This window comes from Pristis pectinata, chromosome 28 (assembly GCF_009764475.1).
Source record: "Pristis pectinata isolate sPriPec2 chromosome 28, sPriPec2.1.pri, whole genome shotgun sequence".
In the NCBI taxonomy this organism is placed as follows: Eukaryota; Metazoa; Chordata; class Chondrichthyes; order Rhinopristiformes; family Pristidae; genus Pristis; species Pristis pectinata.
The window spans coordinates 8464187-8752544 of NC_067432.1; the positions used below are offsets into that span (position 1 = coordinate 8464187).

Here is a 288358-nt window from a genome sequence, read left to right on the forward strand (position 1 = left end):
TTGGGATTCCACTGTTGGAAGGAAGCCTGACTGAATTCATCCCTCTCTGCAAAGACTATTTAAGACCATCCCCCACCAAAAGTAGGCTTATTCATATGTTTTACATTTATGCAATGTTAAACATTCCTTTGTCTTCATTTTAGAGTCTGAAATATTCTATCAGCAAAAGATTTAAGAGGTTATTATTCAGGGCTCAGTCTCTTAGTATTCTGCCATGGGAGGACCTTTTCCCATAGAGTCTCTGCGCCCAGTTTCCGTGCGTCCCTGACTAGTTCTCCTCCATTCAGTAGTAGGTAACTCCTTGCACTGGAAGATTGGCAAGCTTAAGGCAGATCTAAGTGTGTCTTTCAATGAAGCGACAATCTTCCAGTAGCAGTCAATTTTTGTTTTACTGTCTGTCCCTCCAAACAGTGCGTGGAGCACAAGGTCCTACACTGGATGATCTCGACAATGACCACTGCATCCTTTCCCAGATGGAGATGGCTGATAGTCCCATTTGCATAGCGAATGACTCAAGGGCAGTTTGCAGTGGTGCTGAGACTCTAGCTGTGTGTGAGGGACCTGATGGGGAGAGATCTTCTCACCACCAGCCAAACAAAGGTCTCAGTGAGTTCTGGTAATCAGAACTGCCAACACATTTCAGTAACCTGCTTGGAGAACCATCTGACGGGATTCACCATCTTCTCTTCCTGTAGGGCCTCGAGGACGTTTGATGTGGACCACTATTTGATCAACTTGTGGTCAAAATTGTTTTTCTGCACAAACCTCTCTTTGAGGGATTGGTGGTAGGACATGGTCCAACTGAATGGAGCGTTCTGTGGCAACTTGGGCAGGCTCATTCTTTGCAATGATGGGGACAAAGTGACAAAATGATCAGTACAAAGTGACACTTGGTGTTTGCATACCCAGGGTAGAGCTCAATGCGGCAACCTAGAGGCATCCATCAGAATGAGGACCATGTTGGCTATACTCCCCCACCATTTTCTGGAAGTAGATATATTGTGCTCCTGCAGACAGGATCCATTTTGGAACTTGGCTTGGATGACTGCTGCAGGAACAGGGTATGGGCCACAAAAGTGCATCCATTCTCAATATGAGCTGGTACAACCCCTTTATTCTGGGAAGCAAGCTGAGGAAACATTATTACACCCCTTTCTAAGGAGACAAAATAAACAGTACTCCAGTTATCATCCCACCAGAGCCCTAAAGTTTCAGCGACATGTCGTTACACTTATACTACAATCCCATGCAATCAGTTTGCTTTTCTTTTTGTAGAATTGTTTGCTAATTCTGCTTTGATTCCTGGCTTATAATCAAAGTCATCTCAGCTGAAGTTGGGCTATTTAACAGCACTATTGATCACATCAGAAGCCCGAAAGCTCCACAGATGCTGTTTGACCTGCTGAGTGTTTTTGTTTTTATTCAATGGAGTTCTAACGCAGTAAAGCAGTAATGAGGGGGAGATATCTTTTATGTGAAATGCTGTCACACTTTATTGTATTGGTTCATTCGCACTATTTCATTTCATTATTTCAGAATATCTGACAGAGTCCTAGACAATATTTATTCTTCAATAAAACGTCTGAAGCAGAAAGAGCTATTGTGTTTTAATCATTTCGCAGTATTGGGTGTCACTCAATTCGATCATTCCCATCTCACTGAAGGTGGTTGTGAAATCAAGTCCCACTCCAAAGACTTGTTAACAAAAACCTAGCCCAATGCTGCCGTGATAAACAGAGGGAGTGCTGTAACACCGGAGGTGGGACCTCTTGGATGAAAAGTTGGACTGAGCCCCATCTTCTTTGTTGAGTGGATGCATGATAGCCCAAAGCCTTCTCTTAAGAGAAGCAGGAGATTTATCCAATGTCCTGACCAATACTTCTCCTTCAATACTTAGAATATATTTGGTCATTACCACTCTGTTGCTTATGGGAGCTTGATGTGCACAAATCAGCTGCTGTTTTTGATAATAACAAGATGAATACGGCATAAAAAACACTTTTTGCCAGGGTTGGGGAAACTAGAACAAGAGGGCATAGGTTTAAGGTGAGAGGGGAGAGACTTCATTGGAACCTGAGGGTTAACTTTTTCACACAGAGGATGGTGTGCACACGGAACGAGCTGCCATAAGAAGTGGTCGAGGCAGGTACAATAACAACATTTATAAGGCACTTGGACAGGAAATGTTTAGGAGGGATATGGGCCAAGTGGGACTGGCTTAGGTGGGCATCTTGGTCCACATGAACGAGTTGGGCCGAAGGGCCTGTTTCTGTGGTGTATGATGCTATTAGCTGTGAAGCTTGTTGGAGACATTTGATGTTATGAAAGGTGCTATGAAGATGCCTTTTTCTTTTAGTTATTACACCTCATTGACAGCGATTTGGAGAATGTGCAACAACAAATATGAATGTAATCCTTCCCATGCTTTAAGTGGCAATTTGACATTTCCAGTGTGGAAGCAGAACAGATGCTCTGTTGATGTTAAGCTGTGTGGAGATTTCTTCTGGTAAAGAGGATCACATGTAAACTTGTACATTCTCTATGTGACGGATATTCACTCTCCAGGCCCCAAAAAGGCTCATTGCTAACCTCAGCTTTTTAGCACAGCAGCATGACCTGTCCAAAGGTCAAGAAGTGGTTGCTCATTAAGCTAAAATCCCTTCTGAAAAAAACAGCAGAAATTATCCAAGGCTCAAGATGTTTGTTGCTTGCTAACAAAAGTGAAACTTCTCTAACCAATATTCCCTGTTCAGCCTCTTAACATAAGCAAGAGAACAACGGGATCCACATTTACTTAAACATTCCAGTCACCTGGCCTCAAAATGTGGTTGAGAAAAACATCACGTCAATGATGTCAACTAAGTGAAAAAACAGTATGTTAGAAAGCAATCAGGGTAGAAAAAAATTGACAGAAACAAGGTGTTACAGAAAGACCTAGAATTCATTCCTCAGCCTTTGGTTTTTTGCGACGGACGACTTTTTTGTCTGCAACTTGTTGGTATGACTTTTTAGCTTGTAAGAACCATAGAACCATACAGCACAAAACAGGCCTTTCGGCCCACCATGTTGTGCCGTCCATCAAACCACCCTCACACTATCTAACCCTTTCCTCCCGCATATCCCTCTATCTCACATTTCTCCACATGCCTATCCAACAAACTCTTGAACCTGTCCAATGTATCTGCCTCCACCACCACACCAGGCAATGCATTCCATGCACCAACCACTCTCTGGGTGAAAAACCTCCCCCTGACATCTCCCCTGAACCTCCCACCCATAACCTTAAAGCCATGCCCTCTCGTCTTGAGCATTGGTGCCCTGGGAAGGAGATGCTGGCTGTCTACTCTATCTATTCCTCTCAATATTTTATATACCTCTATCATGTCTCCTCTCATCCTCCTCCTTTCCAGTGAATAAAACCCTAGCACCTTAAGCCTTTGCTCATATTCCATATGCTCTAATCCAGGCAGCATCCTGGTAAATCTCCTCTGCACCCTCTCCAACGCCTCCACATCCTTCCTATAATGAGGCGACCAAAAGAATTGTACTTGTGTTTGGAAATCCTGTGTAAGTTACAAGTTGTTGTTAAGAATTACTTATTAGAATTAAACATCTCACTTAAAATAAAATGTTTAAACTACTTTGTTAGCTGGAAGTATCTTCTCCTTAGTTGGGAGGAGGGACCCACCGCTTGAAATAGTGATTACTGACCTTTCCGTAGAAACTAAAGTAGTGAAGTAAACTAGTCCTTGAAGTGTAGGTTGATACCACATAATCTCCCTATAGTGAGGGGTACTTGCAGATAGAACTTAGTCTTGACTTAAGTTTAGAGCTCTCAGATGGTACACTTAATATCATCACACCTATAGCTAAATGAATTAAGTTGGATATCCAAAAATTAAAATAAATGATGCAGAGTCATTGTGGTAAAGATATTTATTAAGTAAGATAGAGTAATTACAACAGAAATCAAGATAATCAAATCACAGATTTGCTAATATTCTAGATTCTTTTCTGTATCTTTTACATTCCTTTCAAGTAAGACATTTTAAAAATCTACCCAAATTATCCAGTGTGAATTATTCCAGAAACTACATAAAACAAGCTGACAAATACAGCTTGAAAAACAAGACCCTACTTACTGACTTAATTCTCCAGTGTAACACATAGCAAATGGATCATAAATTAGTTGCATTTAAAGTCCAGCTCAACAACCAGTGTTCTATAATCATGACAATGAAAATCACTGTAACAGTATGATACATTGTGGGTACACCGAGCAAATTGATTATTAAACTGTCATCTGTGCAAAAAGTAAAAACAAAGTCTAAGTGCAAAATAATGCTCAAGATCTTTCCTCCCAATTCCCCAGATTAGATGTGAGGAAAAGCCTCAAAAGTATTTATACTTCAAAATCCCTAGAATCAGTAGCTTTGCATGTTCGGTCAGCACAAGTGGGAAAATAAATCACTTCCATGGCAGTTGTTGAGAACAAACAGAAATGTTAATGAGAACAGAACACTAAATTTTAAGATCAGGAATTGAAATTGATATAGAGTGCTCTGGTTGATATATTCAGAGTGGCATTCTCACTGAGATACAAGTATGCATCTGTGACTCTCCCCAAACTACTTGTCTAAAGTTTGTCACTGGTGCTACATGTTCCACTTCAGTAGTATGTACACATAAAATTGCATTTGGATTAGATTCTTTACAATTACTTTCATGGAGGATAAAAACAAACCAATATCCAATAATAATATAATTACCTTAAATTAAAAACAAGAAATATAACATTCAATCGCTCTTTAACCTATCTCATCCACCACAATTAACATATCCTCCTGTTCCTTTTTCCCCTCATGCTAATGAGCATCAACTTCTCCATGAATTAGCAAACTCAACATTTTCACTACTCAGCAGTTTCTTCTGAAGTCCTTATTAACCGTTACATTCATAGTTCTGTTTTAAACTCCCACATTCACTTTACTCAAATTAAGGGATAATAGTTTCCCTAAATTTAGCTCCCACCTGAAAATATCCTACTCGTCTTACCTTGACATTTTAGCATTCTTACAGATGGCGGTTTTCAATGAAATAGACACTGCAGTGGGGAACAGAGCCAAAGGTTAAACAGTTCCCTTAGAGCCTTGATCTCTTAATGCCAATGAGTGTTGAATTTGGTAAATCGGGAGGAAGAGGAGCAAGCACTTCAAGATATGTTTTCATTGTGCAACACCATCTACTTCTGACGCAAGACATAGCAAGTGGCAGCACAGCATGTTACTAGAAGGATTAATGCCTGAGTCAAAGTCAGGAGCAGTTTATTGAAAATAAGGCTTTCTGTGGTTAGAAAAATAGGGCTGTTGTCTGGTGTTCTATTCACCAAATTCAGGATTGAAAATAAAGCAGAAACTGCTGGAAAAACTCAGCAGGTCAGGCAGCATCTCTGGAAGGAAAAACAATCAACATTTGAGGAATTTCTCTAATAGGGAGAAATAATGTAGTTATGATAAAGGAGCTTAACTGCCCTTAATGGCTTCAACATTTTACCCTGATAGAAAAATTCCCTTTGTTCCACCCATTGCACTCTCCCACCTTCACTAACATTCTCTCTCAGTCGGAAGGATCCCAGATCTGAAATTTCTCCTTTCCACAGACGCTGCCTGACCTGCTGAGCTTTACCAACAGTTTCTGTTTTTATTTCAGATTTCCAGCATCTGCAGCTTTTTAATATTTTCAAAACTAAAACTAATTCTCCTCAAGAGTTTACCCTTCCCTACCAATAAATAAATCCTTAATAAATTTCTTATAGCACTATATTAAACAGCTTTAAATAAGTTCCTCCTGTTCCCTTGCTGTCTTTAGTGAGTTTTATATGTGACAATGATGTAATTAGCCCATGGGGATGAATCTGTTCCCTGACTGGAATGGATGTGTTTTGACACAACTGTTCCATAGGTGCCACCTAGTGGCTATTTACATACCTGGAATGGACAGGACACACAAAGAGGACATATTTTGAGAACGCAATAGATTAGTTCATTCCAATTATTCCTGAGCAATTTCCTGCATAGAATTAGAGCTGGAACCGAATACAAAAACCTTCAGTGATTGAAGATGGTTACCTTCCACCAGGGTAAGGTTATTTCGTTTCAGCTCATTTTACTGATCGCAAGGGTGTATGGATTATCTCACTACAGAAGGCTGCTTTGACTGCCTAATTTATGTCTATTCCATGAGCTGAAATAATAAGACATTCTAAGTTTTGTAAATTTTCTTTTTCTGGTTTAGTTACTTGCTTAAAATGTTTTAATCTGTTCTCATTATCCACAATGGTTTTTAAAATGTTAAGGATATACATGCCTTGGAGGCACTGGTGCATAAATTGACTGGATTGATTGCCAAGATGAGTGGGATATCCCATAGGGAGGTTGAATAAAATTGGTCATTAGAATATATAAGAATAAAAGGTAATATCATTGAGACGTGCAAGATTCCATGGGGTAGTTGACAAAGGGCTGTTTCATCTAGGTGCTTTCTCAAAACAACTTTTAAAAATTTCACTTCTGAGTTGTTATATTGTCAGCTTCAAAGTCTGTTACTACTATCTTGTCCAACAACTCTTACAAAAAGGAGAAAACAAAATTCTCTTAACTTCCCAAAATGCAACTAACTCTTAAAATTGTGTCCCTATAAACTAGATCCTTACACCCTTGAAACTGAAATAGAAATGAATAATTTCCAAAGGTCCTTGTGTGTTACAAATGATCCAAGATGGATTGGCCTCATTAATCAACAACAGGCTCATTTCACTTTGACTTCAGGCATATTGAAGGAAATAAACAACATTGTTATGAATGCTGCATTCAGTTCTCTAAGCAACTTCAACTTACTGCCCTGAATAATAAAATCACAATTTTCCAAAAGAAAAATGTATGTTGCGTAAAATCTAGACAAAATATTCCTTATTTGTACAAAATGTAAACATAAAACTTGCATAACACAAGGTTATTTCATTATTCAATAAGTTGATATGATTAACAACTAATTTTAGATATTTCAAATACATACAATTTCTGTTCATTTCCAAGTTCTCCTGAAAGATTGATTGTACAAAGGATATAAAAGCCCATTGACTAAAATGTCAATAATCAAAGAGATGCTGATTGTCAATATTCAGTACAAAATGGCACCTGAACCAGGAGATGTAACCTGGTCATGTATAATGATTGGTAAGTTCCGATAGATGTGTATCGGCATCTGATCGCCCACAATTTTGGAGTCAGGAGTAACCATTAGAGAGTCCAGATTGTTGGCTATTTTTCTGTCCACTCCTATGAGACAGATTAAATCAAATATCCCTTCCCACCTGCTCCCCATAATCCAGTCCTCACATTGTTCAATTTAAAGAGATTCCACTTTCTTTGCTTAAACGGTACCTCTCTGCAAAAAGTGTTGACTCATTTAGGGATATGGTTGTAAGAATAAAGTTTCCCATTTCTCCCAAGTGGCCACATTTTTTAAAAATCTAATCCCAGATGACACCACATCAGTGGCTACACTTCTAAAAGTAGCTCAATGGCTAGAAAGGAACATCCAAGATTGTGAAGGATTACATGACTTTCCTTGACAAAGAATAGCAAAAGGTTCATTTGTTCGGACGTCATGGCAGAGTCTAATCCTGTCCCCACCCTTTAGTACCTCTTCCAAACAGTGAGCCAGAGTTTCCATCCTGTTCTCAATCAACATTCAGACACGGATAATAGACAGCAATCAGAAAAGGGAAGTTTGCTGAAACCATGCTTAGTGGATGCAGCACAGACCATAATGAGTGCTATAACTAGGACTGCAGGTCTGGCAGACAATGTAAAATTGTTAAAATATGCCCACTTGAATTGTGGTGAAAGTAGATTAACTGCAGATCTCATCCTCCCATCTTTGGCTGCACTTTAGGGAACATTAAGCACGGTGGCATAATCTACATATCTGAGGGTTGGCATTCTTTACCAGTGCTGACTTAGCAATGCTGCATTTTATCTATGGAGGTGTAAAGAAAAATAGCTAGCTACAATTTAAGGCACTGACAGAGTAACAATTTAACTGATGTGATAGGTTAATTAGTTCAGGGAAGAGCTCTCAGTCTGTAATATCCTGAAAGAATAGAGTTTAGGTTTGTGCCCGTGGAAGCAGCAGTGAGGGTGTGCTCCTGCTTCTGTAGAAATGGTATGTCAGCTGATTTTATCAGCCTGTCATTCCAGCAGGATTCATCTACCTTTCTCAGTCATTCTTTTTAGTATTAGGTCATCAGACTAAAACAGGTAGTGAAAAGTATGAAATTCTCCTTTATGCAAAATTGGTGCTCAAGCATTTTGTTTTGTGCCAACCTCTTCTTTTGACTTCACTGAGGCAAAAACAAGTTGAGAACGATTCAAATTTCTACAGACAATGTGTGCAAGAGGTTCTTTTTCTTTAAAAATATCCAGATAAAATTACCTTCAGTTATATTACCTCTCTTTTCACAGTATACTAGATATTTGCAGTCTACCACTAGGGGATTCCATTGAGCTAACAACCTTGAATTATAACAGGACATTCTCAACAATGCAGTGTTCTCTTTAGGAGCTATACAAACTGTGATGATAAATGTTGTTGCATGGCAGAAAATTTCCTACCCTTCCTCCACATTTTAGTGATTGTTCTGAGAAATTTAATCATAGGTTCAGCTTGCAAAGATCATTATGACTAGAGCAATATTTGAATGAGGCATGTTGAACTAAACCACAACAAAACGAAAAGGTATTGGAACCCACTAAAGACATAATGCTGTTTTTCCTGTTGTCTAATGGTATAAACTTACTATATAAACCAGTAATAACAATGCACGATTTCCTCTGAAGGACAGTAAGGTAGCCCCACCCTAAACTAAGTTCATATCCGGGCATTGTAGTTTGTTTTAAAGAAAGGAGTCTGCCAATGTACTGTTTGAATTTGAAGTTCTTATGATTAGAGCAAACCAACTCAACTTGAAGTGCCTGCAGTATTGTTTCAGCTCTTACAGTCAGTCTTAAATTGTACCAGGACCTCCTTCTGTACACTGAACCTAGTTTGGTTATAGTTCGTATCAATTGCACTATAATTCAATACCTGGATTCATATTTCAGTAAATGCCTTTGGTAAGCAACTTATGTAGCTCTAATTCATTGTGCACCTATCCAATAAAAGCTAAAGCAAGTTAATGTATTTGCCCAACAAGTTATAGATCATGCCAGTTCCAGCTCGGTGCTTACGTTGATCCATATCAACAATGCAGAATGCATACCGATTCCTATTGCTAATCAGTTGATTTGCTCACAATCCCAAAAGCACATATACACAGATAAGCACAAATATATCTGGGACTAGTCATGATCTCTTACTGAAGGAACAATGTTAACTTGCAGATATGGTGATGCTTCACATTTATGTCCAACTACAGAATTGAAATTCATCCTGTCTCACTTGTGCTAAACACATAAGAGTGGCTGTGCATTGCATTCCACTTTCAAAATGGAGTTTCACTAAGTTAATAGAACTGAATTTTGAAAGCACAGCTGCTACTCTATATTGTATGTACGCTCAGCTCAAGTGACTGAGAATAAATTTCTACTGTTTTTGAAAGCTATCACAACCTAATGGTAATATATATTGTTTTGAAACTAAAGAATACATTCTAAACTTTATCCAAAAAATTCATTTGTGTTACTCTACATTCCACTTCACCTCAATATTGTAGTGCAGATAAACTATTTCCAACAAACAACAAATACAAAATCACTACCATAAGATGCAATACTATGCATTTCAAAATATACACCAGAAATTCTTGAGTTTGGAAAAAAAACCCTTTCTACAAAGTCCATGGGAAACATGTAAATATTGTGCTGGTGATAAACTGGATGATGATAATTTAATATTTTCCTATACACTTCTGTTCTTTATACACAAGAAACTGAAGGAAACATTAACACACAGATGACATGGGAATCCCAGTTTTCTTCCAGAAGATTATTGTGGCTGGTGGTTGGCACAGTGCGATTGGCCATCCGTATAGCAGTCATTTTACACAAATCTTCACCTGAGGAGAAAAGGAAGAAAAGTCAAAAGAGAAACAAATTTCATTCTATTTCAGGAACTTTAAACTGCTTGTTTCTTCCTTTGGTGCTGCTTCAAACTGATTATTTTATATCCTGAGAAACTGTAACTAGTATTATCTGGATTTTGAATATTTGGCCACATCCTATTCAAAAAAAGAAGAACCATGTAATATTTAAGCTGGATTGTTATTTTGGCTTGGCATGTAATTAAAACTTGTAACTAGATATTGGACAGCAACTTGAATGATGGAATGGTAATCTGGTAAAGTGGCCAGATTTGATCAAAATAAAAGTCCAAATTTTCTAGGCAACTTAAATTCTGATTAATTGCAAATACAATTTCATGCAGCCTGCTAGTGTCTCGAGATACAAATGGTTAACTTTTCCTTCCAAGCATGCTCCACTTACCATATTGTCACAATTAGAATTACATCAGTATTCAAATGCAAATTATGATCCTCAGAAATAAATTTGCACTTAAATCAATGACATCACCTTCCACCCTTTCCCTGAAACTCAATTCCATAGATCTTCACAAATCACTCAAGTTCGCTCACAGAAATTTTGTTTGCTGGGTCAATTTTCAATGTACCCACACCTTGAGCATAGACAATCCATTCTGGTTCTATTCTCCTGGACCAGGTGAAATGGCTCGTCATGGTTTGTTATTCGGTCCCTTTGGAATCCTAAAACAGTAATCATTTTAAACCACTTGCCCTTTCCCTGCAAAAACCCATCCACTTTACAAATGTCATCTCAACCCTCCACCCTCCTCAAGAACTTTGTTTATTCTTTTCTTTACTCTTTTAATAGCTCCAATAACATTTTTGTTCTGAGCTGACCAGAACTACATAAATAATTTCAGATACGGCTGTGCTAATAATTTACCATGCAGCGAGATTATTTCAGTATTTTGGCTCTATTTTATCACCTGTTGGTACATATAAACATTCAATTAATTTACTCACTGCCACTGGGCTTTGCTGTAAAAGCCTCAAACATTTTATCACATTGAATCTAAGCTGCCATCTTTCTGCTCAATTTCTAGATAACATATTCAGATTCTTTGGTAGCTTATCTCATTCTGTTCGAGTCCACCAGATTTGCATCAGCTGTAAATATGCAAACTGTGTGTGCTACTAGTTTCAAAGCATTTGAACATATACTAAACTAAAAGATCCCCACAGATCCTAGTGGTAACATTATTTTCCTGTCTTACGACTATTACTGAACTACCAACCTCATATTTATAAAGTACACTGCAGTAAAACCTCTAAGTGTCTTACAAGAGCATGACGAGACAAAATCTGACACTGAACCATATGAGGATACATTAAGCAAGTGACCAAATACTAGGACAATGAGGTAGGCTTCAAGGAGAATCTCAAAGGATTTAGGAGCAGGACGTGGGGGTACAGATGGAGGTGGTGCATTGCAGGGGTTCGGTGTGTATTTCTTATGATGACAACTAACGACCTAGCAACTAATGGTGAGAACAAAGTAACTGGAGATGCAAAATGGATCAGTATTGGTAGCGTGCATAAGTCATGAAACGATATTATCGCTAAGGGTGGTTGCACAGATAGCCAGCAGCAAACTCAAAGATATCCAAACTCTAGGATGAGAACTTTAAATTTGAGGCATACCAAGACCCATGCAGGTCAATGATGACGAAGGTGAGAGGTAGGGGGATGGGAAAATGGAATGGTGGAAGTCAGATTATGGGCATCAAAATGTTGCAATAAACTCAAGATTACAGAGGATGGAAGATGGAAAACTAGCCAGGAGAGCTTGGAAATATTTGAGCCTGTGGTAATGTATGCAAGACTGTATATTGATTGCAAAATATTTCCTGTTTTATTTTCAATACTAGCCTTCTCAGAGAAAGCATATCAAAGATCTAGCACACTGTATTCAGCACCCTACTCTCAAGACATCCACAAAGAAAACCAATAATTATTTAAGACCAATCCAGAAACCTAGTTTGGCTACCTCTTATGATCATATTTCTATCCATCATTTATCTGGTCTTCAATCAATGTTGAAAAAACTTTAAATAGTTGAAAAGTAGTGATCTGCCATTTCTTGGGCCAGTTGATTTGGTCCAATCCCGACCCGTGTAGTAGACTTTATTAAAAATAATTCTGGAAGATTTATTCCAATGTTCCTTTAAATTCCTCCCTTGATTTTTCAGCAGCCTTGGATGCATCTATACAAAGTCCTGGGATTTCATGTTTACATTTCAGTCCTACATTTTGAGTTTGAACTACAATAATGCCATTTTCCTTCATTGCCTTCTTCATGAATTGTTTGTAAACCCTTCTGACCCTCTTCCCCTCCATCACAAACAACCAGACTACAGTGCCTCTCTGCCCGTACCCTTGCTTTGCATGGATGATCATTGCTGTAATGGAATTACTAATTTGAAGGAACTCCACTCTGACTAAATTCAAATATTCAAGCCTACATTAAGAAAATTCCTCAAGCTTCAAGAAATAACCTTGGGTCCTTGTTTCAGCCTCCTTTTCAGATCAGCCAACTCCAGTGGTCCATAACATGACATAGTACAGTACTAATTTCTCTCTTGCTATCTTAAAACTCTAACCACTGTTTTTTTTTGTGATGCCTTTTTTCATGTCCTACCTCACTTTCATCTGAACATTGGAGGTTATATATTGTGTGTGAAATATATTGCTAGCAATGAGATTTGATGGCAGGTGAGTGCAGCGAAGAAAAGACCATAAATTCCCCCTTGCAAATACCATGCTTTCCGCTTTAATTTGCACATAAAGGGAACACGCTGGTAGAGAACTGGGCAATGCCAAATTTCTGAAGCATCCCAAAACTGAACACACATAGACTGCAACTGAATCAAAAGTAGCATGAAAACCAAATGACTGAAGGATAATTGATGGACATTTACCAAAATCATACCCACCCGGTTGGTGAAAGTAGAATCTGCAACTTATTCCTGACACCTATTAGATACTATAGTTACAACTCTGATCCAGGATGCTATGAAAGTTCTTACTTTGATGGTTACACACAGTCCACCACTTAATAGCTTAAACCCTTTCCAATATTCTTGCTGGAACTAGAAAGGACTCGTTACAAGAAAGAGTATTTGCTTCCTCCTATTTACTAGGAAAGGGTATCAAGTGATGTGGAGCAGGTTCTGTTGGGAACTACTTTAAAGGATGTGACATAACTGACAATGCCCGCATTAACTCCCCACCCCTGACAGTCCTGGTGAAGGTAGTGGTGGACCTACTACCTTCTTGACCTGCTGCAGTCCTCCTGGTGAAGGTACTCCAAATAATGCTGCTGGATAGGAAGTTCGAGGACTTTGTCTCAAGGACAATAAAGGAGAAGCAATATTTTTTCAAGTATGGTGTGCGACTTGGGAACACCACCACCTGCAGGTTCCCCTATGCACCTGATGCCCTTGTTCCACTATGTAGAAGAAAGGTTGTAGTTTTGGGAAGTGCTAGGTGTAGCTAGGTGAGTATATGCAGTGCATTTTGTAGATGGTATACACTGCAATCACGATGGGCCAGCAGTGGAGGGAATGAATTACTAATCATGTGGGCTGCTTTGTTGCCACGTCCTAGTTGGTGTCAAGCCTCGAGTACTGTTGGAATTGCTCTCGCACCAGCAGGTAGAGAGAGTGCCATTGCTTTTCTGACTTGTGCCTTGTAGATTGTAGAAAAACTCTGGAGTGTCAGGAGGTGAATCATTCTCTGCAGGATACCCAACTTCCAATGCACTCTTATGGCTACAGTATTTATGTGGCTGATGATATACGTCAACTTTCTGCTAATGATAACCTCAGCCTATTGAATGTGAGGGGAAGCTTGGTGACGGTAATGCCAAAGGTTGGTGGCTAGACTCTCATGTTGAATGAAGGGCACTGCCTAGCACATACTTCAAATGTCATGTCACTTATCAGCTCATGCCCAAGTGTTTTCTCGACATTGCTTCAAGCAGTCATAGACTGCTTCGTTTCCAGAGGAGCTGTGAATGGGATTGAACTGTGCAATTTCTGTCCTATATCTGACCTAATGATGGTAGAACACCAAAGGAGCTAAAAATGACTGGGCCTAGGGCACTGCCCTAAGGAGTTCCTAGGGCCGAGATGACTAATTTCCAACAAACACAACCACCTTCTTTCATGCAAGGTACGATTCCAATCCCCGATGCCCACAGTTTATCAAGGCTTGTTGATGCCACACCCATTTAAATACTGCCTTAATATCATGAGAGTTTACTCAGCTGCCCTCTGATCTCAAGAAGTCTAGTGGTCCAAAACTAAAACTAGGAGAAACCAAAACTAGGCAGCAATGAGAAGGTTATTAGAAAGTAGGATATGAAGAATTATGTTGTTCTGATGATGATTGAGAGTAGAGTCTCAATTAGGTTGAGTGATAATGAGATAATTAGAACATATCTGTCCTGCTTTTGGTGAACAGAAATAACAGGGCAATTGTCAGCTAGGTTTGAGACAAAACTAGCATGGGGTGCAAGTTTCAGTATTTTCTGGGACCCCAGCCTTTGCCATATGCAGCGTTCTCAGCAGTTTGCACTTCAATTCTCACTATTTTACAGCTTAAATAAATCAGGAAACAGTGGTTATTCTTCATAGTTCAACACTGACAGTTGAATGCTTACAGGAAATTTGAACCTCTCATTGTTAAATATTTCCTGTGCACACTTCTTTTTGGATTATTTGTGAACTTCCTCCATATAATACAGATCAGTTCTTTGAACAACTTTTGCTGTCATCATGCTGATTAATAAACTTGGTCACACCCATGGTACGTTTGCTCAAACTGAGAGTAAGAGGGTCAGGGAAAAAAAAGAGAAAAATCATGACAACCAGCTGAACAATAATGGTCAAATTGCAGAAGCAAGTCTTTTCTCAGTTTTTAAATGGATGGGTATGTAAGCAAGAAGGGGAATTACTTGCAGTGAGGGAATGACTCAATTAATACAAAACCTAATTCCTCATGTGATTTCAACTATGAAGGAAAATTCCCAGAACTCTAATTCAGTAAAGAGGCTGAAGTAGGAGTAAGTTTGAACATGTTCCAGTTCAGTTCCAAGTGTCCACTATATTGAAAACCCTCCCAGATTACGTTATGCAAAGTGTCAAACAGAGCAGAAGGTGCCGTCGATCACATTCACACCAATTTTGTTAGTTCTAGAGAGTTGGTATCCAAGTGTACATTTTGTTTTGCACTTTGCTTCATTTTTTTTCTACGAACATGGTGGTTCACTGTTATATTATTTCTTAACTTATCTGTCAAAAACCCAACATGTACTTTCCATGAATTATTCAGTAAGCTTTTGCTGGAATTTGGAATCAAGTTATTTACTATTAAAGACATTTGGTTCTGAAATTTTCAGGTTATCAAGTCTGGCCTCCAACTGTCTACGTGAATAATTGCTGGGAATAAATGTGTTGTATTTCAGAATTTTATGTTGAACCTCTTCTACAGACTGGAATTTTTAATAACCCAAATGTGTTAAATATGCTACAGTAGAATATTTTCAAATAAGATGCAATAAGTTTATTGATTTACATTTAAATCATGCAAGAGGACAATACCATAAGTCAGAATCATTCAGTAAATTTACAGTAGCTGGTTTCTGAGCGGTCATTAATCATTAACTTATCAAATAGAATTCAGGTATTGTTTTATTTGCATATTGAAGCCTTTAGCTGCAGAAGTCCAAAAGGCAGGCCTACCACAAACCATTTAGATCCAATTCAGATGGTATCACATTACACTAGAATTGATGTTTTATCATTGATGTTTGCAAGTCTTTAAGAAAGCATTTACTGTAGGAATAAATCAGGCAAGTTATTTTATTTAGTATGCCTCAAATGTGCCTCTTTAGGCAATTGTTTATCCCTTAACTTTGAGAACAGAAAGGCTATTCAGTTTCCATGTATTGTTTAAGATTTGAATAAGTACTGCTCAGAATGACAAGATTACAGAACCATCATGCCACTATATGGACTATATTTTACAGTTGATACAAAGGAACCATGAAAGTTAATTAGATTTGAATGTACAGGACTATACAAACCAGTTGTAATTTATCAGGTCAATCCTCAAATTAAAAAGTGTCACAATATACTCTTTCTGAGCTTATCTCTTTCACTAAAAATCTATCCAAATTCCTTTTAGATTTGTCAAAACCATCTACAGGTTTCTTTGGTGGCCTATATATAAACAGGACATTTTCTTATGTAGTCAAATTTAGGCTGCTTCTCTCGTGAGCTCAGCTGTGAAGTGAGAGATGGTATTATACTCATTACAACTAACCAAGTATAGAATTCTCACACATGATTACTTTCAAAATAGTTTGTATTTACAAGTCTGTGGACTTAACCTTAAAATGGGCAAGGTCAGGACAAATGTTTTTGGTTCTATTTTGTAGAAAGGGAAAACAATGAAAATTGGCATTAAATAAGTGCATGATATGCCTGGCCAATTCATAAAACTAAGCAGTCTTAAGTGCCTAATTATTTTTCTGATCCAAGTTGCCAAATCAGTCTTGTGATTATGTTAAAACAGAAATGGTACACTTTAACTAGAGTACTGCATTTCTTATTGGGGTGGTGGATTATGAGACATGCTATTCCAAAATGTGATATTTATTCTCTAGGAAGCTGGGAATTTTCTTAATGACCTGTGCATTAAAATTACTCTCACATTTTTGAAGTAATTATTCATGGGCTGCAAGTATCACTGGCAGGGCCAGCACTTATTCCTATCACTACTTGCCTTAAAGGTGATGAGCCATCTTGAATTTCCACAGAATGTGTTATTAGGAGATTAGTCTAATATCCAAGGATGCAGAGTTGCAATGTACTACCCGGTCAAGGTGGATTGCAACTTGGAGGGGGACTTGAGTGGTCCTGCTCCCATGTGTCTGTTACCTTTGCCCTTCTAGACAAGGGAGGTCAGAGATAATGAAGATGCTGAAGAAGCCTTAACAAAATGCTGCAGTACGTTTTCCAAGATGTAGTCACTGCAGCACAGCTTACCCAGTGGATAGAATGCAATCAATCAGATAAGCTGCTTCATCTTGGATGGCATCATACATGCACTCATCTACATCAACGGTGCGGAGGTCGAGGGTTGAGAACTTCAAGTTCCTAGGAGTGAACATCACCAATAGCCTGTCCTGGTCCAACCACGTAGACGCCACTGCCAAAAAAGCTCACCAGCACCTCTACTCCCTCAGGAGGCTAAAGAAATTTGGCATGTCCCCCTTGACACTCAACAACTTCTATCGATGCACCACAGAAAGCATCCTATCTGGATGCATCACGGCTTGGTATAGTAACTGCTTTGCCTGGGTCTGCAAGAAACTGCAGAGTTGTGGACACAGCTCAGCACATCACGGAAACCAGCCTCCCCTCTACGGACTCTGTCTATACCTCTCACTGCTTCAGTAAAGCAGCTAGCATAATCAAAGACCCCACCCACCTGGGACATTCTCTCTTCTTCCCTCTCCCATCAGGCAGAAGATACAAAAGCTGGAAAGCACATACGACCAGGCTCAAGGACAGCTTCTATCCCACTGTCATAAGACTATTAAAAACTTCCCTAGTATGATAAGATGGAGTCCTGACCTCACGTTGTACCTTGTTATGACCTTGCACCTTATTGTCTCCCTGCACTGCACTCTCTCTGCAGCTGTGACACTTTACTCTGCATTCTGTATTGTTTTACCTTGTATTACCTCAATGCACTGTGTAATGAATTGCTCTGTATGAAGAGTACACAAGACAAGTGACAATATACCAATTCAATACATCAAGTGCTTTTAGAGCCACCTAGTCACCCGTGAGTGTTCCATGACATTTGATTTGCACCTTGGAGACAGTGAAAAGGTTTCTGAAGATTTAGTAGGCAAGTTACTCACCATGGAATACCCAAGCTCTGATTAGCCACTCTCAAATAATGCATAGGATGTCAACATTGAAACTTTGCAAACCAGTTAATCTGCTCTTGGAAGGTGTTCAGATTTTCTTGTTGGAGATGGCTATCAGCTTGTATATACATTCTTGTTAGTTATTGAAGCTTCAATTTCCCAGGTCTTGTTGCATGCAGGCATGGATTTCAGTTATTTGTTATTTCAGGAGTTGCACATAGAACAAAACACTGTGCAATTATTATTCAGCATTCCTATATCTCACGTTTGAAGGTCTAGCTTATCGGTAACAATTTTAATCAGGTTCCTTGATATCCCGCTTGACGTTGCCTTGATGTCAAGGGCAGTCATTGTCACATCGCCTCTCACTTAGGTTTTGTTTTGATAAGACTGTATTGAGGTCTAGTGTAGCAGTGCAGACACAATCCCAACAAAGAATCAAAGAGCAGGTATTTTGTGAGATGGTATCTTTTAGGAGTACCAAATTGATTATATAAGTTGCCAAGGCAGTAATAGGCTGAATTTAATTAATTTAGCTTTTTGAGAGTAAACCACACCTGGAGATTTTTCATTTTGTCAGATATCTGTTAGAGGGAATGGAGGGATATGGATCATGTACTGACAGAAGAGATTTAGTTTGATTCGACATAGAATATAGAACATTACAGCACAGTACAGGCCCTTTGGCCCACGATGTTGTGCCGACATTTTGTCCTGCTCTAAGATCGATCTAACCCTTCCCTCCCACATAGCCACGTGAATGATAGAAAAATGGAGGGCTATCTAGTGCAGTGCAGTGCCGACAGTGGGCCGAAGGGCCTATTCCTGTGCTGTACTGTTCTATAATCAGTGTTGTAGCTGCACAGGGACAGTTAGAAACGTAGCTGCTTTTGGAACACGACCATGCCGTCCTCAGCAATACGACCATGCCGTTGTTAGAGCCAATTGTGTGATTAATCAAAGTGGTGAAAGAGTGGTTTCTAGTGATGCAAGAATGATTATTGTACAGGAGGCATCTATTTGGCCCATAGTATTCATCGTGCCTCTTCGTGCCCCCCGAAGAACAGGAAATTCTAGCTTTTCAGATAATTAACTTGCTCTCTTTCAAATTTACCTTCACTAACACCCTTTGCTGTGAATGCCAGACCTGAACTATTCACTGGGTGAAATGGTTTATCCTTTCATCACTTTTGAGTCTTTTGCCAACAGCTTTCATTCTACATCCTCTTGTTCTTAACCCATCTGCCATGGAAATAATTTCTATCTATAAGCTTCCATGATTTTAAGTACTTCTATCAGATCCCCTTTCTTTATACCAGGAACATAACCCCTGCTTTTGCAGTCTATCCATGCAACTGAAGGGCCTCATCTCTGAAATTATCTCAGTAAATCACCACTACATCCTCTTTAAAACCTTTAAAATGTGGTGCTCAGAATTAACCAACAGTCCACAAAATATTCATCAAGTAAAAACGATCTTGAATATTAAAGTTATCACAGAATATTAACTTTGCAAATTTGGGGGATGCCTGGAAAATTGAATGTCATACCTGCTGTATTTCACATCAAACACTGTTGCATCTTCATCATCATCATCATCTTCATTAAGAGGTGTCATTTCCACTTTTTCTGCTGGTGTTGTAATAATGTCATACTTCCTTGTTTTCCTAAGTCTTCTTCTAGACCTGAGTACAAGGGCAATGGTTTATTCATAAAGCTGCAGCTAAAGATGTGCTTGTTCCACCTACCAGAAAAACTTATGAAACTTAGCATGAAAGCTACTGTTCACAGAGGAACAACACATGATGATGGGAGGCCATACCAAGCACACACACATCCTCTCTCAGACTGACTGTCAGAGATTCAAAAGGTTCATTATCCTAACTGTAGCAAAATTTAAATTGCAGCTTGTTCCCAATTCTCTTGTTGATAAAGACATTGAAGTGCAAGATGGTACAAGAAAACCCAGAAGAAAATTAAAAGTCACTTGGCCTATTCCTTACAGAATAAGCAGAAAAAAAATGCATCATTTACCTCTAACAAATGGAGAACAGGGCACATCGAGGATAAAGATACAAATTACAAAATTATGCAGAAATTCCACCAAATCATTGTTGTCACAAATGTCCCAGGGCTTTCTCCACAATATCATATTGTTGCATCATCATTGGAAAAGCAGGTTACCCACCTGTTTTTACTAATAAATATTAGGTAATGGATGCAACCTGCAAAAGGAATTAACTGATGCTAGGAATCTGTTACTTTTGTAAGATTATGAAAGAAATTTCCTTGAGCCCCTGAAGTGTATTAATTTTGGTACTTGTGACAACAAGTTCTACACCAAAATCATCTTGAATTCACACTGAACTAATATTTTCAAATGTCGAGTGACCATAGATTCTGATGAGGCGTCACAAAGCTAGAGAGGCAAATGATTTTTGTTCACTGTTTATAATTAGGATGAAGAATGGAAGTGGGGCAAAATAAAAATTAGTTTAGGAATACAGGGCTTAAAAGAAATGAGGAAAGATTAATGGGTGTTCCTTCCTCAGTCTCACATCTCAATCAGAAATCCCAGCACCAAAAGGAATTATTTACTTTGTAGTTACTGAACTAAATAATAAAAAAAACACATTTTCTCCTGGCTGTACTTCAGGTGTTCATTTGCCTCAATTTCTGGGATGCAAGTAACCATTCTTTGCAAATCCACATTCTGACATTATTCATGAATGCACTAACAGTACCCATCCCAAGATAAATTTGAAATAAGCTTGGACCATTTGGTTGCAGAGCCTGGTTATGACAGACAAGGTATACGAACAAATTTATGACAGGGTGAGGAAATTCTTTGCACAGGCACTTGAGAATATAAAAGATTGGCCAATACTGTACAAGTTCTCAAATGTCTCCCAGGTGTACCACTGACTTCCTTGACTAAAGCAAGGCGGAACCTGATTTTTTTTTAAAACTGACATTTTGTTTGACTCTCACCAACTTTTATCAATGCACCATAGAAAGCATCCTATCTGGATGCATCACGGCTTGGTATGGCAACTGCTCTGCCCGGGACCGCAAGAAACTGCAGAGAGTTGTAGACACAGCCCAGTGCATCACGGACACCAGCCTCCCCTCCTTGGACTGTCTTTACCTCTCGCTGTCTTGGTGAAGCGGCCAGCATAATCAAAGACCCCACCCACCTGGGTCATTCTCTCTTCTCTCCTCTTCCATCAGGTAGAAGATACAGGAGCTTCAGGACACATACAACCAGGCTTAAGGACAGCTTCTACCCCACTGTGATAAGACTATTGAACAGTTCCCTTATACGATGAGATGGGCTCTGACTTCACTATCTACCTTGAAGTGACCTTACACCTTATTGCACTGCATCTCCTCTGTAGCTGTGACACTTTACTCTGTACTGTTATTGTTTTTACTTGTACTACATTAATGCACTCTGTACTAACCCAATGTAACTGCACTGTGTAATGAATTGACCTGTATGATCGGTATGCAAGACAAATGTTTCACTGTACAAGTGACAATAATAAACCAATATTTTGTCAACTGCTTGGCCACATGCCAACTGACAAAAAATTTCCTCCTGCACAGCAGGCAAATTTGCTTCCTCCTCTCTTCAAATGTTGGGACTCACAGAATAATGAACTTGATGGTTCAAATCTACATTAAGATGGCAAATCAAAACACTTAAATTGCATCAGGCATTGACAGAGCCATAAACAGTTTCTTTTTTTTTCCCCAGGAGTTTTAATAGCCAATATTGAAAACACTATCCAAGCCAATAACATAATGGAGAAAAGACAACACAAATTAAATAGTGACAAGAGACTGCAGATGCTGGAATCTGGAGCAGCAACCTGCTGGAGGTACTCAGCAGGTCAAGCAGCATTCATGAGAGAAAAGGAATTGTCAAGAAAGCATTTCGACCAGAAATGCTGACAAGGGATACAAAAGCTTATACGATTAGGGAGAAGGAGAAAAGTTAAGAAGTGTGGAATTCCAATGATCAAGTATTCAGAAAATGAGTTGACCTGATGTACAATAAGTCTCACTTTCAACAATGATTAATAGGCATATGTGGGTGCCCAGTTTGAAAACAAAGGTGGCAATGACATGGGAATATTAAGAGGTGTGCAGCAGTAGGTTGCTGGTGCACAATCAGAACAGATACTTGGGGATAAGTCGAGAAGAGCAAAGTGGTGAAACTGCACTTTGATTGGACTAGGGAAGTGTCCCTAAATTGATAAAATCTCTGCTGCTCATGCCAATTCAGACATGAACACAACCTATTTTTTTAAAAAATATAAATATTCATTTTTGGAGATCTGGATGATACTGTCAGACTGACATTTGGTGGCATTCCTAGCTGCCATTATGGTGGGATTTGAACTAGTGTTTCTGGACCTTCTGTCCAAGCCTCTGGGTCACTGATCTAGTAACGTAAATGCACCAACACCACAACACCCAGCTAAAAGTAATCCATGACCAGGAAAACAGTTATGACTAATAGCAACCTTGACTAAATCTTTCAATATACAACTTATTGCTGCCATTCTCAGACATAGAATCTGATCCTTCGGAATGGATGACACATCAAATCATGTCTTTATTGTAGTGTATCAAATCATGTCTTTATTGTATTGTAAACATTATTCACAAGTCTGTCATGGCTAAAATGACAAACTTCTTTGTCTAAATGTTTACTGGAAACTTGTCACTCTAATTAACATCTTTTCAATAAAAGTTGTATTGTGATCCCATTTACCCAGACATAAAATTACTAACTTACCCCAGCACCTGCTTTATCAACATCTCAGTTTTTAAATTCTCTGTTTCATAACTTGCTTTACAGTAATACTGGCTTCCTTATCATTCAGAACTTCATAAATAAGAGTTATTAACACTGACTTATATGACGTACATTAGCAAGCATGTTTTCAGGTGTCAAGGCACCAGGCTCTAGATTTCCCTCCTGTATCCTTTCCACCTCTAAGACATTCCGTAAAACCTCTCACCAAACTTGTTCAGGAGCAAGTTTGCAATGGAAAAGCAATTCCTGGGATCTGGAAGGGGCCCAACATATGGCAAAAATCATTAGCATACACAGTCAGCCAGCCATTTAGGACAGAGATAAAGAAAACTTTGCACTTGATTTGTTCATTTCGATCATCATTCCCCCAGGTTTTATTGTGAAAATTAACAGAAGATGGGATTTTAACATGACTAAATTGCATGTGCACATCCAGTCTCATTTGTTGAAGATACTTGGGTCTTCACCACAGCAACTCCCCACTTCTCATCCCCCCCCCCCATGATCCTACCTCTGGATTCCCCGACTCGCATCAGACTCCCCCCATCCCTGGATTACCCCTCCACACCTGTGGATCCCCACCCCTAGATTACCCCCCCCACCGCACCTGTGGATCCCCACCCCTGGATTACCCCCCCCCTCACCGCACCGGTGGATCCCCACCCCTGGATTACCCCCCCCTCACCGCACCGGTGGATCCCCACCCCTGGATTACCCCCCCCTCACCGGTGGATCCCCACCCCTGGATTACCCCCCCCCACCGCACCGGTGGATCCCCACCCCTGGATTACCCCCCCCCCCCACCGCACCGGTGGATCCCCACCCCTGGATTACCCCCCCCCCCACCGCACCGGTGGATCCCCACCCCTGGATTACCCCCCCCCACCGCACCGGTGGATCCCCACCCCTGGATTACCCCCCCCCACCGCACCGGTGGATCCCCACCCCTGGATTACCCCCCCCCACCGCACCGGTGGATCCCCACCCCTGGATTACCCCCCCCCACCGCACCGGTGGATCCCCCCCCCTGGATTACCCCCCCCCACCGCACCGGTGGATCCCCACCCCTGGATTACCCCCCCCCACCGCACCGGTGGATCCCCACCCCTGGATTACCCCCCCCCCACCGCACCGGTGGATCCCCACCCCTGGATTACCCCCCCCCCCACCGCACCGGTGGATCCCCACCCCTGGATTACCCCCCCCACCGCACCTGTGGATCCCCACCCCTGGATTACCCCCCCCCTCACCGCACCGGTGGATCCCCACCCCTGGATTACCCCCCCCACCGCACCGGTGGATCCCCACCCCTGGATTACCCCCCCCACCGCACCGGTGGATCCCCACCCCTGGATTACCCCCCCACCGCACCGGTGGATCCCCACCCCTGGATTACCCCCCCCACCGCACCGGTGGATCCCCACCCCTGGATTACCCCCCCCCCACCGCACCGGTGGATCCCCACCCCTGGATTACCCCCCCCCACCGCACCGGTGGATCCCCACCCCTGGATTACCCCCCCCACCGCACCGGTGGATCCCCACCCCTGGATTACCCCCCCCCACCGCACCGGTGGATCCCCACCCCTGGATAACCCCCCCCCCCCCACCGCACCGGTGGATCCCCACCCCTGGATTACCCCCCCCCCCCCACCGCACCGGTGGATCCCCACCCCTGGATTACCCCCCCCACCGGTGGATCCCCACCCCTGGATTACCCCCCCTCCCTACCTGTGAATCCCCCCCTACACTCCATGACCCCACCCCCTCCCTCGCCAGTTACCTGAACACTTTGAGCATCAGGCAGACGACCAGCAGGAAAGCCCCGGCGCAGGACGCCAGCACCAGGCCCTCGAGGGCGGGGATCTGGCGCAGCAGGGAGGTTATGCTGCCGAAGACGGTGGCGACGGACGTGGCGGTGGTGTCGGACGTGGCGGTGGCGTTGCGCTGGGGGTCGGGCGACCCAGTGCTGTTGAGGGTCACTGGTTTATGGATGTGCTGCACGACCGAAGATGACAACGGCGGTAGCAGGAGCACCAACACCAAGAGCCGACAACACATGGCAGAGCCCGAAGCCTGGAACCGGCGCACCGATCCCTCCCGCTCAACGTCCCCCTTAGTTACCAGCGCCACATGACCTCCAGCGGCTCGCCCTATCCGCCTGTCATTGGCCTACCGGCATGTCAATCATCATCGTTCCCCACCTACAGCCAGCCATCATTGGTCACCCGCCACGCCAATCATATCTCCACCCTGGCCCGACCGAGGCAGATTCTTCATTATGTGATTGGCTGATCTTCGACCGTCAATCAAATAGCTTTCCCACCCCAAACAGGGAAATGTTCAATTAAACATTTATTTCAATTTATTTTAGGATATATCTAAATATCTTGTATTTTAATACGCCTCGACTTTTTTATAATAATCATGGATTGCCTTTTTAAAAATATGAAAAATGAAAGTATAAATTGGGGACAAAATATTGTTGTGGAGATGATGCATACCAAGGCTCTGTGTAGTTGCAGCAGGGTAGCTTTACTTTTGTTCACAGATCCTATGGCAGCATCGGCCAATATACCATTGGACTCTTGTTGCCTGCTGCATCTACATGCATGAGACACTGGCCCTGAATACCAGCAGAACTTGGCTAACACTTCTCCTCATGTTTCAGAACCTCTGAAGTTCTGCGTTTCACTTTTGATTTCCTTGAAGGGATAGGCTGAAGTTCATTTTTTGGTGAGAATATACACAGTGCTGACACTTTGATGGGTCCAATTCTAAGCTCAACTCAAACAATTCTGCAGATCACAATGATGAACAAACACCTAATCACCTGATGATTAACAAACCAGGCCAGCCTGCCTTTATCCAGTTTATGACATCTAGAAGATATTGTAAAATACTTTATATTCAATGAACTAAGATCCCATCTGTTCCCTTTTGTTTAATGTAAAAGATCCCATGGCAAAATCCAGATATTACCACCTTGCTATTTGTTGCCCTGATGCCCTAAATTTGGCAGAAATTTTCCTGAAATACAAAAGCAACTATACTTTACCTCTTTGTACTGGCTAGCTTCCCTCTGCACCTGCAGTTCTGATGCAGGGTCTGAAATGTTGACCATACATTTGCCTCCACAGATGCTGTTTGACTCGCTGAGTTCTTGCAGCAGTTTGTTTCATACTTCAAAAACACTCAGTTTAATGTGAAGAGCTGTGAAGTGTCTGGAGGTGATAAAAGCTGTACAAGTGCAAGTATTTATTTCAAATTTATTCACCCCCTAGTCTCCAATTTTGTTTCTGAATGTACCATTTTCATCCCATTTTGCCTTACATCATTATCTCTCAGTTATTTTTCCTGCCTTCTGTCTTATCATAGACTTTCTCTTTTCTTCTTTCCTGTCCTGCTATTTGTTGTTAGTTCAATGGATTGTACTTTTGTACTCATAACAGATACTTGAGCAAAAAAATCTAGGCTGGCACTCCAGTTAAGTATTCTATCTTCAGTTCTATCTTTGAGTGGAGGGTTCTTTCTTTGAGTGAGACTTTAAAACTCTAGTTTCTCCTTTCTGATGAATGTAAAAGATCTGAGGGTGCTGCTTCACAGACAAGTTAGGGTGTCCTTTCTAGGATTTAATCCAGAAAGACTACCTGATAAATTTGCTTGCTATGTATAAATTAACTGCTGGTTTGCCTTCGTCACAACAATGAGAAAGTTAGCAAAAATGCAAGTCATTTTATCGTATAATTGTATAATTTATGTATAGTTTATGTTTTTCTTTAAAATGTTGTGCTATGTGCCTGTGATGCTGCTGCAAGTAAATTTGTCATTGCTCCTATGCATACATGTACTTGTGTTTATGACAATAAACTCGACTGTGATAGTTTTCTAACACAAAATGCTGGAGGAACTCAGCAGCTCAGGCAGCATTTATGGAGGGAAATGAACAGTCGACGTTTCGGGCTGAGACCCTTCATAAGGACTAGATGAGTTCCCCCAGCATTTTGCGTTCGTCGCTCCAGATTTCCAGCATCTGCAGTCTCTCGTGTCTCTGTAAGAGTTTTCTAACTTTTTTTAGTTTTTATCGAGTGTCTTCATCCAACTACTATTTTTCTCTCTCTCTCTTTCTCGGCCTAACCTGCTGAGCGGTTCCAATTTTTTTTTAATTTTCAAGCCTTTTACACTTGGGCACTGCAGACCGACCAGTCCCGGACAATCATCAGTCCCAGGACAGGGAGCGCACCGGGGGAGAGGGACGGTGACGTGTGTGGGCGGGGTTCCCCGCTGCGGCCGCGTCGCGCATGCGCGAGGGGCGAAGCTAGTGAGGCCTGTGTGTGGCGCGCATTTCGTCCGCCCCAGGGCTCTTCCTCTCGTTGGAGGTCCGCACGTTGCATTTGTTGCTCTTAAAAAGGACATTTAACGTGTGTGCAACCACATTTAGGATGCATTAAGTAGTATGGAAGAGTTTCTGGCAGAGTTTGAGGAGCTGAGCAGTGTTGTGAGTCACATTTCATTACCTGTAGTGACTGGGCTGGGGTTAGACCAATGCACAATTGTCAGTGTCACGGCTTAGTTACCGCACTAGTGATCCTCAGTTCGTATTATTGAGGTGGCAGTGAGGGAATTTAAATTCTGTGAAATAAAAGCCTGTAGTTACTTTTCCTCCACGACCTTGCAACTTCCGGACTGACCTGTCCATCAGGGAATGGGATCTGCTCTCCTTACCCTGCATGGTTTCTGTGCGACCCCCCCAGTCCACAGATTCTTAACCGCCCTCTGAAAAGGACTAAAAAAAACATTTAGCGTTGGACAATAAACGTTTCTCAAGTCGTCCTTTCGGCACAGGAGGACTAGTTAATCCAGTTCACGTCGGCTCTCAGCGTATTCTCAAGTACAACTTCCTTGGTATACAAGTGATTGTAGAGCTATCTTGATATATCTCTATTACACGTTACCAAACTTACAGTGCATAGATAGTTGCAGAATAACTCCCACCATTTTGATCTCAAGAGCTGTATGAGAAATTTGATGTCAAATCCTTCATGGAGATGCAATGGGGGCAGTGAGAGGTGTTGGCATATTGTGTATATTGTAAATTCATATTTGCTGCTTTTTGACTGCATTAATGATGGAATAAAATGTTAAGTTTGAAAAATGCCTGATTAGGTTTATGTTTGTGGGTTATACTGTGCATCAGGATTGCTACACTTTTAGAGGTGTGGTTTATCATAATTTGATAATGACTCTTATTTTCTTGGATTGGCTTGCAGAATGTTAAATGGCTCCAGAATTTGTACAGGTTTACGGAAGAGAATCTCCTTCCTCTAGTGTATTCTGAAATTACTTGCAAGGAGCTGAGCAGCTGTCTTTTGAAATGCCTGTGCAGAGTTTGTCTCAATTCCAGTAATCCCTGCTGCCAACAAGGAGAAGATGGACTTATTCTTCCTTTAAACTACAGGTATTGCACACAACAAATCAAATGTTTGGCAGAGTAGTTTCATATATACAGCGTTTCTAAATGCCATTATTCATTTTTCTTGTTTTTACCTAGTACATTTATATAACTTTAGTTCATAAAACATAGAATTAGTACAGCACAGGAACAGGCCCTTTGACCCACAATGTCTGTGCTAGTTCAATTGCTGAATTTTGCAGTTTCCAAGCTTCAGAGCATTCAGTTTAAACTGATGCTTGAATTTGAGTCCTAGGGCTTGCTTTCATTCATCTGTGCCAGTTATTATGCATTTTGCTCCAACTTAGGCAGTTTTTCTAGATGCTGTGTAGCTCTTGAGCAAAATATGTTAGTGTGACATGGAAGACCCCCGAAACCCTTGGTCTTAATCAAGTATTCTGATATCTGCTTACGTAGCTGAGTCTCCTTTTGTTTGAAAATGCTCCTGTAAAGAGCTACAATATGTTTTACACATTGAAATTCCTATGTAAATACATGTTATTATCACCATTATCAGGCATGATCTTCTAGGGACACACATGAACCATTGAAATACTAATTAAATGCTGTAATGAAGGGACCATGTGCAAGGATGAAATATTTGAACTGGTGTTCTCTGTCACCTGTATTTATTTTATTTTGCAAAGTATCTGCCATGTGCTGGCTAATTCAATGCAGTATTTTTTTCATAATATTTGGATTCGCTGCTATTCAACGTACACATTTCTCATCTTTGGTTTTCAGTTAGCAATGTTGGATTTCTTTATCTGCCAACGCATTCAGTGCTGAATATTGCTATTCATCTAGGAGCAGGAACAAGAAAATGGACAATTTGATTCCAAATTTCTTGACTGTACACAGGAGACAGGGAAAATACATGAATGCTGGAAAACTGAAAGGGTGCTGAGAGTGTAGAGTGAGCTAATTTGCCTCTGGTTGACATGAAACTTGTCAATAGAAGCAGTGTAGGTAGGCTTCAAATCAGCTACATGGGTGTCACTAAAGTGGAGAGAGGCTCTCTCACGAAAATAGGAAGAGGGAGGTGAAGGTCAAGGCTTCAATTATTTAACTACTTTTGAAAAGTTGAATATCAGCTATTAAATTGATTGCAGATTGGCTCCATTTACTTGCCCTATAACTGAAGATGATTATGTTGCAGGTTTATCTCTCTCTCTGAGCTACAATCACAGCAGAAGAGCCCATGTTGTAGTCATCTAACGTGGAGCACCAGTCAGTTCGAGCAATGGACTCTGGACAAAGAAAGCTTTCTAGTTGGTCACAAGGCACTCAGTAGAACAAACTTGTTGCTGTGTGGTTTCCTGACAGACAAGATCTGTATTACCCAAGGTACTTCAGAGGGTACAGGACACTGGAGTGATGGAAACTTGTACCTGCAGAGCAAGAATGGATTCATTCCTTGTGAGGTAAATAGAAACTTAATTGGCTGAGATTGTTCTGCAGACTGGTTTTGCAGCAATTACTTTTGGTGTCTTATCAAGTTTATGGGATTAGGGAATGGTGGAAAGTAACAATACTATTTGTTTTCAAGAGTGGGAAATTAGTTAAATTGAACAAATCCTTAATGGGTAAATTGAAAGTATCATTGGTTTCTTTGGCAACCATTCTTACATAGAAATGAGATATCATTTCTTTAAGAAATGTACTTTTTGATGCGGTGGAATCTGTCTATGACAATCATTTGGACCTCAAATAAGCAGAGTCAGAAGATGACAGTTGCGCAATTCTCTTGTCAGAGACTGACATTCATTTAAGAGTATGACGAAGTTGTTCAGAGTTCAAATGAGCAGTAAACTAGACATATTGTTTTACATATTTGCAGCTGGTGATCTTCTCGGGTATAAAATTTAAAATCCAACCTTAACTTGAATATTTGTAAATCTTCTACATATCAACCTGCTTATTCAAGTAAGCTGTTGTCTAGCATGTTATCCTTGGCTTTTGGCTGGTGCCCATATAATCCAGCATTGCATGGATCCTGCATGTGTTCACACTTAAAACTTCATTGTCATGAAAAACATATGAGCATGTTTCTGTTCACTTTCCACTTCCAGTCAAACTTGCTTGCTCTCCACAAATTCTCTATCTCCTCAGCCTAGGTTGTCTTTCTATGGATCTATCTATTTGTCCCTTCCAGCAGCATCTTTTCCCAACGCCTGGATGGATGCATCGGCTCTGAGAGCAATTATTTTCTGCAACAGAAACTGGCACACACTGACTTTTTGTGGGCAGCTCCCAAGGGAATTATAAAGTACTCCCGTTTACAACCACTACAGCTGAAATCTGCAGCCACAGACACTGCAGTAAGTGACATGGTTTCAAGTCATTTAAAAAAAAAACTAGTGATCTTAAGAACTGGCAGACTCGGACTCCAGACTGCCCAGAGAGTGAGTGTAGTAGCTGGAACCTCGGAGAACATCTCCATTGTCTCAGGAAACATGGGTGCCAGGGAGGGCTGCAGGTAAAACTGAAATGCAGGGACCTAAGGCCCCCCCCCCCCCCCCCCCCCACCATCCTCTGGCTAATGTACAGTCTCTGGAAAATAAAACTGAAGACCTTAGAGCAAGACTGCAGTACCAGAGGGACATCAGGGACTGTTGTGTACTCTGCTTCACAGAGACATGGCTCACCCTCAGCGCTCTGGACACCAGCCCGAGGGCTTCACCATTCACCTCATGGACCGGACGGTGGCATCAGGTAAAGGCAGAGATTGCTTCATGATTATCTCATTGTGCTGCACAGACGTGGCAGTTCTGTCTCAGTCCTGCTCCCTGACCTGGAACATGTGGCGGTCAAGTGTCATCCGTTTTATCTGCCGAGGGAGTTCTCTGCTGTCATCCTGGTAGCGGTGTACATTCCACCCCGGCAAACGTCAAGCTGGCACTGGAGGAGCCGAGCACCGTGATCAGCATTCACAAGATAGCGCATCCTGATGCCTTCCCGACCATCGTGGGGACTTCAACCAGGCCAGCTTGAAGAAGTCTCTGACAAACTACCACCAACATGTCGCCTGCAGAACCATAGGAGCCAAGGCACTCAATCACTGTTATACCACTATCAAGAACAGTTACCATGCCATCCCACGCCCGCACTTTGGCAAGTCCGATCACCTGGCTGTACTTCTACTCTTGGCACATAGGCAGAGACCAGAGGTGAGGACCGTGAAGGTCTGGTCAAGGGAGGCAAAAGAGCGTTTACTGTTTTGAATCAGTGGACTGGATCATATTCAGCGATTCATCTTCGGATCTGAATGAATATGTCATGGCCGTCACTGACTTCATCAAGACCTGTGTGGATGAGTGTGTGTCGTTGAGAACATACTGAGTTTTCCCAAACCAGAAGCCTGGATGAACCAGGAGATTCGCAGTCTGCTGAGGGCTAGATCTGTGGGGTTCAAGACCGGCGATCCAGAACCCTAAGAGAAGTCCAGGTACAACCTACAGAAGGCCATCATGAGAGCGAAAAGGCAATTCCATGTGAAGTTAGAGACACAATCGGAGGCACGACAGCTGTGGCAGGGTTTGCATGCCATTACTTCCTATAAGGCGAAACCTAACAGCATAAGTGGCAGCGATGCTTCACTCCCTGATGAGCTCAACGCCTTTTATGCACGCTTTGAAAGGGAGAATAACACTACACCTGTGCGAATCCCCACAGCTTCTGGCCACCCTGTGATCTCTGTCTCAGAGGCCAATGTCCGAATATCCTTCAAGAGGGTGAACCCTTGTAAGGTGTCAGGCCCCGGTGGTGTATCTGGCAGGGTACTGAAAATCTGTGCCAACCAACTAGCTGGAGTGTTCATTGACATCCTCAACCTCTCCCTGCTGCAGTCAGAGGTTCCCACCTGCTTCAAAAGGGCATCAATCATACCAGTGCCCAAGAAGGGCAAGGTGAGCTGCCTCAGTGACTATCACCTGGTAGTACTCACATCTACTGTGATGGAGTGCTTTGAGAGGTTGGTCCTGACTAGAGTTAACTCCTGCCTGAGCAAGGACCTGGACCCACTGCAATTTGCCTACCACCACAACAGGTCTACAGCGGACACAATCTCACTGACTCTCCACTTGGCTTTGGAGCATCTAGACAACAGCAAGATGTACGTCAGGCTGATGTTTATTGATTGCAGCTTGGCGTTCAGCACCATCATCCCCTCAGTACTAATCAATAAGCTTCAAAACCTGGGCCTCTGTACCTCCCTCTGCAACTGGATCCTCAACTTGCTTATTGGGAGACCACAGTCAGTGTGGGTCTGTAGCAACATCTCTTCCTCGCTGACAGTCAACACAGGGTGCATGCTAAGCCCGCTGCTCTACTCTCTCTACACTCATGACTGTGGCTAGGCACAGCTCAAACGCCATCTATAAATTCGCCAATGACACCACTGTTGTTGGCAGAATCTCAGATGGCGATGAGGAGGCGTACGGGAGTGAGATAGATCGGCTGGTTGAGTGGTGGGTGTCGACATCTCAGAGGATCTATCTTGGGCCTAACACATTGATGCAGTCACGAAGAAGGCACATCAGTGGCTCTACTTCATTAGGAGTTTGAGGAGATTTGGTACGTCACCAAAGACTTGCAAATTTCTACAGATGTACGGTGGAGAGCATTCTGACTGGTTGCGTCATCACCTATGGAGGCTGCAATGCGCAGGATTGCAAGAGGCTGCAGAGGGTTGTAGACTCAGCCAGCTCTATCACGGGCACAATTCTTCCTACCATCGAGGACATCTTCAAGAGGCAGCGCCTCAAGAAGGCAGCATCCATCCTTAAGGACCCTCTCCATCCGGGACCTGCCCTCTTCACGTTACTATCATTGGGGAGGAGGTACAGGAGCCTGAAGACCCACACTCGACATTTCAGGAACAGCTTCTTCCCCTTCACCATCAGATTTCTGGACAGTCCATGAACACTACCTTGTTATTCCTCTTTTGCACTATTTATTATTTATGTAACATAGTAATTTTTATGTCTTACACTGTACTACTGCCGCAAAACAAGAAATTTCACGACACGTATCAGTTATAATAAACCTGATTCTGATTCTGGGCTTAGTGTCAGCAAAATGGCCGAGTACTTGACATCAAGCTATAAAATGCTGAGCCAGCCTGAGCAAGCCACCCCTAATATTTTTCATACCTAAGCTAAACCCAACACATTGGCAGGTCCTACTATGCTTGAGATGGGTAGCCCAGTTCTACCCACAGTAATACAAAATGTGAGGTGAGGCTGAACAGTGTTTTGCATGTGTGTGTTTTTCAATTGCTCATCACTACTGCTCACCTGACCTCCAGCATGTTTCTAGACTTCCAAGTCCGAGCTATGACCAGCAAATCAAATGCACTGGGGAGACAAGAGAATGCAGATGCTGGAATCTGGAGCAAAAAAAAACAAAGGGCTGCAACAACTCAGTGGGTCAGGTAGCATCTATACAGGGAAGTGGACAGTCAACATTTCAGATCGAGACCCTTCATTCAGTCCAGGTCCCGAAATGTCGACTGTCCATTTCCCTCCACAAATGCTGCCTGACCTACTGAGTTCCTCCAGCAGTTTTTAATCTTAAATCAAGTGCACTCCTTGGCAGTCTATCAGACACCTGATCAGTAAAACTAATAAGGAATGTACATATTTAAATGAAATGGCAAAATCAACTTGAGCTTTATATCCGTGTGATATGGTAAACACTCTGGATTCTACTCCATACAAAGCCAATAGGCTGTTGATGGCCATAGGATGCCCTTTGGCCAAAATTGGAGAAAGTCAAGTGTTCTTACTTAATCTGTAGCAGCTTCAAGTTTGTGAATTTTCATAGAAATTGGAAAACTTCTTATTTATAGATTGGGGGCTGGTTATTGATCTGGCATGATAAGTAAATTAAGTACAAGTCCACTTTCCAGTAAAATCAAATGTGTAAATTGTGTGAATGATTGAAGTTCAGGAGATGGAAAAGAATGGAAATGCCATGTTTTATTTTCCTGAAAAAAAAGTACCAGGAATGAGAGCAATCACTTTCTGCAAAATAAACTGGCTCATAGTGCTTGCAAACTGCCAGAGTACTTCATGAAACTATTAAATACTGTTGGGGTTAGGTCAAGTACATAACAAAAAAAATCAAATCCTCAGGATTGGCTTAAACAGGCTAGCTCTGTATGTGATTTTAGGTGGCAAAAATCTAGCAACAGAATTCTTGCCCATCTCCTAACCCTAAGTTAAGCATTCAAGCAAATTGTATATTTAATTTTATCAGGGAATGGAGTTGTATGTAAAGACTTCTACTAGATCGATTATGCCACCATCTATGAAACTGAAGCTTTCCAATTCCAATTTAAGTAGCCTCTGTGAAGCAACGTTTGTTATGAATGTGCAGATAAGGGTCTGAAACAGTCACTTCTTACCACTGAGCTTTTAGAGTTTGTACACGTTTTATTTAATATGAAACTTGTAATAATATTTATATTTACCATTTTTTTTCATGATGCAATTTTTTTATTAGATTCTTGAACTGGATCTGCAATGGTTGGAGCATTTGGTACTGTTTCCGAGCTGGACTTATATTCCTCTGAGTGGTGGAGGTTCAAGACCCAGAGGGCTATCAGCTGGTTATCTTGAAATAAATGAAGCCCCTTACCTTGTGCTTCCAAAACAGTCAGTTGGGAACTTTTTGGAACCAAGAGCCCTCAATGTATTACTGCCCGATGTAGCTATACATCTCCTGGACAAAGAGTAAGATCTGCATAAGGAAAGATGCTATGCTTTCACTTAAACTATTTTTTTCGCTGATTTTTGTGGCAATTATTTCTTTCATGTATCTTGACTGCAAAAACTGATTATCAATGCAATTGTTCATTTCATGTGGTGGTTTGCAAAATGGTGTCTTTAAACAAAAAATTGATGGTTTGTGACATTCCTCTTTAATCTGATGCAGTCAGAACAACTCAGGAATAGTTCAGACTACATATTGATCCTTTCTGTACAGAAGAGTGAAGTAAATATCCATGACTTTAATCCTTCTAAGTAAGTTTAAAGAAACCTCACAATTTTCCCATTTTAGACATTAAGTAGTGTTTTGAAAACGCATATTAATTCTAGCTCCCCTCAACTCTAAATTTAAGAGCTGCATGATGGTAAACTTCACCTGACAGTGGATTTCCAGATAACTACTAATTCATCAATCAAATCCCACAGCCTTGGCAAAATTAAAAAGCTCAAAATAGAAAACAGAATTTTACAATTAATCCATGCAACTAAGTCATTAGTGTTTAATTTTATTTGTATTTCTGGAAGACTTCTGAGAAATGGAAGTGAATTCATTCACTATATTGTTTTTGAGAATTTATTAACAGATTTATGATTCCTTATCTTACAACTTTCTATTTGAAATGCAAAACACCTTTGCCCAAAATGAAGTTTTGTGTTTAAAAACAGTCTGATTGAACTTTGTGAGGAAAGAAAGCAAATTATGAAAAAGAAAGGAGACAATGCATTAATTCTGCTCTGAAGCAGATGAAACACTTGAAAGTGGTTTAGGAAGTCAACAGGCTTGCTGTATGATCAAAATAAAAAGTTACTAAACAAAAATGTGGTTACGGAGCTCATTGCATGAAAGGGTGGTAGAGGTAGAAATCTCTGGTACATTATAGAGAGATTCAGCATGTAAACAGGTCCATGGATCCACTGAGTCCTTGCCAACCATCAAGCACCCAAGGTGTTGTGTCAAACTAATTAAGCTAACGACACTTAACTGCTTATGCCTGCACATAGTCCACATCCTTCCATTCTTTGGATATTCATGTGCCTATCCCAGAGCTTCTTAAATGCCTCTATCGTATTGGCTTCCACCTCCACTCCTGGCAGCACATTCCAGGCACCCACCACTCTCTGTTTAAAATAAAACTTGCCCTACACATCTCCTTTGAACTTTCCTCCTCTCACCTTAAGTGCATGCCCTCTAGTATTAGACATTATGATCCTGGGGAAAAGGTACTGACTTTCTACTCTATCTGTGCCTCTCATAATTTTATAACCTTCTAAAGGTTTCCCCTTAGCCTCTGCTACTCCAGAGAAAATGACCCTAGTTTGTCCAATCTCTCCTTATAGCACCTGCCCTCTAATCCAGGAAGCATCCTGGTAAACCTCTTTTGAACCATCTCCATAGCCTCCACATCCTTCCTAGAATGGGGCAACCAGAATTGAATACAATACGCCAGATGCTGCCTACCCAGAATTTAATAAAGCTGCAACATAACTTCCTGACTCTTGAACTCAATGCTTCAGCTAATAAAGGCAAGCATGTCATATGTCATATGCTTTGGAAGTTGCTTTGTAAGTTTCCCAATACTAAAGACACTAAATATAATGCAGTTAGTGCCTGACGTTTTCTGTTTTTATTCTGGATTTGTGGTTTCTGCAGTTATTTTGATTTTTATTAAGATTTAAGGCACAAATAGTGTGTGGCAATCAGTACCTTCACTAATAAAGTCAAAGTCAGACAGTCAGTTTTGCCCGGAATGATGTTGATCGCCTCGCTATGCTGTAATCCTTTGTTATAAACAGGATGTGACAGTGATTACATTGTCTTTGTCTTTGCCAAGATTTCTTTGCCAAAGAGTGAAGCTGAACATAGCTGGAGAACTTTGCCGCCTCAGCTCAGTTTTGAGCATCCGAGGGAAAATCTTCTTCTTCTTCTTTCTCAGCTCATTTACAACTGATACTTGTCTTCCAGTTGTCATTCAGGTGTGTTTTTTTTTAAATGCTACAAGCAATTTAAATGGAGTTTTTAACTGGACCTTCATCCAATAAATATTATATAATCTAAAATAATTAGAAATGTGTACAGTGATTTGCTTTAATCATAAGTTTTCAGAACAGTTGGCCTTTGAAGAAATGCCAGGAATGCCCAAACTGATCTCACTTTTGTAGTTTTATCATCAAATCATTGTATTTCTTGATGTTTATTGGAGTTGTTTGTGGCTCATTGCTTTCATGGTTTACTAGCAAATTCATTCTAATGTTGAAATCAATGCAATGTCAACAGTTTTCCTTGGGTTGATGTCTCTGTTTACATACTGTCGGATTACTAAAAGAGGTAGCGGAGGGATTCAGACTTGGAGGTGTTCAGTCATAATCCAGCGGATGGTAACTTTGCCGCCTTGGCTTCTCATCCAAGCACACATCCCTAATGCGTTCATTGTCAGTTTCCAGAATTCTATAGATTATGGAATAGTTCTTGTCCATTGGATGTTGGTAAATGTAACATCTGTATTCAAAAAAAGGAGAGAAAATGTTAAACTGTAGTCTAGTTGGCCTAACATCAGTGGTGGAGGAAAATGCTGGAGCCTATTATAACAGAAGTGATAACAGGACACTTAAAAAACATCAGCATAATCAGAAAAGTAAACATGGATATCTGGAAGGGAAATCAAGTTTGCCACGCCACCTAGAGTTTATTTTTGAGGATGTAAATGTAGGATAGTTAAGGGAAAACTAGTGAATGTGCCATATTTAGATTTTCAGAATGTCTTTGAAAGGTTAGTGTGTAAAGTTAAAGGGCATAGTATTGGGGTTAATGTAATGTCCTGGATTAAAAGTGGTTTGACAGATGAGGAAAATGTAGGAAGGAATGGATCTCTTTTGGGGTGGCTGGTGGTAACTAGTAGGGTACCGCAGAGATCAGTGCTCGGGCTGCAACTCTTCAAAATATATTTTAATAGTTTTGATGAGGGACAAAATGTTTTCAAGTTTTCTGAAACAATCGGATAGGATTAGTATGCTGGGTAGGATTGTTAATTGCACAGGATGCAGAGAGGCTTCAAGGTGGCTCAGACAGATTGAGCAAGTGGACAAAAAACAGCAGATGAAAATAAATGTGAAGTTATCCACTTTTGAGGGAAAACAAAAAGACAGTGTATTGTTTAAGTGGTGTTAAACTGGGAATGGTTGATGTGCACCAAGCTTTGGGTCGCCTTGTACAGCAGTCATTAAAGGCAACTGTGCAGTGATGGCCAGCTGTTAAGAAGGCAAGTGATTTGTTGCCCTTCATAGCAAGAGAATTTGAGTGCAGGAGCAAGGATGTCTTGCTACAATTATACAGAGCCTTGATGAAATCACTTTTGGAGAATTGTGTGCCGTCTTGGTCTTCTTAACCTAAAGGATAAACTTGCCACAGAGGGAAGTGCAATGAGGGTTCACCAGACTGATTCCAAAAATAGCAGGTCTGTCTGATAAAGAATCAACTGGCATTTAGAAGAATGAGAGGGGAATCTGATTGGAAAATTACAAAATTCTGACATGGCTAAACAGACTGGATGTAGGGAGGATATTCCCCCTATCTGGGTGTCTATAATGAGGGATCAAGGTCTCAATTTACAGGGCAAGAGATTCAGTACAAGGTGAGGAGGAGTTTCTTCATTGAGGATGATGAATCTGTGGAGTTGGCTTCCACAGAGGATTTTAGATGTCAAGTTACTGAATATATTTAAGAAGGAAATAGATAACTTTTCTAGATGTCAAAGGCATCATGAGGTATGGGGAATACATGGTAATATCATGAGTGCACTCAGCAAACAGTCAGAAGTTACAATGCTATTGTAAAACATAACCCTATTAAAATGAATAAGGGCATACCTACCAGTGATGAAAGCATCTGTTGTGATGTGTGTGTGTTCTGACCTTTTAGACTAGCACACGTCCATGGATCAGTGTGTTGGTCCTAAGCAAAAAAGAGCACATGTACTTCAGATTCTTCTATTCCATTTGGTTACCAATCTGTAGCTTGCAGGGGATAATATTAATGAAGGATGTAGCGTAGTGCAAGAATCATTCTGATATTAACTTACTGTGCTTGTATGAAATCCTTAATGATATTTCATTCTGAATAAACTAGTTAAAGCCCTTTAAATGCATGGTGTTGAATTGTATTCAATATTTTTTGCAATCCAATTGTATCAGTTTAGCAGAATGAGCTACAATAGCTAAATTATTTTAAGCTTTACCACAAATGGAGTACAACAAGTTGCCTACAATAGTCCAAACTTAATTTAGACGACCAAATTTTGTGTATCTTCGTACCTCAGCAAATAATTGCTCACTTGTGACTCATCAGCTTGCAGTGGTTCAAGAATGTCCTCCATGAAGCTAAGTGATTAACAGGCTCCATTTGAGAATTCTTTTACTTTCATTGGCATTAAATGGATATTTTTCATTCTGTTAAACCTGTTCTTTATGACCTCTGAGTAAAATAACATAAAGGGCAGCCTGCTTTTTTTTTGTGTTATTCTTTAACATTGATTAGGTGTCTGATAACACCACCTGGTGCTGGTATTATTTGCTAATTTTACAGCCATTATTTTTCAAGTAATAAACTAAAATGACTAGATGCATTGGAGCATATAGTACAAATCATACTTCCTTATAACACATAATATTCTCATGATTGCACCTTTGTTCTTTTTGTCAAATCAATTACTTGTGGCTTTGATGTGGAAAAAAAGGGAAATTATTTCATGTGTTGTAAATTTTAACTGAATGAGAAATGGATGTTTTCAACTTGAGTTTTCAAATTTCTCTCCTTTTAGGTTCCTGCCAAGCTAATGTGGCACCATTGCCTTGAGGTTTCAAAACAATACATTATAACAAAGGTCTTCGTTTCCAGTCTCCAGGGCACCAATTATAAGGTGTTCGTAGTGTCGTCATCTTCTGACTTCTATATTTATAATGAGGGACTAGTGAAAGAACAAACGCTGGCAGAATTTATGCAAGCTTCAGATACAAATCCAGTGCCACCTCCTTCCAATAAAGAATCTTTGCAGAATAGACCATCAATGGACTGGTCAACTCAAAGCACCATAGAAGAGGTTTTTGAGAACAAAGAATCTAAAATAATTTCTTACCGTGTGAGTATTCTGAGTGGGGATAATGTTAAATTATACAGATGTCAGAAGTTAAGTCTTTGGCTCATTTTGAAATTACCCTCCTCATGAGCTCTTGTACAGTGTCACCTGACTTTGAAGAATGAGCATCTGTTTTGAGTTTAAATGAAATTTGGGGTTTCCACTTGCAGTTTGCAGCACTGTTTTCTGAGAGTTTGTGGTAAAATTAGACCTTGAATGCATGACATTTTAGCAATACCTCTACAATGTCACTCAACGTTCTTCAGTCACATTTATATAGTTGGGTTGGTGAGGATAATGCTTTCCGAAAGAATTGGCCTGATTTTTTGTTCTGTCCCTTGTTCTCTATCATCTTCTGATTGTGGCTTGTACTATCAGAAATCTTCTACAAATGGTTATTAATTATCGTGTCAGCTTTGCTAGAGTTTTGGCAGGCTCTTCAACCACAGGGAACATCACAGTGGGACAGTTGCTGCTTTGGTCTGGTGTTCTTAAATGAGCACTTCACAGCAGAGATTAGATAGCTCTCCAAAGTGAGAATCCAACCAGATTTCCTTCCTCATTCAAGAGGTGCTGCAGCAAGATCCATATTTTCCATCCTATTTCGAACCTTGTCAGTCCAGCTAAGTTACTGGACAGAAGTCCAGATTGGTACTATATTACTGAAGGTTACTTAGTTGTTTATGCCTAATGTTTACATTGAGTCCAATAAAACATTCTTCAATCAACAGGGTACAAAAGGACTTAAATGGAGAGGAGTATATTTAAGAAGGAGAGTTTTTTCTTGCAAGTATGGAACATGTGCTTTAAGATAATATATTACTCTATTCTTCTGCAACAAACCCAGAAGGTGGTTGGCTAATGCCTTCCCATGGCTCCTTTGGTGTTATGAAAGTTGCATGGTGGCAGAGGGTGGCTGCTCGCCAGAATGATCCATCCCTTCCTCTGAGAAAGTGTCTGGCCCTACCTGATCCTTTGATGTGATTACATTTTGAGCTTTCACTGTTGTAAACTGGTGAAGTGTCTCTTTTGGGTGATGCTAACTGGATTGTCAAATCCCTGAATTACTTGGAAGATTGTAAACCGTTGATTAGACAATTAATTATTTTTTTTTAAATTTCAGGGTGTGATAAGTAAAGTATTAAATTTTAGAGCAGGTCTTTATGAACTGGATGGCAAAGTTGGTCTTTGTGTGGCCTACCAGCAGTTAGTGAATTATGGCCGTGGTTTACGTCCTGGAGCACAAGTGGAGGTAAAGATGTTTTTTTTTTCTTCAGCTCTTTATTTTCCTTGTATGATTTATAAAGAACTCCTATCCTGTTTTATCCAGAAAGATTATTGAAGATATTCTGCACCAAACGTAGCTTCATTGTTTGTGCTAATTGTCCGAGTTGGTTCAAAGAATGATTGTACTTTTATTTCTGATAATACTGAACTAAAGCCTTTAGTTCATGTGTATTTCTTGAATAAATGAAACTATAAGATAGCCTCGTGTAAATGTGATACCTGAACGTGTAAATTGCTGAAAGATGATTTATCTGTTGATGTTCAACGAGACTTCATGGGGTTCTGCAGCCCGTTGTCATTTATTGTTTGCTCAAACTAAGCTCCACAGTATTTTATACTGGAAGAGAAAGGAAGGGAAACTATATGTTTTTACAAAACTGCTTTGAAGAGCTGTTAACTTAGAAATGAATCATCTTTTCCTGAAAAAGACTTGCTCATGTTTCTCCAGGGATACTCTTGACATTGCTTGTTGATCAGCTGACAGACCTTTGACACTGACTTGATTAAGCAAGCATTTTGCTTTCCTCTGAGGATTGCAAAATGCTCCATCTTGTGGTCTAGCCAGGAGTTTGCAATATCCATTTGCTGAGAAGAAATGACTTCTAGTGAAAAATTTGGAGGTTGCTGCATTGAAAATGATTAGTAATGTACTTCTCCCATTTTACATGTCAAGCATTGGAAATTTAAGACATAACATCTGTGCAGTTAATCATTTCTTTATATTATTGGCAGTGTGTAACATTTAATAATATTTCATGCATCCATTGTTTTTGTTTTCATTTGTTTTCAGTAAAGTATAATCAGCTGTGGAATTTTGGTACCATATTCACTTCAAATGTGAAGTAACTAATTGAGTACAGTTTTGGCCTTCTGAAACTCCCCCACCAAAGCGAACTTGATCCTGTGAACAATGCTTGAAAGAGTTGACACACATCTTCTTTAAAAGTCCAAATCTGCAGTGTCTTTGTTCACTAATTGTCTGTATCAAATCTGAAACTGTAAATGTTGAGATCCAGATTGGTTTATTTTTGTTATTTCTTTTTGTAGGTCTCTGATGCCCACATGCATGTGAAGATAGCTGACCATCTCCCACAAATCATGCTCTGCTGCTGTCTGAGGAGCACTTTGCAAATCAAAGGATTTTCTCGGCTAAGTACAGGATATCATCCCTTCTCTCCCAGTTGCAACATATACATCAGCCTGCTGTTCAAGTATAATCTGGATCTGCCCAGTTATTTGTGGCTAGTTCATGTTATAGACACACTTGTACAAAGGTAAAACTTGGAACAAGCCACTGTTGAATTGAACGAATAAGCCTGGTCCATCTGTGTGTGCAAGCACACAGAAAAATTGTGCAAATTAGACTCTTTTCACTGTAGCTTACTAAGTTTCCCATGCTTGAATTAACTTCCTATAATTTTCTGCCTTGAAACTTGATTTTTTTTTTAACCCCCATTATCTTTGGACTGCTGAATTTGGTCTGTTCAGATGCAACCAAGGGAAAATGCAGTGGATATATTAATGAAGTACAGTGCTTGGACTAGAAGTTGAGGTTTTTTTAAACATTTTCCAAACTCTAAGATGGTTTGAGTATCTGATTAGGCATATATTGCAGCTGTGCATTTTACAACTTTTACATTCTTTTGTCAGTGTTCTCATTCCTTACTGCCATCATTTCAGAGTTTTTGTGAACAAAGGACGATGTTCTCCCTCCCTAACTGCCTTGATTGATCAGATGAACTTGTTTATAGCATATCCCCAGTGCAACCCCAGCCTTGCCCTATCAGAAAGATTCCCTTTCTCCTACCCATTCATCCCTGCAACTTAATACTAATTTTCTCTCCAGTTCTGAGGAAGAGTTTTCAACCTGAAATGATCACTCTTTTTCTCTTTCACAGATGCTGTCTGTCATGCTGAGTATTTCCAGCATTTTCTGTTTTTATTTTCAATTTTGAATGTATATCTTTGTACATATCTAACACCCGAATGTATTCTTTCTTCCTCCACTAGACGTGAATAAATTCAGGTGGTTGCATGGTTGTTGATTTTAATCACATAGATTTTATTTAGCTTTCTGAATGATGTTTCTCTCCTCCCTTCTGTGTTCTGCTAATATTTTGAAGTCCTTGTTTTCTACAAGGATTACTTGTGTGTGTAAACCAGATAATTTCATTGTTACATCTAACATTTAGGCTTTCTGCAAATATATGACAATTTTTTTTTTCTTTGCTTCACTGTTTTCTATTATATTGTAGAAAAAGTGAATTAATTATTTAAAGGCAGAAATGAAAATAAATCTGTAACTAACCACCAATTTTACACAAGGTCACTGTCATCTTCTTTGTTCTATATTGTAGGTTTTGCCCTTGCTTTACTTCACAAAAACACATGCTAAAGTGTGGAAGTGATGCTGGCATCATTGGAACATTTTTTAGCTCAATTCTGAACTATACTAAGTGGAATTTACCTAAACCAACAAGGGACATATACCAGGAGATCCTGGCTGAGTCGCATCACTGTCCTGTTAAGGAGGTATTTTTGTGTTCTGTTTTGCCAGCTTGCTGTACAATGCATTACATACTTAATTGATAGTTAACCTTTTATACAATGATTTCAGTGTTTCAGATCATTTCCTCTTTTCCATCAACCACACCCCAGCCTTATCAACCCTACCTACATTCCTTTTTCCTCTGCTAACTTCATTTAATGTGGGAGTTGATTCCATGGAAGCTCTGAATACCTTGCCCCTTTGGTTACTCTTCACCAAGTATCTTGGTTAAACAAGTTCTGTTTGGAGACCATCAGAATGAGACCAAACCTGTTTTTGTTATTTAGATAGGCATGCGTTGTGAACCAGAGTTCCAGAACATTTTCCTAGATACAGACCCTCTGCTGATCATCAGCTGAATATTGAAGGAATTGATCTTGCATCAGCTGCCATTGTAAGATTCAAGAGTAACTCGTAGAATTTGAATACTGTCTACCATTTAAATCTGCTTTCATAAAAGTTGTTTGATATTTTTGATTGTTTTCTTATTTCAGTTTTCATCTAGGTTTAGTCTTTTGCTGAATTTTATGGTGCTGGGATTTTAAACAGAAGGATGATAATTTTAAATTGAGATACTTATACACCAGGAAAAATTGAACCTGCCTGCTAGGGTTCTACCTCCATCCCTTCAATGTCCTCATGCCCTCATTTAATCAACTTCCTGTATTCTACAACCATTGACCATTCTCGCTACCTTTTTGTTGTTTGCCTTCCCTTCACCTGTCTGACCCTGACTGCTATACCTTCACTTGTCTTGACTCCTTTTCTGGAATTTTGATCCTAAGGTTTTCCACCTCCCCTCTCCTCCAAGTCTGTCCTTAAAACCCACTCCCGTGAACCTGCTGCTTTGCACCTCCTGAAATAGTTTGGGACACTTTCCTATGTATATTGCACTATCATGTTCAGGTTATTAAACTCTTTGGTGGTTTTCTTCTGCAGATAATCGAGCCTTGTTTTCGCAAGTTCTATGTGCGATTTCCCTTCCTTACCATGTAGTTCTGATTAAAGGATCCTACCAGACTTTTCTAATGTCTTTTAAAAAAAAATGCTGAATAATCTGCTATGTCTCTGACACTTTAAATTTTTCTGTCTGATTTCCTGATCTCATTGAATGGCAGAGCAGGATCAAGGCACCAAGTGGTCTAGATCTGCCCCTAACTTGTATGTCTGAATGGCATGCTTCATCCTCTTGGTCAGCGTTGTTAACATTTTAGCTTTCTTTTTGTGGTTTTTGCTTAACTTGTGGCATGAACAACCTTTGATAATTTCATTTTTCTTTAGATCTCGCATCTGAATATTCAGTGCCAGACACCATCTTTGGCCGAAGTGTTATCCATCGCTGAAGAACGAGCTTGGAAATTTCTTGACTTGTCCTCCTTGTTGCCAGATAATGAGAAAAAACATCTGGTAGCTTCGCAGCTCAATAGTAAGCTTGCTTGGTCGTTTGAAGTCTTAAAACCTGAAGATTTCCAACCCCAGATGGTACATTTTTTTTATTGATAGCAACATTAATTAAACCTAATGCCAATGATTTTTATTAATAGTTTGCTAAATCATTGTAAGTTGACGTTACCCAAGAAGCTAAACACTATACTTGACTGGCATCTCATCAGCTGCCCTAAACATTCACCACTGGCACGTCATGGCAACATTGTGTGTCCTCTACAAAATGCCCTGCAGCTACATGCCTTGTCTGCTTGGAAAATGCCCCTTAAGTCCATGATCTCTGCCATCAGGAAAGGTGAAGGCAGCAAATACATGGGGACCTGACAGGTTCTTCTCCAAGTCGTACAATATCTTGACTGGGAAATACACCAGTACTTCTTCATGGTCACTGTTTAAATCCTGGTACATTCTACTTAAGAGAGTACCTTGACCAGTACTACTACGACAGTTCAAGAAAGTGGCTCACCTCTGTCTCCTCAAGAACAATTAGGCAGAAGCAATACATGCTGCCCTTGCCAGTAATGTCTACATCATCAAAAATGAATAAATAAGGCTAAATGAATATTAATAGAAGCATTCCCATCTGCTTTGCCATTTCATGAGGTGATGACTGATCCTTTAACTCCAAATGATATGCTTGGCAGATCTATGTGTTCCTTGATTACCTTAAGTGTCCACGACAGGCCATTCAAAGCTATTTTGAGGCAGCAATTTCTATATTTTTGTCCCAGACCCAGCTGGCTGACACTTCCTCTGATGTTCTAGACCCTCCAATCAGAGGAACCAACTCTCAACATTTACTTTGCAAATATTCCTCAGAATCTTATACCTTTCAGAGGTAACCTAAGCTCTATTGTAGGCCCAATCTCCAAAGGATAGTCCTCTCAACCTTAAACTCCTCTGCCTTTAATGAAAAGTGTGGTTTGTCCTTGGGTATGAAGATCAAAACTACACATTATTTGGGCTGTTGTCTCTCCAAAGTCCTGTACCATTACAAGAAGACTTTGCAAGTCTTGTTTTCCAAACCCCTTCCAATAAGGACCAACATCCCATTTGTTTCCATAATTGTTCAGGCTACCTAAATGTTAACTTTCTATGTTTCGCGTACTAGTACACCCTGAACCATATGTATCCAGGCATCTTTTAGCTTCTTATCATTTAAAGCACAATCTCACCTTGCTGTGATTGAAAATACCATTTTACAAGGTTGGAGCCTTCCTTTTATAAAAATGAGCACCTGTTACATGAATAGAAAGTTTTAAAAACTCTGAGGTCACATTTCATGCCCTGCCCATAAGTATGATGCACTCTACAACCAATGACTCAATCTCCTAGCTCTACTATAATATTACAGTTTTTCTACACAAAGTATGAAAGAAGAAAGGTTTATGCTGTTTACAATCCAAAAGTGAAGTTATCTCCCTTGCTTAAGGAGCAAGAAAGCTGCTGTCTGTTGTAGCATTGACCCTTTGGATCAAGCGATCCCAAGTTTGATATCTGATCTCAGCAAAATTAACTGATCGCTTGGTGTTCAAGGTAAAGAGGGGAAAAATCAGCAAATATTTCTACATCTGATCACAACTGGTGACTTCTGTGTAATTATAATGTACCTTTAGGTTAAGGAGGTGAGTGGTTGTGATAATGCTATTTCCAAACCTGTGGACTGTTCTCATTAACTAAATGAGAAAATGTTGGATATAGTCCACGGATCAGGCAGCACCTAAAGAGAGAAACATGATTAATGTTCCGTCATTGAACTTCCCCTGCAGGGATTTTTTTTAATTTCAAAAATAAACTTTATTCATAACAAAAAATTATATACAAATGAATAACAGGGATATTGCCTGATCTGAGTATTTCCAGCACTTTCTGTCTTTATTTCAGATTTCCAGCATCTGCAGTCTTTTGCCTTGCAATAGGTTTATAAGTGAGTTGACCCTGACAACTGTGTTTGCTCAGCTCAAGGGTACAACCCTTTTCAAATCTCGAGTGAGCAGAAGGTTCCTACGAAGACCCGCAGCCCTATTAATTTTCATAAAACACGAGAGACTCTGGGATAAATCCAGAAAGTGTCCTGGTGTGCTGATAGAAATTGCTATTGGTTTATTATTGTCACATATACTGAGATACAGTGAGAAGGTTTTGATTTGCGTGCCATCCAGACAGATCATTGCCATACATAATTATATGGAAGCAGTGGAAAAAAAAGAATGCAGAATATAGTGTTGCAGTTACAGAGAAAGTGCATTTGCAGGTAGACAAATAAAGTGTAGGGGCCACAGTGAGGTACAGTCGGAGATCAAGAGTTCATCTTTTAGCGTATGAGAGGTCCGTTCAAGAGTCTGATAACAGTGGGATAGAAGCTGTCCTTATTTTAAAAAATACACAAAAGCACATTGGCAAGGCAGGAATTATTGCTCCCTGTGGGAGGATGTACCACTGAGGAGTTAATACTCAAACAATCTTGGTGTCAATATGAATCTGCAGTAATTTTTTTCTGCCACGGGGTGGCTCTGTACAGAGCTCCTCCAGCTTCGTTGCAGAGCTTGATTCACCAGAAATCCAGCTCACGTGCTCGTTTAATGTGCAGTGATTGAATTAGGTACAAAGATGTCATGTGTCACCACAGAGCTTTGTCGTGGCAGGCAGACTTGCAGCAAATTCTATGGAGAGGAACATTTAATCTTGGTGGAAATAATAGCTTGTAGAAATGTTTAATAGAGGAATGTAAGAAATAGAATCAGGAATAGATCACATGATCTTTGAACCTGCTCCTTCACTCATCAAAATCATGGTTGATCTCTCTCTACCATTTTCTTGCACTGACCCCATACCCTTACTATCCAAAATATATCAATCGCTGTTTTGAATGAAGTTAATGACGATGTCTCCACAGTCCTGTGGGGTAGTGAATTCCAAACATTCGGCATACTCTGTGGAGAGACTTCTCCTCCTCCTCTTCAGTCCTAAATGGTTTAGTACCTAAATTGTTCTCAAATAATCTCTGGTTTTGAACTCCTCAGCCAGGGAAAATGTACTCCCTGCAACTAGCAAGTTGAGCTCTGTAGGAATTACGTAAGTTTCAAAGACATCTCCTGTCATGCTTAACTTTGGAGAATACAGGCCTAGTCTATTCAATTTCTCCCTAAATGGCAAACCAGTCTATAGAAAGCATGCAATAAGGATTCAATGGCACTAAATCCTCTTGTAGGTAAGAAGGTCAAAACCATACACAATATTCCAGATGTAGTCTTACCAAGGCCCGATATAATTGCTGTAAGATACCTTTACGCCTGTATTCAAATCCTCTTGTAATAAAGGCCAGTGTATCATTTGCCTTCCTGCTCAATTGCTGCACCTGCACATTAGCTTTCTGTGACATGTGTACAAGGACACCATGGGTCCCTTTGAACATCGGAATTGCTCAATCCGACTCTATTTATAAAAAAAATTCTGATTTTCTGTTTTGTGGATAATATTGCAATTTTCCACATTATTTTGCATCTGTCCTGTTCTTGTCCCTTCACTCAACTTGTCTATTATCCCCTTGAAGCCTCCTTACATTCTCCTCCTTTCTCAGCATCCCACTTAATTTTGTCCCCTCAGCAAATTTGGAAATAAGACATTTAGTCTCCTCAGCCAAATTGGTTATATAGATTGTGACTAGCTGGGGTACAAGCAACAAGCCCTGCAGTACTTCACTAGTCATACCCTGCCAACCTGAGACAGAACCATTTATTCTTTCTCTTTCCTGTCTGTCCATGAGGCATTTCTCAATCCACATCAGTATATTACCCCCAACCCTTTGTGTTCTCACCTCGCTGACCAACCTCTTGTGTGCAATCTTCTTGAAAGGCTTCTGAAAATCCAAATATTGTACATATATTGGTTCAACCTTCCCACATGCTCAAAGATTCAGAATCAGATTTATTATCACTGACTTAGATGATGTGAAATTTGTTGTTTTGCAGCAGCAGGACAGTGGAAAGACATAAAATTACTATAAATTCCAAAAATAAATAAATAGTGCAAAAAAACAAGATATTGTTCATGGGTCCTTAGACCATTCAGAAAACTGATGGCGAAGGGGAAGAAGCTGTTTCTGAATTGTTGAGTGTGGGTCTTCAGGCTCCTGTACCTCCTACCTGATGGTAGTAATTAGATGAGGGCATGTCCCGAATGGTGAGAGTCCTTAGTGGTGGATGCTGCCTTCTTGAGGCACCTCTTCTTGAAGATGTCCTTGATGGTGGGGACGGTTGTGCCTGTGATAGAGCTGGTCGAGTCTACAACCCTCTGGTGATTCAGTAGATTGAGCATGTGACCAGAATGGGACTATTGGACAGCCAGTGTAGGAACAATAACCTGATAGCTGTCTCCTGTGCAATATCATTTTATAATTCCATAAATATGAAGAAGGAAAGAAATAAAAGTCTTGGAGAAAAAGGTGGTTCAGAAGAGAACAAAAAGCTGCTACTTTTCCAATGACTATAAGAAGCAACATTATTTTTAATGATAGTATAAGAGTGTTATTTTTGTAAACTACAAAAAAAATACTGTTAGAAACAGCCATCTGGCAAATTAATGGCATGAACCCCTCCTCATCCTAAGCCAGGCATGAGGCCCTGCATTGAAACAGTCCTGAAACCGTGCCATAACTGGTTCTCGCACAGAAGCGGAGTATGAAAATGTCAGTAGCCCACCTGTTTGTTTCACTGAAACTGCAGTGAGAAATCTCCTGCCATTGGATAAACAAAAGGTTGTAAGAATTCTGCAATATTCTTTGCCTCAGCAACACTTTGCAAAACTTTACTTCATGCTACTCCCCCACAGTCTAACCAACTGGTTCAAATACACCAAAATTGACTAATTTGGACTTACTGAGGCATAGGAAGTGCTACTGTAGCACAGTCAATGATCATTTTCATTCTTCCATAAATAGCCTATAAAACAAGTTTGGGTTAATTTACCTCTCGAGCACATCTTTGTTCTGGGAGCGTTAATCACTGCACATTCATCTTAAAGAGGTAGTGTGCCTTTATACTAGTTCAAGGGAAAATAGATTGGAAAGATTTTGATTTGCGTGCTTTATACCATCTGTATAATTTTCAGCTGAGCTGTGGACTATGAAGCATGGTTGACCTGTTGAATTTACCTCTTTCCAGATATTGAACGGTGTGTTCCAGGCTAATTCAGTGACAGGTTGTTTGCAACTTGTGGATGCATCAGGTTCACTGGACTGTGTTGTGCAAAACTCTGAAGTAAACCAAACAGCATTTAGTGACACCTCATATATAGGTAAGAACTTGGGAAGCTTAAAATGACAGCAGAACTGTGTGGTTCTTTTTATTTAAAAATTATTTCAAATATTTAATTTGAAAAATAAATCGAGCCTAAAGGAATTTCTCTCATACGCTTATTTAAATTAAACTTTGCTGTTGTTATCTAACAACAATTATGTAACAGCATTTATCTTGCAGCATGGACACACTTCCTTGTGGCAAAGGTTAGAGTTGGGAATAGTGGGGTCATTCCGGGGGTAAAGAGAAACAAGGCTTCAGACTTGGAGTCGAAATTTTCAACCAATCAAAATTATTCCCTCTTGAGATTTCAGCAGTTTATAAGCAGCTGCAATTTTCTCAATATGCTTTTCCAGGTTTTTACTCCCACTGGGAATGTTTGAATACTGACTACAGGTGATATGGTGGGGTGCATTGTGGTTCACTTTGCATCCATTCTAAAGCCTTGTCTGTCCCGTGAGTTAGTTCACATGAGATTCCAAATAAATATTAGGCTCGCGTGTCATAATTATGTAAACACAAATATAGAATGGATCTACTTTTGCTATATGTGTAATTAAAAACACAGGAAATCTCAGTTAATCCATTAAACTCAGGACTTTGGTGCCGAACTGGCAGATTTTCAGGACTATTGAACGTTATTCCAATTAGTACTTGCAACACACATTCAATTATCTTTGTTTAGATGTTACAGAGCAACATGATATATTTTCTAGGTGAGTTTAAAGGGAACACTGAAAACAGGGCCTTGGTGAGTTCCAAGGGAGAGTGGGAACCAGGGTCTGGAGAAGGGAGGCTGGGAACCAGGGTCCCGGCGCGCAGGAGGGAGGCTGGGAACCAGGGTCCCAGCGCGCAGGAGGGAGGCTGGGAACCAGGGTCCCGGCGCGCAAGAGGGAGGCCGGGAATCGACACCTGGTGAATCAGATGCCAACATTAGGATTTAGAGTTACTCGGCATGTAGAAAGGCCCTCCGACCCAATGTGACCGTGCTGACTGCCGTGCCTATCTATACTAATCCTCTTTACCAGCACTTGGTCTGTAGTCTTTCTTGCCTTGGTGACTCGTGCTCGAACAGGTACTAAAGTGTTGAGAGAGTACCTGTCTCCACCACCCACTCGGATAATGTGTTCCAGATTCTAGCTGTCCTTTGGGTGAAAATTTTCTTTCTCAGATCCCCTCTAAACCTCTTACCCCTTACTGAAACCTATGTCTTCTGGTTACAAACATTCTGCGATGGGGAAAAGTTTCCTACTTGTTATCTTATCTATCTCCTCATAATTCTGTATACCTCTTTTAGAAACACCCTTCCATTTCATCTGCACCAAGGAAAACAAACCCATCCGATCCACTTTCTCCTTGTAACTGATATGTTCCATCCCAAGTAACATCCTGCTACGTCTTCTCAACACCCTCTCCAGTGCAATCACATCCTTCCAATAGTGTGGTGACCAGGACTGCACACAATATTCCAGCTTGGCCTAACCAGAGTTTCATGTTCCATGACCACCATGCTCTTGTCTTTTCTGCCCCAGGTAATGAAGGCAAGCATCCCTTAAGCTGCCTTCACCTTATCTATCCGTGCTGCAACCTTTGGGGATCCAGGGACTTGTACGCCAAAGTTCCTCTGGTCCTCAATCCCCTTTGCTGCCATACATGGTGTAGGTCCTATCCATTATTAGGCCTCCCAAAATGCATCAATTTGCACTTATCAAGATTAAATTCCATCTACCATTTCTCTGCCCCATTTACCAGCTGATCATTATCATTACATAGCCTAAGACTACCCTCATTATCAACAACACCATCAATTTTTGTGTCATCTGCAAACTTGCTAATCGTACTTCCTACATTTACATTCAAGTCAATAATGTGTATAAGAAACAGTATGAGTCCAACCACCGATCGCTGTGGTACACTACTGGTCACAGGCTTCCAATCACAAAAACAATCCTCTGCCATCACCCTCAGTCTCCAATTACCAAGCCAACTTTGGATCCATTTGCCTTGGAGCACTGACCATAACCTTTTGGACAGCCTTCCATGTGGAACCTTATCAAAGTCCCTGCTGATTTCTGAACAAGCGGATAGCAGGTTATCAGAGTTTTATTGGAATTGGTTTCTTATTGTCCCTTGTATCGAGGTACAATGTAAAACTTGTCTTGCATACCGATCGTACAGATCAATTCATTCCACAGTGCATTGAGGTAGTACTCTAGATTGACCTGAGAGGAAACTACAAAATAATGTAATGAATTATATTTGAAGTAGTTATTTAAGGACATCAAACTGTAACAAGTGTGTCAATGTTAATAAAAATGATGAAGATCACTTGCTGCTCCCCAACCAACATGTTAAGCGGCTTTTTTATTTAAAGCCTTAGCTGGATTTCCTGCGTGCTTTCACTACTTTCTGTAATTAGTTACTATTTTTGAATTATTTTTTGTCTCTAATGTGTCTGGAATTTATATTTGTCTCTCTTGCAGGCTGTCTAGTGCAGCTGCAGAGATACCAGCTGGTTTTGGAACGATTTATGAACAGTGATTTCCCATCCTCCAAACACCTTGATGATCCTAACTTTGTAAAGGAGAAACACACCAGGTCAGTGTACAGTAAATTTCATTAATGAAGTTCAGAATATTAAGGCCAATCTTGCAAACTCTTAATCCTATTGTGACATGATTTTGCATTCACCATGCCCTTGTGAGAACCAAGCTATACCAACCAGAATATAAATGGACTGACAGTAAACATAACTTGTCAAAATTTAGTGAAGGTGAATGATTGATCAAATTGGTCATGAATCATACCATCTATGTGTGAACATTACCAAGAAGAAAAGAAGATCTCCCAAACAGACGATTTATATAGATTTACTAGTTCTCTTTCAGATGTGTAGTTAAAAAAAAATGAATTAAAGCCTAGCTTACATATCTTAAAATGAATGAGGATTTCAGCTTGATCTTTTATATTAAGTTCAAATTGCCTGAATATTCCCTGGCATGATTTTGTATTTATTATGCTGAAATTTAATAATTTCTCTGTCAAACTGAGTTCAATTTTGAGATTACATTGCAATTTGATTAAAAAAGCATTGGCAAATTCCATGATGTTATATCAATCAGCATCTGAGGAGTATTCTACCAACTGCATCATGGTTTCCTTTCAAGACTATACTTTGTTGTTGATCATCACTTGTTCTTGAGTAAGACCATGACATCTGGTCTGTGGTGTTCTGATGTGTACGGAGATGGCCAATATGGGCTCAAAATTGTAATTGTGATGATATATGAGACTAAATCTGAACTGAATTAAAGCCCCATCAAAGTGTAGAATTTCTAATCATTCTCCTTTCACGTGTTTAATTATCTTTAATTTTCAAAATTCCACCTGGTGTTCCTGGACAAAGGAAAAGTAAATTTCTAACTTGTCTACTCCTGATCATTGCCCAGCCATCACGGATAAGAAGGTAAGAGCAGGAACAGGACTAGGTCAATCTGCCCCTGTTTTACCATGCGATAAGATCACGGCTAATCCAGTCTTGGCCTCAGTGGATTTACTGATGAATGCTAAAGTGATCACAGCCATGTACCATAGAAGTTTACTGCACAAAAGACGGCTTCAGCTCATCTTGTGCGTGCCAGCACTTTGGAGTGATCAGAATCCCCCTCTTTCCTTACCTCTACACCTCCCTCAAATATTTATATACTGTGCAGTGCCTTAAACACACATTGCACAAAGAAATATCTCTTCCCACCCAGTGATAATTGATAATATCACTATCTACTCAACTGGAGGAAGTAGTCTTTCCTAAGCAAAAACCTCTATACAACTTCAAAGATCTCTGCTTTGATTTCTGCAAAGATTTGGCTATTTCTGTAATGAAAACAGTCCCATGATCTTGTATAGCCATTAATAACATTTTAGATTCCCATTCCTAACATCAACGATGTATCTACAACATGGACAATCTGTGTATTATGAAAAGATTTGAGAAAAATGCCCCTTATCATGCACAATTGATCATATTCTCAATGTCATAGTTACAGGTAAGCATCAGTAAGTGAAATAAAAAATAATGAACCCATGATGAAGTTGCAGGAGCTTTCTACCTATTTTGGGTCATGACATTCCTGTTGACAAAAACAAAAAGGAAGATGATGATTATTTGTTCAGAGAATGTGAGAATTATTGACTGTCCAGCATTTATTGCCCATTCCTTCTGAGTGCTTTGCTTGAGCATTTTGGGGACTAATTAAAAGTTAACCACATTTTGATTGGCTCGGAGTTATTTAGGCCAGATTAGATTATCACAGCCAATGTCCTTTCCTGGACAACATTAGTAAACCTGATTTTGTTTTGGCCAATTCACTTGTTCCACCTGATGCTAATTTTTACTTGAGATTTATTATTTAATTACTTGAATTTAAATTCCTCACCTGCCATGCTAGAACTTGAACTCTTGCCTCCAGATCAGTAGTCCAGGCCTTTGGCTACCAGAATTAACATAAACTAAAGTACAGTTTCATAATGATTATGTTTCTAAATTATTCAGCTGCTAGAGAACAGTGCGATCACAAAACTTATGTTGCTGTCATTAAATTTGGATGGCGCAGTGGTTAGTGCTGCTAACTCAAAACTCCAGGGATTTGGGTTTGATCCTGTTTTTAGGTGCTGTCTATGTCGAGTTTGCATATTCTCTTTGTGACTGTATGGTTCCCCCTCCCACCTCAGAAGATCCATTTTCCTCCCAGATTCCAAAGACATGCTGGTTGGTAGGTTCATTTGTGACTGGAAACTGCCCCTAGTCTAGGTTGCTGGCAGGAGAATTGGGATGGGCGGGGAGAGGATGGAGATGATGGGTATTAGTGTAGATGGATGCTTGATGATTGGTGTGGACGTGGTGAGCTGAAGAGCCTGTTTCTGTCCTGTAACACTCTGACTAAACAGGATGAGGTTTTTTAACACAGTTAATGACATAGCCTTAGTATCTTGCTTCATTGTTTTTTCTTAAGGATGGGCTACAAGCCCTTTGGCAGAGAACTCTCCATTTACAAAAAAAATGTATTGAAGCATCTTACAGCGGCAAATTAACTTACCAACCAGCATGTTCTTGGAATCTGGGGGAAATCCAGGCAGGTTACCGGTGCCATTCTTCTGTAAACGTTATCTTTGATTTGAATTTGAGTGTAATCTGTCTTTATAGAAATAGTCTTTAATGTCTAATTGTTGAAAATCCCTCTTAAAATGTAAATGTATGGTAAATGCACTACTTTATTTCACTTTAGTTCAATTTGAGCCATTCTCTTAAAATTGTTCAATTTATATTGTGGCAATTAAAATTGTCTCCACAGTTATTTCAAGAACTGTGGCTCTGACTTCAGAAGATTAATATTAGATTGGTTTAAACTATTGTTTAAAATTGAAATTGCAGAGAAAAAGAAATAGCCTGCTTTTATATAGATCCTTGTATCTCAATAGCGTCATGCTGGAACTACATTCATCCAGAACAGTGGTGCAATCCACCTCCCAAGTACAGCATTGTAAATAATGGAAAGGCTATGAAGCTGAAGAAAGTGAATCATTCATCAGAGTACCCAGTACCTGCCCTGTTTTTGTTGCCATATGTGAATGATGCTATCCACGTTCATGTTATTAGAACCATAGAAAACTATAGCACAGAAAACAGGCCATCCGGCCCTTCTAGTCTGTGCTGAAACTTTATTCCGCTAGTCCCATTGACCTGCACCCAGTTCATAACCCTCCAGGCCTCTCCCGTCCATGTATCTATCCAATTTATTCTTAAAACTTAAGAGTGAGCCCGTTGTGTAGGACATGGAGATGGAAAGATGGTGGAGATAAGTGAGAGAATGTTTGAGATAGTCATTACCAGCCACTTCTTAATTTAAATTAGGAAATAAATCCTGCTCTATTGGAAGAGTTGTGCATATAGCTGAATGCTGTGGAGTTGTCAGCAAATTGACCTCCTGACCTGTGAGATGGAAGGATTGCTGAACTCATCTAAAGTAGTAAACCATAATATCTTTCCTTGAGAAACCACTTTAGTAATGTATTGGAGGCTTCTTATTACAACCTAAACACCCTCAACCAGGTATGATCTTACCATTAGAAGATTGTGACCTTGATCTCCTCTCAAATTAACCAGCTTTTAGGGCTTCTTGGTGCTGTGCTAAGTTGAATGCTGCTTTGATTATGAGACCAGCTTTCATTTCTATTTGCGGTGTTTGGCTTAAAGCACGAACGGAGCTGGGAATCAACAATCCTAGTAGGGAGATATAATTTTATTGCTGTACAGGATCAGCTCAGCTGTGGAGCAGATATGTCTGATAATACGATGTAAAACATCAATAGGATGTTGTCATGGCCATTTCTGTGTTGGTTACTCACAATTGCTTCATAACGTCATATACAGTGAACAAAGTAGGCTGGACACGATTATGCTTTTGGTAAATGCAAGAGGAGGACTATCCACTTTTTGTCCGAAACGCTTACAAACACTTTAATTCCCACAGGATACTTGCACCTGTCAGTTGTATAGTATTGTTCTTCATTATTAACATTGATGTGTTTGGGTTATAGACCCCTAGTAGGACAGTTCAACTATTTTTATCCTGTAGCTTTTGGTATTTGCAAGTAGCCCTGTGTAACTATTCTTGGTTAATACTTTGGGAATGCCCTTTTGTCTTTACTTGCGTTTGATTCGGCATAGCTTGCTGACTCCTGGGAACCGAATTCCACATCCTTGTACTCTGATCCTGTTGATTCCAGGTTGTACCTGATGCTCCTCCTGCTTGGGCTCCTTTACAGCTTTTATTTTGTGCTTATTTCTAGCTTCTGTCTATCCTTTTGCAGCCATTTCATCTTGCTTCTACCTCTCAAGACACTGCTGTTGTTGCCTTGGTCATATGGGTGTCACTCCTGTTTCTGTAGCAACTGTGAACTGTTTTAATCCCTGATCTGACTTCAGCAGTAATTGATTGCACCCGTGCTGCTGTGGAAGTACCATTCCTTTCAGACTAACTCTTCAGAGGCCATGTAGAATCCATTGAGATCTCCAATTTGAGGAAAGGGAAAGCATGGTTGAATGGCTTTGACAAATCCTTTAATATTACCTTTGGCTCAGGTAGAGTGTCTCTGTCAACTTCCGATCAGATGGTCTACACCTTTATTGCCTTCTGCTTCTGTTTCACTTCAGATCATTATCCATTATCCCACTTTTTTGTCAGGGAAACATGGCTTCAGGATTCTTGGACCTTGATGCTAGTGATTAGGGTCTCTGGGGCAGTCTGAGCCGAAGGGAACCAAAGGGTGGTTTGGGGAGGAACTCACGAGTAAGATGACAAAACAATGGAATATGATCAAAGGTGATGCAGAAAGCAGGAAAGCAGCAGACCATGTGTGATCTGATGGGGGCTGATACAAAGATAACTAAGACACGTTGTCTAAGTGAGAGGGGAATATTTAAAGGATGCGTCAAAACCATTGAACCCTATTTTCCTGCAGTCGTCACTAGAAAATGCATCCACCAACCTTGTACATCACCTCCCACTTGTAAATAATCAGGAATAAAACATAAAGAAAAATGAGCAACGTAGCATGAACACAACACACGTTGGTCAGGATACCACATCATTAGAATTGACCTGAGAGACCACAGGGAAGATCAGCTCATAATATATCCACAGTCTTGTGTGTACAAAATACCCCTTCTGAGCCATGAGTTTTGAGTGACGTTTTTCCACTCGCAACAGGGAGGGAGGGTGGGTGATGGGTGGAATTGCTAAATATATATCTGGCACAAAATGCAGTATGTGCAGGTCTCCTGAGATGTATGAGAATCTCCTCTGCATCATTCCCTGCTTCTCAGCCTTTGCAATTATTTGCATTGAGGACATCAAACACTTATTAAAAAAAATTATGGCGCCGCACCTGGTTCTCGTTGGTTGTCGACTTTTACGTCTCTGCTTTCTTTTTCGGCAATGCCACTTTCTGTTCTCGCCTCTGTTTCATATGATTTCAGCTGCTGACTCCCTGCCTGCACCTGTCTCTCTTCAGTTCGCCTGACCCATCACCCCAACCAGCTCAACCACATTCTGTTGCTCGTTGTTAGAGGCCACACTCAACATGGTAGGTCCACTCCCTTAACCTTGCAGACCTTAAGTTACTAAAATCTCCTTGTTGTTAGCACACGAGAACTTTCCTGCCATCCTCTTTGCTGGCTGAGAAAAAAATTAACTCCAGACTTAAATGAATGTGTAAACTTGGTCAATGTTTAATAATATAAGTCACGAATCGAAGTGAGTTGGCTTGGATTTATAGAAGGAATGATCTGTCTTTATACACCGCCTTTCACAGTCTCTGTCTCAAAGCATTATGCAGCTTATTAAATCCTCAAGTGAACACAGACTCAAGTTGAAGCTGATATATCCTACAGTTGAATGGTTATTGTGTCCAATAGCCCAGCATCATTGACCATTTATTTCTGTGAGTAATAACTGTAGAAAGTGCCTGGAAAACTGCTGAAGTCCTGATACAGGGTCTCAACCCAAAACATCAACAGTTCCTTTCCCCCACGCAGATGCTGCTTGACCCACAGAGTTCCTCCAGCGTTTTTTTTTTGACACCCACTTGTTCCTGTGGCATCCCTGGACAGGAAGGAAAACCAAATATTAAGGCATAAAAAGTATCTACTGTTTGGAGAAATGGGTCTGGCACATTTGTTGAGGAAACTGGTTTGCCTCATTGCAATGCCAGGTTTTTAAAGCCATCTTTTTTGCAAAGAGAAACGATTGCAGTAAGTTGGGTGAGCTTCATAATATGTAAATCAACATGTCAAATGCTTAAATTTAATTATATGTTCAGAGCAGATAATGTGTTAATCTGCTCGTATGCAGTCATTGTACATAAATACAAAACATAGTGGTCAAAATCTTTGTATATGTAACAAAGTTTATGTCACTATTTGTTTTAATGCAATATTAAATTAGTACAAGATCCTAGTCAGAATAAGCATCGTGCATAAAATGCAACTATTTTCCTCTCCCTAAAGCTGCCCAGGCAAGGCGAAGACGACCAGGATTTTGTTTCTCTGAAAAAAGCTCTGCAGTATTTTTCCATTGGATTGTCGACGTGGCAGGGCTTGTTGTCTTTAGGGGGGATGATGGGAAAGGATTCAGAAAGGCATTCAGCAGTTGCAGGTTTTGCATTGAAACTACATACAGTGAGACATGAACATTGAGAGATTTTGTAAATGAGTAGCATCTAGGATTTAATTTGCAAATAAAAAGCATATTGTATAAATTTCTGCGCAACATAAATAAAAGCTGCAGTATGGAAAGACGTCCAAACGTCCTTGCTTGCCGCGTTTGCTTTGGAAGGAGGGCATATTTAGTGGCTATTATCTGCAATGCACGTCATTTGTGAACCCTCAGGGATTTGCTGGAGAAGGTGATTGGTTCGGGCAGGAAGCGTAGAGGGCGGGGTAGCTCACTGCAGCAGATGTTTTTGTGGTTACTGAGAACTCTCCGGTTTCAGCCACAGAGCTTCGCTTTTGTTGCTATTCCGTTTAAACCCAGTCTGCGAGCTCATTGCAATGCAAATACTCTGCAAATGCACACACACACACTCGCTACATATCCAAGCGCCCCTTCTCTCTCTCCTCTCTGCACCAGATTGGTAATTTTAATTTTTGTCCTATTTTAAACAGGGTCTACGTTCAGTTTTGTGCGGGCGATCTGCAAGCACTGGGGAAAGGTGCGAGTTCAGCAAGACCAAGCCTAGCGCCTTTGCTAATCCCTGCGCCGCCAGCCACTGGTGCAAGTGGCGAAGCCAGCAGCTGCAGTGGGGCATGCAAAAACGATGAGGTCAATAGCATCACATCCAATCAGCACCAGGTTGGCCCTTCCCTTCCCAAAATGCCTCTGCTGGAGGAAGTTGTGCTGCAAGAAGGCCATGTTGGTGAAAGTAGAAGAACTGTCTGTTCACACCCATTATGGACTGCCAGAGAAGCGGCGGGCTGTGCGAGCAAGAAAGGACGGCAGCAAGGAGCAGGTACTTGCATTGGTCACCCGGCAGCATGCAAAGGCAAGAGGAAACACGAGAGCTCCAGTGTAGGCTGCGTTACACAGTTAATGGTAGTAACTCACAAAGATGCCTTGATGCTCAGGAACTGTCAATATGGCAGAAACGAAGGCTCTGAGCATACTAATGGCTCTGGCGAGGCTTTCAGCAAGAGGACTAAGGCAGGGCTGGGACTGGCTTTCCACGCTTCTGCAGTCAATCTAGGAAGCCCCAGACAGTGGGAAGATGAAGGAAGCATCGAGGGATTGCCAGAACTGGAAGCAGACCTCACTCTTTGTTCTGAAAACAACAACCGTACACAAGTAAGTACTGTTTTAATTGAACTTTGTCCTTGAAAACTAGTGCTGTGATGCAGCACAATTAGAGCTGCCTAATTATAGCAGCCATGGCTGTTGTTATACTGTGTTCTAATCTCTCTCAAATTGAAGTGAATTTGACACAAACTTCTGGTAGATTTGCAAACCTTATTTGGATAAATCTCCTAAATCACAAATAAACGACAGCGTTAACCCTTTAGGTACTTTTCCCCTTATAAAGCTCGTATGTTTTTTTGGTTTTGCAGAACTGCACAGAGGTCAAGCCTCCAAACACTAATGGTCATATTCAAACGACTAATATGTTGCACAAGGTTAATAATAGAGGAATGCTGGTTACTGATGACCTCCAGTGTGTTAGTTAACAAGGTTATGGTTGAGAACAAGTATTGCCTTGGTTGTGATCGATTAAGTTGTTTACTGAATGCAACTAAATATGAAGTGATCCATGAGTTATCAAAAGATTTCTTTGTTTGGGTGTTGGCTTTGTTAACTGTTTGTGCTGAGGGTGTCACATGATTTAATCGACCCTTTTCGTGTATTTTGTAATTTTGCATCTGAGGTTTTGGTGGGGGGAGGTATTTTTAATCAGCTATCTTAACTATTCTGTATAATTTCTAATTGAGTTTACTAATAGTGAAAGTACATATTTTATTCCTTATGAAATTTTCAACTTTGCCTGGTAAAGTTCTTATAAAACTGAAGCTCCTGATCTCTGACATAAAACAAGATCTTTAAAAAAAATATATATCTTTAGTCAAAAGAAACTATGCTGAGAAGTTATAAATTTCAGCTGCATTGAATACTGCACAGTACAAATAGCCCTTTATACCTACACAGTTTAACTCTTGAGAAATTGGTTAACAATGAAGTCTGGTGGATATAAACAAAAGCTGTGACAGTAAAATGATTGATTGCTAATAACAGTTCATTAAAAAGGTGGTCTCCGTGTCTGAGCACATTTGGATTGTCAGAATACTGAAAATAAGAACAAACGTACAACTGTTCAAGCATTTATTGATTGCTTCAAGAATTCACTTCAGAATCTCTTTAAATCATTTAAGATCTACCAAATGAAACATAAACTAAGCTGGATATAAACCTTCCTCCAACTACTTCCTACTAGTTTGAAAGAGTTGAACAGGTTCATTCTATTGTGCTCATCATTTTCTGTTTACAGGATAAACACTTGGTTGACTTATTACGGTGGCCTGATTAATTTTCTGAGTTCAAAAGTTCTTACGTTTCTCTGTTTAAACTTATAATCATCTGTAGAAAGAATGCATAACATGAAACATCAGAATTGGTCATCTGCATCACGAAAGGTGCAGTTTTTTGTTTACAAATTAGCATTTTTATATTTTTGTAGTGATATAATTCATAAAGTTCAACAACATTTTGTAAATTTGTTCAAATAATTCAACCATCAAAACCATTTTGTTTGCAATATTTCTTTAACCACCTAATGTAAATCCTGTGTTAGTATATCAAAGTCTTATGTTACAGACTGAAATTTCATAGCTGTCACTTTTTTGTATTCAGAAATGCTTTATTAAAAATGATTTTCCAGCTTCTTAAAACTAATTTGTAAATTTGCCAACATTGTTTAGCAATCAAAGGTGCAGCAGAAAAAAAGAAAATTGCAGGCAACATTTTAATTACTTATTTTGTCATACAGTTTCTTTTAATTGTTTTATTGGTTGGCAAATGTTGAATCGAGCACTTGATTTTTTTTTGGTTGAATTTAAGAGCTCTAAATGCGTAAATGAAGATCATTGTATCGGTAGTTTTGACCAAATATTTTGTTTAATCTTTTTAATGTTTTTGGATGAATTACTATCATATGGTTCATATGACATTTCCCGCCAATTTATGGGTGCCCGGAAGTAGGTTCAGCTTCGCCTAGTCTTTACAGTGAAGACGACTAGCTTTGAGGAAGCGCCATTTTATTACAAAATTCATGCTTCCTCTTGTATACGTTGGGGCAGCAAGGGAAGCCACACTAGCATAGAATCGTCATGTTTACTTTTATATTTCTGTTATATGCTGCTTTTGGCAACAACTGCAGTCTGTCTAGTATGTCTTCATTGTTCGTTTGGTGGGCTCTACAGTAAAAGGGTGCAAAATTAACTCTTGCATTCTCCGGTAAATCAAAAGGGAAAATACACTGCCTGTTATTTTGCATTTTCCATTTTCTATCAGTAAAGAAAATCTTCCAATGAATCCAATGTTGTGTACAAAATTTCCCTGTATATGCTTTTTTTGAAGTGATAGTTTTGAAAGTTTAAAAACATCTGACCAGCAGTTTAATAGTGAAATGCTGCAGGTTTCTTTTTGTTTGCAATATCCATCTCATGCAATCATGAGTTCTAGTACATGTGTGGAATGTGTTAAGATTCAACTCCAGACATTAGAAGAGCAATTGGAATAAAGGATGAGCAACTTAAATTTACCACTGTTTTTGCATATAATAATTCAAATACCAATTAATTAATGATTCTAGGTTCAGCTTTAATTAAATTCATGTCATGAAAATATTTTGAATGTAGGATTTAAAAAAAATACATTTGGTGCAGTGAGTGACTAGTTTAGAGTTTATTACTTCTGGTTAGCTTCTGTCATTCTGAAATTTAAGATGTAAGATAATTCTGAATGTATTTCCAAACCTAAATGTTTCAGACCTCTTTTTCTGAAATTCCTGAGGAAGAAATGAATTGAAATCTGAAACGAGATCATCAGTTTGGTATAAATAGCTTTACTAATATTGCTGTTTTAGTTTTCTTTAAATGTTAGTCACTTGACGCATTCTCCTTGAAGTTTTCTCAGTGAGGAAAAAGAGATGTCAGGCAGGTGACTGTTGTTTCTACTGTTTGTATGTACTCACACAATGGAATGACTAAATAATATGGCACATTTTGTTAATGCATTTTGTCACCAAAAACAATAGGAAAATGTCTTCCAAACACCAAATCCGGTATCAAGTGTTCAATCTGTGTAACTTCTCTTAATTCATGTACTAAAGGTAACATAATAATTAAATGCAGAAACAGCTTTGAGAATTAAAATTGAGCATTAGATAATTTTGCAAATGCAAGTTTCTTCAAATGTTGCCTTATTAGCTTGGGTAAATATGTGAAATTTGCAACTGACCTCCAGTAAAAAAAAAGGTAGAAAAATGTATTATGTTATATGACAAAATGCAAGTTGCAGGTATCTAAAAGCACTTACATACTTTTAATGTTGTCCTTTATACAAAGAAACTAAGACTTTTTTTTACACAGTAAGGCGGGCAAAGATAGCATATTGGCAAAAATTGTACACAGTTACAAATCAGTGTTTTTTATATACAAGGTTTCCAACAAATTCATAAAACTATCACCAACAAAATGGCTGGCAGCCTATCTCTTGACGGGTTATGTGGTTGATACAGTTTATGCATAACAAAGAATCTATTAAAATAATTGTAATGAATATGAAGGATATCTTTCAGATGGTTAATTGGTGAATGTGTGGAAGAATGTTTAATTGTTTATTTTGAACAATTTCTCATAGGGAGCTAAAACTCTCTTCCTGATTGAAATGGTCAGTGCTGTCTAATGTGAAGCCATTAAAGCCTATGAAGTAAATGATGATAGCAAAGCCCACAGATATAATCAAATTGTGACCTTTACTATACTTTAAGGGTGAAATCCATTATTTTTTCTGATCAGTAAAATACAATGCAATCTTAATTTCTCACCCAACATATTGGGCAGATAGTTATCTTTCCTGCACAACGTTGTTTTATGATGACGGCATTATTTTCATTAATCTAGTTGCTCATTTTCTGGTCCCAAAGTTTACCACACCGAGGGATTTAGTAAGAGGCGATAATGTTGTATTATAGGTTTATGGATTCTGCATGTGGGACAAAACTGATATTTAGTAAATAAGGCATGATTGGTAATTAAAATAATACCTGAAATTTTACTACAAAAGGTTGATTTGTAAATTGCATGTCTTTCCTTCCAGGTAGTTTCTCTCTAGGGCATTATTGTAGAATCTTTTGCCGCAATTGCTGTTGCCTTGTATGTGACTGGCATTTGTATACCCCTCCCAATATTTTACACAACTGATGGACAAATTGTAGCTGCTCTTTGGCAGCTGGGAAGTCCATGGTTTTGGAAGGAACTGTGTTTCATTCCTGCCATAGATAGGCACGCACATGCAAATTGGCTCAAATCTAGTGAAATTGACCAAATTGCATTTCAGTATAATTAATTGTAGCTTCTGCTGATTTACATGTTCTTTTCCTGTAAAGAATGCAAAAAAAACGAAAATGAGTTGTTGCTTGCTTCTGTAGATTTGACTTCTATTGACTTCTTTTGACACCAGAAGTATAGTTAATAGATGAATTGCAGTTTGGGTTTCATGGAAGGAAATCTTACTACATATACTAAATCCTTGAAGTGCTGGAATTTGGATGGTAGAAGACAAAAGGTTGATGTCCCTGCTTTGGGTCCAACTTGCCTATTGTATGACAGTTTGAGAAATGCCCTTGTTATCAATTTGAGAATCAGATGATCAAAGTTAGTTTTGGTCTGTCTGTGGAACTGAAATTTGCTGTACCTTGTCAGGGAGACCAGATTATTGGATCCATAGGTTCCAGACTAATTTTCTGTATTGCTTTGCTTTAGGATCAACATCTGATTCCCAAAATGAGGTTGATAAACTTGAGAAGAAAAGGTTGTAATGTCATAGATTTGTTCATGTTTAGAATTCCCCACTTCAATTTTCATGAATTTAGATCAAGTAAACAGCAAGCAAATTGCTTAATTGTGGGATCTAACAAAGTCATTTGATCAAAAAAAGTTCCGCTTAATCAGCAACATGAATTTTGGTTCAGGCAAATACACCTAAATATTTCATTGATATATTTGTAGAATTTAATTTTGAAAGCATTTAAAATGAGCTACATCCTCTATTTCCTCTTTTGTCTCTGCAACATTGTTCAGCCATTTCCACATGATTTGGACACTTGAAGCTGCTCTAAGATTTTTTTTGCCCTTCAGCATGTGTAGAAAATCCATTGCATCACACAGCTGCTGTGTCTACCACACTAGTGTTGATGTCTAGTTTAACCCAGAATTTGGCATAACTTGTTTCAGAAACTGTGTTAATCCTAAAATTCAATGATTTGGTTGTACTGGGATAAGGAACGTTATTACTCCAAATGGTTCTATTTTGTCCTCTTTCTCCCATGCTATTAAAATGTTAACACTCGTGTATGCAGGTGTTCGGAACAATTTAATAAGAATGCTAATTACAAACATACGACTCTTATCAGCTATTTTGAGAGCTGTCAATATAGTTCCACCATTTGGACTGCTCGGATTGTATCTTCATTTTTTTGTTCCTGCGGTTTTGTCTGTTTCTCAGTGATCTCTTGCCACTGATGATTTTTCTGCTTGCATATTGTATAATGTGAAAACCAAACATTTTCAAATGACTATTTAATATTGAAATTTTTACTTTTAAAGTTACAGCAGAAATTCAGATGTTTGAATGAGATGATTGTGGGCAAACAGGTAAACACTGGAGTAATAGTCTCAATTTTGGTCTTGTGTTTTTGCACTTGCTCGGGAGGTATAAATAGATTTTTGTATAATTTTTTTCTTATGTCTTTGCAGGTGCAGTTGGATTTCATTGGTGAAGCTGTGCGGTGGTACCATTTGATAAGTCGGGGGGGAGTGTACAGAGTCATTGGACCAAAACAGGTGGTAAGAGAAGTAAAAGCTCATTATGAATATATGATCATGAGAGGCAAACCTCCCAATAAAATGTGACACCATTTGCATATTGTGGTTGCTTTTGAACTCATTGCAGTGATAAAAGGAAAGAAACCACAACTTATTGGCCCAGATTTTGATGGTAAACGTTGGCTCTTCTGAAAGGAACCACGAGTATTTAGTTTAAATGCCAGTAAATCAGTTACTTTTGCACATTTGCAGTTGAACGTGAAAGTTATAAAATTGGTGAATGAAAGATGGTGCCACATCTATCAGTGGAGTCCAGAGTTAGAACATAATCTTGCTGACATTACCAGCATTTACACTGGAGAAATATTTCTGGGCACTGGGTTAAACCTGGGGCAAAATCCCATCCCATTGATTTCCATAAGGATGTGGGGAATAAAGGCAAGAAGAAAGAAAATAATTTTTGTTTTTTTTTTGTTTTTAATTGACATTTTGTTGATTTTATTTTTTTTTAAAAAGATCTTGACACTGAAGTTCTTTTATTTTTAAACAGTCTAAAAGCCTGACAACTCAAAGTAAAGCTGGGGGTGGTGCTTTAATGGTTGTGTAAGCTTTTGGGGGAGTTTCTGTGGCACAGCTTCTCCAATATGCAGTATGCTCTGTTGCTACACAAGCCTCATTGCTGGGATCTAAGATGCTCCAGGCAAACATTGCTGCTTTACCACATCCCAGCTCAAGACAAATTCATGCTTGTGGTGACTAGGGATTGCAAGTCCACACAAGCAAGATCTGGCCCATAAGAACTACGTTCTGATTTTTTACTTTGCATTGATAAATGTTTGAGCAAATTGATTTTGTGTAATTTTCATTTAAAGAAAAGGTGATTAATATCTCATTTTATTTCTCTTATTTATTCAGGGCACGACTGTTTATGAACAGCACTCTTCCTCTGTTCCGTTGAAGACTCTTCAGAGTTTGAATTGCCCACGCTGCCTTGTTGTTCAGCCTGACTGGAAGTTTCAGTATATTTCCACATTCTCTTGTTTACGCCAATCCCCAGTAAGTTGGTAATATAGAAATCAAAGCACAGATATCGGGTTCCTATTGTAACATTTTTACCGTTCAAGGATTTCATTGATTTGTTAATGAGTTTTGGAGCATTAGGAAGGTTGCAGTTATATGTAATATTAATAATTAGACATTGTTACCATATTGTGCAACTCATCTTGGTTTAAGATTGCAGTTCATGTGACTGGCTCTGACAGGCAATGAAGGCAAGTGAGGAATAATTGCTTTGACATTAGAAAATAAAAGATCTATTATTTTTTGTTTCTTATTACTCTGCCTGGAATAATATAGGTTTCATGATCATCATGTTTATATATTTTTGTGGGCCATGGCTCATGTTTTGTTTAAATATCTTTGTCTTTAAGCGATAGAATTGGAGCATTTTGCTTACTGGTAAAATTAATTAAATTTCAGCTTTCCAAAAAACAGATAGATTTGCCTCCTTACCTTGAAAAATTGGCCTCAGAAATACCTCATCCAAGCAGAATTCAAGACGTACTCTCTGGCAGGTAAGCACAGAAGTGAAAATGGAAAATTACCATTTTCCTATACCCTTGATTACTTTTCTAAACCCTATCTTTTGATTTACTGTGAATTATCTATGGTTCTACAAGTTAAAGTAAATTTCAGAGTCCAAATAGCCATTTTACAGGTGAAGCTTAAACTCCACATCGACAAAAGGTTTTGGATTATGCTCCATTTTGTCATGTCTGAGCTCAATACTATCCTTTCACTGTGTGTGCTTTTAGTGGGATCACTGGACAACAAATGGAGTGGGAATCCTATGAAGTATTTATGCATAAGACATTCCTTGTATTAAAAGCAATGATGATGCTGTTCACTATATTTCTGTAAATCCATATGTTAATTTTTCTGTTTGGAGACTTTTCTCCAAGTTTGCAAAAAAACAAAATCTAACTAATTGAGAAATCCAAATGGGGGAATTTGGCTCTAACTATTTTAAAAAAGCAAATTTTGTAATGTCCTCAATTGGAGTCTTATATTTGGATTGTCTACCAGTTTCTCAGCGTCGCTTGTCTCTTTCACTGGAATTATATTGGAAAGAATGTGCTTTGAATCCAAAAGAAGGTCCAACTTTCCAGCACTTATAACTGATATAGATACAAAAGGTAAGAATACAGTAACATTACAAGCTGTAGCAGAGAATTACATCAACTTTTTTTTTCTGAAATTAGTGTCTTGTGTTAGGTTGAAATGCTGCAATGTATTGTAGCAATGTATTGTAGCAATGTTGTGTGACAATAACAAGCTTGCAGGGTTTTGTCTAAAATTTTTCATCTCAGTCGACCAGGGAAGCTAGTAAGAAGCACTTTTGTGTTTTCTCAGTATAGAAAAGAAAAACATACCATCTTTTTTCCACCAGTGGAAAGGCTAAGGAAAAGATTATCTTTTGGATGGAGCTTTTAACTTTTTTTCCGCTCTGCAGATGTTTGTATTCAACTTAAGTGCACCCTGGCAGTGAAGTTAATTTCTTGAAGTGTTTCCCTGGTGAGTGGATTTTGTTGCACTTAACCGCTCTTTGCCTCTTGCTTGTTCGTAGGTATATTGGTTTCCTGGTGACTGGGGTCTGAAGTTCACTGTTGGTCATGTTCAGAATAGAGCCATGACCTTGGATGTCTATGTAGATCTCTTGCAATTAACTTATACCATTGGGATCTTGCCAGGAACCATTGTGGCATTTTATGATTTGGAGAGAAGTGTATCCAGGTTAGTTTTCCATTTATGTTGACTTGATTTACTTGCCTTGGCTCCAGACACTCTCGCTTTACAAATCTTTCAGCCAGTCACAAGTATGGCAATTGTTCCACCACTTCTGCAAGGGAGCTCTAGATTTCCAATGGCCTTGGAAGACAATGTGTTTGTGACTTCAGACCAATCTTTAAGATTGGGTTTCCTCTTGCTTGGCTATCTGCCTAAGAAACTAATTACCATCTGCTGACTCACTTTACCGTCTCAAACACCTGAATGAAATCATCTGTCAATTTATTTATACTTGAGGGAATACAAGCCAAATTTATGTAGCAAGTCTTCACAAATTAACCCTCTTATCGCCAGTATAATTTTGGTGAATGTGTTGCACCTCCCAAATTCCCTGTAAGATGCAGTGCTCAAAATTGAATGCATTTCTCCATGGATCTATTCTGAAGTACAACTACTTTTGTAATGCGGACCCATTGAGGTGAAAGGCTAATGTTTCATTCTGAAGTACAACTACTTTTGTAATGCGGACCCATTGAGGTGAAAGGCTAATGTTTCATTTGTGGTGGTGATCACTTTTTGTACCCATCTGTCAGGTTTGAGTTGTATTATTGGATTTGTAATCCCAAATCTCTCCTCTGTGATTCCTAATTTGTGACCATTTTGGACAACATTTGTGTTCACCTCTCTTGGGTTCTAAGGTTTAAACTTGTTATTGAAATAACTTTTCTCACACTTAATCCAAATTAATGTCATATGGGATTCTTGCAGCTGGAAAATGTCATGGTTTTGATTGTATCAATCTTGAATAGATTGTAACCAGGTCCCAAGAGCTGTTTAATTCACTGCTTTATTTGGCCCTTTAGAGGCCTTTAGCTTGGAAATAAAAATAAATAAAAAGAATACTAAAATAAAATAACTGCAGCTTTAGTGTAGAGACTGAGTATTGGAAACATTTTCATGTCAGTAGCAAGAAAAAAAAGTAGGGTTAATGTTTTATGGCAACTGCACTTCATTTCCTTAAAGATACCTGACTTACAGAATGTTTCTGGTATTTTTTTTATTTGACTTGTTGACACATAGCATAATGCCTTATGTATGCAATTATATTTTTAAAGGACTATTCTCAAATCCAGTTACAAAGACTGAGTCACCTTGACCTATACTTAAGGCAATTTCTGTTTGAGGGATGTTACTTTATAGCCGCCGTGATTTCCCCCCCCCCCCCCTCCCCCCCCCAAAAAAAAAACGTCAGTTTAATCTGTTCAAATTGTATTTCAGGAATAACAATGTGTACTGCAGATTCATGACCTTCTAGCAGTGTCTCTGTCCTTGTGTTTTCCTCACTGGATGGTAAAGGTTGGTATGATTATTTGCATTTTGTTGAACTTGAAAGCTCAATGTACTAAGTCGAAAGGAACCTGTGCATCATAAGCAGCAGTCAACTGTTCATTGCTTTTGGATTTCCAAAAAATAAACTTCCCATAAATAGTTTTTATTATAGAAATTGTTATTGACATTTTAACTTATTAATTTTAAAAGCATAACATCTGTACTGCATGTAGAATTTTTAGAAAAAATTCATTTTTACATTCTTTTCAAGTTGTGACTTGAATAACAAATGCACTTTGCAATTATTTGAAAGTTAATGTGGAACAGAATGCCAAAATAAATTGTGGGCCTTCTTGATTTCTACGAACTTGGCAGTTTTTTAATCAATTCCCAACACAAAAAGGCAGAAGTTGCTGCTAATGTTGTTCAACCAGGAAAGGGCAGAATGACTCTCCCGTCACACTTTGTCCAGTTCCTCTGTACACAATGAGAATTGGGAACAGTTTAACTAATTATAGCTACAGTGTACCGGGGGGGGGGTAAGGTCACACTGCCAATGATATAACCTGACAGCTGCCACTATTGTATACAAATTAAAGTAACCAACTTAGCTCAATTCTGATGTGGCTGTGCAGAAGGAAAATATCATACAATTGAGCTGAATAAAATTTAACTTTATTAACAGGTCACATATTGAAGTTTAAAAGCCTTTTTAAAGATAAACTGGTTGAAACTGAGTTTAGTGCAAAGTGAGATTTAGGAATGGTGGTAGAAAGAATTTCAGTTAATGAGCATTTATAATGTTTGGGGAAATAGTTTGACTGGTTAAATTTTGAGGTTAATGATGTTTAATTTGAATTTATCTTAAACCATTCATTTTTTTTCCTTCGTATCTGCTTCCAGTTCATCAAGCAGTATAGCAATTGTGGAGTGGCCCTTGGTCTATCTTGGAAATTTAATCTATGGGCAGGAGATTTGCCAACAGGGCATTGTTTGCTGCCATGTGGTTAATGTTCACTCTCTGAAACTGCAGTGGGTTTGCAGTCTTTGCAGCTGTATTTTTAAACAGGTTTGTTTGAATTTTTATTTTAAAAAATATAGGAACATTGCTGAGACACAAGCTATTTAGTAGATGCTGAAAATGTACAACAGGTCTCGTCCAAAAAATAAATTCCAAGTTTACTGATGTAGAAAGGGTCTTTATCTGAAATGTTAATATCTCTTATATTGGGAAACCTTCTCTTCGATGTTCTTCAGTCTGTTACCAGATTATACTGATTCAGTATTCTGCTGAATTCAAAGTTAATTTCAGGTTTTAAAGAGTAATGAGGCAGATTTAACAAAAAAAAATTGCCACCAAATTTTTGAATATAATAATCATCGTAAATGATCACACCATTGTGGAAAGAAAAGTAATGTTACATACAGATATTTCCAATAGCATGAAGCGTATGAATCCAAATACTTCCATGACAAATGGTACAGAATTATATTTAAAAATAATAGACGGGGGAATTAAAATTCAAAGTGGAATTGAGAGTCTAGATACTCATTTGATATTTTAATTAATAATTGCACTTTTCATTAATGTATTTAATAACCAGATTATCATTTAATTTCTTTGTTTAGGGAAGGTGTACAAGAAGCTCTGAACCTTGCCCATCTGCAGTTGGTGTATTTCATGCTAATACAAAGTAAGCATTGAGCATTTGGGAACCTATTTTAAAATGAGCACCACAAGTTCATTTTCATCTTCGGTGGCTGTTGAGCCACCAATGTGTTGTGCAAGTCACAGAAGATTAGTATTATCTTTCAAAATCTGGAATTCACCTGAGTGGGGGCAAAATTTTCTGCTTCTGATTACTACAGTACTTTACAAATTATTGTAAAGTAACCAAAGCCAGAAAGATTGATTTGGTGTGATGACTGTGTTTTTCCCAATAGCAATGGATGACTATTACCTAAGCACACATGCAAATAAAGTTCGGATACAAAGGCTGGATGTTGGAATGACGTGCCACAAAAATATTCACAATGTTCACTCCACTTTTACATATTGGGTTAAGCAATCTCTGCTTCATAGTAAATGAACTGGGTTGGATTTGCATTTGTTTATGATATCAGTCGTTGTCTTTTCCTACCTTTTACTCCCACCTTGCTCTTTTCGACATCACCTCCTTCAAGGTTTGCTTATCAAAGATCATCACTTTCCTTCAGTTGGGAGCCCTCTAGATGTGTTTGCTACTTCCACTCTTCACTCATCAGCAATATTGTATCTGAGCAATATTTTTCCCCCCATTATGGGTAACTTCTACATTCTGTTAAATTTGCTTTCCTGATATTTGTCAGCAACTGACACGATTGCAAATTCTCAATCTTGCAAACTTCTTCCTTTTTATCATTCATTGAAATTGACTTTATCCTTCTTCTTTTGAGCACTTTGAACTTGTGGAGCACTGACCTCGTCTTCACCCTTCAACGGCTGTAAAAACCCAAGTTTTAACAACAGTGAATCACAACCTTTTGATTTATCTTGATTTTTCTTTCCTCTGGTGTCGTCCTCAACAGCTTGCATTTCCTAATAAAATTTTGAAAAACTACTTTTGGACTGTCTCCTTTTGATTTGGGATGCAGGTTATATCTACAAAGCCACTTACAATAGATGTAAGAAAAAGCATTAAAAAATGGAATGCACAGAAGTGTTTAAACCATTTGCCTTTAAAATGCATGAATGGATTTGTTTCCCTGAGAACCTATTCACAAACCAGATGTTGAAATGGAAAATATATAGTCATGCTTTTGAACAGTTGCTATTTAATTCCACTCTCCTTCAGCGGTCCTTCATGGTATTCTGCATTTACTGGCAACACTTGCAGAAATTCATTATTTTGTAACGCATGTTAGCTTATACAAGCAATGTTCCAGAGCAAGGATTTTTTTATGAGCTACAGGTGTTGCTGATAGGGCCAGGATGTTTAACCCATCCCCTAGTGTAGGTTTTGATCTGCAACATTAACTTATCCCCCTATCACTATCACAGCATTCATCAAATTTAACTTCCATTGTATCCACCTCTCCTTTTGGCTTTTCTGACCACTGAACTCTGTTGATATCAGGTGCTTTCTCACCAGGCATTTTCCTTTTACTAATAACATAATCACCAAATTCTGTTTAAAAGCCTCCCTTTATTCTCCAGCTCTCACTAATCTCTCAACACTTCTTTCCCTTTGGACGTTCAGCAATATGTGCTTGCATCCCAGCTATGTGTTTACTCTCAATTGCTTTTAATCTAGCGTTATCTCCTTTCTTGAGACTGAGGTTCCATTAATCAATCATAAAGAACATACTGTGAGACTGACATACACGTCGTAATTTTTTTTTAACCTACTACTGGTTTTGAATAGTCAGTCTTCACTCTATTGGCTTTTCAGTGGTTAGGCATGGGTTTCTCATAATTTATTTTCTTGAATGTAGCTGTTATAGTTCCTGCAATGACTCCTCCCACGTCAGCATAGTTCCATATGTTTCAAGGCTTCAGTCTGTTCTGTAGTCGTGTCTATAAATGCACAATGTTTATAGTGAAATTGAAGCTGTCCTATTTGGTGCTTGTCAGAAACTCTGCTCAAGTTGTTCTTGCCCCAGCTTTGAATCTTGTTGAAGCTCAACTTGAAAGTGCACAATCCTTAACTCCACTGTAACACTAAGCTGTACCAATAGCCTTTACCTCCTTCCATCTCTGAATTGCCAATTCCTTCCTCCTATTTTCAGAAACAGAATCATTTTGAAAATGTCTATCAATTTACTTTATTTGCCAAATCCTAATAACCCTTGTAATTGGGGAAGGAAAGTCAAATTTATTCCGCATTTTGCAGGCATGATGTACAAATTTGCAGCAGTTGTTTGCATGCTGAGTTTGGTTGATAATTGTGTTAATATTGGGATCTGTTATGTTGCAGAATTATTGTGGAGGATGGAACGGCAGAGGCATGGGTGCGCTGTAAAGATGAACAGGTGGCAGACTTGCTGCAACTCAGCTCAGCAGAGTGGGAAGGATTGCAGCAACATGTTGTCCAGCAGGGGAGTGTGTACTTCCAGTACCAGGGTCGCAGTGGACATGAATTGGTGAGTTGAATGTCAGTTTTATGTATAAATTTTAAAATCCTAGCCCTGACTCACTATTTTAGAGCAGCCTCAACTTCTACACCATTGAGTACAACATTTTGCCTGCTTTTGAATTCGCAGGAATAAATCACAGTGAGAACTTCTCACTTCTATTGCACCCTCAGCACCTTACACAAATATCCTAAAGTGCTTCATGCCTATTAATAGTAAGGTTGTATGTAGTGACAGTGTTGTAGCCTGTTGGTGGTGATGATTAATAATTGCCCTGTCAATCAAGCTTGGTGATAACGTGGTTGTGCAACTAATTGTGTGTACATAATTTGTTTGTAACTGCCCTGCAATTTTTCTCGTGATGTTAGTCAACTTTTATTGGGAGAAGTTTCTGTACTTCATTTCTCTGCTCTTTTTCAAAAACAAAGCTTTTAGAGTAAACTGACATTGTATACTGTGTGTACATCACATTCCATGTAATTCACTGATGCAGTTTTTTCTATAACTTCTCTAATGGGAGTTTCTGATGTAAACAATAATGTGGCAGCCATTTTGGACACAGTGATGTCCTTCAAACAGAAATGAGATGATCAGTTAATCTGCTTCTGGTATTTTGGGAGAGATACAAGGATTTAGAATTCCCTGCTCTTCAGGAGGGGCTATAATGTATTCTACAAATGCCACTCCTTGCATCTGTGCCACATTTTTGCTCTCATTTCCTAATTAACATCAAATTAGATGTGTTAAGATATAACACCTTCATGTCGCATAACACCTGCCCCCTTGCTGTTGGGTATATTCATTTGAATATTTTTTTTTATGAAAGTTGTTAAGCCACTGGGTGTTCTTTGTGATTTTTGGAGTTCTAAAACATGTTCTCATTTTGAATTTCCTTGGGTATTTTAATTAAAAAGAAGTGATCGTCTTAAAATAATTCATCCAGTTCACAATGAAACAAGATGAACGTGGTGGAAGAGTTTTTTGGTTGAAATCTTCCAAATTTATTTCACCATTCTGTTGACTTCATAGCCATGTTCACTTTTTCTTGGCAATGCATCATCCAAATTGCATGGCAAACTCTTAACCTTGAACATAAAAAAAATTGGCTCTAAGGGACCTAGAGATGCCTTAACTACTTCTAATCTCAGAGATTTGGTGCTCCTGAACTGTGTGCACCAGGAAGTTTGTGTAATGAGTGCTATCCCATTTCCAATCTTCAGTGCCATTTTCCTTGTACAAGTTTCCTCTTTACACCCTTCCTTCACTCATCCATCTCAGTGGTGTAGTCAAAGTTTTTGTCTTTAGCTCCAAACATGATGCACAAACTTTTACTGTCTAGATCCTTGCTTTGCAATTGTGCTCCATTATCCCACAACCTACTCAAATGTATCTTTCCTGAGACTCATTAACTAGAGTACTTGACTTTGGTCTTTCCCTCACAGCCTTCAAACTTGGTACTACCAAATCACACTTGACCTTACTTTCTCCATTGCTCTCCAACCCTCTGTCTTCCATTGGGCAATAGGTTTGATTTTTAATTTCGGCAACTGTAGGATTAAACCACATCATGTTCCTTACTTGAATCTAATAGATGTGGAATGATCAATGTATAATCATCAGAGTTTCAATTTAAGGTCTTGTTTTACTAACTGGATGTTTAGCATTCTGCCAGAGGAATGAGCAAGATGTTAAACAAAGGCATTTAATCACCTTTGCTACAATCTGAATATCGCAAGTTTAATTAACTTTTTTCCCCTAAATTGCAGCATGAAGAGAATACTGGAGATCTCTTAATGCAATACCTTGGAACAGTCTGTGCTAGCCCCATAGTCTGCAGATCCATTCAGCTTGCCTTCAAAGTTGATTCGAGAAACAAACGCATGTTAGGACAGACTGGTAAGTTCCTTTGTGGTCATTCTTCTACATTGGTGTTTGATGCAAAATCATGAGAGGATAAAGCTGGGTGGATGAAAAAAATTGGTTTAAGTTACCACCACCAACAGAAATTGTTTGTACATTTCTCTTGATCATTGAATTTATTTGTACTTCTGTTAATTGTCATATTTGGCTGACTTCTCTTAATGTTATCTATTCAAAGAAGTGATTTATTTCCTACCAGTTCAGGCAAACAGGACTTTTTGTATTAAGTTTTTCAGTTTGTGTTGCAAGTTTGGCAGTGTTGAAATTGTAATTTGTCGTGACTGTGACATAAACCACTTGGCTTTTTCAGCAACAAAGAAATTTAAGATAGTTTTTAATTCACTTGCTACTCGAGACTATAATCCTGCCATGGGTTTATAAATATGTACAACGGAATATGACTTATCTAAGAATTCAATTATGTAAAACACAGTAATCCCTTGCTTTAAAACCAAGGCCATCGATAAAAGTTGTTGCACATTTGAAATGGAGAATGTATGCAAAATACCTTCTAAACTGCTTTTTGTATGACTTCATTCCTAAAGAGCATTGGCTGTCATTTTGAATAATCAAGCACTTTATTTAAATTTACCTGTTTTTAGTTCTTTCATGACTGAGCACACTTGTGCTTAAATGTTAGACAAAGGAGATAGGTTTGCTGTTATTTGCCTTGGTGTCAGATAACAAAGGTTCCACCATAAATCTTAAAACCTATAATCCTAGGATTGATAATGCTTGACGATTTCAGTTCTTGATTAAATTATTCAGCATATATTTTCCTGATAGATTTGTTTTGTGGGGATCATGCAAGCAAATTGCAAAACGTTATATTTATGTGTAGCTGTTATTTTCAGGTATAGTGGAGATGGTCACTCTAACTGCTTGAGGATTAACAATTTTACGCTGCAATGCAGAGTGTGATAATGTTAAACTGCCTATGTGTAATTGCCTCAGACTGGCACTCCTTATTTCAGATGTTAAGTGCTTTATTGGGAACTGTGTATTAGGAAGATAGCACATTCTGTTTCTTCAGTGTTTGTCCAAACTAGTTGTAAAGCAGTTATCTGCAACTGAAATTGGATTTTGGCCATGGCACTGCCTACAGTTTAATAGCCTGCCAACAGTGAGATCATGCATTAAGAATGGGCACTGGGTGAGGTGCGAAGTTCAACAAAAGCCTAGGAAACAATACCCGCAACATTTGCTAGTGAAAAGCAGTAGTTGAGTGAAAAGTAGCAAGTTGAAAAGTTAACTAACCTACAGTAATAAACAATGTTAATATAATCAAAGATGATGTTAAGACAGTGAGGTCAATTAAAGTTACTGTTATAACTAGTAAACTGGCATTTCTCTCCCTTTCTCCCTCATTTCCCCGAAGTTATTTTATCTCTAGCATTTGTTAATTTTGGCACATTTTTTTTCCACAAACTGACATGTTTCAAAACACTTGTCTGTGAACATGTTCTTACGTAAAATGCAATAATTTTTTATTCTATTCTTGCTAATAGAGAAAATGAGTTAACTCAGAATGAAAGTTTCAAATCTGAAATTCCAAATCATGTTTTTCAATGACCAGTCATTAGAGGATATATTTTCTTCTTTCCTTCAAGGGAAGTGTTTGCAGTGATTTTTCTTTTGAGCTAGCAATACAAATGAGTCACAGTTTCAATTATCAGTGCATCATCTGTCGTGTGACGCAAATACTCGCTATGACGTTATAACGTACTCGCAATGATCTATTTGATCACAATAGGGATTCAAAACTATTAGGAGAACATGCTGCATCTTGTGTGATTTTTGTGTTTCTTTTTTGCTTTTTAAGTTATTGACTTCAGGCAGTAGTTGTGACCTGATTTTCCAATTGCTTAGAATACATGGGTCTGACTTGTATTTTTAGCCATATCATGGTTGGTCCTCTGCAGTTTCCCATCAATGATGACAGTCATGATATTGAAGGTGGGAGATTTTGGTAAAGGTATTGCATTGAATACCAAGGTGAGTTGCTTAGAGCCACTCTTATTGGAGATGGTCATTTGCTGATGTCTCTGTCAGCGATGTTGCCTACACTACTTAATAGCCAAACCTGAATCTTGGGCCAAGTTGATTTTCATGACACTGGTGATGTGCCTTTCACTGTCTTAATGTTTTATTCTTGGGTGTGGGAGTTTTTAAAATTTTCTTGGAAATTTAAATGACTTGGCTAGATTAAAGTTCAGTGGAAGATATTGTTCTTCTTCCACCCCAGCGCACAATCTGCAGAATTAGAATCGTGTGTTTTGAGTTGTGACCGTCTCAAAGTGAAAACTTTGAGTTCAGTCACTTCTGCAAAGAAGGCAATGTTTCCACCAAGTGACTCACTGTCCACCAAAGAGCAGTGATCAAATATTGGTTGCATTACCACATGCAGCAAGACTTGAGTGAAATTCAGGTTTGGCTGTTTAGTAGCTAGAAACATTGGCAACACACAAGTAACAAACAATGACCATTTTCGATAAAAGGAGTCTAATCCACACAGTTTAATATTTAGTACAATTACCTTTGTTAAATCTTCCACTAGAATCTTAGCATGTTTCACAATGAACAGGGCTGACCACTTAAATACTGTGGTCAGGTAATCTGCAGAGAATAACTCACTACCTGACTCCCCACAATTTAACCATCTGAAAACCACCAGTCAAAAAGATGATGAATATTCTCCACTTCATCTTCATCGAGGGCAAAACAATGTGAAACCCCACCCATCAGCCTGAACATTCACCTCCTCTGCCACTCATTGCCTTGTTGCAGCTGTGTATGAATTCACAAAACGCATTGCAGCAATTTGTCAAAGCTATTCAGTGGCATGGCCCAGACCAACCCTAGTACCTAGGACGAGGTTAGAGGTGGATGGCAACATCGAGGCCCCTTCCCCTCAAATTTCCAAGTCTCACTATTCTGACTTGGAAATATGTTACTAATTTTCTTGATTGCTGGGTCCAAGTGGGGAGCTTCTGATGCAACAGAAGTTACTTCATTGCAGGTCAAGGTTGCATGCTAACGAGCTGTCAAAGATACTTGGGAATGGCCAATAAATGCTGACTTTGTCGGTGATGCCACATTTTCTGTGTATAATATATTGTCAGGGAAATTTATTTTGGTAATGCCGATTTTGGAGGGAAAATGCCCAGGTTACTCAGATGGAAAGAAAGTTGCTTTAAGAATTCATCCTGGCTGGAAAAGTGTCTCTGTTAATGCAGAATTCTGTCAGTTCTGCATTAAACTATCACATCATAATTGGTCTACAGTAGTCTTAATCAAGGTCTCAAGTAATGCATAATGCATCATCCTTTCTGATTATTCTTGACACTTCCACAACCTTTGATTTGTTTAATCTTGGTTGGATGTCAGAGTAGGATTGCCATTGCCTGGTTTTATGCTCGTCTATCCATTCACAGCCACAGAATCTCCTGCAATGGCTTCTCTTTCCACTGTGCCATTACATGATCTAAATTTGCTTTTTCTTTTAATGTGCTACCCTCAGTGACATTTTCTGAACATGATAGCCACATCTATGCTGGTACTAAACACTCTCTCACCACATTACTTTTAACTGTTCCAGTTTCTCTGTGTTATCACACAGCCTGTGGTTCCTTGGCTAAGATAAGCCAAAATTCCATCCAGTTAATCATTGCTTAAAGTGAAGCCGTTGTCTTGGGTTCCAGTTACAAATGGTGTTCTTTTAGCACTTCCCTTACCTTAGGCTGAACTTGATTGTTTGCAACCAAGGGACCAAACTTCTGACCCAACACCTTTCTACACTGCAAAAACTGTCAACCATCATCTCCATAATATGACCCATTTCAGCCTCATTCTCTCTGCAGCTGAAGCCCTCATCCTTGTTCCCATTGCCTCCAGGTGCATCTATTTCAGTCATCTTCTGCTTTCCCTCTTCTCTTTAACCCTCTAAAATTGAACTCCTCCAAAGCTCTACTGTCCAAATACCATACACAAAGTTCTACTTATTTGTTCTACCCCTATCTTTGCTGACCTACACTTGTTAGTTCTCCAAAGTCTCAATTTGATTTTTTTTTTCTCATGAGTTTGACTTCCTCCCTGACTTTACACCTCTTGTCTTAACCTCCTACAATTCCACAGCTCTGAGATCTCTGCATTCCACTAACTTTTCTCTTGTGAAGTCCCCACTTTTTTTTACACCACAATTGGTGACTCTGAATTAGGCTATGAAGGTTCAAGCCTCTGGAACCTGGAAGGGAAAATCAAGAGTTTGTGATCCCATAGCTGATCTTGCACAATGTCTTAGCAAATGGCATAGGCAGAAGGGTAAGTACAGGTTACTTGTCAAACCTTTGATAGAATTGTGGAAAGTTTGATATGGGAGGCAGCCACTTGGTGAAAAGGGTTTGTATCAATGTGATTTCCATGTTCATCCTTGTACCTCATTAAGGTGGCACTCATTTTCCATTAAATTGCATAGTTAACTGATTTGAAAGAAAACAGTCATTTATAGAATGTCTTGGGTGCTTCATGTGCAATCAATTATTTTTGAAATGTAATGTTGTCTAAAGGCTAATTATTGTGAGCCTAGCAAGTTATTGAAAGTAGCAATGAAAGACCTGTTTGATTCTGGTGGTGTTGATTGGCCTAGTATTGTTGGCTGGATTGTTATCTGTCGGGTCCCTTATCACTTTCAAATACTGCCACTAGATCTTAAGCATTCACCCAAACAAGTCATTCCGAGTCCAAAGGATAAATCCTTTGATAATGCAGCACTTCCATGGCACTGCACAGGTGTGTCTCTGAACACAGTTTGGAAAGTGAGCTGAATTTGATAGGATCATTGTTGGATGTCTGATTTGGTCTTCTCCTTTTCTCTGCCCTTTTAACAAATGACTTTAGCCTTTTAATGTTCTGTGAACCCTTATGTCATACTAGGTAGTTTATTTGTTTTACTAATCGTGCAGTATCCCTTCTATAAATGGAAGAAAGGGTAATTATTTAGTGGTGTTCATGACCTCCAGTTGTTCTAATAGTCTTTATAGTCAATGAAATACTATATGTAGCTACTGTTGTAATGTAAGAAATGTGGCAGCCACCTTGAGTGCAAACCCAGCAAACAACTGAATGACCACTTGATCTGTTTGCGAGCTATAAATTAGCGAGCATACAGGGATAACTTCCCTGCTGTTAAATATTGCCATGGAATATCCTCTGAAAGGTACCCCCTAATGCTGCAGTGCCTCCTCATTTGAATTCTGGATTTATCAACTGAGTAGTTTGTGCTAAGTCTCTGCACTGGGACTTGACCCACATCCTTTTTATTTGGGGGCATGAGTGCCCTCAATGGATTCACACCTGATGCAAATACTTTAAGTGTGATCTTATCAATACAGAGGATAGATTCAACATTACTGAAACTCATTGCAATCTAGATACTTTTTGGTGCTTTGTGGCTTTTGTACAACCTCTTTTTATTTCCAAGATCTGTTCAGGTATATCTCTGGATCTAACTGTTCTCCAGTATATCAAGAACCATATTATTGAAGATATTCCTGATCTCCCTTCCAAAATGTACTGCTTCGTAATGAATGCGATTTCCACTTAGCTACACACTCCCTAAAGTGTCACCATGCTCCACAAGTCTTTTTTTCCTCCCAGTTCACAATGCCAAAATCACTGTTTCAAATTAGAGCAAGATCCAAATGGAGATCCCTGGGCTCGTGATTAACTGAAGTGCAAAAAAAAAGTTTGTTCCTCCTGTCCGATTTCTTTCCTTTACCCTTCTCTTTTGGTTCTGGAATGAATCTTGGCAAGTTTCTGTGAATGTTCAAGTAGTTTTGTTTATCTTTGTCATATGTTGGTATTGAGTGAAAATTATTTTGCCAGCATTATGTATAGTATGATTTGTTTTAACCTTTTCCGATGTGTGTTTACCGCTCAAGTACGATGGCACAGCTTTTTGATTGCTAGTCTTTAACCTTCCAGTGCTAGCTAATGTTCTAGTGGTTCCCAACTCCATCTCCTGTGGTTTGCTCATGTTGACTTTGGCTGCAGTGCTTGCACTTGAACAATGAAAGCAGAGTTTTCTCAGGACAGGTGCCTCTTACTTGAGCTCAGGGCTTTGTATCGCTTTTGGCTTGGTTCTTTAATCTACATTAATTAAGTTGTCCTCCAGAGGATCTCTGAAGGTCGCAACATAAATGCTTGTTGGCTTTCCACCTGCCCAACGGCACTGCTATTCTGCACGACCTTGTTCGGTCTACTCCAAATGCTCTTGGGTTCTCTCGTCACATGTTAGGCAATGAGGAGGAAGATAGCCAAGTATGCTAACACTACCTTGGATTGGATTTGGTTTTCCATTTTCAAATGTGCCAAAGATTGGATGATTTTTAGCATTCTAACTGGTGTTCATAGAACAAGGGTTCGTCCTGTATCCCACTTCTCATTATCCTCCCAAAAAATAAGGACCATTTCCAAAGCTCTGAGATGTGAGCAGTGTTTATCGAAATACCATTTTCAGGGATATCTTTGCAGATTGGCTTAGCAACATTTTGTTTTGGTTAAGTGTTGCCAGTTGGTCTGTCATTCCACAGAAGTACACTCACTGGCCCTGTTTCTCATTTGTGTCTTTCATAAGCTTCCATCTCCAGACTAGGTTGGAGCTGCTGTTAAGGGTCAGTAGTCATGTAATTGGGTCTTTGCATGCTACCAAATGCCTCAGCTATGAGGTGAAAATATTTAAATCCCCATAACTGGGGCAGCTCTGAGGGTGAGCAGGATCTATTTAGATGTCCCCACAGGCCAATAATTCATAAAAAAATCTCTGTCATTTGCACTTCTGTCTGTTTATATTTTTGTACCCTTTTCTCCTTTGTCTTGATTGGTTGAAGGACACACAGCAGAGAATGGGAATAAGTGGGTCTTTTACGGGTTGCTGGATTGTTACCAATGGAGTCCCACAGTTATTCACAATTTGTTAATAACTTGGACATAACGACAGTGTATCCAATTTGGCTAGTGGTTTAAATCTTGGAGGGAAAGTGTGCTGTGAGGAAGGCAGGAACGTTCTGCAGAGACAGATTAAGCAGATGGCCATGATGGTGGCAGATGGAACATAATATGGAAAATGTAAGCTTGTTCAGTTTGATGGGAAGAATTGGGAAAAAATGTTATAAACGTTGACCATCTCTCAGGGGTCCAGGTGCAGAAGGATCTTGGTGTGTTGGTTCATGAAATACAAAAAGTAAATGTGAAGGTGCAGCAAACAATTTGGAAGGCAAATGCTATGTTGATCTTGAATGCAAGAAACCTAGAGGACAAAAGTAAGCAAGTTTTGCCAAGATTGTGCAGGATTTTGGTGAAACAACTGGAATATGCTGCAGTTTTGACCTCCTTATCTTAAACTTGCAGTCAGCTCTGAGTAGATTGGCTAGATTCATTCTGAGAAGCGTTTGTCTTATGAGGAGAGATTAATTAACTTGTACTCTCTGGACCTAGAAAGAATCTCAATGAGAGAAGCAAGATTCTGGGAGTGATTGCTAGGAAGGTGTTTTCTCTTGAGATTGACTTTTGGTGCTGATGTGGTTTTTTTTTTAACCTTAATTCTCTACCTCAGACGATTGTGGATGAACAGACACAATATAATCAAAACTGAGATTGATAGGATTTTGCCCTCGAAGAGAATCGAGGGATATGTGTACTGGGTGGATGTGATACAGGATCAGCCATAGTCTTACTGACACGAGGGGCTCTGTGGCCTGTCTTTATTAATTATGTTCTCTTTGTTCACTATCTACCTCCATGTTTGCTGCTTTAATTTGCTTGTTCGTACAACATCTTAGGTCGTTGTTCATTCTATTTTATTGTCACAGTTGTTAAACTTGTGGTTCTCCTGTCCCTGCTTGAGAAAATTTCTAATTAATTTGCATAGATGGTGGTGAAGGAAACATGCCATTGCACTGTTTAATATTGCATTACAATATTAATAATGTTAAGAATTAAATAAATTTTCTCTTCCAAACCTTGTCATAAGGAAATCATTGTTTAGTTAGAAACAGATTAGGTGGTGAACCATTAAACTTGTGTGAAATTTGACACTCTTTCTTAGTGCTTTTGCAATGGTACATTATCAGTTCCATTGATGTGGCATTGTTCAAAGAGTCCTTTGTAGTTATGTGCACTGAGTACAAATGGGTTGGTTAATTTTGTTTAGCTCTGAACCCCTTACCTTCTAATTATGGTCTATAACTATGGGACTACAAATATGTGCCTTGACTGGATTGAAAGTGATGCTCCCATTAGGGATATTTTTTCTTTTGTTAAAGTTTTCTCTATTCAATTTTTCCTATAATGGAACAACAAACAGTCTTTGCCTCAATTCCTTGTTGCAAAGCAATTCATGTTCCAACCGTGATCCATGTAAAATTGTTTTTGACCAGATATCCTTGGTCTCTTTTAAATGTGTCCACTCGCCATTAACTTCCTGGAAAACTTTTTTTATTCTATCAAAATTAATAATTATAAAAAAACTTTAAACTTTCTCTTTTCTGTTTCATGGAACTCATCCCATTCTGATCTTCCTTCCTAATTGTAATTTCCTATCCTATTGTAACTCTGCAGCTTTAATCCAAAACAAGGCACTGAAAACCCACCCAACTGATGTTTACTTTTCATTGCTGCCCTATTCTGCTAAATTCCTTTATTTCCTAAAATATACTCGCCAGGTCAGTTGCTTTGCCTTCTTCATTTGGAAAACCTTTTAATCTTGTGCCTACTGAACATCAAGTATTTTCTTGATCCCTGAGAAGAAAGCAGAAGTTAAGTAAGAAATGGAGTAGAATTTAAATGTTATGGAAAATGTGTTGTTCACAGAATTTCACTTGTCACAGCCCTCTAAGGGAGATGGTACACTTCAATTTGTTGGTCTTTTCCACATCCAGGACTAGAGAGGCCAAGTAAAATGGTAGATACTAACACAAGGTCCAAGTAGTACCTTGAATCAGGCAGGAAGGTATTTCTATTTGGTTCTGGTGCTATTATGAGAGAAAAGATGGTTCCTAAGGGGATTCAAAAGTTATTTACCTGGCTGCTGCTATGTCTGGAGAGATTTACTTGGGGGAAAAAAAATTGCTGGTCTCTGGGTTGTTTTTTGTTGGAACCTAGGCTGAGGGAAGATTCAATGAAGTGCATAAAATTGAGGGGGTTAGACCGTCTGAACAGAAAGGACCCATTTCCTTCTGCAGAAAAATTAATAATTAGTGACATGGATTGAAGGTAATTGGTCAAAGGAATAAATTTGAGGAAAAATGCTTCCACCCAAAGAGTGGTGCTGTTCTGGAGCACCTCTCTGGGTGTTTTGTGTTAAAGTGGAGCCAGAAAAGTACCATGCTGTGTCCTAGAAAGTTACAGATGTATTGAGATGGAATGTGGGATTAGCCTCAATAGCTGCTTTGGCCATCATAGAGATGGTGGGCTGAATCTCCTTCATTGCCATGAATTTCTATGATTTTTGTATACAAGGAGCACTGACTGAAAGGGTACTTCAAGAGTTCAGTTTGTAGAGTTATAATGGACATTAAATCTTGTATCAGTATTATATCCATCGTTTCATCAATGTTGTCAACTTTCAGATCCAGATGCGTTATACAGTTCGATACATTTTTTGAAATGCTAATTGGTGGGGAACGGCAGTGGAGTTTAAATAATAGCTGTTGAGGCAGCAGTAATGCTGCTATTCTGGTGATAGTCTTGACAATAATTAGTTGTCCTAGCCATGTATTCCAAAGGTAAGAGTGGAGATAGCAGCTGTAATTTAGTATTTTCTCACTCCGTCTTGCAGTCTCCCAATGATCTGTGATAATTTGTAAATTAAAAGGGTTGACTTTGTTAGAATTGGCAAAAGGGACCTGGCACTTTGACTACTGTGGAAATTCTTATTTGTGCCTATCAACTTGGCACCTTGCTCCAGGAGTCCACACTTGCGTGATTTATTGCATGGAACCTGTTTAAAGATCTATGAGTCTTGTTAAATTTCGGAGCTATTGTTTTAATTGTCACCATAAATAGCTGTAAACATATTTAAATTGAATTACAATTATTGCACAGGAATTGATGAAATATGTTTCAATTTAATGAGAACTATTTGATAAAAGTGAAAGCCAACAGAAAGCAAAGAGTAGGAATAAATAGGTCTTTGAGTGGCAGACTAACTAGTGGGATGCCACACAGGGATCAGTGCTGGGACCCCAGGATATGTTGATTTGGTTGAGGGAATTAAATATATCAAAGTTTGCAGATGACACAAAGTTGGTTAGGAGGGTGCAAAGAAGTCCAGGTTTATTTGGGCAGGTTCAGGGAGTGAGCAGGTACACGGCAGATGAAGGATAAATGTGAGCTTATCTACTTCAGTAAAAGCAGGAAGGTATTATCTGAATGGTGATAGATTGGGGAAGGGTGAGTTGCGACAAGACCTGGGTGTCCTTGTGCAGCAGTTGCCGAAAGTAAACATGGACATGGAACAGGTAATTAAGAAGGCCTTAATGAGAAGAACAGAGTTTGGGAGCAGGGATCTCTTGCTACAATTGTACAAGACTTTGACATTGCACCTTGAGAACTATACACAATATTGATTTCCTTATCTGGGAAAGGATGTTCTTTCTGTGAAGGGAGTTCAGTGAAGGCTCACTAGATTGATTCCAGGGATGGCAGGACTGATATGAAGGGAGATTGAATCAGTTGGGTTTATGTTCACCAGAGTTTAGACGTTTGAGAGTGATCGTATAGAAGCCGACAAAACTTCAATAGGACTGGTCAGATTAGTTGCAGGAAGAATGCTATCAGTGGCCAGGCAGTCCAGGACCAGGGGTCACAATCTGAGGATAAGGGGGTAAACCATTTAAGACGGAGATGACGAGAAATTTTTCCCTGAGGGTGATAAACCGACCACAGAAGCGGTTGAATCCAAATTATTAAATATAGTTAAGGCGGAATTGGATATTCTTCTTTGGGTTAGAAGAATCGAGGAATACGTAAAGAAAACTGGTCAGGGAACTGCATTTGAAAGATCAGCCCTGATCATATTGAATGGCAGAGCAGGCTCAAAGATCGAATGTCCTGCTCCTATTTTCTGTTCCTATGAATGGACCTGGCTTTAATTAAAGCTGGTAGTAGTGGTGATGACATGAGGTGACTGGACTGGCATAAAAATTGGATCATCATTGTCCTTTAGCCAAGGAAATACGTCATGGTTCATCTTGTACGTTACATCACATACGCATTAATGTGTTTAACTCTTAACTGCCTTCTGAAATATTGAATGCCAGGGCAGTTGGGAGTGGACATTAAATGCTGGGCTTTCCAGTAATCTCCACGTCCTGTAATGGTTAGAGCAATGAAGCATGTATGTAAACTTTGTAGAATGATACTGCCCATATGTTCCAAGTGGCAATAGGATTGGTGTTGGGGAGGCCAATCTCCAAAGGTCGAGTGCTCAAGATTGATGTATTTGTTTCTGTATCTGTTTAACTCTGGTTGTCGAGAAGCTTTGGCAGAATTCTGAGAAACAGTTGTCTTTGGAGTGAAAATAAACGAAAGGGAATGTCCTTCCCTTATTGCTTGCTGCATCTTGTTTCATTCCTATCTTGCCTCTCCAAAGAAAAATGGAATATTTTGTTAGGAAATTTTCCAAATGCAACTAAAATGCAATTTGTAACCAGAAAAACTGTAGAATTGTATCAATATGTGGATGTTATTCTGGGCAACATCTTATTGGTGGATTACGGTGTTGGAAGATCATGTTGTTTCAATCAAGTTATTTTTTTCCAACTTTTGGGCATTGCACAGCCTATCAATCACCTTTCACTGTGTCGAACATGTTTACAGATTATCATTAATTGTTTAAGTCAGGAATTCTAGTTTGTTTCAATTCTGTTCGGATACAGCTGAATTTCTGAGCAGATAAATCTGAAGAAATGGGAGCTTTTTCACACCATTTTTGTTTGTATTTATATTTCTGATTTGGTGCAGAACAATTGGTTTAAGATAAGGTGGAGTTCAAATCTGATTTGCTCACCATCAATCTTGTCAGAAATGTGATTTTTCTCATTCATATTTGGTTTATATTCATGTTTATAGCTACTATTATATGTTAGAATATTAAGGTGTTAAGGTATGTGATCATTGGATTTTTGAACATGTAACTACAACTAATGAAGAGTTTACTGTGTTCAGTTGGCTGATCTGTAATGAAATTAAGTATTGTGAAACATGTATATTAGGATATGAAATTCTGTTTTAAAAAGTGGAAAATGAACTCTGACTTTACTGTAAAAGGTAAGATATTTGAGAATTATGGAAAGATAGTTGATTTGGATCTGTTAATTACAGACAAAAAGCAAAATTGAGTTCAATCAGACTGTAAAATAACGTTAGTCCTGCACCACCGAAAAACATGGAACTTACTCTTTAACTGGAATGTGGTGTCATCTATGTGTTGCAATAATGGTTTTGAAATAGTGTTTGCCCTGTATTGCCAATATCATATGAACATCAAGATTTTCTCTTTCTTAAAAAGAAACCTTTCAAATGAGGATGTTGAAATGTGGAGATCACCAGTATAGCACCAAGATGGCGCCTACTTTGTCTTTGACTTGTTTGGACATAAAGGAAGTGGACTATCGAATGCTTTGTCACTTGGGAAATGATAGACTGATCCAATAGCATGGTTGTTGGAGTGCATTGACTTGTGCAGCTGTAGATCAAGAAATAATCCCACGCATGAATCAAGAGAAATGATTGTCGATGTTTACAAACTGTTGCAAATAATTGATACATCACAGCCTGTTGAGGAAAAGAACACCTTTGTATTATACTGATTTGAAATGACTGGTTTTGCCCAATATACTGTTATAAACCAATACTTCAATTACCATTTATAATTAACAATAGCTTCATGATATCAAATGAGTATTTTAGACTGCAGAAAGTGGTCTTTTGCTTTAATATTATTAATTTTGACTTTATTTATGTATAGTACATAATTTTGAAAATAAATTGGTTTTATTTCACCATTAATTAGTTGTGTATTTTGTTCTTGCTGCACCAAATTAAGTTTCACATATTTTCATGTAGTGCAGGAAAAACCATTGGTTTAGAATAGCCAATAATTATATGTATATACAACTTTATCCCAGTGAATAAGAATGAAAAAGTTTCTTCATTCCTATTTTTGGTAAGGATTATTTGAGAGTGTCCACCGACTTTATTTTTCTGTTGTTTTGCCTAATTACATCCTAGATGGTCAGTTGCTATTTTAGAAACTCAGTTACTTCCTGCTTGCTACTTCTCACCTTCCAAAAACATGGTTGATGTCGTAGAGAAGTGACTTTTGAGGAGATAGATCTGTATCTTTGGGAGTACTACTGTTCAAATAGAGTCCAGGAGATCCTTGTAGACTGAAGTTAAAATTTGTTGGATCAATCTGGGGGGGAAAAAACCTGCCAACCTGAATGATTTTGGTGTTCTTCTGTTTTGTCTTTGAATATGTTATGTCAGTGTTCAGTTGTTAATCTTGGATTGATTCATGTTTTTATTTAGATCTATGACCTGTAACACATGTACATGCAAATGTTGAGTACAAAACGTGAACTAATACTCATTTTCCTCAAATCTAAAATCCTACACGTAGAATTGGAAAGTAACTGTGAAATTGTCATGAGAATCTGCTTAATTTCCATTTGAGGTTATGGGTGTGTGATCATTGAGAGGGAAGGTGATTTGATTCATTTTTCATTGGAGTTGGCATGTTGCCTGAAGCCTTTTTCATATTTATGTATATATGTATACATTTTTGGGCATATTAACTTTTATTGGAGTGATTTGTGCAGTAAAGTGCTTATAGGATTGTTTGCCCACAGTGATGTGAATATGGAAATTGACATCTTTGGATTGGGGAACATCTGCATTTTGAGAGAAAAACCCTATTGTTTACATGAGTGGAATTTTTTTTTGTATCCCTTCTTCCTTGAGTGTGGATTTAGGAATCCATTTGGAGGCAATAATGCCTCGGTATCTTTTCCCTTTTATGGATTTGATTTTACATTTGTCAGCTTGAGAGTAAACTGAGCCACCAGTTAATGCAACAGTAAACAATTCCAGTTTGCAAAGACCCATACATTGTCTTATTGCTTCAAGTGTACCAGACAGAGATTTTATTAAATTGTTTTAACGTTTCAGGAATTTGTACTATTTCAAAGAACTGAACTTGTACAGTACAACTGCCTCCATTCAGTTGTGGTAGATTAGAGAGAATTGAGCCTTATTGCCTTTGAAGAGGTATTGAGGTTGCAGAGTTAACAGGGTTAATATGGAAAGAGAATAATGTACATTAGGCTGCTTGAAGTTACAGTTCTATATAAGACCCTGAAAGACAAACCTTGCCTAAAACTGAGGAAACCATTTACCTTGTATGAAATAAACTGAAAATGGGTTAAACTTTGAAATTCACCACCAAGAGGGCTGTGGAGGCTCGGTTGCTCAGTATATTCAAGGCAGCTTGATAGGTTTTAAGATGGTAGAGGAATGAAGTGATATAGATTTGGTGAGGAAAGTGAAACTGAAGTAAAAGATCAGCAGTGGTATTATTGAAAGGCAGAAAAGGCATAACGGGATGAATGGTTTACTCTATTTCTTAGATTATGTTTTGAGAATGGTTCATTACTGATAGTGCAGGGGCCTACATTGTGAAACATTTGGGGCTGGTGGACCAGGGTTAAGTTGCTTGATTCCTGGAAGGGAATGCAATGCATCATCAGAAGGAAAGGATAGAACCAAAAAAGACTCAGCATTAATACCTGAAAAGGAATACTTGTGCTTGTATGCCATGTTTTACAACGTTAGGGTATTCGTTTGGCCAATAAAGTACATTGTTTTTTTTTTAAGTCTTGAGATGCAGAAACGTGTGTGCAGAAATTGATAATGTAATTTGTTGGAATTTTATCCTGTGGAATGCTGCTGTTGAAGGTCAAAGCAATGTATAATGGTTGTTGGCATGGTGGATTTCAATGAATTTGGCTGAGAATTGTTTAAAAGTGGACTATACATGATGTTTCAACCTTTTGGTTTTTGATGATGTGTCTTGTCATTTTGGTTTGCTGCTTGAATTTACCATCTCCAAATGTGTTTTTCTTTGTCTTGAAGAACATTCCTCAAGTTGAATTTGAGATGTATCAAATCTTGAGTGACACAATGTTAGAACTTCAGGGAAAAAATGAAAATATTGTGTCTACTTGGTCTTTCTGGATTTACTTATGCGTATGGTCTTTTAAAAACTGTGTATGTTCTAAATTGTAAAGAACTTGTTGCTAATTGTAGCTACCCTAAAGCTACTTGGGAAGGTACTTGTCAGAAGAATGTGGTTTCTACTCATTGTTGCAACATGACCTGGTGCTCTTGAACTCTTAACCAAAATCACTTTGGAAGTTGCCTATCAATGTTGCCTGATCATTTTCTGGAGCAGTATTTTTGGAGAGATTCATAATTGGTTAGCATTCAAGACATTGGGAATTTGTTGCTTTTTAACTTTAATAAAGAATTGTCTAGATGTTGAAGAATGGAAATCTTGATGACTTGAAGGTTTTTTGGAATATTCATTTGTGCTTCCATAGAAAATTCTGTGAAGATGTTGAGCTTGCCTAGGAGATTCCATATAACCAAAGAAGTGAATGGTCAATCCTCCTTTGATTTGCTCACTACCAAAACATCAACTTCACAAATGCAGATCACAACATCTGACGGTCTTCATTGACTATTGGGAAGACCTAGAATCAGCTGAGACTTGCTTGTATCATCAAATTCTATCTAAACAGAAGCTTGCCAGCATTGGAAGGATGGACAAAAATTTGAGACTTCCAAACAGATCTGCAGAGAGAACCTATTTTGAGAAATCCATGGTGCCCGTGATTGGCTTTCATTTCATCCCTTTTCTCTTGGTCTTAGTTGTTCTCATTGTCCATGCTTGGTGTCCATCTGCCATATAATTGGTAGGAGAATAGTCTTTACATGACTTAACTGGTTCTGTCAGCTCTTCAGGTGGCACCAGACTTGAGGTCCATCTCAGTTGACATGAGAAGCCTCTTTATGCCAGCAGGACAATTTGCACCGTGAATGGAAATGCCATGAATGGAATCAGCATGCCATTGCATGAGAAACTTGATCTGTGTTGGATCTAAATATGTGACTATGGAGGATGAAGATTATTTTGACACTCCTACCCAGCGGCTCTATAGTGGGTGGTTCATGGTCCTTGTTAAATAATGGACAAGCAATTGGAATTCTTTGCTTCAAATCTCTCCATTTTTCCCAAATCATTGGGACTACAAAACTTTTGGAAAACCAAGAAATATGCATTAAAGACTATTTATGGGGAGGGGGAGAACAGGAAAAAGAACATATGAAGAAATAGCTTCAAAAAGAAATCAGAAGACAGCTAAAGTCTAAATTATTTCTAGGGTATACACAATGGTAAAACATGGAATTCTTAGCCATTGATTATAAATACCAGCCACTCCTTTAAGAACAGGGGGTTCCATGTGACTTGATCACGAGTTAAATAGAAGCTGCTCCCTCCCCCCCCCCCATGTTTAAATTCCATTTTCCCCCTCCATATTATCTTCATGAAGAAAATAATCCTTGTAAGTCCACTTCCGGCCACGAGAGGAACTATTTTCTTTCTGACCATGGATGTATTTTAATTGTTGAAAGAATAGAAGGAAACGACAAAAGAGATTTGCTTGGAGAGCCCCAAGGTTTGGGGGGTGGGAGAGAGGAAGGGGCTCCCCTTGGGGGTTGAGAACAGGTCCAAAGTCATGCATGCATACCCTCAGTGGGCATGAGTGTTTGAGCTGTGGGGCAGGGGTGGGTCTGGAGCTTCGGTCCAGCACCTGAGTCCGGGGAGGGAGGGAGGGAAAAAATGTTGCAATTATTTCGCAGCGTCGTTGCTGTCAATCAAAGGGAGCCTGGGCGCTTGAGAAGAAGCTCTATGGCGGCGGTGGTTGGGCGATATTCACTGCACTTCCAGTACACCTAATGCAACTTTTCACCAACTTCCACCACTGCAAGCCAGACTGCGCCTCCTTTCTGTGTAAAAACTCGCAGTCAGGAGCCACTCCAGACCTGAGGCTGCAGAGGAAACCCTAGCACCCCTGTTTTTTAAAAAAAAATTACCCTTATTTTTCTTTTCTTGGCTGTGTGTGTTTGTAATTTTTTTTCCCTTTTTCCGGCAAGCAGATGTCGTTGTTTTTGAGCTTTGCAGACATGGCGCACCTCCATTTTTGAGCGACTTTGTGCGCTTTTATTTCTTCTGTGTATATCTTTAAAAGCCAGGATCAAAAGGAAAAGGAGCAAGGCATGAATTTTTCCAACTCTTCGACTTTTTGGAGCCTTTGAGAGAAAAATAAATCGGTTTCGATTTCGCTAAGTTTAGTCGGCGGTGCAGAAACTAAGCTTGAGCCTCAGCCCTACATGGAACAGGTATGTTTACAGTAATTTTAATAAAAAATACCTTAAATTTTAAAAAAAATATTTAATGTAAATTAGGTTAGCCTGCGATTGCGTAGTTAAAATTCACTGTCCGGATTTTGGGTGACTTTTTATTTGATGCGTTAAGTTTCGGGCATGTCAGTTTCTTGGCGTTGCTTTGGAAAGAAATGTACCTGTTCGTGTGTTGTTTTTCTTTATTTTTAACCGGGCTGTTTTTGTGTAGAGCTTGTCGGAGTGCGACAATGGTATTGAGTGCTTAAACAATGTCGCTGCTGCGTCAGGGCTTTGCAAGTCGACCAGCGGGCAGCTGCTGACTCCGGTGGACTTGCTCGCTCGCTGCGAGTTTGACAGAGCAGAGCTGCGTTCTCTCAGTCCCCATCCACGTGTAGCCCAGAACAAAACCGAGCCCCCAAAGTTGTCTGGCCCCAGCACCATGTCCAGCCAGGGCAAAAACACAGAAGACGACGGCTCAGATCACAGCAATGCTTCCAGGTACGAGCTTCTGTGTATGCGTCTCTCTCTCTCTCTCCAGCTTCCCCTGCCCTGTTAATTTTGGGGGTCTACACATTGTTTACCTTGCTATCGTGCTTGTCTCCCCTCGATCTCCCAAGCAAATTTTCCCCATTTCGACCAAATCTTTAATCGATGACCTTGAGATTCCTAAAGCCCCACCCTGTTTTTTGATCGCAGTTTCCCCAACTTATGATATGCCATTTGGGCCTATATTAAGCAATGGAAATACATTGCAAGGCCGTCGATCCTCCTTTATCGTTTATTTTATATTATTACAACGAATATATTCTTTCCGTTCATGTTGCTGGAGTAAAATGACCTTGTGGTTGCTGTTGCTGCAATGCACCATTTTACTGACAATGCAGACGGGTTTGAGAATTTGAGGATTTGGTGTCCATAGTAAACCCATAGAAGTAAATTGTAGTAAATAATATACTGCAAAAAGTTGCATGAATGAAAAAAAATTCATATTTATAGATAAATTAAGAAGTACCTGTTGGAAAGTTGCTTCTTAGTCTATATTTTTATCCCCACCATACCATTTCACTTTATGTCTTAGGGTATTTTGTAAATTTTTATCACAATTTGGTGAAAAGTTTACCAAGCTAGTATCCCTATCTCCTGTATTGAAATAATAAGGTACATACTATATGCTTGAGCTCCTTCTACTATGCATCCATGTCCTGTGTCACTAAAATGCTTTTGTCTTTCTGGAAAATATTTTATTGTCTTGAATATACCTTTTTAAAACTTAAAAGTTTTATAATTGTTTTAATTACTTTACAACATTTTATACCCTTCATGTTTTATATATATGTGTATGTTTCTTTCAAGACAGTGGGCAAATGATGCATTCATATTGCAAAAATAAAGATATTTCTCAAAGAAATTGAAGCTTTGCTTTGAAAGATCCTGAAACTTTTATTAATTGTTGAACTTTTAACAGGTCAATGGATATTGTGCCTACAAAACACCTGGCTACAGGTGGTACTTTTAATAGGAGAGATGTTAACTTGGATACAGAATATTTTGTTGTAAATTTACATCTTTAAAACAAAAATAATTATCTTGTAGTTACCATAGCTATAAATTGACAATATTTGAATTGCATTTAGTTTTGATTCGAGATTTAAATTTTAATCACTCTTTAAAAGATGTTCCAAATCAATATTTATTATTTACTGTTTTCAATGTAATCATTGAAGATTTCCCACCTGCCATCAACATAACCCACTCAAGGTGCATTAATTCAGATTGTAGATAATTTACAAAAGGATGAATGGTCAGTTGTTTAATAGTTTATCATAAAAAATGTACATTAATCTGAACTTCCAGTGTTTTAAATTTAAATATGAATACATAATTATTTTTGTGAATTTTAGTGAGACATGTCCACCATGGTCACTTTTGCATTTTACTTTCAGTGGACCTCTTGGGTGGCCACCTGAGGTTTAATTTTCCATTGCTGCCATGCTAAGATTGCCCTTGGGAAAACCATAGGACTAGTTCTCACTCTGGACCTACTCAGCACACTGGCAAGGTCCACATGATGACTTGAACAATTGTAACCTTTAACTTTTAAGGAATTGCTCCTCAATTCCCTATTTATATGGGGTTTAATGCAATTCTTTTTGTGGATTTATAGATGTCCTCTAACTTCGCATGAAACACTGATGTCCATTCACCTTGGTCACCTCTACTTTTGGGGTGGGAGGGACATCCTTTTTTGATGGAAGGAAAATCCTTTGAGTTTACTCCTGTTGTAAAAACTGCTGGCAGTGTGGAAATTGGTGTGCCTGCTATGTGAAATAGGCCATCCATCTTAATGATTGAATGATAGTCCCAATGAAGGGTCTCGACCCAAAACATCGACTATCCGTTTCCCTCCATAGATGCTGTCTGACCAGCTGAGTTCCTCCGGCTCGTGTGTGTGTTGATCTGAATGATTGCGTTACCTTCAAGGTTTTCATTAGGATGCCTTCAGATATTTTCAAAAATTTGATCAACTGTGAGCAGACATTGGTTCTTTCCAGCTGTGCTACTTCCACTTGAGAGAAGGGAAGACCATTGTCCATGGTGGACCAATATTTGGAATGGGAGCATCTGTTCATTCCGATGAGGGAAAGTATTCCAAAACTGACCACCATCAGTGCAGTCAGAAGTTTCCTGTATCGGTCAAATACTACCACTCAAAACAGGTGCAGGATATGAGCATTCTTACAGATGATGCTTATTTAAAATGTGTAAATAAAATTACCCTACATACCTTGGGTTCTGGTGTCATCATTGCGTAGTTTTAAGAAAATATTCACTGGTTGCTGCTTCATTGGGTTAAAGTTGTGTTTCACTGTCTTCAATTGGGACAGGTGACTTGTTGCAATGAGTGATTGATTATTCAGGATATCCTCATAACCAACCTGCTTGTACTATCTTTAAAATACTTAATGTAAAGGTTATTCATTCCTCTGTGGTAAGTGGAGAAATTCTCAGTCACCCTTACACCATGCCACATCACTTATAGTTTAAAATTAACTTAAGGGAGGTTTGTTTGCATAACAACAATTAAGAGGGGCACAATGTTGTGAAGGTTTCTCGCACGTTGAAAGTTGATTGTAGGTTCGCCGAGAATTTCTTAGATTGTTAAATGTAGAGATTACGGTTAATAGAATTATAACATATTTGAGGACACAAAAATGGAAGAAATCACGTGTATAGCATTGATGCTGATTTCTAGATTACTTAACAAGAGACTAGGAACTGATGGGTGGTCATGGTTGAGTTTGCATATTGTTGCGTAGAGGAGCACACCTTTTCTGCCCACTGGTTAGGTTATGGTGGGAGGAGGCAGAAAGTTGGTGTGGTTAAAGAAAAATAACCACTTCTCTTTATGTACACTACTTAAGGTTTTTGTGTTTTACAGTTGCAAAGAGAAAAGCTCCTCCAAGCTCCTGTAGCAACTGAACTGTCATTTCTGTGACAATAATGTCATTGAAAGAGAGCAGGGGTTTAAATTGTTGGTCCCACCAACCCCAGATCTCCACCCCTCCTCCCACCTTCTTGGGGGTTATGGATGAGTGTGATGTTGATCAAGTAATTAGAGGATTTAAACCCAGCTTTAGAAGTTCTTTGGAAGTTTAATGGGCCATTGATGTTTTCAGCAAGTGCTACTTGCCTTGGAAGGCAATGTTAATACACACCTTGTAAACTTGATTGGTTTGCTTTATAGTATAAGCTTCTATCACTGTGTGGATTACTGAACTGTTTGAGATTTCATGGTCCCCCTTTATACTTGATGTTCATGTTTTGTGAATTGTACGCTGTTGCATGGTTTGGGACTTCCAAGTTCCATTTGCTTATTCTGACTGTAACCAGTGGCTGCATGCTTTATGAAATCTCTGCTTGTTGCATGGGTTGGAAGGTTCTGAAGTATTGAGACTCCACTTGTGTATATGGCATATGTGGATTTATGGTGGCTTGATACTGGATGTGTAGGCAATATGGCTAAATATTCAATTTGAACTGAATTCTAGGTGTTTTGGATTGAAGATGAAGCATAATCCCTAGTTTTTTTTGCAGTCAAATCATTTAATAAGACGCACCTTACCCAAAAAAAACTGCCCAGAAATGGGTTGAGAATTAAAACAGAAAGATGTGTATTTGTTGGCTGGAATAAAATATTTCTTACAGAAAGGCCAGCTTTCCTTGCATAGATTCCAGTTGTAAATGGAAATCGAACATTCTTCCATTTGCTAGTGTATAGAAATCAAGTTCATGGAGCAAGAATAGAATGTTTAATTTCTGTTGTGTGAGATAATGTTGTTTGAGGGAAACTTGTTTAAATATACGTGGTAAGAGTATTATACAATGAGTTATTTTATTGTCAGTGTGGAAATGCATTTTGTTTGGACAGTGTATGCTTGGGGCTAGGTGTTCTTTGTTCCAAAATAGTTGTGCTTTCATGTTTTTGCATTGGGATCCTGTCAGTTTATTTGGCAGCCATTTTATGAAGGTAGAAATCACTTATCAAGAGCATGTTTTAACATTTCTTCAAGGGGTTTCTGCCAGTTTTCTACCAATAAATTAACTTGTATGGCTAGCTGAAACCTTGTGTGCATGCATTTGACTATTATGTGAAAGTTGAAGGCAGGGAAGAGTGGTTTAAAAGGATAGTATAGCTGTCTTTTTGAAAGCTTTTAGTCAGCTGCAGTCAACTTCAGAGAGACAAAATGGCTCTGCTTTACGCTGCATAACTAGACAGACATACTGCATTGCATAGTGTAGTTAGGAAGTACAGGAAGCTGGTGATGATGTAGCTGAGTTCAAAGGTTGTGCTCTGGAATTTGATTGGCTCTCTGCGTAGTAACAGAACTGCCTGCAGCAGAGCTCTCAACAGCTCTGTTCTGGACTGACGTCAGCACTGCCTCTGAAAGCCTCCCTTGTCAAGCAAGCCGCTGTATTTAGCTGAGAATTCTTGCTAGGCTTGCATCATGGCAAGCAAAATCTCTAGGATTAATCAGCTATTTTCCTTCACAATGTGTATTTATGGCTTTTTATGAAGCTTCTCTTGAATTTAATTTTATTTTCAAATTTATTTTGTAATGTATATAATTACTATAAATACAAATGTGATTCTTATTGTTAAGCTTAAATTGACCTCATTTTTCTTTATTTTCAAGGAATCTATTCCAAAAGCATTATCAATTTCGAGAAAATCATACCACCTGCATAGGGAGGGCGGAGAGACGTGGTTTATTTATGCCCCATGCTGTTGCTTGCTCTCCTACATCAGTAAGCAACAAAAGCGTTGACTCTAAAACGAGCTTATAGGGACGAGGACAGATGTGTTGCTTGATGTAATGGTTCTTCAGGGCAACTGGACAGCTGATCTCCTGTGTCCAGCTATTGTGTGTGAATGCAGATTGGTTTAACTCCTTCCCTGTAAGAGACTAAATTAACTACCTGACAAACTATAGAGGCCTAATTAATTGTAATAAATTGAAGGATACTAATTGCAAATCATAGCCAAATCTGTAATGTTTTATCTACTTCCTGCATCTTATCCTTAGAAGCTATTAACTTGGGTAGGGTTTGCCCAGTCACCTGATACATGGCCTTTCCCAGGGTGGCTTTAGTTTGGATATTCAGTAATACAGTGAAGCAGTCATGCTTGGACTTTTTGCCTTTTTCAACATACCATTCCACAAGAGGATCTGTATGGCGTTTGGGGAAGAAATGATGTCTTTATATAAATTAAATTTTTTAAATTAAATTTTACTTACAGCGTGGTAACAGGCCCTTCCGGCCCGAGTCTGCGCTGCCTATTTTAAACCCCCAAATTAACCTACCCGTACGTCTTTAGAATGTGGGATCTTAACCTTCCAATTATACTGAGGCAAATAACGTTTCATTTTGTCATTGTGGCTGAGACTAATGGTTTGGTCTGCTCTTTAAATACAGCAATTCCTTTAAAAGAAAGATATGGAAGGAAGGATCCTTGAAACAATCCCATGCCCAAGCTAGTAGTATTAATGTGTTTGCAAGTTAACCACCCAAAACTTTGCTTCCTGTATTATTGTTAGCTACAGCAAGCCTGATTCACTAGTGCTCTTTGCTTTCTCATGTTATACTAACTGGCTTTAAGATCTGAATTGCTGTTGCATAACACAGAACATTGATTCAATGGGCACTCAGGACCCTTCAGCTGCTGTACCATTGATAGTGATGGTGTGACTATATTTGGAGAACAGCCCAAACATGCAAAGTGAAGGAGCAAAAAAAGACTCGCGTATTTGTTCATAATTTTCATAATTCTATAATTTTAAATTTTCCTATGGAAATAATGTCTGAAATATTCACCAGCTGCTTTCAATGTTGCCTGCGTCAGGAGAGTTAGAAATCTTGGCTGAAAAGTCCAACCTCCACCTGCCACCAAGTTTGGGATGTGAACACAAGTCTGCAACTTTCTGACAGCCATTTGCTGCCGATGCCTGATAGTTACCTGCTGTTGGGTGACGTGCAGAATCCAGTAGCAAAGTGACAGCATTCTCCAATTTCCCAGCGTTATGCTGGCAGGCCTGGTGAGACCTGCCACATGTTAGGCAACTCTTCATTTAAATGGAGAAGAGCTGGAATAAAATAGGTAAACAAGTTGGGAGTAATTTACACAAGTTAACACTAGTGTATGTAAGTATCTTTAAGTGTTTGTTTCAACATCTAGTAACTAAAACAAAAAATACTTTTTTTTATATAGTTCCTGAATGTTTCAGTGACGTTCACAAGCAATCAACTTGCCTTAATGCTCAGCTCAGCCAGGAGGTACAGCTAAACCAGCTGTGAAGACTTCTCTGGTTCTTCCACATATCAATTCAATGGCCTGGAAATTTACTGGGAGTGACAACCATCTTGAAGCAGTGTTGAGAGGAGTCTGGTGCTGACTCAATGGGTTTGGCAGGCAGTGGTGAACCCAGACGGCTGCCACTCCAAGTGAATTTCCAGGCCAATTGAATTGATATGTGGAAGAACTCCCCTGTTAAATCTGGTGTGGCTTACTGTTTTTTTTTGCCTGATGCGTGTTCCTTGATGTGGTTGTATGTTGATCATCCAAAAGCTCTGCTTTAAGTATTCTTGTAGTAATCCCTGCTCACCATTTATCCTTAAGTTTGATGACCTAGGCTGTCTGGCCTTTATACTTTTTGAGTTCATTTTCTGATCTCTCTTTGGCATTGCTTCCCTCCTGTCATCTCTTCCAACCCTAAAATTCTGTGTTCTCTACCCATCCCCGATTTTCCTTGTCCCATCATTGCCAACTCTGCTTTCAAGTTTTAAGCTCTGGGATTACCACATGAAACCTCTCTATTTCTCTACCTCTCTAAACCCACCTTCCTGTTTCACCATGGTCTTTGTTCAATACTTGGGGTCACAAATGAAGGATTTTTGTTAATGCCATTTTCTGAGGGGTCAATAAAGTAAAATCATAAGAAAAAAGAATTCTTTCCTCCTTGGGCTATCCCAGACAAGGGGCACTCAATGTACATAAGCATGCAAGTTAATTGGCTAATGCTAGCTTTAAATTGATGAACCTTTCATCGAGTCAAACAACATCAAAATAGGTCTTTCAGCCCACTGAGTCCATGTCAACCAGCAAGCACCCAGTTACACTAACCCTACGTTAAACCCATTTTCCTTCCCATCCCAATTTAATCCTTAACCTGCACACCAGGGGCAATATGCAGTGGCCAGTTAATCAACCAATTTGGAATGTGGGAGGAAATTGAAGGAGCAGGGGAAACCCACATGGTCACAGGGACAATGTGCAAATTCCATAAAGGCTGCATCCGAGGTCAGGATTGAACCCTCCTCTCAGGACCTGTGAGGCAGTGGCTGTACTGGCAAAGCCATTGTGCTGCCCACTTGAGACATGTTGCACACTTCAAACCTCTTATGGTTGGGTCCTAGTTGTCTCGTGTCACTCTGTTGAGCTAGGATCTAGAGGTGGGTGAAGGATGAGTCTTCATCCAAACCCAGTCTCAACTGGTTTCGTGTCTTTAGGTTAATTTATACTTCAATTATGTGGCTGATTTTTTTTTTAGGCTTCTTCTGTTGTGATCTAGAAGAGGGAATTTGGAGAAAAAGCAAAATTTTAACACCCATGGTCACTTTTTTGCAATCATGAACAACCCATGAGATGACACTTGAAACATAAACGAATATCAGCACAGCTGTGCAAGTTAAAGCAGCTGTTTCAGTTTCCAGAGTGACAGAAAATACCGTAAAAAGTAATTTACACCTTTCTAGCAAGCATGCAATCACTTAACTTAATAAAATGCACGGGTAATGTGAAACCACATATTCTGATTTGGAAAAATATGTTCTGTTATTTATATATATCCCTCATAAGGCAATAAGGTTGCCTTTTATTACTTGCAGGAGGCTTGGACTTCATTTTTGTGCATCTGTGATAGATACAGCATGCCAAGATGACCTTCCAAACAACTAATGCCACTTTCCAAGTGCTTTGTGCAATTACTTTGTTGTTATGAGCAAGACTTGCAGTTCTGTTGTGCCTCTTGAGGCTTCCCACTGGAGCTTTTGAAGTACCTGGAAACTGTAGTCTGTGTGGAGATCTCGTGAAGGCAGCAGTAAGAATGAACTGGTGATTGGAGGGGCCATGAATGTTGCTCACTGTAACTGGGCTTTTCAAGTAACATAGTCTTTGTCTTTCTGCTGAACAGTGGCATGGTGGTTAAATTACTGGTCAAGTATCCATAGGCCTGGGTCATTGGGAGAGAGGGATTTGAATTTCACCTGGATATCAGCGGGGGAATGAAGTTAGTAAATAACTCTGGAATAAAAGCTTGTAACAATAATGTTGACAGTGGAACGATTAGTTTGTTGTAAACCCCTTCTGGTGCTCCCTTATTATTCAGGGATAGAAAGCTGCCATCCTTGGTGTGACTCTAGACCCACCAATGTGGTTGACTGCTTAACTGCCTCAGCTCACAGGTGTAGTTAGCAGGGCTGGCATTTATTGCTCACCTATCACTCATGAGCTGATAATTAACACTACTAGGGTTTAATGCCTTGACTCTGGGATGGCAATTTCAATAGTACTATGACTTAACCCAGGAAGTTCCTACCCTACATCACACAAATTTAACAGCATGTTTAAATTAGCGCTGTTTCTATAGCTATACAAGTTAGTGCCTAGTTTAATCAAGTGATGTACAGGTTTGCATAAGAGTTTGGAATGAAACTGTTCACACACACATTTGAATATAATACGCATCATCTCAAATGACTATTAAATCACTTGATGCTTTTGTGGGGATTATGTGGACAGATTGGATTTGCTTTGTTGAGTAGAATTTCAAATCTCGTACCCATTTTAATAGAATCTGTTTAGAATGCAACTTGTGCTCTTTGGAGCAGGTTTATACACGGGGATTTTTACCTTCAATTTTATTTGCGGCATCTAAGATGCTGCAGTAAACAAGCTGGTTATCACTTTGCCTGAGAAAACAGAAATTGCATTGTGCTCCAGAGAGAAGCATGACTGATGCAACATACTCATGTGCCATCGGAAGACTAAAACAAGCTGCTGTTATGGGTGAGGATCCGACATCAGAACTCGTGACTGTCAATCAAAGTACACTCTTGGTACCTCACGTGTTGTTGCCATTTCTTATTGGATCTTAGCTTTCTAATACATGGTCCTCCTCCAAGTTGCACTAAAATTGCCTTATTTTATTTCTCGTTCAAGTCCCTAAGTTGGTATGTTTTAATCACTAAAGATTTATGGAGGTACTGAGTAAAAGGAGTCCATTGTGCAATCTAAAGGAATTTTATTAAAATGAATGTGTGTGATTTAAAATTCCATGTAAGGCAAATGGAATGGGAAAGAAATCTACCATTCTTATCTAGTCTGGCCTATATGTGACTCCATTTATATGCTTGACTATTAACTGTCTCCTCAGTTCAGGGACAAAGAAATAGACAATAAATGCTGAGATTGCCAGTGACGTTTACATCCAATGAACTAATTGGAGCTCTGAGCTTTGTAGGTATTAAGGAAAACTGGAAATCTGAAATTAAAACCAGAGAAAACTGGAAATACTCAGCAGGTCAGGCAGCATCTGTGGAAGGAAAAACAGTTAATGTTTCAGGTCTGGGATTAATCATCATGACTGGGAAAGTTCTGTTGAAGGGTCCTATACTTGAAATATTAACTGTTCTCTTTCCACAGATGCTGCCTGATAGGCTGAGTGTTTCCAGCATTTTCTGGTTTTATTAAGGAATTTTCTTTCAGTTAATGTTTAAAATGGCCAGAAATGGTTAACTGAGAGAAAAGGCTATACAGCAGATGGAGATAATATTTCAAATAAAAGTCTGCCTGTCTGCACAGTGTGTGGTAATATTGTGCAACGTAGTGTTTCTTAAGGCAGTTCTTGACGTACTACACTGGCTTCAATGGCAAACCTAACAGAATGAGTCAGCAGTACTTGAAATAGAGTACCCAATTAAAATATCCTCATCAATGTATCCCTCAACCTCCTTACTTCATACTCAAACCTTGATTAAAAAGTTGTTCTTCAATTTTCCTGTATTTAAAAACTGCATGGTTTCTATTGAACTCAGTATGCAACAAAATGCAGACACGAGACTGCAGATGCTGGAGTCTGGAGCAGAAGACAGACTGCTGGAAGAGCTCAGCGGGTCCAGCAGCATCTCTGGGGGTTTCCAACCCAAAAATGTCAACAATTCCTTTCACTTCATAGATGCTGCTTGATCCGCAGAGTTCCTCCAGCCATTTGTTTTATCCAATAAAATGCCTAATGTTTGTTTAATATTGATAAATGGGCATTAACTTTGTCTCTTTTTAAAATTCCTGTTTGGGACCTAGAAGTTTAATAGGTATTAGCTGTTCTCCAATACCTCAGCCTCACTATTGTTTGCCAGCCAGAACCGTACATTTAATTATGGAGTCTAATGCAGCCATCTAACTTGGGGCACAATGTGATGTCAGGAAGAGCCTGTGGGTGTTTTGTGAGTTGGTGTGCTCCTTCTGCCATTTTAGGTTCCTTCTGTGTGCTAACGTCAAATAGACTTGACGTTCTCCTCCTCAATGCTCCTCCACTTTGAGTGGAGATGGGCCAGGGATTCCCTGGAGTCCATGGGGAGGTTTAAGATAGGAAAGGCAACAAGAAGTCTTTTGACAAAGATTCCATAACGAATCTCATTTCCAAAATGTTATGGTGTGCTTCTGACTGGAAAGAGCAGACGGAGCTTCAGTTTAATGCCTTATTCAAAAGATGGTTCTTTCAGTAATGCTGCACTTCCACAGTGCTGCACTGGAGTGTCAGCCTAGATTTGTTTGCTCAAGTTTTTGGAATAGGACTTGAACCCACAACCTTCTGATTCCAAGAGGTGACTAAGCTACCAGCTGTAAAAGTTGTTTTATCTGAGCTTTTGTGTACTTAACCAGAGAAAAATAACCTGCACTGTTTTTATTGGTCTTTGGAATTTTGAGTTCAGTTAAGCCCAAGGTATTTTCCATTTTGAGTAGCTGATGTTTGATATTGACCATTTCCTGTGCACAGTTCATTTCCTCACTAAACTTGGAAGGACACCTCTCTCTGCCTAGAATGGCACCCTTCCATTTCCCACATTACCCAGCTTCTGTGGCCTTGGTTGAGGAAGACTCAAGAAAATATTTGTGTTGTGGAGTCCTGCTCACCAAGATTGGGTTTTGGTCAACAGGTTTCCTGAGATATCAACGATACTCGCTGAATCCCTTTTCATATTTGTCCTTGTTTGCCTGAAGTAGTTGGGTGTGGAAAAACTTTTGGACCTTCCGTGATTAGGACCACCCAGCTCCAGTAATGTTGCCAGTAGGCGGGAGACTTTGTTGCATCAATTTGTTAGATTACTATCCAAGCTTCACATTATCACATCATCTTAACACAGGAGGCCAGTCTGACCATCAAGTCCATGCCAGCTCCCAGAGAAGCAATCCCATTAGTTCCATTCCCCTTATTTTCTTTTCCCTTGAAACTTATTTATCCTCACCTACCTGTCAAATCCCCTTTATGCAAGCCCTCCCGAAAGTGAGATCCTCTACTTAGGAAAAGACTTGCAACTTGCAATATTGATTCACAGTTGAATTTGTATAGTTATTGTTGTAGAAATGCAGCCATGTTGGGTGGGATGGAAGAGGATGAGTGGGTAATGTCGTTATTTCTGTTGTTCTTTCTCCTGTTCTACCACCTGCAAAGATATGCATGGGTGCTGGCCAATTTCCTTCACTTGTTCACCCTTCGTAGCTCTGGATAGAAAGTTTTTTTTAATTTATTGTAATCTGCCTTGGCAGTAACTTCTTAAATCCTGAAGTGTTTTTAATCATTGTTTATTTTTAATGTTTTCTTTGACAGTAAATATACTGGTATGAGACATCTCCCTTCAATAGGACAGGTTATTGCTCAACTGCATGCAGTTGGAATCTAAAAAGTGTGCTTCATATTTTGCACAGCAGACTAATATAAGGATTGAATCAATTAACAGTCAGGAAATAAGGAAAGACGAGTACAAAATCATTTATCTAATTAACCCTTGCCTGATGTTTCAGAACAATTGTGCAATAGACTTTCTATGAAGCATAAATTCTTTTTTTGTGCATGTAAATTAAGACACTTGAGATGCAAAATATTTATGTTCAACAAAGTGCAAATGGAATTAAGCATGAAGATTGCAGAGGGAGAGGGCTGATTGGAGAGAGATTCGCAATAAAAGAGCAGAATTGTTCAAACTAGCAATATAGATTGGGGCACTTGGCATTTGGTCTTAAAGTTCCTGCTTGCAAATCTGTTAACATATTCTTTTTGCAATGATTGAAGCCCAGACTAACCAGCCCATTCTCTTTGATTTTGCAGCCATAATCTACATGCCTGCCTGCCTACCATGCCTCTTAGTTCCTTCCCCCTCTTGCAATACACTTGATCCCATGTTTACCCTCTGAACTTCATACCCTTTTGGTAATGCTTTGGATAATGACGTTCCTCTTGTCCCCTAGTATTGGAACATAACTCTCCTGCAAAGCATTGTAGAATATTTTAAAAGCTCTACATAAATACCAGTTTTATCAGTAATTCTATAGTGACATTGTATAAGGACTCGAGGGCTCTGCACTCAGAATCTATGCATGTTCTGAGTGGAAATGGTGGGGTTCTTATTAACCAGCTTTCTTGTAATTGTTGGGCCTCTTTATAAAGCAACTTTCAATTGCCAGTACTTGAACAGCCTTTTTAATTTATATTTTATTACTTTTCTTTAAGAGATCCCTTGGTAAAATTTGATCCTTGTACAATATTGCAGTCAGCCAAAGTGCGAATGCCCATCAACTTAAACTCTGCTTGTGGAAGGGCAACATCATTCACACCATGTAATGTTGTGGCTTGTGTTTATGCTGCTGGAAACTCAACTGTGATATTATCTGAAGTGTGTGCCATTTGCTAAGGTTTTGTTTGCTTTAATTTGTGAACCAAGGTTATTGGTAATAAGATCAGGTGATGTTAGCTTTGTGGATTGATCTCCGCCCCATTCTGCTCCATATCCAACCACTAAAGACAGTTGGCATCTTTCAAACTTTAAAAGGGGGTTACTTGTAATTGGTGAAATGCTGGGTCCAGTTGTAGTCATTTGCTTCAAGTACTCATTATCCTGCATTCAGGGAGCATTGCAGGTCATATAAGGTGCCTCTTCCAGTGTACCCAGCAGTTTCTTTTTTGATGTACATGGCAAGACTACAATGATTTTACACTGAATTGTGTTTTATTAGAAAGTGGTTAAGAGCTGCAGTTGGCCAGTTGGGTGAAGCTCCTCATGCGCAATAATTTGGGTGAGTTAACCCGCTTTGTCTTCAGACAAAAGGTTGAGCATGTTGTTCTTCCGTAATAGGTGGAATTTGAGTGCTTTCTCCTTTCTATTCCCTTAAACACTTATCGGCCAGTCTTAATGTGTGAGCCTGGTTTCTGTGAGCATCTGCTATTCGATAACTGAGGCATCACAGTCAACCCAATCCTTTCATGGTTTACCCATGTGCATAGTCATAGTTATACAGCATGGAAACAGGCCCTTTGGCCCAACTCATCCATGCTGACCAAGGTGTCAATTTGGACTGGTCCCATTTGCCTACGTTTGGCCCTTACCTCTTCAGGCCTTCCCTACCCATTTATCTGTCCAAATGTCTTTTAAACATTGTAATTGTACCTGCCTCTACAGCTTGCAGTTTTCATTAGTGTTCATTGAACAATCCTGAGAAATGGAGACCAATGATGTTTTAATCTAAACCTCTCCCAATCTTAACCAAGATGGGGCCACTGAGGACAAGCTCTGACATGTAGTGGTAACTCAAAATGGAGATGGATTAAATGGGAGCATCAGTTACATGGCTTCCATTTTGACACTGTCCTGTAATTCTCATTAAATGTGTCCTTTTTTTTACACCATTCAGGGAGCATTATAAGTCATATAAGGTGCGTGTCAGTGCTGTTCCAACAATAAAGACTGCTCGCCTTTGGTGAACCTTGCATATTAAAACTGGCCTCTTAGTGTTTATGAGCAAGGAAAATGAATGAGGGTACATGATTTGCTGTTGATCCGGAATTTATCACCGACTGAGTTTGAACCTTGTTCAAGTGAGCCTCGACTAAATAAACTAACAAAATAGGACTACAAAAAGAGGAATTATAAAGTCGAGGGTGGCAGGGTCCCTGAGTTCTTTGTTGGTTCAAGGAGCTGAGTGTTGGCCATTGGTTGTTGAGTGTTGATTCCCACACTCAGTTTCAATCAGGGGAATGGCTTTGATTGGGTTTTATTGTAGCTCTGAGATGGTGGAAGCAGAGTGCTGTAAAATGGCGAACAGACCTGGCAAAATACCAAGATCCCTGGAACTTTCTGGAACTGGAGCAGTTGAGTTTCAGTGCTGCCATCTTGTAGTGAATGAAAGAAATGTCTAGGCCTGCTGTACCATGTCCAGGCTTATCTTTGGGCATTGTTTAATCAGTAAATGAGAGATTCTGTTTAACATTGGAGCTTAAATGAACCTTACTGTAATGCTTATTATTGTAAATTTATTCAAAAGAACCATTTTCCAGTGTTTGTATGTAATGCATCATTTCACTGAAAATTCATCAGTTTGATTAATAGCTGTGTCTTACATTGAAGTCTTTATATGTGTGAAGTCACATTGATGGCCTCAATTTCAGCACCTTTAAAATTTAATATTATTTTTCTGGGGGTGGGGGGGGGGGGGGTGAAATCTGTTAATCCTAACCACAGCAGAATTGAGCATCTGCCTCACAGTATGTTGTGCTGTGCATATTCCTGGCAGCAGAGGGCATTTTGACTGCTCGCCTTGCAATGTGCAGTAAAATAAAAATCGCAATGTTACTTAAATTATTAAAATGATTTGAAACTTCTCTGTCAACTGAAGATATCTCTGGATATTTCCTTTAAAGCCTTTTCCAGTGTCATCCATATGCTTAAAGAATATAAAATTCTGCATTTAACCCTTTCAGAAATAACATAGGTACACCAGCATTGTTTTCAAGCCTTTGAGTTGCATTTAACAAGGCTGGTGTACTTTTGTCATTGCAAGCGAAATAGTTTGGAATGTCTTGTTTTCTCACAAGATAATGTGCTTCAGAAATGGAGAAGGCAATGTTTTTAATACTTTTAAGTTACCAGATATAAACCAGTTTCATTCTCATCTGCACCCCTGCCTCTCTTCCTCTGCCACAGAAGCCACTTCCACTGTGATCAGGAGTGGGAACACTAACTGAATTTTCTACTGAGTTTCCCCAAATGTTTAAACTACCTGTGATTAATTTTTGTAGAGTGTTTTAACACTGAAGACTGTTACTTTAATGTGCATGTATTCTTCAATGACCTGACCAGCAGGGGAAAAACTCATTCTAAACATTATTGATTCAGAAGGTTACCACCTTTTTAAATTTTTATAATTTTATGGTGGAAATCTGCCCTTGCTGTCTTTGTATTTGTCATTTTGTTTAAAATTATTTTTTAACATTATGTTAATGAAGCTGAAAGTATAGCCTAAATCCAATTGCTAATGAGTATTAAAATAAATATTATGCTCTTCTATGTGACTTTTTTAAAATGTTATTTTTTTATTGTGATTCTCTTAGTATAACTGAGGTATAAAAATGTGACCACAGTGACAGAGTTGGCCCAGATCACTGGAAGTCTTGAGGCAAGATTGTTGCAGTAAAAGAATTTTCACAAAACAGTTGGGCATTGCCAATTATTTTAAACTCATTAATTTGTCTTGATCTTGAGAAAGCTCATCATTGGAGGATACTCTTGGCTCCCTCACTGTAACAAATTTCATGTAAATCCATCACAAACAGCATTTAAAAATTTTTTTTCCCCTCTATGGAGAGGCACATTTTTAACCCTGAATTTAAAACTGATGGACTTACTCATGCCCCTCTTCCCTCTAGAAAATATTGGAATACTTTTTTGTCTTTTGGAGCCTGATTCTCAAAATATTCTGAGATTCTTGTACTTTGTTCATCCTTAACTGAAGCATGCATGTACCTTAGAAGTGCTCAGTTTTGTTAATTCCTTCTCCTGAATACAGTTATAATCAGTAAATTAAGCTGTGAAATCTGAATATCAAGGATTTAGATGCTTTCTGTGTGACAGTATCCTTTGAAAGATGAATATCTTCCAGTCCCACTGGAATTGTGTGTCCCGATTCCCTGCCTGATTTTGTTTATCTAAAGTGCATCATGCTGTATTTTGTAATTGTGTGCGTGGGTGAGTTGGCACTGGGGCTCACTCCTCCTCAGTGTGACTAAGCCAGCTCTGGCAGTGAATGTACCAGTAAATAAACTAACTGCATCACCACCTCCAGCACATTGTTTCCTCAGTTAATCGCTGCTTTTGTAATGGTGCCCCTGCTCTGCTCCACCCCCTCCCAACTAGAATTCACCCATGAGAAACCTCGTTCGTATAGTTGTAGGTTTTGAATGTTTTGAGAATGTGGGCAGCTCCTTCTCTGTCACTGAACACAGGCTTGATACTGGGAATTGTCCCACACCATGCTTGTGCTGATTGTAATCCGTGATGTATTTACCCATACCCTGTGTGGTTTGTCCTCTTGAATATTTATCCAATTCCTCTTCAGATGGTAAAGCAAACACTCTGCTTCCTCATCTCGAGCAACGTGTGGCAGATCAAAGTAAAAACGAATGGAAAAATTCAGCAGGTCAGGCAGCATCTGTGTGAAGAGAAACCATTAATGTTGCAGGCCAAAAACCCTTCATCAGAACTGGGGAATGCAGATAAACAACACATTATAGAGAGAATTTACTTCACTTCTGCTCAAATCTTCACTTAAATCTCTGCCCTTTAATTTATAGGATGCAGAGCTAGACTGAGAAGTGGCAGATGGAGTTCAGTCTGGAGAAGGGTGAGGTGGTCCACTTTGAAAGGACAAACTCCAAGGAGGAGTACAAAGTTAATGGCAGGATTCTGGGTAGTGTGGAGGAGCAGAGGGATCTGGGGGTTCATATCCACAGATCCCTGTAAGTTGCCTCACAGGTGGATAGGGTAGTGAAGAAAACTTCTGGGATGTTAGCATTCATAAGTCGTGGGATTGAGTTTAAGAGCTGCAAGGTGATGATGCAGCTCTACAAAACTCTGGTTAGACCACATTTAGAGTACTGTGTCCAGTTCTGGTTGCCTTGTTAAAGGAAGGATGTGGAAGCGTTGGAAAGGGTGCAGAGGAGATTTACCAGGATGCTGCCTGATTTAGAGAGTATGCATTATGAGGAGAGACTAAGGGAGCTAGGGCTTTACTGTTTGGAGAGGAGACATGATAGAGGTATACAAAATATTAAGAGGAATCGATAGAGTAGACAGCCAGCACCTCCTTCCCAGGGCACCAATGCTCAATACAAGAGGACATGACTTTAAAGTAATGGGTCGGAAGTTCAAGGGAGATATCAGAGGGAGTTTTTTTTTACCTCGAGAGTGGTTGGGGCATGGAATGTGCTGCTTGGGGTGGTGGTGGAGGCAAGTACATTGGTCAAATTCAAGAGAATACTCTAAGCATATGGAGGAATTTATAATAGATATGTGGGGGGAAGGGGTTAGAAAGGTGAGGTTTAAAGGCTGGCATAACATTGTGGGCCAAAGGGCCTGTATTGTTCTCTGATTCTATGATAACTCTCTTGCTGATTTTTCCATACTTACACTTAACAGCACCTCGGTGTTAAACTGATGCATAGAAATGCTGTTCAAAACCATGATGTTGAAAATTATCTACACTCAAAAGCCAGATTTTGATCAGTTGGTACTGCCCTCAATCTTCACTGACACTGAACAACTTCACATGCTCAAGTGGTTTGAGTATACTCTTGCTCAGGAGTATGACACAGTTTGGAGAGACAATAGACTGTGGATGCTGGAATGTGGAGCAGCAAATGATCCACTGGAGGAATTGTCCTGATGCAGGTTTTCAGCCCAAATATATATGTTAAACACACACACACACACACACACACACACACACACACACACACACACACACACACACACACACACACACACACACACACACACACACACACTTCCTCCAGCAGATTGTTTGTTGTACAATATAGTTTGCCTGAAGCTCACCTGTATATTTGCCTCTGAAACAGTACAGCAGACTCCTGGACATTGTTCACAGTATAGAGACTGTTTCAAGGAGAGCAATGTACTGAAGGGTTTTTTCCATTTCAGCTCATAAAGAGGCAATTTGTGTTTAAGCATTACATAATTTATAAAAAGTTTATATCCTACCATCCTGTATGATAATTACAATGGGTTTAATTCAGATAACTCTTACTTTCAGATCACTCTGGGGTTTATTTTATTTCAAATGTGTTGTAAAATTTACTGAAACCTGATCGTGACCCATTTAGAATCTGTTTTCAAAATAAATCTTGTCGTTTCTTGTCTCTTGTCATTTATTTTGAAGCTTACCGTTGTTCTACACGTACTTGTTTCCCTGCAGTGAAAGATTGACATTGCTATTTCGTCTGATTTTCATAGTGGTGACTTCTGAAATTGTGTCAATTACTACACAGGAGAAACATTCTTTATTTTCATGGGATATTTAACAAACCTTTAAATCTCATTATCAATATGTACACACAGCACATGGTCAAGTCCCAAATTTTTGCTTAAGCCCATGAGCCCTCTGAAGGGAAGCCAGAAAAAGCAGCAAGAAAACTCCAAAGTGATCAGGAACTCCTGGAGACCCTGATTTCTGCAACCTGCAGTCTTTCAGCGTGTGGGTGCTGTAGTTGCTTAGTCTTACTAATGGGCATCAGCAGGTTTCAGTGCATGCCTGTTAGTGGGGTGTATGGCCATGTAATTTCTTCCCAAGTTACATGTTTGTTCCACAGAACCAAGCCTGTGCTAGTGCTTGTGGTCCACATGAGCCCTCTGAAAACAAAATAAAACTGCAGCTGCTGCCAATCAGAAGCTGCTGGAAACACTCAGCAGGTCAGGCAACGTTTAAGGTTTCAGTTAACATTTCAGGTTGGGTTCTATCACCAGAACTGGGATAGAAAATTAATTGATGCCACGTGAGCCTCCTGACCTTTCTCAACCAATCCCATTAACGTACTGTTTCCCTCTCTCCCTTGTGTTTCTCCATCTTCTCGCCTGCTGTTTGCCTTCAGCTCCTTGTTTCGCTATTCTGAGTTCCAACCCCACCAACCCGCCCAACTGAAATCGAAGAGCAAGTAACAGTGTCCTACCTGCTGTGTGAGGGCTGAGTTTGCCGTGCAGTTTGTACTTTGTGTCGGCACAAGAGACTGCAGACACTGGAATCTGGAGCAATATGCAATCTACTGGAGGAACTGAGTGGGTAGGGTAGCATCCGTAGGGCTGGGGAGAAGGAATTGTTAACGTTTTGGATCAACACCCTGCATCAGTACTTTGTGCAATCATGGTTTACGTGATGAGATCTGGCTTGGATTGTTTTAAATGGTGGAAGTTGCATGCTTCAACGCCAGTGCTCCAAACCAACGAGTATTTAAAAGATTTCCAGTGTTTACCTTGATGTGGATTTTCTAGTCAAAGGATGTAAAAAGGGCAGAATATATACCCAGGGAACTGATTGACGTCAGTTTGATAACCTAATACTCTCCTATCTCATTGTACCTTGCTGGTAAACAAAAATTGCCTGTGTGAAAATCCCACACAAAGCCTCCAGTCATACACAAGTAACAAGCAATTTTCCATGCTGTGGGATTCTGGAAGCTCTTTGGAATTATAAGGAAAGGAATGAGCTGATACTTTTGGTATTAAACATGCCCATGGTATACATTCATGTGGAATGTTTGAATTGTAAATGATGAGTGCATTTGAGGCCTGAGATCATTTAATGGCCATGGAGGCTAGAGGCAGCTCCCAGAAGAATGCTGTTTAAGGTAAAGTGGTTGAATGTTTGGCACGAGAAGAAAATCAATTGTGCTTTTTAATCCAACGTATGTGCAGCAGGTAACTGCATCCTGCTAGTGTGTTCACAGATACAATGAAGGAAGATCTGTGCCTGTAAAGGAGCATCTCTCTGCCTTTAGAGAATCACAGAATTAGAGCATGGAAACAGGCCCTTCGGCCCACCAAGTCTGTCCTGACCAATTATTTGCTTTCCCCATCCTTTCCCAACTCCTCTCCATTTCATCCTGTCTCCATCACTATACCTGTTTGCCCATCCTGTTGCCTCAGGCACACTCTTGTGTGTCTCTCACCTCCAGTGGTTGCACCATTCGTCTTGTCTCTGTACAAGGACTGGGAGAGTGCCTTGCCAGTGTGTGAACTTGTTACTTCCTCGGAAAGCTGAGCTCTCAGCTGCAGAAGAGAAAGTCCCATGAAACTTGAGCACGAAACGACTGGTTTAATCCCTGGCTTAGCTCGATCTGGATTCCAAATGAAAGCTGCAAGGCGGGTTGTGTTTTCTGGGTAAGCTCTGACGTTGCGATGTGAAAAATCCTGAGGGAGTGGGTTTGCTTGTCCTGGTGTAACCCAAGCCAGATGGAGCAATTGCCATCGAAAAGCCCGTGCTTTACACAAGACCTTGATGCAAGACCTTCTGACGTAACCCTGTTGGCATTTGGTATTGGTATTGGTTTATTATTGTCATTTGTACCCAGGTACAGTGAAAAGCTTGTCTTACAAACTGATCGTACAGGTCAATTCATTACACAGTGCAGTTACATTGGGTTAGTATAGAGTGCATTGATGTAGTACAGGTTAAAAACAGTAACAGTACAGAGTAGAGTGTCACAGCTACAGAGAAAGTGCAGTGTAATAAGGTGCAAGGTCACAACAAGGTAGGTCGTGAGGTCATAGTCCATCTCATTGTATAAAGGAACCGTTCAATAGTCTCATCACAGTGGGGTAGAAGCTGTCCTTAAGTCTGGTGGTACATGCCCTCAGGCTCCTGTATCTTCTACCTGATGGAAGAGGAGAGAAGAGAGAGTGTCCCGGGTGGGTGGGGTCTTTGATTATGCTGGCTGCTTCACCAAGACAACGAGAGGTAAAGACAGAGTCCAAGGAGGGGAGGACGGTGTCCATGATGCGCTGGGCTGTGTCTACAACTCTCTGCAGTTTCTTGTGGTCCTGGACAGAACAGCTGCCGTACCAAGCCGTGATACATCCAGATAGGATGCTTTCTATGATGCATCGGTAAAAGTTGGTGAGAGTCAAAGGGGACAAACCAAATTTCTTTAGCCTCCTGAGGAAGTAGAGGCGCTGGTGAGCTGTAAGCTGTTGGCATCCTCCGTCTTAAAAAATAGTCTTGTCTTGCATTCACCCTCATTTAAGCAGTTTACCTTTGTTTTTGAGTGAAGGCAAGGTTGAGTTTAGCAATGATTTGACTTAGAAACAGGAACTGAATAGACCAACCCCTGAGCTGTGGGTTTGATCTGTGGAGGGGATGTGGTTGGATTTATGTTCCAGAGGGAAACTGAGGGACTGATGACCTTCCTGATGGGTGATAGACGTGTACAAGGACTGGACATCCATGGTGAAAATGAGTTCGTGGGGGCCAGGGAATTGAAAGTTGTTGAAGTGGTGGGGAGCATGCGAGGTATCACAGGTGTAGGTGGGAAGGGACTGGACTGGTGGAACAAGATGAACTAAAGATATACAGGGATGAGTTTGGTAGGGCATGAGCAGGCAGCAACAATGGGCATGCCAGGGCAGTTTTGTTTGTGAATCTTGGGTAGGAGGTTGAAATGGGCAGTGGAGGATAGGGGCAACAATCAGGTTGGAGGCTGTGGAGGGGAAATCTTCAGAGGTGATGAGGTCTGTGCTGGTGCGGGAGACAGTAGCCTGATGATCGTTGATAGGGTCCCGGTCCAGGGATGGGTAAGAGGAGGTGTCCGAGAGCTGCTATCTGGCCTCAAAGTATTGAGTATAGGAGTTGGGATGTTATGGTGAGGTTGTATAAGACATTGGTGAGGCCGAATTTGGAGTATTGTGTGCAGTTCTGGTCACCTAACTATAGGAAGGATATCAGTAAGATTGAAAGAGTGCAGAGAAGATTTACTAGAATGTTGCCGGATCTTCAGGAATTGAGTTACAGGGAAAGATTAAACAGGTTAGGACTTTATTCCTTGGAGCGCAGAAGAATGAGGAGAGATTTGATAGAGGTTTACAAAATTATGAGGGGTATAAACAGAGTAAATGCAAGTAGGCTCTTTTGACCTAGATTAGGAGAGAGAAGTACAAGAGGACATGGCTTTAGGGTGAAAGGGGAAAGATTTAGGAGGAACTTCTTCACTCAGAGAGTGGAACAAGCTGCCATCTGATGTGGTAAATGCGGGCTCACTCTTAAGTTTTAAGAATAAATGGAATAGATACATGGACTGGAGAGGTCTGGAGGGTTATGGACTGGGTGCAGGTCAATGGGACGAGCGCAATAAAGTTTCAGCACAGACGAGAAGGGCCGAATGGCCTGTTTTCTGTGCTGTGGTGGTCTATGGAAAACATGCTAGCGGTATCCACCATTAATCCTCTCTGAATCAATGACATTATCTCTCATTCTTCTAAACTACAATCAGTTTAGGCTCAGTTTTTATTCATGCATTGACCCTGCATCCAAGGAGTCAACTCAATGAGTCTCCTATGCACTGCCTCCAATACAAGCGTATCATTCCATAATGCTGTGGTATTCCCAGCTTTCATCCCATAAGTGCCCTGTAAAGCTTCATCAAAACCTCCCTACTTCCATATTCTGTAGCCCTTGCTATAAAGGCCAACATTCTATTAGTGTTTCTAATTCCTGTGTATACTTTTTGTATTTTTCAGTGGAACTCCCAGATCCTTTTGTACTGCAGCTTGCTATAATTTCACTCCATTTTAAATGATTGCTTTTCATTCTTCCAAAGTGATAACCTCCCATTTTCCCACATTATACTCCATCTGCCAACTTCATGTCCATTCACAAATCCCTTTGCAGGCTCTGGGTGCTCCTCATGACTTGCTCACCCACCTGTCATTTGTACCACACCTTGTCCATGCCAACTGTGATGCCTATCTATGCTAATCCCATTAGCCCGCATTAATACCATACCTCTCTATACCTCTCTTATCCAAGTACCTTTGAGACAAAGGGGAGAGCAGGGGAGTGCTCAGTTAAGATTGAGGTGATGAAGAATTTCCATCAGGGAAGCTCCTTCCACAGAGAGCTGTGGGGCAGAGTCCAGGGGCACATTCAAGATGGAATGAGATTTATAGTAAAGGAATCAAGGTTTATGAGGAAAGGGTGGGAAAGTGGACTTGAGGAATGTTGGAACAGCCATGATCCTACTGAGTTGTGGAACATGCTTGAGGCGATGAATGGCCTTCTGTTCCTCTACTTCTGGTCTTGTATATTGGCACCAACCCTGTGTGGTCTTGTGTAATAATCGTTTACGTGGCACCTTGCTGAATGCCGCCTTAAACTTCAAATACAACACACCTGTTGGTTCCCCTTTATCCACCCTGATGATTACATCCTCAAGGAATTCCAGAAAATCTATCAAAGGTCATTTCCTTTGCATTGAATCATGTTGACTGCTTGACTATCCAATAATTTCCAGGGGATTTGTCATTAACCCATTGGTTGCTTGCTACTTATTTTCCAGCCATAGAAATTGTTTTAAGCTACCTTTATTAGTCACATGTACATCGAAACGCACAGTGAAATGCATCTTTTGCACAGAGTGTTCTGGGGGCAGCCGGCAAGTGTCGCCACGCTTCCGGCACCAACATAGCGTGCCCACAACTTCCCAACCTGTACGTCTTTGGAATGTGGGAGGAAACCAGAGCACCCGGAGAAAACCCACACAGACACAGGGAGAACGTACAAACTCCTTATAGACAGTGGCCGGAATTGAACCTGGGTTGCTAGCGCTGTAGTAGCTTTACGCTAACTGCTACACTACCATGTTGGCACAACATCGTGGGCTGAAGGGCCTGTTCTTGTGCTGTACTGTTCTATGTTCCTCCTTCCCTGTAACCCTTTGGCTAACTTATCATTGGAATGTATTTTATGTCTTGTACATGAAGACTGATCCAGAACAATTCTTTAGAACTTCAGTCATTTCTCTCTTTCCCATCATTAAATGATATACTGGTTTTGGAGGCGGTGCAGAGGAGGTTCACCAGGTTGATTCTGGAGATGAGAGCGTTAGCCTATGAGGAGAGATTGAGTTGCCTGGGACTATACTCACTGGAATTCAGAAGAATGAGCAGGGATCTCTTAGGAACATATAAAATTATGAAAGGGATAGATAAGATAGAGCCAGGAAAGTTGTTTCCACTGGTAGGTGAGACGAACTCTGGTACAAAGCCTCAAGATTCGGGGGGGGAGTAGATTTAGGACGGAGATGAGGAGGAACTGCTTTTCCCTGAGAGGCGTGAATCCGTGGAATTCTCTGCCCAAGGAAGCAATAGGGGCTACCTCATTAAATATATTTAAGACACAGGTAGATTTTTGCATAGTAGGGGAATTAAGGGTTAAGGGGAAAGGGCAGGTAGGTGGATCTGAGTCCATGGCCAGATCAGTCATGATCTTATTGAATGGCGGAGCAGGCTCGATGGGCCAGATGGCCTCCTCCTGCTCCTACTTCTTATGTTCTTATTAATTCCCGAGTCACATCAACAAAGACACCAATATTTCATATACCCATAGGAGTTCTGTGTAGTCGTCACTAGCCAGTGATCTTGGTTGAAAGCAGAGACAAGATTCCAAACGGTTGCAGTTGTCTATGGAGCTGCAGTCCAGGTCAACGACTTCAGAAGAGAGGGGAATGATGGGGGAGGGTAGGTGTTGGTGATGGAGATCATTAAGAGGTCCATTGACATCTGCAGTGGCAGCTGGGAAGGTTCATATGGTTGTCCGAGCCTGTGTGTCTCAGATAGAGGCCTTTTGTTTTAGCAACCTGCACCTCAATGTATTATTTTCACTTAGTTTGTCTGAACCCTTTAACGCTGTTGGTTGAAGTTGCTGTCGTTTTAGCAGTGTGTGGCCCTCAAGACTTTGGTGACCTGGCTGTGTTTGTCTGGTTTGAGAAAATTGTTGGTTCTCATGGTTCAGGCAGGTAACTGCTGGCTCTTTCTAAATGAGCATGCTCGTGCTGAAGGGTTGGGCACCAAGTGTTAAGAAGTGGGCGCGTGCTGTGTTGGCGGACCAGGATGGGATTCTTGATGAGGACGATCAGGTTGGGTAAGCGAAGCAACTACAGATCTTTGGGCTTGTGTCAGGATCTGATTTGTTGCAGTGGGTCGGGTTTACATTTGAACCTGAGGTGACCTCAATGGTGTTTAATTCTTCTTAGGTGAGAAAGCTTCCTCCTCCTCCCGGCTGATCTAGTATTTGAACCTCTTGGCTCCCTCTTCTCTTCCCCTCCCACCTTCCCGCAGAACCCCTCAGTTATGGTTAGCAGACTGTCTAGTTGGTGTACTCAGTTCTTGGACCATTTGAATTTTCTGAGAATTTCTTCCCAAGAGAACAAGTGTCATTTCTTCACCTTACACCTTCCACAAATTGCAAATGCATTAACCATTTGCTGAGATTTGTTTCTGGGACAGGGAGAGAGTAGGAATAGAATAATATATCTTTATTAGTCGCATGTACGGTACATCAAAACACACAGTGAAATGCATCTTTTGTGTAGAGTGATCTGGGGGCAGCCCACAAGTGTCGCCACGCTCCCCGCTCCGACACAATACGCCCACAACTTCCTAACCCGTACATCTTTGGAATGTGGGAGGAAACCGGAGCACCCGGAGGAAACCCACGCAGACACGGGGAGAATGTACAAACTCCTTACAGACAGTGGCCGGAATTGAACCCGGGTTGCTAGCGCTGTAATAGCGTTACGCTAACTGCTACAGAATTGAGACAGATGAACAGCAATAGTTGTATGAATGTGGGGCACGTTCAAATGGATGAATGGACAATTCCCCCTCCTAATTATACATATTTCTAACTCCATTATTTCTATCACACTGTCTGTAACTGAGTGATGAAGTGTTCAGCTTCTGATATTTCTTTTCCTTGCTTCTCAGCAACTTAGCTTCTGAAGAATCCAACCACTCCGCCTCAGGATCAGAGTCAGGCAGCCAGTCTGAAAGTGAGCAGGGAAGCGAGTCCAACAACAGCAGCTCGGAGTCATCAGAGTCTCAGTCGGAATCAGAAAGCGAATCAGCCGGCTCCAAGCTACAGCAGACTGCCACGGAGAACAAGGACAAACCACTGAGTAAGAAGGAGAGGATAGCTGATGTTAAAAAGGTACCTTTTAAAGATAAATGGGGGGTTATTTCCTTTGTCACAGTTCAGATATCAGGCCTCAAAGAAAGCTGCACAGTTCCATAGCAGGCTAGATTAGGAACGTCAGTTACATTTCACAAGCTCTGTTTTGGATTGCCCAATGGAATTTGTTTCAGCAACATGAAATATGATTAATTATCACATGTCATCTTTAAATAATTACATTGCATCTCTAAAAAAAAAATTGGGGGTGGGGTTGGGGGGGGTGCGGGAAGCAAGGTCTTGCAGTTACTACTTTGGAGTTTGCCTGTGGAAGATCTCAGTAATTAACAGTGCGACATCAGGGAGTTCAAAACAAGTCATGAAAGTCAGATAGGAACAGAAAATTTCCTGAGGTAACTTGGGCAGGGTCTATGGAAAGAGGAAAACAGTTAATGTTTCAGGTCAATGATCTTTCATCATAACTTTCACTTGTCTTGTATTCATCGTAGAACTGTTTTATTTCAAAGATAGAAATAATCTTAAGTAGGACTTCATCCAAGTCATTTAAAATCCTACTTTAAACAGTGTTACTTGTCTCTTATAATATTCAAACTAAGACCTGTTTTTGACATTTTGTTAATAACATTCTAGATATAAAATATTCTAGAATAATTAAAGTGGTGGGAGGGTGCAGGTCTTAGGAGGGTCTGTGAAACTAAATTGTCCTCCCAGACATCACCACAACTTTTGGACAGCATACTCAAGGTCCCGTCTGCATCTAGATGTGTGGAAACCCTAAATCCAGGACATTTTTGGAGGGGGCGGGGATTGCTCTCACTCTGTGTTTTCTGTGCCTCCAATCCTCGTGCCCTCTGGTCACCATGCAGGAATTGAACTCCATGCCTGCTGTGCTCCCGGTCATTTCCCTCCAAAATCTAGTTGCTTCCCCAGCTGCCACCCCCTTTCCGATCATAGCTGGAAGTTCTTGAACGTGCACGCTGGAATTTGGCTTGATTCTTGCTCAGTAAGTACGATCTTACCGTTTTATTAAAAAAATAAAAATACCTTTTGTTGGAAATACTGAGTACTGGTGGCTCAGGCAAGTCCTGAAGGAAGAAAGTAAGCCAGTTAGGTAAGCTCCTCAGAGTTGGCTGATAGAATTAGTGCCGGTTCTGATCAGATACAGCCTCCAGCCTTCATTTCCAAGCCACTGTGACTAGCATGGGTGATTTGACGGAGTCATATAGCATGGAAACAGGCCCTTCGGCCCAACTCGTCCATGCCGACCAAGATGCCCATCTAAGCTAGTCCCATTTGCCCCCATTTTGCCCATATCTCTCTAAACCTTTCCCATCCATGTACCTGTCCACGTACCTTTTGAATGTGTTGATGTACCTGCCTCAACCACTTCCTCTGGCAGCCCATTCCATATACTGACCACTTTTTGGGTGAAAAAGTTGCCCCTCAGGTTCCTATTAAATTTCTTCCCTCTCACCTTAAATCTGTGCCCTCCAGTTTTTGATTCCCTAACTCTGGGGAACAAGTCTGTGCACATTCTCCCTGTCTATGTCCCTAATAATCTTATACATCTCTATAAGATCACCCCTCATTCTCCTACGCCTCAGTGAAAAAAGTCCCAACCTGCTCAACCTCTCTCTGTAGCTTAGTCCCTCAAGTCTAGGCAACATCCTCATAAATGTCCCCTGCACTCTTTCCAGTTTAATGGCATCTTTCTTATAGCAGGGTGACCAAAACTGAACACAATACTCCAAATGCGGCCTCACCAACGCCTTGTACAACTGCAACATAGTATCATTGCAGTGTTAGCAATAACTGGAACTCTCTGGTTCATGGATGAAGTTTGGACTCTTTGATGAATCAAGTGTTAATATGAGATTGAGTTCCAAATTGAGCAAAATACTTAATGGGCTACAAGTTCCACTTGCAATGTGATTTGTACTGGTGCAACTGAACTAATGATGAATTCTTCGTACCTCAATAATATCTACATTTCTCTGCCACCTTATCTGGTTGTAATGTTTTGCAGCACTTCACACAAATTATTAGTTTTTGTGATTCATTGTTATGAAGTCAAGCTATCTGAACCAATAACATCCCACAAATGGTCCATCCCTAGTTAATGTTCTTGGAGCTGCCCTTGCTCTCTGGAAAACCAGTTAGCCTGGACAACTCAGTTTCTAGTAAGGATGGAAGATGGCGACGAGGAGGAGATCGTGGAGGATAAATGGGCTGTCCAAAACATGGGCATCCTCTAAGTAAAATAACACCTTTTCCAGCAAAAAAAAACCCCAGCTGATCTTTGGTGACTATTTGCACTGTTATCATGGCTTCTCAATACGGTGCATCCAGCATACGCATTTTATACTAGTCTTGCTAAATAATTAGCATAAGAAATGGCAGAGAGTAGATGACAGAATTCGTTCAGTAAGGTCATGGCTCCTCTGATTGTGGCCTCATCTCTTTCCTGCTTGTTCCCCGTAACACTGAGCTTCTCTACAGAACAAAAATGTTTCTGTCTCAGCCTCAAATATACTAAATGATTCCGTCTCCACAGTTCTTTGGGGTAGAAAGTTCCAAAGGTTCACTGACCCTGTGAGGGAGGAAATTCTTCTTCATTTCTCCAATGGATGCCCTCTTATTCTGAAACTGTGCTGCCCAGTTCTGGATTCCTCCATGAAGGGAAACAACTTCTAAACATCTCCCTCATCAAGCCCCCTCAAAACCCTATCTGCTTCGATCAGATCACCTCTTACTCTTCTAAACTGCAATGAGTGTAGACTCAGGCTGGTCAACCTTTCCTCAAGACAACTCCTTCACCCCAGTGAATGTCTGAACTGTCTCCAGTGCAAGTATATCTCTTAAATAAGGAGACCAGAACTGTGGCACCCTGCATAATCGTAGCATGACTGTTATACTCCAGCTTTGAAATAAAGACTAGTATTCTATTTACCTTCCTAATTACTTGCTGTACCTACACACTAACCTTGTGTTTCATGTGGGAGAACTCTCTCAGATCCTTCAGCAGGTGGTGGGTTGATTCCCCTTCGCAGTGAAATCACTAATTCTGTTCTACCAATCATCGACAAGGTATTGAAATCCAAATTTGGTTTCATCCATCTGTGGTTTGGATTGGTGCCATCTATTTCCCATTTAGATGGCATGCTGCAGTAGGACCTGTAGCACTTTGCATTGGTTTCTTAATTGTGGAATAAAATCAATGGGCTTTAAAAGTTATAGACAATTAGTGGGTCTTTGAGAGACGGTTTGCAGTCCATTAATGTGCAGGATCTGATAACCGATTTCTTGTCTTGTGCAATAAAGAAAAGCTTCAGCAACTGCCCTAACTGCAAATTTGATATTGTGAAATTACTCTCTGTGAAGGGTTTGGTCCAGACTAGATAGAGATTGGGGACGCACGAGTCCTAATGATGGGTCTCGACCTGAAACGTCGACTGTCCATTTTCCTCCATAGATGCTGCCTGACCGGCTGAGTTCCTCCAGTGCCTTTGTGTGTTGTTAGAGATTGGGGAGTTGTTTTTACCCATTTCTGCAAGGGGATCAACATTGTTGCCTCAGAGAACCCAAGTCTTAAACACAAAATAGTCCTAAGAATGGATCAGTAACTCAGTTCACTTTCCTTTTGTTCTCACACAGCTGTGCCGTCGCTGGGAATTCAGAGAAGTAGTGGTGGAGAAATGAAGTGTTTATGCAGTTTACCCACTACCCATGTCTCCCTCTTCTCTCAAGTTTGGCACCGCTAATATAAAGATGTGTATAACAGCACACGTTTCTATGGCATTCAGGTGCCCATGCAGTTACAGACTTTGAGCAATCAAACTTAAGTTGTGACAGGAAAGGTCATTGTGAAGTACATCTCAGTGGTATGATGGTAGTAAATTTCTTGGATTAGAATGCTACGTTAAGCTTTCTGTTTTTACTGTGTCATATTTAAGTTGATTCAGTAAATGCAATATCAGAGCAATGTCTCGTTCTATGGATTTAAAGTTATTTGGATCCCTGAAGTATACGAGTTTGTACAACAGTTGTTGTCACCCCTGTATTCATGGTAGAACTGTTTTACTTCAAAGATAGAAATAATTTTAAATAGGACTTCATCCAAGTCATTTAAAATCCTACTTTAAACAGTGTTTTTTTTTGTCTAGTATAATATTCAAACTAAGACCTGTTTTTGACATTTTGTTAATAAAATTCCAGTATAACTAAAGTGGCGGGAGGGTGCAGGCCTTATGATGGTCTGTTTATATTGCAGATGTGGGAAGAATATCCAGATGTTTATGGGGTTAGGAGGTCAAACCGCAGCAGACAGGAACCGGCTCGACTTAACGCTGGAGCAGAGGTGAGTAGTGGAGAAAATAAGTATTTAAAACTGGGGACTTATCAGGTTAAGTGGATAGTGAAGCTTGTAACTACACTCCCACTGTACAGTAACTCTCCTCCCAAAAACAGTCTCTCCGTCATTCCCGAAATGGTCTGGAGCTTTTTTTTCTCTTAAATGATGTTTCTGTGAGGTCAGCTGCATTACCAATGGAGAATGCTGTCATAAATGTTTCTTGCTGAGTTAGCATTATGGCCATAAACCTGTATCCCAACCCACTAATTTGTATCTCATCATTACTCAGGTAATGAACTTTATACTTGCCCCCTCTCCCGACCTTGATTAATGATTTTTTCTCATTAGGCAGTAGGCACTTGTTCCCTAAAAACCACATGGTCTTTTTTTTAAACCCAAATAGCCATGTTCAACGCTAGACTGTGCATGCTCTGCCTTCAACTGGTCTCAACATGGGTGAGTGAGTGGCAGTCAGTAACTTGAAGTCTGACTGATACTTGTATCACTGGGTAAGGGCACAGCTTGTAGAACTGCTGCCTCGCAGTTCATTCCTGACTTCAGGTGCTGTCTTGTGTGGAGTTTGCATGTTCTCCCTCTGATCGTGTGGGTTTTCCCATTTTCTCCCACGTCCCAAGGATGTGCAGGTTGGTAGGTTAATTAGCCACAGTAAATTGCCCCTAGTTTGTAGGTGAGTGGTAGAATCTGGGGGAGATTGATGCAAATGTGTGAGGGTAGGATTAGCGGAAAATGGATACTTGAGGTGGGCCAAAGGGCTTGTTTCTGCACAGTGACTCCTTTAAGGAAAAAAAGAATAATATGAGATTAATGGAAGTGGATGTTTGATGGTCAGTGCAGTCTCATTGGGCTGAAGGGCCTGTTTCTGTGCTGTATAACTTTATGACTTTTTATTACTGGCCTGGCTGAGACCAGCTAACTCAGTATCAATGGAGATCTGATTTCAGGCCCCTGCCACATAAGATACAATTGATCCCACAGTGTAGAGCAGTAAACAATTGCAATGACCTGTTTTTCTGTTACCAAAGGAAGCTTGCCCTCAAAAACCTATTTTCGAAACAGATTAAAAAAAAGACTTGCATTACTATGGCAACCTTCACACCTCTTCAGGTTGTCCTGAAGTCCTTGACAGGCAATGATATTTTTTGAAATGTAACCAATCATTTAATGCAGGAAATATGACAGCGAATTCACCCACGGTAACATCCCACAAAGAACCATGTGATGACAGCTAGACAATGCATTTCTGGAGGTGATGTTTGAGGGATAAATATTGACCTGAACATCAGGGAGGACTCCTGCCATTTTTCAGATAGGAAACTTTTACATCCGCTTGAGAGAGTGTGCAACCCTTCATTCAACATCTAGCCCAAGAGGTAGTGCTTCCGACAATGCCACACTCCCTTCAGTGCTCCATTGGAATATCAGCCTGGAGTTTTGTGCTGAAGTCACTGGAGTGGGATTTGAACCCATAGAAGCCAACACCTTCATCACTGAAGTACAGGTTGCCCTGTGGCTTGTCCTCCACCAATTACAGTCCTCCTCCTCCTCCCAACCTACCCAATCCCATTCCACTCTCTCAAAACTTTCCAGTAAATAAAGTTGGCAAAACATTGCATAAGTGATAGTTTGTATTGTTGACCATCGGTTCACTTGTTATTAATAGAACATATCCAGGGGAAGGGAATATGAACTTTGGAATTAAAGAGACACGTTATGCTTAGTAATACAGTTCTACTCTGAAGCTCTGCCTCACTGTGAAGTATATGGGACACCAATAACTTTAACACCTTTTACTGAGAAGGGGCAGTTTGTCTTATCAACAGAAGGATTGTTTAATGCTTGCAATCTTTGTGACATTTATGTATTGCCTTCTTGCGTCTCTCAGGATCTTCCAAAGCACATCCGAGACACCAAGTTACATTGAAATGCAGTGGCTCTTACGTAGGTTACCATTCTGCCCAAATCCAGTTCTTTTTGCAGTCTTCCCTTCACCGAAATAGCGGATTGAATTCTTAATTAATTTTCTGAGAGCTCAGCACATTTCATGTTCACCTGATCTGGCTGAATTCAATAGCTGAAGAGTTTGTTTCCAATGTGGGGAAGTTGCTTGTTGATGAAGTTTATTTAAAAGAACATCTATTCATATGTGAGTGGGAACATGTGTTTAAAAACTTGGCTGGATTGTAAGTTTTGTTCTCCAGGAAATGGGAACATGGGGATTCCACAGAATTGCAATGGCTAAATTTTAATCTGATGGTTAAATAACTTTCCAACAGTTGTTCAAAGGAAACTTGATCAATGGGGAATTTTGATGCACTCTGATTCCGTCTTAGTGGGTGGATTTATGTAAATCATACCACTTTCCCCTTCACAATTTGATCTTCCCTTTTTTTAAACCTTCCTCTTCATTCTTCCCTTTCGTTCCAATTCCCCTGTCCGTGGGTGAACCCCATGGTTCCTGCCAGTCAGGGAAAGGGTGAACTGTAGTCGATGTGACTGCTCCTGAATCATGTCAGTAGATGGCTCAGAGTGTATCAGAACCTCAACTGGGAGGAGCAGTCTGGGAGATGGGAGGGAACCCTTGACGGAGGAGAAGACAGAGAGACTGGGAGCAGATGAGGGAGTCCTTTCGACACGTGTGATTTATAACTAGCCTTGTGGGGGCAGGGACTGGTGTATTACAAATGTTGTTACCCCTGCAAGAACACAGGAGGCTATGCTTCATCAGAGTGTGCAGTTTGGGAATTTTGTTGGGTTGGGTTGGAGCCAGGACTTGGGAGGTTTTGCACCTCTGTTGAGGGGGATCGCAGTTCAACACTCAAGGAATCTTTCTTTTTAAATAAAGCAGGAGAGCAGTGAAAACTCTGAGAATGAGACTCCAAGGCGGCGAGGAAGGAGGAGAGCCACAAAGTGAGTCTTTGGGATGCGCTTGTGCCGATGGTTTGTGACTTAATGTAGTGTGCTGTTCTGTTTTCTGTGTGAGAAGTTTGTGTTTCTAGGCATGAGGCGCATCGGCGCTGGGGGTGGGGTTACTTCCCATTCCAGACAGCAAGGGTCTGTGTTAAGTAGTCCCAGGGCAGGTACAGGAGGAATCAAATGAGGACTCCCCAAATATCCCAACGACTTTGTAGAGATCGGAGTTTGGCTTAATGCTCCCTCTCCTCTTTATGTTTGTGTCCACCCGCAGTGGAGGTTAATTGATGTGTACCTGACCACTCCTGAACCCAGGCACTAGGTGGAGCACAAGAGCAGGAACTTCAATAACAGCCACTTCCTTTGTGGCTCCCCGTTTAATACCAAGTGTTAACCTTGGTGAATTGCAGACACCTGTATGGCTCTGAGCATGGGGCAAGGGCATCCTCTGCATGCCGTCCCTCTGGCACTGAAGGCTGTATAATGGAGGGTTGCCCATTATACATGAGATCAAAATCCTTTTCTCCATCTGATTTTTGTTTGGAGGCCTTGGTAGTGAAGTGATTCTTTCATTGGATAGTAATCCCAAACTATGGAATAATCTGGAGATGTGATCTTAACCCAACTACGGCAACTGGGGAACTGCAGTTCAGTTAATTATATTAATGTGAAATAAACAACTGTGATTGATGTTAGTTAGAGAGTTGCTGGTTCATAAGAACCTCATGTTGTTCACTGGTCTTTGGGAAAGGACATTTTCTGTCCATTATTCAATCTGGCTTGTTTGTAACTTCAGATTTGCTGAAGTGCATTCAGCTCTTGTCTGCAGTCGGCAATCATCCAGCATCAAACTCAAGCAACTGGGAAAATTATTGCAAGGAGGCAGCTTCCCTTCAACTTCCTGAGGAGGATAGGAGTATTGTCTTGACAGCTGTGACTGTGACTTGTGAATGAATTTTAATGTTATGCTGCGGCAGATGGGTGTTGCGAAATGTTGGGTGGAAGGGAAATAGCTTTTGGCTCAGATTTCCTGGGAACCGGTTAAAAATTTCCGAAATCGACCCAGTTCTCAGCTGCCTCTCAATGTGCTTACATAAAGCTCAAATCTGGTTTTGGACACACTGCGTACAGTCACACACACAGTCCACTGGTGATGATTTTTTAAGAATCCACAGCTGGGGCGACATGATGGCACAGCTAGCAGAGTCAGACAGCAGGGAAACAGGCCATTTGGCCCATCATGTCCATGCTGATGAGTGGGTACCCATCTTCTGGCTCTTGCTTGTAGCCTTCTCTGCCTGGGTGATTCAAGTGCTGGCCTAGACGATTCATACATTCTGTCAGCAACTCTGCTTCCACCGCTTGTTCCGGGTATCACTGTGAGTGATAAAGGTTTCCCCTCAGACCTCCTCTAAATCTCTTGCCCCGTACCATAAATATGTGTCCTCTAGTTTTATCTGCCTTTGATATGAACATAGAACATTACAGCACAGGAACCGGCTGATGTGCCAAACTAATTCAGCTAATGATGCCTAGTTACATTAATCCCTTCTGCCTGCACATTGTCCATATCCCTCCAATGTCTGCATATTCATATCTAAGAGCCTCTTAAACGCCACTATCATATCTGCCTCCACGACCAGCCCTGGCAGCACATTCCGTGCGCCCACCACTCTCTGTGTAAAAACTTGCCCCGCACATCTCCTTTGAACTTACCCCCTCTTCCCTTAAGTGTTGTTATTGTACCTGCCTCAACCACTTTCCCTGACAGCTTGCTCCATATACGTACCACCCTCTTGTGTGGAAAAAGTTGTCCCTTGGGTCCCTTTTAAATTGTTCCCCTCTCACCTTAAACCTATGCCTCCTAGTTTTTGATTCCTTTTCCGTTGGGGCGGTGGGGGGGGGGGGGGTACTTGTTATACCTTGTTCGGGCTGGAGGAGATTACAGACGTAAGGATTAATTGGTTTATTATTGTCACATGTACCAAGATACAGTGAAAAATATTTGGTTACAAACCATCCAGACTGACCATTCCATACACAAGTCCATCGAGGTAGTACAAAAAGGAAAAAAATACAGAATACAGGTACTTGTTTGATTCCTTTTCCTCGGAGGGGTGGGTACTCTGTAAGATCACCCTTCAGTCTCCTACACTCCCAGGAATAAAGTCCTAACCTGCTCAGCCTCTCTCTATAACTCGGGCCCTCAAGTCCTGGCGTCATTCTGGTACATATTCTTTGCACTCTTTTCCATCGTTGTGCCTGATCTCGTTTCGAGCTAACCCTCGCCTTTCCATTTGTGCGGCAGTTGGAAAAACACAAAATCCGAGATTGAGGAGGACGAGGACGAGGAGGAAGACGACGAGGAGGAAGACGAGGAGGAGGAGGAGGAGGAGGAGGAGGAGGAGGAGGAGGAGGAGGCAGCTGGTGCAGAAAGTGAGCCTGTAAGGAAAGTGCGGGCTCGTCGCCCAGTTACCAGAAGGTGAGGGGTGGGGGTGGGAGGGGTGGTCGTGGTTAGTGGTTCCTCTGCGTTTCTTGCTGTGGGAGCAACAATACCTGACTGCAACTTAAACCTCTCAAAGTCACCTGGATAATAATGTAGTTCATGTAAATTTAAGGGTACTTTTGCTAAATTGGCAGAATTTTTTGTTCATTTTAAAACCATAGATGGTTAAAATTTAATTAGTTTTCATTTGTCAGATGTAGGAATTCTCTTTAAAACTGAGGCCATGAGAGCTTTGTGATTGGAACAGAAATTAGGCCTCATATGAATGGGGTACAGGTAACTGGTTTCTTATTGTCTCGTGTACCAAGATACAGTGAAAGACTTTGCATGCCGTCCACACGGATCATTTCATCACATCAGTACATTGAGGTAGTACAAGGGAAAACAATAACAGAATGCAGAATATAATGTTACAGTTACAGAGAAAATACAATGCAGGCCGATAATAAGGTGCAAGGCCGTAACGAGGTGGTTGTGAGGTCAAGAGACCATTTTATTGTACAAGAGGTCTGTTCAATAGTCTTACAACAGCGGGATAGAGGTCTTCCTTGGGTTATGAATGCTCGACTTAGGGACAGCCCGTACATACAAGTGAGTATTTGGGAGACCAGGGGATGGATTTGCCAGCTGCTGCGGTGCTGCAGTCATCTGCCGGGTGGGGACAGCTGTTCCCATCACCACTGTTTCTGTGATCCTCTCCCATACACTGTTTTTGGTTCATTTATGACTTAATAACAGTTCGGGTTGTGAACGGTTGTCAGGAACGGAACCCTGTCGTATCCTTGGAGATGGCCTGTACAAGGTACCATGCCTGTCCTGCACTTGACTTACTGTCCAGTAGATAATTTTACCACCGGGTCTGTTTGATACCATTCCATTCCTTTCTCTCCCCATCCCTGTGTCTCTCCATTGGTTTCTCTCTTCACCTCCACCCCAGCCCCAATCTCCTCGAATCTCTTTGTCCTCCACTCTCTCCTTATTTGGAGAAAAAGCTTATTTTCTTCTCCAAAGGAGTCCCATGAGTGACAAGAGATGGCAATACCCTAATGTTCCAGTAGGTTTGTTTCAGCTGGGGACAAGGATGGGTACAATTGACCCCAGGACCTCACTGTGCTGATGAGCTGCATCAGTGAAATTGCCCCGCTCTGATGTAGGATTGATCCATTGCTTGTCATTTTTCTAGACCTATGCCAAAGACCCGTGGCAAAAGGCAAAATACACGGCGGGGAAAGAAGAGGAGGCGGGATTCTTCCGACGAGGATGATGATGATGATGACACTCCCAAGCGACAAACGCGCAAGTGTGTGACCAAAAATGTGAGGTTAGTTGAGTCTTGACTTGGTCTGACAAATCCTCTGAGTCTGTCACCTCACTGGGGTTGAATGTACGGTCAGATATTTTGAGGCTGAACTTGTGGAGAATAAGTATCCTGGTTTGTGGTGGTAGGACTAATAAGGATCAATAACAAAACTTCCATTATAAACCTTTAAAGAGGAAAATGTCTTGAAGCATTCTTAGCAGTTTCATGCCCTCTTGAACTCTCTGTCCAAAGTTCTTTTCACCTTTCCCTTACAGTACATGTTGACTATTGGTCTTGTGCCAGTATTTAGCCTTAGATGGAGTTTACCACTTGCTTTGGGCTGCATTCACAAGCAACCCAAAGTTCTATTAAACAGAACTGACACCAGGTCTTACAGGGGTATGAAGACAGAGGACCAAACTTGTAAAGAGAATTGAATGCCATGGATTCCTCAACGTAGGACAAAAGGGTAGGAGAACAGAGAAGTTTTGTGATGGATTTCCAGAGCTTAAGGCAGCTGAAGGCACGGTGGACATAGTTGGAGAGATAAAATTATGGGCTGCTCAGTAGTTCAGAATTGGAAGAGCACTGAGATACCTTGTTTGGGCTGGAGGAGATTACCGAAATAAGGATTAATTGGTTTATTATTGTCACATGTACATTGAAAAATATTTGGTTGCATACCATCCAGACAGATCATTCCATACACAAGTTGATTGAGGTAGAACAAAAGGGAAAAAAACAGAATACAGAATATTTTGTTACGGTTACAGAGAGTGTGCAATGCAGGTAGACAAATAAAGTGGAAGGGTCATAACAAGTTAGATAGAGAGATCAAGAGTTTACCTTTATCGTACAAGAGACCTGTTCAAGAGTCTTATAACAGCTCTCCTTGAGCCTCATGGTACGTGTTCTCAAGCTTTTGTATGTTCTGCCTGACGGGAGGGGGGAAGAAGGAAAAAATGTCTGGGGTGGGAGGGGTCCTTGATTATGTTGGCTCTTTTCCCAGGATGGAGAGAATTGAAATCAAGAATAAAATTTTCCAGTCGAAGTGTTAGTTAACCGAGAAGCAATGTGTGTCATAAAGTACAACGTTGGATGGATGGTACAAGTTAGGACACAGGCAGCGAACTTTTGATGATCTCAACTACAGAAAGTTGAAGAATTTTATTCTAATGACCTTTCATCAGAACTGGGAAATGTGACTGATGAAGTTGGAAGCCATGGTGAAGTTGGGGAGGGGAGTCAACAACCAAAGGATGAGGTAGAAAACCGGAGGGATTAATTGTCAAAAGATGTGATGGGACAGAGCTGGTTGTGTTCCACTCTACATGCTAGTTGGTGCTGCGATTCTCATTGTTGTTCAATTAAACCACATTTCTCAACTCCTGGGGAGTGAGATCAGAATCAGATTTATTATCACTTTCTTATCATGTGAAATTTGTTGTTTAGTGGCAGCAGTACAGTGTAAAGACATAAAACTACTATAAATTACAAAAGAAATAGTGCAAAAAAAGCAATAACGAGGTAGTGTTCATGGGTTCATGGACCATTCAGAAATCGATGGTGAAAGGGAGGAAGCTGCTCCTAAAACATTGAGTGTGGGTCTTCAGGCTCCTGTACCTCCTCCCTGATGGTGGTAACGTGAAGAGAGCATGTCCCAGATGGTGGATTTGGAAAGGGTTAGCTTGCAGGCCCAGGGCAGTGGAAGATGGCTGTGTAATGTAACTGTCATTGTGTTTGCAGTTATAAAGAAGATGATGATTTTGAGACTGATTCAGATGATCTCATCGAAGTTACAGGAGAGCCAGCCCTGGAGGAGAACGATGACAGTGAAACAATCGAGAAAGTGATGGACTCCCGCATTGGGAAAAAAGGAGGTGAGATGAGTGCCGAGACTTCCTTTTGCTGGAAAGAGCAGCGTGTGGCTCCGCATTCCGTAACTGTTGCCTGCGGAGGAGCAGCCGCTGGGTATGGATCTGATACCTCCTGGCTTGATAGGGTTCTCCTGTTTGCACAAATGGACAAATGGAATAAAACAATTGCCTTTGGATCTTCTGAGTCATCAGGGGAGGGAGTCTCCACTTCTCCAGCCCATAGCACAACTGCTGTAAATCAGGAAATGCCACAGTTCAGAAGCAGAAAGAGACACAGGTTGTCGGGTGGCCAATAAAGAGTCTCAGTGAAAACATTAAGGCAGTGAGGTGCTGGTTTTATTCTAACTTGGCAGTAACTGGGCAGAGTCAGGCTGGAGGGAAATACATAGTTATTCTTCTTGCCTCATCTGCCCGCCCCCTGTTTCCCCATGTTCCCTTCCCTCCCCCATATGCCCCCTCCCTTTCTTGCCCTGTGAGCCCCCTCTCCTTGTTCCCCTCAACCCGTGTGCTCCCCCCTTGCCTTGTGTTCCCCCCCCCCCCCCCCTCACCTGATTTGCTCCCTGCCTTGACCCCACACAAGACTCTGGGGGAGATTCGTCAGGGTAGATGCTGATGAACTGTTTCCTATGGCAAGAGGGTTGAACTTGGGATAAGAGCAGTCATCACACAAGGCCTTGTAAATCTTTGGCGTTCTCAACACCAGGAGACTGTGGATGCTTGGTCGCTGAGTATATTCGTAGCTGAAATTGATAACATTTTGGATGTTTAAAGGAATCAAAGAAATTGGTTAATGAACTGGAAATACTCAGCGGGTCAGTCAGCATTGCTGGTGTGAGAAGCAGTGAGGGTTAACAGTTGGTGACCTTCTTCAGATCTGGGGTGGGGGGTGGTTGGAGGATTTGGAGATTGAACAGTCATGTGGATGAGGACTAGGGTCAGCCAGGGTCAGCCAAAGTCCTTCCCGAATGGCAGAGCAGGTTCAAGGGGCCTTCAGAGGTTCTTTCACCTGTATCTATGCTCAAGTCCCTCACCGCCCTCAACCCTCCTCCACTCATCCCTACCTTACCCCTCTCACTGTTCACCTTCCCTGGAGGTAGTCGGCACTCCGATACGTTTGCAGCCAATGCTTATACAGAAGCCTGCTGTTAGTGGACTTTGTACAAAGTTGGTTGCCTCTTCTTGCTTGGCATCACTTGTAGTAGCTAAAGCGAAAAACAAAACTGCTGGAGGAACTCAGCAGGTCAGGCAGCATCCGTGCAGGGAGATGGGCAGTTGACGTTTTGGGTCGAGACCCTTCATTTGGACTGCAGTTCCTCCAGCTGTTCTGTGTTTTGCTCCAGATTCCAGCATCTGCAGTCCCTTGTGTCTCCTAGTATCTCGACCTAAGCCTGAAGTGAGCTAACTATCTATGCTGAGGTCACATTGGGTGTTTATTCTGATTGAACGTGGATGGGTTATGCCCTGCTGGCCCAGCTCATTGCTTTATCTGGGTGACAGTGACTTGTTTTAGTATTTTCTCCTGCGTCCCCTGTCCTTGATGTCTCATCCTCACACAGATGAACATGTTTGAGATTATTACGTTTACAGTGATAGACCATAAGGTATAGGAGCAGAATTAGGAAATTCAGCCCATTGAGTCCACCATTCAATCATGGCTGATATTTTTTCCCATTATCCTGTCTTCTTTCTGTAACCCTTAACCCTTTTTACTAATCAAGAACCTATTAATCTCTGCCTTAGATACACCCAATGACATGACCTCCACAGCCCTCAGTGGCAATGAATTCCACATATTCACCACCCTCTGGCTGAAGTAATTCCTCCTCATCTCAGTTCTAAATGGATGTCCCTTTATTCTGAGGCTGATCCCAGACTCTCCTATCTTCTCCATGTCCACTCTATCCAGGCCTTTTCAGTATTTGGTAGGTTTCAGTGAGATCTCCCCTCATCCTTCTGAACTCCCAAGTATAGGCCCAGAGCCATCAAATGCCCCTCGTACATTAAGCCTTTCATTCCCAGGATCATTCTTATGAACCTCCTCTGGATCCTCTCCAGGGCCAGCACATCCATCCTTAGGTACAGGTCCCAAAATTGCTCACAATATTCCAAATGTCGTTTGACCAGTGCTTCATAAAGCCTCAGCAGTACATCCTTGCTTTCATATTCCAGTCCTCTCACAATGAATGCTAACGTTGCATTTGCCTTCCGTACTACTGCCGCAACCTGCAAGTTAGCGTTAAGGGTTGGGTAACAAGGCATCACACTTGGAATGATTTTGAATTGGCTGTTGTTGGCTCAGGTACCCCAGAAGACCACTAATTGTACTGACCTCGCTATCCAGTTAAATTAATACTTTGTAATGGAGCCATCTGTATGGTAGCATGTGTGGTGTTGAGCTGGTTGGCAGAGCTGGTGATTTTGAATTGGTTTAATACCTTTATTTTTCCCCATTGGCAGCCGTTGGAGCACGAACCACGGTCTACGCAGTGGAGGCCGATGGAAATCCAGGAGCGGACTTTGACCCAGAAAAAGATGAGACAGAGGTGCAGTATCTGATCAAGTGGAAAGGCTGGTCGTACATCCACAACACCTGGGAGAGCGAGGAATCACTGAAACAACAGAAAGTGAAGGGGTTAAAGAAACTGGAGAACTTCATCAAAAAGGAGGAGGAGATCAACCAGTGGTAATGGATGCTCTCCTACCGAACCTCTTCACCATTCTGCACCTCTGAGGACCAGTTACTTGTTTCTTCCCATTTAGCCCAAGCCACTGTGCAAACGTAACCTCAGGGAATTTCTCCAGTAAGCTGACCCTGACACCTTTCACAGCCACGGGTTCCAGTTGGCACACACATGGCGGCCACGTCTGGGGCACCTGCACCCTCTGAAGGGCCTGAGGTCGTTCACCCAGTGAGTCCCTGCAACTTCCTTAAAGTACTGGAGACTCCAGGTCAAACCAGGAGAGTTCCCCGCCGTGCTCAACGTCGAGCACTTCTGAGATGTCTTCTGAACGTGAGGAATACAGGCCAAGTGCTGGTAAATGGGATTAGTATAGATCGGTACTTGATGGTTGGCATGGACTTGGGGCCAACGGGCCTGTTTCTCATAGAGACATATGGTGTGTAAGCAGGCTGTTCAGCCCATCGAGTCTGTACCAACCATCAAACACCTAATTCTACATTAATCCCATTTATTTTTATTCTCCTCACATTCGCATCATCTCTCCCCAGATTCTACCACTCGCCTACATGCTAGGAACCAATTACAGTGGCCAGTTAACTTACCAACCCACACATCTTTGGGATATAGAAGGAAACCAGAGCACCTGAAGGAACATGCAAACTCCACACGAGGATCATGCAAACTCAACACAGACAGCACCAGAGGTCAGGATTGAACCTGGGTCTCCAGCACTGTGAAGCAGTGACCCTACTAGCTGTGTCACTGTGTCTGTGCTGCAAGAGCCTGCAACTCTATCAGTGCAAGCAGTAGTATACATTCAATAACTTCCAATATATTTTTGAAGTCACATATCACTTAGGACTGGACCCTGTGCTGCCTTCTCTTGCTCTGACCCCTAGGTTCCCGATTTGAACCCAGCCCACACAGCCAGGGTGAAATTGCATAACCAAGTCTCCAGGGCACCTGTGAGAAGTCTTGTCACCAAAGCAGAGATCCAGGTCTGTCAGACTTTGGAAAGGCACCATGTAACATTGCATTAAAATTCTTTCAGTGTTGAATGGTGCATCACACAGAATTCCATGGGCTTCATGTTATTTTTTACTCAAAGCCAGTGGCATTCATGAATTCACTTCATGAATATAGCTGGTGTGGAGGTGTCTTCTTTCATTTTAGGTGCCATTAGTGTCTCTGTCCATCCCCAGATTAGTGGCCTGTTTGACAAGACTTTTGGCAGAAAGATTTTCCTGTGACAACTGTATAGTTTAAGGGCAAGTAATGCCTTTTAAAGGGATTAAATGAGTGTTATTTTGGCAAGTGTGTTGGGGAAGTTTACATTTGGTGCTTTCTGAATTGATGTCTGAAGGTTGAATTGGCTTCCGTTGACCAACCAGTGAAACTCAAGGAACATTAAACGGTTAGAGTAGTTTTGGTACCCTTTAATCAGTGATCATGTTATATCTAAAAGTTGCCTCTCGTTTATTACATCCACACAGGCTGGCCAAAGCATCCCCAGAAGATATTGAATACTATAACTGTCAGCAGGAAATGACTCACGAACTCAATAAACAATACCAGATCGTGGAGAGAGTGATCGGTAAGAACGGGCAAACAGTTTTTCACTATGTGAAATAAAAATTAATGGTTTCTTAAATTGCTTCGTGTGTGTTCTATGATCAATAGGGAAAGATAAGATGCAAATATGTTGCCTGTTAATGCTGAATGAAATAATATGTTAAGCATGATCTGAGCCTTAAAAGGAGGGAGATCTCTGTTAAAGAGACACAGGAGACTGCAGGTTCTGCAATCTGGAGCAAACAACAAACTGCTGGAGGAACTCAGCGGGTCGGGCAGCATCTGCGGAGGGAAATGGACAGTCGACGTTTTGGGTTGAGGCTCTTCATCTGGACTGGACTTCTAAGTTTACGATGCCAGCTCACTTTGCTCTGTAGGGTTGCTGGGTCGTGGTCAGAACCTGGGTAGCCTGGTTTATTATTCTGTCCTTTGAGACTGCAGTAGAAACTGTTACAAAGATGCCAAATAATATGCAAAGCTTTTTTGTGATTTTATAAATGAAGTGAAATTCCAGTTCCTTGTATGTTCAATGGGGTAAAGATAGGTATCTGCTTATTGACCTCAGCGCTCTGCATAAGATAACAGGAATAGAAGCAGAAGTTGGCCATTTAGTCCCTGGGGTCTGCTCCACCATTCAATAAGGTCATGGCTAATCTTCCACCAGAGTGCCACCTTCCTGCACTAACCCCATATCCCTTGATCCCTCTTGGATAGAGAATTCCAAAGATTCACCACTCTCTAGGTGAAGAATTTACTTGTCACCTCTTCCCTTATTCTGAGATTGTGACCCCTGGCACTGGACATCCCAGCCAGGCGAAGCCCCCACGCTGCATCTGCCTTGTCAAACCCTGCAAGAATTTTATGTTTCATTCAAGGTTACCAATGGCCAATTAGCACTACCAGGATTGCTTCCTTTTGATGTTACGCAGTGTCTTACAAATGCCAGAACATTTGGTTGAGGTTTAGTTGAGTTTAGTTCCACAGGGGTACCACCCTAATGAAATAATCCACTGATGCTACTTTTGAAATTTGCACATGGAGGACGGCTAGGGGCGGTCTACCTGAGGAATTAAGGCACCCAAGCAATAGCACCCCACGTCCCTTTGACGTACACTAGTCCAGAGGCCTCCGCTATTGATCCAGAGCCATGAGTTCGAATCCCGCTAAGGCAGCTGTGTAACGTAACTTCAAGCCGATATATGACTGGAGATCAATTGGTGTGGTAGACTTTTAATTCTCCCAAACTGAAGAGGCAGCTGGTGACACCCACACCCCATGAATGAATAAACAAGATTCCAACTCCATGCTAGATTACTCCAAGGAGTAAAGTTGTAAATTCTGATGAAACTTGATTGTTAGCCAAAGCCATACTTCAAAGTTTTGGATTTCTCCAGAGCTGGTGGCGCATGGAGTGTGGAAATGCAAACTTGGAGATCATCCTTGTTTTTCCAAACTTTACCATTACGTACTTTCTCTCTGATTTTCTGTGTGCTTTTAACTTAAGTATTATTTTCCTCTTGAGATTGGACCACCTCTTAGTAATGGTTCATTTCTCCTCTCCCCCTTTCCCTCATGAGATCAGCAGAATGGGTCAGTTCATTCCATAGCTACAGCTGCCAAACCACCTTGATGCGAACAACATCTGGTGCCCAGTTTTTTTTTGCCAGCCTAATCCATGCCAAGCCATGCTTTTCCAAATCCGTGCTATCTGGCCAACCTCTTCCTGCCCCTCCCAACCATCTGGGGAAGACTGAGAATAAATTCCAGGCTAGCATTCCAAGCATATGAGCATTGTAGCCAGACGGGTGCATATGGTTTCCATCACATAATAATGAAATAAACTACTGATTTTTTTATTTTATTTATTTCTATGAATGCAGATGCTGGAAATTCAAAACCAAAACAAAATGCTGGAAACACTCAGGAGGCCAGGCAGCATCTGCAGGGAGGGTAACAAGGTCAATGTTTTGGGTCAAGAACCCTTCAGGATTGGAAAAGTGAGAAAGCAAACATGAGGAAAACAGAGTGAATCCCTGTGATGGGGTACAGGCCAAACTTGTCAAGGAAACAATAAAAACTGGTAGCTAGAGACAGAAAATGTACAAGGCACACGTGGAGAGAGTGGGACAAAAAGAATGGAGTGGTTACCCAAAGCAATGCACACAAAATGGTGGAGGAACTCAGCAGCTCAGGCAGCATCTATGGAGGGAAGTAAACAGTCAACGTTTGGGGTCAAGACCCTTCATCAGGAAATATCTTATGTTCAATATTAAGCCCTGAGAGGTTGAGCACATCCAGAGAAGATGAGGTGTTGCATCTCAAGCTTATGTTGGGTGTTGTTGGAGCATCGTGGGAGTGGGGCAGAGAACTAAAGTGACAGGTGATTGGAAGCTCTGGGTTGCCCTCGTGGACTTAACGGGAGAGTTTGTTGCCCAACATTACTATAACAGATGGTTTTATTATCACATTGTGGAAGCTTACTTTGCCAAAGTTGGCCACTGTGTTTCCTGCATTGAATCCAGTGAAATATTTTGGAGTGTAAAACCCCTCAGGATGTCCTGAAAGAGTAGTGAATGGTGCTACATAAATGCAAGTTGTCTCTTTCCCTTTTCCTGTCCAGAGCAAATTAAATTGAGATTTAACACTATTAGAAATCAGTCTTTCTGGACATAGCTACGGCAGCCAGCTGTTACCAGGACTGGTGATGTTCTGCTGATTTGCAGGGTCCAATCCCACAAAGACATAGGACTGCTTGTTTATTTGGACCTTACCTTTCTGATCACATTGGTTAGGTTCCCATGTTGTCTTCATCCTCTAACAGTTGACCATTAATAAAGCAAAAGTTTGTGTGTAGAAGTGCTGAATGAACAGAATTATTCCAAGTCATTATATGTTTAATTGTAATAAAATATTTTCTAAAACCATTCTGTAAGGAATTGAACACATCAATGACATAACAAGTTCCTGGAATCTTTCCGAATCAGTTTGTGTGTCTACCGAGTGAATCTTTGAGTGTGCTGTGTGCAAACATATCCTAAGTGAAATTGTCTTTCTCCCCAGCTATGAAGACTAGTAAATCATCCTCCAGTCACTCTGACTTCCCATGTAAGTATTTCTGGTTACTCTTAAGAACTGAAGTGTAATCTCCAGGGAGTTCCTCCTCCTCTTGAGAATCACGTTCACTAATCTTGTCCTGGTTGTTGGATACAAATGTAACATTGGTTCTTGTTATTATTATTGATGAGGGTATTGTCACCTGAACAGCACAGTTCAGAAACAAGATGTATGTTTCACAGATCAACAGTAGCATTGGTCATTCCCAGAGAATTCTCCTGTGATCATCCAGTGTTTGGAAACTTCTCCAGTGCTCTGTGGCATAAGTGTGCTCTGAGAAATCATGACGTTTAAACAGTTTCTCAGATCAGAAATTACAACATAGCAGCAGCAACCCTTTTGGACCAACCTGCTGTCCTTTTCTACCCCATTTATTTCACTAGCTTTCCGTTCAATACATTTGTACTGCTGATCTCAGGTTCTCCAAATGGAGGCAAGTTCCACATTTTAGCCAGTCTCTGCAATAGTTAATTAATTAATTTTGTATTTTATTTTGAGGAGCCTTTGTAATATTGATGATGTACCCATCTGTTGCATGTTATCCTGGGATTTGTTGCTATTAAATCCTACATGCCCATTCATGTCCTGGTATCAGACCTGAGGGAACCTGGGGTGCTCTTAAATGCAGGCAAATCTGTGCCAATCTGTAGGTGCAGTGGTGGCCTTCATACCTTCCTCCTTTCCTGCTTCAGCAAGGCATTGACACTTACAAAGTGTGTGAGGATTTACTCCGACACAAATCACTCCAGTTGCTTCTGGATGTGGTCAGCCTGTGTATTTATGTCTGGACCTTGAGAGTGAGACGAGGCTGTTTCCACCTGAACCCAACACACAAGCCTCTTGCAGGAGGCACTCTGCAGTATCTGTCAGTGGAAGCCTTGCCTCTCCAACTGCCTCTCCAGGTTAATTCACTGACACATTGGCCAACTCCACCTCTTCCTGGACCTGGCCCACATTCAGCCAAGAGCACAGCGACAAAGCATTGAAGGAAGTAAATGTAGTCCTTCATCTGTTAATAGTAATGCACCAGGTTTTCACAAATAATCTAGACCATGTAACTTCAAATCCCATTGCACTATTCAGAAGGTTTTCATTTTAAAATTTTGGGAGATAAAGTTTAGCATTGATAAAATTAACATGTGAAAATCTGACTAGGATATTAAATATCGGACAGTTTTAAAGTGAAAGGAACCCTCTGGATGGTGTGACGGGATTCAAAGTTACATGGTCTAGATTACTTGTGTAAACGTGGTGCATAACATTAGTAACTGATGGACTGCATTTATTTCCTTCATTGCTGACCAGCATGTGATTCCAGTTTGCTCTGAGGTTGAAGCTCACCTCTTGTAGCTGAGCAGGTCAGGGAATTGAAATAAATGCCAGCCTTTTGTAGTGGTTTGTGTGTGACCTCTGAGGACTGACTCTTACCTGCCTCTTACGCTGTAGCACATTCCAGCCACAAAACCTCGTCCTCTGGCCAACCCGACTACCTCTGTAAGTGGATGGGTCTGCCGTACGTGGACTGCAGCTGGGAGGATGGCGCACTGATTTCCAGAAAGTTCCAGGCGTGCATTGATGCCTTCCATAACCGCCACAATTCCAAAACAATTCCCTCGAAAGACTGCAAGGTGATTGTCATTTGCGAAGGTACCACGTTTGTGTTCAGTGTGATTTTGTTTCTCTCTCCCCCTCCCAGAAAATTACCCCCAAAATTTGCTGGTCAAAGTTGTACAATCTGCTGTTATAGAGTCATACAGCACGGAAACAGGCCCTTCAGCCCAATTGGTCCATGCCGACCAAGATTCCCATCTAAGTCAGTCCCATTTGCCTGTGTTTGGCCTATATCCCTCTAAACCTTTCCTGTCCATGAACCTGTCCAATTACCCTTTAAATGTTGTTAATGTACCCACCTCAACCACTTACCCTGGCAGCTCATTCCATATACTGACCTCCCTCTGGGTGGAAAAAGTTGTCCCTCAGGTTCCTGCTGTTGTGCGATGATGAGGCAGATGTTTCGATTTGTGTGATTGCAGAATGCAGTAAACTTGTGAGAATCTAACTTCACCCCATCTCTGTTCATCGATCTTGTCTGTCGCTCTGAAACTCCAGCCGAAGAGCAGATGTTTTTCTGCGTTAACATAGGCTGTGTTTTATTGGGCTTTTCAACTTTGTGGGAAGCAAAGCAAAGGAAAGGAAAGACTGGCTGGACTGGGGTTTTCATCAGAGGAGCATGACCGGAGACTTATTTGAGGTCTGGGTGTGGTGACTGGGTAGAATCTATTTCCCTTAAGACAAAGGGCCATAGGTTATAAGGTAATTGGAAGAAAGATTGGGGGAGGGGAATTGTTTTCATGGTGGGGGTGGTGGTTGGAGGGAGATCAGGAGAAGCAGCCAGGAACTCACCACTGGAAAGAGCTGTGAAGGCAGAGACACTTGTCATTTTTAAGTAGTACTTGGATAAACACTTCTGTGGCCTGACCTTCTAACTGCAAAGCAGGAGGTGGGTTTGGTCTCAATAGCTTTACCTTGGCTAGCATAGGCACAAGGGGCTAAATGGCCACTGGTGCTGTAAATTCTTACGATTCACACCTGCACTCAATCACATCCTCAGATGCAGCATTTGCACATACAAATGTCAGCAGATACCTGTTGAGAACAAAACCATTTCTTTCTCTCCCCAACTTTTCCTTCTGGATCCAAAAACTCTGAAGGTTGATCGGTTGTCACGCCCCAAGTCAGTAAATTCAGCTTCGGTCTTTAAGGGAGCCATTGACCTGTTTGGTTTGCATGCTACATGTTCAGAATTAAGGAGAAACTAGACCCCATTGTAATGTTACTTGTCAGGCCTGATACAGTGCTATCAAATGTCCCCTCAGCCATAAGGGGAACAGCCCCATCTCCTCCTCCAATCCTGCGGCTGAACTCCCTCATCCCTGGATCCATTGTAGCACAGCTCCTCTCTCTCCGCTGCGGGAGTGAAACAGTCCCTTGGGTACAGATACGTCCCACAGGCAGTTCATTGAAAAGCAGTGTGGACCCAACAGCACAGGACCAAGCCCTTTGGCTCATGATATTGTGCCAAACTAATTAAACCAGTAATTAAACACCTAACCAAACTAATCCCTTCTGCTTGCACAATGTTCATATCTCTCCATTCTCTGCACATCCATGTGCCTTTCTAAGAACCTCTTCAATGCCATTATATTTGCCTTCACTACATCTCCTAGCAGTGCATTCCAGGCACCCACCGCTCTGTGTAAAAATAAACTTGCCCCACACATCTCCTTTGAGTTTATCCCCTCTCACCTTAAATGCATGCCCTCTAGTATTAGACATTTTTTTAAATTAAATTTTTATTTTACAGCGTGGTAACAGGCCCTTCCGGCCTAACGAGTCCGCGCCGCCCATTTTAAACCCAAATTAACCTACCCGTACGTCTTTAGAATGTGGGAGGAAACCGGAGCACCCGGCGGAAACCCACGCAGACACGGGAGAACGTACAAACTCCTTACAGACAGCGACGGGAATCGAACCCCCATTGCTGGCGCTGTAATAGCGTTGTGCTAACCGCTACACTACTGTGCCACCCACGCTACGCTACACCCTGGGTAATAATAAATACCGGCTGTCTACTCTATCTATGCCTCTCGTAACTTTATAAACTTCTATCAGGCCTCCCCTCAGCCTCCTCCGCTCCAGAGAAAACAACCCAAGTTTGTCAAGCCTCTACTTATAGCACATGCCCTCTAATCCAGGCAGCATCTGGGTAGACCTCCACATCCTTCTTATAATAGGACCAGAATTGAACGCAGTACTCCAGATGTGGCCTAACCAGAGTTTTATAAACCTCCCAACTCTTGAGCTCAATGCCTCAACTAATAAAGACAAGCATGGCATATGCACTCCAGGAACAGTTGGGCTTTAGCTGAATCTCTAGCACTGTGGGCCAATGGGCCCGTACTGTGCTGTACTGTTCTTTGTAAACGGGACATCCCAAACCAACGCACGAAACAGAGCAGACTCAACAGGAACACAGGATGCCAAAATGTACATGCGATATTGTTAAAACATTTTATCATAACTGCTTATTTAGTTGTTAAAAAACCTTTTGTGTTTTTTATTACATTCAGTAATATAAAAATCACAATCACATCATTTTAATAAATCTACCCTCTCCTTCAGACAGTCTTTTATCACTTTATTATAGGTTTTAAAGAGTCATCACAGGATTGATACCAGCAGCCCTACCTCTGATGGGACCCCATCTACTCAAGTGTCATGGGCTGTAATCTGACAGTACAATACAGGCTGGATTGCTGGCCCCATCACTCACCATTGATGGGGTTATCGGCACTTTTCAACTACCCCACACCAGTGTAGTATTTCCTCCCGTGATGGCAGGATACCATTCGACCCATGGAATCTGTCCCAGCTCTGGAAACAACATGATCAGTTTTGTTCCCCACCACTTATTTCTCCCACTTTGCAGGGGACTTTGCTTATTCACGGATGAAGAAATAAATAGAAACTCAATCCATCTTTTCCAGGTCTTGAAGCAGAGGCCAAGGTTCGTTGCCATGAAGAAGCAGCCCTCCTATATCGGTAGTGAGGGCTTGGAATTGAGGGATTATCAACTTGAGGGTCTGAATTGGCTCGCTCACTCCTGGTGCAAGTACGGATTTAGATGCTATCAAAGAGTTGCGAAAAACTGAATTATTTTTAAAATTATTCAAGGGATGTGAGTGTTGCACCCGTGGCCAGCACTGATTGGGCATGCCTGTTTGCTTTTGAATTGATTGGCTAGTTAACATCAAGAATTGATTGGCTAGCTAATGTTATTGCTTGGATCTGAAGTCACATTTGGGTCAGAGTGGGTGAAGACAGTAGTTGTCCCACCTCGAGTAAAACTCTTGTTACCTAACTCCAACCCAGTGGGATCCAGCTATCGCGTTCGGAATGGGTATATGCGCCGATTATGTAGCCAGGTTGGGGTAGTTCAGTTCAGTATTACATAAATACATTTTGGCAAGAAGCAAATCATTTTTCCACTTTTATGCAAATACCTCCCACGCTTGTTTCAAATGCATCACATGAGCAAAAGCATATTAGATTATATTGGTAGTAACGGTTGAAACAGGTCAGGTACCAAAGAAATTTTAAGTACTCTGGTTGGGTTTGTGTTGGCTGTGGTTGGGTCAAGTTACATCAGGTTTTGATCTTGCAAACGAGCAGACCACTAGCTTGAAGGACTTTGATGGAGCAGATGGCTTTATGGCATTCTGATGCTTATGAGGTAATTGTTGGTGAAGTTTTTATTCCAGATTTTTTAAATTAATTGAATGTAAAGGGTTCTTCCAGAATATGCAGTAAATAGATTCTAGCGAGGGAAAGGTTCCAAGGGAAGAACTCACGATCTGTGGTTAACTAAAGAAGGTCAAGGATAATATCAAACTTGGAGAGCATATAATTGCGCAAAGACGGGTCACAGCCCACAAGATCAGACAATACGAATAATAGCAACATTGATTTAAAAAATTAATAAGAAAAAAATTAGATCAGCCAGCAATATGAAAACAGAGTTTCCATGTATTTTTTTAAAGAAAGCTGTTAATAAAGTAGCCCAGTAGAAAAAGTGAGTCTGGGAAATTTATAACAGTGGAAAAAAGGGATGGTTATTAAATTAAACGGGTATAGTGTATCTGTGTGTCCTGGAGAGGGTGCCGGTAACACCACTAATTAAGAAAGATGGAAGAGAAAGAAAACAGGGAACTGGCAACCAATTAGCCTGACATCAGCCATAGGGAAAATGCTGGTGCCTGTTATTAATAAAATGGTAAAAGGGCCCTTGGAAAATAATAGTAGGATTGGACAAAATTGACATGAATTTTCTGAAAGGGAAATCATGTTTGACAAATCTGTTCACAGTTACATCTGTGATTTGGAAGAGGGAATCAAGTATTTTATATCCAAGATTCAAAGCTGGAGGCTTTCAAGGAAGATGTGGAAAGGCCTTGGGATGGGGATGCATTGAGGCGAAGTGAATAGGCAGGGATGTAGCAGATGGAATATAATGTGAAAACACGTGAAGTCGCCCATTGTTGTGGGATAAATAGAAAGGCAGAATTTTTTTTTTAAATGGTGAGAAATTGAAAAATGTTGTTCAGCTGCATCAAATTACTAAAAAAAAAGAGTGATGTACCCTTTGCAAGAGTGTTAGCATACAATAGAAACTCTTCAGTACAATTATATGGGGCCCTGGTGAGACCAGACCTGGAATATTGTATGCAAGCTTTGGCTCCTATCTACTTGCAAGGGAGGGAAGTGCAGTGAAGACTCACCGAATTGATTTCTGGAATGGCAGGTTTGTCATGAGAGGAGATTCATCAGATCGGGCTACTCTCTGGAGATTGAGAGGCAATCTCTTGAAAATGTACAAAATTTATTCTGGGACTGGGCAAGGTAGATGTGTGGAGTCTTGATCCAAAAGTCTCAAAATAAGGGGCTGATCATTCAAGACGAAGGTGAGATGAAACTTCACCCGAAGAGTGATGAATATTTGAAATTCTCTACCCAAGAAGGTAGTGGAGACTGTGGATGAATATATTCAAGGCAAAGATCTTTCAGATATATGAGGATTCAAAGGGTTTGAGATTAATGCAGGAAAATGCACTTTTAATAGATCAGCCATGGATTTATTAAATGGCAAAGCAGGCACAAGGTACTGAATGGTTCCCTGCCTCTATGTATGTTCTTATGGGATTGATTGTGGATGAATCACATTCATGATGTTTTCTACTGTCACAAGGCTAGCCAGAGTGACCACTAAGAGTTGAGTGAGGTATGACCAGGAGCCTGTCAGTCCCACCAATACCCTGGAGCTTGAGGGGAATGTTCTCTTTTGAACAGTGGTGTCATTCACAAACTCCCATTCTCTGGTTCCGTTGAGGGCAGGATCAGGTTGCATTGATGTCTTCACTGCCAAATGAAAATTGAGGAGGGAATTGATTTGCAATTTATTGAGGCTTCAAAAATGTTTAATATGAAAGACTATAACTAAAAACTATCCGTGGTTAAATCTGGAAAATTGGTGTTGCGTGTTTAGCTTGTTTCGGGATTCCAACCACACCTTCCTTTTGGGCAGTAAATCTGCTTTTTGACAGTTTTTTTTTCATGCCCTCAGGTGCAACAGTGTGATCCTGGCTGATGAAATGGGTTTGGGTAAAACAATCCAGACCATCTCCTTCCTTTCAAACTTATTCAACCAGCACATGCTGTATGGCCCCTTCCTGCTGGTTGTCCCATTGTCTACCCTCACCTCCTGGCAGAGAGAGTTCGAAATCTGGGAGCCCAACATGAATGTGGTTGTCTACATCGGCGATGTCATGAGTCGCAATACGGTCAGTGTGACTGACGCCTTGCTTACAAACACTTGGCCAAGATCGCGGAGTTTGAAATTACATCAAATGCGGGAAATGCACTGCAGGTTAATCAGCATCTGATAAACTGGCTAACGCCTGGGCAGTACTGTATCTCAGAGCTCTGGATGGGAATGTGGCTCAAATCATCAGGCTGAGAGTCTCTTGTAAAGTTTTAGCTCTGCTGTTTTCATAGACTCTGTTTGCAGACTGGGGCATGATTCCAAATGTTTAATGTACCCGAATGGGTTATGCTTCTGTAGTTGAAGGCTGGGATGTGATTCATAGGGCTTAATCTATTCGTGGTAACAATGGGCTCTGTCCTTCATTATACTACTCGGGTGATATTTTAAAGAGGTGGTTTATACTTGAAGGTGCCACAACCAAATGCTATTTTGCCCTCTTCAAAAATGTTCGAATGTTTTATTTTTCAAATCAGTGCAAATAATTGTTCCATGCTTAGATCCACTGCCATGTTCAGTTAGTTACTGGATTCCAGACATATCTTTCCTTCGCTCAGTAAGTCACATTTGGGTCAGAGTGGGTGAAGACTAGTTGTCCCACCTCGAGTAAATCCCTGTTACCTAACTCAAACCCAGTGGGATCCAGCTATCGGGATGACTCGTTGTTAGTGTTTGCTTTCTTCATGTGCCCAGATGTAACTGTGATTGGGTTTGGCTAAAACAATCCAACTCATTCTTTGGAGAGTTGGTTATTTTCTCATCCCTTTGTCTGCTTGCCTTTAGGAAATAGGTTAGGAGATGGTGATTGACATTTGAGAAGTGTCAACGTCTGAGAAAAGCCAGTTTTCCTTTCTCTCCCTGCACTTTAAAACCTGCTGCACTGTTTTCAACAGGTATACTAGGGATCAGGCAACAGACCAGAGCCTGGTTTTCCATGGCTCAGTTTTCTGTTCGCTTACTCAATTGAGTGAGCAAGGGACATACTTTGCACTCCGTCTGGATGGCAGCACAGCCCAAGGTTGTCGGCCCTGTCTCGGCTGCCTGCTACCCCGTCATATGCCTTCTGACATGGTGGGTGGACGCACTTGCAAAAGACCACGACTCTGGGCCTGTCGATACAAGTCAATGGGTGACTGTCAGAACATGTTAACCCCAGACACACAACTAATTAAAGCTTTCTCTCTCTCAGATCCGGGAATATGACTGGATACACCCGCAGACAAAACGGTTGAAGTTTAATGTGCTGATAACAACATATGAGATTTTGCTGAAGGACAAGGTAATAAAACCACAGGCCCTGTCTGATAACTTAAACAATGCTGCTGGTGTTGGGATTTAGACATTTGTACGTTGAGGGAACATCAAATCTTCCTTCCAGTCTAGTCATTGGTCACTGCCATTCTAACCTGGACATCGCAACAGGAGCCTTACAAGGTCTTCAAGCCATTCTTGAGATCTCACAAGATCACAAGACAAGGGAGCAGAAGCAGGCCATTCGGCCCATCGAGTCTGCTCCAAGGGAGAAATAGGGGGGGAGGAAGAAGGGAAAAAAAAACTATAATCCCAATTTCTGGCCTTATCCCCATATCCCTTGATACCCCAACTATTTAGATATCTATCTATCTCTTCCTTGAACACCCCCAATGACCTGGCCTCCACTGCTGTACCTGGCAAGGAATTTCACAATTTAACCACCCTCTGGCTAAAGAAATTTCTCCTCATCTCTGTTTTGAAACTGTACCCTCTAATTCTAAGATTGTGCCCCCTGGTCCTGGACTCACCCACCAAGGGAAACAGCCTAGCCGCATCTACTCTGTCCATTCCTTTCAACATTATAAATGTTGTTATGAGGTCCCCTCTCATTCTCCTGTGCTCCAGCGAGTACAGTCCAAGAGCCGACAAACGCTCCTCATACGTAAGCCCTTTCATTCCCAGAATCATCCTCGTAAATCTCCTCTGAACCCTCTCCAACGTCAGCACATCCTTCCTAAGATATGGGGCCCAAAACTGCGCACAGTATTCCAAATGAGGCCTCACTAGTGCCCTGTAGAGCCTCGTCAACACTGATACTACGTACCAGCTTCTGCTTCAAACGTTGACTAGCATAAATCTCTCAATCTCACATTTAACGTTAGCAATTGTCCCAGCGTCTGTCTCACTTTCAGAAGAGAATGAAGGACAGCACAGTGGCACAGCTTCTCAAGCTGCTGCCTCTCAACTCCACTGACCCAGGTTCAATCCTGACCTCTGGTGCTGTCTGTGTGGAGTTTGCATGTGCTCCCTATAACTGTCTGGTTTCCTCCCATATACCAAAGACATGCAGGTTTGTAGGTTAATTGGCGACTGTAAATTATCCCTAGTGTGTAGATGAATGGTAGAATCTTGGGGGGAGGGGAATGTGGGGAGAATAAAATGGGATTAGTGTAAATGGGTGCTTGATGGTTGGCATTGTCCTGTTTCCATGCTGTGTGAGTCTGACTATTTCAGGTTTCTATCACACTGCATGGAGTTGCATTTCCCATCTTCACTTCTGAAAGACCTGGCTGTATTGTCTAAACCCTTTTCCCTAATCAACAACTCCCCAACAAGTAGAAATAGTTTTTCTCTCTATCCAATCGATTCCCCTCGATATCACAAAAACGTTATCAGACCCTATTTAACCAGCCCCAATCAGAAAGCTGCCTGATAACTAGGAGAGCAAGTGTTTCTTACCAATTCCTTTGGGGGGTGGGGGGGGAGGGGGTGGGTGGTTGTGTGCCCCTCACTTGGAATTGCATTCCAGCACTGGGAACGTCCAGGACACGAGGCAATGTCTGAGATTCATCAAGTGCGATTGGAGATGAGTGGGGCTTAAATATCTGCTCTTTGCCTCTCCACCATGCCATGGGGCCAGTTAGGCATCTGTTGATGTATATGTCTTGATGGTGAAGTGGCGCATTTGTGTACTCAAATACAACACATTTAGATAGTTTTTTTTTTAATTAAATGAAGTTCTAATATATTCAGAATAAAAATTAACACTCAGCAGATCTGGAGCCCAGATCTAAAGCGTTAACTGTTTCTTTTTCTGCAGATGCTGCCTGACCTGCTGAGTGTTTCCAGAATTTGGTTTCACTAATGTGTTACAGGGATAAATGTGAACTGCTCTGTTTCTGTTTTGTATTGTTTAAACCCTTCAAGCATTTCATGTGTAGCAGCATTCCTTAGAGATATCAGTGTATTGGGAACGTGAACCTCTCTTTGCAGACCTGTGGCCAGTTTAACGACCAGGAATCAACCAGCTTTGTAGGGTGGGAAGTGTTTGTCCCCAGTGCAGTACAAAAATATAACTTCACAAGAAAAACCCAATCGACAGAAATAGCACTGGGAGTGGTCATAATGAATATTTGCTTCAAAGTACTTAGCATGAGTGGTTCTGGAAACCAAGCTGTTGTGTAGTTTAAGCAGAAATGAGGAAAATGTTGGAAGAAGAAAATAAGGATAAGATGAATATAATGAGAGTAGAATAGAAATGTCTGATAGGGAGCCCATGGTGACACTGAATCCATTGGCTCAGTCACTGTGCTGAAATGTCTGCCCTTGCTTGTTACTAATACTCTTTTCTTTCCTGTTAAGACTGTTTTGGGGAACATAAACTGGGCTTTCCTGGGAGTTGATGAAGCTCATCGATTGAAGAACGACGACTCCCTCCTGTACCGGACCCTGATCGACTTCCGGTCCAACCATCGGCTGCTGATAACGGGGACACCGCTGCAGAACTCGCTGAAGGAGCTCTGGTCCCTCCTGCACTTCATCATGCCCGAAAAGTAGGCCGACCCCCCCCCCCTGTCTTGCCCACGTGAGCGAACGAGCATGGCTTTGGGTCAAAGCGAGGCTTTGCCAACTCTCCCCCCACCCCCCCCATCCAACCCCCTGGTCAGTCTGATTGTGCTCACGCTGAGCTGTGGGGCCACAAGCTGCCTTCTTGCTCAGGTGGCCCCCATTATGTACCTTGGTGAGGGGCATCAGGCTTCCCAGTTCTGTCCCTGTACGTTCCAGTGATAGCAATCAGGAGTGGGAGGTCTTATCCAGCTACCCTTCACCTCTGTCCTAAATACCTATATGTCAGCATAATAAAGAATCTTGTGTGTCCCTGGAAAAATAGGTTGAGCAGGGGATTGGAACCAGATGGGTCCCCCTTGCACAGACACAATGGGCTGAAAAGCCTCCTGTTTAACGGCACCTCCCACATTTGCATTGTGTACCATTTAGAAGGGCAATAACAATAGGGGCATGAGGGCGCAGTGTCTGCAGATCCCCCTCGAAGTCCCACACTACCCTGACCTGGAAATACAGGCCGTCCCCATTTTCCGTCGGGGTCCCAGTCTGGAAAACTGTCAATAAGCCAGTTTCTCTCAGTCAGAAACATTGGTTTTCTGTGACCTGCCCATATCTGTTCGCTCCACATACACTACGAGGATGTTGCCAGGGCTAGAGGGCTTGAGTTTAAGGGAGAGGTTGGTCAGGCGAGGTCTTTATTCCTTGGAGCGTAGGAGGATGAGGGGTGATCTTATAGAGGTTTATAAAATCATGAGGGGCATAGATAATGTGGATGGCAGCAGTCTTTTCCCCAGGGTAGGGGAGTCCAAAACTAGGGGGCATAGATTGAGGGTGAGAGGGGAAAGATTTAAGAGGGACTTCAGGGGCAACTTTTTCACGCAGAGGGTGGTGAGTGTATGGAACGAGCTGCCAGGGGAAGTGGTTGAGGCAGGTACAATAGTATCATTTAAGAAGTATTTGAATAGGTACATGCAGGGGCGGGGCTTAGAGGAATATGGGTTGAATGCAGGAAATTGGGACTAGATGGGTGGGCACCGTGGTCGGCTGGGACTCATTGGGCTGAAGGGCCTGTATCCGTGCTGTATTGCTCTATGGCATACACTTTCTATAATCCTTCCATTGAATATTCATCCTAACAGTACCCACAATTAATGGTATGTGTACAGTCGCCAGTCGTTAATTAATATCATGAAATATTTTATTACCAATATTAAAAAATACTTTAAAAAAATGTATGGGAGAATTTGGGTAAAGTTTCCAAAAGTCAGGACATCTGAGGAGCTCCTGTATATAGTTCCTGTCTCGTCACTGGATCAAAGTCCTTGAACTTCCTTCCCAACTTCATTGTGGGAAGTACCTTCAGGAGCAGGCCTGCAGCAGCCTAAGAGGGTGGATCATCACCACTTCCTCAAGGGCAATTAAGAACAAGCAGTAAATGGTGAACAAAACCCTCGTTCCATAGGAGAATAAATAACAGAAGCAGGACTATGCTTGATCATGGCACCGAGGGAGTGCTGCACTGGTCGAGGTGCTGTTTGTCGTTTCTGGTCTTTGATGCGTTGACAAGGTTTGAAGAACTTGGTTGACGTCAGGTTATATTTTCCTCTAGGTTTGATTCCTGGGAGGACTTTGAGGAAGAGCACGGGAAAGGGCGGGAGAATGGTTTCCAGAGTCTCCACAGGGTCCTAGAGCCCTTCCTGCTGCGCAGAGTGAAGAAGGATGTTGAGAAATCTCTACCTGCCAAAGGTTGAGCAGATTTCTGCGGGTGGAGATGTCAGCCCTCACAGAAGCAGTATTATAAGTAAGTTCCTCAGCCACAGTATCTTGTAGTCTAGAGTGGCTTCGATGACTGAAAGCACAGGGTCTGTGCTTTATCCTAACAGTTTCTTCCCCTATCCCTAATTTACTGAATTAGACTTAGAGTTGGTACCACATAAAAACAGGCCCTTCGGCCCAACATATCTGTGTTGCCTTTGGCAAGAGGAGTCAAAGACCAGATAGTTATCAAAAGCATTGAGAGAATTGGAAAGATTGGCATGAGGGAAGTACTTCTACCATGTGTGTGGGTTCGGGTCTGGAATGCTCCGCTGGAATAGAAATGGTTCGATGAGTATCTGAAAGGAAAGGGAAACTTCAAAGTCTGCAGAATGCTGGAAATCAGGAAATACAGACAAAACGCTGGAAACACTCAGCAGGTCAGGCAGCATCTGTGGAAAGAAAAGTGGTTAACATTTTGGGTGTGAGACCCTTTATCAGACCTGAAATTTTAACTGTTTTTCTTTCCACAAATGCTGCCTGACCTGCTGAGTGTTTCCAGTATTTTCTGTTTGTATTTCTGAAAGAAAAGATTTGTTTGGCTGTGGGGGGAGTCTAAGGTAGTGGAATTAGTTTGTTTACTTTTGCTTAGAGAGGGAATGCAGTTGATGGGCTGAATGGCCTGTGTCTGCTGTAACTTACCTGCGATTCTGCTCAGGTGCTGGGGGTTTGTCAGTGTATCACCTGAGTGGTCACTCTCCTGGTCTGAGCATTGACAGTAAATATGTCACAGTCACAGTGAAGCCTGTTCTTGGCTTCATCTTTTACTGGAGGTAGAATCTCAAGCTTTACTTATTGATCACAACACTGAGGAGGCCATTTGGCCCATCAAGCCTATGTAAGCTCCCAAGAAGAGCAATTTCACTGGTCCCCATTCCCCCTCTTGTTTCCCTGTCGCTCTGCAACTAATGTGACTCGCTGTCCCCCCCGCCAGTACCGAGACTAATTCCTGTAGGCAAGTGACTAACTCGGCAGAGGCCAGTGTTAAATCTGTAAACTCCTGAGTGTCACCCAGTAAAGCCTTAGTGAAGTCGAATTTTGACATTTGTTTTTTCCAGCCTAAGGTGCAAGTCCTCAACCTGTCATTCAATAAGAATACAATGGATTACCATTACCATGCAATTGGATTGTGCATTGCATTGCCTGCAGGTTATGGAGGCAGAATCCTGGGGATGAATGAGGTGCACTCTCTTGGAGAGCTGTTGCATTAGACTGCAACAGAAAACCTTTTGCAGCGAACCTGAATTGTGAGGGTGGTTAGGCGCAACCCCAGTATTATAAGCAGTTTTATATCAACAAGTCTTTAGATCAAATAATTTTGTTGCAACTAATTTCTCTTTCCACTTCTGATGGTTGCTATACCTGTCGCAGATTGGCCAAAAGAGTTATTGCTTGCTGGTGTCAACTCCTACTTCAGACACATTAATTTACCTCAAGGGATCGTTAAACTGATCTAACAATTAACTAATCTGGATCATAATTACATGGGGAACTAGTCCTGTGTCTTCGACAACACTGCCTTCAGTATAACCTGCATTGCAGACAATCCCCATCCCTTTGGCAAAGAGTAGATTTATTAGGCTTTAGAGAAGACAGACCTATGATAATTGCAGACCCCAGGGGAGGTGGTTTGTTAGTCTGGAGTTTACAGTAGATCTTGGCTCAGAGCCGTGAGCTGACAGGGAATGACGTACAGACTGGATTCAAGTGAAAAAGCTACTCAATGGAGTCACGTGACGGTCACCCAGAATTCCCCTGCAGCGAGTTAGCTGTGTGATTACACACATTGTGTGGTGTTGTCGCATGGCAAACACACGGAGTTTTCTTTCAGAGGAGTTAATGGATGTGTTTCTATTCTGGAGTAGGATTGGGCTGGTAACAGTGGTGGGTGTATTTTTCTGTGGGGGTAGTAGAATATATCTGGAGAAGAGCTGGGAAAAGTCCATGACTGGTCACAAACTCTGGGTGTAGAGTGTGTTTGGAGCATAGATTAACCTTCTCTTGGTGATGGTTTTGTAAAATCATAGAAACTATGTAACATAAATTCAGCCAATCATGTTCGTGTCAGTAAGAGAAGAACTGACCAGTCTAGTGGTATTGGTATTGGTTTATTATTGTCACTTGTACCGAGGTACAGTAAAAGACCTCTCTTGTATACCGTTCATACAGATCAATCCATTATACAGTGCATTGAGGTAGTACAGGGTAAAAACAATAACAGAATACAGAGTAAAGTGTCACAGCTGCAGGGAAGTGCATTGCAGGTAGACAATAAGGTGCAAGGTCACAACAAGGTAGATTGTGAGGTCAAGAGTCCATCTTATCGTATAAACCAATTGTTCAATAGTCTTATCACAGTGGGATAGAAGCTATCCTTGAGCCTGGTGAAATGTGCCCTCAGGCTCCTGTATCTTCTGCCTAATGGGAGAGGGGAGAAGAGAGAACGACCCAGGTGGCTGTGATCTTTGATTATGCTGGCTGCTTCACCAAGGCAGCAAGAGGTATAGACAAGAGTCCTTGGAGGGGAGGCTGGATTCCTTGATATGCTGGGATGTGTCCACAACTCTCTGCAGTTTCTTGTGGTCCCGGGCAGAGCAGTTGCTGTACCAAGCCGTGATGCATCCAAATAGGATGCATGGATAAAAGTTGGTGAGTGTCACCTTCCAGTGCTAAGTCCATAGGCTCGGCTTTAGAGGTACACACTCAAGTCATTTATAAATGGGTCGAGAGTTTCTGCTCTACCACAGTTCTCAGGTGGTGAGTTCCAGACCCCTATCATCCTCCTGCATGAAAAATCTTTTCCTCATATCCAATCTAATCCTTGTACCAATTTCCTGAAACTTACGCTCTCTGTTTTTGACCCCTTTGTCAAGGGAAGTAAGTTCTGTTTTGGCCCTTTGTAATTTTATAATGCAGTTTGTGAGTGTCTGTGCTGAAGTTTGTGCTCATGAATTCTCTCGATGCAGGTGGATATTGACGAGAAATTACAAGGCTCTCACCAGGGGGAGCAGGGGGTCTTCATCGAGCTTCCTTAACATCATGATGGAGCTGAAGAAATGCTGCAACCACTGCTACTTGGTTAAACCGTGTGAGGAGAATGAGACTCTAACCAGCCAGGAAGTGTTGCATGTAGGTGCCCCAATGCACCATCATGGTATTGACTTCGAATGTTTGTGTCCCTGTGAGGGAATCATCACAGACACTTTGTCCATTATCGTATCTACGCTTACAGTCATTCCTGCTGCTGATTTCTCAATCAGAGATGCAGTCAGTAATCACTGAGTATTGCATTTCTACCAACGATTTTTTTTTCATTCCGATTTAATGATGTGCCAAATCTTTTCATGGAAGCCTCGTCCTTCTTGATTTAATTATTCACTCTCTACAAAAATGTATTTTTTTCTGGTCAGTGTCTTCTCCATTTAATTCTTTCCAATTCCTATGCCCTTTGCAATTTTTCTTTTGTTTCATTGCTCTGCAGTATTCTCTCCCCTAACTCGGTCTTCTCCTGGATTCCAATACTGTGAAGTTTCAGCTCCTTTGCCCTAATGTCCCTCCTGAAATCCACAGACTTGTGTTGTCACCCAAATGTTAATTTCTGCTTTAACCAGATTGGGACACGCTACAGAACTCACAGCAGATATCAGTTTTACACCAACCAAGATCACTTTAGATGGGGAACAGTGGACGGAACAGGAACTACAGCAGCTTCTCCCAAAAAACGACTCCCATTTTTCTTTCAGAAAAATGCAATGAGTGGAGGATTGTCACACAAGTTATTTGTTTGACATCAATCACAATCACAGAGCAGTGCAGTCACAGGCTTGATTGACAGGGAACTTATCCTATTATTGCCACTCTGACTGGCCATAATGTTATTACTGTACGTAGCAATCCAGAAAGTAGGTCCTTATTAAAGTTTCCTTTCTCAGTGTAAAATGCATTCATATTTTGTAAGCGTACTTTATGTGGGAAGGGGCTTGTGTATTGATATATGATGGCACTGATGCAGACATTCATTATTAAATACCTGTAGACACAAGAGACTGCAGATGCTGGAATCTGGAGCAACAAACAATCTGCTGGAGGAACTCAGCGCATCGAGCAGTCCCGATGCAGGGCTTCGACCTGAAACGTTGAACACCTTTAAATAGGTTTAGATAAAAATATTCTTTGTCATCGCATAATTTTTGATATCTTTAAATATAATTTCCTGTAACTTTAGTTATTAAGGGTTACAGAACCAGGATGAGTAGTGGAGTTAGGTACATGACCTGTGATGTATTTGAGTGGTCGAGAAGTTTGAGGGGCTGAATCGACATCAACTGACCCAATGTACTAGAAATCAGGAACAAAACATCATTTACCAAAAAGAGCAAAACAATAAATGTCATCCAAAAGCAAGTGATGGAGCCAGCTTTTGCCGCCCTTTTTCACAAGTTTTGTCATTCACCCTATCAGAAACCACCCTTTAGTTTGCTCTGTCCCTCGCGCCTTTCTCTGAAACCAATGAAAGGTTCTGATGAAAGGTCGTCACCCTAAAAAGTTAACTCTGTACCTCTCTCCACAGATGATACCAGAGTTGCTGAGTATTTCCAGCATTTGTTACTTTAAAGTAATAAATCTTTGTTAAAAAAACATTTGCAGTATTTTCAGTTCAACAAATGCACACTCCTTTCTTCTCTAAATTTGTTAATTAATTAGAAAGTAGCTTTGAAGTGTCTCTTTTTTTTTGTAACAGCTGATTCTTTTGTCCTGCTTTGATTCTTTGCAGAACCTGATCAAGAGCAGTGGTAAGCTGATTCTTCTAGATAAACTAATGACCAGGCTTCGGGAGCGAGGGAACCGAGTGCTCATTTTCTCCCAGATGGTGCGGATGTTGGATATTCTTGCTGAGTACCTGACCATTAAACACTATCCCTTCCAGGTAAAGTTTGATGGAGAGTTCCAGCCCAGAGACTGTTAAAGCAAGTCAATGTCTTACAAAGGATTTTGTTGGTTTTGGTCAGGGTGTCCCTTGTGATTCTTCCATATGTTTGTGCCGGGCAGTGGAATCTTTCTCTGGCCTTGGAATCGAGTAAATCCGGGTCAGAAGTTCACTCTGCTCTGTGCTCTAATGTACTTCAGGTCAACGTTGTTGGGTGATGTGCACACTGCTGGCAAGACCAGCAATTATTGCATGTCCTCTGAGTACCTTCAAGAGTTGCCTTCTTGGCACCTAAGTGGCTTGCTGGACCATGTCAGAGGTAGTTAAGAATCAGTTATATTGCTTTGAAGTTAGGTGTGCACCAGACTGGATTGGGATGGGAGATTTCCTTCACATTGATAATTCAGATGGGGATTTATTAAAAATTTGGTTGTTTTATGATCACCATTGAGAGACTGCGAGCAGCTTATTCCAGGATAATTTAATTAGATACATTTAAATTACCCAGCTATATGGTAGGATTTGAAATGGTAACAACCACTGTGCTACCGTACCATGCATTACGAGTTCCACTTTCCACACCAACTGCCCTGGAAACATTGAATTTTACAGGATGAGGGATCTTGCACACACTTACTTAGCACCTTTTGCAATCTCCAGATGTTCCAAAGTGTTTTTAATCCAGTGGAATTCTTTCCATAGTTAGTGTTGTGCTGTAGAATACATGGTAGCCATTTGCACACAGAAAGCTCCCACAAACCTGGTGCACTGAATGTGCTCTATCTGCAACACTGCTCTTATTTGAACATTGCCATTTCATGATGATTTGCCACGCCTTTGTCTGCGTGCTTTCTCATGGCTGTACGTCCTTCCATACACACCACTAGCGTGCATTCAGAAACGGACTTGCCTTTCTCTGTGAATGTGGTTATGGCAACAATAAATCTGTGTTCTGCACAAAATGTTCATCCTATGACTGGTGACTGGGGGACACCCTTACACTCAACCCTCAACTTCAAGAAAACATCAGTGAAGTTCACTTTTCCCATTATTCTCGTGTTTTGTACCTTAGCCAACTTCCCCCTCCTGCTACCACTGCGTGTGAAGTCACAGTAGATGTTGGCATCTTGCTTTGTGGGGTCACATCAGCAGGGATGTGGACTCCGAAGCTGCTGGCCCTCATTCCCCATAGGCTCTTGCTGAGAAGACTTCCATCTAGACTAATTTGACCCTAGTTCCCATATGTAGAGGGACAAGCTAAAGGTCACCTAACTGCCCAATTCCTACCTCAACCCTTCATTACCTGAATGATAGCATCCATCAGAGCAGGTTCATGAGCAATGATCTTGATAACATAAGAACTCAGACCAGGCCATTTGGGCCTTCATCTCCGCTCCACCATTCTGTAAGACCATGGCTGTTCATCAGTCTCAGCACCATTTTCCTACATTAACCCCATATCTCTTGAGTTCTCCCATTATCCAAAAATCTATAACATATTGAGAATGTGGGAGGAAACCGGAGCACCCAGAGGAACCCCACGCAGTGTTACGGACTCAGTGAAAGTCCCTTTTAAGATAGAGAGTGTGTGTGTATGTGTGTGTGGGGCGTGCTTACGTCAATAGAAGATAAAGGACGTAATGACGTGGTTGAAGAAGGCAGAAGAAGGAGAGAGAGAGAGAAGGGAGAGAGACACCAGCCTGCTTGTTTTCTCTATCGATGGATGAGAAACAATAACTGTGTTTGCCACTGAAATCCATGTATGGAAGTTGGAAGTAATCCGGTGGAGTTCACTTTGTTGCTGACCTGTAGAAGGAAACAGGTATTTGTGTGTGGACGACCACGGTTCGGATGCTTTCGGGGTGAGGAAGTCACTACCGAGTAAACACTGAAGTGTCGTTTGGGTTCCATCGTGGAACATTTGGATTTCGTATGTACTCTCTCTATGTTTTTCTACATCTACATCTTATCTTCAGACAACGGTGGTTGTTGAAGAAGCCCTTGCTCATGTTTCACCTTATGGCTTGCGGAACTGAACTTTAAGAACCATTCCGGAACTGGGAGTTTTGGACTTTGTCACACACACACACGACGAGTTTAGTTTTGGGGTTAACGTTCAAGGTTTAACATTTTTGAATTCTAACATTTTTACTTTTATTTTACGTATTATCATAAGTAGTGATTAATAAAATAGTTTTTAACACTGAATCATGCACAGTGTGTTTCTTTTGTTGCTGGTTTGTGACAGCAGACACAGGGAGAACATACAAACTCCTTGCAGACAGTGGCCAGAATTGAACCCGGGTCACTGGCGCTGTAAAGCATTACGTTAACCGCTACACTACCAAAGACGTACGGGTTAGGGAGTTGTGGGCATGCTATGTTGGCGCCGGAAGCGTGGCGACACTTGCGGGCTGCCCCCAGAACACTCTACGCAAAAGATGTATTTTGCTGTGTGTTTTGATGTACATGTGACTAATAAAAATATCTTTAAAAAAATACTGAGTCCACAGTCTTCTGGGGTGAGAATTCCTAAGATTCGCCTCCCTCTGGGTGAAGAAATTGGTCAAAATCTTATTTTGAGTTTGTGACCCTAGTCAGAGGAAATATGAGCTCCACATCCACCCTGTAAGTCTTCAATGTTTCAATGAGATCACCCCTCATTCTTCTGAACTCAACAATTCAGAAGGAGTTCAGTGTCAGTGAGCAGTGGAGCTGTACTGACAGCCTAACCTCCCTTGCTAAGGTTCCTCCGTGCGGGACAGCCTTGAGACCTGTTGACCAAGCGAGAACCAGAATTATTTTGGACTGAGTATCAGAGTAAAAATAGAAGTGAAATCTGAACTTCCCTTCAGAGTTTCTGTCTGGCCTTAGAGCGTGCATTGAAGGTGTTTCTGTTTTATCATATTGCAGCGTTTAGATGGGTCTATAAAAGGGGAATTAAGAAAACAAGCCTTGGATCACTTCAACGCAGAAGCATCTGAGGTAAGGACGCAATGATTTACACCTCTGTCTATACCAGATCTTTGGCAGATAACTGAGCCACACCACTTCAAACAGACCTTGTTATTGGTTCTGAGATTATTTAGCAAATTTTACACTGTTGAGTAACTCCTGTGTTATTCAGATATTAGTTAATAAATATTTGCTCATTCTGGTATTGTTTACTTAAAGTTTCAACCATGATTGAGGCTGAATCCTTGCCCAGAACCTTTTACTTTAAACTAATCTATCTCTGTTACCATATATATCATATTTTTGGGAATATGCTTACATATGTATGTGCCCCAAAATACACAAAACTCGATCTTAATCATTTAAATGCAAACTATCATTTTGCCAGGGCATGATTTATTGCTGAGATTTACTGTCTAAATTTTTTGTTGAATAGTTATCGTTGATCAGTAAATGTTGTGGAACAGGGGACTGCACTGCATGGGCTGAAGTTGTAGCTCTGTTCAGCAGCTGTGTTCAATGTGGGTTTGTGTTAAGTGAATATTTCAGCGCGAATTGGTGGCGGGTGAGTTGAGGAGGGGTTGCACGCATGCACTTCTTGCTTTGAGCCAAGAATTCAAAGGAAGGAAACATGAGTCGGTACAGTTGATTTATCACAGTCCAGTCTGGCACAGCCTTGCGTTGCAGTACTTACTCTACCCAGTTCACTCCCTCTTACTGTAGTTTTCTTTCCAAAATCCATCTAGGGAGAAATCTAAACTTGTCTCTCTCACAACACTGCCGTCACTGTCGTTCTTCTCATGTTTCCTCCCTTGTTCCATGTGAGTTCCGGGAACTGCGTGCCGCCCATGCTTGCTCCTCCTTTGTGTTATAAATAAGCACCTCCATGTGTTTCTGGGGCCATAGGGACAAAGACATAACCTGTTTTAACCCTTCATCTAATGGATTCTGACCCGTTGTCCCTTTGTATAATTTGTGGGGTTGTCCAACCTGATAGCACTTTTTTGCCATTGATCCACCACATCTATACTCTTGCTCTTCATGGAGACACAAGAAACTGCAGATGCCGGAATCTGGAGTGGCACGCAAAATGCTGGAGGAACTCGACGGGTCAGGCAGCATCTACGGAGGGAAATGAGACAGTCAGCATTTCAAATTGAGACCCTTCATCTAGATTCCAATGAAGGGTCTCGACCCGAAATATTGACTGTCCAGTTCTCTCCACAGATGCTGCCTGACCCGCTGAGTTCCTGCAACATCTTGTGCGTCGTTCTTGCTTTTCGTCCTTGGTGACGCCCAGCTCATTTTCCCCACATCGGCTCCTCAGCCAACAGGGGTGATAAGCTCCGGGCAGAGAATGGTACAACACACAAGGAGCTGTCCAGTTAACCCCATTCATTTGCTCTTTTCCTGTAGCTGTATAAAATCTTTTTCCCTTAAAGAATTTATTATTTCCTTCTGGAAGTTACTGTAAGATCTGTTCCTGCCACATGATGCGTTGAGGATCTTGCAGCCCGTCGTGTTCACTTCTCTGAAGCCTTTGTGTCGAGGTTAGTTCTGGATTATTTTTCCGTTTCAGGATTTCTGCTTCCTCCTGTCCACGAGAGCGGGAGGGCTTGGGATTAACCTGGCTTCTGCCGACACTGTGATCATCTTCGACTCTGACTGGAATCCTCAGAATGACCTGCAAGCGCAGGCACGGGCTCACAGGATAGGCCAAAAGAAACAGGTCAGTGCGCTTGCAGGGAGGGCCGGATCTTGCTGAAGCTACCACCACCTTGAACATCTTAGCTTAAAAGCTTCCAAAACACTTCGGCAAGCGTGGTGGATTTCCATTGTGATATTCAGAAATTTAGGGTTTCACACGGCCAGTAACTGTGTGAGTCAAATGATGTCCACAAAGTTTCCTCAAGCAAGGGGGAAGGCTTTATAGGAAAGGAGTTGGTTGAGATAGGAATTGCTGTGATATCAGTTTTTTGTTTTTGACATTTTTCTTAAATGCCCAATACTTCCAACACTGCCATAGCAACAAGAGCAGCGATTCCAACTGAGTGGTCCTTCCCTTGACCACAGAGGCTAAAGCTAGCATGATCATCACTGTGCAGGGCCTATAAGGTTCTGTCCCAATGTTTCAGGTTAATATTTACCGCCTGGTTACGAAAGGGACAGTGGAAGAAGACATCATCGAGCGTGCCAAGAAGAAGATGGTCCTAGATCATCTTGTCATCCAAAGAATGGACACCACAGGGCGGACAGTGTTGGATAGCTCAGCCCGTCCTTCACAGTAAGTAGCACAGTCTAAGTGCTCCTTCCCCCTTCCGCTTTTCTCCCTTTCACTGGCTTTTCCTTTTGCCTCTCTATTCCCTTTATACCTTTTCCTCCTCCTATCTCACCCCACGCCTCTCCCTCCCACCATGCAGACTACAGAATATAAATTAAAGAATTAGATGCATTTGGAATAAAAAGCTAGCATCACTAATGATGACCACAAAATTATTGGATTGATGTAAAAACATTCAAGGAAGTTGACCTGCCAACTATGACTGGTCCGGTCTAGACTTCCTGTGACGACAGATAATCTTAACTGCCCTTTAAAAGGACTCAGCAAAACACCAGTTCAGGGAAATCGGGGAAGAGCAATAAATGCTAGCATTGCCCACATCCCATGAACAAAACAACTGCTGCATTCGTCACTGAGGTGGCTGATGGTGGATTTGTGCTTTCAGCTCAACGCCGTTTAACAAGGAGGAACTTACAGCGATCTTGAAGTTCGGAGCTGAGGAGCTGTTCAAGGAGCCGGAAGGGGAGGAATCTGAGCCGCAGGTATTGTTGAACTTGGTTAAAGGACTCCCAGTTACCGAGAAAGCTCTGGCACTCCCGTCAAATGCGTCAAGCTTTCATTAATGAAAAAAATCATCATTGAAGTTATACACAGCAAAGTGAAGAGCTGTGAACTTTGGAATATTAATTGGAGATGCTGAAAGATCTATGAATGTTCTGAAGGAGTAAATGGGGAGAAGTAGCTCCAATAGCAGGAAAAGATTTCAGAGGCAGAAGGGATCAAGTTGTCATGATCTGGCATACGTTCCTGAAAGGACAGAATTCTGACTCAGGAGCAGCTTTCAGAATGGAATTAAGTGAACACTGTGAAAGAAGGGAAAGATTGATGGAGAGAGAGGAGGAGGAGGAATGGGAATAATCGGAGATTGCTTTCAATGGCTGGTGCAGGTACAGTGGCCAGACCTGCTGCTGTGAGATAATTCTGTACTGAAAATGGAATACCTGTCACAAGTAAAAATACGAGCTGCTGGAGGAACTCAGCGGGTCAGGCAGCATCTGTGAAGGGATCTTCATTGGTCCGGATGAAGGGTCTCGACCCAAAACGTCGACTGTCCATTTCCCTCCACAGATGCTGCCTGACCCGCTGAGTTCCTCCAGCAGCTTGTTTTTAATTCCAGATTTCAGCATCTGCAGTCTTTTGTATCTCCATACCTGATACAAGACCATTTGGGGGTAAAGTGTGCAGGTATATTTGAAGCTTCTACCGTAGTCTAGTTGGCAACTTTGCATTGCCTCTCTGGTACAGAGCAGGAAGATGTCAGCTCTGGTTTGAGTTTCTGCTGATTTAACCTGCCATCTGGCAGATGGTCAAAGAGCTGCAAATAATTTCTGCAAACCAGGGTTGTAGGGGAGGTAAGTGTCAGGGATCCTTAGCCCAACTCTTCTCTGGTACCTCCTGACAGTGCAGGTGAAGGATGGGATCAAGCTCACTCCATGCACCATGGTGAAAGCTCACTGCCAGCCAACACAGTGGTGTAGCTAATAGAGACACTGCCTCACTGCTTCATTAATCCAGGTTCAATCCTGACCTCCAGTGCCGTCTGTATGGAGTTTGAGCCTTCTCCCTGTGACTGTGTGGGTTTCCCCTGGGTGCTCTAGTTTCCCCCCATACCCTAAAGATGGGTGGATTCATTGGCCACTGTAAATTGCCCTTAGTGCGTAGGTGAGTCATATGGTATGTAGAGAGTTGAAAAGAATGTGGGAGAATAAAAAATGGGATTTACAGAGGATTAGTGTAAATGGATGGTCAGCATGGACTCAGGGGGCTGAAGGGCCTGTTTCCACACTGTTTTTGTCTGTGACTCTGACAGACACAGCATGGAAAGTGGCTGTGGAGAATGCCTGACTCCTATAAACCTCCCAGGTAGAGTCTTGTGGAAGAGGGGAATTATTTTTAACTCAAGACCCTGTTGCCATCGACTCAAGTTTTCAAAGAAAGTTCCTCCTCTTTCAGGAAATGGACATTGATGAGATCCTGAGACTGGCAGAAACGAGAGAGAATGAGCAGTCCGTGAGTCCAACAGACGAACTGCTCTCCCAGTTCAAGGTAAGGTTGGTGACAGCTGGTAAGCTTACTGCAGTGATGATGTACTGTGGAGGGTGACAAACAGTCGACGTTTGGGGTCGAGACCCTTCATCATAACTGATGAAGGGTCTTGATCTGAAACGTCAACTGTTTATTTCCCTCCGTAGATGCTGCCTGACCTGCAGAGTTCCTCCAGCATTTTGTGTGTGTTGCTCCAGATTCCAGCATCTGCAGAACCCCTTGTGTCTCCGACAATGTACTGGGGTTACTTTGCATTTGGGATGTTTACCTCACAAACAAGCTGCCTGTGCAAGTAACTTTATATTAATTACCTTCGCTCCTGGTGAATCCAAATCTGCAGCAGTGGTTGGCTGCTTTTGGTTTTGTTTTGGCTTTCTCCGAATATGCACAAATCTTGGTTGCAGGGAAATGCTAGATGCACACTTCTTATCCATTTGTTGAGAAGGCTGGCATTTATTGTCCTTCCCTATTTGCTCCCTTTCCCAGGGCACTTAAGAGTCAAGTCGATTGGTACGTTTGGAGGAGCATAAATGCCAGACTCGGTGAGGATGTCAGATTTCCTTCCCGTGTATGGGCATTTTATGACAATCTGGTCACCATTACCGAAATCAGTTCTTTTTTCCAGATTTATTTAATGACTTGAATTTAAATTCCCAATTTGGTGTGGTAAACTTCAAACTTAAGATTCTGGATAAACTGCAAAGTTCTTTAGATACATGTTGCATTACTTAACCACTGAGGTAGATTGGGGATGAAGACACAAGATGCATGCTGGGACTCTGGGGCAACAACGATCTGCTGGAGGAACTCAGCAAGCCGAGCCGCATCTGTGGAGGAGGGAAGGAATTGTCGACGTTTCAGGTCAAAACCCTGTATCGGTCGTGATTGGGGATGAATTCTGTCAGTGTTAAAAGTTGTGAGAGAAACAAAGTTGCCCTGCATTTCTAATGGAGAGTTTCCTCCCAACCCCAACCCACTGAGTTCCTCCAGCAGATTGTGTGTTGCTGCAGATCCCAGCATGTGCAGTGTTTCCTGCCATGCATTTCTTTTAGCACAATCAGCCAACAATTGCCCCCCAATTGATTGGGGATATTCGGAATGTTGCGGCGTTATTTCCCTTGTTTTTTTTTGTTGTCACCGTGCACTGAGCACGAAATGTATCGGGATGGCACTGGATTGAGCAGGACTTTGAGTCCACACTGGTGTGAAGTGTGACCCCACCCCTCTGTGTTCCTCCTCACACCCCCAGGTAGCTAACTTCACCACAATGGAGGAGAACGAGCCCGAAGTGGATGAGAAGCAGACCAAGGAATGGGATGACATCATCCCGGAGGAGCAGCGGAAGAAGATTGAAGAGGAGGCACGACAGAAGGAGCTGGAGGAAATCTACATGCTTCCACGGAGCAGGAGTTCAACTAAAAAGGTATGGAGCGTGCAACCCAAGAGCGAGACTTTCGGGCATCTCATGTATCCTCCCAAAGAAGATGGGGAAACGCTGGTGTGTTTCCGCAGTGTATTTCTGCTCTCCTTCTTGCTCTCACATCTGAAGCTTGTTGGTCTCGGAACAAGGCTGATCATCTTGAGGCAATAGAAGAGAAATTTCTCAGCGGGTCAGGCAGCATCTGTGGAGAGCTAACATTTCAAGTCAAAGGCCTCTTGTCATAACCTTCCTTCTGTTCTCATCAACCTGAAATGCTAGTTGTGCTTCTCCTTCCACAGATGCTGCCTGACCTGCAGTGTATTTTCTCTCCTAGCACCTCGAGGTTTAGACAGCATTGATCGAAGACAGATAAATTCCAGAGTCCAGCAGTGGGAATATTTTTCATTTGGAAACCTGGGGCATATGGGAACATCTGGAAGAGATGAACGGACTTTTCAGTGGAGTTTTTCCTTCTCACCTCCTTCAGAGGGACGTTCCCTTTTAGCTGCAGCTGAGATCTAGGACTTTGTGAGTGTTTGATCTCTCTCCCTCAAAGGGTAGTGGAAGCAAACTCTCTGAGTATTTCTAAGGTAGATACTTGATCAGCAAGCAGGTGTAAGGTTACCAAGACTAGCTAGGAATATGGAGTTGAGGTTACAGTCAAATCAGACATGATTTTATTGATTAGTGGATCAGGCTTGAGAGGCTAAGAGACTTACTGTTACTCAAGAGGTGAAGACAGGATTTACTTTGAGATTCAACACAACTTCACTTACTTGACTCTTGGGGTATACTTTAGGGTGCGCCTGTTCTCAATAGAACTCTGAGAAAGAGCACAATAGCTGAGGACTTGGGGTGGATGTGCGCAGCCTGTTTCCAATGGTTAATGAGGCTTAAACAGGTCCATAGGCATCGGATAAGTGGTTATCCATTTAGAACTGAAATGAGGGAAAATTTCTTTGCACTGGAAGATGTGAGTCTTTGAGAGCTCCTCTCCATAGAGGGCTTCAGGTTGAAGACTGATGGATTTTTGGTCATGAAAGGGATGAGTTCATTTGGGGGTTGGTCCGGAAAGTGGATGAGGTGGAGCAGTCCTGACCTCACTCAGTGGCAGCTCAGAATGGTGGGCTGTAGGGCAGGTTGGTCCCAGAATTCTGCTCACTCTCTTTGCAAGTCAGCTGATACTCAGCCATACCAGAGCTGCAATGTGAGACCAGAAGAGATAGGAGCAGAGTTAGGTCATTCGGCCCATCGAGTCTGCTCCACCATTCAATCACAGCTGATTTTTTTTTCTCTCAACCCCATTTGCCACCTTCTCCCTGTAACCCTTAACCCCTTTACCAATCAAGAATCCATCAATCTCTGCCTTAAATACACCCAATGACTTGGCCTCCACAGCCCTCTGTGGCAACAAATTCCACAGATTTCCCTGCCTCTGGCTGAAGAAATTCCTCCTCATCTCAGTTTTAAAGGGATGTCCCTTTATTCTGAGGCTGTGCCCTTGGATCCTAGACTCTCCATGTCCACTCTATCCAGGCATTTCAGTATTTCAATATCCTTGTTAAGAGAAACAATTTGCACCCATATTCCCTTCTCTGAAATCAATACTGTGCGATTTCTCATGGAACTGAGTGTGGGGATCCTTTATCAACGTGACACTCCCATGGCTGACTTGGTGTGTGTACACATGAGCAATGCTCCTTCAGACACAGTGAAGGGCAGCCTGTGGCCGTGTAACCTCACTGAGGAGACAACAACAGCAGGACGGGAGAGTGGCTGAGGAACTGGTGTCCAGCCTAACCTTGCCACCGGTTTCAGGCTCGAGCACACGGCAGCGATTCAGACGCTGGGTCGCGGCGGAGGCGGCAGCGATCATCTGGATCGGAGAGTGAAACAGAGGAGAGCGAAGATGAAGAGAAGCGCCCCAAGAGAAGAGGCCGGCCTCGAACGGTCCGCAGAGACATGGTGGATGGCTTCACCGATGCTGAAATCCGGAGGTAGGTTGCAGTGGGCTGTCCGTCCTGTTGTCCCCGATAGTCCAGCCTATAAAGCAGCTTGGAGACACGAGACTGCAGATACTGGAATCCGGAGCAACAAACGATTTGCTGGAGGAACTCAGAAGGTCGAGCAGCATCTGTAGAGGGGGAAGGAATTGTAGAAAAGGAATCGATGCACACTTTCGACCCGAAACATCAATAATTCCTTTCCCCCCCCACAGGTACTGCTCGACCTGCTGAGTTCCTCCAACAGATTATTTGTTACAAAGCAGTTTCTTGTATTTACGTCTCAAAGGCTTGGAGATTTAGAAAGGCTGTGCTTGTGTTGCTTGCTTGTCACTTCCATTCTCCTCTGTTCCAACATTCTCCTGGCCTGCCTTCCATCTTCCAGTCACCCAAAACTCTGTCCCAAGTCCTGCTCACCTATCGCTCCCACCATGCTGACCTACGGCACCTCCTGGTGAAACAGTTCCTCCATTTTAAAATTCTCATGCTTATTTTCAACCCCTTCCAATGCCTTGTCCATTCCTAACTCTGTAATCCCCTCCAGCCCTCTGAGGTAGTCCATTTGAGCTTCATCTGCCTTCAAAGGTCAAGGCCCTGAACCCCACCACATATTTGCCTCACTCTCTTTAAGATGCTCCTTAAATGCTACCTCTGACCAAGCTTTTTGATCATTCACTGGAGCTGTTTTATTCAGCATCTCTCCAATCACTGTTAAAGGCTCTATATAAATGCAAGTTGTTGCTAGATCCTAAATCAACCTGCAGGATGCAAAGTTAAAATTTCATTGTTTTTCCTCCTTTCTGTGTGATAAAACTTAGCTTTAATAATTTTTCCCATGAATTACAGAGAAATGACAGAGAAACGAGGGATGTTTGATGAGAATTTGTTGCCATTAGATGTTTTATCATTTTCCCACAGGTTTATCAAGAGTTACAAGAAATTTGGTGCTCCTCTTGAAAGGTGAGGCTTCTTTCTGTAGAGCCCTGAATCCTTTTAACTTCTTCTCTAAAGTTTTAGTCACATCGTTGCCTGTTATATTTATACCATATTTTCCATCTATTCTTCTCCCTGAATCCACTGGCTTCTGCAGTGGGCAACCATCCCACCAGCTGCTCTCTGCCCTCCAGCACCTCACCATGTGTTCTTCATGTGAAACCAGGCTAAGGATGTAGACTGGAGACACAAGAGACTGCAGATGTTGGAGTCTGGAGCAGAAAACAATCTGCTGGAGAATCTCAGCGCACCAAGCAGCATCTGTGGAGGCAGAAGGATGCATCTACCCATCACCCACACCCGTTAACTACCAGGTCTCCCATCCCTTTCTCCACTTCGCTCCATCTGCCCTTCCTTACCTGGTTCCACCTATCACCTGCCGGCCCCTGCCTCACCCCTCCCTCTCACCTCTTCACACTGGCAACCTGCTCTCTACATTCTCCGTCATGATGCAGGGTCTCAACCTGAAACATTGACCATCCCTCTGCCTCCACAGATGCTGCCTGACCTGCTGAGTTCCTCCAGCAGTCTGTTTTTGCTGAGAATGTTGACTGACTGAAAGACACACGACAGCCAATCCTATACACTCCTGATGACCATGAATGTATAGTCAGGCAGAGGTTGGAGAACGGCTGTTTGCCTGAACTGCCTAAACCCAGGACATTGAGTTCTGTTGTACTGTGCCAACCTCTGAAGTGAGCTGGCTCAACACACTCTGAGCTCTAATGTTTATGGCACTTTGGTCTGTGTGTCTCAAGTGTGTGCTGGTTCCTCCATTTATTAAGATACTATTTGAGGGAGTGATCTGTATTTTAAGATGAATTAAAATATACTTAAATGTTTACTTTGGTTGAAAAAAAACTTCCTTCTGCTCTGTCCCAGGCTCGAGGGTATAGCACGTGACGCAGAGCTTGTAGACAAGTCCATTGCAGACCTGCAGCGACTGGGTGAACTTATACACAATGGCTGTGTGATGGCTCTCAAGGAGTTTGAGGAACAGCTGAAGGAAAACCCAGGCCTCGAGGGTAAGTAGCAGCCCCTGGGCTCTCGTCGCCCGTCCCATTTGCCTCATCTTCTCCGGGCCCCACCGTTCCGACCTCTGAGGCTGTTGCTGCAGAGTCTGAGGGGCCCCGGTTGAAAGTCCACTGAAAAACATCTTGGCTGCAGGGTGCCACAGTGGCACAGCTGGTAGAGCTGCTGCCTCACAGCTCCAGCGACCCGGGTTCGATCCTGACCTCGGGCACTGTCTGTGTGGAGTCTGCACGTTCTCCTTGTGATTCAGTGAGTTCCCCCCCAGGGGGGGGGGGGGGGGCTCTAATTTCCTCCCACCTCCCAAAGACATGCAGTTTGGCAGGTTAATTGGCTGCTGTAAATACCCCTAGTGTATTGGTGAGTGGTAGAATTGGGTGGGGGGGTTAAATTGATGAGGTAGTTAGGAGAATAAAAGAAGGGGATTAATGTTGGATTAGTGTAAATGGTTGGTTGATGGTCAGCACAGACTCAGTGGGCTGAAGGGCCTGTTTCCATGTTGTATGTTGCTATGACTCGATTCAATGCACTCCCACTCCCTCCCAGTATTTATAAGTCACAGCACGCATCCCTCAGAATGAGTGAGATCTGCTGTCGGTAAGGATCCCTTGTGATATATCCAGCCAATTCCTCACAGATAAAGCTTGTAAGCACCAAACTTAATGTTTAACATCACATGGAGACTACAAATAAGCTGTGTTTCTGTATACTTAGAAACATAACCCAATGTTACCTGTAATGGATCTCTGTGTTAAAATCACTGGTTTATGGATAAACTGGGAAATAGCTGAAGTGAGGTGTTTAACTCCCTCTTGACTGCTCTCCCTGGCTGTGCCTTGTTACAGTTCCCTGCTTCAAGGCTCTAGACCATCTTGTCATAGAACTCATTGTTGTATCTTTTAAGCCAGTTTATCACAAGTTACCCCGAGCTATCCTCTAGGCATCTATACTCTTCTAATTTAGCCATTTGCTTTGTACAATCCAAACAGAGGTCAATATATTTATCCTGGCTGGTGAGGGCTTCTCAAGATTTATTTTTAGCGAAGTAAGGTCGTCCTTTCATGAGTCAGTCAGAGGGTACAATACAAAGTATGACACTGACGGCATATTCACAATTCACCCAAAACTCCTGGTGGGTTTTTGGTAAACTGAAAGAGTGGCTCCATTGCAGTGGGGATTGTGGGGTGAACACACAGTTGTGCTCTGTTAACAGTTACTCTCTCACTGTTTCTCCAACTCTGTGACAGGGAAGGGTCCAGGGAAAAAGAGGGGTCCAACCATCAAGATTTCGGGTGTCCAGGTCAACGTTAGGTCAATTCTCATTCATGAGGATGAATTTGAGGCTCTGCATAAAGCCATTCCTCTTGACCCTGAGGAAAGAAAAAAGTGAGTTCAAATATTTGCGATCGAGATGATAATAAATTTAGGCATTTTTCTATGAATAGATTTCCCATGGCACTGTTTCCAATTAGATGGAAAGTAATTAAGGCAGAATCATTACTGCATGCTGTGCACAATGTATTATCTTACCACTGTGTTAAATAGCCATCACTTCATAGTGTTGGTAAGCAAGCACAGAACGAGGTTGGTCAGAGTTTAATTGCCTGCCTTCGTATCAGTAAAATCAGTGACAACTGTTACAATAATCAATTCTTTTTGGGTCAAGTATCTGCCATTCCTAACCGGTTTTGTTTAGATTCCAAATGAATTCTCTTAACGTGCCGTACAGAATTTTGAGGGTGACTTTTGACAGATGACAGATTAATGTGACAGAATGGAAGCATGTTACTGTGTTTATTATCCAATAGACAAAAAAAATTCGAGATGCTGAAAATCTGAAATAAAAAGAAAATGCCCCAAATGTTCAGCCAGTCAGGCAGCATCTGTAGAGAGAGAAACAGTTAATATTTCAGGTGGATGGGCTTTCAGCAGATCTGCAAGAGTGAGTTCTGGTGAAAGGTCATCAATGTTAGTGCTTAGTAACAGGTCCACAGTTAATTTGGCCATTGTTTGAGCTTTTTGCCGAAGTAAATTAACCGTTTCTACTTTGGGAAAGGGAAAAAAAGACTTGGGATTTCTGTTGCATTTTAGGTTGTCCAAAGAGCTTTACAGCCAGTGAAGTTCTCTTGTACAATAGGAAACACTGCAGCCAAAATTGGTACTGTTAACCTCAACGTACTGTTTAAGCTGCTGGAGCCCTGACTTCACTGTCCGTGGGTTTCAAGTGATGAGAATGATCCTGTGTCCCTTCATTGCACTGTGTACAGTAACACCCACCCACCCACCCAACCTCAAATGAAATGGGGTGGGAGTGTTAAGGACAAGTTTTGGGATCAGTTCTGGCACCATGTGGTGGGGACCCAGTGAATGCCAAACCTTCTGGCCAGTGAATGTCAAACCTTTGAGGTTTCTACGGGGATGGAGGAAGTTCTGGAGGGAAGCCAGTGCCTAGTGGACCACTGGCTGCTAATAAATTAGGAATATTGCCCTAATTCTATCATTAATCATGAAGTTGAATCCCACTTTTGCAGTTGGGGAATTTGAATTCAAGTAAGTAATTAAATTTAAGTAATGATTTAAATCAGGAAAAAAGAAAACTAAATGGTATCAGATTGCGGAAAGAGTCTGTTTGGTTCTCTGATGTCCACTGTGGGGAAGAAATCTGCTGTTCTTTCCTGGTCTGGGGTAAATGTGACTCCAGACCCACTAATGTAGTTGAACTTTAACTGCCTCAGTTTGTGGGAGGAACAGTAAATGCAGCATACCCTGAATGAACAAATGAAAATATTTGTTTTCCTGATACTTTGCGTCTTGCATTGAGTAATGGTAATCCCAGGAGAATGGAGAGCTCACAACAGTTGGATGGGTGGCCCCACCCATGTCACGGTTCATCTGCCTGACACTGGGCTGTAACTTCCAGTTCTGGCAGCTGCAGATTAATTTTTGCAAATCCAAGTATTCTTTTCTCAATCTCTGTTTCCAGTCTTGTGCCCTGGCAGTGTGGCAGCAGGCACAGCTGCTGTGAGCTGCTCCTGGTGACTCCCCTCTTGCCCTGCATGGCTGCACAGCTGAGACCTTGCTTGGATTGTGACTGTTGGGATGTAATGGCACAAGCTGGGTTTGGCTGCTTGGGGATCTCTGCAGGTCAGGCACGGTAGTGTAGCGGTTAGCGTAATGCTTTACAGTGCCAGAGACCCGGGTTCAATTCCAGCCGCTGTCTGTAAGGAGTTTGTACATTCTCCCTGTGTCTGTGTGGGTTTCCTCTGGGTTCTCCGGTTTTCTCCCACATTCCAAAGACATACGGGTTAGAAAGTTTTGGGCATGCTGTGTTGGTGCCGGAAGCGTGGCGACACCTGCGGGCTGCCCCCAGAGCACCCTACGCAAGAGGTGCATTTCACTGTGTGTTTCAATGTACATGTGACTAATGAAGATATCTTAAATCCTGCTGTAGTCACACCACAACAAAGCTTGTAGGTAAATCTCAGCAAATCTGCCAGTGTTCCCCTGGCATTACTTACACCAAAGCACGTGTGTGTGTGTGAAGGTGGAAGTCCCGTGTTTGTGGGGGGGGGGGGGGGTGTCAGCTGTTTGTAGTCACTTTCCCTGAGGGCTCCTCCAATAAGGAAGCCTGAAGGTGCCATAGTTTCCTTCCTGCGTGTGCTCTCTCTCTCGCTCTCTCTCTCTCTCTCTCTCTCACTCTCTCTCTCTCACACACACACACACACACACACACACACACACACACACACACACAGCCTCAAGAACAGGACAGCATCCTTTCATAGAACAGCACATCACAGGAATGCGCCCTTCGGCCCAAGATGTCTGCGCTGAGCACAGTGCATATTCATATGCCTATCTAACAGCCTCTTAAACACCACTGATGTATCTGCTTCCACCACCACCCCTGGCAGCCCGTTCCAGGCATCCACCACTCTGTGTGTCAAAAAAAAACTCTTGCCCCGCACATCTCCTTTAAACTTTCCCCCTCTCACCTTAAATACCTTTAGTATTTGATATTTCTCCAGTGGGGAAAACAGATTCTGCCATCTACTGTATCTATGCCTCTCATAATTTTATAAACATGGATCAGGTCTCCCCTCTTCTTATAGCTCATGCCTTCTAATCCAGGCAGCATCCTGGTGAACCTCTTCTGCACCTTCTCCAAAGCCTCCATATCCTTCCTGTAAGGGGGTGACCAGAACTGCACACAGTAGTGCAGCCTAACCAAAGTTTTAGACAGGTGCAACATGACTTCCTGATTCTTATACTCAGTGCCCTAACCAATGAAAACAAACCTGCTATATGCCTTCTTTGTCACTCTATCTAGTTGCATGGCAACATTTAGTGAGCTGTAGACTTGGAAGGAGCAGCTGTGTGGGACTAAAGTCAGTTAGCTAACATGGAGTATTTCTGATTGTATTTAAATGTTAATTCTTTAAATTTCTTCTCAAAAAATGTAACAGTTCGAATAGTTTTTAGTGGCCCACATCTCCTTGCCAAGCGCAGTTATGGATATGCTTCCTTGTAGATACCATCGCTGGTGGGGAGGGATGTGTTCGTGATGTTCCAGGCAGAGTCCACTACTCTCTGCAGCTTCTTGCATTCCTGCGCATTTGAATTGCTGTACCAGGTCATGATGCAATCAGTCAGAACACTTTCAACAGTACGTCTGTAGAAGTTAGTTGGAGTGTACGGTGACAAGCTGAACCTCCTCAACTTCCTAAGAAACTAAAAGGAGCTAGCACACTTTCCTTATGATTGCGTCTATATGCAGGGCCCAGGACAGGTCATCTGTTACGTTAACAGTGTTGTTGGGCAGTCAATGACCAACATGGCTGCCCATGGATTCTGAACCAAAGGGGGTTCAGGGCAGATGCTGTCTAGAGCCCATCAGCCCTAGGGATACAACTGGATCTTCATCAATCGATACTCTCTGGATCAGACACAGGCAGGTTATAACACTTGCTGTAACAAGACTGGTAACTCGTGTTTCAGTGTATGATCTACCCCACAACTTGAATCAAACCAGTGGATTGTAGTACTTTGCAGCCAGTGCGGTGTTGATGCTGAAGTCAGCTTTATGCGTTATCTTGAAGACATTCCTTGCTTTACATGCTGTTCCTGCTACGTAGGTACCGCTTGCCCTGTCACGCGAAGGCTGTGCACTTCGACACAGATTGGGGTGTGGAGGAGGATTCCAATTTGCTGATAGGAATCTATGAGTGTGGTTATAGCAACTGGGAGCAGATAAAAATGGACCCAGAACTACAGCTTACCAATAAGGTAGGCCATTCCATGTTCCATTCAATAAATCCGCAGCTTGCTTTGCATCCAAGGAATTGGGAAGGAAGCCAATTAATCTTGCGTTCCTTTATGGTATGTCCTTTTTAGGTAGTTTTCCTGGGGAACCACATGATGTGATAGGTTCCTCTGCAAAACACTAATGTCCAGCCCTACAGTGGAATCATTCTCTCCTTTGTTCCACTAGGGTTCCAAGTGCAGGAAATTTGGGCAGGCTCACAAGGGTGGGCTCTGTTACCCAGAGAGGCTGTGGGATGTGGAGCAAAGACACACGTTGGAAGGGGGTGCTTGGCCATCCCAAGTTGATGAAACATCTAGTGGGAGTGGGATGGAGGGGGTGGGTGCTTATCGCTGAAGGCTTGTTCCACCATCCAGTATTAACAGCCCCTGCTGACAAGTGCAGTGCAACGGGGAAAAACTTCCCTTCTGCCTTCTCGTACTGGTGAAATGGGAGGGGGTGTGGGTGATGGGTGAGCCTCCCCTGCTGCCTCATTCAGTCGGGTCACCTCAAGGCCCCTCGGGTGCCCATGCCTCTGGTTTTTTTCACTCTGTCTTCTCACAGAGCACATTTGTGTTCAAAACGTGGGAGGGGGTTTGTGTGTTGAGAGCGTGCGTGCGTGTGCATGTGTGTTGAGTGTGCATGTGCATGTGTTGGGTCAGTGTGCATGTGTGTTGAGTGTGTATGCGTGTGCATACCATTGAGCGTGAGTGGCTAAATCCCACTACGTGGTGGGTTCACAGCAAGAAACGTCATTCATTGTTGACCGCTAGTGCAGTTTTTTACGAAAATACCTTAAAAACATTAGATGTTTGAAACCTAATGAAGTGCCTCCAGTAGATTACCATTAACATCTTAGTCCATTTGCCAGGGAGCTAAACCCAGACTTTGAGAAATAAAAGTGTCACAGAAGCTGAAAGCATCTAGTTAAAATGCCCACCGGCTCAGACCATGGAACGTATGGTATTATTAAGGACATTCCATGCACTGTTTATTTTTGACTGTATCAGCCCACGCTTCGATTTGACCATTGGTGATATCTTTCCCCTTCAGATTCTCCCTGATGATCCCGATCGCAAGCCACAAGCCAAGCATCTCCAGTCACGCGCCGACTACCTGATCAGGCTGCTGAAGAAGGACATGGTCAAGAAGGCCGGACAGAAACAGGAAGAGGAGGTCAGTTTTAAGAGAGTTTTCAGTCCCTACCTGACAGACCTGGGGTAGAAGAGGCAGAAAGCAGACCCAGAAAACAGAAGGGGAAAAATGGAAAGAAGGGCTTGGTTGGATAAGCTGGGGGGTGAGATTTCTTGGAGTCCAGAAGGGGGATTGGGTAGGAATGTGGAGCTGAGGTGGGAGATCTGCCACAACCTTATTGATTGGCAGATTGGGGTGGGAGGCAGCACATGAGTGCCAATATTAGCTGTTCAGCCTGAATGCCCTGCTTGTGTACTGCATGTTCCAACAGTTCTCCACAAAACATTCTTCCTTAAGTAGCTGAGAAAGCTTTAGCATCTTGTTGGGACTCAGGACATCATAAAAGTGCTCTTCAACCACCAAACAATCCAAGGTTATAAATAAAATTGATCAGTTCATCATCTCTGAAGTGGGTCATGGGTGTTGTAGAAATCAAAGCATAATCGTGTTCATTAGTGATGTAGCCTTGATGCTGATGTCTTGTCCAAAGTTAAACCCCTCCACCCTCGCCCAGTGCAGATCTCGTTACTTCAGTGACAGCCTTTTAATTGGCATGTTTTTGGGGATTGAGGCTTGAACCACCAAACCACCCCCATCTTCTGCTGAAAGTTGATAATGTTCCCAGCCAAAGCAGACTGAAGTGCAAGTGTAAAGTGCATCAGACATTTCTGAGAAGATGGGGACTCAGAAGAGGCCCCTGGAACCCACTGCACCATTCAGGGGCTGGTCATCTGCCTCAACTCTACTCCCCCGGCCAATCCATCATTGAGCGTCCTGATGACCGAGCTTCCTATGGAGTAGAGATTTCCAAGGATTTGCATCCTCTGAGTTAAGGAATTCTTATCTTGGTCCAAACAGTCCAATGCCTTGTACCAAAACTCTACTCACTTTTTGGTTTTAGTTTCTCGGGTCAAGGTAATCTCTCAGTGTCCATCTTGTCAAGCCACCTTGACAATTTTACTTGGGAGCACCTTCCATTTGTCTATGTTATGGAGAGTATAGATGGCCAATCTTCTCAATCCTTCTCCATAAGGTAGCCCTCTTCCACAGGAATTCCAAGATGTTCACTTTGTCCTAAGTTCCTCCTCCTCCTGACACAGCAATGGGTCCAGTGGTGTTGGGCATTCATCCCCAACACTGAGTTGGCAGGCACTGAGCAAGGTTGATGTGGAACGTCAGGGCTTCTCATCCCTTGAGGAATCTTTAATTGTTGCTCTATGTCAAACAGTCTAAACCAAAGAAACGGAAGCCAAGGGTGAAGAAGGAGAACAAGGCACCCAGACTGAAGGATGAGAGCGGCAATGATATCTCCTCCCCTCGACTTTCTGACAATGCATCGGAGGAGGATGGTGAGCTGAAGGTGAGTAGCGGACCTTCCCTGCTTAAATCCAACAAGTTGATACTACAGGCCACTTTCACCAATGCTGGGGAACACCTTTTTCTTCTTATTTTCTGAATTAAATTTGCAACAAAATCCAGAATCCTCCGTAGTCCATGTCTAGATATTGTATTATGGAATTCCATTCTGCTTTTGTGTTAGGAAGGTGAATAGTTCTGTTGGCTTTGGTTGCACGAAGATTTGATTAAAAGCATAAAGACGCCTTATTGCAAATAGATGGGAGTTTTGTGAGACCACATCGGGAATACTGTCTTCCTAGCTAAGGGGAAGTGGAATATGGATTCTCTGGATTGATTCTGGGGGTCAGAGAGTTGAGGATTTGACCTCTGAGGAGAGATAAAGCAGTCCGGGCCTTTACTCTGTAGGGTTTAGAAGAGTCAGAGGTGATCTCTTTGAAACATATAAAATTCTTTTTGGGTTTCACAGGGTGGATATGGGGATGATACTTCTCCTGGCAGGGATGTCCAGAACCAGAGGTTGAAGTCTCACAATAAAGGATTAGAAATTTCTTCACCCAAAGGATAGTAGATCTTTAGGAATTCTCCATCAAGGTGCTCTGTGAAGGTTCAGACACTGAGTTTATTCAAGAATGATAGCAATAGATTTGAGGAAATCAGGGAATGTGGGATTAGTACAGGGAGTGTGGGGACAGTGCAGAAAAGTGGCCCTATGGTGAACTATGAGCTATGATCCTATTGAAGGACAGAGTAAGTGTGAGAGTCAGAGTGTCCAGCTCCTGTGTCATGTTCCTTGTTAAGGCTTTCACTGCTAAAAGCATTACATTTTGGGTCATTTGGCTTTCATTGATAGCTGCTTCCCTGCTCACATGGTTCATACTTTCTCCATGCGTTTATTAGTTTCCTCCAGTACTTCCAAGCCCAGATTTGTCCTCTCAACATTCCAGTCCAAATTTCCCTTTTGTTGTTCTCTCTCAGGATGTGGTCATCGCCCACAAGGCCAGCATTTATTGCCCATACTCAGTTGTCTTTAAAAGGTGGTGGGCCACTCTGTTGAGTGTTGGTAATTGATACGGCCATGGTGCATCCAGAATGCTGTTGCCTAGGTTAACCAGGAATAGGTTGACCTCCATCTGCGGTCCAACATCACTGAATCCCAGAGCACAAAAGAGAGCCATTGGCCCATTGCAGCCGTGTCGCCATTAGCCCATTGTAGCTTTGTCGCCATTGGCCCATTGCAGCCGTGTCACCATTGGCCCATTGCAGCCATGTCACCGCTTCGACAGAACTATCTAATTGGTCACATACTCTCTTATTCTTTCACTGTTTCCCTCTAAGGATTTGCACTTTTTATCCAATTTCCATTTAAAAGTTATGAATAAAATTGCTTCCTTTGCCCTTTCAGGCAGTAAATTTTGAGTTATAATGAATCATTGAATTAAAAGTCTTCTCCTGGTATTGGTGAAGCTGTGCTGAGATGTCCCAGCATAGGTTTTGTAACTAGGTCCGGTTTTAAGTTCAGGTGTTGGTTACTTTCCCTCCAGGATGGTGGTTTGGACCGAACTCCCATGAAGAAAAAGCTGAAGAAGAAAGACAATAAAGAGAACAAGGAGAAGGGTGAAGTGAAGAAGGAAAAGGATGGGCAGAAAGGGAAAAAGAAGGCCAAGGCCAAGAAAGACAAGGTATCGAGAATGTTGACATGCGGCCAGATCGGAGTAAAGGAGGGGCTTTTGTTTATTTGGTTCCTTTCCAACCCCAGGGAGCTCTGTCTGCTGTATGGTTGGGGATGTACTTTTCCAGTGTTGGTCATGTTGTGAAGAGAGTCTGATGTTGGTGCTGTGGAACACAATTCCAAGTGCTGAGTCTGTGGTAACTTCAACTTTCTGGTTACAGATTGTTGACACTCCACCGGGTCAGCCTTATAACCAGAAAGACACAGCTTAGGCTGACTGTCCCAAGGCCAGTCTGTGCACTGTCGCCATTGAGTGCTGGGAGAGTGGGGTGGACAGTGAGGGAGAAGCCCCAACAGCCAAACTGATTGTCCTGTTAAAGCTTAACTCTAGGCCAACAAACAATCTGCTGGAGGAACTCAGTGGGTCAAGCAGCATTAATGGGGGAAAGGATTAAGTCCTGACAAGATATTATTAGTCTCATGTACATCGAAACACACAGTGAAATGCATCTTTTTGCGTAGAGTGTTCTGGGGGCAGCCCGCAAGTGTCACCATGCTTCCAGTGCCAACATAGCATGCCCGTATGTCTTTGGAATGTGGGAGGAAACCAGAGCACCTGGAGGAAACCCACACAGACACAGGGAGAACATACAAACTCCTTACAGACAGCAGCGGGGATTGAACCCAGGTCGCTGGCGCTGTAATAGCGTTAAGCTAACCGTTACGCTACCGTGCCTGCCAGGGTTTTGACCTGAAACTTTGATAATTCCTCCTCCCCCACCCCCCGCCCCCCACAGAGGCTGCTCGAACCACTGAGTTCCTCCAGCAGATTGTTTGTTACTCCAGATTCCAGCATCTGCAGTCTCTTGTGTCTCCATTTAACTACGGCCCATCTTGACAGGACATCAACTCATTTGGTGTCCTTTGCAACAGATGAAAGCTCAGGAGAATTTGTGGATGATTCTGTGTAGAGGTTGAACTTGCAGGACAGTGTGCTTTGGGACAGCTTTACTTGTTGGTCAAATGGTAAAACTTCCAATACACTCCCTACTAACTCTATCGAGTGGTTGGCTGGTTTGACTTAGTGGTTTTGTTCATTTAGATAAGCACATTTCCCAGGGTTGAAATGTCTAATATTAGAGGCCGTGCATTTAAGGTGAGAGTGGGTAAGTTCAAAGGAGATGTGCGGGGCAAGATTTCTACACAGAGAGTGTGGGTGCCTGGAATGAGCTGCCAGGGGTGGTGTTGGAGGCAGATACGATAGAGGCTCTTAGATTGGCACATGAGTGTGCAGAGAAATTGGTAAATTGCTTTATTAATGTCACATGTACCGAGATACAGTGAAAAACTTTTTTCCATGCCATCGATACAGATCATTTCATTACAACAGTGTATAGAGCTAGTACAAAGGAAAACAATAGAATGCAGAATAAAGTATTGCAGTTACAGAGAAAGTGCAGTGCAAGCAGACAATAAGGTGCAACACCATAACGAGGCAGATTGTGAGATCAAAAGCCCACCTTATTGTACTAGGGGACTGCTCAATAGTCTTATAACAGCGGGTAAAAGCTGTTATTGAGCCTAGTTGGTATGTGCTTTCAGGCCTGATGGGAGAGGGGAGTAGAGAGAATGTCCGGATGGGAGGGGCCTTTGAGGGATATGGACATTGTGTAGGCGGGAGGAATTAGTTTAGTTAAGGCATTACGAGTTTAATTAGTTCGTCACAATACCGTGGGCCGAAAGGCCTGTTCCAGGGCTGTACTGTTCCATGTCAGCAGGTTGGAGTATCGACGGTGAGAGAAGCAAAGTTCAGGTTACTGACCTCTGAACTAAAGTGGTAACTCCTTTTCTCCCTCCAGTCTCAGGCCTCCCAAGTGTCTCTCCTACTTTGCTGCTTTTAGTGTGGACGCACCACCCTTGGTAGTGAGCTTTGTTGTAGATCTTCTTCCACAGTATTTTTTCATCTGTTTTTTCCCAACCAGATGAAATCAGATGCTAAGGACAAGGTTCGGAAGTCTGTTTCCAAGGGTCCAGTCCACATTACAGCAGGCAGTGACCCGGTGCCAATTGGAGAGGAGGGCGAGGATGAGTTGGACCAGGAGACATTTAGCATTGTAAGTGACCACACCAGAATGAATATCAAGGTATTTTTATTTTTCAGATCACTCTTTGAAGGAAACAGAAGAAAAGTTACACAAATTAATCTGCATATGTTTTTATTTTGTGAGTTTTGTACTGATTAATGGGTGAGAAATATTAGAAAATGGCATCTTTCTGTGCCATAGCCATTGTTTGGTTCTAGAGCAGGGAGAGCTCAGTAACGAAGATCACCTGAGGAGGTTGAGATCACACTCGCATTGCTGAACGATGCTTTAGTTTCCATGAATCGCTTATAAAATGCATTTTTTGTTTCTCCCCAATCTGCTCAGTGCAAGGAGAGAATGAGGCCGGTGAAGAAAGCTCTGAAACAGTTAGACAAGCCAGAAGATGGACTCTCGGAGAAGGAACAACTGCAGCACACCCGCAGCTGCCTGCTGAAGATTGGAGACCGGATTACTGACTGCCTAAAGACCTACACCGATTCTGAGCACGTGAAGATCTGGAGGAGGTCTGCTGAACTACCCCTCCCCCTGTGCAAACCCACTCCTCCATGACACTTGCTCAACTTCTTGGAGTTTAAAACTTTGTTTATCAGAATTATATATAACACAAACGATATAATGCAGAGCTCTGTACGTAAATGTGCTTGTGGGCTTTTTGTACCCTCAGTAAATCCCAGTCCCGACAGTGATTCTCTATAAACCTATGATGGTGTAAAATATGTCACTGGTGCAGATCCAGTAAGTAATCTGATGCACTGTGTGTTGGGATGGGTTAAAATAATCATGGGTTCGAGGCTAATACTGGAGCTTGAATTTGTCTCTGCTGAGACTCCAGTGCAGTGCTGAGGGAGTGCTCCATTGTCAGAGGTGCTACCTTCTATATGGAATGCTAAATTTGGATCTTCTCTGATTGTTCAGATCGGGAGCAAAGCTTTGGGCAGATGTCAGACAAGGACAAAGTTCCCTGTCACTATCCCCATAAGGTAGTCGAGTCATATAGCACACAAACAGGCCCTTCAGCCCACCACGTTCAAGCCATCCAATGTACCTATCTACACCAATCCTTGTTGATTGAGCCAATGGTCAACCAGCAAAGTGAGTAGCATTATGTTTTCCTGATGTTAAGTATCAGGTTGGTACTGTGGCACTTTGGATAGGGCTGTTTCTCTGAAACGTATGAGAATATTTTAACACAAAATTTGTAGAGAATGACACGCAGTTCAAAGTTCCAAACCCCCCCCCCCCCCCCCCCGTTTTATTAAGTTGTCAGAATTTTTTCCCAGCCAAAACCAAATTTACTGGAGCAACACATTAACTGCTGGGGAACTCAGCGGGTCGAGCAGCATCTGTGAGGCGGGAAGGAATTGTCGACAATTCAGGTCGAAACCCTGCATCACAACTCAAGGTTTCAACCCGAAATGTCGACAATTCCTTTCCCTCCACAGATGCTGCTCGACCCGCTGAGCTCCTCCAGCAGTTAGTGTGTTGCTCCAGATTCCAGCGTCAGCAGTCTCTTATGTCTCCAATGTACCGAAGTCTGGTTACAGGTGCTCCCAGGTTACAGATGCCCGACTTGTATACAGCCCCTACGTATGTTTGGGAGATGGGTGGGGTGGATTTTCCAGCTGCTGCAGTGCCACCGGCATTTTCTGCTGGGTGGGAACGGGGCACTTCCACATGCCTCTCTCTCCCCCTCCACCCCAGCCATAACAGTCAGGGGCTGGGTCAAGCCCAGCAGAGCCGGGAGCGCTGAGCAGACTCACTCAGTCACTCGCTGAGTCAGTGGGGCCGACTGGCGGCCGCCCTTCCCGCGCCGGCTCGCTCTCCCGTCACAGCCGTTGCTGCGATCCTCTCCCACGCGCTATAGTGGTTCATTTCTGACTTACGAACAGTTCTCGGGAATGGAAGCTATCATAACTTGGGGACTGCCTCCATTGGTTTGAGGTGTCGAGTGCTTCAGCCCACTGATCCTCTGCAGGTATGATACACACACCCTCCCTTCAACGTCTGGAATCCAGAATCGGACCTTGTACCCAGTCTCCTCACCCTGCCTTACTGGTGGGCTGCACTGGAAGCTGTAACTGGTCGCCTCTGTGTCTTAATTTTAAGGATACTACAAGTCCAGAACTGGTACGGTTCTTCACTAAATCATTCTCTCGTACTTCCCACAGAAATCTCTGGATTTTTGTCTCCAAGTTCACCGAGTTTGATGCCCGGAAACTGCACAAACTGTACAAGTTAGCACAGAAAAGGCGGTCCCAGGAAGAGGTAAAGGTATTCCAGATATGTGCACACATTTTTCCTTTGCACTGGTCGTGTGGGCTGCCCTTGGAAGCAAAGGTGGGTTGGGGGAGATGGTTGTGCCCCAGAACCCCTCCGTCTTATCTTTCCCCTTCTCCTAGGAAGGGAAAGTTGAGCCCAAGTCAAGAGTCTGAGTGCAGGGCATAACTAGACTGCCCACACCAGCAGTCTTTTGGTAAGGTTCAGTGCAAAGAGTTGAACCATAGAGTACTGTAGTGCAAAGGTGTTGACATTCAGCAGGTGTGTAAATGGACAGGGGTATGGACATCTGACAGGGCGAAGGAGGTGTGTAAACATGCCGGGCGTGTAGGTGAGCGTTGATTAGTGAAGGTGCTTCCCTCAGGGTGAGTGGGGGTAGAGGGGTATCTATCTGCAGCTTTCGTGTTAATGAGTACTGCCGTTAATTTGGCGTCCTTTAGTTGGGAGATGGTTGTCCTTGTTGATCAGGTGCATGTTGGGTGAGAGTGGGATCAGACTACATTGTGATGCCTCGCAGAGTAGAATATGCCTTCACACACTGGGGATAGCGTCCCACCATTGGTTCTTTGTCCCTGGAACTGATGAGTGTCTGTGAAGCTTTGCTCCAGAACGTTTCAGTTCCTTCGATGCGTGGCTCGTACACTGAACCTCTCTGACTTTGATCTAATGGCGATGTTCCACACTGTGCTGCTTCCCTTAAGGAGGAACAGAAGAAGAAGGAGAATAATTCCGAGAACAAGCGTCAGTTTAAGCCGGAGCCGTCGGGATCAAGCCGGGACTCCATGAACTCGCAGTCACACATGCAGCACGGACCTCATGGTCCACACCTGCTCCCACCCCACCACCAACAACAGCTGCACCCACACCACCGAGACCCCTACGCCCAGCTCAACAAGAGGCCTTTCAACAATGCAGGTAAGATCATGGGAAGATGCACCACAGAAACAAGCCCCTTGGTCCACCAAGTCCAAACCAACAGTCAAGCGCCCATTAAAGGTTTGGCATCATTCCTGCAGCTCACCGATGTCCACTCACCCAGTATGGTTGGACACTGGCCTCGGGTTTCAGGCCAGCGCTGAACTTCAGTGTCACTTTAAGATCTGCAGGCGCAGCACAGGCTCACCACCACAGAGGGAGCAGCATCATGGTGTCTGCATTACTGGTCTGTTATAAGAGTCCTGGAGATAACAGTTCAAATCCCACCACTGCTGAAGAATTTCAGATTCAAGTACTTCACTAAATCTGGAATAAAGAGCTAGTGTCGGTAAAGGTAACTGTGAAATTACCGGGTTAGAGAACCTTAAATCTGCCATCTTCACCCAGTCTGACCTGTGGGATTGTCCCATGCTGCAGGGAACATCCCATATCTGAAAGGAAATTTGTCCATCTCGTCCAACATCGGTCCACGATGCCAACTTTCCCAAAAGCATGGCGATGGGGCTGTGAATCCCAGTACGGCCACGACTCCTTAAAGGACACCATTGCCCGGTTGACCCCAATGATGTGTGCTGTGTAGGTAGTGACTGAAGGTAAGGATTTGGCTGCCCTTCTGTCCACCTGGGCTATGGTTTTCCCTCCTCCATGGTTCACTTGACTTTCAACCCACTTTCTACTCTCAGAGCCTCCATGTTTAATGGATCATCATCCATTATTTCTGCCACCTTCAATATGATGCCATCACCAGACACATCAGCCCCTCCCCTCCCGTCATTCTGGAGGCCATTCCTTGGTTCACCCTTCTACCTCCACCAACACTCTGTCCCCTCCTCAAAGCACTTACCTTGCAACTGCCCTTTTGCCTCTTTCCTTCACACCATCACTGCTTCCAGGTGAAGCAATGAGTTACTTGTGCTGTCTCCAATTCAGCATCCCACATTCGGTGCTCACGGTGTGGTCTTTGCACAAGAGAAACACTTCAGTTCAATCCACAGGAGTAACCTGAGCTTCCAGTTCCCTGTCCATTTAATTCTGTATCCCACTCCCATTCTGACCACCTTCTCTGTTACCAGGAAGCCCAACACAAGTTTGAGGAACATATTCAGGTATGTTGCGACTCTTAGGAATCAGTATCAAATGCTCTAACATTAGGTAACTCGCTCTTTCTTTCTGAATGTATCACCATTGGCCATTTCTGCCTCTCATCATCTTGGCTCAGTTTTTCTATTAATATTTATACACTCTAGCCTGCCAGACATTGATACAACACAGTACAAAAAGAAGCATAATCTGATCTTAACCTACATTTTCTCACTTGGTCTCATCCTATCACAGATATTCCCTCTGTGTTCTCCCCATCCCTCCCCCACCTTCTCTCCCACTGAAAACTAACTTGTTTTCTCTCTTTCCCAGCTCTGATGAAGTGTCCCAGACCTGAAACTATTTCTCTTGCCACAGATGCTGCCTGACCTGCTGAGTGTTTCTAGCATTTTTTGGTTTTATCTTGGATTTCCAGCACCTGCAGTTTTTGATTGTTCATATAAGTGAAAATTATATAATTAAATCATATAACTGAATATAAGACCATAAGATATTGGATCAGAATTCACCCCATCGAGTCTGTTCCACCATTCAATCACCCCAATCTCATCTGCGTAACCCTTAACCCCCCCCCCCTTACCAATCAAGAACCTATCGATCTCTGCCTTAAATACACCCAATCACTTGGCAGCCTTCTGTGGCAATGAATTCCACTGATTCACCACCCTCTGGCTGAAGAAGTTCCTCCTCATCACAGTTTCAAAGGATGTCCTCTTATTTCTAAGGCTCCTAGACTCCTACTAATGGAAACATCCTCTCCACATCCACTCTGTCCAGGCCTTTCAGTATTTGGTAGGTTTCAATAAGATCTCCCCTCAGCTCCGTTGAGTACAGGGCCAGCGTTGTGAAACGCTGCATGTACATTGATAATATAATTACTGCTGTATAAGTGCAAGCCTGCGGGAGGCTATTGTAGACTGTAGGCAGCTTGTTCTGAGCTCTTATCTACTCTGCAGTTACTGAACACTTGAAACTTGCCAAAACCTGTCCCACTGATGTCGCAGTTCTCTTGTGCTTCATGTAGATCGGGGAGACCGCCAGAGGGATCGGATGTACAACTACAGTAACAGTAACCAGCACTGGGCAGCTGAACGGCACCACCCGTATGACCAACATAGATACAAGGACCATCACTTTGGTGATCGGAGGCCACGTGGAGATCCCCACAGGAATTCCGGCAATTACCGGCCGAACAACATTCACCGCAAGAGACCGTACAGCCAGTACGGCAATGAGCGTGACCATCGAGGTCACCGGGATTATTATGACAGGTACCTCCCCTTGTTCTCTTGGTAGTGGTTAGTATAAACATGGGAGTCATAAGATATAGGAGCAGAATTAGGCCATTCAGCCCATCGAGTCTGCTCTGCCATTTCATTGTGGCTTTTTTTTATTCAACCCCATTCTCCCCGCTTCTCCGCGTAACCCTTAACCCCCTTACCAATCGAGAACTGCTGAGGGGATCTGGTGAGAATTAAGGGTCTGCTGAGACTGGTCAAGCAAAGGTAGTTCTCCTTGGCTTAGTGTTAGTCACCATAGTGGGATGGCAGCAGTGATCAGCTGGAGGACCAGGCCTCAGTAGAAGATCAGGGCAGAGGTAGGGGAGTCGCCTCGAACGGATGTTCAGGGAAGTTACATGTCAGGGAGTTCAGGGGAGCATCTTGCAGGATGGTTGTCAGCTAGAAGGACGAGACAGGACAAGCATGGGGACACCACCACCTGGAGGTTGCACACACCACACACCAACCTGACATGGAAGGACATCGCCATTCCTTCACCATTGCTGGGTCAATGTCCCGGAATGCCCTCCCTTATAGCACTGTGGGTGTACCCACACACCAAGGGCTGACTGCAGCGGTTCAGGTAGGCAGCTCATCACCACATTCTCACAGGGGATTAGGGTCGGGCAATTAAATGCTGGCTCAGCCTGCAAAGCCCACGTCCCTTGAATGAATAAATGAAGGAACGTTGATGTTGGTAGCAGTGTGACACACAGAACATGGGGGCTGGATCGAGCATGTGGAGAGAGGCTGGGGCAAGGGTCAAATTGGGCAGATATGTTGGGGGACTTGTTCCAGACTGGTGGACAAGGGTGGATTATGTTGGGAAGACTTTTATGGGGAGAGGTTTTGCCAGAGACAGTTGTTAGGGGATGGTAATATTCAGCACAGATACCTGTGGAGGAGGTGAGAGGTGTCATAACAGGCAACACTGCGGTCAGTTCACCAGGCAGATATTCACACAAGGGATCACACTGGCCAGATGTTCAGGGCTGGGTGGACAGCTGGTGATGAATGGGGTTGGACTGATAGTTGTCCCAGTAGATGCACGATGGGAGTCGCTCCAGTGAGTATGTAGTGTTTGGCACTTAATAGGTTAACGTAGGCTGTTAAGATTACAGGGCCGTCTGTTACATTTGCAGTCGATACACCATATAGAGATGTTTGTAAACCTGTGCTCCAAGTTAAGTCGAGTCTATTGCCATGTGCAGAGTACGGTGAGGTACAGTTCCAATGAAAAACTTGCTTGCAGCAGCAGCACAGGCACGTAGGTACAGACAGCACACAGAATATCAATTATACATAAATTATGGAGGACAGTGAAGAAAGAGAAAAAACTGTGCAAGAACAAGACGTCAGCGCAAACAAAAAGACCCAATCGGGGACGAGTCCAAGGTAGTACGAGAGGTGGTCTGTAGTGTTCTGTTGCTGAGGTAGGGTTAGGATTGTGCAGGTCGGCTCAAAAACCTGATGGTTGTAGGACACTACTAGAAAGATGGCACTAACTGACCCGCGGTTGCCCAGATTACCCCTGTATCCTTTTATCATCAGCACTCTGCTTCAGTGCAAAAGCACCAAACTTCAGACGTTCGCAGTTTTCCTGAACGTTGTGTCTGGAATTGAGTGGCCGTTACTGTGTTTACATTGTAGCATGAATCTTGGCCAAGTTTGCTCGAGCTACCTAAGGCTTTGCTTCTTTTCCTTCCAGGCGTCATCAGGACATGAAACGCCGCAGGTCAGATGAATTTAGACCTCAGGACCACCACAGTTTAGGGCACCAACCAGACTTCCGTCGATTGCCTGATCACAGAGCTGCTGGACCCTACCACAGCCAAGGACCTTCTGAACACTATAGACCCTTTCACATTGAAAAGCCAATGGAACACAAGACACCCTCATCAGACCATCGCTCACCCCTCTCCCAGAAATCGCCACATGATTCGAGATCCCCCCATGAGCATAGGTCCCCTCTGGACCGCTCCCTGGAACACAAGAACACTCCCGACTATAACTGGAATGTAAGGAAAACGTAGAGTCCATTCTGAGGGAAACAGGGAAACTGCTCCACAGTTCTCCATATCATGTTTAAATGGAACCCTCACATTATCCCTTTTCTCACAACACACACACAACCAAGGAGAGACTACTGTGATATCAATGGCATAACGAATGTGAAAAATTCGGGAAGAATGGGAGAGGTTTCTGCTGCTTGAACAGAGGGACATTCGCAATTTGGACAAAGGCCAGTGTCAGCATCGATGCAAAATTGGCGCGGGCTCATTCTGGAATCTCAACCAGTCTGGGAGGGGAGGAGAAATCGGCTTTTGGGAGATGACAACTCCTGCATTGCAGGCGATGATTTTATTGTTCTGTTTTTAACAAGAACCCTCTTGAGCAGGCTATCAGCAGAGAGTGCATTTCAGAAGGAAAATGTCCTATCTCCTGTCAGCTTTGTCTGTTCATGATCTCTGCCAAACTACTTCTCTGTTTTATTCTAAATGTGCGTGACAAATGCTCTCTGTGCTCAATGGTGTTGGGCAGGTCAGTCCTTTTCCTAAATAGAGTTCCAAAAATCAAGGGGTGAACTTTTCTCACAGGTCCCTGCTAATGTAGACGGCAGTACTGGTGTTGAGGTAGAGGGAGCGGTGTGGTGTGCGCTGCTCTGTCTTTCTGGCACTGCCATAACTTGTCCAAGGAATACCAAAAAAAAAAGAAGGGAAGCAGCAAGTTCTTAAATTCTTCCGTAGACGAGGCTTCCGTGCCTCATTAGAACAGAAAAGCAGTGTGGGCAGGGGTATCAGCACTTTGTATTCGGTTGGAATGCACCTTTTTCTGACGCTTCAACCTGTCATTAGAATGTAGTGTCTTTATTTGTGACATAAAAGTATTAGGATTTTGCCTACACAAAAATCAGAAGATCAGTATCTTGATTCTAACAGCCAGTCTTCAATAACCACAATATTGAAGTTTTGTACGGCAGTCACTCTACAATGTAAGCACTTTGTTCCATTTGCTTCTCTTCACGCTGCCTGTTCCAAGGTTCCTTCCACCTCGGTTTGTGTGGATCACTTTAATCCTCACTGTAAAATAACTTATTTTTTTACTACTTTGTTCTGACCTGTGTTTGATAGGAGGGATTTAAAGAAATACGTACCTTTTTTTTAAAGAAAAGACTGAGCTGGTGGAGAAAGAGGATTGATTAACCTGAACGAATGGTAGGTTCGTCCTGCAGGGAAATATTCTCGAAGTGACTGATTGTGCCATACAATGTAGAGATTGTCAGTGTTTAAGTTGCAGTGTGTCTCTGCGTTCCTGGACCCAGGATTCTCCTTAACGTTGTTCCTTTTCAGTGTTTCCAGTCAAGGAGAAAGTGAAGCTTTGCCTCTTTGTGTGCCCTGCAATCCATCCGCACCCTTCCCACTCACGTGCCTGCCTCCACCCATCCACCTCACAGCAGACACACATCTCTGCCTGGATTCACAACCACCCACTTACCAACTAAATCTCTTGCCAACAGTTACGGCTGAGAGCATTCTTTTTAGTAGGCCAGTCCAATTTAACTGGAGAGACTGGGTAACTTTGGGGTTTCTGAACATCTTCGTTTTTAGTTTTCTTTCAAAAGCAGTGTAATGCTGGAAGCACTTTGCAGGCCAGGCAGCATCAGTGGAGGTAGAAACACTGAGGGTCAGGGACACATCATCGGAATTGGAAGAAAAAAGAAAATAAGCATGCTGTAAGTGATGGAGAGGATAAAGCGAATGTCTGTGAGAGGGTGCACGGCAAGGTTGTCAAGGTAACAGTTCCTTTATAGAACAAGACCTGTGGACAGAACTGACCAAAGAAATCGGAAAGGAACAGTAGAGCCACGGGTGAAGAGAAGGACATAAATGGTTAACTGAAATGACTGAATTCAATGTTAAGTCCCAAGGGCAGCAACATACCCAAACAGAGAATGAGGTGACTTTCCTCTCGTCTGCACTCAATCACAGACTTCCACTCTGCAGATTAAAATGCTTTTATTTTCTTTCGTGTTCTGATGCAGGGTCTTGACCCAAGACATTGTTTCACTCCTGACCTGCTGAGTGTTTCCATTTTCTGCTTGCTTTTCTCTGATTTCCAACCTCCACAGTTTTTTTAAGCTCTAATTGGTTCTCTTTCAAATGCTTTTAGCTGATTAAATAATTTCTTATCTGTATTTTGTTTGGACACTGATGCACTAACAAGCCCTGGAACCTTAATTCCTTACTCTCATTTTACGTTAAGGTGGTGTTGCTCAACGTGCTCCCCTGTTTCCTTGACTTGTGAAGTCCAGCCAACAGGACTAGCCACTCAAATAGGAATGAATAAATGTAGAAGGTTGAGCAATCAGATGCCCTCCCCCAAATCTCACTGTAAACATAACAGTACCTCCTCCCCAGATTGAGTTGGATTATAAAACTCCAGCTTGTTTTAAGTGTACAGCTAGTGAATGCCAAAGTGTGACCTGGTCTGGGTGTCCCCAAGGTTAAGCTTTGACAGTGAACCTGACAGCTGTTGACACAGTAATTGGAGGAGAGCAAGCACACACAGTACCCACTTGTACCTCACCATCTTGCATTTAGTAGGATTACTACTCACCCTTGTGTTTTCTGCTGCTAACAGTGACCGGCCTGCCACGGTGGAGGAGATAACCTACACAGCCTGACAATGTTGAGCGAGATCACATTCACATTTTAGCTTTTGAATGGTAGGTGTCAATTAAACTGCACTACACTATTGGTTAGCGTAACATCATTGCAATACCTTAGCTCCTGCTGGACAAAAATATTTAACGAATGGTTAACATAAAGTTTGGGTACTCCACGGCTGAAGGAATGATGGTCACTTCCGGGTGAGGTGGTCTTCGAGTCCTGGTGAGGTTGTGACCTGTTTTGACCTCTCTCCCCGCCACTGTATAGTAGGTCCAATCAATAAAATCAGTGTGAGCCTCCTCCTACAAGGTTCTATGTTTCTCCATCTCTGTTGCAGACATAGCCTTTTACATTTCTCCAGCACGTCAGTCCCGACACGTTGATTTGGAATGCGCTCTTCCCCACATTACCAATCTCCATGTTATACGTTGTGCTGACAGGCCAAAGTGAACCCACTGACCTTATTGACGGGCCATTCCTGCCCTGAACCGTGTTACCTGGAGTGCAGTGGTCCTGCAGGATGTCAAAACACAGGTGCACACCCATGGTCCTCAGCACAATAAGTGACCTATTTCAGTCCTGCCACTTAGTAGTGAACCAGGGACAACCAGATACATCTTCCTGGGATTTGGAGGGCTAACAGTTTCTGCTGTTGTACAGGAAGTGCAGTGAGCTTCCCCCCAATATAATTCCCACATCAAGTCACATGCCAGATAGCACCCCACTCTACCAGGGAAGAATGGTGGGCAGAGAGACCCAGAGAGGAATGTGTATGTGGAATGCCACAAGTAGAGAAACAAGGGATACTGAATCCAAAGGTGTGAATTGGTGGTGTCTGGTTCTGCTTTAGCCCTGGATGAACCAGATGTATGGGAGTCAATGTGAACCAGATGATGCATTGTAAATGAAGAATGTGTCCGGTATGTGTGTGTGTGTCAGGGCTAGAAGTTGGATTGATTTGTAATGATGCTTCATGACACTCAGTAACTGTTATTTGCCCGTTTTTCTCAATACACAATTGTAATCAAACTGACTGTAAAGAGACCAAGGAGCTGGATGGGTGGGGTTCACGCATGGGGAGACGTGTGGGATTTTATGGTCATAACCAGTCACAGCAGTGCAAAACAGAACCTACTGATGAACGGGCAGTGGAAGCTCATATGAGTGTGGCGTGGACCTTCATTGACAAAGAGGGGAAGCTGTCCCAGTGGTCACCCGCACAAAAGAAATCCAGGAGCCCCACAGTCATTGCTCAGGCAGGGCAGTGACTGTCTCTTGGCTGTGTAGATCATGGATAAAGTGTTCTGTGAGGAATTTGTAACAAATATCAGGAGCTACTGTGCTAGTTCATGAGAACTGGTGGAGATTGGGGACGGGGGAAGAACCTTTCCAAAGGTTCTTCTGAAGAAAGCTCCTGCAACTGATCACTTGAGACAAAACTGGATTGGCTTGTCCTAGTGTAGAAAGCGCTGTATGGTCTCGCTGTGAACATGAACAAGTGAACCTGTGTTTATTGCTGAGGGTTCTGCAATGTGCAGTTGGTATGTTATTGGTATCTCACCCTTGTGTTCTCCCAATCTTCCATACAACAGTTCTGAGCTGCTGTCACCTTCCAATGCTGCCTCCGTGTATCAGACACAATGTGAAGCTATTAGAAGAATATATTCCCCAGTTTTACATTTTTAAGGACATTTTTTAATGGTTTTAGCCACAAATCCTAAAGACAGTAAAAATGGTGGAGAATGTCAATGTGATGGAAGAGGACAAAAAAAAATCAGCTGCCAAGTCCCATGTATTTTTTTGTTTTGCTGAAATGGTCGGTACAGTTTCTGTAAAACTTATGTGGACTTTTTAAATGACTTTAAAGAAAAGTAAATATTAATTTATATTTGTGAAAAGGCCACTGTTAGTGCATTTTGATGTAAATACTTTGTTTATAGTACGTATTAAATTTTCCTACACCTTAACTGTGTGCTGCTTAATTATTACAGAGGAGTTGCCATTTGATGGTGTACTTAAATGTGCTGTGTGGGAACGGTGGGCCATGTGATCGAGCTGACAATAGTGTATTAATTCCATAGTAAAATGCTCCACCATGCTTTACCAAATAAAATTTAGTACTGAGTCTTTGAGGAGTTATTGGGCCAGATATCAAAGGAGTAGGATTTATGAAGTATAGTAAAGAGTGAGTTTTTGGGAAGGAATTCTGAAGCTTTCTGGCCTTGTCAAGTAAAGAGTCAACCACTAATGGAAGAAGAAGAACTTAAGATAGAGGAGCAGGCCATCAGGCTGACCTTACAGAGGTGTGTAAAATTGTGAGGGACATAGATAGGGTGAATGCACTGTCTTTTTTTCCCCGGGAAAGGCAATCAAAACCTAGGGGGGCATAGGGTTAAGGTGCGAGAGGAAAGATTTAAAATGGACCTGAGGGGCAACTTCTTCACACAGAGGGTGGTGCATATATGGAATGAGCTGCTGGAGGAAGTGGTAGAGGTAGGTACAATAACAACATTTAAAAGACATTTGGACAGATACATGGATAGGAAACATTCAGAGGGATATGGACCAAATGCCTTCAAATGGGATTAGTTTAGATGGGCACTGTGGTTGGCATGGTGGAGATGGGCTGAAGGGCCTGTTTCTGTGCTGTATAACTATGATATGACCTTTCAGGCTTGTTCTGCCTTTTGTGGCTAATCTATCATTGCCATTCTCTTGCATAATCTTGTCTCACTCAGTTCCCTTAATATTTAGGAATCTCTGAGTAAACTCAACAACGGACTTACTGAGTAGAGAATTGCAGTGATTCATCACCCTCTGAAGAAATCACTCATCTCACTCCTAAATGGCCCACCCCTAGTTCATGGTTCCAGACTCCTTGTCCAGGGGAAACATTTAGCCTGTCAAACTCTGTAAGATTTTTCAAGTTTCAATGTCTCATTCTTCTACACTCTAGAGAACAGTTCTTGTCCAGCCACAGTCTGGTAAATCTTCGCTGCATTCCCTCTATGGCAAGTACATCATCTCATGGGTAAACATGGAACAGTACGGGTCCTTTGGCCCATGATGTTGCGCCAAACTACATGAACACCTCATCTAACCTTTCCCTCCTGCACAGCCCATATCCCCCCATTTTTCTTACTTCCATGTGCCTAAGAGCCTTTTAAAGGTCCCTATTGTATCAGCCTCTATAGCCACCCCCTGGTAGTGCGTTCCAGGCACCTACCACTCTCTGTGTAAAGAGCCTACCTCTGACATTCCTCCTCTGACCTTAAACGGATGTCCTCTGGTACTGGCCATTGCCACCTTGGGGAAAAGGTGCTGGCTGTCCACTCTATCTATGCCCCTCATAATCTTGTACATCAAGTTGCCTCTCGTCCTGCATCGCTCCAAAGAGAAAAGCCCTAGCTCGCTCAACCTTTCTTCAGAAGACATAAACAAAGAGACCAAAACTGTACCACAATACTTAAGGAGCAGTCTCGCCAAGATCCTATGTAATTGCAGGTAAGGCTTCCTTATTCCTTTTTTAAATACTCTTGCAATAAAAGTTAACAGGAATTGATTTAGAAGTGAGAAGATATCTTTATTAGTCACATGTACATCTAAACACACAGTGAAATGCATCTTTTGCGTAGAGTGTTCCGCAAGTATCGCCACGCTTCCGGCGCCAACATAGCATGCCCACAACTTCCTAACCTGTATATCTTTGGAATGTGGGAGGAAACCAGAGCACCCGGAGGAAACCCACGCAGACACGGGGGGAACGTACAAACTCCTTACAGACAGTGGCCGGAATTAAACCCGGGTCTCTGGTGCTGTAATAGCGTTACGCTAACCACTACACTACCGTGTGGAGGAGCATAAAGATCTGGGTGGGTGGGAGAGACCACTGTAATCAGTTTTAAAACTGAGCCATGGACTAGGCACAGGTGATGTGCAAAATGGGCTTGATGTGAGTTAAGACAGGAGCCTGACTATATATAAGGTGACACAGGAAAGGTACATTCCTAGAGCAAAAAACAAACTGCAGGAACTCAGCAGGTGAGGCAGTATCTGTGGAGGGAAATGGACAGTCGATGTTTCAGGTCGAGGCCCTGCATCTGGACTGAAAGATAGAGGGGAGATAGCCAGATGCAGAAGGACTATCCAGATGAAAGAGGGAAGATCATCCCTCCTCACCTGGATTCACCCATTGCTTACCAGCAACAGAACAAAAGAAAACAAAGTCCATTTTAGTGCAAAGTGGTCATAGTGTTACTAAACTCTAGTGATTAGGGATGTGCCGGTTGGTTCAAGAACCAAATGGTTGAAGGGAAGTAGCTGTTCTTGAACATCCCAAAGATGAGTGGGTTGGTCGGTTAAACGGCCCTAGTGTGTAGGTGAGTCGTAGAATTTGGAGGGCAGTCGATGGGAATGTGAGAATAAAATTGGATTAGTGTAAGATTAGTGTTAATAGGTTCTTGATGGTCAGTGTGGACTCGATGGGCTGAAGGTCCTGTTTCTGTGCTATAAGACTTTGACTCCAATTGGGCCCTATCTCCTCAGCTCAAGTAACTGCATGGGCAATTCACATTAAGTTTTCACACGGAGGATGGTCACTCGAGGTGGGGGCCAGGACGTTGCATGAGTTGAAGGTTTTACTCCCGCATAGAATAAGATTAACGTTTATCCTTGCTAGTGCCTATACCTGGGGCTGGATCTGACATCCAGCACAAGGTGCACAACAAAAGTGAGGCCAGAAAGGCAGCAGTAAGATTGCAGGGCAGCAGAGTGGTGCAGCGGGTAGAGCTGCTGCCTCACAGTGCCAATGACCCCGGTTCAATCCCGACCTTGGGTGCTGTCTGTGTGGAGTTTGTACATTCTCCCTGTGGCTACGTGGTTTTTCTCTGGGTTCTCCAGTTTCCTCCAACATCCCAAAAACGTGCAGGTTGGCTGCTGTGAATTGCCCCCAGATGAGTGGTAGAATCTGGGGGGAGTTGATGAGAATGTGGGATTCATGTAGGAATAGTATTGATGGGTGGTTGTTACTTAGTGTGGGCTCAGTGAGCTGAAGGGCCTGTTTCTGTGATCCTCCATGACTCTATGTAACATTAAAATTCCTCTTCAGATCCATGATGTGAACCCAAGTCAACAATTCCCCAGGGAGCTGCCTCACCTCCTCAGTGTCCTGGATAAGGTAACAGTGGGATCGTTACCCAATGCTGGCAATGTGTCCCAGATTCTCAGCAAGTTCCAACGTTGAAGAAGCGCTCCATGGTGCTTAATGACACCTGTAACACTGAGGCCAATCAGGACCTGAGGTTGAAGGAGTGGCCCACGAAGGTAGGACATGGAAATAGGCTGGGGTTAGGGGTAAGACCAGCAATGCCGGCATTACGGGAGGGTTGTGTTCCTAGAGAGGTCTGTATTGTGATTTTCATTAACGTGAGGCTGCGTCATCTACTCATGGGTCAAGAGACACGAGCATTTTTAAAAAATGAATTCTGTAATGGGGTAAATCCTGTAATGGGGTGACCTGGTAGTGATTTGTGAATTCTATAAGGCCAAAGTTCTGTTACCTGAATGGCTGTAATGTAGGGGTCGCCTGTATTTGGAACGAGTGGTGCTAGGTGTGGAGAGCTGGTCAGGCAGGGTAAGAGTGCATGAGCAAAGCTTTAGACAAGTCAGAGGATGTCGCGGAACTTTTGGAAGAGCCACAGAAGATAGTAGTGAAGGGGCAGGTAGGCTGAGGTAAACACTAAGCATTGCGATCGACTGTCATGAACCTTGATATCCAGACTGCGAGGTTACAGCTGCCTGATTCAGATACAGAGAGTGAAGAGTGCCGCAAGATAATGTCAGCGGCAAGGATAGTTTGTTTCAGGAAACAACAGCTTGGTGGAAAGGAAGAATCTGGATGCTGGGGAGGATGCTTCTAATCCGGGGGACTAGTGGGGGAGGGGGTGGGGAGGCACCAAAACTTAGAGGGGGTCACACATTTAGGATGGATAGAGTCGTTGGGCAGAGAAGCAGGCCTTTTGGGCCACCAAGTCGGTGTCAACTATCCATCCTTTCTCCTGTGCTATGAATAGGAGGAATTTCTTCTCTGAGTGAATTCTCTATTAGAGAGAGCTGAGGATGCCAAATCATTGAATGTAATCAAGGCAAGGATAGATTTTTGCACTGTAAGGGATTACAGGTTTAGGGTCAGGGCAGGAAAGTGGAGTTAAGGCAAAGGTCAGATCATCCGTGGTCTTAGATCAGTCATGAGGGGCTGAATGGCCAACTCCTCCAGTTTCTTTGGAGTTAAGGCAAAGGTCAGATCATCCGTGGTCTTAGTCATGAGGGGCTGAATGGCCAACTCCTCCAGTTTCTTATGACTTTACCAGGCGTCACACAATTACTGGTCAGGGAAGGTGGGGAGCTGATGGAGTAAATGTAGAACCTGACTCCAGATCCGTGGGGGGAAGCTTCTTGAGGAAAAAGTATGTGGCCGAGGAAACTAAGATGGATTCTGGAGTCCTGAAATCAAGCACAGGAAATGGGAAAAGAACGTCGGTAATGTTCCAACACCGTGCAAAGGCAGCCAGACAACGAGTGTTGGTGGAGAATAATGAGGTCAAGTGTTGAATGGGGAGGTAATTGAGGAAGTCTTCAATATTGTTGTTATCGACTGTCCTTCCCACACCAGCAAACCTGCTTGGCGGGACTGAATGGATGGAATTTGTTCTTCTTGGATGCTTGTGTGACAGGTCTATGTCTTTTACGTGGAAGGATTGCACTGAGGTTTGAGAACAGTTGCAACCAAGTAGCTCTGGATTTAAGCTGGAGAATCCCCTTGAGTTCCTGGCATCTGACTGTGATTCAGTAAACCACCGACACCAACCAATGCAGGCATGAAGACAAATCCAGGGAAAAGCAACAGTTAATACTCCTCAGTGAATATAAAAGCAGGAAATACTCAGCAGGTCAGGTCAGGCACATCTGTGGAGAGGAAGGTGATGATTCAGGTCAATGATATGGAAAAAGAAAAGTTGGAGAAATAAATATTAAGACTGGAAGACAGAAGAAAGCACGAGAGCGAAGTTGTGTACTCAGGTGGAAGACGAGAGATTACGTGACAAAAGGGGTGATGGTGCAAGCTGAAAGGGGTCAGTGAAGGGGCAAATAAACAAGAAACAAGTCCAGTGGAGATGTTACTAAGAATAGAATCGTTATCGAAATACAAAGGACCCTAAAGGTCTTCAATTTAAAACAAACTTTCCACAGATGCTGCCTGATCTGCTGAATATTTCCAGCATCTGCTGTTTTATTTCATTGCCAGAAGTTGTTGAACGCAGTAATGCTTTCAACTGGAAGATGCCCCTCAATTCGAAGTAGATCTTTCATTAGAATGGAATAGGAACCCTAGGACAATGAAGTCAGAGTGGGTGTTGGTGACCTGAAGTTCGGGGTTATGCTTGTGGACTGAACAAAGTGTTTCCAATCTGTGTTTGGTTTCCCCAAATAAACAGGAGAGTACAGGCTGTCCCTGGGTTACAAATGCCTGACTTATGGACCCCTCTACATACAAAAGAGCTCCCTTGATATTATTAAATTCTAAAGTCTGATGTGTGTCCATATGTTCATTCCTACGAACAACAGAACTAGTTCCCTCTCTCTCTCTCTCTCTCTCTCTCGCTCTCTCTGCTTTAAGTAATTGCTTTTTCTTATCAGTCTTATGTATTTTTGATGACGTTACAATACTGTGGAGATATCAAGAGATTGTTGTGCATTTTCCCAACTTATGGACAAAATCGACTTGAGGATGTGTATAAAAACAGAAGCCATTAGTTACCTGGGGATGGCTCGTACATTGTAAGCAATGAATACAGTTTACTAAATTTCAGGAATACATGATAAAGGTGTTGGGGTCCATGGACAGTGGGGAGGGAGGAGGTGAAAGGGCAGGTATGCCGTGTCCCTTTCATTAGACGACAGGTTGGAGAATCATTTATTCCAGGAGTCATGTGTCATTCTAAACACTAGAGAGCAGCATTGCTTCAGTTTGTTCAGTGTCTCAGCCTCTCATCCATCATAGCGAATGTATAGTCTGTTCTTGGGATTATAAATACTGTATTAAAATAGCCAAGCTAGTCACGAGAAGCTCAGATGTCAGGCCTTATGAGTCAGACGTTTTCTTTTGCAGAGTGAAATGGAAACCATCCTGTTTCTCAGCTCCAGAGGCAACTGTGAATTTTGGAGTGAAAGCCCATTCACCCTCCTGGTCACCTCACTCTCACCTCACGAGCTCCCTCGTCTCTCACACTTCCCCCCTCCCCTTTCCTCCTCCATCTCCATGGAGGACACTGAAAGGACCAGAGCCCATTACGTTGCATGTAAAAAGACTTCATTTTTGTAGCACCTTTTGCATCTCTTTCAGGAAGTCGCAAAGTTCTGAGCAGCCAGTGAAGTACTTTTGGAATGTAGCTACTGATGTCCAAAGCTCAGTAGCCTGCGAAGTTAGTGCTGCTGCTTCACAGCTCCAGCAGGCTGGGTTCAATCCCAGCCTTAGGTGCTGTTTGCCTGGAGTTTGCATGTCCCCTCTGTGAACACATGGGTTTCCCCAGGTGCTCCCATTTCCTCTCACATCCCAAAGACACGCTGGTTGGTTAACTGGCCACTGTAAACTACCCCGAGTATAAATGGAGATACAAGAAACGGCAGCTGTTGGAATCTGGAGCAACACACTAAACGCTGGAGGAACTCAATGCGCCAGGTAGCATCTGTGGAGAGAAATGGATACTTGTCTAGAAGAAGGGTCTCAACCCAAAACGTCGACTGTCCATTTCCCTCCATAGATGCTGCCCAACTTGCTGAGTTCCTCCAGCATTTTGTGTGTTGCCCTGGTATAAGTGGGTGATGGGAAGATTCGAGGTTGTTGATGGGCTGAGAGAGAGAGAGAAAACATAACATTACAGGGAAATAAGTAGGGGAATGGGACTGCTGGGAGTGCCGAGAGCTAGGATAGACTTGATGGGCTGAACAACCTCCTACGTTATAAGAAAATATGAGAAATATGTGTAGTGGTTAGTGTAACGCTATTACAGCGCCAGTGACCCGGGTTCAATTCCAGCCGCTGTCTGTAAGGAGTTTGTACGTTCTCCCCGTGACTGCGTGGGTTTCCTCTGGGTGCTCCGGTTTCCTCCCACATTCCAAAAACGTCCGGGTTAGGAAGTTGTGGGCATGCTACGTTGGTGCCGGAAGCGTGGTGACACTTGCGGGCTGCCCCCAGAACACTCTATGCAAAAAGATGTGACTAATAACGATATCTTATGTTACTACAATGTGAGAAACAAATATCAGTGTTTTGTTTTTCTTTCAACTCAGTTAAGATATCTTTATTAGTCACACATACATCGAAACACACAGTGAAATGCATCTTTTGCGTAGAGTGTTCTGGGGGCAGCCCGCAAGTGTCGCCACGCTTCTGGCGTCAACATAGCATGCCCACAACTTCCTAACCCGTACGTCTTTGGAATGTGGGAGCAAACTGGAGCACTTGGCCAGGAGGTCAAAATAATTGCAGATGCTGAAAATGTGAAATAGAAAGAGAAATGCTGGAACTATTCAGTAGGTCAGGCAGCATCTGTGGAGGGAGAAGTGATTAACGTTCAGCTTGCACGGTTCTCATCACCACATTACTGGAGATCCGGGATTGCACTGGAGACGATGCAGAGATGTCTATGGGAATACTCGGAATGGAGGACTGTAACTATGAGGAAGATTTGGATGGGGTGGGGTTATATTCCTTTGAGCGGAGGAGCCCGAGAGGAGACTGAATTGAGGTGTATAAAATTATGAGGTGTCCAAATAGGATGGAATTATTGCCCTTAGCAGAAGGGTTAAAATGAGGTTGTGTAGAGTTAAAAATAACTGGTGGTAGGATTGGCGGGGAGGCGAGGGTGATTGGTGCATGGTACTGTGCCACAAAAGGGTGGTAGAGACAGAAACTCTCATCATGTCTAAACAGTCGTTGAGCGAGCCATGGTGTGCAGGGTTCAGGCTCAGTACTGGAAGCTGGGATTGGGCCAAGTGGTCTCTCTTGCCCTATAATTTTCTGTGACATCCTGCACTTTATCTCTGGGGTAGAATTTGAACCCAGGACCTACTGACTTAGAGGCAGAAGTTCTCCTCTCCCCCCCCCCCCCCCCCCCACTGAGCCACATCAGATCCATAGACTACTAGGTGGAGAATTCAATCCAAAGAGTTTAGGACCGACGGCTCTGCCATGCTCAATGATTGTCTGCATCCCTCCAATCCTTTTTGTACAGCTGCTCCAGGAATAGTGAAATAGGAGCCAGGGCTTGTGATGTCGCCAGCTCAGCAGAATTGCTGGTGCTATTTGCACTCGGGATGGTATGTATCTAACCCACCGATCCATCAATCAAACTGTGAGAATGCTTCAGTGTAAGGATCAATGCAACGGTCTAAAAATACACCACGCTGAGTATGCTATCAGCAGCGGGATTTTTTGGTGTTCTGTTGCTCCACTGACAATTAGAGACAGGGAAGGCATTTGACTCCTTACCAACATGGCATCCAGACACTGCAACCTTGCAAGGAACATAGAACAGTACAGCACAGGAACAGGCCCTTCGGCCCACAATGTGGGGCAGAACAAATTAAACTAGTAACTGAATGCCGAACTAATCCCGTCTACCTACACAATGTCCATATCTCTCCATTCTCTGCACATTCATGTGCCTAAGAGCCTCTTAAACGCCTCCATCATATCTGCCTCTACCACCGCCCCAGGCAGCGCATTCCAGGCACCCACCACTGTGTATAAAAAAACTTATCCCTTAAACTTAACCCCTGTCACCTTAAATGCATGCCCTCTAGTATTAGACATTTTGACCCTGGAAAAAAGATACTGGCTGTCTACTCCATCTATGCCTCTATGGATCATGGTGGCCTACAGTAGTTGGCATTAAATAGCTATCCCCTAAACATATTTAATGACCAGGTAACAGCAGTTCAATGGCGAAATAGCTTCTTTATTCAACCTCGTGGTTAACCTGGGGAGATGCCAATATGGCTGTTATCTATCCAGATGTGGAACTGCTTTCACATCCCATATTCCTCATCCCAATCACCTCACCCCCTCCCAATATTAATAACAATGCTGATTTTGTGATGGGAACCACCAATACTTACTGATAACCAAGGTCGGGACCTTTACCCATGCAATTCGACAAGAGAGCAGAAGCCTGCTGCCCTGCTCCCCCTGAAGTCCATACAGAGCTCAGTCTGCTCTGCAAGACCCTTGTTCTCCATACCTCCTCTCCTGTACCCAACACTTATATCAGCCCTATTGTGTTCAGTTCTGGTCACCTCATTATAGGAAGGACATGGTGGCTTTGGAGAGGGTGCAGAGGAGATTTACTAGGATGCTGCCTGGATTGGAGAGCATGTCTTATGAGGATAGGTTGAGTGAGCTAAGGCTTTTCTCTTTGGAGAGGAGGAGGATGAGAGGTGACTTGATAAAGGTGTACAAGATGATAAGAGGCATAGATCGAGTGGACAGTCAGACTTTTTCCCAGAGCGACAATGGCTAACATGAGGGGGCATAATTTTAAAGTGATTGGTGGAAGGCATAAGGGGGATGTCAGGGGTAAGTTTTTTTTTACACAGAGAGTGGTGGGTGTGTGGAATGCACTGCCAGCAGAGGTTGTGGGGGCAGATACATTAGGGACATTTGAGAGACTCTTAGATAGACACATGAATGATAGAGAAATGGAGGGCTACGTGGGAGGGAAGGGTTGGTATTGGTATTGGTTTATTGTCACTTGTACCGAGGTACAGTGAAAAGCTTGACTTACAAACCAATCGTCCAGGTCAATTCATTACACAGTGCAGTTACATTGAGTTAGTACAGAGTGCATTGAGGTAGAACAGGTAAAAACAATAACAGTACAGAGTAAAGTGTCACAGCTACAGAGAAAGTGCAGTGCAATAAGGTGCAAGGTCACAACAAGGTAGATTGTGAGGTCATAGTCCATCGCATTGTATAAGGGAACCGTTCAATAGTCTTAACACAGTGGGGTAGAAGCTGTCCTTAAGTCTGGTGGATCTTAGAGCAGGGTAAAATGTCAGCACAACATTGTGGGCCGAAGGGCCTGTACTGTGCTGTAATGTTCTATGTTCTAGCTGATAGAATTCACAATCCTTTACACTTGTCGCATCCTTCACTGCTCTCTCTCCTCCCAACCTGACTGTCTCCCTTCTTCCTCTGCCCCTATGATGCTCCAGCCTTGCCGGTCTTCTGACTCCACCCCATTGGCAGAAGATGCTTCATTGCAAATTTTAAATCACAAATCTCTAAAACAAAACTCACCTTTAATTTTTCAACCTCTCTCTCTCCCTCAATCTCCCCTGAGAAAACTCATCACTCCAACTCTCAGGTAATCAGCGATAATGTCCTTGTAATCTGGTCCTTGTTTGTTCGGTAACTTCAAATTTTTTCCACTGTATACATTTCTCCATGGCCTTCAACTTCATGGAAAGTTTACAACAGTAGGTATTGGTATATTATTGTCACTTGCACCGACGTACAGTGAAAAGCTTGCCTTGCATACCAATCGTACAGATCAATTCATTACACAGTGCATTGAGGTAGTACAGGGTAAAAACTATAACAGAGTACAGAGTAAAGTGTCACAGCTACAAAGTGCAGTGCAGGTAGACAATAAGGTGCAAGGTCAAACAAGGTAGATTGTGAGGTCAAGAGTCCATCTCATCGTATAAGGGAATCGTTCAATAGTCTTATCACAATGGGGTAGAAGCTGTCCTTGAGCCTGGTGATATGTGCTCTCTGGCTCCTGTATCTTCTGCCTGATGGGAGGGGAGAAAAGAGAGAATGACCTGGGTGGGTGGGGTCTTTGATTATGCTGGCTGCTTCACCAAGGCAGCGAGAGGTGAAGACAGTCCATGGAGGAGAGGCTGGTTTCCATGATGTGCTGGGCTGTGTCCACAATTCTCTGCAGCTTCTTGCGATCCCGGGCAGAGCAGTTGCCCTACCAAGCCATGATGCTCTCTATGGTGCATTGATAAAAGTTGGTGAGTGTCAAAGGGGACAAACCAAATTTCTTTCGCCTCCTGAGGAAGTAGAGGCGCTGGTGAGCTTTCTTGGCTGTGGCATCTACATGGTTGGACCAGAACAGGCTATTGGTGATGTTCACTCCTAGGAACTTGAAGGTCTCAACCTTCTCTACATCGATGGTGCTGTCAACAGGTGCATGTACACTGCCCCCTTTCCTGAAGTCAATGACCAGCTCTTTTGTTTTGCTGACATTGAGGGAAAGGTTGTTGTCATGACACCATGCAACTAAGCTCTCTATCTCCTTCCTGTACTCCGACTCGTTATTTGAGATATGGCCCGCTACGGTGGTATCATCTGTAAACTTGTAGCTGGAGTTAGAGCAGAATCTAGCCAGCCTTGTGGGGCACCAGTGTTGAGAGTAATCGTGCCAGAGGTGTTACTGCCTCTCCTCACTGATTGCGGTCTGTTGGTCAGAATGTCAAAGATCCAGTTACAGAGGGAGGTGTTGAGTCCCAGGTCTCAGAGTTTGGTGATGAGTTTGCTTGGAATCACAGCATTGAAGGCAGAGCTGTAGTCAATAACCAATAGTCTAACGTAGGAGTCTTTACTGTCCAGATGCTCCAGAGATGAGTGTAGGGCCAGGGAGGTGGCATCTGCTGTAGACCTGTTTTCGTGGTGGGTGGAGGTTTTCCGGGAGGCTGGAGTTAATGTGTGGGTGATCTTGTGCTCAGTGCCACTTTCCTGCACTAACCTCAATTCCCTTAACATCCACGATTCTATCAATGTGTGGCTTGAATAAACTGGGCAACTGAACCTTCACAACCCTCAGACAGAGAGTTCTTCTCATACCTGGCCCTTTATTCTTAGACTGTGACACCCCTTGTTCGAAAAACCCCACCATGGGAAACATCCACCCTTCACTTACCCTGTCAAGTCCTGCAAGAATTTTGTACGTTTCAATGTGATCACCAGTTTTGTAGAGATTGAGATCTCCCCTTTGGGAATACCGTCCCCAGAAGGATGCAGCAGTTTGAGAAGATGGGAATAAATGTGAGTGTTGCCAGCAAAGCCAACATCTCAAAAATAAAGTTAAAATTAAAGTGCAAGTTGTTGAACAGATGAAGTATAAGATAGAAGTCACTGTGAGGGGAAGATTAACATTCTTGACCTACATCTGACAACCATAGAGTTATACAGCACAGAAACAGGCCCTTCAGCCCAACTGATCCATGCCAGCCAAGATTCCCATCTGAGCTGGTCCCATGTGCCTGCATTTGGCCCATATCCCTCTAAGCCTTTCCTATCCATGTACCTGTCCTTTTAAATGATGTTAGTGTACCTGCCGCAACCATTTCCTCTGGCAGCTCGTTCCAAATACTGACCACCCTCTGGGTGAAGAAGTTGCCCTCATGTTCATATTAAATCTCTCCCCTCTCACCTTAAACCTCTAGTTCTTGGTTCCCCAACACCGGGAAAAAGACTGTGTGTAGTCGCCCTATCTATGCCCTTCATACATTTTATAATCAATGTCAAGTCCTGGAACTGGCCAGTTGCTGATACAATGTTACACAAAATTAGCCCTGTGTCAGCCATTCACAATGGTCAGGGTTTGACTTGTGTGGTGTGGAGAAGGGAGGTCACCTGAGATTTGAGAAATATTCAGGCAGAGAGAAAGAAAATCTCCAGTGACCGAGTGTAGAAGGTACTTAAAAAAAAATTCCTATGGCAACCTTTCACAGGATCAGGACATCTCAAGTACTTTGGAACTAACTGAAGTGTACTCACTGACCATTAAAACACGGCAACCAAGTTGCACACAGCCAGTCTGTTTCTGTGATGTTGACAGAGGGAATTAAAGTTTACCCAGGCATTGGTAAAGACTCGCTAGTTTTCTTCAAAATACTGTCAAGGGATCTTTTTGTTGAACTAACCGAGTTCAGGTTGACGCTGCATCTGAAAGGCAGAATCAGAGGGTTGGAGAACAGGAGAAACTAATCTAAATGAGAGGCTTAGGAGGCAGAAGGTTATTGAAGTACATTGATGTTTAACATGGAGTCGGCAGTGGTTAAACGGGAATAAAGTTACTTGAGCATATTTGGAGAATTAAACCAACTGGGGGCCATAAGCTTGATTTTGTGTTGTAGGTCCTGTGGAATAATCTGGGTCCAACTGGTCCTGTAATGTATATGAGACTGCTTAACAAGGCAGTGAAGGGGGAGCTTTGCTCTGCACCTCCTGGTCATCGAAACAGGCCCTTTGGCCCGTCAATTCCACGCCAACCCTCAAGCACTAATCCTATTTTATTCTCCCCATCAACTTCCCCCATCTTCTCCCACTCACCTGTACATTAGGGGCAATTTACATTGGCCAATTAACTTACCAACCCAATCTAAACCCTGCTGTACCCAAGCTGATAGGTTGTGCAGAGGAAGCTTTATATCATAGCCAGGTATTTAAGCAGTGATTAGTTGATACCAACACTGTGAATAGCCAAGCATTCTACTAAAATTTACTGCTTTAACAGGCACAAAACACAAGCAACAAACTGAATTGTTGAAATTCTTAATCAAAAATTTTACTCATAGTTTTCTCAATAATAAATAATTTACATTATGTACATGCAGGGAGCTCCTGCTGAATTTATACATAGAAAATGGAGTTGTTTCTTGTACCCCTCCCCAACCTTCCCCCCCACCCTCCCAGTATTTGTTCACAGAAACATCAAGTACCATGCCACGCGTTCCCTGGGCACCGAAGTGCACGCCTACTAATTGTAACAATTCAAACAAAGCGGAACTACAGTCACTGTTAAAATCATCACATCACAATTGAAATAAAGTGCCATTCCTCTAAAACTCTCTTAAAGGGGCGCCGTGGGCACACAGACTGGTGCGGCAAGCAATTAAAAGGGGAAGGATGAGAGATTTCACCCGGGCTTGTCAATTTGGCGTGGTCTGCCACGGACACACAGCAGCGCACAACTCAATAAACACCATCAATGCACTGGACTAATTGCAACACAGGGGTGCCAACGAGACCCCTTTAAATTTCAAAGAAATCTTAAAAAGGTCTGCTCTTGCAAATCCTTTCTTAAAATGTCAAAATAATGCAACCAAAGCACATCAATAGGTTTTACTGGGGGTTAGAAGTTCAGACATTAATATTTAAAGAAATATTACATTACTCCATATGTACAATCACAAATGTTCACCAAAAGTCTCCATATATTATATCAACAAATATAAATTACACCCAACCATATAAAACGCTGCATTTACAGTGGTACTAACATCATACCATGCAGTGAACTCCACACCAAGAGCCCTGATCACACCAGTACACAGTGTTGTCCACATAAAGTGCCTTTGGGCTGTAGGGGAGTGCAGAAAGAGGCAGTGGGGTACAGAGTCGTTTTATTTGCAGGCTCTTACGTTATTGTTACTGAGACTTAGGGGACATTTCACATTTAAGATTGTTGTTCCGTGCCTTACATTCATCTCAGCGCTGGCATTTTTGTTTAGCCAAGTCATGGAAAGCCAGTGTTCTGGAGCCAGGCAGGGCTCCTGCTCCTGACTGCCATCTAGTGAGCTGTGTTGAAACTGCATGGGCCGAAGCTCACCTTCACTGCCACAGCCCCCAAGCAAGGGAGCATGGAGCAGTTAGTGTCTAAGTCATTATACCCAAACCATGAAAGCTACAGAAGAAAAGCAACAGCTTAATGGTGGGGATAACACAGGAAGTGTTGGCCCTGGGTGTAAAATATGCTAGTTTAAGTTTATAACACGAGGTTCAGTCAGGCTGGAAAGCCCATTGTAAAACTTCAATTGATTATACTCACTGGACTTGGCTCCAATTCTAGTTGGGTCGCTCAAATCTCTCCAGCCTCTAATGAGAAGGTTCACATTATTATCAGGGTCTGGGGAAATTCAAGGCCATTGGATGCATCTTAATCCTGACCCAGTTCTGTCCAGCCCTTAACAGCAAGAACAGTGCCAAATAGTTCCTCCTGGAGCTTCCAACTCGAAGGGTAACACCATGGACCTGACCTCTTTACCTTCATTTCAATCTAATACTCTCAAACTGGAGCAACATGCAAGAAGCTAGAGTAAAAGTGGGACCTTCATCTAGATGAAGGGTCTCAACCCAAAGCATCGACTGTCCATTTCCCTCCACAGATACTGCCTGACCTGCTGAGTTCCTCCAGCATTTTGTGTGTTGCTTCAGATTCCAGCATCTGCAGAATCTCTCCTCTCAAACTGTGGGTCTTCTCTATACCAATGTGAAGGGTTACCGAGCAACGGGGCTGCAGGGACTGTGTCAAACTGCTCCTTGGAGCAATAACCTACAACCCTTCACCCAGAACACTTACACACTTTGCAGGGAGGCATCACCTCATTTAAATTAAGTTAAATTCCTGCTGCAGAGTTTTCCAATGATCCTTTTTAAGTTCACCTCCAATTTTCTCACCTTGCCTGGCTGTAATCTTTGAAGAACAACTGTTGTGTCAACCAATAACCAGAAGTGCAATGTTCAGAACAAATTATATAAACCTTAGAAGTGAATCTCGTTTTATGTGCAGCTATAAAATCTGTTAAACTCATTAATCCTAAAAGTCAGCTACCATAGACAACAGCAGCCCATAGACACAGCCCCATCAACACACACAGGAACAGTCTCCCAGACACATGCACTCACAACTAAACTCACCCATTCACACGTGCCGCTAGACATTCGCATATGCAGGGACATTCACCCATGTTTACTCACATGTGCATGCGCACAGACACGCACATATAATTAGTTCACCAAGATAGCTATCAATGACCAATAGTTTGTGTAAAGGGTTTGCAGCAGGTTAATGTCCTGAATGGGGTGGGTGGTATTGGGAGAGAGTGTGGTTTTGTTACTTGAGCATCAATCTGGGACAATCCTTGCAGTCTTCCAGCAGGGATGGTCAATAATGGACAAGAAGCAGATAACCTGGCTGATTTTCCCTCAACTCTACTTCTCAGGCAGAAGCTAATCTCACTGTTGAAACAGCAAACGGTACAGATTTCCTGCTTCACCAGGACACCGGGTGGTGCAACTGATGACAGATCCTTCAGGTGTTGGGAATGGAAAACACACCACAACTTTGACTTGTTAACGCTGTGCAAGACCTCCCTTCCTCTCTCAGCCTGCTTTATGTGACGTGTGCCCTTTAACACTCCACGGTAAGCAGTTCCTTATTGTTTCCCCGTACACAGGAGAACCTTTCTAGTTCTTTTCTGTCTGGGCTCTCCAGAATTGCAGAGTCCCCATTGATGAAGAAGAGAGGGGCTCCATACATGGGGTATTGAGGGAGGCAAATTAAACTGTGGATGTCCCACAGTCCAACAAAGAGTGAAATGGGAACAGAGCGAAATTCAGACCTATGCAGTTAACCCTGGATCAGATGCAGCACAGGTATAATCACCTTCAGGGGAAACTCCTGATGGAACAGTGGTCCAAACAAAAGGATTGTAGCTGCCATGGTCAGTGGGTTGCCCTCACTTTGACCACTGACTGCTAGAGCCCATCGTCCATCATGACCCTGCTTTTGCTGTTAGTGTACCACCTGACAAATTGGGGAAAATTAGGACTGAGGGCCAAAGTGATGGTGGCAGCTTCTGAGTAATGCATGCACCCAGGTTGAGAGCAAACCAGTAGTGTGCAGCCCAAGTAGCAATGCAACAGGTCAGAAAACCATCCAATGGGAAAGGATGGTCGATTCAGGCACCAATGCATTGGCTCGTCAGACTAGGCATCAATCCAATGTGGAAAAACACCAACTGTACTTCGTGGGCATATTATGCATTGATGCAGAGGTTGGTCAATGATTCGGTATATGGGAAACCTAGGTACAAATGCAGTGAATACAAGATTAGGAGGTCATGAAACTGTGTTGAAGGTCAAACCCTAGAAGTGGATTCAAACTACACAAGACTGCAGCCATCGAGGCTGAGTGGTGATGATGTATTCCGGTACCAGACATTACACTTGTGAAACCCGATCAGCCAAGCATCCCTGCTCGGCACAGTGTGGTACTGAGCCAAACACATGTGCTAGGCCCCATCCTGAGCTAGCCATTTTCACGTGAAGTTAACCTCAACACCACTGGACTGGGGAGAGAAAAGTAACTGGATAGGGGTTAACTTCCACTGGGCAAATGATGTCCAGGTGGGGACTGGACAGAGAGTGTGAAAGCAGGGTGTTGTGAAGCCCCTGATGTGCAAGTAGTCTGCCAGCATCCACTACCTAGACGTACAAGTGAGAGTGGCCCCTTACTCAGTAAGCAAGGGGAGAAACCCAAGGTTTAGTTGGACTGCCATCAAAATCCACAGTCAGGGGCAAGTTAAAAGTTAAGAGGCTGAAAAAAAATTTGGTGTGTCCCCTTTGACCCTCCAGATGTATCACAGCTTGGTATGGCAACTGCTCTGCCCAAGACTGCAAGAAACTGCAGAGAGTTGTGGACACAGCTCAGCACATCATGGAAACCGGCCACCCCCTCCATGGACTCTGTCTATACTTCTTGCTGCCTCGATAAAGCAGCCAGCATAATTAAAAACCCCACCCACCCTGGACATTCTCTCTGTGCTCGCGCCCCCCCCCCCCCATCAGGCAGAAGATATAAAAATCTGAAACCACGTACCACCAGGCTCAAGGACAGCTTCTATCCCACTATTATAAGACTATTGAACGGTTCCCTAGTACTGTTCTACGTTCTATATCATGGAGGAGGTGTTCATATACCTCAGCACAACATCGTGGGCCAAAGGGCCTCTACTGTGCTGTACTGTTCTATTTTCTATGTACAATAGACTCTTCACCTCACAATCTACCTCATTATGGCCTTGCACCTTCTTGTCTGCCTGCACTGCACTTTCTCTGTAACTGTAACACTTCATTCTGTTATTGTTTTCCCTTGTACTACCTCAATGCACTGATGTAATGAAATGATCTGTATGGATGGCACGCGAAACAGAAGTTTTTCATTGTGCCTTGGTACATGCCACAATTATTGCAATGGGTTTGGTGCAGCCAGTCAGGACAAGGCTGCAACCGGTGACAATGGAAGGATCTGCCTCCGGCCCGTTCCCCTCTCCAGGGGGATAGGCTGTCGGTGAGGGATGGGATCCAGTGTTCTACCACTGCCTTTCCAGTGCCAGGAACACAGTAAAGTGCAAAATCCGCAACCTCACACTGGCTTCCTCATCTGTTCTACCAGAGAGAGAGAGAGAGAGAGAGAGAGAGAGAGTAGGAAGGGCTTGGAATCCTGGCAGGAAATTAGAGCTGAGATTTAATTGGATTGGGGGCAGGGAGGAAGGGGAGGAGCGAACAGTAACTTCCGCACACAGCCCTGGTTTACCCCAACACTGTGTCCTGGTGCAAACTCTGCGCACTGCGCCAACGCTCTACGGATCACCACAAACACGCAACCACAAAACCAACGGCGACCCAGCCACAGACGAGGCGGCGATTCCGGACAGCGCAAACAGAGAGACGTGTGTGTGCATGCGTGTGTGATTCTCAGTCTTTATAATAACTTAGGAGTGAGCGGGCAAGGGGACGGGAAGGCGTTAGTGATACCAACGGAAAACGGGAGGGAGGAAAGGAGTGATGGGGGGGGGGGGGGAGGAGGGGAAATAATGGGCCCATTTCTGGGAAGTCACGGTGGCGAGGCTATAGACATAACAGGAAGCAGCACAGCCAGAAATGCAGCAACAAGTGTCCGATGGCAAGGGAGTGAGGGCTGGGTAACCCGGCAGCAGAATTCCCCGGCGGAAGCTCAGCTGTCCTCTGATAAATGTGAAACTTGTCCTTGTTTGAGTGCAAGTTCTTGACGTCCTCCAGAGCATAATAAGCCGTCAGGGTGAAGTTCATGTCCCCTGTGGTCAACAGGTCGAAAACGCAGGACCAGAAGTACAGGTCCTCCTCCGGCAGCTTCTCCTTGCACTTGGCGGCTGCGGATTCGTGCGCGAAGGCCTCCTGGGGGGCTCGGCCCTGAGACGGGGTGCGGCTGCCTTTTGACTGGGACAGGCGCCAATCCATGCGCTCGTTGGTGGGGCAGCCGCGCAAGCACAGCTGGAGGCCCTGGTTGTCCTCGAAAGAGTTCATAACCTCCTCCGGTATGCGGATGGCGAAGGTGAGGTAGCGGCCCACCTGCCGTACCACGATGGTGGTCCCGATGTACTTGGCCTGGATCTCGACGTGCTGCCCGGCCACTTTCTCCGTCACCCGGAGGCTGTTTGCACCGTGCTTGTCACCGCCGTTCCGCGAGCCGTCGACAAAAGCCGCGGGGAGGTCGTCTGTCTCCGCCTGGTACACTTTCTGATCAATGCATTCCTGGAAGCTCTTGAAAATGATCGTAAGCTGTAGAAGGGGAGACAGAGAGAGACAAGAGAGAAGGATGGAGAGATAGACAAGAGAGAGGAAAGAAAAGTTGTGAGTGCTTCATCCAATTTACTGCAGCAGCCCCCCAGAGAACTTTCCATCCCTGCAGCAAGCTGTGAGACCAATGCAACAAATCCAGACCCATTAGACCGACTGTTGTAAACCAAGAGGGAATTCAGGAGAACATTCTTTCTCCATCTGATTCACTACCACTGGGAGTGATTGTGGTGAACTGTGTAGATGTATTTAAGGGGAGGTTGGACAGCCATAGGAGGGAGAAAGAAAGAGATGGTTCTGCTGGTAAATTTAGATGGGAGTCATACAGAACGAAAGCAGGCCCTTCGGCCCACCAAGACTGTACTGACCATCAAGCATCCATTCACACCTTGTTCCAATCCCATTTTATTCTCCCCACATCCCCATCAACTCCCTCGACACACCAGGGGCAATTTATGATGGCCAATTACCCCACCAACCTAGATGTCTTTGGGACATGGGAGGAAACCGGAGCACCCAGAGGAAACTTGCACAGTCACAGGGAGAACGTGCAAACTCCACACAGACAGAACCAGAGGTCAGGATTGAACCTGGGTTGCTGGAGCTGTGAGGCAGCAGCTCTACCGCTTAGCCAATGTGATTTGGATGAGGAAAGATGGAAGGAGGCTGGAGTGAAGCACAAATACCTGGACAGGTTGCACCAAGTGACTTGTATCTGTATTCCATCCAAAATCCCAAATGATTCACCATGCCTTGAGGAAAATTATCCTCCCCATATTGTCTTCTCTACTTGTAACTTAGAGAACTATACATGAGGGGAGAGAAATTGGTTTTCCATCACTACCAGGCTGTGTAAGAATGTGGGTCAGTGGTCCCTCTCACCGGCGACATCAACTGATTTCCTGTGCATGGGGGAAGAGGTGTGTGGGGGAGATGTGTGCATCCATCTTTCCATTCCATAGGGATATTTAGTGTTTGCAATGAAGAGAGGATCTCTTCCCCTTGCTGCCTGAAGTCCAAAGACAACCTACCACCTGTTCAAAACAGGTTCCAGCACCTTCACTCTCGTGTCTAGCCATCAACTTGTGCCCTCGATACAGTACTGGTCACCAGAAAGCAACAGTGAGTGCAGAGGAGATTTACGGGGACGTTACAACGGCTGAAGTGTTGTACTCAAGAGTTTGGCCAGTTTGGGGCAGTGTCCTTTGGAACAGAGGAGGCTGAAGGGAGATTTAATTGAGGTGTGGAAAATTGTGAAACAGAGGACCCAAGCAGGCAAGTCAATAACAAAGGGCCACTGAATTGAAGTGGTGAAGGATTAGAGAGCAGTTGATGACCTACTTTTGTAGAAGACAATGTGGCATCTGTGCATTTATATAGCACCTGTATAGACTAGTCCAAAAACAATCTGCTGGAGGAACTCAGCAGGTCGAGTAGCATCAGTGGGCAGAAAGGGATTGTCAATGTTTCGGGTCGATACCCTGCATCTGGATTGAAATGTCAACAATCCCTTCCCCCCACCACCCCCAAACACAGATGTTGCTCAACCTGCTGAGTTCCTCCAGCAGATTGTGTGTTGCTCCACATTCCAGCATCTGCAGTCACTTGTGTCTCCATATACACAGCGGGAGCTGGCAATTTGGGATTAGTCACAGTGGATCTTTCTCAGCTGATGTGGACAATATGGACAAGACTGTAAATTTTTTAAAATACTGCTAAATTTTAATTCTCTATTTTTTTTCTTTCAGGATTATCACTGTCAGGAGCAGTGATTTTTGGGTCAGGAAAATATCCTGGTTTTCCAGGATATTTGCCCGACCAAAATAAAACATACTGGTTAATGATCTGACAACCAATCCCCAGTCTGACAGCCAGGTGGCAGCATTGTCCAACTGGTTGCAGCACTGCATCATGCTCTGTGGAGGGGAGGCTTGAGGTCGAGTTGAGTTGAGTTGAGTGGGCAGCAAAAAGATGGGTAAACAAAGCAATGACAGAATGACACGGACTCGAAAAGTCTGGCAGCGGGGGAGGACGGGACTTGGGCTGAATGCAGCAAAGACAAACAGCCTCCGAGGTAGTAAACTGGGGAATAAAAACAGATCTCCAAAGCAGCAAGTTAAAGAGGTGATGTGGAGCAAGGGAGCTGGTCCTTGGATCCGACCAGTGCATGGGATGAGTCCTCAGGGTTGGGGAATCAAGAGCCAGAGGGCAGAGAGGCATATATAAAGGTGGATGGTAACAGTCTTTTCCACAGGGTAGGGGTGTCCAAAACTAGGGGGCATGAGAGGGGAAAGGTTTAACAGGAACCAGAGAGGCAACTTCTTCCACACAGGGGGTGGTGCACGTGTGGAACGAGCTGCCAGAGGAATTGGTTCAGGCAGGTACAATAACAACATTTGAAAGACATTTGGACAGGTACATGGATAGGAAAGGTTGAGAGGGATATGGGTCAAAAGGGGGCAGATGGGACTCACTTAGATGGGCACTTTGGTCAGCATGGACGAGTTGGGCTGAAGGGCCTGCTTCTGTGCTGTATGACTACGAGTTGACTCGGAACGATGGCTGTTCGTGGGAAAGGAGTGAGGTGAGAAAGCTGAAGTCCCATCCGAGGAAAGGTCATGAGACCAAGGGAGAGAGAGCGTCCTAACTCCATCTACTTCTCTGGCTCCCAATCCCAACAAGAAACATATCAGCCCCAGTAGTGAAAGTTTCAACTGACCCACAGCCTCAACCGAGAGGCTTCCAGATTCACACCACCTTTTGGTGTAGTGCTTGTTCTGGGACCACACCTGTATGGGCCTGACTCTTAATGCTATGACCTCTGGCCTCAGTCCATCCACCAAAGAATATCATCACTTGGAGTACTGTGTGCAGTTCTGGTCACCCCATTACAGGAAGGATGTGGAGGCTTTGGAAAGGGTGCAGAAGAGGTTCACCTGGATTAGAGGGTATGAGCTATAAGGAGAGGTTGGGCAAACTTGGGTTGTTTTCTCTGGAGCATCAGAGGGTGAGGGGAGACCTGATAGAAGTTTATAAAATTATGAGAGGCACAGATAAGGAACTAGGGGGCATAGGTTTAGCATGACAGGGGAAAGATTTAAAAGGGACCCAAGAAGCAACTTTTTCCACACACAAGGTGGTGAGTATATGGAACGAGCTGCCAGAGCTTGAGGCAGGTACAATAGTATCATTTAAGAAGCACTTGGATAGGTACATGGAGGGATATGGGCCAAACGCAGGAAATTGGGACTAGCTGGGTGGGCGCCGCGGTCGGCATGGACTGGTTGGGCCAAAGGGCCTGTATCCGTGTTGTATTGCTCTACAACTCTATATATCAAGTACTAGAGGGCATGCATTTAAGGTGAGAGGAGGCAAGTTTAAAGGAGATGTGCGGGGCAAGTGTGTGTCTTTTTACACACATAGACACACAGGTGGGTGCCTGGAACAGGCTGCCGGGGGAAGTGGTGGAAGCTGATATGATAGTGGTATTTAAGAGGCTTTTAGGCACACGGATATGCAGGCAATGGAGGGATATGGATCATGTACAGGCAAAAGAGATTTAGTTTAATCGTGGGCCAGAGGGCCTGTTCCTATGCTGTACTGTTCTATGTTCTAACTCTCTCTCAACCTTATCATCTGAAACCAGCCACACTGCTCCCCAAATCCTCAATACCCAGAGGAAGATGTCTGGTCCAAGCAAATTGCTCTCTTGATTGAATCCTCTCACCTTTGAGGCCTGAGCATCAGGACACTCACCCTTCCCTCCCTCCTTCCTTCCAGATTCATTCACTCCTCATGGCAAAACTATTCAACCACGAAGGAACGGGCTAGCTTGCCTCACAGATCAATCCAGCCGTTTGTACAGCCCACTCAACGAACCCCCTCTGTTCCTCATCGTAGTCGAGCAACGACAAGGCCAAAGGCTACAATTCCACAGCCCTTCTGGGAACCGCAAAGACCTGCATAAAACTTCCCTCCAGCTCTCTGGTCAACATCTCACCGGGTAGCAGATTTACCATTAGGCCTGCAAGGAGGGAAGGGAAGGGGAGAGAAGGGGCAGGTTGGGATAAATTTCTGACCAATAATACATTCCACCTGGTATTACTGTTTCTTACTGGGATATCATGTTGTGCTGAATTTCAGGAATTAAGATGCCTATAAAGCAACACCCAGCAAGGAGGAGGAAAAAAAGGAATACTTATCTGCTAAATTACATTAACAGGTTGTCTACTTTTGGATGAGTTGGTGCCTTTCAATGACATTAATGCAACATCAACCATTCTCTGGGCTGTTGGCTCGTGAATGGATCTCATCCTTCATCGAACATGAAAACCCAGGCAGATTCACCCACTGTGTCCTCTCTCTAATCGCTTTTGGCAGAGAGTCAACAATCTAGTCGTCAAGGTGCAGCACTGAGTGAGTACGTGGCACTGTGTTCAAACCTAACCAGGCCATGTTGGGACCTGAGTGGTGGAGGGATGGCAGGGGTAGGGTGTGGGAAGCAGTGGGGACAGGCAGGCGCGGTGATGTGTAACACAGAGTTTGCCGGTTTCCGCCAAGTTTTCCAATACATGCTTCACATTCAATAAAGATCTTCCATACAGCAATTCTATTTAGGTCTCAGTGCACCAAAAGGCTGGGGTAGAAAAAAACTTAAGTTTTTTTTAAACAGAGGGTGGTGGGTGCGTGGAATACTCTGCCTGCAGAGGTTATGGGGCAGATACATTAGCGACGTTTAGGAGACTCTTAGATAGACACATGAATGACAGAAAAATAGGGGGCTACGTGGGAGGGAAGGGTTACATAGATCTTAGAGCAGGATAAAATGTCGGCACAACATTGTGGGCCGAAGGGCCTGTACTGTGCTGTAGTGTTCTATGTGTATAGCACCTTCAGCAGCCTCAAGGTGTCCCACAGCACAACAAAGTATTTCTGAATTGTGATAACCATGATAGAAATATGGAATCAATCAACCAGGGCTCTCTTAATTCAAATACAAGAGGACACACATTTAAGGTGAGGGGGGGAAATTTAAAGATGTGCAAGGTACATTTGTTATTTTTAAACATGGAGTGCTTGGAACAGACTGCCGGGGAGGTGGTGGAAGCAGATACGACAGTGGCGTGCAAGAGGCTGTTATACAGACAAGTATGCAGGGAATGGAGGGATACGGATCATGTACAAATAGAAGAGATTTAGTTTAATTTGGCATCCTGTTCGATGCAGACATTGTGGGCTGAAGGGTCTGTTCCTGTGCTGTACTGTTCTATGTTCTTTAATATCTGCCCTTGACCTTTCCGAAACATGTACATCTGCCAGAGTTGGGAATGGACAGTTTTCTCGATGCCCACCATAGAGCAAAAGCTTGCGCCCACTCTCAATCCAGGGTCAATTAAATTTAACAACCACTTTGGTAACGTAGCAGTGCACAAAGGAAAGAGATCGGTGATCTCTCTGGCCAGTAGCTCCCTCAGTACCTTCCCTCCCACTTACAGCACCTTAGAATCATACAGTACAGAGACAGGCCCTTCAGCCCACCTTCTCTATACTGTCCTTCAAGTACGTATCAATGCTAATTCCATCCACCCTCGGGGGGGGGGAGGAGCAATCTTCCTCAGATCCCCATGAAACCTCTTACCCATTACCCTAACTCAATGCTCTCTAATACCTCTGCTATGGGGAAAAGTTTCCTACTTTCTACTCTAAGAGCTCATTCCCCCTACTCTGCTCCCACCAAGAGTCATGCAGAATTCACCAAAGTAGATTTCTTGGGAAAGGAGCAGAGGCACTGACCTCTTCCCTGTGATCATGTGATCAGTGTCACTCTGTGTCGGGGACGGTTCATGTCTTCAAAAACTCCTTCTGTATGTCTTAAGGGCCTACTTTTTAATCTGTCGGCTGCAAATTCCACTGGTCCTGTACGTCACTTGTCAGTGGGACAGAGAGAGGGCTCCAGTCTCCTATCTGGTCCAGAGTTAATCCGCAATTCTCCTGACAGTGAACTTTTTAACTGGGGGAAATTTAAGGGAAAGGATGGAGCCTTGCATTCAACTCCCTCACACCCCTTTCCCGGGGATTTCAGGTTGAAGGCACCCTTTCCAAGCACAGCTGTGGCAAAAGGCTGACAGAAGAACTCTCAGGCACGTTCTGTGCATTGGAAAGGTGTCGGAAGGTTTGCCAACACTGCAAACAGCTGAGGTTGTGCGAGCATAAAGCCGCTCCCTGTCTGTAAAGGGGCATCACTGTGTGTTCCCACTAGCCTGGTTTCCTCTGCCTACCCACAACATGGGAGGGGTATCAAAACAAGAGGGCACAGGTTTAAGGGGAGAGAAAGGAGTTTTAAAGGGGATCCAAGGGGAATTTGAGAACAATTTTCTGTTATACACAGGGAGTGATTGATATCTGGAACGCGCTGCCGGAGGAGATGGTGGTATCAGATACAATCACTATATTTAACAGGCATTTAGACAGACACTTAAATAGGCGAGGCAAAGGAAGGATATGGTTCTAAAGTGGGCAAATGCTGTTAGTGCAGATGGGCAAACTGGTCAGCATGGACATGAGGAGCCGAAGGGTCTGCTTCTGTGCTGTACATTCATTATTACAACAAAATGTTCCTCAATGTGCATGAGGTACTTTGGGTCAACCTCAAAGGGTTTCAAAGTCTGGACTTCCTTCATACTCAACACCACGTCATCCCTGAACCACGAGTGGGCCATTCAGCCCCTCGAACCAGCTCCATCAACGTGATAGCTGATCCCACACCTTAGCTTCACTTTCCCACTCAATCCTCTTCAGTGCTCAGGGATCTATGGATATCAGCTGTGCACACACTCAACGAGTGAACATCTGTGGCCCTCTGGGGTAGGATTCCAAAGATACATGGTCTTTTGTGTAAAGGAATTCCTTATTCCAATTCCTTACCCCAAGACCGTGCATTCCCTTGTAGGGTCATGGAGTTGTACAGAATGGGAGACGGGCCCTTCATCCCAACTCGTCCATGCCAACCAAGCTTCCTAACTTGGAAGTGCCACAGCAATGTAACAATTAGCGTAACGCTATTACAGCGCCAGCGATCCGGGTTCAATTCCCGCCGCTGTCTGTAAGGAGTTTGTACGTTCTCCCTGTGTCTGCGTGGGTTTCCTCCGGGTGATCCAGTTTCCTCCCACATTCCAAAGACGTACGGGTTAGGAAGTTGCGGGCATGCTATGTCAGCGCCAGAAGTGTGGCGACACTTGCGGGTTGCCCCCAGAACACTCTACACAAAAGATGTATTTCACTGTGTGTTTCGATGTACATGTGACTAATAAAGGTATCTTAACTGAGCTAGTCCCATTTGCCTGTGCTTGGCCCATATCCCTCTAAACCTTTCCCATCCGTGTACCTGTTTTAGAGTCCAGCCATGGGGAAAATTAGGCTTTTGGCATCTCTCCTGTGAATCCTGAATCAAGACCTTCCCAATGGGATTGCCCACTAGGCCTCCGAACTCCACTGAGTACAAGCCAATCTTCTTCGCAGGGTAACTCCAACTCAGGGGGTCACAGTGATGGTGAAGTGGTGGGAAATGCGTGTCCATCTCCCCACACCCGCGAACCCAAGAAAGAACGGACGAGGCTCGACCACACGCCAGGTGACCTCTTACCTTGCTCGTTGCCGTGGCGCTGGAGGTCCGGACGACCGCCACGTTGGTGACCTGAACGAACAGGTAGCTGTTGTCGATGAGGGGCCAAGCCCCCCGCACCTTGCAGGTCTGGAAGTCGTCGGAGAAGGTGCGGAGATGAGGGTCCCCGAAGAGGCCGCAGTGCGTGTAGTTGGCCCTCCTCCCGCGCTGCGACAGGCTCTTCTCGTAGTTGCAGGTCTCGGGGGCATCCGAGTGTACCATGCAGTCCTGCGAGGTGGGCTGCGGGCGGGCAGGAGGGTGGGTCGGCCCCACCTTGGAGCAGTTGTGTTGGCTCATGAGGTCCTCAATCCCGTGGACGGCGGAGTGATATGCCAGGTCCCCGCGGCAGGCGCGAGCCGTCTTCCGGGTGCACTGAGAGTAGGCACGGAGCGCAACGCAGAACTCCACCGACTCTTCCCCACCCAGGTGTAGTCCAGACGTGGCTGACAGGTACTCAGAATTACACTTCAGAATCCTGCACTGGCAGCTAACTGTGGAGAAAACCAGAGATCAGCATCTTAGACGAGATACAGAAACAGAATAAGGCCATTCAGCCCATCGGGTCTGCTCTGACATTCAATCATGGCTGATTTATTTTCCCCAACCCCTTTCTCCCGCCTTCTCCCTGTAACCCTTAACCCTTCTTACCAATCAAGAACTAATCAACCTTTGCCTTAAATACACCCAATGACTTGGCCTCCACAGCCCTCTGCGGCAACGAATTCCACAGATTCACCACCCTCTGGCTGAAGAAATTCCTCCTTATCTCAGTTTTAAAAGGGATGTCCCTTTATTCTGAGGCTGTGTCCTCGGATCCGAGACTCCCCTACTAATGGAGACTTCCTCTCAACAATTCTACTTTCTTCTCCCAACCGGCTGTTGCTAGATGCACTTATTAATCGAGACATTGAGTTCAAGAGTCAGAAAGTTACGTTGCAGCTTTATAAAAATTGGAAGACGTGCACATCGGTAGGTTAACTGACCACTGTAAATTGTCCCGAGGGTGTAGGTGAGTGGTAGAATCGGGAAGGAGGTGGTAGAAAGGTGAGGAGGATAAAAAGGTGGATTAATGTAGGTTTAATATAAATGGGTGGTTGTTTGTCAGAGTGGACTTGGGGGGCTTAAGGCCCTGTTTGATTCCCTATGTGTGTAGGAAGGATATCATAGGGATAGAATGCAGACTATGAGGATTCAGTAAAATGTTACGAAGAATTATAGTTCTGATTCACAATACTAGTTTCACCTTCAACCCCCACCACTGCGCATTGCCTCTCACTGCCCACACCCCCCAACAATCACTCCCCAGCCACTCCCTAAAAGTGGCTGCTCAAGTTGATAGGGTGATAAAGGCGGCATATGCCATGCTTGCCTTTATTAGTCAAGGCATCGAGTTCAAGAGTCAGGAAGTTATATTGTAGCTTTATAGAACTGTTTAGGCCACATCTGGAGTATTGCATTCAACTCTGGTCGCCCCGTTATTGGAAGGATGTGGAAGCTTTGGAGAGGGCACAGAAGAGAGTTACAAGGATGCTGCCTGGGTTAGACGGCATGTGCTATAAGGAGAGGTTGGACAAACTTGGGTTGTTTTCTCTGGAGTGTCAGAGGCTGAGGGGAGACCTGATGGAAATGTATAAAATTATGAGAGGAATTGATAAGAGTAGACAGCCGGTATCTTTTTCCCAGCGTTGAAATATCTGATACTAGAGGGTATGCATTTAAGGTGAGAGGGGTCAAGTTTGTAAGCAGATGTGTGGGGCAAGTTCTTTTTAAAAAAAACCACAGGGAGCAGTGGGTGCCTAGAATGTGCTGCCAGGGGTGGTGGTGGAGGCAGATACGATAGAGGTGTTTAAGAGGCTCTTAGACAGACACATGAATATGCAGAAAATGGAGGGATATGGACCATGTCCAGGCAGAAGGGATTGGTGTAATTTGGTATCATTAGTTTAATGAGTTCATCACAACATCGTGGGCTGAAGGCCTGATCCCATGCTGTACTGTTCTATGTTAATTTGTGTCCAGAGGTCATTCATTCTGTATGTACTACAAACTGGCTACAGTAAATATCTGATAATCTGGCACCCTCAGGGCTTTGGGGAAAGCAGCCAACATAATCAAGGACCCCTCCCACGCCAGTTACTCTCTCTTCTCCCCTCTCCTGTTGGGCAGAAGATACAGAAACCTGAGAACATGTACCACCAGACTCAAGCACAGGTTCTATACCACTGTTATCAGACTCTTGAATGGACCTCACGTATGCGGAAGATGAAATCTTGATCTCCCTCCTTGTGGCCCTTGTATTTTATTTGTCTACCTGCACTGCACTGACTCTGCAGCCACAACACTATATTCTGCATTCTGGTTTCCTTTTCACTACCTCGATGTATTTATCTATGGCATGATCTGTCTGGATGACACGCAAACAAAAGTTCTTCACTGTATCTCAGTCCGCGTGACAATATTAAACCAATTCCTTTCATTCTTTTATCATTAATGAGCCCAGTTATAGCTCCTAAATACCAAAAGGGTACACAGTAACAGATCCTGCCAGCAATTAGGAACTGAAGCCAAGACCCCATCTGATTTGCAAGTCCTAACATCAGGTCCATTTTAGTCTCAATGTCATCCACAGCATTGGAAGGTTGTTGTCAATGCCATGCCCTGTGCTAACAATAGGGCCTCTGGTACAATTTCCACTGGACCCTGAGCCCCTAACCACATGTGGAAGAGACTCATGGCTGATGTGGTGTTAGGAAGAATATCATGGTAACTCCTCAGCCCCCACCAAAGACCCTGCAACTGCCTGGGATGTGGTAACACAAGAGTTTGGTGCTTTACAGTGATGTAGGGGTGGGGAAGTGTACAGACCATTCCTGGGATATAAGTGCCCGACTTATGGACACCCCTACATAGAAATGAACTCCCATAATATTAGTAAATTCAAAAGTTTGACATAGTTTCCTTTCTCTCACCACTTTAAGTAAATTGTTCTCTCTCATCAGCCTTGTGTGCTTTTGATGCCATTCATTATAATACTGTTGAAGCATGGTTACCATGTTGTGAGTTTTCCGACTTATGGACCAAACTGACTTATAGACATCCATAAAAACGGAACCTGATCATTACCCGGGCACAGCCTACAGACAGCCTCTCCATGTACAGCCAGTAAATGTATGGGGAGCATAAGTCATACGGACAAAGTCTCAGGTTCGATTTCCCGTGTATTCTGGGTCACCGTTGTGGGAAGAGGGAGCAGGGGACAAACTCAGCAAAGTGGAACGCAAGGGTTGAAAACCTTTGTACCATCACTTCATTCTGAAACTATGGCACACAGCTCAGTTTAGTTACCAACCCTATCCAAACAAAACTAGTGAAGGATCTGAAGAAAACAATTTGGAAGAGTGCAACAATAGCATGGAGTATTAGAAAGAAAAGACCTGTCACTGATAAATGGGCAGGCACAGTAGTGTAGCAATTAGCATAATGCTATTACAGCGCCAACAACCTGGGTTCAATTCCGGCCAATGTCTGCAAGAAGTTTGTACATTCACCCAGTATCTGCGTGAGTTTCCTCCCACATTCCAAAGACATAAGGGTTAGGAAGTTGTGGGCATGCTATGTTGGCGACAGAAGTGTGGCGACACTTGCGGACTGCCCCCAGAACACACTAGGCAAAAGATGCATTTCACTCTGTGTTTCGATGTACATGTGACTAGTAAAAATTTCTATCTATCTATCTAAATTAAGAGAGAATGAGTTATCACACAAGTAGTGAACTGCCCATTTAATGTCCTTTGGCTGAATACATTTCCAACTTTCCTGTTGTGACCTGATTTCATGGTAGTAAATGCAAGGATTAAGAGCTTTAGTTATACAGAGGGTACAGCCCATAGCTGGCAAACTCTATCATTCTTAAGATATGCAAGTGCCTGGTATTCTGAAAGGGTAAATGGAGGTGCTTGTGGGGAGTGTGGGGGCACTTTGTCTCAAAGCTCCACTCAGACATCAAAAATTTATATCTACTGGCCCCACAAGTTAGACCACCAACTCTTTGAACAAAAGGATATTCAATTAAAATGCTAACACTCTTCCTTTCTACAGCCACTCTCCAACTGGGTAAATACTTAGCAGTTAACATTTTTCTTTCAAGTCTCAGACCAGGAACTTGAGGATAAAAACTGAAGCTGTCACTCCCGTAATCTGTTGAAGGAGTGCAGCGCTGTTGGGTGCAACCACCTTTTGGAAAGACGTTAAACTGAAGCCCCTAAAGGCCTTTAAAATCAAAAACCTGCAGATGCTGGAATTCTGAAATTAAAAAAATGCTGGAAATGCCATGAAAGTTCTGACGAAGGGTCTTTGACCCAAAACATTAACTCAGTTTCTCTCTTCATAGATGTTGCCTAATCTGAATGCTTCCAGCAGTTTTGGTTTTTACACGGCTGAAAGATGCCACTTGACTTTTTAGCGTCTCCAGCACTTTGATTTCAGATTCCTGTTTCTATTTATTTACCTATCTCCTGTTGATTCTCCTAAGCAGATTGAAAATATCCTATGGCAATACTTCAAAAACAAAAAGGGCAGGAGAGCTAAACTAGAGTCAGGGCCGATATCTAAGAATCAGATTATGTACAAGTGCATTCTGCAGGAAGTTCTGTAATCTGTGGACCACTCTGTTCTTCTCTCCTTCCTAAAATCTTTTAATGCTTTCAGAATTAAAATTACATTGCCACTACTTCTCTTCAAGTTGATGAAAAGTAAGGTCACTCCCGTAATCTGTTGAAGGAGGAGATTCAATAAGCAGAGGACAGAGATTCAAGATCAACACACACAAAATGCTGGAGCAACTCAGCAGGTCAGGCAGCATCTATGGAGGGATCAGAGGGTCTCGACCTGAAACATCAGCTGTTTATTTCCCTCCATAGATGCTACCTGACCTGCTGAGTTCCTCCAGCATTTTTTTGTGCGTTGCTCCAGATTTCCAGCATCTGCAGAATCTCTTGTGTCAGAGATTCAAGATGATTCACACAAAATCTGTGGATCATATACAATGTATAGCTCAGTGACTCAGCCAGCAGTGTCTCTGCCTCACAGCTCCAGTAACCCAGGTTCGATCCTGACCTTGTGTGGAGTTTGTATGTTTTGCCTATAACTGCATTGCTTTCCTCCAGGTACTCCGGTTTCTTCCCGCATCCTGATGACAGGCGGGGCTGCTAGGTTGATTGCCTGCTGTAAATTACCCCTAGTGCTAGAATCCAGTGGTAGAATCTGAAGAGGATGAAAGTTATCAGAATGTGGGGAGAATGAAATGGAGTTTATATTGGATCAGTGTAAATGGGTGCTTTGTGGTTGGCACGGATTTGGTGGGCCGAAGGGTCCAATTCTGTGCTGTATGACTCCATGACAATTTATGAGACAGGAGGAGGCCATTCAGCCCATCGCGAGTGTGCTGGATGAAAACGAAAAGCCAACGTTGTCCCATTTTCCACCACTAGGTCGACAACCCTGCAGGTTACAGCCCTTAAAAAGTACACAGGTACATACATCAAACATAATGGGGGTTTCTGCCTCATCCTTCCCCACCCTGACTCCCTTCAGGCAGTGAATTGCAGATCCCTATCACTTCCTGGGTGAAAAGAACTTTTCCTCATCTCCCCTCCAATCCTTATAACAAGAACTTTAAATCTATGCCCTTGACTTTTGACCCCACTGCCAAGGAAAATAGGTCCTTCCTATTTACCTTAACTTGGTGCCTCAGCTAGGTCTCCCTCAGCTTCCTCTGTCTAACCCCAGCCAATCCGATCCTTCCTCATAGCCTCAGTTCTTCTATCCTGTTAGCATCTTTGCTCCAGCGTCCTGACATCAGGTGCTGTATATTTGGAGTTTGCATGTTAACCGAATCAGTTTCCACTGGGGTGATAAGGTTTCCCCTCACATCCTAAGGACTTATTTGCAGGTTAATTAGCAATTGCAAATTACCCTAAGTGTAGGTAAATGGCAAAAGAATTAAAAGAGGAAAGTGATGGGTATGCGAGAGAGATTGAGGTTCCAGGGCTACAGGGAATTAAGTGGAGGGAGAATGGAATTGATGGGGATTACTGTCCTCGGAGCTTGCAGGGACAGGATGGGCTGAATGGCTGTGTTGCAAGAGGTAAGTAAATCTCCTTGGCATTCTCTATAGTGCAGTCACTTCTTTTTCCTATAATGTGGTGACCAAAATCTTATTCAGGGCTAAAACTATGGTCACACCAGCAATGCAGAGAGTCCCAAAGGTGGTGAGGGAATGGGGATTGATCTGGGAAGCACTATCTCAATGCATGGAAAAATATTCAGCAGTGACATTCATGAGAAACCAGAAAACAAAATACTGCCAACCTCTACATACCTGATAGGTTAAGAAGATTGTGAGGGGCACTGACAGGGTGAAAGCACAGAGACTTTTTTTCCAGGGAGGGGGTGCTAAAAACAAGAGGCCATAGGCTTAAGATCAGAGGCGAGAGGTTTAAAAGGGACATCAGGTGCGGCTTCTCCACACAAAGGGTGATGCGTATTTGGAATAAGCTACCAGGAACAGTGGTTGAGGCGGCCACATTAGCAACGTTTAAAAGCCATCTAGATACGTACGTGGATAGGAGAGGTTTAGAGGGCTATGGGCCAAATGTGGGCAGATGGGACTAGCTTGCTGGGCAACACAGTCGGCATGGATGAATTGGGCCGAAGGGCCTGTTTCCATGCTGTAAGAGTCTATAACTGTGGGGTTAGTGTGAAGATCTAGAGATCTCCTTCAGAGAGCCAGCACTAGTAAAAAGGACCAAATGGCCTCCTCCTGTGCTGTAAAGCTCCTGAGATTCTCTCCCCTACTCTTTCCAAGTCTAATGGCACAATGAGCCGATTCCTCAATCAGAAAGCTAGATCTCAATAAAGTGGATACCTGGCAGTGATTAGGAGACAACAATCTAATTTGAGAGATTTGGACTACATTACAAATCACAGAGCACAAAGTATCGTCATCTCGTAATTGTCATCTGAATCCGGGGATGGAGTCCTGAGCTGGTGCATGTACAACTGGATTAAGGACTGTGAAGTGATTAAGGTATGGTTTATCAAGAAATGATCAGAGGCTGACGACCCTGATTACAGCATGTAATAGATTTATGTCATCAACTGGGAAACTTCTACAAGGTTTATATGATGGCAAATTATATTCCTTGGATATAAAAGCCCTTCTCTGCCCTTAGCTATTCTGTTAATAAGACATTCACATGGCATTCCCTCTTGAGCATGGAATCAGAAAACTAATAGCACAGCAGGGACCACTAACCCTCTCGTTTCAACATTGCTCACAAAAGGAGCTGTGTAGAATGTTCACATTTCCCTGCTCTTATCCATAGTCTTGCAGACCCTTCAGGCAGGAACCTTCTAAACACTTTGGGGGGGGGGGGGGGGGGTTTGTGCCTCCAACGTCCTTTGGAGTTACAGACCTCACTGCCTCTCCAGTGATTTGACTAAAAAAAATCAAATCCTCTATAATTATTTTACCAATTAATTTATATCTACACTCCTTAGTATGAATTTCTTCTCTGAGGAAAGACTTCATTCTGTCAAAGCCTCTCATAACCTTATAGTCCTACAGCACAGAAGTAGGCCCTTCAGCCCACTGAGTCTGTGCCAGCCATTGAGCACCCGTTTACACTAATCGTATTTTTCCCTCTTGCACCCCCATCAACTGCCCCCCCACCCAATTCTCCTGCCACTCACCTACACTAGGGGCAACTTACAGAGGCCAATTAACATATCAACTCACATCTCTTTTGGGTGGGGGTGGGGTGGGGGGGAGAGGAAGAACTGGAGCGCTTGGAAGAAAGCCACGCAGTTGCAGGGAGAATGTGCAAACTCCACGCGGACAGAATCAGAGGTCAGAATTGAACCAGTGTCGCTGGAGCTGTGAGGCAGCGGTGCTAACTACTCCAGTACATTGTCACTCAGGAATCTCTGGGACATTATGGCCCTGTGTTGCCCCCTCTCTCCAGTCTCCTTTGCTCCAAAGAAAACCACCCCAGCCCAGCAGTCTCTCCCTACAATTATTATTCCTTCCACAATAGTTTTGTTACCACCCATGAGTAGTATCTACAGGAGGTGCTGCCTCAAGAAGGCAACATCCATCATCAAAGATCCCACCATCCAGGCCATGCCATCTTCTCACAGCTACAGAAGTCTGAAGTCCTATACCACCAGGTTCAGGAACAGCTACTTCCCTTCAACCATTCAGTTCTTGAACCAACCAGCACATCCCTAATCACTACAGTATAGCAGCATTATGATCACTTTGCACTACAATGAACTTTGTTTTTTTTATGTTTTAATTGTTTTTTCTTATAATAAACATAAATTATATACAATTTTTACATTTTCTTGTGAATGCTGCTTACGTGATACTAGGCGCCTGTGATGCTGCTGTACGTAAGTTCTTCATTGCACTTTTGCATACATGTACTTGTGCACACCACAATAAATTTGACTTTGACAACTCCAAGGTGAAGGACGATGCCAATGTGGGAACCGGAGACACTTCCGCACATGGGGCAGGTGGCTGGCTGCTGGGTAGTTTGTAAGGTGATGTCCTCCTTCTGACATTTACACTGGGCCTCCATGTGCTTCTGAGGCAAGGTCTCAAGGTTCTTAATACCATCTTTAATGCTCCTACTCTGCTTTGAGCAGTCATGGGCCAGAGGTTCCCAGGAGTCAGTGGACATGTTGCTATTTTCCCCCCTAGGAGGCTTTGAACAGATCCTTGTGTTTGCCTCTGTCCCCCCGATAATACAGTTCCACGTCAGAGCTTGGAACATGGTGTTTGTATCAGAAGTTGGTGTCAGGAGAGGAACCATGCAGCCTGCCCAACAGAGCTATCTGCGTGTAATTAGGGACTCAAGTGCTGAGGATGTAGCCTGGGAGAGGGGGCTGGTTCACCTGTCCTTCCAAGGGATTTGGAGGATTTTGCAAAAACAAAATGGTATCTCTCCAGTGTCTCCAAGCATCAAAAGGGCAGGGATCACTGCTGTTCACGTAGAACACAGGCAAGGTTTGAGATCTTAACCCTTCTCCTCAGTCGGCAAAAAGGCTGTGTTTTCAGGCAATAGTGTTTCGTCACTGGCATCTACCCTCACCGAGAGGGGTTCCCAAGACACAGCAGGTGGTTCAGGGTCCTGCCATGAACCTCAGTATTGGCAGCAAATGTTGTGCCACTGGCACGCACCGGCCTTTTCCCCATGAGCAGGCAGTCAAATAGACTGTCTACCCAGTTCTTTCTAACACTCACTCCAGCCCCCATCGCTCTCTTTCCCGTCCTCCATCCACTCTATCTGCCCATCACCCACATGCTCCTCCCACTGGGTCCCCTCCCCCCACTGTTCCCGTCTGCTCTCCCCACCCCCTTCCCTTGGTTCCATGCTCCACCTTCCTCTTCAATCAGGTTCCATCATCTTCGGCCCTTTGTCACCTCCACCCGTCACCTCCCAGCTTCCACTCTTCCCACTCTCCCCCCATCTGCCTATCACCTCTCCTCACCCAGATCCACCTATCGCCGCCAGCTCTTCCTCCTCCACTTCCCTCCACTTTTTTTATACCGGCTATGTCCCCTCCATCTCTCAGTCCAGATGAAGGGTCTCGACCCGAAACGTCGACTGTCCATTTCTCTCCACAGATGCTGCCTGAGCTGCTGAGTTCCTCCAGCATTTTGTGTGTTTAGTCGAACGGAAAGGTTTCCAACAGGTGCTGGCGGGCATTAAGAGACAACGAATGCAACACAGCTCATAATATTCCAGATATCCCAGTGATTCCTGATTTCAGCTCATCCAAAAGACAGCCCCTCCAACAGTGCAGCACTCCTCTTTAACAGTACTGGAGTTTCAGCCTAGATTTCCGTGGTCTAATCTCTTGGAGTATATCTTGAACTCACAACCTTACGATTATGAGGCAAGATCACAACCCACTTGGGGCAGGAATCGCATCTGACATAAAATGGAGACAACCAAAGTATATTAGTTCTCCAGTGAGAAAGGTTACTATTAAAATAACTATTCCTGTAGTTTTTCCTCCCCTTAAGTGCAATGACGCTCACTGAGGTACTGTTCATTGGGAGCTGGCTACTTTCCAACACCTCATCTAAGGAACACTTAAGTGGTGAGTACTGATTGACCATGGAGGGCGTCACAGCCAAGGCAAATCCTCTCCACCTTTTGCCCAATCAATCAATCATCTCCAGTGGGGGGTGGAGCAGACAAAACGGGATCGGGAGCCCTGGCTGATATCCGCCCACCTCCCCAGTGAAGATCACTCGTATTCCCACAGCCAGGGCTGTAAGAGCAGCAGGAAAGGTCCAACTTTGGGGCTGTCCTGCTCAACACCACTCCTCGCCACAGCAGCTGGTAAATCCACTAAAGGAAGCAATGGGGCAAACATGACTTAACCATCTGGTGAAACACTGACGTATGTTGTTCTTGGTTACAGGCAAGAACTATAAATCTCTGAACGCAATGAAGTTACCATTTCTGAATTTAACAATTATATACATTGAGGAATAGATAGATAATGCTTCATGATTCCTTATATTAAGTCCATTAGCCTGAATATTAAGACCAACCGATGTTTTACTAATTATCTTTACAATAAAACAAATATTTGAGTGGACATGATTTTGAAATAAGTAAGATTAATTTAACTTGAGAGTGAAGGGTACAGTTTGAGACCGATCACTTTGATCCTTGCCCAATATCTTTCAGATTAAGACTTGGGAGAGTGTCAGATTTCAGAAATGGATGACTAACTTGAAATTTACTTTGGCAGTTCATTTACCAGTTGTTCTCCCTTCACCATACCACTGCCTCTCACAGAGTACTGTTCTACTGAGAATAAATGCCTTCTTGCATCTTATCCAAAGCAGAACTTTGCTTGCTATTTGACTATAAGCTTGAGACAACCTAACCGAAATCATCATTACCAGAGTCCGTTGCTTACAGGAATCTTGGAAAACAATTCGGACCAGAACCCCACCTGATCCCCCTACCCCGAGACACCAACTATGGATCCTAACTGCTCTGTTGATAGCAACACCGATTAGAGGAGTCATCGGACACTGGTCTGCATCACACAGGACTACGAGCTGAAGCTCTGATGGAGCCCTTCTGATGGACTTCCATAACAATCACAACTTGCTAATATGCCTCAATACAATACCATAATATACATTCAAGCAAATTATAGGATCACATTGTGTATTTAAGAACAAAAGAATGAAAGTTGTTTTCTAAACAGATGTCAATCCTATTCTAAAGCAGTTTCCACAGAATGAACCATTGCAATCAAACTTAGTTGCTTCAATTAAGAGATGCAATTTTAAAGGTCTATATTGCCAAGGATTTTATAAGAAACCCCATTTTTCATCAGCGTTTGGGGGTTATGACTTCAAATTAATAGCTCACCTCAAGACCGAACACAATATAAAACTAACCCTTTGAAAATAAATATATATAACAACATGCAAATCAGTAGCTACCTTCTCATTGACACAGAAAGAATGGGCAATTTGGATTGGGTTGATCACTTAATTTACATTACAAAGTCTTCAATAGAGCCAGCTCGATCTTCCCACATAGGGAACTCTAAAGAGACTTCAAGAAAAAAAGACATTAAAAGAGGAGGAAAGATCTGAAGAGGGAAATATGCATGAATTTTAAACGTAAAAAGGTCAAGACTGCGAATAGACACAATACACAGCAAGATATTCAGAAATATATTCCGACACACACAAAAACCATTGATCTCCAAACCTAATCACACTCATTATCATCGCATTTCCTGGATCAGGCCTCCACATTGAAAACTTCAATCGCAATCAAGTGCACAATGCAATCAATATTTTTTGATACATTGCAGTGTTTACTAACCGTGGAATCTGCAATTAAACTTTTTTTATATGAAATCGTTCGTAGGACAATATTTTTAAAAAGCTTTTGTTTTGCAAGCGCATTCAATTGAATTGCAAATCGGCGACGTGTTATTTTGATTTTTGCTACTGAAAAGAGATTTAATTGAGCTAGATAAGGTCTCTTCGCCAATCTAAAAACCAATCAGCCAGATACGTGGTAATATAAACCCTGTGGGCGATTGATACAATTAAAGATTTCTACTGAGTTCAGCATTTCCACCACAACTGGGTAAATTAAGGAATTCTCTTCAATGCTAATCAAGATTCTGGTCAGAATATATTGAAGGACTTTACAGTGTTGCAAATGTGAGTTAAGCACAAATGAATAATCTGTGTACATAAAGTATTTTGTTTTCAAGAGATTGCATCACAGTTATGTCCACACACAGGCGATTTTAACGAAATGGGAACTTCAGAAAGTGGTGAAGTTTTCCTAAATTGCCAGGCGTTGCCCATCCCCCAATGAAAACAGACCGATTCTGTGGAGGGCTTTGTAAGACCCTCAGAGCATTGAGCAAAAAAAAGAGAAAAAAAACTGTCGATTTGTTCGAGAAAAAAAGACGCGTTTTATAAATGTTCGCACATTAACTGGGGGAGAAAGATTTCTGCAAATGCATCGCTACGTTACTGAAGCCAAGAGCTTTGGGTCTGGTCTCTCTGACTTAACTCGTTCCAATCACAAAACAAAAAAGTCTTCGAAACTCTGTCCTAAGGATTAACTTATCCCATACAAATGGCAGCACAACGTTCTAAAAACTTTTCCCTTGGATGTGACGGTCTACTTTAAAACAGAGAATCAGTTCAAAAAAAACCCAAGTAAATTTCCACATACGATTTCTATTCTGTTGTGTGGCAAACACAAAGTAATCTCAGCTGTAAAGCATAAGCTCGCTGAATAATGTTTTGCTGCATCCGAAATCAGACGCCTTCTGCACTTAACCCACGCAAATGCAACTTAAAAAAATAGTGAGCTTCCAACTTCTCTTTGTGCGATGGAATGTCTTTGCTTTACCTGCTGGGAGGCACAGAACGATAGTCAGGATTTGAAGGACTCCGTGGCAGAATGGGTCGCCCCTTCTCCCCATTCCCATCCATCCAGCCCAGACTTGGGTCCCACAGAAGTCCAACTCTCCAACTCTGCTCGCCCTGAGTGAGAGAGGCAGAAAATATAAAGAAATCAGAAGCACACACGCCAAGGAGAAAGAAACCGCCGAGATCCACACAGCTCCATCAATCATGTGTCCGGGAAGGCTCCCTCCCTCTCACTGAACGAATAGGACAGGAGAACCTAGGCTGGTAGCTCCACCCAGAATCAAAACCGAGCCAGCAAGGAACCAAGAGTCAGAGAGGAGAGGCAGCCAGAAATTTAGAAAATATCCAGCCACTCTGAAGCAGCCAGATTATTTCTAGAGGGAGAGAAACAGAGCCAAAAAGAAAGTAAAACAGAAAATTACAAATAAAACTGGGTGGACTGCTCAGAGATAGAGATCCAAGAATGAAAGAGAGAGAGAGCAGGATAGGGAGAGAAAGAAAACATTCAGACACACTCAAAGAAATTTGCAATCAAGGAAATAGAAAATGCCTCTTTGTGGACTAACCCCTGATTTTGGGAAGACCAAATGTGTTATACAGTCCTGCACCTCTCGATTTTAATTGCTTTCATTTCCCCAAATTTTAATTTGAAAATGCAGTTGTCTATTTTAGCTTTAAATAATATTTCCTGGCGTGTGACTGGGCATCACAGGGGATTCACGATTTGAGCACTCAGAGTCAGAGTTTCATACAGCAGGGAATTAGGCCCTTCGGCCCAACTCGTCCATATTGACCATGGTGCCCACCAAGCTAGTCCCTTTTGCCCACGTTTGGCCCGTATCCCTCTAAAACTTTCCTATCCATGTACTTATCCAAATATCTTTTAAATGTCATTATTGTACCTGCTTCAACTACTTTCTCTGGCAGCCCATTCCATATACGCACCACCCCCTCCGTGAAGAAGTTGCCCCTCAGGTTTCTTTTAAATGTCCCCCCCCACCTTAAAAGACAGAAATGAATGGACAATAGACATCCTGCAACTCACAGGGACCCTGGTTCCAAAACAGAACTCCAAGATTCCATGGTAGAAGCCATAATACAATAATATGAATCACCTCAACTGTTTCCTCTGGTTCTTTTTGCTACCTGACCTGCTGAATATTTCCAGCATTTTCTGTTTTTATTTCAGATTTCTAGCAATTATATTTTTTTTATTGTGAATATGAAGCGAATCCCCAGTGGAATGGCTTCAGGCAGGTGATTCCATGGTCAGACCATTCTAAATCCTATCACTGTCCCATCACATTGATAAGTTTTAATGAAATGTCAATGTCAGCACCTGTACATGCATCTGTCTACGTCAATGGTGCTGAGGTCAAGAGGGTTGAGAGCTTCAAGTTCCTAGGGGTGAATATCACCAAGAGCCTGTCCTGGTCCAACCACGTGGATGCCACAACCAAGAAAGCTCACCAGCACCTCTAATTCCTCAGGAAGCTAAAGAAATTTGGCATGTCCCGTTTGACACTCACCAACTTTTATCAATGCACCATAGAAAGCATCCTATCGGATGTATCATAGCTTGGTACCAACTGCTCTGCCCAGGACCACAAGAAACTGCAGAGAGTTGTGGACACAGCCGCATCACGGAAACAGCCTCCCCTCCTGGACTCTGTCTATGCCTCTTGCTGCCTTGGTGAAGCAGCCAGCATAATCAAAGACCCCACCCACCCAGGTCATTCTCTCTTCTCTCCTCTCCCATCAGACAGAAGATACAGGAGCCTGAGGGCACCAGGCTCAAGGACAGCTTCTATCCCACTGTGATAAGACTATTGAACGGTTCCCTTATACGATGAGATGGACTCTTGACCTCACTATCTACCTTGTTTGACCTTGCACCTTATTGTTTACTTGCAATGCACTTCCCTGTAGCTGTGACACTTTACTCTGTATTCTGTTATTGTTTTTAATTCTGTACTACCTCAATGCACCGTTATGAATTGATCTGTATGAACGGTATGCAAGAGAAGTTTTTCACTGTACCTCAATCCAAGTGACAGTAATATATCAACACCAAATCTCTTCAACACAACAGATGCAGGATTCAATAGCTAACACCAGCCATGATCAATACGTCACCAAAACCCCAACACACCAGCTGTGTCATTTATTAAAAATAGAAAATCCTAGAAACTCTTCTTTTCTCTCCATAAGTGCTGCCTGACCTGCTGAGTATTTGTGGCATGTCCTGTTTTTATTTCAGGTTTACTGCAGCTGCTGTATTTTGTTCTTCAACTCTGAACCATTTCATCCACTTCATTTCACAGGACACTGCTGTGTCTCCTCATTTTAGCCCCAGCTTTTCCCAGCCTTCTGCCTGTTCATAAACAAAGGGCACTCATGATCAGGAATGGTCCTCAAGCTCACAGCAGGTCTCTCATGTGGCTAAGAGAAGCTGTTAAACCAACAACAGCCAGAAAATGGAGCTCCCTACAGTGACTTGACTCAGTGATACACCACACAGTCCTTTCCCCTCTCAGAGGATACACTGTGTGTGATGGGTTGCAAAGAATGCTCAGTTGATCAGCTAAAGGGGTAGAGATTGTGAAAAAAATATTAAGACCCCTGTGTCACCTCTGCTATTCATTGAGATCATGGCTGATCTCCCCCCTCGCCCACTTTCCTGCCCAATCCCAGTTTCCTCCGAGTCCCTTAGTTTCCAAGGATCTCTCAACCTGTCCTGAACACGTTGCACAAATGAGCTTCCAAAGGTGAGAACAGAAATGTCTCATTACTTGACTCCTAGATGTCCAACCTTTCATGTTGAGACTGCCCCTCTCCCCACACCTTAGTTCTAGATTCATTTCAAGGGAAATAGCCTTTCAGCTTCTAACCTGTCAACCCTTATGTTTCAAAACATATAACATCGCAGTGTGGTTTATTTTTGTACCATGTGCAGAAATCTTCAGCATTTCCTCAAGATTTTTTTTCCAGAAACCCTACATTTTGATATGTGCTTTGGATATATTTAATGTGGTTGCAAACCAGATGAAAAAAAATTGGAAATGTGGGCATAAATATTTTAAAAAGACATGACATTTCCCTGAGTCATAAGCAGTCAGCTGAGAGTGTTGCTCTTCTACAAAAGGTCTTTGAAAGGCTGCTGTGATGTTCTGTAGGGGCAGAGGCCACATTTATTTTTTTCCAAACAAGAAATTAACAGTCAGAGTGGAGTTTAAAGAAATGGAACATTTATAATTTGTAAACCCCCAAAGCTTTGTCCCTCTTGTGAAGGTACTGACCCTGCCAGAGCTCTTCCATATTGCTGGCTCATCGATCAGGCACAAGTCCAACATGTCGAAAGGCAACTCCACCAACGAAGCATCACTTCAAGGTCTGGTCCAGTCATCACTGGGAACTGGGACTCCCAGGGAACTAACTACATGACTAGACTCTCTTCCTTAGCTTGAGGCAATCCAGGCTACTTGGCTGTCGTCCTAACTGAGGCTGGCTCATGTTAGAATATTTACTGATATCTTCACCAGACCCACACAAAGAGTGGGCATCAAGGCCACTGAAGCTCATCGAGCCACACAGCTGGAAATAGTGGAGAAACAGACAGGGTGATGTGAGGTGAAAAGATCAAAATGCTTGCTGCCAAATTTATCAAAGAGGTCATAGAGTCATGGAGTAATAGAGCTCAAAAACAGGCCCACTACGTCTATACCAACCATCAAGTACCAATCTACACTAATCCCATTTACAAACACCTGGTCTGCAGCCTACTATGTGCCTTGGCAATCAAGTACTTGTCCAGGTGCCTCTTAAATGCTGTGAGAGTACCTGCCTCCACCACCTCGTCAGGCAGTGCGTTCCAGATTGCAACTGCCCTCCGGGTGAAAAATTTCTTCCTCGAAACCTCTTACTCCTCACCTTAAACCTAAGCCCTCTGGTCTTAGGCACCTCTGCCATGGGGAGAAGTTTCTTGCAATCGACTCATTGATAAATAAAGACTTGCATTTCATCTTTCACATGCTGAGGATGCCCCAAATCACATTGCACAGAGTGATGTCCTTGAGAAGGGTAATGACTGCTCCATTACAGGAAATGTGGGTGCTGATTTTCCCACTGCAAGGACTCACAAGCAGCAATGTAAACATCTGTTTTTAGTGATTAATGGGGAGCTATGTGTGAGGGAAGGGTTAGGTAGATCTTAGAGCAGGATAAAATGTTGGTACAACATTGTGGGCCGAAGATCCTGTACTGTGCTGTAGTGTTCTACGTTCTATATAAAAGGGGTGCATCGGCTACAACTCCCTGGGAAAATGCAGTGCTTTTCTTTGAATAACGCTATTGAATCTTTTCTGTCATCACTGTCCTGAGATGTCAGTTTTTGATACTCAGATCCCTGGAGAGGAATATGAACCCACAACCTCAAAGGCCACATTGACATTGTGAGATCTGTAATTCATTTATTGGTCATGAGATGTGTATATGGCTGGCAATGCCAGCACTTATTACCCATCCCTAATTGCCCCGGAGCTGAGGAGGCAGTTAAGAGTCAACCACTTGAGTTAGATATAGGCCAGACTAGGTTAGGATGGCAGGACACCCTTCCGTGGAACACATTCCTCATTGAGGGGTCAGTGGTGGAAAGGGTGAGCAGCTTCAAGTTCCTGGGCATCAACACCTTCGAGGACCTGTCTTGGGCCCAACACATCGATGCAAAGAAGGCACACCAGTGGAGGTTGAGAAAATTTGGTATATCACCAAAGACTCTTGCAAATTTCCATAGATGTATGGTGGAGAGCATTCTGACTGGTTCCATCACAACCTGGTATGAAGGCTCCAATGTACAGGATCACAAGAGGTTGCCAATGGTTGTAGACTCAGCCAGTTCCATCACAGGCACAACCCTCCCCGCCATCGACGACATCTTCAAGAGTCTGCCTCAGAAAGGCAGCCTCCATCACTTAAGGTCCCTCACCAACTGGGACATGCCCTCTTCTCATTACTACCATCGGGGAGGAGGTACAGGAGTCTGAAGACCCACACTCAATGATTCAGTAGCAGCTTCTTCCCCTCCATCATCAAATTTCTGAACGGTCCATGAACGCTACCTCACTGTTCCTTTTTTTTGCACTATTTATTTTGTAATTTATAGGTTTTTTTTAATGTCTTTGCACTGTACTGCTGCTGCAAAACAACAAATTTCACGTCATATAAGACAGCGATAATAAACCTGATTCTGATTCATGAACCAGACTGATCTTTAAGACAATCCAATAGTTTCATAGTTACAATTACCAAAACTAGCTTTTTTTTGATTCCACAGATGTTTAATTATTTGAATTTAAATTCTATCGCTACCTGCTGGAAATTGCACCCATGACTCTAGATGGTCCAGAACTCTGGCTGCTAGTCCACTGACTTAAACACAACACAAGCCTCAAATAATTTAGTCAATTCTAGTGCAGGAGTTTGGGTCTTACACCTGGGCTTGGGAAACAAGGCAGAGTTATTCTGGGTGGTTTTGCGTCACATGAAAGACCCGTCTGAAGTTACAGGACCAACACCATTGCAATCCAGGAATCTTTTAAACCCAATTGTGAAGGTGTGGAGCACAAATAGAGGTGGCACAAGATCAAGGAGAGATCAAACAGCTGGCGCTGGCTCCAGGCCAGGCATCTGTTTGCACTATGCCAATACTGGTATCAGAGTTCCACAGGCTCAGTTCTTTGGGAGATGCCATTTATTTTTGTCCTGCTGTAATATCAATATGGAGGTGGTGTTGTGGGAGAGGCAGGTAGGTGCAGTGTTAGGGGGGTGTATGCATTGCCCCTTCTTCTCCTGAGTACACATTTAACATTCAATTTGGCATGGCATTGACACAATTGTGAGTGGGTCTGAAAGTTCCCTGCAGACTATATGCACACAATTAATTAGTTGTAGATTCATAGAGTTATACAGGCCCTTCGGCCCAACTCATTCATGGTGACTAAAATGCTTATCTACACTAATCCCATTTGACTGCATTGCCTCATAACCCTCCAAACCTTTCCCATCCAAGGAGTTAAAGAAATCTTGACTCAAAAACTAAAATCACCAATGGTTATGACAGATTGTTGTAAAACCCTAACCGGTTCACTAACGTCATTCCATCCTTAACTGGTCTGGAAGCTATATGACTCCAGACTCACAGCAATGTGTTTGACTCTAAACTACCTTTTGCAAAGGCCTGGCCAGCCACATAGTTGTATCAAGGTTACTACGTACAGTGAAAGTACCTTCACTATATGGACCGTACCATACAAGTAGGTGGCTCAGCACTACCTTTTTAAATGACTTTTAGGGTGGACAAAAAGTCATAGAATCAAAGACGACTATTCAGTCCATCCAACTAGAACGTGCAAGCCTAATCCCATCTTCCAGCAACAGGTCCGTAGCCCTGCAGGTCACATAACCAAGTTCTTGTTAAACGTGGCAAGAGTTACTGCTTTGACCACCCTTTTTAAATAGTGAATTCTCGACCAACTCTAGATGAAAAAAAAATCCCTAATCCTTCTAGTAATTACTTTGAATCTCCACTCTCTGGTTGCTAGCTCTCTACTAAGGGCCCTTGCTATTTACTCTAGTCCCTCATAATTTTGTACACCTTTGTCCCTGCAAGCCCCACAGTACTAAAGGAAACAGCCCAGGCCTTTCCAATCTTTGCTCATTGCTACAATTTTCCAGTCTTGCCGACATCCTCATAAATCTCCTCTGTACTCGTTCCAATGCAATCATCTCTTTTCTGTCATGTGGTGACCGGAACTGTACTCAAGCTCTGGCCTCACTGGTTTTGTATACAGTTCCAATACAACACCCCTGCTCTTATATTCTGTGTCTTGGCCAATAAAGGAAAGCATCCCATATCCCATTTTTACATCTTACTGACCTGCTGCTTTTCATGATATCCAGCGAATAGAGCCCTTGCAAGCTCAACATAGAATAAATTAATTTTTAACAATTGCATCAGAGAATGTTAGAGCAGTAATAGAAGAATAATGGTTGGTGATCACTTTTTTGTTTTAGAGACAATAGAACCAAATTTCAGAAGTGGAGCATTATGCTCAACTGCTACTGAAAGAATGAAACATTGGATGAGACAGATATTGGATGGAAGATCAACTCTGCAACTTTCCCCTCAGATCTATCTTCTCCCGCCACCGTGATCTCTCTGCATCACACTCTCAGTCTGTGTTACCACTCACAGCCAGGACACATTTCCTGGGGAAAGGGTAAAGCTTCACAGTTAAGCAGGCTGGTCACGCCTGGAGTCAGGCATAAGGTGAGACCACGGTCAAATTTTGCCTCAGGAAGGAGTCAGTCCTTTCAGGAAAGAAATAGGGAAGTGTTGGAGTTGGGGCAAATGATTTAAGATTTGTGAATCTCAACTGGAATATTCAAAGCTCCTCTAGAAGGTAGCTGGTGTTGCTTACTTGGCGGGATCAAATCACCTCATGGAAAAATAAGATGCCAGACACTCACCGACCAAGAGACATGGGAGATTTCAGCATTCTTGTTCACTTGGGAGATTTAATTGGCTGGGTACAGATGGTATAAGCTGTTAGTCAGCCATTTGTGGAGTGTTTATAGTAGAGTATATCTGTCTCCACGCCACCGAGCATTTATTTCAGTGTTTGCTTTATATTTTTTTGGTGAGGGATTTTAGTGCTGAGATAGGGAACCACTCATTGAATGGCAGAACAGGTCCAAGAAGGTGAAACCCTAATTTGTTCCTGTTTTCTTTTCGGATAGCTCTGGGCAGGTTTCATGCAGGGTAAAGTTCTCTTTAACCAGCCCCAACAATGCGATGGAAATTCATCTGGCACTACACTGAATGAGCACTATAGTATCAGCTGCCTGGGGTGTTCTTGCGATAATCCTTTCCATTGAATTATATTCAAACTAAACTAAATTTCTTCCCAATATGTCTTACCCCAATCACTGAAGAGCCACTCCTACAATACATTTGAGAATGTTGAAAATATTTAGGGGAGTCTATTCCTATCTAGGGGCAGGAGAGGAAAGGTTGAATGAAAAGTAGACAATGATATTGAAATAAACCCTGATCTATAAAATAACAAAGACTTGCATTTATATAACACCTTTCAAGACCTCATGACGTCCCAAAGCTCATCACAACTAGTGAAGTATCTTCGGTTTCACTTTTATAGTGTACGAAAAAGTTGCATAGTTCCGTGATGTTTGATGTTTGCAAGCAGCATGTTCTCTAGCTCACTTTAACGTCGCTGCACATTGCTGTAAGTTCCTCAAATTTCCCAGAATATTCCAGTGAATGCATTTCACATAAACAATTCATTTTTTAAAGAGGAACCAAGTCTGGGGTTAGACTCTGCAGATGTGAATTATGGCAAGCACTTCATTCTCTCTTTCTTTTGCAATCCTGAAGAGGATAAACAAAACCAGGACCTCTCCTTTGCACTAGTCCACACTGAATAATACTTCTGCTCCTGAGCCCAGTCTATCCAGATCTTTGTCAAATTCAAAGTCATTTACAGACAAAATAGCAGCTGAATCACCGGACTAGTAATTCCTGGACTGATATCCAGAGTACAAGTACCATTGCGACATCTGGAAAAGTTAAATACAGTTAATTAAACTAATTTTGGAATTAAAAAACTAATATTAGTAATGACAACCAGAAACTTAGTGGAAAGTTCAGCTGGTTCACCCTTATCCTTTCAGGAAGGAAATCTGCCAAATTTATGCAGTCTGACTCTAGACCCATTGCAAAGGGCTTGATTCGTAACTGCCTTCTGAAGTAGCCTAGCAAACCACTTAGTTTAAGAAACAATAGTGGTGTTTAAGAGGTTGCAGATATGATAGTGCTGTTTATGAGGCTTTTAAATTGACACATGAATATGCAGGGAATGGAGGGATATGTATCACGTGCAGGCAGAAGAGATTTAGTTCAATTTGACAGTGTTCAGCACCGACATCATGAGCCGAAGGGCCTGTTCCTGTGCCGTACTGTTCTATGTTCTATGTTTTAATTATTAGGGAGGGGCAACAAATGATAGCCTTGTCAGTGACGGCCATATCCTGTGAATAAATAAAAGAAATCAGTTTGAAGTTCTTGATCTATTTGTTCTGTACACATTCCACATACCTCCTTATAGAATTGGCTTGCTGTGACTTTTGGGCCATATAAGTGATTGGAACCTGTGCTTACGATGTGAACAGCTCAGAGAATCACAGAATTATTATAGAACATTGACAACAGAACAGTACGACACAGGAACAGGCCCTTCGGTCCATGATGTCTGTGCTGAACACAACGTCAAATTGAACTACATCCCTTTCATGATCCAAATCCCTCCACTCCCTGCAGATTCATGTGCCTACCTAAAAGCCTCTTGAACGCTACTGTCATATCTGCTTCCACCACTACCCCTGGCAGCCTGTTACAGGCTCCTACCACTCTCTATGTAAAAAAACTTGGCCTGCACATCTCCCTTAAATTTTCCCTCTCTCACCTTAAAGCTATGCCCTCTAGTCTTCAACATTTTTATCCTGGAAAAAAGATGCTGACTGTCTACCTCTTTTATGCCGCTCATAATTTATGAACTTCTGTCAGGTCTACCCCTCAGCCTCCGACGCTCGAGAGAAAACAACCCAAGTGTGTCCAACCTCTCCTTATAGCTCATACCCTCTAGTCCAGGCAGCATCCTGGTGATCCTCTTCTGCACATTATGACATAAAGGAGGCATTCAGGTCATTGATTTATGCTGGGTCTGAGGAGATTAGTTTGCTTCAGCCCATTCCCCATGTGCCTGGATATCCACTTCCCTTTTAAAGATGCTGATTGATTCTGTTTCCTTGAAACCTACAAGCAAAAATGTTACTCCTCACCCTGCCACCCCGTATCTTTTGTCCAAAATTTTAAAACTGTGATCCCCCGACCCTTGAACGATTTGCTAATGGAAGCAGCTTTCTTCTATTCATCCTATCCAAGCTAGTCATGATTTTGTGTCAAATACTCAATCTCCTTTGCTCCAAAGAGAACAATCCCAGCATCTCCAGTCCAGCCTTGCAGCTGAAATTGTTCTTCAAAGTGCTCAGGCTACTGATGGTCTTAATCTGGCCTGATTGAACTCAGCAAGAAATAGAAGCAGGGCAGAAAAACGAAGGTCACAGGAATACCACATGGGCAGTTCTCCAAAGATTGCAATCAAGTCTTTTATCTTCTGACTGACATTCTTCTTCCAGTGATCCTGAGACTGGGGAAGGCCACTGAGGACCAGAGAGCCAGTTTACATCAGTTAAAATAGAACTAATCTTGTATCATCCATACAAAGTATTGAAGCACCTGTTCGGCAGTAGGGTTGTATTACTTCAAGCTTTGTAGGTAGAAGCCATCCCTTGAAAACTGAGACTGTTCATCCTCTCCAGTATTCCAATGTTTGGTAATGTGACAAGTGGGAATTCTTGTCATTAATGACAACTTGCTATTTATAGAGCAATGCAATAAAAAAAGTTCCAAAATGCTTCACAGGTGGACTATCAAAGAGGCTACCAACAAGGCACAGAAATAAAAACTTAAATTTCTATCACACTTTTCACAATTTCAAGGTCTGCCAAAGAATCTTACAGTCAATAAAACATTTCTTGAACTCATTGCTGGAATGTTCTCACGTACCCATCAATTTGATTCTTTTTGCCATTAAACTACCCTATGGGGAAATTTGCAGTGCTCAATTAACCTACCAGTACATCTTTGGGATGTGGGAGGAAACTGGAGCACCCAGAAGAAATCCACCTGGTCACGGAGAGAAGGTGCAAGCTCCGCACACGCAGCATCTGTGACTCAGATCAACCCCAGGTTCCTGGAGCTGAGAGGTAGCAGTACTAACTGCTGCACCACCACGCTGCCTCATGTTGGAAAAGGGGCATCCAAGCTCCCATAGAAAGTCCATTAGGCCATAAGATAGAGGAGAAAATTTGGCCATTCAGCCAACGAGTCTGCTCCGCCATTCAATTATGGTTCATTTTTTTTCTCAACCCCATTCTCCTGCCTTCTTCCCATAACCCTTAACCCCCCCCCCCCCCCTTAGCAATCAAGAATCTATCAATCTCTGCCTTAAATACACCCAATGACTTGGCCTCCACAGCCCCCTGTGGCAACAGATTCCACAGATTCACCATCCTCTGACTGAAGAAATTCCTCCTCATTTCAGTTCTAAAGAGACCTTTTATTCTGAGGCTGTGCCCTCAGATCCTAGACTCTCCTACTAATGGAAACATCCTCCTCGTACATCAAGCCTTTCATTCCCAGCATCATTCTCCTGAATATCCTCAGGACTCCCCCCAGGGCCAGCTCATCCCTCTTTAGATATGGGGCCCAAAATTGCTCACAATATTCCAAAAGCAGTCTGACCAATGCCTTATAAAGCCTCAGCATTACATCCTTGCTTTTACATTCTAGATATAAGTAAGTGGTGACGATGATGGAGGAATAAATACTGGAGAGGGACACCAAGGATAAATATCTGTGAAATAATCCCATAGAAGCTTCAACATTCAGAAGGGGCCTCACTGAGTTACTGCACCTGCAACAGGGTGGCTTCTTCTTGGTAACATACTAGTGCCAGCTTAGACTTTACACAAGCCCAAACAGGACTGGTACCACTCAAGGAGATATTATGGCAGGCAACCAAAGCCTGGTTAAAGAGGTGCACTCTAATGAGTGTTTTAAAGGAGAGTGAGGGTGAGCTAAAGAGGAGAATTAAATGGAGGGAATAACAACGCATTGGCTGCCAGTGGTGCAGAGATGAAGCCTGGAGGTACACCAGGCTCCAGAACTGAAGTCAACGTAGACCTTGGAGGTTAAAGAGATAGGGAAAAGCAAATGCAAGGAAAGCCTGGAAAATGAGTGAAATTTGGGTATAACTGTAATGGAGCTAGAGTGAGCTAGTGAGCACAGGAGATAGTAGGTGAAAGGGACTTGGCACATGTTGGTTTAGTAATCATAACTTAATTTAAACAATTATTGGGGTAAAGGTCTCAGTCAGATGAGTGTTCTTCCAGGGTTATACATTGAATTAATTCCAGGCCTGGTGCTCAAAAATCTGAAGCAGCTAGAATATCCATAATTTAACTCATTGAAATAAAGCAATTCTATCTTATTTGAGCTTTGCAAAGATTCTTCTGATTTAGTCTGGCCTGAAGGATTTTGAAAGTCAAGTTTTGAATAATTCAAATCTCATCTAAGGTTAACTAGCAAAAATACTGCAAGATTTTTAAGCTGCTTCCAAAATATGAGGGAGGGTGAGCTTTAGACAAGCACAGACTGTGTGACACTTGTTCATGTCTCTATAAGAGTAATTGTCTTTGAAAGTGATGGAGAATTACAACAACAATGTTGTTATATAGTATATTTAATCTAGCAGCGTGATTTAAAGCACCTTATAAGAGAGTTATTCAACAAAATTTGATACCGAGCCACATAAGGAGATGTTAGGATGGAATAAAGTAGATTTTAAGGAGTGTTAAAAGAAGAAACGCGGAGGGATTTAAGAACAGAGTTTCACAGGTAAGGGTGGTGCTGTTTGAGAACAAGATGCATCATTAAGTCTGAGGATGATCAAGAGGCCAGAATTGGAGGAGCACAGAGATCTCACAGGGATGTAGGGCTGGAGTAGATCAAAGGATAGTGGGTTATTTAAGTTCAATCAATCTCTGGAAATATTTATGAAGATGGTGCATTTTGAATTGTGGAAGTCCATCTGAAGATTCCAAAAGGTTCCATTTTCAGTTACATCCATTCCCTGGTAACAAGGGGGTTTCATTTTTACAGATGCCCATAAGTTGATTTTGTCCACAAGTTGAAAAATACACAAAAATCACTCTATATGGTAACCATACCCCCACAGTGCTGTAATGAATGGCATCAAAAGCACATAAGACTGATAAGAAAGAACAATAACTAAAGGTGGAGGGGGGAAGCTAGTTCTGCCGTTCATAGGATGGATGTATGTACGTCGGACTTTTCGAATTTAATAATATTGTTGGAGCTTGTTTGTATGTGAGGTGTCCATAACCTAGGTCGGCCTTTACTTCAGCTTTTGAATTGACACAAAAGAGAAGAAAAGCTCCTTGAAATGGAATGAATTGAAAAGAATGACTAACATAAGCTCTATGCCTCTCACAAAGGTGGAAAGAATGATTAGTGTTGTAAGAAAGTATGCATTATATTACTGTTTATTATTTTCTTGTTCCTTTGTGGTAATGTCCACCTATTATCGAGGAGGAATCCTATGGGGGCGGTGGGGGTCACAGGATAATTTCAGTGCTGGAAGTGATGTTCTATTTGTTAACTTGTTCCCTAGCAAAAGCTTTCCTTAAATATTCATGCTGTCGCAGACATTCTCAGTGGAACTTGCCAATTGAAATGACTGAAATATAAAATTTACATTAATGAGGAGAAAAGCTCCAGGAAACCTACAATGTGACATTTATGGCACTATCCACAAGGGAACACACAAATGGAGAAGACTATTCAGGCACAGATAGGGTGAATGCACACAGTCTTTTTCCCAGGGTTGGGGAATCAAGAACTAGAGGACATAGGTTTAGGGTGAGAGGGGAGAGATTTAATAGGAACCTGAGGGGCAACGTTTTCACCCAGATGGTGGTCGGTATATGGAATAAGCTGCCAGAGGCAGATATACTAACATTTAAAAGGTACTTGGACAGGTACATGGATAGGATAGGTTTAGAGGGATATGGGCCAACAGCGGGCCAATGGGACTAGTTTAGATGGGAATCTTGGTTAGCATGGACCAGTTGGGCCAAAGGGTCTGTTTTCATGCTGCACGACTCCAGGAGTTTTCACATCTGTCCTCCATTCTGTGAGATTAAGGCAAAACTTAATCTGAACTCCAGTTAGTTGCCTTGATTATGATGTTGACATTTTCCTGGATTTGCATCAAAATATAACTATGGATTGGACAATGAATCAGGTGCATCGGGCAAGTTCATAGGTCACGGGACCAGATATAAATGGCTGTGCACTACTAAAAGTCTACCTATCAGTAAGGAAGGTAACACCATTAGACAATACCTTTCATAACCTCACTGTATCTCAACGCACCTTATAGACAATGAAGAATATTTATTGACATTTATTTATTTAAGGTATTTAAGTGGAGAAATCACAACTAAGGGTTTCTGATTGAGCTTTGACTTGGTATGAACCAACAGTGACTGTAATGCTTTAAATTAAATGTTTATCAAATATTACTGTTTTAAATTGCCCTGTTTATCCTTTGCCAACGGTTATCTCATAACTTAAATCTAGTTATCGTGCCCGTCATCACTGAACCACACAACTACTCAAGCTACAATATTTTTCTAATGTAACAATGGAGGCATCAAATTATACACATATTGCATATTTCCATGATACTTTGAAACAGATAGCCATCTGTATTACTTTTACCAGTTCTTCAAAGTCAAGGATTTGATATCCCATCAGCTCCACTCAAAATTCATTCAATAGAAGCAAACAGACAGGAAGTAGCCATTCAACCCATTGGTTCTGTGCCAGCTCTTTGAAAGAGCCCAATTATAACCACCCCCCCCCCCCAGCTCTTTTGCTCTACCGAATTTTCTTTTCAACTGCATACTCCCTTCCCTACCGAAGATCCCTATTGAATTAGTTTCCACCACCGTTTCATTCAATGCATTTCTGGTCAAAGCAGTGCTAGATGAAATAATTCTTGTTCTTTCAACAATTATCTTCAATTTATTATTAAAACAAAGATGAAAAAATGAAACATGTGCAAAGGAAATCCTATGGCCCTGCCATCACTTTGGATAATTTTAATGCAAAGAGCTGAGATGACAGACCCAGTCTTTCATTTTCAATAGGATGCTTTGCTGTACAAACTGACAAGAATGGTGGGAGGGGGTTCATACAGAAAGGTCAGGGTGGTGATCAGCGGCCAAGGAACGGCCAACAAGAAAAACATTTAGAAGTTTTTGAAAGGAGGGAGAATGGTGGTTAGTCAACAGGCTGCAGGGAATCACAGAAAATTTACAACAGAGAAGGAGGCAATTCAGCCCATGATGCGCATTCTGGTTGTAAAAGAGCTACCTAGCTAGTCCCAGCACTTTGTCCATAACTCTGCAACTACACCTCCAAGTATGTTTTAAATGTGCTGAAGGTTTGCAGCCTCCGCCAGCCATTCTGGCAGTGAACTCCAGACCTTCACCACCCTCTGGGTGAAAATGTGTCTCCTTATCACCCCTTCCATCAATAGTTTAAATTCATGCCTCCTGGTTTTTGACCCATTTGCTAAGCAAGACAAGGTCCATCTTATTTTCTCTGTCTAGGAACCTTATAATTTTATTCACTTCAAGAAGTCTCCCTCAGTCCCCTGTGTTCTAACGCACACAACCCCAGTCCATCTAATCTCTTCCCACTGCTAAAATTTTCCATTCCAAAGGGCAAAATGTAAAGTATGGGTGTCAGTGTGGTGCCTTCCAACGGTACACCAGTAACGCAGGCAGAAGCTGATTTCCAAGTAGCACAGGGCTTACTGGGGACAGAAACATGCTTGAATTGGGGTTTGGGTGGATGGAAAGATCAATCATAGAAATAAGGGGTTTGCAGCACAGAAACAGTCTATTTGGCCCATCCGATCTCCGCTGGTCTCTTTGGTCCAGATAAGCCTCATTATCAACCCTACATTATCTAAACCAGTCCGCATGCCATTCTATTGTTTTCTTCTTTGCTTGTTTCCCTTCAACTACATCTATACAATTTGCCTCACTTATTCCCTGTAGTAGCAAATTCCACATTACAATCATTCTGGGGCTAAAAATGTTGCCCTTGAACTCCCTGCTGGATTTAATGGTAACCATCTTATATCTTCGACAACTAGTTGACAAAGCTTACAACAATGTACAGCTGTTTTCTCAATAAATCCAGGCATCCCTTGCATCCATTTCAACCTTCTCAATAAGATATTAGAAAACACAAAAGATAAATACACAGTTAATATTGGTCTGAAACTATAGGAATGCAGTGCTGCCCCTAGCCATCTCACCAGGGACTCTCTCTCACTCTTCAGTTAAAACAATGCATTCAGTACAATATATATTCTCTTTTTCCGTAGGTGCTTGCTTGTGTGAGTTTAAGTGTGTGGGACATATCAATGTAATCATGAAATAATAAGCAATTATGATTATATAATTTTCAGATCACATTTTAATGATCCCATTTCCCTCTGAGTGTATATCCAATTTAGAAAATCTGTTTAAAATGTCAACCAATTTATAAAAGTATATTAACTTTATACATTTAACTAACAGCAGCCAAGAAAGCTAAATGACAAGGTCTGAAGTTTGTCCCAGAATGTTCCAGCCTGGTCAGTTCCAAGATCCCACCTTTTAAACATTGCTGATTCCTTTCATTCACAATATATTTGATTAATGGCCCTCAATCAACAGCGAAATACGCAACATACAATTCCCTAATTATCCTTCAGTCACCCCGAGTGCTGAACCCAATGAAATTAAACGAACTGCAGCAAGCAAGTCTGCAACAGAAAACTTGAAGTGGTCTTTTGGATTTAAATTGATTTTTTAATCACGTGTTGGAAACAGCACAGAAAACAATGATTCATCTTCAGCTGTTGTGTGGGCAAAGCAAACAAAGGGCGGTTAGATTGATAAAAAGAAACCTCAAGAAACAACTTAGGGTTCCATTTTAAAGCAAGGGGTGCAGGCAACTGACGTCCATTGGATGTAATTGACGAGATTTCATTGAAACCTACAGGACTCCACAAGCTAGACACGGGGAAGATGTTTCCCCGACCACTGATGTAGAACCAGGGGTCATGATCTCAGAATAAGGAACAGGCCATTTAGAAATGAGAAAGGGAGATATTTCTACACTCAGAAGGTGGTGAGTTGTCTACGCTGAAGGGCTGTGTTTATTCAGTAGCTTTCTGGAGAGATCTAGAGAGATGTGGGGCTTAGGGCCGGTGGATGATCAGCCAATGATGAATGGCGGACAGGTTCGAGGGGCCGAATGTCCCACTCCCGATGTTCTTCTATCACAGTGAGTCCTCGCCCCTCATCCCAGTCCATCTCCCGTAAGGTGTCGCTGTTCGACTCTGTAAATCAATGACTGGTTTGCCCACACTTCTCAAACGCAACGTCAATCTACCCCCGGTCACATTTCTACACTGAGAAAAAAGGAATGGGAAGGGGAGGGGACGGGGGAAGAGAGGAAGACCATCCGGAGAACCATTCAAATCGGATCACTCCAGCAATTATAAGACTCAGGCAGTAATCAAAACATCGCCACCCCTTTAATATGCAACTAGCAAACCACAAATATGCATCTTACTACCAAACACTAAACAGTTTGATTGTCCTCTTCTGGTGTTGATAATCGCAGATGCTTCGGGCGATTTACAAATATCATCTGCGCCAACCTACATTATGATCAAAGTTTAGTGCGTGTGATGGTTATAAAAGTCTCGCTTTGGCATGTAATTTTATTAATAGGGAGAGTAAAATTCAATGAGATTTAACAATCCACTAAATAATTACTGGAAAATATCCCTTAGCCAACAATTATTATTTTTAAAGGCTGTATTTATATCTGTAGCCGTCAGGTCACTTGTCTAAACGTCTCCAAATCAAGTTACATCTCAATTAATGTAACTCAGCATTAACGGTACAAAAAGCTACATTTACTTGCACCCCGGAGTTACTGCAAAGATCCAACTTCACCGCGGTAGGAAAGAGAATGCAAAAAAAAATTAAAAAGAATGAATGCCACACACAAAAAAAACACAAATGCACACAGAAGATTAAGCCAGAAACCGCGATCTTCAACAGAAGTCTGGAGATAATTATATACACACTGAAACTGATTGACAGTTCCAACGAAAATCGCGCAAAGATATAGAAATCTATCTTGTCTGAGACAGCATATGGCGATGAGAACAGTTTGCGTTTTACTAGTATTACTCGATTGCACCGCTTATACAAATTAATGCTGCATCTTGCTCTGGGTGATATTAAACTTCCAGATCCCTTCTATCCATTGCTTACCTTGGCTGAGGCATGTAAGTCTGTAGCCCGGGTGGGTTAATGACAGCTCCTGGTGCTCTATGCTCAGACCCCTGGGCTGGGAAAAGGAAGCTTGTTTTATGAGATTATCTTTCTTTTGCCTCCTTTTTTTTCTCCTTTCCGCGTGTCTATCAGAAAGCTCACTGCACACAAGAGCGTTCCTTTTCTGGCTAACATAGGGTCCCGGTATTAGTTGGGGTGGGGGTTTTTTAGATGCAGCTCGTCATATTCAAACAGCGGTGAAATGGGGAGGGAGAGAGAGAGAGAGTTTCAACAATATCCACGTGTTAAGAGCTTCGTTAAAATGCAGAGAGAGGGGGGTGGGGTGTAGAGGGAGCGTAGCTTTAACACACGCTAGGAATGCGATTCATTTGATCGAAGACCACAAAATGTGTCATCAACGGAGGAGAGGGGACGTGGGAACGGAGGAAATCGCAGCTCCACAAACACACACTCACACAGACCCAGACACCCTTTTAATTACAACACACACACACACACAGCCCGGAGTGGGGAGGAAGCGTAAACTGGCCGGCATGTTCTCGTCCCTATTTTGATTGTTCTGCTCAATTGGTAAAAAGAAATACAGGCGAAACAAAACTAAAACTTAGGCAAGAATTGTCAAGGCGTGGTAATAAGGCAGGTTATAAATTCCTCCATAGGAGTTTACGCGTGCAGTATAGAAATCATAAAATCCACGGGTTGACGCCAGCTCTGTTATCAAAGGATCACATCAGCTAATTAATTCTCAAAATGCAATAAGCACCGATTGTCACCGGTGGTTTGCGCCCATCTGTTCGAATGACATGCGTTAGAAGTGTGCGTGTTAAGGAAGGGTGAGTGGTTGGGAGGCGTGAGGCAGCCTAGGGTAGGAACAGCTCGTTCAACCTAATCCAGTCCAAACACTTGAGCGGACACGTCCCAACCGCCACTGCACAGACTCGCTGGGGGAATGAGGCGGCAGTACGGACACTTGCTAGCGATTAGCTCTGTGTTATTGCTGATGCTCACTCAGTGTGGCCGCTCTCCGGTGCAGTCACTCTGGAGTGTTTCCTCCATCGAGTGTTGAGACCTTACAGCGCCGATCACCATAGGGTCACAGAATGTAATATAGCACGGAAACGAACCCTTCGGCCCAACTCGTCCATGCCGCCCTCCTAAACTAGTCCCTTTTGCCCATGTTTGGCCCAATTCGCTAAACCTTTCCTATCCAATGTTCTTATTGTACCTGCCGCAACCAGAAGATACAGGAGCCTGAGGACACATATCACCAGACTCAAGGATAGCTTCTATCCCACTGTGATAAGACTATTGAACGGCTCCTTTATATCATGAGGTGGACTCTTGACCTCACAATCTACCTTGTTTGACCTTGCATCTACCTGCAATGCATGTCCCTGTAGCTGTGACACTTTACTCTGTATTGTTTTTGTTTTTACCCTGTACTACCTCAATGCACTGTGTAATGAATTGATCTGTAGGAATGGTATGCAAGACAAGTTTATCACTGTACAAGTGACAATAATAAACCAATACCAATACCAACCACTTCCTCTGTCAGCTTGTTTCATAGCCACACCATCCTCTGTGTGGAGAAGTTGCCCCTCAGGTCCCTTCTAAACCTTTTACCTCTCACCTTAAACCTATGCCCTCTAGTTTTTAGCCCCTCTTCCCTGGGAAAAAGACTGTGTGCATTCACTCATCTATGCCCCTCATGATTTTATGCGCCTCTATAAGGTCACCCCCTCAAGTTCCTACATTCCAAGGAATAAAGTCCTAGCCTGCCCAAGCTCTGCCGAAAACTCAGGCCCCCAAGTCCTGGCAGCATCCTCATAAACTTTCTCTGCACTCTTTCCAGTTTAATGATGACTTTCCTATAAATGGGCAAGTCTTGCTGTCACTGTCCAAGGTTAGTGCTGTGACTGTCTGCAAAAGGTTAATATCGAATTTCTAGTAATTTGGTTGCTTAGTGCTGTCACTATCTTTCTGGTCTTTATCAGTGTTATTGTTACCTGGGGTTGTAGCTATCTGTTATGGTAACTGTCTAATGTTTCTAATTAGTGTTTTTGCTAGCTATTGTTATTGCTGTCTACAGAAGCCTGAAATCCCACAGCACCAGGTTCAAGAACAGCTACTTCCCTTCAACCAATCGGTTCTTGAACTAACCGGCACAACCCGGTTTAGCAATGTAACACAACTACAGTTTAGAGTGACACAACTACAGTTTAGCAATGCCATGACCACTTTGATCACTTTGCAGTAAAATGGACTTTTTTGTCCTTTCTTGTAAAAATTGTGCTTTGTTTGTTTTTCTTGTGAATGCTGCCTATATGACGCAATGTGCCTGAGATGCTGCTGCAAGCAAGTTTTTTATTGCATCTGTGCACACATGTACTTGAGCATATGGCAATAAACTCGACTTTGACTATTATTATTGCAGTCTTGTGTTACTGGTTTCTAGTTTTGTTGCTATCTAGTGTTAATCACTATTTAGTGTTCATCACTATCTAGTTTGGTTCCTATCCAGTGGTATCACAATCTATGTTGTCACCACTGAGCACTGTTGCCATCTAATATTGGTCACTGTTTAGTGTTGGACCTTATCTAGTACATTTTATTATCCAGTGTTGTTGTTTACTTGAATTAATTCCTCTCTGTTGTGGATTACTATCTTGTAAGAGCTTGCTGAAAAGAGTATACAGGATGAGGCTCATATGTGATGACTTCACTTTAAGACTGTCTATTTTGGTGGCCTACTAAGTTGGTACTATTAAAACTTAGCCCAAGCCAAAATCTTTGGGAAAGTTAATGTAAAACAGGGGGCAGTGTGGCAGAATGCTGAGGGAGGATTTGACCATCTCCACATGGAAGAGTGCTAAACAGGGAACACCTCTTTGTCAGGATCCAAGCTCCAAATATCACTAGATAGTCACCGACTTCCTCAACATCACTTTAAAAGGCAGAGTGACTTTATTAACTGAAGGGCACCTCCAACAATGCAGCATCTCTCAGTACTGCACTGGTCCAATGCGAGTGAAATACTTTCAATAAAGTTATTAACAATTAATGATAAGCCTAAGTGTGAGCTTTTGATGCACTAGCACATTTTCCATTAACAGAACATCAAAAGGCCATGTGTCAAAATGTACCTTGAATATTTAAGTAAATATTATTAATTGATGGTGTGCAGGCAAAAGATAGTTTCAAGGGTATGGCAGATTACAACAGTGTGCAAATTCTCTTTGATTACAGATTCAGTGTTCACCACCTCATGGCTTAGCAAGATTTGGGTTCAATGTATTACTGGTAAGCTTTCAGTTGGGATCATTAGATTATTCCTTAGTAGGCACAGACACTTATTTTTACGGTATTATGACATCACATTTTAGAGCTGCATTAGTTTCCTCAGTGTTTTTTCTGTCATTTGCTGCCTGGTCATTATCTTCTTCAGTCCTCGTCCAGCTAACCTCCCATTTGCAATCTCTTAGTTGCTATGTAGTTGGCTGTTCCCTTTGTGCTGGAGGTCTTGGCCTTTTATACGTGAGGCAATTTTCATGTTTGTTTCTTTCACCTCCCAATTTTCACCCATAAGCATCACTTTCCTTTTGAGATCCTGCTTCCTAAATTTACAGGCTTTTGTTAATATTCTTTTTGTATCCAAAGTGTTCCACTTTATTATGTAAAAACAGGTTGACTTTTTTTTAAGATGTGCAAGACAATCTGTCTCAGGAAATAATATTATTAAATACCATCCAACATGATTCATTTTGTCACACAGAGCCATTTTAAGGTGTTACTCAATGAGGCAAATGTTTGTCATGGATCTCTACTGGTCAGATTTTAATTAATTTACTGAAGGTCAAGCTTCTGAATGCATGTGTCACTCGTTCCCAATCACAACACCTAAAGGCACCTCCAATTCAATAGAAATGTTCCTTTACAATCCCCTTATCAACCTAAACAAAATAACTGTTCACTGGTAACCTTGACATACAAATACTCAGTCAGCATCATTCTTCCAGTGGACAACAGCTGGTGTGCTCGATGAACCTTTTGTTTCTCTAAGGTCTCGTGATAATGGCCGACCAACAGTCAAATTGTGTGCACTCAACCACGTTGACTGGTTTCTATATTACAATAAAAAAAATACTCTTTGGAAGTTTCAGAGAATTAAGCAACGAATTAAGTAATTGTGCCTTTACATTCAAAACTTCTCAGACTTGAATGGACATTTTCTTTCATATGACAGGGTCCTCCCAGCCAAGTACTCTGAGGACTGACATAGCATAGCTGATGTGGCAAATGGCTCCCTCTACATTAGCTCAATCACTGATCTCCACTTAAGGTCTTTTCTGTGTGAAATTGCCAATTATTACTGAACTTGTGGCAAGAGGAACTTGATTGAGCTTGCTTGAATCCATTTCATATTAAATCCTTGCAGACTCTTTTCTCTCATCCATCTGGGCTTGCTCTGATTCCAGGTCCCAGAAGTGAAGGCCAACTCATAACCACAGTTCCCCGAAGGATAGTGCAGAGCCATTTTACGGTGAAGTTAATGGATGCTTACTTCTTTGACACTGCAGTCTCCATCTGTTTCTCCAATTAAATATCCACCTGTCTCTTTGGGCTTATTGAACTTCTCCCAGACCAAAGAGAAGGCATTCTAAATGATCCTTGCTGCCTCTAGAAAACCATACATCATCCTGCAGTAGATGTTGGCTGAGTTATTCTTCCAGGCCCCATCTTCCATTTTGTACCAATATATTGATTAGAAATCCGAGGGAGGCAGAGTCACCATGGGCCAAAGACAATATTGGCCTGGTACCAAATGTTCACACTTGCCAGCAACAACATGCCAGGTGCTCCCAGCCAAGTAATGATAGAAATAATGACTGCTGTTCTCTCCCTCTGGGAACATGGAAGAACGACCCTTGTGGTGTGGAAGGGGCAGAGCTAAGAGGAGATTGAGAAAGTACTACAAATTCTGTACTAAGAACACGAACATTAAGTTTAAGTAGCATGTGTGGGCAGAGAAACAGAATAAAATGTTCAAGTGCAAGATCACCATTCTGTTTCTTTCTCCAAAAAGGAGTTTGAACTGAAACAGAGAACCTGTGTTACCTGGAATGGGAACTTCCCTGGTGGTGTCTTTATCTGCATTGTACCCAACTCTCCTCCCATTCATGTGACAATGTCAAACCAGAAGCATTCTGAAGCCTTATGGATGGCAAGGTTGGGGTTTGGAACACCGTCCCTATTCACATTGACGCCAAAGCCAACATCAGACACTCCCAAGTCTACACAGTAACAGAGCAAGACTCCCTTTACTCTATTACAATAACTTGGAACAGCTGCAACCAGCACAGCCCTCCTGTACCAGAAAAGAAATTAAATGGGGGAGGGTACAGGGGATACAGGTGGGCACAATCACTATTCCCTCTATCCTCTGGAGACCTTGGTTACACAATAACTTAGGGGCAGATACAGAAAATCTGGGTTTGTGTAAACTAACAACTGTAATCATCTTTAATGAGAAACTGGACTGCCTGACTGGAACAAAGGTTCCATAAAAGTATTGAGTAAAAGAGTCATTGGCAGAGGAAACCTCCCAGCTGGGCAGTCTACTCTGAGGCACTGGACGATGCTGTTCTTGATTTCAAGTCTACTAATTGCAGTGAGTTTATAGAATCAAGGGATCACATTGCCTGGGATGGGCCATTCTCTCACAGAGCCACCACTTAATCCCAGACCCTTGCTCATATCCCACGGAGGTGTAAATCCATTCTTTTTCAAATATGTATCAGATTTCATTCTGAATTTTTGAGACTTTGAGGCATTCATAGAATCATAAGAGTCATAGAGTGATACAGCATGGAAACAGGACCTGCAGCCCAACGTCCATGCTGACCAATATGCCCACCGAAGCTAGTCCCATTTGCCTCTGTTTGACCCATATCCCTCTGAACCTTTTCTATCCATGTACCTGTCTAAATATTTTTTAAACACTGTAATTGTACCCAAGGGATAAAGTCCTAGCCTGCTCAACCTCTCCCTATAACTCAGGTAACTTTTTCAATAAACCTTCCTTGCACTCTTTCCAACTTAATGACATCTTTCTTCTAACAGGGTGACCAAAATTATACACCAGATGCATTTTCATCAACATTTTGAACAACGGCATTATAATGTCCCAATTCCTACGCTCAGTGCCCTGACTGATGAGTCCTTCACAGTCTGTGAAATAACACACACTGTGTGAAATAATTTATTCACCTTTTATTTTCCTTCTGTTCTTTCACCCTCTCCAACAGTATACCTCTGATTCTGTATCCGACAAGCAAAGCATAGTGTTCTTTTAGTTCTTCCTTGGAAAGTGGGGACTGCTGGGAAGGCAAATGTTTTATTGCCCATCGTCAGTCGCCTTTGAGGAGACAGGCATAGGGTTCTATTGTCCTTCACTGATGTGCTTCATGAAAGTCACAGAGATAATGCAGTATAGTTACCACGATTCAAAATGACCTGGATGACCACTTGAAGTGATATAACCCACAGGAGAACACCCAGAGAAAGGAAGTGTGAATGCCCTGAATTAATCTTTAGAGTTATACAGCACGGAAACAGGCCCTTCGGCCCAACTCGTCCATGCCAACCAAGGTGCCCATTTAAACTAGTCCCATTTGCCTGCATTTGGCCCATATCTCTCTAAACCTTTCCTGTCCATGTACCTGTCCAAGCATCTTTTAAATGTTATTTTTAGCATGATGGCCTTCTTCTGTTCGTAGAAATTTGTGTAAATTCTATCATGAATATGATTTATTATCTAATAGTAATTGGTATCATGGCATTGACATTATATTACAGGTCTATCAGTATTAGTTATTTCTGATCTGTTCTCAGTGGTTTTGCCAAAAATATTTGTGAGTCATACGGCCTTATCAATGGTGACAGTGCCAGGCTCTTTTCACAGACCCAAGTTCTGATGCATGGACAATTTACTCTACAGCAAAGTCTAAGGCATTGCTGCCAGCTGTCACTCTTAAGAAGGTTAACTGCTGATAATTAATATAAGATTGCTGCCTATCTATTGATTTAACCTGACACTTCTCTTTTGTGGTGTTATGTTCCCCTTGGGTGGTGGAAGGGGAGTTGGAGCAAGGAGAGGGGGAATGTTCATTGCAAGCTGAATTTTTGTTCCTGCCTTCCATATGCTTCTACACCCTTTCTGGGGGGATACCATCTTGGGAAGTCTCTTGCTGGCTGTCACCTTCCCATTACCAGGGTAACGCTGGCTTTAGGCGAGGTGCCAATAACTGGATTAATTTAACACGCTGTGCAATTTACCAAACATCAGGCATTCAGCAGATGGCATATTGGGGAACGTCAGAAAAAGAGAAAGCTCATGTGGAACTGAGAAAGGGAAGGCCGGGACAGTGGGTACAGATCATGCTGATGTTACTGCAACATAACTGAACGACCTCTTAAATTTGTTATTGGCAGAGGTATTACCTGGCAGAACAGATTCCCCATCCCTCCCCAAGAGCATTAAGCAAACTCTACCTTGTGTATCACTTTCGCCTATTACCCTGTGCTTGTTGACCTCCATATTAGCATTTTCTTCCTTGCTTCCAACTCCCTCCATGGCCTCACCCCTCCCCTATCCTTGCAACACCCAAATCCAACACCCACCGACGTTTGTATCCTTCGATTGTAGAATTTTTCACTTCCTGACTTTCATCACTCTGGAATTCCCTCCCTAAGCCATTTTGTGTCTCTTTCCTCCTTTAAGTATTTCCTTATAACTTCAGCCCCAGACCAAGCTTTTAGTCACTGGTCCTAATGTTTCCTTGCGTGGCTTGACGTCAAATTTTAATCTGCAAAGATCCTTCTCTCGAGATAAGGCACTGTGTAAATGTAAGTTCGAGTAGTCATGTGTGGGGACACTGGTAGGGCTGGCAGGTTGTCACTGAAGGACAATCTTGGCCATTTAGATTGAGCAGTTTGGACATACTCACATTGGAGTTTACAAGAACAAGAGGTCATTATATTGAAACACATACATTTCTGAGGGAGCTCATCATGGAATCTAGAACTACAGGACAATTTCAGAATAAGGAGTTGTCCATTTAAATTGGAGATGAGAAGGCATTTCTTCTCCCAAATAATTGTGAATCTTTGGAATTCTGTATCCCAGAGACTGGTGGGGGTTGAGGGGGTGTCAATGAATATATTCAATGCTGAGATAGACAGATTTTGGGGCTCTAGGTGAAGTCAATGGCTATGGGAAAAGGTAGGAAAATTGGCGCTGAGACCAAGAATAGAGCAGCCGTCTCAACAGGCCAGATGGCCCACCCTTTCTCTTATTTCTTATGTTCTTGTGTAACACCAATATTGCTGCTTTCAAGATAATAATTATCAGATTTATTGAATTTAGTATCATCACATGCCCTAGTTATTTTCACATCCAAGTTCTATTTTAAGTGCTTGCACTATGTATTCTGCTACTGATCCAATCCTATCAATGAGGGCCTGATAGATTTTTTTGGAGGCCTTGGACTTGTAGTAAGAAGCACCACCTGTAAAATTCTGGAACATGCTGCTAGTAGGACCAGATTTCCAGTCTGCGTTCAGTGAACAGGGCTCCAGTCAGTCGGTATCCAATCAAGAAACAATCTTTCAAGTTTTTTTGGAGACACAGGAGACTGCAGATGCTGGAATCTGGAGCAACACACAAGATACAGGGAAAACTCAGCGAATCAGGCAGCATCTGTGGAGGGAAATAGACAGTTGACGTTTCAGGTTGAGGGGTCTTGACCTGAAATCTCAACTGTTCTTTTCCCACCTTAGATGCTGCCTGACCTGTTGAGTTCCTCCAGCATCTTGTGTGTCGTTTCAAGTTTTTACTTAGTCCATACTGGGAAGTTCATTTTAGCCAGATGATGGGCCACATTATAATTGGCTTCTGAGTAGAGAGGGATGAAGTTTTCAGCTGGGAATCTTGCTCCAAATGCCCAACGAGTGCAGGTACAGGTTTGCCCTCTGATCAACAGGTAGTTGCCACTGACTGCTCAGATTTACATGCAACAGGTATTAGGTGAGATGTTGAAGGGATGCCTGGAGTCTACAGTAATCTGTATGCTGGCCTTCAGGTAAGGACGTATGGCCTTCAGGTAATGGACAATATTCAATGGTAAATGCATCAAGATTTCTGTGACACTGTGACATCTTTCCTATTTGCAAATGAGGGGAGATGTTTGTCTCAGAGAGAGATAAGTTCATTTGTAATAACAATACACATAATATGTCAATAAATATAATGTTGTCACATTCTTCCCAGAGGATAGTTGCCAAATTCTCTCTCTCCTCCTTCCTTCCCTTTCTTTCTCTCTCTCTCTCTCTCCCCCCCACCCTGTCCCTCTCTCTTCTTCTCCCTCCCCCTGTCTCTCCCTCTCTCTCTCTCTGCCATCCACACATCCCTGCTCCCTGACTCCTACCCCACAGTTCTAATTTTCTCCCATCCTTCAGGCATTGACTTATTGGGGATAATTTTAACCTACTCAACAAGGAAAGTGACGTGATCAGTCCAGTTGCCTGCCTCACACACAGTTGATGTAAATAGAAAGTAAAATTGGGTCATTTCAGGACAAGAAAAATCTCATGGCACCATTCAAAGAATTTCTCCCAGTGTCCTGGCCAACATTCCTCCCTCAACCAAAAACAGGTTCTTTGGTCTTTCATCTTTCTGCTGAGAATGAATTGTGAGGCTCTCCTGAGAATGAATTGAGGGACATGAGGGTACAAATAGGGCCAATGCACACTCTTTTTCCCAGGGTTGGGGAGTTAAGAACTAGAGGGCACAGGTTTAAGGTGCAAGGGGAGAGATTTAATAGGAACCCAAGGGGCAACTTTTTCACCCAGAGGGTGGTCAGTATATGGAATGAGCTGCCAGAGGAAGTGGTCGAGGCAGATACATTAACAACATTAAAAGGTACTTGGACAGGTACATGGATAGGAAAGGTTTAGAGGGATATGGGCCAAACACAAGCAAATGGGACTAGCTTACATGGGAACCTTGGTCGGCATGGACCAGTTGGGCCAAGGGCCTGTTTCAGTGCTGTATGACATTATGACTCTAAATGGTTCTTGTACTTTCACACAAAGACAGTGAGGAACTTCATAAAAAGGCCTGAGCTGTTCTCAGGGTGAAGGATCCTTTAGTAATGCAAGTCCTTCTTTCTAATAATGTATACCAATTCCATTTATTTGGCAAATGGAATTTAACGATTTCTTACTTAAATGGTTCCTTTCAAAATTATCATTTTTAAACCTAAAAATAAGTAATTTTTTTTACAATCTATATTACCCAATGACCCCCTAGTTAACTTACAGTTTAAAGCATCTTTTTTTAAAAACTAAATTCTGGAAAAATAAGCCTATAGATCCTGTTTAATCATGAGTAGAATGTGCTGAAGAACAAAAATGATTTGCATTTTGATAGCACCTTTTAGAACAATCCAAAGCACTTTACAGCCAAAGTACTTTTAAAATGTAAGAAACAAGGTAACCAATAAACACAACCAGTTTCTGCAAAAAGCAATGTGATAATTACTAAATAATCCATTTCTGTGATGTTGGTTGAGGGGAAGCATTAACCTGGACACCAAGGATAATTTAACAGCATTTTTAAAAAAAAAGTGCTGTGGTTACAGTACGTCTGCCTGACAGAACCAGTAAGTGCCACAGTTCCCATTCCACTCTGACAGTGCCACACCCCCTCTGTGTTGTGTTGGAATGTCAGCCCGGATTTCTATGACCTGGTGTGAAACTTAGATCCTCAACTTTCTGACTCAGAGGCAAGAATTCTGGTAACTGAAGCTCAGCTGACAAAGTGCACATCATGTCATGCACCATCAGAACAGAACTTTACCACAGTATTTGAATAATTCTCTATTTTTAAGAAACTTACCAAAGTGGTTGGTGGTGCTTCTTTTTATCCCCAAGAGGATCAAGGTTCTGACAAACTATTTTTTCATTTTGAAATGAAAACATGTTTTCAACATGTTTTCATTTTGAAAACATGTTTTCATTTTGACTATCATGTGGCAATAGGATTGATTAGTTCCTCAGGAAAAATCTCCCACGCTCTTCCCTAAGAATGTTGCACCAAGCAAAGTTCATATGCAAAACCATAAGATGCTCTGCAACATTCCATTGTGATAATTATACATAAAGGGTAACCCATTTAAAGTAAAGAGATTATGATCCACAAAAGGAATGTGTCTTAATCACAAATTTTGGAAGAGTGTAATAACTCAGTTTCAAAACAGCTCCGGAAGTGGAGCTCATAGTGTCAATCAATGTTAGGATGTAATCCCACCCTTCATCCTAAACTTCTCTGGCATGGGTGGAGGAACAGGAAGGGGATGATGTGTGGGACATGGGGCAAAGAGCTGAAGAGGTCATGTTATTTCAAAGTCCGATGTTATCCAGTTTCATTTCATGCACACTCTTTTTAGAGAAACACAAATTGATATACAAGGGATTTGTCTGGATTCAGAGAGGGACAGTTGGAAAATATCTACAGGCAATAAATAAGTCACTAATTTTGGGGTGGGGGTTGAAGTGTGTGCAGGAGGTGGGCTGAGGTGTGGGAAGGAAGGAGAGGATGTGTTCAAGATGGACCAACTACATCAATACCATGGCTATAAACTGTGCAATCTGCAGAGCATGATTTACCTCTAAACTACCCAAACTCTCTTCACCATCTGAAGGCACAAACCAGGACTGTAGTGGAATTTTCTCCACTTGCTTTGGATCAGTACTGCTTCATAAATGCTCGAAAAGCTTTACAGCACCCAGGACAAGCTTGATTGGATTATGTGGGATTACATGGGAAATATTGCATAGAAACAGATCTTTCAGTCCAATCACTACGTACCAGTGTTCATATTCCAGCTGAGACTCCATCCATCTTTTCTCATCCAAATCTATCAGTGTTGCCCCAAGTCCCTTCTTCCTCATGTGCTTGTCCAGCTTACCTTTAAATGCATCTGTACCTGTCGCAAGTTCCCACTGTCATCTCATTCATCGCTGTGAAAATTTATTCCCTCCGCATCATGGCATTGGTTAATTATTGTCACGTGTACTGAGATACAGTGAGAGGCTTTTGTTTTGCTTGCCATCCAGACAGATCATGCTGTATATAATTACATCAATGTAGTAAAAAGTAAACAGAATATAATGTGGCAGTTATAGAGAAAATCCAGTGCAGGTAGACAAATAAAGTGCAAGATCCATAATGAGGTAGATTGGAAGATCAAGGTGAGAGGTCCTTTCAAGAGCCTGATAACAGTTGGATAGAAGCTGTCCTTGAGTCTGGTGGTTCGTGTTCTCAGGACTTTGTATCTTGTGCCCGGGGAGAAGAGAGAATGACCAGGGTGGGAGGGGTCCTTGTTTATGTTGGCTGCTTTCCCGAGGCAGCAGGAAGTGTAGGCGGGAGTCAATGGTGGGAAGGCTGGTTTGCGTAATGGACTGGGTTACATTCACATCTCTCTGCAAGAACATTCATGCTCACTTCTTGGTGGCATGAGAGTTCCCATTGAACAGCCAGTACTTTTCCCCTGCACTGAGTAATTTGCTTCCACCTTCCTGAACTCGGATCACTGCCAAAATATTGGGAAGATCTCAGCCGTTTCCCTAAAGAAAGGGATGGTATACTGGAGACAGATATCACCCAGGCACAGCTAACTTCAGACTGATAAATGTGGGAGGGTGGGATACAACTAGAGAGCAGAAGTTCTTTAAAATGTAACCACTCTAACATAGGGAACACTTTGTAATGCAGGAATTGAGTTGCCATACAAGAGATGTGCTGTAAGGTAGCTGTCAGTTTGTGCACAGCAAACTCCCACTGGACAGCAATACAATAATGAGCAAATCTGTTTATCAATGTTAGACAAGACATCAACGACTTTGTTCCTCTGAAAGCTGCAGAAACTTGTCTGAAAACTTCACGAATGATAACATTCATTGCACTTCTATTTCCTCCTTGTTACATGTTTTCCATTAAACTGTTCTGTTTGTTGTATTCATCAAATCAATATCTCACTTTGGATTTGACTTTAGTAAAAAAATGGAGATTCTTTAAAAACAGTTTTCCTTTGATGTTCTTCAAATAATGCAATAGGATCTTTTGTGTCCATCTGAGAGAGCAGAAAAGATCTGAGTTTTTCATCAGAATTGAAGGAATAGCTCCTCCTCACTACCACACCATTAAGACCATAAGATACAGGAGCAGAATTAGGCCATTCAGCCCATCGAGTCTGCTCTACCATTCAACCATGGCTGATTTTTTCCCCAACCCCATTTTCCAGTCTTCTCCATGTAACCCTTAACCCCCTTACCAATCAAGAACTCATCAATCTCTGCCTTAAATACACCCAGTGACAGCCTCCACAGCCCTCTTTGGCAACAAATTCCTTGGATTCACCACCCTCCTTGTCTCTGTTTTAACGGGACATCCCTTTATTCTAAGGCTGTGCCCTCGGATCCTAATCTCTGACATGGAACCCAACCCACAAGTGCTAACACCAAGCTGCAGCACCTGCATAAATACGTGGCCAATCATCTCTCTCCTGAAGTTTAACTGCAAAGTAAAGGCACAAGTAGTTGCTTTGACTTTCTTCAGACTGGTTCAATTAAGCTGTTCACATTGAAACTGAGTTGCAAAGATCAGAGAGCTCCCAAGAAAGACCCAGTTTCTGGCTCGAACTATCTAAAGTCATGGAATCATAGAATTGTACAGCACAGAAATAGGCCCAACTTGTCCACGTCAACCACAATGCTCATCTACACTAATCCTCTATGCCTGCCTTAGGCACAGATCCTTCAGTACCCTTCATATCCAAGTACCTGTCCAAATGCCTTTTAAAAAATGTAATTGTATCTGACTTCAGTACCTCCTCTGGCAGCTTGTTCCAGATAACGGAGGGTTCAAGACCGTGGAGCTGAGTTCAAGTTCAATACAGATGCATCCGGAGAGAATACTTTCTATGGTGCATTTGTAAAAAAATTGCTGAGAGTCATCGGTGACATGCCCAATTTTCTTAGCCTTCTGAAGAAGTATACAGGAGGTTAGAATCAGAAAAGCAAAGAGATCTAGGAGTGTTATAGGACTGGAAGAAGTTGCAGAGATTGGTTGTGGGTGGACAGCAAAGGGCTTGAATTCAATGATTTTGTCAGAGCAACAGGCAAGACAAGTCAGTGGGCATGGGTGCAATGGGTGAACAGGACTGTAGATGAATTAAAACACCTTGAGGCTGAGTACTGGACCAACACAAGCTTGTGTTGGGTAGAAGGTAGGATCGTGCCAAGAGAGCATTGGTAAAGCTTGCATGCAATTCTGATAATCCATTTCAGCAACTGAGGCGTGGCAGCAAGAATGAACCTTCATAAAATTTCGCTTCTAAGGTTCCAGCTCTTTAAACCTGCAAAGCACATCATTTGATGTTAGGTGACATATGTGTATGCCCAGATTGATTTGAATATGTGTCACCAAGCATGTGTTTTAATCAAAAGTCGATTCCACTTCAATACACATCCTCATTTTTCCCAGCCATTTGGCTTTTAATGGTCTTGGCTGAGAACAGCAGAGATGCTGTGAGCCAGTCAATGGCAGCTCTGTTAAAAGCTATTTCCATATCATTAACCTTCCTATTGTGAGGTACATTGTAAGGCCAGGATCAGAATTGAAAGGGCCCTTCATTTCAGGCTACCATTCAACTCCACGAGGGAAAGAAGTGTTAATTCATCTTCTGCACTGTGCTCATTCCCTCCTGAGCAATTGGGGTCATCAAAAGGAATTGGGTCCGGCTATGCTGAATATTCAATGTGGTGTTATAAAAAAGAGAATGTCATCTCTCTGTGGTTTGAATCATACTTTACTGGTTTATTTCTCTCTTGCTCCACTTTGAGTTGAGAGAATAGAGCCCTCGTACAATGCCGGTAACCAAGAATTTTATTAAAGGTAGGGTATTTTGTCAGGATTATCCACTGCACTATGTGATGTGTTTTTAAAGAGGGTTCCCAGATTGCAAGCTTTCTGTTCTTTATTCATTCACAGGATGTGGCCCTCCCTGTCAAAGCCTGTATGTATCATCCCTTCACCATTTCAGTAGGCAGATGAGCATCAACCACATTGGTGGGTCTGGAGTAACATATTGCCTTTACTGGATAAGGATGACAACTGGCCTTTCCTTCTCTGGGACTTCAGTGAAACAGATGGGAGTTTCCTGCAATCCTGCAGCTTTCATTATCACTTTTACTGAATCTAGCACTTTACTTTTGATTTATTTAATGATTTGAATTTAAATTCTTCACCTCATATACTAGAATTCAAACATACATGTCTGGATCAGTATTCCAAGTCCCATAACTTAACCATTGTACTACTGTTACTTAACTATTAGACTACCATAACTTAACCACAGTACTACATCATCCATCAGAGAGGAATCATTTGGAAGTTACAAATTTCTGAATGTTATGTGTCTCTGTTGTTTGGTTATTATTCTTGTTGCAATACAGTAAAGAAAAATATCTCCAAGTGATAGCATGACTTAGTTTTTCAACAGCAAAATCTAGAGAAAATCTCTTGAGTCTAGGTTATGGTTTGGAAAGGGAATTCTAGAAAAGTGCCAATATTCAGAGGGGCTCCTGGGAGTGTCAATATTCAGAGGAAGTTCTAAAGACTGAGCCAAGACTTTTGGAAGCTTTTGCTCTAATATAAAAGTTTAAAAGTCACCAACTGAGTGAAACGATTTGACTAGAATAATTTATAGCTGTAAAGGAGGTCGTTCAGCCCTATGTCGTTCATTGCAGTTGAAAAACTATTTGGATACATCTGACTTCCTAGATCTTGTGGGTAATGGTTCCTTAAGTGTTCATCCAGGTATTTTTTGAAAATGATCATGTTTCCATCTCCACTACTTTTTCCAAACAGTGAGTTCCAGATCCCCAACAATCTCCAGGTGAAACTAGTTTAGCCCAATCACCTTCGAATCCTTCCACAGTGATGTTAACCAATGTTCAATAGATATTGACCCCTTTGCCAAGTGAAACAGAGCGTTCCAGTCACCATATCTGGCCTCAAGGTTACTTTATGTACCTCGATTAAATATTCTGTCTATTATTCCAGAGGAAACAATCAAAGTGCTGACCAGATTCTTTTCATGTCTAATGTTCTCTCACCTCAGAAATCCCTGCACAAAGCAAAAAGCCTGGAATGGCCCTTGGATAGTCATCAATGACTGTCAAAGGCACTTTGATCAAATCGAAGTCTCTTGTCCAAAGGAGACTTCATTTTTCATAAAAGTGGCTGAATTAATAGCTCTGGGTGTTAAGATTTTGGTGTCCATATAACAATTTAAAATGAACTGCTTGACTAAGCTGGAGAAAGTGTTTTCCAATGGTTCAGAGAGAAAGTTCTCATCTTTGTGACATGCCGATCAGTGAAGTACTGATTGTAAGGTGGTTAGAGCTGGAGCAGTGATTGGGGGTTAGGGGAGTGGGATGGTGCCAATATTAGCCACTGCCCAACTAAACTAGAGAAGGGAAAATTATCCAAGTGACTCCCACAAGAAAATATGTGTGTATATATTCAGCAAGGCTAGTACTGTGCTGTCAATTCACAGTCAAATAGTGTACCCACACTCAATCTCAAGTTTACATGAGTCAGAGGGACATCAAACATTGGAACAATTTGGAACCCAGCCTTTAGGGGAAAAGGAATTTAGAGGGAGGTATTACATTCCGGACAAAAATGGAAAGAAATAGACTTTGGCTCGTCTCAGGAATGACTGACTCCCAAACAAATAGCAGAAATCTGTGGAATGTGAGATTTGTTTATTATTGTTACTTTTGGAGAAAAGTTCTTCCTCCAGTTTTATTTTAAGGGCGAATTTCACTCCAAATCTCATCAGAATTCTCACAAGACAATCTTAAGACATAGATGCTTTGTTATCGCCGGAAGTGTGGTGACACTTGTGGGCTACCCCCAGAACACTCTACACAAAAGTTGTCTTCCACTGTGTGTTTCTATGTACATGTGACTAATAAAGATATCTTATCTTATGTGATTGGGATGCCAATGGATTTCAATTCATCGTTAGAACAGATGGACTGTTAGACTAAGTTTCTTGACCTGAAATGTTAATTGCTTTTCTTTCTACAGATGCAGCCTGACCTGAGCATTTCCAGCATTTTCTGTTTTTATTTTGGATTTCCAACATGTGTAGTTTTCCTGAACCTATCAAGCTTGGTGCAGTCCCTGAACTCATTGTTTTAAAGATAATACACAGAATGCTGACATTTCTGGGCAAATTTACCAATTCCATGTGCATTCAAAGGGAAAACAGGCCAGGGAAGGAGATAACCACTTCAGCAGTCTTGGAATATAAAGGAATGGAAGGACTGAGACTGGAGTTAGACTCCAGCTATACAAAGCCCTAATAGGCCACGTGTGACACATTGGGTGTAGATCTGGGCTACACAGTAAGCTTGTGTTGGTCCAACCATGTAGACGCTATGGCCAAGAAAGCACACCAGCACCTCTGCTTCCTCAGAAGGCTACGGAAATTCGGCATGTCCCCAATAATCCTCACCAATTTTCATATATGTAAATCACTTCTCATCCTACTTCGCTCCAAAGAGAAATGCCCTAGCTCGCTCAACCTACTGCTCTGCCCAAGACTGCAAAAAATTGCAGAGAGTTGTGGATACAGTTCAGTCCATCACAAAAACCAGCCTCCCCTCTATGGGTTCTGTTTACAACTCTTGCTGCCTCAGAAAAGCAGCGAGCATAATCAAAGACTCCTCCCACCCTGGACACTCTCTCTTCCCCCACACCCCCTTCCATCAGGCAGAAGATACAAAAGCTTGAAAACGCGCATCATCAGGCTGACAGACAGCTTCTATCCCACTGTTAGAAGACTCTTGGATGGACCTCTAGTACACTAGAGCATAGAACATTACAGCACAGTACAGTCCCTTCAGCCCATGATGTTGTGCTGACATTTTATCCTGCTCTAAGATCTATCTAACCCTTCCCTCCCACATAGCCCTCCATTTTTCTATCATTCATGTAGCTATTTCTCTTAAATGTCCCTAATGTATCTGCCTCCACCACCTCTGCCGGCAGTGCGTTCCACTCTGTGTAAAAAAACTTACCCCTGACGTCCCTTTTGTACCTTCCTCCGATCACCTTAAGATTATGCCCCCTTGTGTGAGCCATTTTCACCCTGGGAAAAAGTCTCTGACTGTCCACTCGATCTATGCCTCTTATTAGCTTGTACACCTCTATCAAGTCACCTCTCATCCTCCTTTGCTCCAAAGAGAAAAGCCTTAGCTCACTCAACCTATCCTCATAAGACATGCTCTCCAATCCAGGCAGCATCCTGGTAAATCTCCTCTGCACCCTCTCTAAAGCTTCCACATCCTTCCTATAAAGGGTTCACTAAAGATGAACTCTTGACCTCACAATCTATCTCGTCATGGCCCTTGTACCTTATCGTCCACCTGCACTGCACTTTCTCTGTAACTGTAACCGTGACACTATATTCTGCATTCTGTTATTGCTATTCCCTTGTACTACCTCAAAGTATTGAAATGATCTCTATGGGTGGCTTGCAAAACTAAGTTTTTCACTGTGTCTCAATACATGTGACAATAATAAACCAACCAAGAAGGGCACACTGGCCTCAGAGGAAGCACAGTACAGTTTGTTGGATTCAAAGGGTGATATTATGAGGATAGATTAGACAAACTATCCTCTTGAATTTTGAAGATTAAGGGGGTTTTTGATTGACGTTTTCAAGACCTGATAGATAGAATCTGTTTCCACTGGTTGGAACTTCCATTCTAAGGCTTAACTTAATGGATGGTATTCTAAGGGACATGATATACAAGTATTTGGATAGACAGGGCCTAATTAGGGAGATTCAACATGGCTTTGTGTGGTAGGTCATGTCTAACCAATCTTATGGAGTTCTTCGAGGAGGTTACCAAGAAAGTTGATGAGAGAAAGGCAGTGGACATTGTCGACATGGACTTTAGAAAGGCCTTTGACAAAGTCCCGCATGGGAGGCTGCTCCTGAAGGTTAAGTTGCTTGGTATTCGGGATGAGGTAGCCAATTGGATTCAACATTGGCTTAATGGGAGAAGCCAGAGAGTGGTAGTAGATGGTTGTCTCTCTGACTGGAGGCCTGTGACTAGTGGTGTGTCACAGGGATAGCTGCTGGGTCCGTTGTTTTTATCTATATTAATGATTTATATGATAATGTAGTAAACTGGATCAGCAAATTTGCAGATGACACTAAGATTGGGGGCGTAGTGGACAGCGAGGAAGGCTATCAAAGCTTGTAGCGTGATCTTGACCAGCTAGGAAAATGGGCTGAAAAATGGCAGGTGGAATTTAATACAGACAAGTGTGAGGTGTTGCACTTTGGGAGGACAAACCAGGGTAAAACTGACACAGTGAATAGTAGGCTCTGAGGTGTGTGGTAGAGCAGAGGGACCTGGGAATACAGATACATAGTTCCTTGAAAATGGTGTCACAGGTAGATAGGGTCGTAAAGAGAGCCTTTGGCATTTTGGCCTTCATAGATCAGGGCATTGAGTACAGGAATTGGGATCTTATGCTGAAGTTGGACAAGATGTTGGTGAGGTCGAATTTGGAGTATTGTGTGCAGTTCTGGTCACCCACCTACGGGAAAGATATCAATAAGCTTGAAAGAGTATGGAGAAAATTTACAAGGATGTTGCTGGGACTTGAGCACCTGAGTTATAGGGAAAGGTTGAATAGGTTAGGATTTTATTCCCTGCAGTGTAGGAGAATGAGGGGAGATCTTAGATGTATACAGAATTATGAGGGGTATGGATAGGGTGAATGCATGCGGGCATTTTCCCCCAAGGTTGGGTAAGACTAGAACTAAAGACGTAGGTTTAGGGTGAAAGGTGAAATATATAAGGGGGATCTGAGGGGAACTTCTTCACTTAGAGGGCGGTGCGAGTGTGGAACAAGCTGCCAGCGGAAGTAGTAGATGGGAGCTTAATTGTAACATTTAAGAAAGGTTTGGATAGGTACACAGTTGGGAGGGGTTTGGAGGGATATGGCCCAGGTGCAGGTAGCTGGGACTAGGCAGATGATCAGGTCGGTGTGAACTAGATGAGCTGAAGGACCCGTTTCTGTGCTGTAGTACTCAATGCCTTTAATGGTCATTGATAATTTTTTGTTAACAAAAAGCTTTAATGAATCTGGGATAAAGGTGGACCAAAGATCGGTCATGACACTGAACAGCTTCATTCTTTTGCCATGTTCCCATGCTCCATTCCCATTCTAACACTTGACATTCAGTGTAACGGAATGCATGGTGAGCTCCGAATCTCAGTGAAACACCTACCTCCCAATGGAGACAGTCAGAAGTTCAAAGCTCGGATGTGATTGAAACCCACAGCCAATGGAAGGGGTGAGCTGATTCATCCAAGTTGGAGCTGGGGACATCTCAGTGGGATATCAAAGTAAACACAGCTGGCTTCCTGTGACGTGGAGGACTAAAGATAACAAGCTGCAGAAAAATCTGTGACTGGAAACATCCAGTCTTCCTACACAGTGTCACACGGCTTTTAAGAACCTCAGAATGCAAGGAATGAGAAGGCAGTAATTAATGTCATCAGACCTATTGCTTCCATGTGCAATTTACTCCATAAACTCTTCCCCGCCCATGCAATCTTGTGTTGAATGTCTCTGGAAAACCCTGGGCCTAGCCCTGATAGCATAGAAACTCAAATTAACCTCATCTTCTGCAAGTCATACCAATCATTCCCTGACATGAAACTTCCATAGGATATGGTACGTACTCCTGGGAAACTTCAACATGAGGGTGAGAAGAGATCCAGCCCTTGGGCAAGGCACCATCAGCAAGGAAGGATTTGCAAAGGTCAACTTCAAGGGGTTCTTCCCTCAAAAAAACTGGTGGGAGTTTGGTCCTGTCATAACAACATGTTCATCAGAGGGACAAGCATAAGATCTCATGGCAACAGCCCTGGTCCAAGCACTGGCACCTGGTAGATTGTATCATCATCTAAGTGAGAGACTGCATAGATGTCTGCATCACCCACACCAGGACAGATATCAATGACTTGCTGGACTGACTACATAATCCGCACTATTATCTCCATCAATCTGGCCCCAAAACATCAGTGTCAATGGAAGCATTGCAGCAAAAATGTTCTCAGGTATACCACAAAAGTAGGTCTTCTCAGCCATTGCTTCACAGACAACCCATAAACTCCCAGTCAACAAGAGACGCAGAGTGTCCACAACTTATGATCCCACCCTAATTAACACAGAAGAAAATTTTGGCTTCTCTCTTGTGAAGAAGAAGAACTGGTTTGATGAGAAAGACAGAGAGATTCCGGAGCATTAGCCACAAATGGAAGGCGTTCCTGAATGGGAAGCTCCATCATCCCTCAGAAGAAAGGAAACAGCTCTATCGGCACCTGAAGTCAGAGGTCCTGTGGAAAATCTACAATGTAAAGAACACTTGGTAGAGCCAGAGAGTGCAGGAGGCTCCACAACTCTCTGCCAGTGTGATCAAGGCCTAAGTATCTAAGGCCTACTCCATTGATAGCCAAGGAACACTCTATAGGTATCCTCAAGGGTGATTCTGTCCTTGACTTGAGCGCCCTTGACTCAATCCCACAGCAAATGATTCGGGCTACTCCTGGCTGACAAGAAATTGACAAAGCCACATCCCAAACAAAAAATACAAGGCATCAGAGAGCAGACAGAATTCCTGTTGAAGTTCCAAGACTCACAATTTCTTCACTGAGAGAGTGGCTAGTACCTAGAGTGCACTGCCTGAGAGAATGGTTGAAGCTGGGTTACTGACAGGCTTTAAGAAGTGCAAAAGAGCTGGTCATTGACTTCAGGAAAGGGGGCAGTGTACATGGTGCTGACGTCGAGAGGGTTGAGAGCTTCAAGTTCCTGGGAGTGAACATCACCAATAGCCTGTCCTGGTCAAATCACATAGATGCCCCAGCCAACAAAGTCCACCAGCGCCTCTACTTCCTCAGGAGGCTAAAGAAATTCGGTATGTCCCCTTTGACACTCAACAACTTTTATCGGTGCACCACAGAAAGCATCCTATCTGGATGTATCACAGCTTGGTACGGCAACTGCTCTGCCCAGGACCGCAAGAAACTGCAGAAAGTTGTTGACACAGCCCAGCGCGTCACGGAAACCAGGCTCCCCTCTGTCTTTACCTCTTGCTGCCTTGGTGAAGCAGCCAGCATAATCAAAGACCCCACCCACCCGGGTCATTCTTTCTTCTCTCCTCTTCCATCAAGTAGAAGATACAGGAGCCTGAGGGCACGTACCACCAGGCTTAAGGACAGCTTCTATCCCACTGTGATAAGACTATTGAATGGTTTCCTTATACGATGAGATGGACTCTGACCTCACGATCCACCTTGTAACCTTGCACCTTATTGTCTACCTGCACTGCACTTTCTCTGTAGCTGTGACACTTTATTCTGTACTGTTATTGTTTTTACTTGTACTACCTCAATGCACTCTGTACTAACTCAATTAACTGCACTGTGTAATGAATTGACCTGTACAATCAGTATGCAAGACAAGTTTTTCACTGTACCATGGTACAAGTGACAATAATAAACCAATACCATATGGGGCTATGGACCAAGTGCTGGGTGATGGGGTTAATATGGAAGGCTGCTCACTGGCTGGGGTGGACAAGTAGCCTGATTCCGTGCAGTAACGTTCTATGATACTATGATCCACAATCTATCTGTCTGGTCCATCAGGCACCTCCTGTCTTATCTGCAACAGGGCCTGCAATTCCCATATAGGCCTCACCAGTTACTACAGATCTATAAAACCCAGAGTGGAAATGAGACATCCTTTATCCCAAGGGAATGCTTGGTAAGAGAAGGTGGTTATCTGCAGATTCAGGTTTTTGTTTTAAAAAGAGAATTCAGTCATGGGACCTGGGCACAGGTTAGATCAGCTTCCATCCCAAGTTGTCCTTGCACTGACAGGCTTGATGCATAATTTTAGAGGGCAATGTGATGGATCTAAAGTCAAATACAAGCCAGGCCAGATTGGAGCTTAGAAGAGAGGTCATTTTAGTGAAACAGCTAAGATTTTAAGGGATTTTCACAGGGTGGATGCTGAGAAGATGTTCCCCTTGTGTAGGAATCTAGATCTGGGGGGATAGTTTCAGAATAAGGTGTCACTAATTTCAGATGGAGATGAGGAGGAATTTCTTCTCTCACAAGTCACTAAAGTTTGAAGTTCTCCATCCAGAGAGCTGTGGAGGTGAGTCATACAGGTCCTCCCCAACTTACAAATGCCAGACTTACGTACAGCCCGTATATACGGACGAGCGTTTATGAGAGGGGCTGCTGGCTTCTTCTGCTGCCTGAGAACTCAGTCCACCACTGCATTTCTACTTGCGACCTGTTCAGGTTATGGACAGTTCACAGGGACAAAACTCTGCTGTAAACTGGGGATGAGCTGCACTTGTGGTTGAAGTAGGCTGATTTTTGTGCAGTAGGTGAATCAAGGGAATAGGTAGGAGAATAGACCAGAGGCCAAAATCAGATCAGCCAATGACCATATTAAAGGGCAGAGCAGGCTCATGTGGTCTAGTCCCACTCATGTTCCTCAAGGTAGCAGATTTCCTTTACTAAAGGCATTGGCAAACCAAGTCTGGGTTTTATGACGATTTGGTACCCGACTGCAGTGTATGTAATATTGGCTGTGATAATTAATTGTTGCTTTATTCTTAAGGATTGTACCACATGATTCACTGCTCCCTGGTCCACATTGGTTGTATCTACGGGAGGCGCTGCCTCAAAAAGGCAACAATCATTAAAAGTCCCCACCATCTGGGTCATGCCATCTTTTCGCAGCTGCCATTGAGCAGGAGGTACAGAAGCCTGAAGTCCCACACTACCAGGTTCAAGAACAACTACTTCCCTTCAACCATTTGGTTCTTGAACCAGCCAGCAAAACCCTAATCACTACAGTTTAACAACACCATGATCACTTAGCACTGAAATGGACTTTTTTTTGTTCTAGTTGTGTTCTTTCTTGTAAAAATTGTGGAAAATTTATCTTTAATTTATGTTTTTCTTGTGAATGCTACTTACATGATGATAATGTGCCTGTGATGCTGCTGCAAGCAAGTTTTTCACTGCACCTGTGTAGACATGTACTTGTCCATACGACAATAAACTTGACTTTGCAAAAAATTTATTAGAGAAGTTAATGGAATAGTTAATATAAAGAGAAGTCTTAAATAAGGAAGATATGCCCTGTTCGAGTTCTCTGTGACTCATGTGCATTTGTCTACACAGGGACTACATCGAATGTTAGGAATCCACAGAGAGCACATGCCCCACCATACTAGCTTTTTAATTTAGTTAATGAATTCAATTTAAAATTCCATGATTGCCGTATGACTGGTTTGTTAACTCAGACCTCTGGTTTGCAAGTAATTAACATAGCAACTATGCCGCCATATCCACTTGTCATGTTTATGTCTTTGATCCATTTGTGCTGGAAGCTGCCAATAGGAGCTGCCTTTAATACCTAAAGCACTATCCAGTTTTCCCTCAAGTTTCCAGATTATTTAAATCAGCTGAATCAAGTTTGCTATTGCATTGGTGAGATTTGAACTCATGTCTTTGGATCTTAGTGGATAGTAACTGAACCACTTTGCTGTCATTCCTGATATTAATTGGCTTATCTTGTTCTGAGTTGTCTGTTCCTAGTGAATAACATAGAAATTCCATGAAAAATTCCAAAGTCACTTTGGATCTTTTCTACTGCCCTATTAGGGGTGTAGATAAGGTGGGTGGTCACAGTCGTTTTCCCAGGGTAGGGGAGTCTAAAACTGGAGGACATAGGTTTAAGGTGAGAGAGGAAGTTTTATTTCACACAGAGGGTGGTGGGTATATGGAATGAGCTGCCAGAGCAAGCTGTAGCAGAGAGTATAATTACAATGTTTAAAAGACATTTAGACAGTTACGTGGATAGGAAAGGTTTAGAGGGATATGGGCTAAACACAGGCAAATGGGACTAGCTCAGATAGACATCTTGGTCAGCATAGACAAGCTGGGCTGAAGGGCCTGTTTTCTGTGCTGTATAACTCTATGACTCTAGTTGGATGGTACGATGGCAGCAGAGTTGTTGACTGACCAAAACAATCAATCTCCATCAGTGGTTTGACTAGGATCTCAGGAGTAACACAAGAAAATCCCTGTAATGTAGCTTTTCTGTGTCATATGTGTAGAATCACTGTGAACCCAAGGGGGGGGAGGTGGGGGAGGTGTGGAGCCGATGTGGAGGTTGTAAAACAACAGTGGGCGAGAAGGCAAAGCAGAAAATGCACATGTGGTCTGTAAGCAGATGTGCAAGTGGTACACAGAGGAATGTGGCCCCAAGCCTAATGCTAGATAACGTCACACGTAGTGGGGATGGTTGAGGTTTATCCAGCAAGCAAATACAGCTGTCTGCATAGCAGAATGACCAGGAGTATTTGTCAGGCTGTTGACTCACAGTTTACACACAAATCACAGGCAATTGTTGCTTGTTCTGAAACCACTAAGAAAACAGGGAAGGACCCAGATCAAAGCAGCCCTTGTTGACTCTCATTCACCTGTTACCAATGAAGTCCTAATCACAAAGCACCTAATCACCATTTACATTACCTGATTGGAATTGGAAAATCAAGTGCAAGAGGCCATGTGAAGTTAATTCAGAGCAAATCAAAACATCAAAGGATCCTAAGGGTTACCGGATTCCCTCAGGACTGACAGCACTGCATATACCCTTGAAATGAATTCAGAGCAGAAATAGCATCCCATAACTCAACACATTGGTTACATTCCATTATGGACCTCATTTCCTTTCCTGAATTTTTCTTCTTCAGTCACTGAAAGCAGTGACTCACTCCACATTATTTCTCTACAGGTGGTAGCCGCTCTCTGGTTGGTGCTTCAACTGTGAGTCTGGACCAAGAGCTGGATTGTGGTTGACCCAACCCATTTCATGCACTGGTACCCTGAGATTTTTGTGCTGCCGCACACTATGCAGCCCTGTAGTATATATGAGTCCTTCAGCACCGTCAGGGCCATCTACAGCGCAGATACCCAAGGGCCATCCCGCTGAGAGCCAAGAACAGGACTTTTTCTGTGGCCGCACTTTTTGCTGGGCCTGAGCTTGCCTTACTGTTGCTTCCATCCCCAGCACAGAGCCATTGCCGATGGCAACTTGGCTTCAGGTGGTAGATCCTGGTGTCCTTCAAGCCTTTTAAACTGTCCCTAACAAACAGAGCTATTTAAAAACAGCTCTAATAGATCTAAACTATTTTAAAAAGTACTTAAAAGTTATATAATGCACTTATGTTTTAGAAATTGTTTGAAAAAAAATTAAAATAAAAAAAACATTTATCTGAATTTACCTTTCCCCTATTCAAATGAATGCACAACTTATCTGTCTTTCAGCTCAGCACATCTGAGTTCCATTCAGCATTGAGTCCAGAAGAGGAGTCAGGGATAATTGAGTCCAGAGGTGGAGTCAGAGATAATTGCACTGGAGTGCATAGGCATGGAAGTTGGTACAATGCTGACTTGTGCACTGCTAGCTGCAAGTTCCCAGAACCTCTGGCTAACTATCAATACCGACTGTGTTTAAACAGAGGAGCAGTGAGTGAAGCAGGTAGATTGGGTCAGATGTCGTCACTTCAGTTCACCTGCTGGTTCCCTGAGTTGATTGGCCTGGGTTAAATCTAAAATGTTGGTTGATTTGAAGGTTAGCAGGTGTGTTATATGATTCAAATAATCAGCCCACATCAGCTGTATGGACACACAGCAGACTGCAGATGCTGGAATCTGGAGCAACAAACAATCTGTTGGAGGAACTCATGAGTCCTGATGCAGGGTTTCAACCCAAAATGTCAACAATTCCTTTCTTCCCACAGATGTTGCTCAACCCGCTGAGTTCCTCAATCAGTTGTCTGCACCTTGCTTGGTTTCTGCAGCGGTAAAGGTCCCCTTATTGAGTTGGAGTAGGAAGTGACTAATTAGCTGTCTTTCAACAGCATGAAAATACTATGAAAGACATGGTGGAGATAATCGTTTTTAGATTGGTAGCACAAAACCCAGGATATAATGGTATATGGGTGATCCACTCCAATTCTGATATGACTTCAAATGAGCAAACTTTCAGGAGCATCTCGCAGGCACCAATGCCCCAGGTGTCCATTGCTGCCAATTCGAGGACAAATCCCTAACATGTTTTATCCTGAAGCATTTGTCTACAATGTTGATGGGTTTCACATTACAACGATGGCCAATGCTTTCATTTGTAAAAGTAAGCTAAAACTGTGACAGTTGAGAAAACTCTTGGATTGAGAGATTACTATTTTTGTAAAAGCAGGCTTGATGGCTGAAACTTTATCCTGGCAGCAACAGATTTAATTGAGATTGATTGGTAACATTATGAATTTCTGATTCTGACCAATTATAAACCCCAGGCCTGAAGTGTTGGGAATTGCTGTGCACAGCTGTTTTGTCTTTGCAACCACAATCATGCTCTGTAGCACACAATGTTAATAAGACTCTATGCAACAATTATCATTTCCCTAATAAACACATGACCAGCTAATAAATGGTCAGGGGTGACCATACTAAAACAAGCCCTCCTCGTTAAGAAAATGTGTTTGGTGGAAAATGTTCAGTCTAAACTCTCCCAGATGCAGGCAATTTCTAGAATTGTGGGGTTATCACAAGGTTTCTCTTTACATAATCTCAGGATGTTTGAAGCTATTTTCCCTAGGTTTGCAGACCTCCTTAATACACCATAAGATATAGGAGCAGAATCAGGCCATTTGGCCCATCGAGTCTGATCCACCATCAATCATGGCTGATATCTTTTTTAACTCCATTCTCCCACCTCCTCTCTATCACCCTTAACTACTTTACTAATCAAGAACCTATCAATCTCTGCTTTATCTACACCCAATAACTTGGCCTCCACAGCCCTCTGTGGCAACCAATTCCACAGATTCGCCACCCTCTGGCTGAAGAAATTCCTCTTCATCTCATTTCTAAAGGGACGTCCCTTTAGTCTGAGGCTGTGCCCTTTGATCCTAGACTCTCCTACCAATGGAAACATCCTCCCCACGTTCACTCTATCCAGGCCTTTCAGTATCCGGTAGGTTTTGATGAGACCCCTGCCCTCATCCTTCTGAACTCCAAGTACAAGCTCAGAGCCATCAAATGCACCACATATATTAAGCTTTTCATTCCTGGGATCATTCTTGCGAACCTCCTCTGGAACCCCTCCAGGGCCAGCACATCCTTCCTTAGATACGGGGCCCAAAATTGCTCATAATATTCCAAATACACCTACGATCCCACCTCACCTAACCCTTACTAATTTTTCAGCAGTCCTTGGATGGATGGTGAGGTGTCAGGCCAGTTGGATCTACTCTAGATGCATGGCCCCTTTATGTCTGGAGCTGGAGTAGACCCCTCAGCCCTTCAAGCCTGTATGACCATGGTTGATCTTCCCCAAGACTCATCTCCTCTTTTGTGCCAGTTATAGAGTCATAGATTCAGCATGGATGAAACCCTTTTGGCCCACGGAGTCCATATCGACCATCAACCATCCCCTTACACTAATCCTTACATTATTTCCATTTTTTTTCCAACATTCCCATCAACTCCCCCCAGATTCTACCACTCAGGGCACCAGGGGCATTTTACAGTAATTAACCTACCAACATGCACATCTTTGGGATGTGGGAAGAAACCAGTCACAGGGAGAATGTGCAAACGCCACACAGACAGCACAAGAGGTCAGGATTGAACCCGGATCTCTGGTGTTGTGAGGCGGTGCCCCTACTAGTTGTGCCACTGTGCTGCCTAGTTCCCTATAGCCACTATACTTGCTGACTTTTCATAAAATTATCTACTTCATCCTTAAATGCACCCAATGATCCAGCCTCCACAACCCTCCAAGGAATTCAATACATTCACCACTCTCTGCAAGAAGAAGTTCCTATATGCAGATACAATGGCAATATTTAAGAGACATTTATAAACAGGCACATGAATAGGCAGGGAATTGAGGGATATAGACCACGTTCTGGCAGATGTGTAGTTTAACTTGGCATCATGCTTAGCACAGACATTGTGGGCCGAAGGACCTGTTCCTGTCCTGTACTATGTTCTGTGTTCGATCTCAGTTTTAAATGACCATGCCCTCAACTTGTTATTATGTCCACTTGTTTGAGATTCTCCAACCTGTGGAAACATCTTGACCTCTCAAGATCATATATGTCTCAATAAGATCATCCCTCATTCCTCTGAACTCCAAATTCCAAAGACTTTAGAATTAGATCTGCTAGGACATAACATGGCCATCCAAGTGCAGGCAAGGGAAGGTTCCTTGAAAACCAACAGAAATCTGCCAGCAATTAACATCTTCCCCATGGTCTCTGCCTCCGTAACCACATGTGGTAAAGCTTTTCAGTTGTCTTGGCTTTGAAAAACATTGTCTTGTGAGCATTAGTTCATCTTTTAGCTGTGGGTTAGTTGGTAGCCTGCTTGTTTTTGAATTCAAGTCCTATTCCAGAAGCTTGAGCAAGAGACTCCAGGCTGACGCTCCAGTGCATTACTGGGGGGTTTCTGCACTGTCGGAAGTCCTGTTATTTATATGTTAAACCAAGGCCCCATGAATGCAAAATATCCAATGACTATGTCAATGAAGAGTAGGGAGTTTTCCCAGGGGTCATGGCCAATTTTAATCCCTCAGTCAACAATTCTAAAACAGATTATCATAGCACTGTTTGTGGAAATTTTGCAGTGTTAAAATTGGCTGCTGTATTAACTGCACTACAACAGTTGAATGTAAATAAAAATGATGTTTTTGCCTCCAAAATGTTTTTGGAACTTGTAAATTCTCCCATTCCTTCATTAAATCCTTAAACAACAATATTGACTGCATGTCTGTAGCCTCTTGTTAGTGGATGCAAATTAAAGAAAATGATCTTTTGATATTTGTTTTCTAAAAACTTTTCACAATTTAAAAAAAATATAGATCTGTAAATTCTCCTTTGCAGTGTGAGGGTGAGAGATTAGAACATAGAGCACAGAACAGAACAGCACAGGAACAGGCCCTTCATCCCACGATGTTGTGCTGAACTAATTAAACTAGTAATTAAACGCCTGACTAAACTGCCTACACAAGGTCCAAATCCCTCCATTTTCTGCATATTCATGTGCCAATCTGAGAGCCTCTTAAATGCCTCCATTTAAGAGGCTCTTAGATTGGCATCCTAAGAATGTTTGGTATTGGCATATTGGCATCTTAGACAGGCACCACCCCAGCATTGCATTCCAAGCACCCACCACTCACTGTGTAAAAAAATTTGCCCCGCAATCTCTTTTGAACTTAACCCCTCTCACCTTAAATACATGCCCTCTAGTACTAGACATTTTGACCCCAGGAGAAAGATGCAGCTGTCTACTTTATCTATGCCTCTCATAATCTTATAAACTTCTATCAGGTCTCCCCTCAGCTTCTGCCACTCCAGAGAAAACAACCCAAGTTTGTCCAACCTCTTCTTACAGCACATGCCCTCTAATCCAGGCAGCATCCTGGTAAACCTCTTCTGCACCCTCTCCAAAGCCTCCACATCCTTCTTGAAATGAGGCGACCAGAACTGAATACAATACTCCAGATGTGACCTAACCAGAGTTTTATAAAGCTGCAACATAACTTCCTGACTTTTGATCTCGGTGCCTTGACTAATAAAGACAAACATGGCATATGCCTTCTTTACCACCCTATCAACTTGTGCAGCCACTTTTAGGGAGTGGCTGGGGAGTGATTGTTGGGGGGTGTGGGCAGTGAGAGGCAATGCGCAGTGGTGGGGGTTGAAGGTGAAACTAATATTTTGAGTCAGAACTATAATTCTTCATAAAATTTTACTGAATCCTCATTGTCTCCATTCTATCCCTATAATATCCTTCCCACACATATATATATATATATATATATATATATATATATATATATATATATATAATCAAAAGGGGTCGTCAGCCCACCGAGTCCACTCTAACAACCACCCATTTATATTAAACCTACATTAATACAACTTTTTATTCTCCTCACTTTCCTACCACCTCTTTCCAGATTCTACCACTCACCTGTGCTCTCGGGACAATTTACAGTGACCAATTAACCTACTGATGTGCATGTCTTTGGGATATGGAGGAAATCCATGCGATCACAGGGAGAACATGCAAGCTCCACACAGACAGCACCCAAAGTCAGGATTGAACCTGGTCTCTGGAGCTGTCAGGCAGTGGCTCTACTAGCTGTGTCCTTGTGTCACCCTATGTTGAAGTGCTGTGGAGGGGGTTTCTACAAAGCACCACTTCATCCTGATCTGCGTTCCCCCTCAACTCCTGCCCACACTGCACAATGAAACCTCCAGAGCCACTTCAAAAAGTTTTAACTATTGTCCAAACAACAATATCCAGCAATTTAAATTCCGGAATTCTGTTTTCTTTATTTACAGCCTTTTTCCACCAGCCCATCATTTTTTTAAAATCTATTAGTCTGCATGGAAACGTATCTGTTGCTCCATTTTGTTAAGTTTCTTTTCATTTAGTGCATGTGTCCATTGCTTTCCTCTGTAAGATATGCTTATTTATTCCAAAACAACAGTTCTTTGGACTTAAATGTATTGAACTGCATCTACCACCCACTTGCCCCACCTCTGTAGGAGAAACAGTAGTGACAGAAATAGTTGGTTTCTTATTTTATTCAGTCTGTATTACTAAGTAGGCTCATGATTTCAATCATTAGGAAAGTGAACTATCTATACACCTAGCCCAACAGCTCTGTGGTTACCTTTTGGCAGTATTAAGGAATAGTTGGAAGTTCCCTTACAGACTTAGATAAAGCTCTTCTCTCAGCCCAAGCATGAACTATTTGCTCTTGGTAAAACCTTGCTGTGTCTATGAAATAGCTCTCTCGTACACAATGGAGACACAAGAGATGGCAGATGCTGGCATTTGGAGCAACAAACAAGATGCTAGAGGAATGCAGAGGGTCAGGCAGCACCTGTGGAGGGAACTGGACAGTAGACGTTTCAGGTTGAGACCATTTGTGTCCAGGTGAAGGGTCTTGAACCAAAATATCCACTGTCCATTTCCCTCCACAGATGCTGTCTGACCCACTGAGTTCCTCTGGCACCTTGTTTGTTGCTCCTTCGTACACCAATTAGCACCAACCACTGAACCTCTGAGCATTTTGTAATGTGTGAAGTAAAATGGGAAAGATGAGATGTTGTAACATTCAATATAAATGCAAGCTTGTTTCCTTTGTTTCCATGAAAGGGATTGCTGCTCATAACCTATCACACTCAATGATAATGTCAAAGGATTCCAATTTGACACAACTGAATGTGAGACTTCTGCACAAAATGGCTGCCCTTGCCCAGCAGTTCATTGAGACTACAATCAGGGTCTGAGGGTGACCATTTACATTCAGGGATGACAGGACAGTTGGTAGAATTTTTGTGCTTTAATTATAATTTCTCATTGGTTCTGGTTAGATTCCACAATGCTATCTTCCTGTTAGTGTGGGAGTGGAGTGATGATCAAGGCAGCCAGAGAAGCATTTGATTTTGCAAAATTTCATCAATGGAGCTTCATGACTGGGTATTTATGTGTCAGCAGCTTGAGATCTAAGAGGCAAAATCCTAGTGACACCCCAGCATAGTGAGAGATCAGCTAATTTTATGATAAAGGTGGTTGTACTTGTATTATCCAAGATAGTCTGCAAAGGACCTGAGTGCTTCCAGCATTTCCTGTGAATCTCAAAGCCATTTTGACTAACTCGTTCAATAGATGACCAATTTGGGAAGAGCAAGTTGACGTCAACAGTGCCATCACTGGCAAAATGGTTTATATTTTTCTCATTGTCTGCTTCAGCTGATAGGCTGAGGCAGAGGTGTAAATTATGTGGTTTAATTAATCCTGGGTGTGTATTCCTTTAGGAGTTTTGGTATGTGATCACCTGCTCTCTGTGTTATTGATTGACGCGTTTCAGTGTAGAACTGGACAGAACCTGCTTCCCTGCCTGGAGATAAGCCAGGGTGAGGATGCCACACATCACAGATGTTTTTCTTGACTAAAGTACCCTTGTTGTTAACTTGAATCAAGAAACAAATTGCTGGAGGAACTCAGCAGGTCAGAGAGCATCTGTGGAGGGAAATGGACAGTCAACATTTCAGGTCCAGAGCCTTCATCTGGACTGAGACCAACTTAGTCCAGATGAAGGGTCTCAACCCAAAATGCCGACCTTCCATTTTCCTCCACAGACGCTGCCTGGCCTGCTGAGTTCCTCCAGCAGTTGTTTTTTTCTCCAGATTCCAGCATCTGCAGTCTCCTGTGTCTCCTTGTTAATTTGAATCACTAA

General features: G+C 42.5%; 5 protein-coding genes and 1 long non-coding RNA gene across 7 annotated transcripts; 3 read left to right on the top strand and 3 right to left on the bottom strand.

Moving 5' to 3' along the window:
• Positions 1-3918: 3918 nt before the first annotated feature.
• Positions 3919-27216, bottom strand: fam174b (family with sequence similarity 174 member B). The gene is made up of 4 exons (XM_052040264.1): positions 27157-27216; positions 24697-25085; positions 19637-19771; positions 3919-10117 (listed from the first exon to the last, which is right to left on the bottom strand). The coding sequence occupies exons 1-4, from the start codon at positions 27214-27216 to the stop codon at positions 10114-10116; spliced, it is 588 nt and encodes a 195-aa protein (XP_051896224.1). The 3' UTR covers positions 3919-10113.
• Positions 27217-27257: 41 nt separating this feature from the next.
• LOC127583871 (CST complex subunit CTC1-like) lies at positions 27258-69557 on the top strand. The gene is made up of 18 exons (XM_052040265.1): positions 27258-27411; positions 28184-28371; positions 29525-29789; positions 34873-35102; positions 36971-37112; positions 39953-40270; positions 41391-41519; positions 42602-42828; positions 43912-44086; positions 45384-45584; positions 50711-50843; positions 53329-53443; positions 60570-61245; positions 66927-67016; positions 67911-68051; positions 68475-68569; positions 69081-69190; positions 69508-69557. Exons 1-18 carry the CDS (start codon positions 27370-27372, stop codon positions 69555-69557), a joined length of 3327 nt encoding a protein of 1108 aa, XP_051896225.1. The 5' UTR covers positions 27258-27369.
• A 2040-nt stretch (positions 69558-71597) lies between these two features.
• LOC127583872 (CST complex subunit CTC1-like) lies at positions 71598-90174 on the top strand. Its single transcript, XM_052040266.1, has 6 exons — positions 71598-71650; positions 72015-72180; positions 72741-72805; positions 75068-75233; positions 76991-77120; positions 89713-90174. Exons 1-6 carry the CDS (start codon positions 71598-71600, stop codon positions 89856-89858), a joined length of 726 nt encoding a protein of 241 aa, XP_051896226.1. The 3' UTR covers positions 89859-90174.
• A 3997-nt stretch (positions 90175-94171) lies between these two features.
• On the top strand, positions 94172-196448 carry chd2 (chromodomain helicase DNA binding protein 2). Its single transcript, XM_052040586.1, is given in 41 exon segments — positions 94172-94667; positions 94900-95168; positions 121326-121548; positions 125801-125887; positions 128745-128809; positions 131121-131294; positions 132502-132639; positions 134365-134498; positions 136953-137178; positions 138670-138770; positions 141809-141853; positions 143309-143490; positions 146410-146534; positions 149043-149259; positions 150430-150519; positions 152856-153046; positions 154669-154804; positions 154807-154842; positions 154844-154860; positions 157841-158003; positions 159649-159801; positions 162715-162786; positions 164336-164485; positions 164892-165040; positions 165483-165579; positions 167051-167143; positions 168393-168566; positions 170382-170560; positions 171485-171526; positions 172442-172584; positions 173836-173974; positions 177724-177874; positions 178944-179066; positions 180313-180444; positions 181985-182122; positions 184095-184226; positions 184542-184720; positions 186386-186482; positions 187196-187409; positions 189556-189802; positions 191520-196448. Coding segments are annotated over 41 exon segments (5757 nt in total). The 5' UTR covers positions 94172-94658; the 3' UTR covers positions 191845-196448.
• LOC127584052 (uncharacterized) lies at positions 101086-115726 on the bottom strand. Of its 2 annotated transcripts, none has more exons than XR_007958335.1 (3): positions 115517-115726; positions 111850-111987; positions 101086-101314 (listed from the first exon to the last, which is right to left on the bottom strand). It is a non-coding gene; the product is annotated as an uncharacterized LOC127584052 (long non-coding RNA). The 2 variants fall into 2 exon arrangements; XR_007958334.1 differs by lacking the exon at positions 115517-115726 and adding an exon at positions 114521-115274.
• A 13691-nt stretch (positions 196449-210139) lies between the features above and the next one.
• rgma (repulsive guidance molecule BMP co-receptor a) lies at positions 210140-255057 on the bottom strand. The gene is made up of 4 exons (XM_052040587.1): positions 254758-255057; positions 236603-236736; positions 223596-224104; positions 210140-215935 (listed from the first exon to the last, which is right to left on the bottom strand). The coding sequence occupies exons 1-4, from the start codon at positions 254769-254771 to the stop codon at positions 215246-215248; spliced, it is 1347 nt and encodes a 448-aa protein (XP_051896547.1). The 5' UTR covers positions 254772-255057; the 3' UTR covers positions 210140-215245.
• Between the last annotated feature and the right edge of the window lie 33301 nt (positions 255058-288358).

Bases quoted from the DNA above. Each gene is read 5' to 3' on its own strand.
- fam174b (XM_052040264.1), bottom strand. From the start codon at position 27,216: ATGCGCGACGCGGCCGCAGCGGGGAACCCCGCCCACACACGTCACCGT. The intron at 25,086-27,156 runs GTGCGCTCCCTG...ACATGCCGGTAG, and splicing joins GTCACCGTCCCTCTCCCCCG to GCCAATGACAGGCGGATAGG. The intron at 19,772-24,696 runs GTAACTGGCGAG...CCTTGTACTCAG, and splicing joins CTGATGCTCAAAGTGTTCAG to GTCTAGAAGAAGACTTAGGA.
- LOC127583871 (XM_052040265.1), top strand. From the start codon at position 27,370: ATGGAAGAGTTTCTGGCAGAGTTTGAGGAGCTGAGCAGTGTT. The intron at 40,271-41,390 runs GTGAGTATTCTG...TTTAAATTTCAG, and splicing joins CTAAAATAATTTCTTACCGT to GGTGTGATAAGTAAAGTATT. The intron at 61,246-66,926 runs GTAAGTACTGTT...ATGTCTTTGCAG, and splicing joins AAAACAACAACCGTACACAA to GTGCAGTTGGATTTCATTGG.
- LOC127583872 (XM_052040266.1), top strand. From the start codon at position 71,598: ATGAGAATTGGGAACAGTTTAACTAATTATAGCTACAGTGTACCGGGG. The intron at 72,181-72,740 runs GTTTGTTTGAAT...TTCTTTGTTTAG, and splicing joins GCAGCTGTATTTTTAAACAG to GGAAGGTGTACAAGAAGCTC. The intron at 75,234-76,990 runs GTGAGTTGAATG...CCTAAATTGCAG, and splicing joins GTCGCAGTGGACATGAATTG to CATGAAGAGAATACTGGAGA.
- rgma (XM_052040587.1), bottom strand. The intron at 224,105-236,602 runs GTAAAGCAAAGA...TTTTCTCCACAG, and splicing joins CGTTCTGTGCCTCCCAGCAG to TTAGCTGCCAGTGCAGGATT. The intron at 215,936-223,595 runs GTAAGAGGTCAC...CCCCTTCTACAG, and splicing joins GCGCCACGGCAACGAGCAAG to CTTACGATCATTTTCAAGAG.